Source organism: Sciurus vulgaris, assembly GCF_902686455.1.
Source record: "Sciurus vulgaris genome assembly, chromosome: 18".
Lineage (NCBI taxonomy): Eukaryota > Metazoa > Chordata > Mammalia > Rodentia > Sciuridae > Sciurus > Sciurus vulgaris.
This window is the reverse complement of record NC_136479.1, coordinates 20,282,673-20,562,412: the sequence shown is the minus strand read 5'-3', so window position 1 is coordinate 20,562,412 and position 279,740 is coordinate 20,282,673. Positions and strand designations below refer to the sequence as shown.

General features: G+C 54.3%; 5 protein-coding genes, 1 long non-coding RNA gene and 1 pseudogene across 12 annotated transcripts in view; 2 read left to right on the top strand and 5 right to left on the bottom strand.

The window, feature by feature from the left end:
* Positions 1-22,280, bottom strand: part of IL21R (interleukin 21 receptor) — a 29,719-nt gene extending 7,439 nt beyond the window's left edge. The window contains exons 1-4 of the mRNA XM_079121503.1: positions 21,821-22,280; positions 3,975-4,031; positions 2,452-2,554; positions 750-949 (exon numbers count right to left, since the gene is read on the bottom strand). Of these exons, the coding sequence (XP_078977629.1) occupies positions 750-949; positions 2,452-2,554; positions 3,975-4,023 (352 nt within the window). The 5' untranslated portion in view covers positions 4,024-4,031; positions 21,821-22,280. The remainder of the gene's footprint in view (positions 1-749; positions 950-2,451; positions 2,555-3,974; positions 4,032-21,820) is intronic.
* Positions 22,281-47,358: 25,078 nt separating this feature from the next.
* IL4R (interleukin 4 receptor) lies at positions 47,359-81,641 on the bottom strand. Of its 4 annotated transcripts, XM_079121494.1 has the most exons (11): positions 81,187-81,339; positions 64,115-64,202; positions 62,404-62,542; positions 61,414-61,565; positions 59,177-59,328; positions 54,123-54,279; positions 52,910-53,009; positions 51,425-51,503; positions 49,902-49,951; positions 48,433-49,189; positions 47,359-48,258 (listed from the first exon to the last, which is right to left on the bottom strand). In XM_079121494.1, exons 2-11 carry the CDS (start codon positions 64,182-64,184, stop codon positions 47,680-47,682), a joined length of 2,235 nt encoding a protein of 744 aa, XP_078977620.1. In that variant the 5' UTR covers positions 64,185-64,202; positions 81,187-81,339; the 3' UTR covers positions 47,359-47,679. The 4 variants fall into 4 exon arrangements, with proteins under 4 accessions (XP_078977620.1, XP_078977618.1, XP_078977617.1 ...); XM_079121492.1 differs by lacking the exon at positions 81,187-81,339 and adding an exon at positions 81,616-81,641 and having other exon boundaries at positions 47,359-49,189; XM_079121491.1 differs by having other exon boundaries at positions 47,359-49,189; positions 81,187-81,338.
* A 22,735-nt stretch (positions 81,642-104,376) lies between these two features.
* Positions 104,377-109,416, bottom strand: LOC306649752. The gene is made up of 3 exons (XR_013760704.1): positions 109,377-109,416; positions 105,286-105,386; positions 104,377-104,792 (listed from the first exon to the last, which is right to left on the bottom strand). It is a non-coding gene; the product is annotated as an uncharacterized lncRNA (long non-coding RNA).
* Positions 109,417-118,394: 8,978 nt separating this feature from the next.
* Positions 118,395-147,981, top strand: LOC306649937 (non-structural maintenance of chromosomes element 1 homolog). Of its 2 annotated transcripts, none has more exons than XM_079121449.1 (9): positions 118,395-118,599; positions 127,335-127,380; positions 127,822-127,968; positions 141,361-141,482; positions 141,616-141,693; positions 142,685-142,831; positions 146,385-146,501; positions 147,219-147,339; positions 147,751-147,981. In XM_079121449.1, the coding sequence occupies exons 1-9, from the start codon at positions 118,423-118,425 to the stop codon at positions 147,828-147,830; spliced, it is 1,035 nt and encodes a 344-aa protein (XP_078977575.1). In that variant the 5' UTR covers positions 118,395-118,422; the 3' UTR covers positions 147,831-147,981. The 2 variants fall into 2 exon arrangements, with proteins under 2 accessions (XP_078977575.1, XP_078977574.1); XM_079121448.1 differs by having other exon boundaries at positions 127,822-127,972; positions 141,365-141,482.
* A 3,178-nt stretch (positions 147,982-151,159) lies between these two features.
* Positions 151,160-157,308, bottom strand: LOC306649497 (bifunctional peptidase and arginyl-hydroxylase JMJD5-like; annotated as a pseudogene). Its single transcript, XR_013766959.1, has 6 exons — positions 157,197-157,308; positions 155,687-155,952; positions 155,454-155,498; positions 152,584-152,733; positions 151,709-151,803; positions 151,160-151,620 (listed from the first exon to the last, which is right to left on the bottom strand). The product of XR_013766959.1 is annotated as a bifunctional peptidase and arginyl-hydroxylase JMJD5-like (transcript).
* Positions 157,309-160,745: 3,437 nt separating this feature from the next.
* On the top strand, positions 160,746-167,415 carry NSMCE1 (NSE1 homolog, SMC5-SMC6 complex component). Its single transcript, XM_079121622.1, has 6 exons — positions 160,746-160,915; positions 161,049-161,126; positions 162,118-162,264; positions 165,820-165,936; positions 166,653-166,773; positions 167,185-167,415. The coding sequence occupies exons 2-6, from the start codon at positions 161,079-161,081 to the stop codon at positions 167,262-167,264; spliced, it is 513 nt and encodes a 170-aa protein (XP_078977748.1). The 5' UTR covers positions 160,746-160,915; positions 161,049-161,078; the 3' UTR covers positions 167,265-167,415.
* A 3,173-nt stretch (positions 167,416-170,588) lies between these two features.
* On the bottom strand, positions 170,589-186,482 carry KDM8 (lysine demethylase 8). Of its 2 annotated transcripts, none has more exons than XM_079121196.1 (8): positions 186,128-186,482; positions 177,942-178,471; positions 176,827-176,993; positions 175,120-175,252; positions 174,883-174,927; positions 172,008-172,157; positions 171,136-171,228; positions 170,589-171,050 (listed from the first exon to the last, which is right to left on the bottom strand). In XM_079121196.1, the coding sequence occupies exons 2-8, from the start codon at positions 178,440-178,442 to the stop codon at positions 170,886-170,888; spliced, it is 1,254 nt and encodes a 417-aa protein (XP_078977322.1). In that variant the 5' UTR covers positions 178,443-178,471; positions 186,128-186,482; the 3' UTR covers positions 170,589-170,885. The 2 variants fall into 2 exon arrangements, with proteins under 2 accessions (XP_078977322.1, XP_078977321.1); XM_079121195.1 differs by lacking the exon at positions 186,128-186,482 and adding an exon at positions 185,827-185,972.
* Between the last annotated feature and the right edge of the window lie 93,258 nt (positions 186,483-279,740).

Here is a 279,740-nt window from a genome sequence, read left to right as displayed (position 1 = left end):
GGACACACACGGGGACACAGACACATAGAACACAGACACACCGACACACACACACAGACACACACAGATGTACAGTCACATGCACACACACACACACACGGGGACACACACACACACAGGGACACACACGGGGACACAGACACACACGGGGACACACACGGGGACACAGACACACACACAGGGACACACACACGGGGACACACACACACACAGACACACACTCAAGCCAAAGTCCCCTCCAGACCCTCCCTGGCCAGCCCTGGCTCTGGCTCACGGACACGGGATCCCTTGGCCCTCCTGCTCCCGGGACCCCACCTCCAGGCCAGGGGACCCTCCAGCCTCACTAGGCCCAGGAGGGGGTCGCAGGCCCTTGGTGTGACCAGGTGGCTCCTCCGGCATCCCAGAGGGCCGGTGTGGGAAGGGCCTCCTCTCCGCACACGGGAAGCAGCCCCAGGCGCGACACACACCTTGTCCAAAGCCACGCCGACCGGCAGGGCCCAGCCAGGACCAAAGCCCGGAGTCCTGGCCCCAGCCCGGCTCTCTCCAGACCTCCACTGCTTCTCTCAGGGGTCGAGGCCCAACCTCATACAACCCATCACACCCTAGTATAAAGAAGAGCGCCCAAGGGCAGGCTCCTAAGGGGTGGCAAGGGCCGCGACACCCTTTCTGATGGAGCGGGGAGCGGCCGGAGGGCAGGGAGCTGGGCCCAGCCCCGCCGGGGTCCCCCACCAGGGCCCGAGGGTACTCACTGCTGTCAGCCAGGACAAAGCTGCCGCACTCGCGGGAGTCGTTGCTGGACTGGTCTGTCACGCTGACGCTGAAGACGTCGTCGGGCATGAAGACCGACACCTCCATGTGGCACGTGTACTTGGCGTGCGTGGCGTTGTGGCTGGACCTGTGGAGGCTGCAGGAGGTGACCTGGTCCTCCAGCTCTCCATACTGGTCTTGCCTTGGAGGAGACAGAGGCCGGTCACCGCTGGAGGCCGGTCACCGCCGGAGGCCAGGCCCCGTGCTTGGGCCAGATGCCCGGCGCTCAGGCTGGGAGGGGCCTTGGAGGTGGGCCCGGGTCTGGTCCAGCAGCCCCTCCAGGGAGGCTCCCTCCGCTGCAGCAGCCCTGAGGGGTGGTCCGGGCGGGGCGCACGCCCTGGCCGGGACTCTCCCCTCCTCGTGTGGGTCTTGGGAATCCGGGCCTCGCTCATTTGGATCAGGACTTGCTCGGTTCCACCACCGGATGGCAGCCCTACAGAAAGGGGCTGAGCACTTGGGGTGTCCGTGCTTCCTTTCTGTCCAGTCATGGCACCCGCTGAAGACCCAAGCGAGCCTCAGCCCTGCCCAGGAGAGCGAGGGAAGCCTGTGGGATGCGGCTGCGAGAGATGCTCTGGTTTTTTAACTCCCGCTGGGCAGAGGGATGGGTTTTGCAGTATGTGTAGGAGTTCACCGGCTAGTTACATCCTTACCTACGTGTCCAGGGTCTGAACACCAATCTGGATGGGCGGGCTCCTACAGCAGCCAGGGGGGCCTTTAAAAGCCCCCGTCCCCCTCCCTAAAGCCTCTGGGGGCCCCTGTTCACTCCCACCCAGCACGTTGGCCCTGGGGCACCTCTCCCCGGGCTGACCTGGCTCCTACCCTGTGGTCCTCTTCCTACTCCTCGGACTCGCTGGCTCTTGCCCTATTCCTGGAATAGCTTTCCCAGCCTCTGGTGGCCTCTTCTCATGCGGGACGTTTGCCCCTCTGCCCTATGTCAGCTCCAAACCTTGCAGGTGACCTTGACTGTGACCTTTGCAGTCTTGAGCCCCGCTGCATCCCCTGTACCCACAATGCCTCTGGCAGGACCTTAATTAATATGCTTTGAGTGAATGAGTGGATCAGGTGACAGAATGAAAGGCAGCTGTTTTGTGTCCCGAGTGGCACATGGATGAATAAGGACCCCGGAATTTTAAGTTATCTTAGTAACTTTAGGTGGATTTGAATCCCACCTCTACCACTCACTGGCTGTGTGACCTTGGGCCAGTTGCTTAACCTCTCTGACCTTCATCGTCCTCACCTGGGAAACGAGTGTGATCACTGTGAGGGAAGGACGTGATCCATAGCTCAGGGGAAGCATGTGGCAGGGGACCTGAGACCTACTCAGGGCCTGGACAGTCTTGTGGGAGACTGGCTGTCCCAGGGCCTCAAGACCAGTCGGGCCTGCGTGGGCATGAGAGTGTGGCCCCTGGCCCAGCCCCGGGCAGTCCTGTAGGCCGGAGTGGTCATCAGCAAGGTGGGCACAGTGGCGCCCGCTCGCGGGGTCTTTCTTGGAGTGAAAGGGCTGAGGGGCCCTGCGCAGCCCCTGCTCTGCTGACCGCTGACCCGCCTGCCGCGCAGAGGGCCGCTCCAGCCTGGCCGTGGTCTCCGGGCCCAGCCCCACCCAGCCCCATAGGAGCCCAGAGGAGCGTCCCCAGGGCCACTTACCAGGTGAGAGCGAGGGAGCCGGGGCGGGGGCTCCAGGTCTGCAGGACGCAGGTGACCGTCTGGAGGTAGTCAGAGTGACACACCAGGTCCGAGCAGCCCCAGCCTGCAGGGTGGGGAGCGGGGGCTGTGGGGCCGGCTGGCGGCCGGAGGGTGCATCGGGCGGCCCCGGGGCCCCGCGAATAGGCCCAGGACACAGGGACCCCGTCACCTGGGGACGCTCGAGCGAGTCCCAGTGTTTCGAGACCGGCCGTGGTGGCACGTCACCCCCGATGTGACGTGGTTTAAACCACGCTGTCCCCATCTGAGCCCCTGTCCCTCCTCAGGACAGCCCACTCAGGTCCTGAGCCCCAGACGCAGGGTGGGCTGCGGCAGCGGAGATGCCCTCCTCCCACGGGAGGGCCAGGACCTCGGGAAGCCACCAGAGCTCTGCAGCTGACGCCTCAAAGCCTGGCCAAGAGGCGTTCAGGGCGCCATCTTGGAAGTCGAGGCCTTGACCTTGGACTTCCCAGTCTCCAGGACTGTGAGAAATCAACCTCCACCCTTTATCTTTTGTTCAGCAGCACAAACGGGCCCAGACAGCCCAGGAGAGCCAGGCGCCCCTCTCCGCTCTGCCGCCGTCCAGCTGCGTGGCCGTGACCCCTGACCCTGTTCACCCAGCCTCAGTTGCCTTAACTGAGAACAGGGCGCTGTTGCGACACGGGTCTCCGGCCGGCAGGAGAACGGAAGGAGGTGAAGTTCAAGGCTTGTTCCTTGCTCCCCTGGGTGTGGCACATGCCGGGGACCCAGAGGCTTCCCAGAGCCGGGCCGGGTGCTGCCCCTCAGAACGGAGAATAGCAAGCTCCACATCTGTTTCCTGAGGAGCTATTTGCGGCGCTGGGCTTCGGGTAAAACCCAGAGCAGAGCTTCTGAGTCAGCGGAGCCGGGCAGAGTTCCCCTCCGCCTCCGCCGGCCTCCAGCTTGCCCGGGCCTGGGCCTCCTCACCAGGAAGGCCTCCTGGGCTCCGCCCTGGGCAGCCTCCTCAGGAGGACTCCTGCCTGCTGCTCCCTGTGGCCTCAGGTCCACCTCTGGACCTCCGGAGTGGACTCCAGCCCTTGGGCTCCCTTTGATTTGAGGGAGAAGCCCCAGGGCCCACGGAGGGTCCAGAGACTGCCCGAGAGCATCTCTGAGCAAAGTCCTTACACGGGAGGGACAGAGGTTGGACGGAAGGCAGGACTTCCCCCTTGGGGGTCGGGAGCCAGCCGAGGCCGCCGGCAGAGGAATGAAGGACGACACAGCGCACCCCGGGGAGACTGAAGCCCCACACCCCTGCGCGGGCCACTCCAGCCTCAGGCGGCCGCTTCTGGTTAATGGAGCGCTTTGGTCAGCTGGGTTCTGGTTAATGGAGGGCCAACCACTGAAGCTGTATCGGCCTCAAGTGGACAGATGCCGTCGATGCTGGGTCCCAACCGCCCAGGATCCGTGCTGGGCTTTGTGGGGGGGAGGAGGGGACCCTGGCCACGTGCAGATCGGGGGCAGCTACTTACCACCCTGGAACAGCAGCAGGAGAAAGGGCAGCGCCCAGCCACACGGCATGCTGAGTCCTGGGGCCTGCAAGACACGCGGGCGGTGAGCTGGGGGCAGCGGGCACAGCCTCCAACCCTGGGCCCTCCCTGGGCCGGCTTCCTGCAGAATCCCACGGGTCTCTGAGGGATCCGCGGGGTGAGGGCAGCCCGGCCTCCTGCCCTCCGCCAAGGCGAGGTCCTCCCCCAGAGTCCTGCCCCCAGCAGGAGAACTTGAGGAGGGGCTGCCCTTCTCCGCCTCTGCCCAGCCCGGGGGAGCATGGTGCAATGACAAGGATGCGCCTCGGCCCGCCGTAGACAGGAGGGGAGGGTGGGCACCCACTCGGCAAAGGGGCTTCGCCGATGGCAGTCTGGCCTTTCCCGTGTTGGCGTTGGCCCAAGAATTGGCTTCACCCTAAGTGGGAATCCAGGGCAGCGCGGAGGAGACGACGCGGCGCACAGGATGAGGCTAGCCCCCGGGTGAGGCTTCTTACTCCATCACCCAGCCCAGGTTAGCCCCCTGGGGAGCGCACCAGGAGACCCAGGCCCAACCGAGAAAGGGCGGCCTGGGCTCCCTGGTCCTGACCGAGATGGAGAAGGGCCCTCTCTGGAGACCAGATGAGCTTGTCTGGGAAGAGTAGCCTTTGAGGCCCGGGGCAGAGGAACGGCCCGCCAGGCTGGGCACGCCAGGCGCTTCTGGAACTGGGCTTATTAAAGGGGCCAGTTCTGGGTCTGTTAGGGGAGGGGTCACCAGCGGCCAGTGGGGCCACCTGCCCAGGCTCTGGAGCCCCACCCAGATCAGCCCCTCCAGGAGGGTTGCCACGGGCGCTGGGCCCAGAGGGATGACCAGGGGTCCAGTCCCACACACAGCTCTCCTCAGTTTCTATCCCCGACTCCTCGATAGCAGTTCCTTGATGGGGGTCCCCAGACCTGACTCTGGCCCCATCGACAGTTCTGTGTGACCTTTTAACAAAGTCCCCAAGGAAGCAGTGGTGAAGGGCACAGACGTGCAGCAGGGCCTTTCCCAGTACTGCTGTGTGGCGGCAGCCCAGTCGCTGGCCCTCTCTGGGCCTCATAAAGTGGAGACCTCCAGGGCTCCATGAGAATTGACAGAGGTGATCTGCAGGACACCCTTGACAGTGCCCTCTGACCATAAGCCCTGAGCTGTGCTCGCGACAGAACGTGGAACCTCAGAAAAGCAAGCTCCCGGGCCCAGCTAGCCGAGTTTCCAAGCCTTCTCACTTTCAAAATCCTGGCGGCAGGCACGCAGGCACGTGCGGTTCGTGGCTCGTTCGCTCTGTTTTCTTTAAGCAGACTCACCCAGAAATTCAAGACCAGCCTCATCCTAATAAATCACACATGTCCCACTACTTTTTTTGTTTTTCTCTGACGCACTTTAAAATGAACTGCATCGCCATTCAAATAAAAGAAGCTTAGAACAAACGCCCCCCGGCCACCTTCAGGAGCCTTGTGCTGTGATGTGGAACGTGTCCCCCAAAGTTCATGTGCTGGGAGCTTATCCCCAAAGTCACCTGTGGATGGACGGTACTGGGGGCCTGAAGGGGCACTTAGGGTGAGACGGCATCAGTGGCTTCGGAAAAGGAAGAGCTGGCGCACTCGCTCTGTCCCACCTGTGACCCGTCCGCCACAGGGGTGCAGCATGAGGCCCTCCCCGGAGGCTGAGCAGATGCCAGAACCTCGCTCTTGGTCTCCCTGCCTCCAGCACCTGAGCCATATTGACTTTTAAAATGGACCAGATTGACCAGGCACAAAAGTGCAGGTCTGTAATCCCAGCAGCTAGGGAGGCTGAGGCAGGAGGATCACAAGTTGGAGGCCAGCCTCAGCAACCTAGTGAGGCCCTGACTCTAAATAAAATAGAAAAAGGACTGGGGATGTGGCTCAGTGGTTAAGCACCTTGGGGTTCAATCCCCAGTACAAAACAAAACAAAACCCCAGACCTCAGGTGTTTTGTTATAAGCAGCAGAATGTGGACTCAGACGCCTGTTTGCTCTGCCTTGAACTGGTGGGTCCACAGCTCGGATCCGACCCCAGACAGGCACAGCTCCGTCCATGTCCCTGCCCAGTGCTCCATCTCCGCCACAGGAACAAGCCTCCTTAGCCCGGGACCAAGGCTCCTCCGCCTCCATTCCTTACCAGCTCTGCGCGCACCCAACTCCCGGGCCTGCAGGAGGCTGGCTTGCCTGCCCGGGGCTTCTCCTCGCTACCAGGTGCTCCGCACCCTGGAGCCCACGACGTAGTTTGTGGCACCTGACTCCACCCTCTGCCCCACAGAGAGGGCACCTGACCCAGGCCCGGCCCATCCCAGGACCCCACTTGTCATGAAGGCCCTGCCACAGAGATTGGATCAGGATGGACATGAAGCCAGCCAAGGCCAATGTCAGGGGTCCTGGGACTTTTTTCCTCTGGAACTTTAGCAGAGGGACTTTTTGGGGTACCTGCTAGAAGCTTGTAGCCAGGTCGGTCACCTCTTAAAGCCTGGCTGGAAAGGATGAAAATACAGTGAAGCACCGACCCAGAGTCCCCACAGCAGCCCTTGAGGACCTGGATCCAGCCATACCTGATGTCCGCATTTGGACCTTTCATTGACACGAGCCGGAAAGGCCCTCTTTTGCTCAGCTGTGTCAAACCGTATTTCTGTTGTGTGAACCAAGGATATCTGATGCAGAGGAGGAGAAAGGTGCGCTGGAACTTGAGGATCGGGGAGCAAAATCCTCCCACAGGTCCTCCCGCTCTCTGGCCTCAGGCGCCATCTCTGAAATGGGCGCAATCACAGGCGCTGCACCTGCGGCTGTGACTGGACAGCGTGGAAGCAGAGGTGGCGGCGGCGAGCCATGAGGTGCTCGGCCAGGGTGCCGGACTCCCGCTGCAGACAGCCGGTGTCCCGCTAACCCTGCACTGACGCCGAGGGGCTGCGGCCTGGCAGGGCACTTAAGCTCTGTGGGCAGTGACAGCCGAGGACCCTGGGGACTCCATTAGCCCCTCCTGCAAAGCACCTGGAAGAGAGCCCGGCCTGTGGCAGCCTCACCTGAGGGGTGAGCAAGACCATCAGCGTCCCAGACGCGAGCCACAGGGCGTGGGAAGGGGAGACCCAGGAAGACCCGGGACCTGCGACCTGCCTGCCACTCACAGGAGCTGCAGATCCAGCTGGTCCTGGTTTGAAAGGGGGAGAGGGAGGAGCAACCAGAACCAGGTCCAAATGGAGGCTCTTGCTCCGTGCGCGACGCGGCCAGTAAAGAAGGCCCAGAAGGTCCCACGCCCCCGCTCCCTCCGCAGGATCCGGTCAACGAGGCCGCCGCATCTGGGGAGCACTAGCCTTGCACACAGAGCTTCTCCACCCCTCCTCCAGATCCCAGGGCTCCGCCTGGGGACCCCCGGCCGCCTCCCTCTCTGCCCTGAATCCGCCCTCCGAGTCTCCCACTCAAGCCGGCTCCAGAGGGCCACGCAACCTCCTCCACAGATGTAACCAGGCCACACCTGCTGCGCTTCCCAGAGGAAGCACAGAAGTGTCCTGCGTCTTCCCTCCTGGGATCCCTGCAGCAGCCCCTCCACAGTCTCTTCCAGAACAGATCAGAGTCCCTGTCTTGGAGCCGACTGCATCCCCGCTGTGTGTCCTTGGGCAAGTTACCTGACCCTTCTGATTCTGTTTTCTCATGTATAAAATGGGGGTCGTGGATCTTTGCTGGGGGTCTGTTGGGAGCGCAGAAAGCATCCTGCATGAGGAGCCTGGTGCAAGCATCTGTCCTCCAGGCCCCAGTGCTGAGACATGATTTCTGGGGTTGTAGTCATTCAGATTCAAATTTGGCCAAATTTCGGGACATTCTAGGGGAAGCTGAGAGGCTTGGGGGTAGGAAATCAGGCTGAAGTAGGAGCTATGGAGAACCGAAGTGCAGAGAAATGCAAATAAAAACCACAATGACAGACCATTTAAATGTCATCAGATCGGCAGAGAACTAGAAGCTCAGCCTGCGATGCACGCTGCTGGGGATGCTGGAATCCCATTCACACCAGTGGAAACGTAAATCAGTGCTGCCGCCAATATCCATGCCCCTTCCATACAGAGTCGCCTGTCAGGAGCCAAGGAAGCAGGCCAGCGCCTTCCCGAGGCCTGGCAATGTCACCCTCTATACCCTCCAAAACACTCTTCACCTGCAAGGGTGTCTACAGCAGCGTTGCTTCTTTGAAAGTGAAAAGTTAGGAGCAACCTAAATGCTCATCATCAGGAGGATGGAAAACAATAAATAGTGACCCAGTGGCTCGGTGTGTAAGTGAGTCATTAGCTGCACACGGCGCGGCTGGTGACTCACAAAGAAAACATGGAGTGAGACAGAACGGCACGTGCATGACACCATCGTGACCGCTTCAGACCACAGGAAGCGGTAGTGTAAGCAAACAGACCCACGTCACAAAGGCACGAGGAATCCACGGAGGGGAGAAGTGGGAAAAGGGGTCTCATGAGAAAAAGGGTCCCCAGGGGTCTCAACAGTTGGGTGAAACCTCGCTGGGTGTTGATTACATTTCTATTTAAACCCTTTTGTATATCCAGACTCTCACAGGCTGCGTGCCATGGCGCATGCCTGTCATCTCAGCGGCTGGGGAGGCTGAGGCAGGAGGATTGCAAGTCTGAGGCCAGCCTCAGCAACTTATGGAGCCCTAAGCAACTCAGTGAGACCCTGTCTCTAAATAAAATATAAAAAGGGCTGGGACGTGGCTCAGTGGTCAAGTGCTCCTGGGTTCAATCCCTGGTACCAAAATAATTTTTTTAAAAAAGAGTAGGAATCCTAGAAATGAAAGATAGAATAAGTGCTGAAGAAATGGACTAGTGAGCTGAAGACTCCTCAACAGAAAACACCTGCACTGAATTTTTCAGAGGAAAAAGTTTAAAAAGACAGAAAGTAGCAAAAGAAACATATGAGAGAGCATGTAAGGTCGAGCACGTGTGTGACTGGTTAAGAAGGAGAGGAGAGAGAACGAGCGGATCCTGGGTAAGCTCCTTCCCCAGCTAACAAGACATTAACCCCGAGGTTCCAAAAGCTCTGTGGACCCCCAAAAAGATCAATACCAAGAAAACACTTCTAGGCCCACCGCAGAAAAACTTTAAAAATTAAAAACAAGACATACTAAAAGTACTACAGAGAAAAAAGACATTTTGCCTTCAAAGGAGAAATAAGACTATCAGCTGAATTCTCAAGGGACATTATAAGAGGAGACAATGGGACAAGATCTTTAAAAGCTGAAAAAAATTTAAAAATCAGTTTAGAGTTTTATGTCCAGCACAAACATCCTTTAAAAGGTGAAGGTGAGGTCGATATGGTAAAGGATTCTATGAAACTCCCACCATTAATAGCATACATAATCATGAAAACTTGAAAACTTTATTCCTAAGATTATAAACAAGACAAGGTTTCCAGCCCCGTGAAGTCTGTGAAACATTTTACTAGAACTTTTTAGCCAAGGCAATTAAGCAAGAAGAAGAAATGAAAGACATCCAGATTGAAAAGGAAGAGGTAAACCATTTCTATTTTTGGATAATATGATTTTGGGGGGGGGGGGGAATACCAAAGTTGCTGAGGCTGGCCTCCATCTTGCAATCCTCCTGCCTCAGCCTCCTCAGTCTGATTACAGACATGCATCTTTGCAATTGGTCTTTGACAAGGGCGCCAAGACAATGGTTAAAAGAATAGTCTATAAAGCACAGGGTACTGTTGAAACTGGACATGTAATATAATAAAACATAAAACATTAACTCAAAGTGGATAAAAGATCTAGATGCAAAAGGTAAAGTTATTACTAAAATCTTCAAATAAAACTCAGGTGTAAATCTCTGTGACCTTGTAGCAGGCAATGGTTTCTGAAATGTGACACCAAAAGCACAAATAAAGAAAAATAGATATACTGGACTACATCAAAATTTAAAATGTTTGTGCTTCAAAAACGCTATTAAGAAAGCGAGGGGCTGGGGGTGGGGCTCAGTGGCAGAGCGCTTGCCTAGCACGTGTGAGGCACTGGGTTTGATTCTCAGCACCACATAGAAATAAATAAACAAATAAAGGTTAAAAAAGAAAGAAAGTGAGCCAGGTGCAGTGGGCCACGCCTGTGATCCCAGCAGCTCGGGAGGCTGAGGCAGGAGGATCAGGAGTCCAGAGTCAGCCTCAGAAAAGTGAGGCGCTAAGCAATTCAGTCTCTAAATAAAATACAAAATAGGGCTGGGGACGCGGCTCCGTGGTCGAGGGCCCCTGGGTTCAATTCCAAGTTTAAAAAAAAATATGTATATATAGTGAAAAGACAAGCTTCGGAATGGTCAAAAGTCTCCGCAGAGCACGCGCATGGGAAAGGCCTAGCGTTCTCGGGATCAGTGCACACGCAGAACTCTGGCAACTACACATCTAAAACTCTAAGGTCCAATTTGAAAAAGGGCCAGAGATTTGAACAGACGTTTTTCCACAGAAGAAGCACAAATGAACGCAAGAAAAGTCACCCTGGTCGTCAGGGAGACGCAAACAGAGACACAGCGATGAAGTCCACTCCCTGCTTCTAGGATAGCGAAGCCACCGTCGCCCGCAAGAAGCAGCATCGAGTGGGGGGTGAGACCCGAGGGCGCGTGGAGAATGGAAACCGTTGCAGTTTCTCAAAAAGTCACAGAGCCACCAGGGACCAAGCTCCCGGCTCCCAGGCAGGCTGTGAGAAGAACGGAGACAGGCCCGAGCCGCGTGCTGCCCAAGAGCCCCAGGGGAGCCGCCCAGAGCCTGCCACTCTGGAAAGCAGTGTGGCCGTCCCGCAGAACACCTGGAATGGACCCACCATCTGACCCAGCTGTCCCACTCCTCGGTTTACACCCAAAGGACTTCAGATCAGCAGACCACAGTGACCAGCCACGTCAATGTTCATAGCAGCTCAGTTCACAATAGCTAAGCTCTGGAGCCACCTAGGTGTCCCTCAACAGATGGATGGATGAAGCCACCGTGGTGTGTGTCTCTGTATATGTGATGGGATAAACACAAGGTAGGCTATCTGCTCATGGAATACCATTTAGCCACCAATAGGAATGGGGTGACGGGTCTGCTTCAAATGACCACTGTGAAAATCGGTGCTGAAGAAGTCAGACACAAAGGTCCCAGAGGGTAAGGTACGCTTCCTCTGTAGGAAACGTCACCAAGCGGCAAATCCGCAGAGACAGGAGTAGGTTCCCAGGACGGAGGCTGTGGAGGAATGATGGGGTGGACAGGGTTGAATTCTGGAGTGACAGCTGTTTTGGAGTCCAGACGGTCACGCAGCTTGGGAGAGCCACCAAGTCCATGGAGTGCTGTGCCTGAAAGAGGGGAAGTACCTGGAATGTGTCAGGACCACGAGGTTTTGAAAATGAAGAGAGAAAAAAGGTTTATTCAGTCAGAACGAGTGAAGAACAACAGAACAGTTTGTCGCTGGCCGACCTGAGCGGAAGAAAGAGTAGCGTGAGTTGTTTTAGATAAAAGAAAATAATTCCTGATGGGAATCAGTGTACTAAGGACACGATGATGAACCACGGAGAGTGTTCTAAGTAAAGATCAATTTTAATTGTAAATGTACTAAGGCAACATATTAAGGAGTTTATGTGTAGGATACAGCCACAAGTATGGGGATAATACCAAGAATGGAATAATACCTATTCCATACTTGTACAATTATATCAAAATGGATTCTACTGTCTCATGTAACTACAAAGGATCAATTTTAAAAATACACGATCATGATATCCCCAAGGTAAGAAGAGGTGAACAAAGTTAAAGACTATTGTAGTATCTAGGAAAAGATAAAATACTGATTTAAGGTAGAGCTTTTAAAAAATTAACTATGCTTGTTCTACTCCTTAAGATAATCACAAAAAGAATTATCAAAGAAGTAAAAAACTAAAAAGGTCATAGAGTAATAATTTTTAAAAGTTGGTTATTCTAAAAAATGGGCAAAGGAGAAAAAAGTGATAAAGAACAGATAGGATAAAAAATAAATAGCAAGATGCTGGGCTTAATCCCAAACATAGTACATTCCTTAAGGGTAAATGAACTAAATGTTGGAATTAAAAACAAGCTGGGTAGCAAAAGTTGACATTAAAAGAAAGTAAAGTTGTAGGTCAATCTTTATCATAAATAAAATGCAAAACTCCTACACAAAATACTAACGAATCTAATGATATATACAAAGACAATGTATCATTATCCCCTTTGCTTATTTTAGGAATTTATGATTAGTTTGACATTAGAAAACCAGTGATCTATTTTACAACATTAACAGAATGAAGAAATTTTATAAGATCATTTGATGTATTCAGAAACTATTTAATGAATTGCAAAATCCATTTGTGATTTCTAAAACCTGTCAGAAAATGATTCCCCTGAATAGGACTATGGCCCTTTAATCCAAAAAAGGTCACACGCACACATACGAACAATCTACATAGCTGACATTATCCTCAACTGGGAAATATTGAACATTTTCTCCCTGAGGGTAGAAAAACGAAATCAAGAATGTCTTGTATCAGAGGCCCAAATCAACACAATAGACAAGAACAAGAAATAAATTGATAAATAGAGGAAAAGACAAGTATTTGGAATGTCATAAGGATTGGGCACCTAGAAATAGCCAAGATACCCGACAAATGAACTATTAGAATAATAATTTATAAGCAAGGAAACTGAAGATGAGATCAATATAAAAATTTTATTGTATTTCTATAGATCAGCAAAATTGACAAACTCTTAGTTACACAAAAAGAGAAGACTCAAGTCCCTAAACGTGGAAATGAAAGAGGAGACATTTCAACCAACGCCACAGAAATAAAAAAGGTGTAAGAGAATACTATGAATGATCATAGGACAACAGACTGGATAACCTTCAAGAAATCAGCAAATCCCTAGAAACATACGACCTACCAAGACAGATTCACAAAAAACCATAATATCTGAATAGACCTATAAATGGTAAGGAAACTAATCAGTAATCAAAAAAGTGTCAATAAGAAAAAATGCAAAATCCAATGGCTACCAAATATTTTTTAAAAGGATTAACACCAATCCCTCTCTCTTCCCAAAAATTGAAAAAGAGGAAATCCTTCCAAATTCATTTTATGAGGTTTTAATACCAAAGCCAGAAAAAGAGGCTAAAAAACTCCAGACCAATATCCCTGATGAATATTTGTACAAGAATCCTCAACAAAACACTAGCAAACCAAATTCAACAATACATTAAAAGAATTAACCACTATAATGAAGAGGGTGTATCCCTGGAATTCAAGGATGGTTCAAATTATGAGAATCAATAAATATCACATACCACATTAATAGAATAAGGGACAAAAATCATATGATCACGTCAATTGATGCAGAAAAGTATTTGACAAGATTCAATGTCATTTGATAATAATTTTTAAAACTCAACAACCTAGAAATGTTTAACATATTCAATGGTGAAAAACTGAAATCTTTTCCTCTAAGATCAGGACCAAGGCAAGAATGCCTGCTTTTGCCATTTCTCTTCAACACACTGGAAGTTCTAGCCACTGGTATTAGGCACGAAAGAGGTATTTAGGCATCTAAATTGGAAAGGAAGAAGTAAAATTTTCTCTGTTTGCAGATGACATGATCTTATTTGTTGAAAAACTCTAAAAATTGCACAGAAAACTTAAGAACTAATAAATGAATTCGGCAAAGTTGAGGTATACACAACACTCAAATATTAGTTGCATTTCTATATGCAAATAATAAATAGTCCAAAAAGGAAATTCAGAAAACAATTCCATTTACAATAGCATCAAAAAAGAAAAAAATGCTTAGGACTAAATTTAACCGAGGAGGAGAAAGAGTAGTACACAACATTGTTAAAAGAAATTAGACACAAATAAATAGAAAGACAGCCCATCTTCATGGATTGAAGACTTAATATTCTTAACACGTCAATATTACCCAAAGCAAATTATGGATTTAAAACAATCCCTACAAAATCCCACAGTTTTTCTTGTTTATCTTTTTATTTTTTTTTCCAGAAATAGAAAAATCCACAAGATATAGTGGTACATGCCTATAATCCAAGTGACTCAGGAGGCTGAGACAGGAGGATCAAAAGTTCGAGGCCAGCCTCAGTGACTTAGCAAGGCTCTAAGCAACTTAGTGAGATTCTGTCTCTAATTAAAAATATAAAAAAAGGGCTGGGGATGTGGCTCAGTGGTTAAGTGCCCCTGGGTTCAATTTCCAGTATGAAAAAGAAGGAAAAAAAAAAAAAAGAAAAAGAAAAAAATTGATAAAGAACCCAAATAGACATTTTTCCAAAGAAATAAACAAATGTGAAAAGATGCTCAATGTGAAAAGATGCTCAATCTCACTAGTCATCAGAGAAAGGCAGCTCAAAACCACAATGAGTTATCACTTCACACTTGTTGGGATGGCATTAGAAGAAAAAAAGGAAATGACACGTATTGGTAAGAATGTGGAGAAATTAGGACAATTCTGTACTTTTCTGTTAATAGTTTGGAAAATTGAAAGTAGAAATGCCAGGTACATAACAAAAGAAGGAAAAGTGGCATCTCAAAGAAGCATTTACAATTACCTTTACAAGCCAAGACGTGTAAGTAATCTAGATTCATTGACAGACAAATGGATAAAGAAAATGTTCTCTATTCAAACCATGGAATAGTATTCAGCTTTCAAAAAGAGGGCAATCCTGTCTATGTTACACATGGATGAAACCCGAGGACTGTATGTTAAGTGAAACAAGCCAATTACAAGACACATGTTGCCTGATTCCACTTATAGGGATGTATTTAAAGCCATCAAACTCATCAAAACAGAAGGTAGGCTGGTAGGTGCAGGCACTAGAGGGAGGAAGACATGGGGAGTTGTTTCTTGATGGGTTTAGACTGTCACTCATGCAAGATGAAGAGCTGTTGTTCAATGATGTGTGCATAGTTAACCCTCATGAACTGTGTACCTAAAAGTAGCTGAGGGTAAAAAAATCTTACTGGTTAATGAAATCCAAGCCTGAGACACTCTGCTGTGGACCAGAGGACCTTCTCTCATATGGTTAGCAGAGGAAGATGAGTGAAAACATTACAAAAGTAAAGGCAAGAGCCCTCTCATATAAGTCGGATGCCCTGCTATCCACCAGCTGCTCAGAAGGCTGAGGCAGGAGGATCACTTGATCCCAGGAGTTTGAGGCCAGATTGGGCAAGAGTGAGAATCAATTAAAAAAAAAAAAAAATATATATATATATACAGATATATATAAACAAAACAAAGCAAAACAATCCAACAACACAATAGCAACAATAACAAAATCCACTCATCTGGTGGTCAGATCAAGTAAGCCATGTTAGGGGTTTATTAGTTATTTTTTCCTACATCTGGAACTCCAGCTTGAAAGGTGTGTCAATAAGTTATATAATGTGAAAAGAAAACATATATTTGTACACTGAGAACAAATGAAATTTTAAAGTTATGCAACGTACATTAACAGTAAATACTAAATACCCAGGAATGACTCTAATTAGAGATATGCAAGACTTTTGCACAGAAACTTACAAGACACTACTAAGATAAATTGAAGGAAATAGAAATAAACAAAGGTGCATACTATGTTCATGGATTGGAAGATTTAAAGATATCTGTTCTCCCTGAGTTGAACCAGTTTCAATAAAATCTCAACGTCCAAAACAATCTCCAGCAGGATTTTCTTTGGTAAAAATTGACAAGATTATTCTAAAATTTGTATAGAAATGCAAAGAGTTAAAAATAGTTCAGACAGCTTTTAAAGAAGAATGTCAAGATTTAGAAAGTAATTAAGAAAATACAGCATTGTTTCAAGGAAAAACAAATTGCTCAACAGAAGAGAGGCTCCAGAAACAGGTTTACACATGAACACTTGATTCTCAGTAAAGGCACCATTGAAAAGCAGGGGAAGCCAGGTTCATGCCTGTAATCCCAGCGGCCTGGGAGGCTGAGGCAGGAGGATCACTGAGTAAGGCTATACGCAGCTTAGCAAGACTCTATCTCAAAATAAAAAATAAAATAGGCTGGGGATATGGCTCGGTGGTTAAGTGCCCCTGGGTTTAGTCCCTGGTGAGAAAGATAGAAAGAAAGAGAGAGAGAGAGAGAAAGAGAGAGAGAGAGAGCGAGAGAGAGAGAGAGAGAGAGAGAGAGAGGAAGAAAGAAGAAAGGAAAGAAAGGAAGAAAAGAAAAGCAATGGAGAAAAAAAATCAAAAAATGATGGCATATTATTTGAATATTCATATGGAAAAAAGAAACCTTGACTCCCTACCTCACACCATATGTAAAAATAAATCCCAGATACATTACAGACCTAAAAGTGAAAGTAAAACAAAACAAAACAAAAATCACCTAGAAGATAACATGTTTTAAAGAACTCAGTGCAGCCAACACTTCTTATACGACACATAGAAAGTTCTAGGAATAAAGGAAAAGACGGAGAAGTTTAGTTAAAATGAAGTTTTGTTCATCAAACAATAAGAAAATGTAAACGGAACCAAGATTGGGACGGGGAGGTATATATGCCCGTATATTACATATATGCACGTTTATAATATCTTCTTGGATTCATAGACATGCCGACATATATGGAAATATATATCGACTATATACATATTGAAAAAGAGAATCTCAAGCGCTGACAACGATCTGGAGTGAGTACCCGCTTCGCTGTCGCTCAGGGTCGCATCATTTCACCTCCTACACGAGCGCGGGCCGATGGAACCACGGGGAACCGAACCCTCGGCTGCAGGAGACCCGCGCTTCCCTACGGCGCCTGCGCAGTCAGGCCGCCCTGCAGCCTCCGGGCACAGCCTCTCCAGCCAGGAAGAGCCCGCTCCCGCTCCCTGATCTCCCTGCGCTCCCGAGCCAGCCAATGGGAGCTGCAGTTCCTCAGGCCAATCCGTGTGGCCCAGATCGGGCCCCAGGGTTGAAAGTGAAAGGTGTGTGGGGTCAGAGTAAAGTGGCCATTTCCCATGGGAACCAAGAAGAAATGAGGTGGGGGGAGGGACTCCCCAGAAAGGCCATAAATAGGCGCGGAGGGGTCGCTGGAAGGAGAAGTGTCAAGACTCGGGACTTTCCAAGAGGGAACACAGAAGCGAGGGCTGCCAGGTCCCGGGTCCTCCAGGACGCCTCTGACCTGCGCTGGGGCTGCTCCTGCCCCTGCCCCTGCCTCCCCCAGTCCTCACCCCCAAGGTGGCCTGCGTGGCCCTTCAAGGAAACCCCCAGTTCCTCAGCAGGGCTTTCAACAGTTTTGTCCCTTCGGCTCCTGTGCACCAGGTGGCCAGCCAGCTTGGCCAGCATGCCCTTCACCTGGTACTGACACCCTTGGGGTCCCAGCCACAGAGCTCTCTCCTGGGCTTGGCATGTCAGCCTCCCAAATTCAGTTCAAATATCACCTCCTGTGTCCATCTCTGGCCTCTCCAGGGAGTGAGAGGCCCTCCTCCTCTGGAGTCCACCCCTCTTCCAAAACATATTCTAAGTATTGACAGGGCAGGGATGGTGTGTTCTTGGTCACTTCTGAGTCCTTGTGTGACCAGCCAGTGCCTCACATGGAGTAGGTGCCCAAAATCTTTGTTACCTGAAAACCTGGAGGAGAGAGAGGGCTTTCTCTAGTAATGTGGGGACGATTTCCCTCCACGTTAAGATCCACAGAGGCCGTGTCCTCCAAGGGTAAATCACATTCTTTTTGACACCTCTGTCTTAAATTCTGTCCATGGTGGATCTTATGTACTTGAGGAGGATAAAATCCATGCTCCACCTTTCTCCTCACCTCAGGACCTTTGCGCATGCCACTCCCTCTGCTGAGAACACTTTTGCTCCAGCTTCTTTGCATTTCCAGCCTCAGAATTCAACTTCAGTGTTGCCTCTTCAGAGGTCATCGACTCTGTCTGAAGAGGCTCTCCTCTGCAGCCCCGTGTCCCGCACAGCCATAGTAATCCTGGCATCAGTTTAGTGAACGTCTCTGTCCCGAAGCACAAGCTCCCAGAGGTTGGATCATTACCTGTCTTGCTCCCCACAGGATTCCCAGGGCATAGAGCGGGGTCTGGATCGGAGCAGAGGCTCAACAAGTAGCTGAAGGAAAACGGAGAATGGAAGGATGGACGGGTGGAAGGGTGGACGGGTGGAAGGGTGGACGGATGGGTGGATGGATGGACGGGTGGAAGGATGGACGGGTGGACAGATGGACAGACGGATGGGTGGATGGGTGGACAAGTGGAAGGGTGGACGGATGGGTGGATGGACGGGTGGATGGATGGACAGATGGATGGACAGACGGGTAGATGGGTGGGTAGACGGATGGATGGGTGGGTGGATGGAAGAGTGGACAGGTGGATAGGTGGACGGATGGACAGGTGGATGGACAGACGGGTGGATGGGTGGATAGACAGATGGACAAACAGGTGGACGGGTGGATGGACGAGTGGACAGATGGAAGAGTGAACAGATGGACAGGTGGATGGGTGGAAGGATGGACCGGTGGACGGGTGGACGAGGCAGGTAAGAATCGCTGTGCAGACTCGTGAAAGGAGCGGCCCTGTGCGGTCTCAGGTTCCACATCAGCTCTGTCACTGTCCCCAGGAGCTACCCTCTCCCTCCTCAGCTCCAGAGTCCGTGTGCTGGTGACTGCTGTCATCAGAACAGTGACCAGCAGCCTCTGAGGGCAGCGGGAGGCCCAGGCCACCTGCACGTTCCCACCGGAGAGGGCTCTCTGGCGGCCCTGGCGGGGAGGCACCTCTGCTGCTGGCGCACAGCAGGCCTGGCCGCCTGCCCGTCTGATGGAAGCAGGGCCCATGGGTGTGCGCTCGGTGGCGGGCGGCTGCCCGTTTGGTTCATGAGGGGCAGGGCTGGGCTACGCTCGCTGGGGACCTGTGCCTGGGGCCCTGCCTTGGAGCTTGCAGGTGGGAGCTGAGCGTGGGGATGGGCCTGGCCTGCCCAGCCTGCAGACTCCCAGCCTGGCCTCCCGGCCCAGCCTCTCCCCTGGAACGCCCCTCCACTCTGCGCTCCCCTGGCCAGGAGCTCTGCACCCAGGTAGCACCCTGTCCTGCACGGTGACTTCTGCCTCCCGGAAGCCTCTGTGCCCCGGGCAGCCCAGCCCAGGCTGGTCCACTCCTGGCTTTGGCTCCTGCGGCTGCACCTGGCTCCACTTCCTGCAGACTCGGTGGCGGGCGCCTCAACCACAGCTGCGGAGGCCGGGGCAGGAGGCGGCCCCCAGCTAGCACCCTGCCCCTGGGACCGCGGGCCCCCAGCCTGCCCTGGTGCTGGCCCGGGTGGACTGGGTGTCACCAGTTCACCCAGAGAGGCGGCAGCAGTGTGGTCCTGCTGGACGCCGTCAAGCCCTCCTGGCACGTGAGGAAACTGAAGCCCAGAGAGGCCCAGAGTCTCGCCTGTGGTCACACAGCAAGGAAGGCCTGGGGGCCAAGCAGGGAGCCAGGCTGGCACACTCGCCTCATTTCCCGGGGAGGTCCTGGGGCCTGCAGGGAGCAGCAGACTGGGTCCCTCCTGCAAGTGCCCCGGGCAGCGGGCCTCAGTGGGGAATATTCTCAGGCCGTCTCAGAAGTCCCAGGTTTACTCAGCGCTCTCATTTGAGCTGTCATGAAAAGTCCCTTTGGCCTGGGGCCAGGGCCGAGCGGGGGCAGCACCTATGAGCCAGGGGGGAGGGTGCTCCTCCCACTCCTGCCCCTCCCCCTCGGGGTGAGGACCGGGTGGGAAGCAGAAAGACCCTCTTCCTCAGGAAAGTGTGAGTCCCCTGTCTCTGCGACTTTGTCCTCACGGTTTCAAAGCGTCTCCCTGGGTGACTCTAGGAAACCCCCTCCCTCTCTGAGCCTCAGTTTCCCGCCCTGTCCGGGGCAGGCAGACCCACCATAAGGACTATCACTTGTTGAACTCAGCCCAGGGCAGACTCTGCAGGTAGTAGTTGCAGGTATGATTACCAGTAGTATTTAAAGTAGAACCACCTAGTGACTCAGGAGGCTGAGGCAGGAGGATCACAACTTCGAGGCCAGCCTCAGCAAATAAGCAAGGCCCTAAGTAATTTAGGGAGACCCTGCCTAAAACTTTAAAAAATAATTTTTTTTTTTGAAGGGCTGGGGATGTGGCTCAGTGGTAAAGCACCTCTGGGCTCAATCCCCAGTGCCCCCACCCCACAAAAAGAGAAAGCTTCAGCTGCTCTTCCTGATCGGCATTGGCCCTCTGAGTCGCCAAGCCCAGGACCTAGGGAGGGGCCGGACCCCATAGCATGTGCTATGTGCAGGTCTCCCCAGCACAGCCCCGGCCTCCCTCCCTCCACTCTTTGGGCTCAGCCGACCTTGCTGGGCAGCTGGGAGCTGCAGAGCCCAGGGCTCAGGGCTGAGCCCTGGTCCTGCTTTCCCGAGCCTCCTCCGTGGGCCCTGCAGAGACCCAGCCACCAGCCAGGGCGGGCCAGCCAGGCCTCTGCTGCCCCGCCGCAGCCCACACCCCTGGCCGCCCTGACCGCTTGGCCCTTCCCAGAAGGTGCCTGTGACCGTGGATCATATTTTCACGCTATCCTGTCCCCCAGGGGGCGACCTTGCCGTCATGGAGACTGAGCTGGGCGTTTGCTGGGACAAGGATGTCCCACAAAGCCTCAGTCTTGCCATCAGGAAATGGGTTGCCGGAGGCCAGCAGCCCCCACCGGGTCCTCTGTAGGTGTGGGAGGTCCAGGGCTGGGACATGGTGAGCGCTGGGGCCAGGGGACCGGGCAGGCAGGGCTGCTGCTCCCCGGGAGTGTCCCCACACCCTCTTCCAGTCCTGGGCCCTGGCCCTGCCCACGACTCAAGGTTCCCCAGGGTACGAGCTCCCTCCCTGAGGGGAGAGGACCCAGGACTGCTCTGCCCATGTTATGACCTGAGTCCTTACAGACCTTTGTCCCCATTTTACAGATGAGAAAACCAAGGATCCGCAGGGCTACACAAGGCGGAGATTCGCCTGAGTTCACCCGGCCTGTGAAGGCGCATGGCCAGGCTCCGACCCGCCGGATTTCCCCGCTCCACCACGTGTCTGAATCCCCCAAGGGAAGCGCAGACCCAGGAGCAGCCTGCTGTCTCCTAATGCCCCTGCCCTGGGTCCTGGGCTCCTGCTGGGCAGTAACCAGCATCCCTTCCGAGAGTCCTCAGTTCTTTCCCACATGTGTGCTCCCCGCCAGGGTTCTCCATTCCCTCTCCTCCACACACCAGACGACTGTCCTCTTATTATCTGACCCTCACCCTGCGCTTCATGATAAGGATGAGGAGATGGCCATCAAGTCATCTGGTTTCACTGCCCACCCTGCTACATCCTAGTTGAGTCGCCAAAGGAAATCGTTCTTCCTCTGCCAGCTTCACTTCCTTATCTGTGAAATGGGCTCGCCAGTCCCATTTTGAAGGATTAGATAAAATAAAGGTGATAAAACACGGAAGCCAGGGACAAGTTGACAGCCCTCCTCACCAAATTGGCCAGGGGAAGTGTCAGCCCCTGCCCCTTTGTCCCCTCAGCCTGGCATAGATGCCCAGGACCCAGGCGATGGCGCCCCTGCTTCTTGGAGCCTGGTTTCTACAGATGGGGTCATCTCAGCCATGCCCCTGTCTCCGAGCCCTGAGTTTCCTGCAGACCCGCAGCAAAGAAGCCCCGTGGTTCCGGGCTGGGCCGGGCTAAGCGGGACTCCACCCCAGCTCTGCACGAACCTCCCTGACTCGGCGTCCCCAGCCCGGACCTGGCTCAGCGCTGCTCAGAGTCCTCCCGCGGGCACCGGATGCCACGCAAGGGGCAGGTCCGCCCGGCAGACGGGCGTGGGGACCGCGAGGGGACCGTTACCTGCTCCTCCGGTGTCTTCCTCAGAAATCCATTCTGGGCTCGGCGATCTGGTGGCCTTGGGGACCTGGTGGCCTCTGGGGTGGTGGCCGCCGGCCTCCGCGGAGGCACGGGAAACGAGGGGAGAGGACGCGGGCAGGGGCCCTGCCTGGGGTGACGGTCCACAGCCTGCCCCAGGTCACCCAGGCTGGGGGACGCGGGGCTTCTGGGCAGGTGGGAGCCACCAGGGAGCCGGCGGGAGCGCAGGGCCGACGGGTGGAGAGGGGCAGACCGACGGCGGGCGGCCTCAGGCGCGGCCCGGGAGCAGCAGGCGGGCGCCCGGGCGCGGGGCCCACGGCCACCCGGCGGAGCGACGCCGCTGGGTCTGCGCGAGGCGGCGGCGGGCGGCTGCCATCCCTGTCGCCAGGAGGATGTGGCCCGGCCGCCCCGCCCACGCCGCCCCGCCCGCCGCCGCGCGAGGTGGGGCCGCTCTGCCCGCGAAGGTCACCCCAGCGGGACGTCGGGCGGCCGGGGCCACGTCTGCCTCTGGGGGACGGGTGACATGATCTGCCCCTGCGGGACAGGTGACATCATCCCCAGGTCCGCAGGAGTGACCCGCGAGGCAGGCGAGGCGGCGGGGAGCCGGTTCCACAGACGAGCCACCAGGCTCCCGGGCCGCAGCGACACCAGGGACCACTCGGCGAGGAGGCCGAGGCCCGGCCAGAGCCCCGCGGAGGGCCGCAGGGGTCCTCCGCCCCGAGCGCCAAGCGGCCTGTTGGCCTGTCCACGGGCTGAGCTGCGCGGGGCCACCGGGACTCCTCTCCACCCGTTTCCCTGGCACCCAGCCTCCTGAAGACAGAACCCCGGGGCCGGTCCCATGGCCTCGATTTGCCCTTCTCTCAATGGAGCCACCCAGACACGGGGAGGGGGGCGGGGGAGAGAGGCCATTGGCAGGTGGGAACGCAAAAAGAGAATAGAGAAAAGAAATTCTCAAGAGAGGTTTGGTCTTGTTACAAGGCAGGGGCGCATGACAGGTTCAAATGTCTCTGGTTGACATTTAAGAAGCCAGGGGACAAAACCAGCATACGCCCAGCAGCCTCAGAAGAGGAACAGCCAGAAAAATGCCTCTGACACCGTCACCATGACCACCACCCGCTCCACCTGGTGTCATCTCGTCTCATCCCGCAGACCCTGCGAGGTAGGCCAGACTGGTCCCTTTGTACAGATGAAGAGACCGAGGTTCAGAGAGTCAATGTCCCACAGGCCGAGTGCCGGAGCTGCGGTTTGAACCTGGTGTTTTGGAACCCAAAGGTTGCACCCCGAGCTGTGGAAAGGGGTCCAGTGCAGGAGGACGTGTGCCCTGGGAGGGAGGGACGATCCGGGTCCTCGTGGAGGCACATGCATCCCCCACAGATGCATTTGTGGGAAACAACTTCCAGCTGACCCACAGGACCGCTGTGGAGAAAAGAGAACGCATCTTGCTCTTTATTTCTTGATTTTTTTTTCTTTTTTCTTTTTTTTTTCCCTAACCATGTTTTGAGGAACTTGGTACAAATTCCCCTGTGGTCGATTTGCAGGATGTTGGTCCTGTACGCAGCCCTGCAGTCTTGTCCCTGACCACCAGAATATCTCCCGAGCTCCAGAGAGCACACTTCGGGAGGGAAGCCAGCTCTTCTGTTTTGTTCTCTTGATCTTCAAAGCACATCTTCTGATACAATGGCCTGGAATTTGCAGCGATTGAAAGATCAGAAGGAGGAGCAGGAGTTACTGATTTGTAAAGGGCTTGCTCTGTACCAGTGGGTTAAGAACTCTAAAGGTGCATGGTTCACTTAAACTTCAAAATCACTGGAGAAGACAGTGTCCTTTTCTCTGTGCTACAGAGGAGGAAACAGAGGCTCAGAGAGGTGAATGATTTGTCTAAGGTCACACAGCTGGTGAGCTGGGATTTGAACTCAGTCATTTGGTCTACAGAGCCCACACTAGTTAACTCACTTTGGTGATTCTGTTGCACAGGGTTGCTTGATGCCTCTTCTCCAGGTTGAACCTTAGGGTGTGCTAGATAAGAAAGGGGAGCAGCCACAAGGGCAAGGTGTTAGGCAGAACACCTGCAAGTTCAAAAGTCCTGAGGTGGAACCCAGGTGGCTTGCTCCAGGAGCGTGGGTACAGAGCGGCTGCACAGACTGACAACAGGAGGGGAGGTAGCACTCGACGCGTGACCCCAGGACCTTGAGAGGAGACTCAGGAAGGCAGGTTTTGTTCCAGTGGAAATGGGGAGTCATCTGTGGCTTTTGAGGGGTGGCTTAGCCTAATTTGCATTTTGAAGAGTGCTCAGGACTAGCTGCAGGTGGTGGGGGGGACCATCAGGGGCCACTTAGTCCCTTGGTACCTAAAAAGATGGTTTGGGGACTGGAAATTTAACAGCTGCCAGAGTCACATCCCCCCCAAAAGGACATGAATTCAGAGAAGTGACCTCTGAGGGGGTCCCTCTGGGTCTGACCATGTCTCAAGAGTGTGGCCTTGGAAGGGAGGTGTGGGGGCACCTCCTGGGGCCCTCGCAACCCCACAACCCCAGAGGACTCAGAGCCGGGCACCGAGAGGAAGTGGTCTCTGCATTTCAGCCAAGTGGTCTCCAGGGGAAAAATCATTGTGACTACCCCTCCCCCAGCCCATTTCCTCTTTTTTATTTTTATTTCAACAGCTCTATTGAGGCATTATTTATATAACAGAATATACAGCTGCGTGCTTCCATTAGTTCTAGAAAATGTGTTGAATCGTGCAACTCACCATGATCTCATGATGAAAAATTTCCATCTCCTTAAAATCAAAACAAAACAAAAATCAAAACAAAACAAAAATCAAAACAAAACAAAAAACACCAAAAAAACCATCCCTCAGGCCTGTTTGCTGTCAGTCTGGTCTTCCATATGCTTGGTCATCACTTGGGTTTTCTTTGGACAACAGTTTATTCAAGTTCATTGCCAATTTTTAAATTGTGCTGTTTATCATTGTTGGATTGTAAGAGCTCTTTACATACTGGATACTTGACCCTTATCAGATAGATGGCTTGAAAATATTCTTTCCCAGTTTTCTGGATTGTCTTGTTACTTTCTTAGTAGTGTGCCTTCATGTAAAAGAGTTTTATTTTGGGGGATTTTTTTTTTCTTGGTATCAGGGATTGCACCCAGGGGTGTTTACCCACTGAGCCACATCCCCACCCCTTTTTTATATTTTATTTAGCAACTCCTGCTGAGTTGCTAAATGCCTCTCCAATCTGCTGAGGCTGGCTTTGAACTCATGATCCTCCAGCCTTAGCCTCCAGAGTTGCTGGGATTATAGGCATGTGCCACTGAACCTGGCAGTAAAAGTTTCAAATTTCTTTCTTTCTTTTTTATTTTGTATTGGGCATTGAAACCAGAGGCACTTAACCTCTGAACCACATCCCCAGACCTTTTCTTATGTTTTCAGACAGGGACTCGCTAAATTGCTTAGAGCCTCACTAAATTGCTGAGGCTGGCCTCAGACTTGTGATCCTCTTGCCTCAGCCTCCCAAGCTGTACGGCTGCACCCGGCAGGAGTTTTTAATTGTTATGAAGCACAATTTCTCTCTTTCCTTTGCTTGTGCTTTTGTGTCACATCTAAGAAGAATCCTTTGCCAAATCAAAGGTCATGGAGATTTCTTCCAGTGTTCTTTTTTTTTTTCTCAGAGTTTTATTGTTCTGTTAGTTCTTCTATGTAGATCTCTGATCCACTTTATATTTATTTCTGTGTATGGTGTGAGGTAAGGGTCAAACTTTGGTGCTTTACATATAGATATATCCAGTTGCCCCAGGACCATTAAATAAATAAATAAATGAATGAATAAACAAATGAAACAAACAAGTAATATTTCTTTGTGAAATATAAATATTAAATTAATTAAGAGACTGGTCTTTCCCCATTGAGTTGCCTTGGCATCCCTACTGAAAGTCAACTGACCCTGCTGTTTATTTCTAGACTACTGCCCTGTATGTGGATAGACCTAGACCATTGATCAAATGCATATCCCTGTGCCAATAGAACACTCTTCTGAACACTGTAGCTCCATAGTATTTTTAAAAATAAGTATGGCATTTTAAAAAATATGTTTTGTTGTTGATGGGCATCTATTTATTTACTTATGTTTTAAATTACTTCTTAGTTTTCAATGGATTTTTAAAAAAATTTTACTTATTTATACGTGGTGCTGAGAATCAAACCCAGGGCTTCACACATGCCAGGCAAGTGCTCTACCACTGAGCCACAACCCCAACCCCTGTAGTTAAGTCTTGAAATTGGGAATTGTTGTTCTCCTAACAACTGTTTTGGCTATTCTCTTGCAATTCCACATGAGTTTTGGGATCAACTTCATCCTTAAAAAGAAAAAGACACCAGTCCAAATGTTGCATGCCTATAATCCCAGGATCTCCGGAGGCTGAGGAAGGAGGATCAAAAGTTTGAGGCCAGTCTGGGCAACTAAGGGAAACTTTGTCTCAAAAAAAAAAAGTTGAAAGGACTGGGGGATGGGGAGGTAGCTCAGTGGTAAATCACCCATGGATATAACCCAGTATCAAAAAGAAAAAAGAAAATAAGGAAAAAGGACATTGGGATTTTGATAGGGATTGCACTGAATCTATAGATTGCTTTAAATCTTAAGATGCCATCTCAGCGATGTCACGCCTTCCACTTCACAAACATGGGATGTTTTTAAATTTACTTAGGTCGTTTTGATTTTTTCAGTAATGTCTCTGCAGCTCCTTGGTTCGCTCTCTTCCTCGGTGCTTTATTCTTGAGGCGGCTGTGGATGGAACGTCCTCCTTTCCTCCCTGGGTTGCGCCTGCGCATTTCCGCAGGTTGATTTCCTATCCTCCCACTTGGCCCAAGTCGGGTGTTGACTCCGATCTCTTCTTCGCAGATTCTTTCAGATTTTCTCTATTTAGGAGCTCGTCATCTGTCCATAAAGGTAGTTTGGCTTCTTCCTTTCCAGTTGGGGTGCGTTTGACTTCTGCCTCTTGCTGACTGGGTCTGGTCTGGACTTCGGGGGAGCGCTGAAGAGCGCTGGCCACCCTTGCTCCCGATCTAAGGGCACCGTCTTCCGTTTTTCATCCCCTGACTGTGACGTTAGCGGCGGGTTTCCATGTCCGGCCCTTGTCGAGTTGAGGGTGTTCCCTGGGATTCCTGTCTTGCTGAGGGTTTTAATCCTGCAAGGGTACTGAATTTTGTCAGATGCTTTTCTGCATCAGGATAAATGATCGTGCGGTGATTTGTCCCCTTTCTTTATATGAATACGGTGCACTACGTTGCTTGACTCTATATTGAACCACCCTTGCCTTCCTGGGATAACTCCTGTCTGGTTGTGTTATACAAGTTCTTCAAGGTGCTGTTGGTAACTCAGTTTGCTGGTATTTTGTTGAGGATTCTTTGCATCTATGCTCACAAGGAATGCTCATCTGCTCTTTCTGTCTCTTGCGATGTCCTCATCTGGACATCATTGGTATCCTTGAATGACTTAGGTAATATCTCCTCCTCTTCTGTTTTGTGGAAGGCACTGAAAAGGACTGAGCTTAATTCTTGAAAGACGCCATAGAATTCATCAATGGACTTTCCTTGGCTGGGAGGTCTCTGATGATTAATTCAACTCTTGTTTTGTTATATGTCTATTAAAGTTTTCTGTTTCTTCATGAGTCAGTTTTGGTGATTGGTCTCAGTGACACTTTTGACGTCTCCAACGATTACTTATGGTTTCTAGAAGTTTGTCCATTTCGTCTGGTGTCTGAATTTGTTGGCATACAATCGTTCACCATATCCTTGTATGATCCTTTTTCTTCTGCATTGTTGGTGTAATGTCCCCACTCTGTCTGATTACATGAAAAAGAAATCTCGATGGTGTATAGGCCACTATCAATTTGTATTTCTGCTACCTGTGGCTGAGCCTGTATCTGACTGATCAGTCACAGATTCAGATTTAGGTATGACGAGGATGCAGACATAGATATAAATATATTCCTGACCCAGAAATAGAAAGTGACTAGGGACTTTCCTAAGAGGGAAGAACAAGCTGGGCAGACAAGTAACAATCTCTGTCGAATCCCAGAAAAGAAAATATAACATATTTTATTGCTTAGGGACTTTAAAAAAATTTTTTTTTATTTTGTAATGGGGATTGCACCCAGGGTCACTTTCCAAGCCCTTTTTATTTTTTTATTTAGAGACAGGGTCTGGCTCAGTTGCTGAGGACCTCCTTAAGTTTTTGAACCTGGCCTTGAGCTGACAGTCCTCCTGCCTCAGTCTCCCAAACTGCTGGAATTACAGGCGTAGGCCACTCAGGGACTTTTAGTAACATTATTATTATTTAGTTGCAAATGTTAAAACCAAATCAAACAAGCTTGGCCCAGACAGCCATGTACTGCATCAGGTGGGCAGAGTCTGGCAGTTGGTTAGTTGCCCCAAGAGTAGCATTTGGCTGAGATCGCTGAGCAAACTCTTTCCACGCTGGTCCGCAGCTGCCTCTGCACCTGCCGGACTCTCTCCTCCAGCAGCTGGGAGGAAAGCTGAGCCCACACCACACGGGCTCCACAGTCAGAGAAGAAAGAAATGGCTGGCCATGAATTTTCCAGAAAAAAAAATAAATTGAAATCCCAGGGAATTATGTAGACGGGCTTAGACTGAATCACAAGCCACCGTGTCCACCAGCCTGAGCAACCTGGGAATCCCTGGACAAGTAAGTTACCGAGGCCAGAGGGAGGGGCACCTCTGATCGGCTGACTGCCAATCATCTTGTGGTTATTATAGCAAGAAGGGGAACAGAGTCACGCTCCACAGAGACAAGGACCCTTCAATATGCTGGGATCATGGCTACGGATGGAATTGTGTCCCTCCCACCAAATTCACATGCTGAAACCCTAAACCCCAAAGTGAAGACATCTGGAGGGAAGGCCAAGGTGGGCGGGGTGGGCGGGACTATCCAGTGGGACTGGGCTGGCCCTGAAGAGGGAGCCAGGGAACCTCGCCCGGCCATTTGAGCACGCAAGACGAAGGTGGCTGTCTGCCAGCCAAGAAGAGAGCCCTCGGAGGAACCTGCCCGCCGCACCTTGACCTTGGACTCCCAGCCTCCAGAACCCTGAGGAAGTACATTTGTGTTGTTTAAGCCGCCCGACCTGTGGCATTTTGTTACAGCAGCCACACCCACCAAGATGCCTCTCTGTCAGCTCATGTTCTCTGGAGAAGCTTGACTCTGACACGCACCATTATCCACAGCAAAAGTGCCAAGTTTTTACACGTGCTGGGACCCTGACCGGGAGCAGGCACCGGGCAGACCCATCAAGAGCACCTTTGAGACCCGGGACTGGGTGCGGAGGCCTCGGCCACACAGCTGGAAAGAGGCAGGACCAGGATCTGAACCCGGCTGTTGTGGCTGCAAGTGTTCAAGGGGCTATTTCTGGGTGGTGGGCATGTTTATTTTCAATTTTTTAAAATGTGTTGTCTGGCTTTTAAATGATACATTATTTCTATAGTCTGGGGAAATTAGTAAAGCTGCTTCTATTTTAGAAAAATAGAAAGGTCACAAAATGTCAGTTTTCTGGAGAAAAGGTACGGCAAGAAGGAGAGGCATTAAAAATCCATAAAGACATGAGTCACGGTCCCTTCAGAAGACACTGACCAATGACATGCATTACCCTTTACTTCAGGCCAAATGTCAATCATATATGTATCAGGATGAGAACCACCAAAGCAATATGTCAGATGGAAAATGTTCAGGGGCTTTTCCAAAGTCAACCGCATGTGTAATGGCCAAGAGAAACTTGAAGAACCCTGAGGATGCATTAATAGAGGTATAGTGTCCAGACAAGGGAGGTGTCCAGTCCTGGGCCTTCGTTTGTGAGGACATTGGCCAACTGGAGTACATTTCAAGGCAACCAAGAGGGCAGAGGGGCCAGCACAGGAAGCGCAGAATTATTTAGCTTGAAGAGAGAAGAAGGTTTAGATTGGGGCCTGTGAGATTCATCTGCAGGCCCAGACCAGTGACGTCTCAGTGACCAAATTGGAATGGACAGTGTTATAGTTTGGATCTAAAATGTCCTCAAAGGCCCATGTGTCAATGGCTTGGTCCCTGGCCTGTCCTGCTATTGTAAGGTAGAACTTTTGAGAGGTGGGGCTTAATGGGAGGAAGTTAGGTCATTGGGGGCATATTCTTGAGGGAATATTGGGACCTCTAGCCTCTTCCTTTCCCTATTCTTGCTTCCCAGCTGCCATGAGGTAAGCAGCTTGCTCTACTCCATCCCCCACCACCATCATGTGCTGCCTTTGCCCAGGCCCAACTGCAAAGAGGCCAAGCAGTCTTCAAAATTGTGACCCAAACCTTTCCTCTTTTAAGTTGATTATCTCAGGTATTTTGTTACAGTAATAGAAAGCTGACATGGATTGTGAGCTCCCTATCCCCGGTAGTACACAGGCCCTCAATGTGAGCATCTGATGGGTTGGCTGGGACCACAGGACCCTGGAGGCTCTTTCCAAGTTGAGTGTTTGTGTGTCTGAGTCTTAGAAACTTGTAGGAAAATGTACCCTGGCAGCAGCGGGTTATAAACTGAATGTCTGTGTCCCCATCTCCCAAATTTGTGTATTAAGGCCCTGACCTCTGAGTGTGGCTGTATTTGGAGATACGGTCTCTGAGGAAGTACTTAAGGTTAAATGAATTCATAAGGGTGGAGCCTGGGTTGGACAGGGTTAGCACCCTTAGAAGAAGAGACCAGGGACTTTGCTCTCAGTCTCTCACAAGGAGAAGGTGGCCCACGGCCAGCGGGGTAAGCAGCCCCACAGACCTGGAGTCAGCTGGCACCCCGAAGGTGGACTTGCAGGCCTCACAGCTGTGAGAGGTGAGCGTCTGTGTTTGAAGCCACCCGGTCTGTGGCCTTGTGTTCCAGGAACCTGAGCAGATGAAGACAGAGTCACTGCACAGCTGTGCCGACTGACCCTTCTGCCAGGCTTCCTCCTGGGGTCCTGGGGCTGAGCCAGCTTGGGCGCCCGTCTCCAGGGGTGTGGGAGCAGTGAGGACGTGGCTTGAGAACGAATTGCTCGTCTTCTCCCCACCCCGCTTACCAATGTCTCAGCCGACAGACAGACCTCCTCCCCATCAAGACGCTCAAGTTGGGCGGGAGGGGAGACTCAGGGAGCGCGAGCTAGTGGCTGTGGGGAGAGACAGTGGTGCCGTTTCTGGTGTTGGGATTAACGGCAGTGCTTCGGGGTGTTACGGCTGAGCAATGAGGTGTCTCCCTGAAGCCCACGGGTGAGACCATGAAGGAAGGTTTGGAGGTGAGGTGACTGGGTTTTGACGGCCCTGACCTAACCAGTGGGTTAGTCCCCTGATGGGGACCTGGGTGGTAGCTGCAGGCAGAGGGTGTGGCTGGAGGAGGTGGGTCGCTGGGGTGTGCCTTTGGGGTAGACATTTTGCCCTTGGTGAGAGGAGCTGCCTCTCTCTCTGCTTCCTGGTGGCCATGTCTGAAGCTAGTTTCCTCCACCACGATGTTCTGCCACACCTTGGACCCAGAGCAGTGGAGCCAGCCAGCTGTGCGCTGAGACTTCTGAAACCGTGAGCCCCAAACACACTTTTCCTCCTCTAAGATTGTTCTTGTCGGTTCTTTTGGTCACAGCAGCAAAACAAGCTGATTAAAACAAAATGAGCGACCCAGCTATCCCACTCCTTGGCCTATACCCAAAGAACTTAAAATCAGCATACTACAGAGATACAGCCACATCAATGTTCATAGCTGCTCAATTCACAATAGCCAGACTGTGGAACCAACCTAGATGTCCTTCAATTGATGAGTGGATAAAGAAACTGTGGTATATATATACAATGGAATATTACTCAGCCATAAAGAATGATAAAATTATGGCATTTGCAGGCAAATGGATGAAATTGGAGAATATCATGCTAAGTGAGATAAGCCAATCTCAAAAAGCCAAAGGACGAATGATATCGTTAATAAGTGGAGGATGACACATAATGGGGGGGAGGGAAGGGTTAGTGTTAGGGTTAGAGTTAGGGTTAGGGAGGGGGGCAAGTATGGAGGAAGGAAGTACTGTATAGAGGGTAAAGAGGGGTGGGAGGGGTGGGGGGAAGGGAAAAAAATAACAGAATGAATCAAACAACATTACTCTATGTAAATTTATGATTACACAAATGGTATGCCTTTACGCCATGTACAAACAGAGAAACAACATGTATCCCATTTGTTTACAATAAAAAAATTAAAAAAAAAAAAAAGAGCATCCTTAATCCAAGAATCCAAAATAGGAAATGCTTCCGACTGGGGAACTTCATGAGCACCAACGTGATGTCCACAAAAGGAACATTTCACGCTGGACTTCATAGGGCGGGTCACCGTCCAAGCATAGGTGCACTGAAACTACTGTATACAATTACCCGCTGGCCAATATAAAATATAAACTCGCTCTGCGTCTAAAGTCGGGTCCCATCCCCCAAATGTCTCATTTGCAAATATTCCACAATCCCAGCCACTTGCCCAAATCTGAAATTCGAAACACTCCTGGTCTCAAGGTAATGAGAGAATAAGTTTCTGTTTGGCTTTAGCCAGTTTGAACCAGGTTGCGTTCACTTACAATTGAAAGGATCTTGACAGATGCGTGACAATGTGACCTGAACGTGCCTTAAGGGTGGCCTGTCCATTCAGCAATGGAAGCAGGAGAGAGGCAACCACTCTCTCAGCCTGCAGGAGTGTGGAAGAGCATCCAGGGGAGGCTGAGGGGTCACTTGGAAGGACAAAGAGCAACTCACTCCAAAAAATGTGGGTGGGAGACCAGGAAACACACTTCTAAATCACTCCAGGGACCCTGAGAAAAATCACAAAGGCAAACTCAGAAAACCGTGCTGAAGGGCAGAAAAAGCATACATTCGGCAGTGGGCGGCAGGTATGGCAGCGTTTAGGGGGAAATGCGCAGCCTCGGAATCCACGCACTAGCAAAGAAGAAAAGCGAGGAAAATGCACGTTCAGACCTCACGCTTAAGTTAGAAAAGGGCAGCAAAATAAATCCGGGCAGAGAAAGAGAAGGGAAATAATAAAGATCAGAGCCACGAGAAAGAGGAAGGAAGCAGACCGCAGAGTCGCTCCACCAAGCCCCAAGGCGGTTCTTTGGTGAGCCAGGGCGGCGGGCGGTGGCGCCGCCCCTTCGCGGAATGAGGAGGCACCGCGTGGGCGGCTGGGACCAGGCGGGCATGAGACCCCGGGGGAGGTGGTGAGGCCAGAGCCCCGAGGGCAAGGCGGGCCCAGCGCAGGGAGCAGGACCAAGAGCCTCCCGCGGCTGCGGGGAGCCACGGAAGGTTCCCAGGCGGCGAAGGGACACACCATCGGGCTGGGCCAGGGACGCACAGGGTCGCCCTCTGAAGAGCCCGTGAGGGGAGGCACGTCCACGGGGACCAGAGCGCAGTGGGTGGGATCGTTCCGGGATGGGCAGCCATCTGTGCATGAGGTGGCTGCAGCGTCCCTGGCCTCTACCCCAGATGCCTCCTCCAGCAGGTGACACTCAAAAGCCTCTCCCAAGATTGCCTCGTGCCCCCTGGGGGGCAAAACCACGCCAGGCTAGGGACCTCTGAGGCAGAGGCAGAGCGGACGTCTGCGGTGCTGCCCCTGCCCCTGGGGGCTGGGGACCCAGGCGAGGCCCTTCCTACGTTTGAGCCTCTGCGCCCCAACCTGCCGCGTGGGCTGAGGGGACCACCCCCAGGGTGAGCCTGCAGATGCAAGGAGGTCATGGTGTCTGGACGGCAGGGGCTGCTGGGACCTACACCTGGTGTCAGTCATTCCCCCGTGACGTGCACAGGGCCCAGGACCGCGCGGCCCAGACCCTTGCGCGCCTGGCTTTCTCACCACCTGGACCCACCATCCGGGGCTCTGGCTGCCGCTACCTTCAAGCCCCGCCCAGAACTACAGACCCCCTGCTCTGAGCCGCCAGCGCCCTGGACAGGTGGTTCCGTCACCGCTTCTCTTGCTGCGGCCTTCGGGGCCCCCCACGTGGCCAGAGTGACCAGCGTAGCCAGAGGGGGTGACGGACCTCCGAAGCCTGCCCTAGACTAGGACTTCACCTCTCCCGGGGCAGGGCCTCCTGACCTCCCACGCTGTCCCCTCCCCTCCTGCTTCTGCTCCAGGCTCCGTCACCTGGCGGCTCCTTCACCGTGCAGCCCCTCAGGGCCTTGGCACGGCTGCTCCCTCCAGCGAGGACACTCCCGTCTGTGAAGCTCGTCCCCTTGCTTCCCTTGGCCTGGGGTCGGAATCAACCCTCCCCGCATGGCCCGCCGGCCCGTGTGTTCCCAGGCACTCCTGGCTGGCTGTCCCCTGCACCCAGGGGCCCTGGGTGAGAGCTAGGGCTTCCATCTGGAGCCCCACCCCCGGAGCAGGGTCTGCACCCACCAGGTGCTCCCTAGACACTCCCGTCCTTCTCTCTGGCCGGCCCTGCTCCTCCTCTGCCTGGTCACCCCAGGACACACACTGGCTCTGGCCATCCCTGAGTCAGGGTCTTCGAGTGACCAGCCCCAGGGTGGCTCCACGCTCTGCTGGAGCGGCAGTCCCTCTCTGGCCTTCCCAGCTCTTTAGTTTATGGGCATTTGTGGAAGGATCTAGCCCACAGACCTCCAGGGGCACAGCCAGCAAGGGACCACGCGGGACCCCCTCCTACCTCGGAGGCAGCTCTTCACCCTCTTCTCATCTCTGCCTCGCCAAAGCCCTGCCAGCTGGCCTGGCAGAGTCCGGCCTGTCCAGGCTGCAGGGTGGGGTAGGTGACCAAGGAGAGACCAAGCTCTGTCTGACCAGGAGGAGGGAGGCCGGCCAGGTGGGGTGCTGAGGCTGAGAGCAGGGAGTTCCCTGAGGGCCTCCTGAGCCCGCCCCCTCCGACCAGGAGCCCGCAGCTGCCCTGGAACCCACACGCCCCCTTGGTTCCCATGAGACCACCCCCATCTCTCTAAGACTTGGGTGGTTGGTCATATTGGGAGGCACGCATGGGCAGGTACAGGCGTGTTCAACCCACAAACAAAAACAGCAAGAGTGAGCACACATTGAGCGCTTCCTGTATGCCAGATGTCAGTATCTTATTTACTCCCTCCAGAAAACTCTAGGAGGTGGCGTTATCACTGGCCCAGATCACAGACGAAGAAACAGAAAACTAGGGAAATAAAGGAACACAGAAAAGCAGACATGAAACGGGATCTGAAGGTGGCTGGCCAGGTTCCAGCGCCCGAGCTGTCAATCAGTGCACTGTGATCCTGCTCACACGCCCCCGCGAGCCCCTCCTGTACTTAGAACTTAGCTCACCTACATGCATGTGCAAATTGGCACGTGAAATCCCAGCCTTGCTCACACCGGTGTGCACATACAACCCGAGTGCAGGGACATAGGTTCCCGGGTGGCAGTACACCAGAGCCCTGCGCGCCCAAGGCAGATGCACATCTGCACATGTGTCACAGCGTGCAGACCCACCACCCGCCCAAGTTCAGTCACACTCGTGCAAAGAAGCAAGGCACGTGTGAGCACACCGTGCACTCTTGCATGTGAACCAAGATGTGCAGGTCACTGTGTGCCAGGTGCCCGGCTGGCGCAAGGAGGGAGTGCGTAGCAGGCACACGTTCAGGAGCCAAGTCAGAGACACCCAGTTTCCGGGTGCTTTCTCTGCATCAGACACAGAGCCAAGCTGCCGCCTGCACCAGGTGGCCAGGTGAAGAGGGTCACCACACCCTCCTGCTTCCCTGCTCCTTAGGGCCACACAGTCCAGCCTGAACCAGGAGCTGGGAGGATGCAGGGGCCGGAGACGGGTGTCCTGTCCAAGCATTCCAGGTTGCCTGGTGCCCCTGAGCTTCCATCAATCCCCTGAGACCACGGTCCAAAGGACAAAAGGCCCATACACTGGCAGCCACGCTTCAGCACGCCACTCACGCCCCCCCCCCCCCAGGGCCTCGCGCCCCACCAAGAAGCCCTTTCCTAAGTCACCCACCTCCTCTTGCCTCCGCCAGGCAGCTGTGGCCGAGACAGCCGGCTCTTCCAAGAGGCCGCGCGGCACAGGGCGAACGGGCCACAATGACTCGGCTTCCAGGCAGCTCGGGTAAGTTTCGGCACAGACTCCCTTCCTCAAAGAGCCTCTGCTTTACTGAAAGTTCAAGCTGCCGTGGTTTCCCCACACTCACATGGGAAAAGGTCAAACTCTCACAAAAATATTTACCAAGAACTGTCTGTCAGTCAATCAACAAGCATTGGCTGAGGGCTGGGGCTGAGCACAGAGCTGGTTCCCCAAGAGGTGGTGGGCTGAGAGGGAGCTGTGGTCAGCCAGGAGGGGAGAGTGGCCTAGGATGAGGGCGGTGTTCACACCAAGGCTGGGGACAGGCAGCTGGCCCTGGTCAGCCAAAGCAACCATTCATGTGGCCCCACAGTGTGATTACGGTGAGCCCACAAGCCCACAGTCACCAGGCAGGAGACAAGCCAGAGCCTGATCCCACGCCTGCTGCTTCCTGTGGTGTAAATACCGCCTCCTGGTCAATGCCAAACTGGCAGGATGGTGGCAGGGAGCACGGCCAGCTCTGGGGAGCTGGTGCAAGCCTGACTCTGCACACCTGTCCTCCCACGGACACCAGGAGGATGGAGCCAGAGCTTGGGCCTGGGCCAGGACGGTCTCAGAAGGGCCAGGGACAAGAACAAAAACTCTTGTTTACCCTCTGATGCATGTTCTTGTATGTTCTTTTTCCTTTTTCTTTTTTGGCATTGGGGATTGAACCCAGGGTGCTCTGCCTCTGACCTACACCCCCACCCTTTGTATGTTTTGTGTTGAGACCGAGCCTTACTTGGTTACCGAGGCTGGCCTCGAACTTGTGATCTTCCAGCCTCAGCCTCCCCAGTCCCTGGGATTACAGGCTTGCCCCACTGTGTGTGACTGAACCATTCATTCATTTACTTGGCATCTGCCCTGTGCCAGGCACAGGGCACCTGGAGGTATCTGAGACTGTCCCTGCTGGTGCTGATGGGGTCACATGGGCACCAAGAAGCCCAGAAGAGCAGCACCTACCCAAGGTCTGGGAAGCCAGAGGACTTCCTGGAGAAGGCGGCACCTAGCCTGAGATACAGTGGAGTGAGGGGCAAATGAGTTGCATGTGCTCAGTGACCTGGTGCAGCTCCAGGTGAACCCAGCAGAGCCGCCTGGTTAGCAGACTTCCTCAGCCACCAGCCCTGTTCTGAGGGCTTGCCAGAGTCACCCACTGAATGTCCCCATGATCCTACAGGGTATTTTATCTCATCAGCCCCACGGTACAGATGGGACAACTGAGAGAGAGAAGCCAGTGTGCCCGGTCCCTGATCCACTCAGCCTCCCCACTATGCTACCTCTCAGCCTCTGAGGTAGGGAAATTTTGGGGGGTACCCAGTTATGGTAAACAACTGTCTGTTCAGTTCTGGGTTTAATTAAATGTCAGAGTGTGGGAAGTGATCGGCTCAGATAAAGTCCCTCCCACCCAGCCCCACCACGGCCGGCACACACAGGCAGGAGGAGAGTCCTCATGTTTGATAAGGAGGTCGATCAGCCAATCAACAAACATTTATCAGAATCTTTATGCTCTGGTCCAGCCTCGCCTGGGCCGAGACGTCAGGAGCAGCCCTGCCTGGTGTTTTGTTTTGTTTTGTTTTACTGAACACCTTCTCTGGTGGAGGCCCCACCCTGGGGACTGGGGGACAGGAGAAGAAATCAAGCCCCAGTTCCTGGCATTGAAATTCTCCTAGGAGACCCACAAGGGGAGTGATTTTCCATATGTTTGAAATATTTCATTTTTAAAAATACGTAAGATTAAGAAATCACAGCCAGTGTGCAAAAGGAGAGGACAACCCTGCCCTGTATTGAGGGGATGCTCACAGAAACACCCACTGCAAATGGCCCTGGGAGATATTTCATGTGGTGACAGGGACTGGGGGGAGGGGAAGTGGAGGGCGTGTGAATAGGTCATGGTTTTTATTTAGTTTTGTTTTTGGAGATGGGGGTTATAACGTGATGTTCTGGTCACGCAGTGGTGACAGGGGTACAACACTGCCTGTCACACTAAAACCCAAAGGATTATGCATTTTTAAATGGCTGGAAGGGTGAGTTGTACGCTTTGTGAATTTCATCTCAATGAAAGATAAATTCATGCTTCAACCAGGAGTCTCGTGGTTATAAATGATTTAAAATAAAAGTTAGAGTACAGTTTCAGGCATGGATGGATCAAGGTGCTCACATTTTTTTCTTCAGGTTGGAAGGCTCCACCTCTGGAATCTGCTAGCTTCTTGTCCTCAAGCAGGATAGGTGAGCCTCAGTGGTGGCAAAAAAAAGCGTGTGCGGTGGGGCAGGGAAACTGAATCCCAGAAACCGAATCTTGCCACTTATCAGCCTTCAAGACACGAAGAGTCTGACCATTCAGGGGTGGATCAGGGAAAGGCTCTCATTGGTCAGTTTCAATCACATGACAGTCTGTGAGCCAATCATTATACAGATGGGGGAAGAAGCACTCTGATTGGCCACGTGCGAGCCCCACGCCCTGTTGGAGCAGGAGCTTGCGATCAGGTCAATGGAGGCCACTTGGGCCGGGAGACAGGAGGCTGATCCCTAGGGAGGGCCGAGCGGGCGACAGAGGCCCCGAGTGCTCAGGAGGAGCGCGGAGCAGGGGTGGGTCCCACAGAGGGAGCGCGCGAGTCAAGACCTAGGGGTCGGAATTGCAGATGTGGCCTGGGAGCCAAGCCAGGGCCGGTGTCCCAGCAGCACTGCCTGCAAGGTTGCCAAGAGCTCCAGACACCTGCCTGTCACGGTGTCTCCCGGGCCCGTCCCGGGCGCGCCGCCCCGAGTTATTTGAGTTATTTCGGCCGCACTTACGTTTTTTCCCTCCATCATGACTGACTGAACCCTTTCTTCGTCTCGGTTCACTTTCTTTTCAAAAGAGACACTGTCCCCATCACAACTGGGGCACCTTTACCCTAACCAGACGGGAACTGTAAAACAAACAACGAAACCAAAACCCAGTTATCTCGATTCTGGCGGGTGGCTGGCAGCCTGCGGGGGGCAGAGGAAGAGAAAGAGACCGAAAAGGGAACCAGTTTCCTGGACGGATGCCACTGCCGTCTACCATCCCCAGGACCCGAGGACACCGAGGTGCGTCCCCAGTGGAGAGACACGGCGGCCACCTGGTCCTGCTGGGGACTTTGAGAAAGACTCGAGGCCTCAGCCTGCAAATAGGAGATGGTGTGGCGCCGGGGCAGGGAGGGCTCACAGGGACAGACAGACGGCGCCAGAATCTTGGGCTGGGGAAGGAGGGACTCAGCCTGGGTGATGCCAGCTCTGTAGCTTTAGCAATCGAGACAGGAACCAAAAGGAGGATGTACCCAGAGGACGACGAGGAGCTATTTTGGATACCCTGAATCAGAGACGGGGGTTCGTCCAGGCTGAGATCCGCTCACTGGTTTGGGAAGTATTTACTGAGCACCTACTATGTATCAGGCCCCGTTCTGGGCCCTGGAATACAACACGGCGGTGAAGCCAACGGAAATCTCTGCTCACCTGGCGCCTTTCTTCCGGGGTAAAGCCTAAGCGTTAGTAACGCACACCAGCTGTGAGAACGCACCTCACGTCAGATGGGGCTGTGCACCAGCAGGGCATGCGCCGTGTCCAGGTGGAAGAGGGGTCACTGAGCTCTGCCGGCAGTGGCTGGGCCCGTGGCTCTGCAGTTCAGGCGAGGGGTCTGGGCAGGACTGGTGTGTGACAGAGCACACACCTTTCACTCACTCACTCGTTCATCCGTGCGACAGATGCTTCCTTGGTCCTGGCGATTGAACCCAGGGTGCCCCAGCCCTGAGCTCCACCCCAGCCCTTTGGATGTTGAATCAGAGTCTCACTAAGTTGCTGAGGCTGGCCTCAAATTTGCAATCCTCCTGCCTCAGCCTCCTGAGCCGCTGGGATTACAGACTGCTGGGTCCTGGGCTACACAGTCTCTGCCCCGTGAAACTCCTGTCTAGATTTAGCAAAGGCTGTAGTGAACTCCACCGAGAGGAGAGGGGAGGAGCAGGTGCCCTCTTGCAAGTGGAGAAGGAGAGAGAGAGAGCCAGGTGTATTCCTGGCTGCACCAGGGAGAGGGGGAGGGGGAGGGTAAGGGGGAGGGGGAGGGAGAGGGAGAGGTGGGGGGAGGAGAGGAGGGGGAAGAGGACGTGGGGGAGGGGAGGGGCAGGGGGAGGGAGGCGGCGGGTGGCCTGGGCCTGCCTAGGACTGGCGCAGACCTGCAGGGGACTGAAGAGACCACTGGAGGGAAGCTTGGAACCGGGCGAGCCATGGTGCTCCAGGGTGGGTCGAGGTGGGGAGGAGGCCCAGGCTTCGGAGAGGAGGAGCGAGCGGCCCACAGCAGGAACAGCCGCCTCACCTGGGGGTGTGTTTCAGGATGACGCGCAGGCCTTCTTGTTAGGAAAGGGTCAAGAATTCAGGATGGCCACTCTTGGTACCGGGATCCGGCGCAGGCAAGAAGCTGGTCTTGCCGGGCATGAGGATGCACGCCTGGAATCTCAGTGGCTCCGGAGGCTGAGGCAGGAGGATCGCAAGTTTGAGGCCAGCCTCAGCAACTCAGTGAGGCCCTAAGCACTTAGCAAGACCCTGCCTCAGAATGAAACGTCGGAAGGGCGGGGACGCGGCCCAGTGGTGAAGCACCCTGGGTTCAACACCCCAAAAGGAAAGCCTGTCTTGTCTGGCAGATGCGCCGGACGGAAGGCAGTCGCCTGGCTCCACCCCAGGGTGCCAAAGCGAGGGAGCGACACACCGGCGCCCGCCCTGGCGGCACCGGGCCCTGCAGAGGCAGCAGCAGCAGCAGCAGCAGCAGCGCACGAGGGGTCGAAGGTCGTGGGTGGGGCCTGGAGGGCTGGGGGCAGCCGCGGGTGAGGCCGGAGCCCTCTGTGCCCGCCGCCTGCGACTTTGACGACAGAATCATTAAGGATTTCGAGGGGGGGCTTCCCAGCCTCACATTCCAGGGTGGGCCTGTGAGCACGGCCACCTGGGACCCTACGGGACGTGGCCGTGGACCGGCCCTGCCCACAGCCCCCGACCCAGGCTCCACAGTGGATCTGGGGAAGGGGCAGGGACCCGTGTCCTCTGGAGGGGGTGGTCGGGCAGCCCTGCAGAGGACCGCCGGGTGGGGGCGCTGGGCGGGGTGGGAGCCGGCTTGGCACAGAACCCAGGGTCTCACCTCTGAGGTCAGACGTTCGCTCCTGTCGCCAGGGTCATGACCCTTCCGGGCACCCTAGGGAGAGTCGATCCGTGGCCTTCCGCACCTAGTGGCCATCTGCTCGCTCAGCGGCTCGTGGCCTCTGCCTCCGTCTTCAAGGCCGGCAGCGCAGGATCTTCAGGTTTCTCTCCGACTGATTCCCCTGCGCCCTCTTTCTCCCCGGAGGACCTCACACAATCACGTGAATGGTCCAGGTAGCCTGCTGCCCATCTCAAGGCCAGGCGAGGAGCTGATTCGTCTGCAACCCGAGGTCGCACAGCACGTTCGGGGTCTGGGCATCGGACATGAGCGTCTTTGTCCATCCGTGGCTCTACCTTCTACGATCATTATAGCTGCCACCCCAGGGTGGTTTTTTTTTTTTTTAAAGGCATGCTTACGGTTTATTTAAGAATCCAAAGGCTGCTTTGATCGTTTTCTGGTGTGTCCAAGGACACAGGCCCTCTTCTTCCCCCTGCTGTCTTCAGAACACGATCTTTCATCCCCAAGCATGTCCTCTCATGATCACAAGATGGCTGCCGGAGCACCAGGCATCACACACAAAGCAGAAGAAAAGTGGCAAAGGGGCCTCCTTATGCTGCTCTGATTAGACAGCAGAACTGTGAGCTTGCCCTGTGGTCTCACCGAAGAGAGGGAGGACAGATAGATCAGCCGTCCTGAATTTGCCAGCAGGAATTCAGGAAATGGCAGTTCCTGGGTGGAGTCCTGCTGAAACAGGCGTCAGAATACAGGGGTAGGGGAAGAGCGGCCAGGATCTGAAGTCCTTCTATGGCTGGGGTCAGCGGCTTGTCTGCGGCCAGGCTCGGGGACCAGCATGTGGCTGGGGTCATGAACAGGTCAAGAGCTTGGGTCAGAAACCAGTCTCGCTGGCGTCAGGGGACAGGGGCGGGGGACAAGAGAGGGACTGCGGCCAGGATCAGAGCGTCGTCTGTGGCTGAGTCGGAGGTCACCTTGGGGTCGGGTCGGAGGTCCTGACGGAGCTGGTCGGGCCAGCGTTCCTGTCTCTGCAAACCTCTGCGTCTCCTCCGTGTGGGCACCTGCTGGACCTCAGCTCCTCGGTCCCCAGGGAGGAGGGAAGGGGCCCACCGAGCGTGGAGCCGGCGGGTGGAAGGCTATTTGTGAAGAATGGCCTCTGGCCGGGGCTGGGGCTCCCCGTAGGGCCCAGCCGGCACGTGGCAGGCACGGTCCGCCCTCCGCACCGCGTGGAAATGAATCAAAGTAAAGACCTGTGTCCACTGACAACCGAGAAAGATCTGAAAAGCTGCGTCTGTACAGATCGTGTGCCGACCGCTCCTCGTCATCGTTCCCATTTGCAGCGGGAGCGACCTCCTACTGTCCTTAGTGATCTGGAGAGGATCCAAAGTGACAGGAGCATGTGCCCCATGGGACACACCGAGCCCTTTCATACAAGGAGCTTGAGCATCTGTGGGCTCTGGTGTCCATGGGGGGCCCTGGAGCCAGACCCCCAAGGATACTGAGGGGTGACTGAGAAATGCACGGTCCCAAACGGCAAATAGGCGCCAGGCGCTGGTGGCCCATGTCTGTCATCCCAGTGGCTTGGGAGGCTGAGGCAGGAGGATCACGAGTTGGAGGCCAGCCTCACTGGTACTCAAACAAGCAAATAAACAAACAGCACCAACTGCATACAGGCGACACACAGAAGAGGCGTGGACGGACCCAAGCACAGGTTGATGGGACGATGGCATTGGGACACTTTTTTCTCTTGGATTTCTGTCGTTCTGTCCTTTTTTATAGGACAGAAACGTTAATTCAAGAACGTTACTGTTTCTTTACGGGTGATTTGTACCCTCACCTCCAGACGCCCCCTGGCCCCCATGCAATCCAGGACGGCCTCAGAGACACTTTGAACCCTCCGCCGCGCAGCCTGCTCCCGAGGGCCCGCCTGCACCAGCGTGTGCAGTTCCCCCCACCCGCCTTCATAGAGATGCTATTATTTTTTCCCGTTTTAGACATGAAGCAAGCACAGAGAGGTTCCACACTGGCCCGGTGCCACACAGCTGGTCCTTGGAGCTCTCCTGGGAGGGGCTGGAGGGGTAATGGGACAAGTGAGGAGCGGGGAGGGTGGGACCAGGCGGGCGGGGTCTCCCAGGCGAGTTTTCTGGGCGCCCCCTTGTTCTCCCGGCAGGACGTGGAGCCGCCGAGGGCAGGCGCTGCGGCCAGCGTGGGCCGCCAGGGGGCAGCAGGAACCCAGGGGCCAAGCTGTACCGGTGGAAGCGGTGAGATTGAGGGAAGAGCGGGTGACCTGCTGCCGCCACCAGGGCTAGTTAATCGAGAGCCCCTGCGCGCGGCCTGGGGTCGCAATCTGTCACGTGCTCCCCACGCCCTGCCGCGGGCCGCCTCTTTTATCTGGGAGGAAACCGAAGCCCAGAGAGGTTAAGCACCTTGCACATTGTCACACAGCCCGGCCCGAGGCAGCGGGAGGCACGGCCCGTACACAGGGGAGGAGGAGATGGTGCCTGGTGTGCCGGGCGGTAGGGAGCCAAGTGCGGGTGGCAGCCTTACATCACTGGCAAGTCCCACGCGGGCCCTGAGGGCGTCCAATGAGGTCATGCCGCCCCTGCAGCGCGGGCTCGGAAACTCGCTGGGGCTTTTTCTTTCTTTCTTCTCTTTCCTTTTTGGTTTTTAATGAATAACCTCCGTGGGAAAACAGCGCCCGAGGGTTTCTGAACAGGATGTCACGGGAGGGTCGCCTTCACAAACCAGCCTGGGCTCGGCCGCCCACGGGGCCAGGAGCCCAGGGTGCCAGGTGCGGCGGGCACGTGCTCTCCGGTGGCTTCCTCTGCTCTCGAGAGCGGTAGGTTTTTCTCTGAATTGCAGGCTGGCACCTGCCCTTTGCTGGTAGAGACAGCAGGAAGCCGCCCGCACGCTGGGAGCAAGTCTGGTGCACCGCCGCCCGGCTGGGACCCCGGCTGGGACCCCGGCTGGGACCCCGGCTTTCCAACGGGGGACGGGGTGTGGCACTGGGGGAGCTCCGGAGCCTCCCAGCGGCCGCTGGGTCCTTCCAGAGGGGACCAGCCATTCCCAGGCCGCTCCTCGCTCCTCGGTGCCGCCCTCCTGCCTCCTGCGCAGCGGGGTCGCTGGGGCGGCCTGGGTTGAGCCGAGTGACCCCGGCTCTGGCCACCCCACCCAGGCTCCGGAGGAACTTGGGTGCAGCCTGCGCCCACCTCTTCTCTCCTTCCTTTCCAGGTCTTTCCCTTCTCCCTCCTAGGCCGAGGCTCAGGAATAAATGTTGGGTAGGAATAAAGTGTTAACGTTAGTAAATAATTCACAGATCAATGCTAACCGATCGTGACTAAGTAAGAACCAGCTCACTAGCCAGGGCCAGAGGCCATCTCGCAGAACACGCGCCGTGACATCTTTCTGCTGGGCTTACGGAAGGCGGGTCCCTCTGTCCCCAGTCTCTGGTGAGAGGGAGGGGGATGGGCTTTGGTAGGAGGTCAGGACTGGATAAGGCCATGGGGTGGAGGTCAGAGGACACACGTGCTTCCTGTCTGTCACCACCCCATACCCCGAACCACCTGGGGACTTTGCCAGCAAGGAGGCCCTGACCAGGCGTAGCGCCCTGAACTGTGGGCCCAAACAAACCCCCTCTCTTTCTGCCTTACTGAATGTGTGGCATTGTGTCCTTGGAACAGAAAATGGACGGGTCATTTCCATCCTAGCCAGAAGTTCTGCTGGATGGAGCTGCTGCAGATGCTCACCTGTCTGACTCTGAAATCCCTTCCCAAGAGCCTCCTCTCTTCTCTCTCTTTTCAGACTCCCTTTCCTGCACATTTGAAATGACATTTTGATCGTGATCTGAGCTTTATTTTTTGGGGGGGGGGGGGTTTCACGAATTGGACTCAGGGGCCCTCGACCACTGAGCCACACCCCCCGCCCGGATTTGTGTTTTATTTAGAGACAGGGTCTCACTGAGTTGCTTAGGGCCTCGCCATTGCTGAGGCTGGCTTTGAGCTGCGATCCTCCTGCCTCAGCCTCCCGAGCTGCTGGGATGATGGGTGTTCGGCTGATCTGAGCTCTTTTGGTTTGTTGGCTTGCTTTGCTTTAACAGTCGCCTGTCAGGGAGAGCTTGGTCGCAAGTACTTGCAGAAGGCCCCAGCCACCAGGCTACGGCCAGGGAGCACCCACACAGGGGTAGGCAGGAGCCAGGGAGTCATGGGGGCCAGGGGAGGCACAGGCCGGGGAGCCTGTGTCAGCAGGAGCCGGTGGAGGCCCGCCAGGGCGGCCTGGAGGAGCAGAGCAGCGGCCAGGACCGGGAAGCCCTGATTTCCAAGCCACCTCCCCTCTGGTCCTCATCACCGGTACAGCCTGGCTGGGGACCCAGAAGACAGAGCTGGTGCCGATGGAGACCACCCTCCGGTGCAGGCTCTGCCTCACAAATGGGAACGCAGGGCTCGGGTGGGGTAAGGGCTGCAGAGAACCCCGGAGTCGCGGCCCCGCCTGAGGCCCCGGGGCTTCCTTGACTCTCAGAGTGCGGGCAGGGCGGGGCTGGGTTTTAAGGAGAGTTTAAGGAGGCCCTTTATCAGGGGCAGCAGCCCCCTGACCTGAGCCAGCTGCTCCTGGTGGACTCTCCGCCCTGAGGAGTTAGAGCACCCGGCCAGTGCCGTCGGGAGGAGCCGAGCTCTCTGCCTCCAAGGTGGAAGGAGGAACACTGGAGGAACACTGGGGTGCTTCTGTTTCCTCTCATTGGCTCCAGTTTCTGGGGTGCCTTCAGTTTGTTCTGGGACTGGGGAAATGGACAGGAGCCTGCTTTCTATTGGACCAGGTTTCTCAGCGCGTAGGGCTCACGTGCATTTATGCCAATAAGCGAACTCCTCACTCTGACCCCATTGCGCCCTGACCATGGTCCCTGGCTCACCTCTCCACAGCTCATCTCTCTGTACCAAGAATGTCCCAAGCTTCATGCACCGCAGGGCCTTTGCACATGCTCGACCCTCTGCCCAGTGTTCTCCCCCCAGTGCATTCTGGCTTCTTCTGGCCCCCGAGGCTCCTCTTCAGCCTTCCTGAGCACCCGCAGCTCCTCTCGGGCTGCTGGCGTGTGCGACATGGTAGCTCAAGCTTCCCTGGGACCCACCCCCACACATGGTGCCCTTGGACGTTGAGCGAAGATCACCTACGGGGTGCTGGGTGATGGACATCCAGCCACAGGCCACCAGGAGCCCTCTCTGTGGCCTTGGCAAAGTGAACCCACCAGCCCTGCCATCTGCCGTGGGCACCTCAGTGTGGCCAACGCTGTCTGAGTTCCACTGCCCGCTCTGGGCAACAGGCACTGCTGGAGAATTGGTGCCTGGAAACAGCTCTCCAGTGACCAGGGCCCTCCCTCCAGTGACCAGGGCCCTCCCTCCAGTGACCAGGGCCCTCCCTCCACAGTGGCCAAAGCCCTCCCTCCAGTGACCAGGGCCCTCCCTCCACAGTGACCGGGGCCCTCCCTCCACAGTGACAGATGGTCCTCCCTCCACAGTGACCAGGGCCCTCCCTCCAGTGACCGCCAGTGTGCTGGGCACGTGCCGGTCGTGGTCCTCAGGGTCCGAGGCGGGGTGGGGCCCGTATTGCCCTCACTGGGACTCCGGGGGTCCCGGGTGGGGTTTCGGGGCTGCCTCTTAAGCCCACTCTCTACGCGGGGTGACCGGGGACCCGCAGGCCTGGAGGCCCTCCTGGGGCCCGGTTCCTGCGGCTGAGTTCTTGTTGTGGCCCACGCGCCCGCAGGGTTGGTGGATACGCAGCCCAGGGAGGTGAAGAGCTTTATTCACACAGACCCCGCCCTGTCCTGTCGCCCGGTGTCCAGCCAGCAGCCCAGGGGGCAGGCGGCCTTGGAGACAGGTGCAGATCAGCCCTGCTCCACCCGCAAGCTCGGCGCGCCCTGTCCTGTGTCCGCCGGCGCGGGGCAGATCTGGGCGCCAGCCCTCCGGTGTCTCTGTGGCCGGGGACCAGTCTGTGGCGGGCTTGTTCTTCCTCGTGCTGCCCGGCCCGGCTTACCGCTGTGCACGGCGGCTGGTGGCAACCGTCACCACAGGTGATAGGCATTTCCTGGCCTTGCCTGGTGCTGCTCGCCCTGACTGAGCTGCTGTAGCGGGACTCGGCCTCCACGTCCACCCAAGGCAGGGGCGTCCAGGGGCAGGCGACCGCCCGCCCAAAGCCCCATTTCCCGCCCATTCCCAGGCCTCCCAAGCCATTCCCACAGTGGTACTGGCCTCTGGGCTCGGCTTCCAGTTCAGTGACCCGGGCAGCAAAGGGTGTGGTGGACGAGACAGGCTTGGGCAGGCCTGAGGGGGCCTCTGCTGGGGACGCTGGGGACCGGCGGGCACTGGTCCAGAAGCCCAGCACCTGGGGCCTCACCATCCCTGTGAGGGCTGCGGGGACAACTGTCCAGAGCCTTTGGTCCATTCAGGTGGGGAGCCCAGCCCAGCTCGGGGAGTGTCCGGCCTCGGCAGCCCCTGGGGGCCACCTTCAGACCTTCACGCGCCCAGCTCTCCGAGGCTCTGGGAAGTCTGCCAGCTGGGCGGCCTCCCAGGCTGGGCAGGCCAGAGGCCACCCACAGGCTCGGCGTCAGGAGGGCAGGCGCGCCCAGGACGCCTCAGGGTGAGGGCCCCGTGGAGACCAGACCCAGCACTCTGGGGGCCTGGCTGGGGCTCTGCGCACTGCAGGAGGCTGGGCGTGGAGGCTGGAAGGACAGTGAGGACTTGCTCTCGTCCGAGGCACCCAAGGGTCCCCAGGATGCCGGAGCAAGGCTGGCCTCCCGTGGAAGCCCACCTGGCCCGGGGTTCAAGGACCCCCCCGGGCTCTCGGGGGGTGAGGATCTGTCTCCACAATGGCAGCCGCAGCAGGGGCTGGCCACCACCTGGGCCTGGCCACCCCGCTCCTGGCTGTGACACTGCCTCAGGTGGCCACACAGGTGGCAGGTGAGGGCCGAGTAGACAATGCCGCTGCCCAGGTCATCCCTGAGGGCATCCGTGTCCTGCTGTGGGGGCAGCGGGGGCTTCCGCCCGTCCTCTCCCTTGACCACCGGCTGGAGACGGAGGTGCCCCGAGGGGGTGCTCGGGAGGAGCGAGTTTGGGGGGCTGCGGGGTGGCTCCGTGTCCAGCCCAAAGGTGAACAGGGGCCCGGGAGGTGGGGCTGGGTCCCCTGGGAGGCCGGAAATGAGGCTCTGGAAGGGCTTGTAGCCCCCGTCCCCACCGCCAGCCCCAAGTCCTGCTGTCCCTGTGCAGAGGGCGCTGGCAGCCAGCAGGCTGGAGAAGGCCTTGTACCCGGCCACCCCGCCGTCCTGGGCACCGCCCTGCTCGGCCGCCGTCGAGAACTCCCGGTAGCCGCTGGCGGGGGCGGCGGGGACCGAGGCCGCCCCGTGCTGGAGGACGCTCTGGCGGAGGATCTGCTCCCAGGTTTCTGGCTCGGGCTGGAGCTGGGCGGGTGGCTCTGAAGCCTGGGGGACACAGGGCTCCTGGGGGTCCAGGCGGCCATCCAGCCCTCCGGCACCTGGAGGCTGGCTCTGGAGGCTGCCGAGGCTGCGGTAGGCAGGGTTGTCCGCGACGGCCAGCGGTCCCTCGGAGCAGCCGGGGCCGGCCAGGCCCTGCGCGGTGCTGGCCAGAGGAGCTGGCTCTGGGTGGAGGGGCGGCTCCTTGTCCTCTGACGCTGCCCCCTCGGGCCCCACGCCGGGGAGCCAGGCCCAGGACGTCTGATGGCTCCCACCTCCTGAAGGCGGGAGAAGGCGCGCGTCCCCCAGGCCCTGCTGGTGGGAGCCGCCGTCCTCAGCTCCCAGAAGGTCCAGAAGCAGGTTCTCGGTCAGCCTGGCCATGATGCCCTCCCGGCCCTCCTGGAGGCCCTCGCTGTCCGCGGGAGGCGCGCAGTCGGCTTTGTCCTCCTCCACCGCCGCCTCGCTCTCCACGGGGACCTCAAACAGCTCCACGCACCGCGCCACGCGGATGCTCTCCGGCCGGAGGACCATCTTGCTGACCCCCACGGGGCACCACGCTGGCCTCCCAGGGCCCTGCAGAGGCCCGCCTCCCGCAGCCTTGGCGGGGCCCTCGCCCCTCTTCACATCGTGCTCTAGCACACAGGGCAGGAGCTTGGCCAGGCACGTCTTCCAGTGTCTGCAAAAGAACGGGCAGGTCAGGGGTCAGTGTGGCTGCCTGGCAAACTCCTATTCATCCTCCGGAGCCCCACGGGAATATCCTCTCCCAGTCTCCATGTGTGGCAAGGACGCCTCCTGGCTTATCGCCAGGAACCCAGCGAGTCTGGCGTCACGGCTGGGCTGGGGAGTCCCCGAGGGCCGGTCTATCTTGCTCTGGGATCTCTGGAGCCCAGTCTGTGGCCCGGTTCCTACCACAGGCTTGTCTACTGCACGAGGAGATGTTCTTATCTGGGATGGTGACATCTAGAAGCCCAAGCCACGCCAATGACAATGGACGTGGGTCCCTGGGCTGGAGCCGGGTCCAGCTCTTTAGTTACTGGATCCTGGGCAGGTCCAGCAGGCCCCGAGGGGACAGCTAAGGAGGACAGAGTGGCGTGGCATATTTGAAGGCTCAAGACAGTGGCGATTTGCAAAGAAGCAACAGTGAGGTGGGTCATCTCTGCCACGTGCCCTGGCCGCCAAGCGTCTGGCCGGGCGTCCATCACGCCTGACCTGCCTGTGACACCCAGGGGTCCCAGCGAGCACGCAGCCCACCTACCCAGACACCCCTCCGCCCCCACCCTCCATGTCAGGAAGAGAAAGCAGACGTGAGGTGGGCACGTGCCCCTGCTGCAGCCCCAAATCGGACACCTTCCAGCCACGCAGGCTGCCACCCACGGTCAGATACGTACGGGCACTTGGTGGGCTCCTGGGCTCCGGTCCGCCTCTCCCACAGCGACACCTACGACACGGAGACAGACCTGAGACAGCACCCGTGGCCTTCCAGAGCGCCTGCGCGCCCGTCGAGCCCGCGAGGTGTCTGCCGGGGGCGGGGCTGGAGGCCGTGCGGGTCTGAGGGGCAGTGGACACGAGGGTCACCTGCGCTCTCTCAGGAGTGTCCTGGGGACCCGTGAGATCGTCCTGATGACAGTGGTCACCGCGGCCCATGGCAGAGATGGCCACAGGGCTTGGCAGCCACCCCTCCCTGAGTCCAGCCTGCCTGCGGGACTTGCTCTGACCACCAGGGTGGAGCGGGAGGGACTCGGTCAGTTCCAGGCATAAGCCTCCAGAGGCCTGTGACGTCCCACCGGGAGGACTGGGCCACTCTGCTGGCGGGTGAGTGGCACACGGCGCCGTCACCTCCACTCCCCAGGTGACAGTCACCGGCCACTGGCCCCCAAGATGAGGCCCAGTCCAGCTCCAACTGCCAACCTGCAGAGGCAGGAGCTGCCTAAATGGTGGCCATTGTGACCTCTGGACCTGGGGCGATTTGTTATGCAGCAGCGGCTGACCGATGCGCGGCTGCCATTGGTGACGTGCACCTCGTGTGTGCCAGCATCAGCCTGACGCGTGGACACGTCACGGCCCGCGGGAGCCTGAGGCTGCGGACCAGCAGCCTGCTGATCCACACCGCAGGTGAGCGGCAGGGCCAGGAGCCAAGCCAGCACCCCTGGACTCCAGAGTCCACTAGGGTCCCCGGAGAGTCTAGGCAGGGCCTGCCACTCCTCCTGTGTCCTAGAGAACCCGATAGTGCTCAGCCAAAGCCCCCGCCAGGGAAGCTGCCCTCGCCCTGCCCTGCTGGTCTCAAGCGCCTCCACTGCTTCCTGGGCTGGGTGGAGAGGGCGGGCTGCTCAGGCCAGTGAGAACTGAGATGTGCTGATGCTTTGGGCCGCTTCCTGGTCTTCAGAGGAAGACACGGAAAGTCTGTCACTTTCTGTTCCCTTTTTTTTTTTTTTTTTTTGTACCAGGGATTGAACCCAGGGGTGCTGAACCACTGAGCCACATCCCCAGCCCTTTTTATTTTATTTTGAGACAGGGTCTCACTAAGTTGCTGAGGCTGGCCTCCAACTTGCGATCCTCCTGCCTCAGCCTCCCGAGTGGCTGGATTACAGGTACACCACTGCGCCGGGCTCTGCGCTCTCCTGCTTTGCACCTCCTGCTCTGGTACAGGCACAGGCCTGGGCAGTGATACAGAAATGACCCAAGCTAAGAGACCAACCCCAGAGGGGCCACCCGGACTGGAACAGTGGCCACGGAAGCCAAGGGAGGGGACAGGAAGTCTTGGTCTTTGCGACCTGCCCCATCTTCCTGCCTTGCAGCCGGCCTGCTGATCCATTCCCTGGCCTTTCCCAAAGCCCAGGAATGTCCCTAGCTGCCCAGACGACTGGAACCTGCTTCCCAGCCACACAGGGTCCAAGCACCCGCCCTCGGTTACCTGAGAGTCCTGGATGACGATGGCCATGAGCGGACTGTGGGCCGGGTTGGGGACCTGGTCCCACCACTCCTTCTTGATCCTGAAAGGCACAGGGAAAGGAGTGTGAGGCTCAGCCTGTGCGGACAGCTCCTGGGATCCTCCTGGGCCCCGGAACCCATTCTCCAGACCAGGGGATGAGGCCAAAGCAGCAAGTGACAACGGGAGGTGTGGCAGTCCCTCCCAGCCATCAGTGCCCGAGCGTCCCCAGTGGGAATGAGGCCCGAGAGAGGCGGCGTCCACTCAAGCTGCAGAGAGGATCTGGGTCTCCTGCCCGAGGAGCTGGGGCCCAGGAAGCACAGCGCCTCCCGCTTCCTGCGTCTGCCTGGAGCCCCGGGGCACTGTCGCCGGGAGGGAAGGTCCTGGGACGGCTCCTGGTTTGAGCCAGGGCATTTATTGAGCACCTCCTGTGTACCCTCACTGAGCCAGGAATGAGGGACAAAGGCCTCCGGCAGAGCCGCCTGCTGAGAGGGCCACGGGGTCTAGAGACTGGGGAGTGGGGGACGAGGGCATGACATTCATCCCTACAGCTAAGTGACGCCAGTAAGGACCAACGAGGGGTGGAAGGAACGGGGAGGGGAGCCCTGGGGACCGTGGGGCACGAGGGCGTAAAGGCTCAGCCGGAAAACACGCCCGGTGCCTTCAGAGAACTGCCCCGGGGGCTGGAGGGGGACAGCGCGTGGGGACCGGGAGAGAGATGGGCCACAGGGACGCCAGCCCGGGGCCACTCGGAGGCATCAGCGTGGAGACACGGAGCGGGACATGCGTGTCCCGCACACCTAGCGTGTGCCCACGAGGTGGCCCTCCGTCCTGGAATCCGATGGTGGGGACGGCCTGCTAGCTCTGTCTCCGGGGACCGAGATCCGGCCGGCGAGGATTCCAAGGCGCCTCCTCCCTCCTCCCAGCCCCCGGGCGAGGCCGGGCCTCCCCCAGGGATACGGCCCCTCTCAGACCTACTCCCACCCTGCAAAGGGGAGCCAGCCTGCCCCTCCCGGACACCAGCGCCCAGGCCAGGCTGCCAACCTGAGTCCCCAACTCCCCCAGGGTCCTGGCTCCCGCCACATGCCCCAGTGCCCGGACCAGAGCCCAGGCGCCAGGGTGATGGGGGGCAGGCGACCACTGCATCTCCCTGGGGCCAAGGAAGGCCCCTCCCCTGCTGCCCGAGCCACCTCCCTGACCCCGGGCAGGTCCAGCTCCTTCCAAGGAGCACCTCTCCCTTCACCTGGTCTACTTCTTTCAGGGCCCGTGTCACTGTGGACCTGTGTAGGGGGGACGCAGGTGTTGGGAACACAGTGGCCTCTTTCCCAAGCCTGGGCTCAGGGGCCGGTACCTACTAGCTGCTCAATAAATACACGTGGCTGAATGAAAGGGCCAGGCGGATGTAGCAGAAGGGCAAGCCCCTCCCCGCTGGCTGGCTGGGTGGCGTGTGTGCCGAAGCTGGGAACTCACTTGGTGATGCTGAAGTAGCAGGACAGGCAGATGGCCACAATGACCATGCAGGAGATGCCGATGCCCAGCTCCAGGTGATGCTCCAAGGGCAGCTTATAGTCTGCAAGTGGGAAGGACAGCCGTGAGCCCGTGTCACGCCAGGGCACAGCCCGGCTCCGCTTCCCAGAGCTGGGGACGGAACCTCCAGACCCTCCTCTGAGACCCTTTACGATCTGGCTGCTGAAATTCCCTCCTGCCTCACCGCCGGCCCCTCCCCCTCCTGCACACCAAGCCCAGGATCACACTCGAATCCTGGTCACACTCAGATCCTCACTGTCCCCGCTCCTCCAAAGCTCAGTGCCAACTGGTGACCTTGAACTTGCCACTCTCTGGAAGTAGAGTCGGGTGCTCTAACTGGAGCCGGGAAGCCTGAGTTCAAAGCCTGACTCTGTCACGCCCCTGCTGAGTGACCCAGGACACGTCCCTCACCCTCTCTGTGCCCTGGTGTTCTCATGTGTGCAGCGGGTCAGTAACAGTCACAGGCCGCTGTGAGGACGGTGCGATCTAATCTAGAACCCGCTCGGCACGTGAGCACCATGCCCACCTCCTGGCCCTCCCTGTCCGCCCCTGGCCTCCCCCCACCTTTCTCTGCTTTATTTCTTCCCAGGACTCGCTGTCAGCTGGCTCTACCTGATTTATTTCTGTGTTTACTTTTTGCCTCCACCTCCAAAGTATCCACTCCTCCCGAGCAGGACTTTCTGCCTGCTTTGTTTACTATACCCCCACCTGTAGCTCGGGGCTGGCCACTTAGCAGGAGCTCAGTAAATATTTGCTGAAATAATGAAAGAGTGTCCAGCACTTTGTCTAATTGCTCTGTAGGACTCTTTCCCTTTCCTTCCCCAGGCCAATGGCAGGATCAAATCAACTCAGCACAACCCTCCCACGCCCCAGCTGTGTGGCTGGCCCTGTGAGCTAACCTCTCACAACCAGCAACTTTTGCACTTGTCTGAAATGTGAGTGAGAAGGGTCTTGCTGGGGTGTCACGCTACGGAAACCGGGCCTCTTTGTTCCTGCAGCTTGGCCTACCCATCCTGACTAACGCACTGTTTGTGCTGTTTCATGACGTGAGAGGCGTCCCGAGATACAACACGCCAGAGGTTCAGCCAGGGGAAGGCTCTGGCCGCAGAGTAGAAGGGGGTGTGGAGACTCCAGCTGCTGGGACCCCCAGACTCACAGTTGTGCCACCGGGCGCTGGGGCTCCACTCGCTCCAGGTGCCGCTGTACTTGTGGGTCCACGCTCTTACCCTCACCTCGTAGGAGACCCCCGACCTCAGGGTGCTGGCCGCCAGGCGGAGGGAGGATTCCAGGTAGGTCACGTTGTAGACCACGAACTGGAGGAGGAAGGGGGACGTCAGGGGCCGGCCAGGGCGGAGGGCGCTGCTGCTTCCCTGCTGACCCGAGCCCATCCTACCGCGGGAGAGCCGCGGCCTGGGTGCATGGCTGTGGGCCCCCCTGGGTGCCAGCGGCTTGCCACCTCCACAGCAGTCACCGCGGCGGCAGGGTGAGATGGGGGCGAGGGCCCCCTGTGGATTAACCGTATCTCGTTAACTGGGCAAGTTGATTAAGCTAACTTTTCACTTCCTCATCTGTACAACAAGGGTGAGGGTCTCCATTATCACTGTGTGACCTCAAGTGACACACCCCTCTGGACCTTGGTGTCCTCTTCTGCAAAATGGGTTGAAAGTAAAGGCGCCGACCCCCAGGCTGCTGGGATTCTGTGGCTGACGGAGGTGAGCACACGGCACTTCTGAAGCGTGGGGAGGATGGTGCAGCCCCCACCCCGGCCCAGCCCAGAACCCAAGGCCCTGGCAGGCGGGCCCTGCTGGGAAGCGACCCCAGGCCCTACTGCCGAGGAGCAAGGTGCCTGTTCTTTTCTTTCAACAGAGAGGAGACCCAGGGACCATGGCGGCCGGGTCCTGAGATGCCCCCCAGGGACCTGGAAGCCATTGTCACGTGTGACCTGTGACATGAATCTGGCAAAGGGGACTGGATGTGTCAGGGCTCACATAGGTGACAGCATTTCATAGGACAGCAACGCCCGGCTACCTAGGAACTCTCTCCACCTCGATGGCTTTGGACAGGACACCAGGGCAGGAACTCAGGGTTCCTCCAAACCACGGCCAGCAGGACACCAGGCCTCTCTGGCCCACGGCCCGCAAGGAGCTGGATGCCACCGATGTCACAGGTGCTTGGAAGCCGTCCTTCCCCAGTCGAGCGTCGGCTGAAACCACAGCCCCAGCTAAGACCCCAAAGCAGAGAGCCCCCGAGCTGTGCCCTACTCCTGCCCCATTAAATCACCATCCCAGACGTGGGGCACAGAGAGAACCTGGACTGAGGGCTGGGATGTAGCTCAGTGGCACAGCACTGCTGACCATACCCGGGTTCGATCCCCAACGCCACCAAAAAAACCCCAAACCAAAAACAAACTTGGAATAAATATTACCTTTTTAGAGTTTTGATCTTTTGAGCAACACTTTTCCCAAATAACAGGTGAACAATTAGAGCATTTGAAAATACATATGTATTTCACAGGCAGACAAAGATATAGATGAAGGCTGTGTAAGTTCTAGATTTTGATTTTCAGTCTTTCTTATTTATGTACTTGTGTTCCTACAGATTAGACCCAGGGGTGCTCCACCACTGAACTACACCCCCAGCCCTTTTTACGTTTCATTTTGGGACAGGGTCTTGTTAAGTTGCTGAGGCTGGCCTTGAACTTGTGATCCTCCTATCTCAGCTTCCAAATCCCTGGGATCACAACCTATTCTAACGCACCTGTGTCGATTCCATTAAAATATCTGCAGAATTGAAAACTTGGGACCTCATGTGGGAAACGTGCTAACGTGGTGGGGATACGGTAATGCAGCATAGAAAGAGTAAGACGCACACAAGCGATGTCACCTGGGCGGCATCAACTCCTAGGAGGACGCAGAGCTTCCGAGCCTCCTGCCTGCCCAGCCTCGCCTTCCCCTCCCTCCCAGCCCAGGCACAGTGGCCAGGCGGCTGGGGACAGGGGACCCATCTGTCCACTCTGAGTCTTCATGCCGGGTGAATTTTTACTTTATGTAAATATTACTTTTACCCCTCCCCCCAAAAAAGCTTCAAAAGTGAAGAGCAAATTAAGAGTTGTGTTCACGATCTGTTCTGAAGGAAGGGAGCTGGCCCCGAACCCACTGCCCAACTCGCCCGCTGCGGGACCCTGCCTCCCTCCACGCTGGGGTCCTGGCAGCTGCCCCAGCTCCTGCAGGCTCCGCCTCTGTGTGGCTCGGAGGTGAGTTTGGGGAGATGGCCGGGGCCAGAGTGAGCCAAGGTGGGATTTCACAGGAGCCAGGCTCAGAGGGTGCTGGGGGGCTGGGGGAGCAGGGGGGCGTGGGGCGGAGCGGGGGAGGGGAGGGTGCGCTCTCCTTTCGGCCCTTCTCCGCCTTTCTGTGCGTGAGTCAGCAAGAAGCCGCCGCCAGGTTATGCCACCAAAGGAATCCCAGGGCCCGGAAAGGAACAGCGCTGCTCCTTGGGAATGTTTTACCAAGAAACTAAGCAGACGGCAGAGCTTCCAAAGAACTACTTGCAGTTTGTTTATGTTTGAACTAAATGTTCAGGTGGTCGGGGACGTGGCGGAGAGAGGCATCCAGGGCAGGAGACACGGCCGGCTCGCGGGTCCACATCCCCGCTCTGCCCTGGCCAGCGGCGGGACCCCAGGGGAGGTGCTAACCCCGCACCCAGCCTCGGTTTCCTCATCTGGAAAAGGGAGCGAGGGCTCCACCTTCCCACCCACAGGGCGCTGGCCACGTGGTGGGCACAGAGCAGATGCGACCACTGCTCCCACGAGCCTGGTTTTCTCAGCTCTAAACAGACTCGAGGCCTAATCTGCTGGTTCACCGCATATCCCGACACCCCACGCGGCTCTGCAGCCCCTGATCCCACAGACGCCCTGATTCCTAACTCTCTGCCGTTCCCTCTGCCTGGCCTGCGCGTCTCCTTCCTTCTCAGAGAACTCTGATGCATCTTCCAGCGCCCAGGCCCCGAATCCCTCTCCGTTATCCAGTCTTGGCTGGAAATCATCTAGGGGACTGAGCAGCTCCCCCACATTCCAGTGCAAATTTCTAGCATCTCGGAATTTATCCCACCTACTCTGAGCCACAGCTGGACACCTGCCTTTGGGGTTAGGCACCCACTGATCAGGGAAGGTCAACTGTCCCCAGCTCCAGGGTTCATCCCCTCCCATAAACCAGTGGCAGCAATCCCAGTCGATGGCCTGTAATTGATTAGAGGGGAGCACGTGACCAGAACTGGCAAGCGACTGGAGGAAGAGGGATGGGGATGGAGAGTCTCGGCAGCTTCTGGCTGGCCAACAGGAGCGGCGGGACATGGCTTTCTCGCCCTGGCCAATCAGAGCACTCCGCCGGCACCTCCCTCCTCTCGCTCCCTCTGATTGGTTCAGAGGCTGTACGTGATTCAAGCCGGGCCAGTGAACATCATCCCTAGGATTTTACTGGCTCTGCTGGAGGGGGGTAACCCAGAAGCCCCTTTCCCACTGTGGCTTTGGGAAACAGGCCTTGGGACTGCTGGTGGGTGTTATTTGTCACTACACAATGGAAGAGCCTGCCTGAAGACGAAGTCAACACAGAATACAGAAGGGTCAAGAAATGGACAGCCTCCTGGAACCTGGATCCAGCTATGCCTGAAGGTAGGTTTATATAAGCCAATACAGAGCCTTTCTTTGTATTCCATAGGTCAAACCTCCCTGCCCGGCAGCCCGTCCAGCCCATTCCCTGGACTCTCAGTACACCCCGCACAGGTCCAGGGCAGGGGAGGAGACTTCACTGACAAAACCCGATCTGTCCACTCTACAGCATCTGCACATCCCCCGCTCTCTGAGCCCTGCCTATGTGTCCAGCTGTCCTCCTGCTCCTTCCCCCATCCTGGCCCAGTGCCAAGTGCCCAGACCTGAGAGGGAGAAATCAACCTCAGCAACCACCCTGACGTGGCCAGAAAGAGGAGCGAGTCAGTGACTGGAGCCAGCCTGGGGGCTGAGGATGGCGGGTGCCTGCTCCCTGCCTGCCAAGACCAGGCCAGCCTGGGACCCCAGACGCAGGCATGTTGTAGAACAACCCTGGAGAATCCTGACATCAAATTATAAAGCAGCGTGTGGGCGGCCAGGCAGCTGGGCCGTCCAGACCTGGGGCACCCAGGACAACGGAGAGCGGCCTTAAGGTCGACACACTGTGTGCCAGGCAGGGGGCTCCTTGGCATCTCACCCTCGCTGTGGTTCTTTTGTCAGCCCCACATTACAGATGAGGAAACCGAGGCACCAAGAGGGCATGCAATGTGCCCAGGCCCGCACAGCTGGCAAGAGGCAGAGCAGATCATGGACCCAGCTCTATGAGATGCAGGGCCACCCTGTCCAGGTGTCCCTCCAGCGGGAATGTGAGGAAGGTGGCTGGGGGGATGGTGGCAGGAAATGACCCCCTAACTGGAACTAGAATAGAGGAGACAACCACCCACTGTGCACGGCTTTGATTTGTTTGATGGTTTCCTGCTTTATTTGCTAGTTTCCTATATTTCAACTGTCCCTTTTAAAGAGATCAATACCTGTATTGTTTCATTTATTTTATCTTGTGTTTTGCAGGGCTGGGGATCAAGTCCCGGGGCCTGCGCAAGCCAGACAGGTGCTCTACCAGTGAGCTATGTGTGTTGTAAAAGGAACTCCTTCTCCACTGCTGGGACCTGAGGCCAGGATCACCCACCACAAGCAGCACACGAGGGCCCAGTAAGGGCACTGACCCTGGCCGAGCTTGTCCTCCCGGGACAGATTCTAAGCCTGCAGCCTCTTCTCTTTGGTAAAAGAGAAACTGATAAAAAACCAGCCCCGCTGAGACTCCTTCCTCCCCATGACATGAGCCATGGTCATGGAGTGACCATCTCACTTAGGGACTTGACGAGTGTGGCCGATGAGCCCCTGAAGTCTCCTGCATCCCCCTGCTACTGGGAAACACAGATGTGGCCCTTCTGTGACAACTGAGGGACACAGAGCAGCAATAAGATCCCTTCTCTGCCCCTTCAGGGCCCAGGAAGGGGAGGAACTTGCCCAGGGCAGAGCTGGGTCTCTAGGTCCTGGGGTTGCTGTTCAGTCCCAGGGCCACCTCCCAAGCTCCCAGCTCCTGAGCCCGCGTCTCTGTAGCCCCGAGGGCTCCCAAGGGGTTGCTACAGCCCCACAGCGAGCTCACTTACATCCGTGGGGTCGTCTTCACTTGAGATGTTGACCAGGTAGGTGAGCTCCGTGTGCAGGTAGCTGTCCGGAGGGTACGGGTTGCTCCACGTCAGCAGCCTCCAGCCGTGGTCACTGGTGTGAACCGTGAGGTTCTCGGGCGCCCTGGGTTTCACTGCGGGAGAAGCGGTACCTGCATGAGGGGCGGTGTCCCGGGATGCAAGGCCCGCCCCCGCCCAGCCGCCGGCCAATGAGAGCTTTCGGCGGCTGCATCTCTGCAGCTAGATGACAGGGTACCTCGCAGACTGAGAGCCAGAACGGAGAAAGGTCATCGTAAGAGCAGCGACAAGGTTGCTAACCCTCTACGGCTCTTTAGGGATCATTAACTACCTTTTCACAGAGAAGGCGAACGTGTGAGCCGCAGGGACCCGGGCGGCTTTTCCACTCTGACCCTGCACCGTGCGGCCACCTAGGTGAACTGTACTAGGCTTTACTGAGTACTTCATTCTGAGTCGCCTGTTTGAAAACAGTCTCCTCCTGAGTAATTCCATCCATGAGATCACAGGCATAGAATAGGCATTAAGACCAACAATCGAATCTAAAAATTCTCATTATGCCAGGTGCAGTGGCACACGCCTGTGATCCCATTGGCTCAGGAGGCTGAGGCAGGAGGATCGAGAATTCAAAGTCAGCCTCCACAATGGTGAGGCGCTAGGCAACTCAGTGAGAACCTGTCTCTAAATAAAATACAAAATAGGGCTGGGGATGTGGCTCAGTGGTTGGCTGCCCCTGAGTTCAATCCCCAGTAACCCCAAAAATAAAAAATAAAAATAAAAATCCTCATTATTATTCTCATGACAATGATTATTTGGGGGTTCCAAGGATGAACCACGGTCTTGCGCTACCCTGAGCCACACCCCCAATTTCTTTCTTTTTTTTCATTTGTTTCTTTTCCTGTTTTTATTGGTGCGTTACAGTAGTACATCAAGGTGAGATTCGTTGCTAGGCATTCCTACATAAACACAATATGGCAGCATAATCTGGCCAATGTCTTCCCCAGAGCCTCCCCTCCCCCCCTGCCTCCATCCTTTCCTCTAGTCTACTGATCACCCCTCTATCGCCACGAGATTCCCCCATCCTTCTTTTCCTTTTTCCTCTCTAGAGGAAGCACACAACCTTGACTTTCTGAATTTGGCTTCTTTCCCTCAATGCTCTCAAATTCCATCTATTTTCCTGGCAAGTCCATGATCTCAAGTTTCTTTATGGCTGAATGAAGCCCCACCGTGGATCCACTCCACGGGTTCTTTATGCCTCACCCACTGTGGACGCCCTGGCTGGTGCCACGGTTTGGCTCTTGTGAACTCTGCTGCTATAAACGCGGGTGTGCATGTGTCTCCGTAGTATGCGGACTTCAATTCTTTAGGAAAAACACCAAGGAGTGCTATAGCTGGCTCGTATGTACACCCGTGGGCCACCAGCTGTGGTGAGCAGGACTTCGAGAAGCACTAACAGGCAATGGATGCCACTATTATGTATAATTATAATGCACCAAGAAAAAATAAAGTATACGATTAAGAAACCTACAGATCAGAAAAAATAAGCTTTTAAATTATGAATTAATTAAAAAAAAAAAAAAAACTAAGAATTACTGATGGAAAAGATCAAGTCCTTCGTGAGATCCAGCCTTGAGTACTATCTCTGCTGCTGAGAAGCTGTGTGACCTAAGGAGAGTTGTTTGCCTTCTCTGAACTATAACTTATTCAACTGCAAAAAGGGGATAATGAATCTTTTTTTTGGAAACTGAGCCTCAGAGAGGTAATGTGACTTGCCCCAGGTTGCACAGCAATAACTTCCTGCTTTAAATTCCTGTTTTAAATGACGCAGGAGCAAACTCATGGGAAAATCGCTGTGGGGACTCTGGGTGCCAGGATGATTGGCTTTCCGTGGTCAAGAGCATCTGACCAAGCAGCAAATGAACAATCTACAGCGAGGGGAAGCACTGCTCCCAGCTCAATTTGTGGTCTGCAGCGAGCATATGCTCGGGTGGCTGTGCCTGGTATCAGCATGGCTTCCTGGACACTTAAATTCAGGGGGTTGGAATAGCTGAGCTCAACAGGACGGGCCTGTTTCCAAGACGGGAGAACTGAGGCCCAGGAAGGAGCAGGAATCCCACCAGGGTCGGAGAAGCGCAGGATCATCTCGGCCACCTTGGTACCCGGGCGCCCGGCCGGCTGCGGCACCCACCCCTCCGGGCCCTCACCGTGGTCGCTGGGCTTGAAGAGGCCGTGCCAGAGCCACCGGCTCCCCGCCCACAGGTCCAGCTGGTAGGTGTCGGCTTTGACAATGTGGTCGGTGAGCATGGAGCACAGGCAGGTCGTGTCCGCACTGTTCTCGGGGATGCATGTTTGGTTTCTGCGGAACCAGAAGCTGAGTCAGGCTGGCCGCTGCCCCAGGACGCCAAGGAGCCTGTGCTGCTCCAGTTTCCTGCCCACCCCACCCTGATGGGAAGGCCAGATCTGGGGCTTGAGAAAGGCCCGAGTGTGTGGGGACAGGGGACCAGAGTCGCCTTCCTTGCTGGCTCCAGCCCTCCCCTCCCCACCACGGACACTCCTCCTGCCCGGCTGGCCGAGGCTGTCACGAGCACATCCCTGACCGCTGACGAAGGAGAGCCTGTGGCATTAAGTAGTGATGGTGTGCGCCGGCGGCCACAGGCCAGTGTGCCTCTGGGTAGCCCGGGCCTTGGCGGGCTCCCCACAGGTGCAGGAGAACAGTCCCCCAGCACCACTGGACACGGCCGCCCTCAGGGCCCACGGGCCACAGGGCCCAGCGACCTCGCTCTGTAAAAGGCCAGTGGGAAGTGTGTCGATCGTTGAGGGCCTACAGCCTCTGTCGCAGCTACTGGACTCTGCTTACGCAGCCCCCCGTGGGCCAGGGAAGTCTTGGGTCGCGGCTAATATGAAGTGCACAGAAGGCTCCCGAGACCACAGAGCCCAAGGGCAGCGGTGAGGCCCCGGGTTGCAGCCAGACCCAGGCCCCGCCCCTCCTGCCATCCTCTGGGTCCCGCCAAGTGCTGGGCTGTGTCTCAGCCACGTCCTCGGAGTGACCTCTGACCTCACAGTGCACAAGCCACAGCCAGCACCGTGAGCGCCTCACGCACCAACGTGCCACCTGCACCCCGCTGACCCCTGGACCAGCCTTTTGGGTCCCTCCTCCCCAGCCCCAGCCCCAGCCCCAGCTCAGCCAGGCTTACTCGGACAATTCGGGGTCCCTCCCATAGGACAGGTGGAGCTCGGCGCTGCAGTTGAGGGGACCGTCCAGCTGCCACTCGCAGGTGGAGGCGCTGAGGTAATCCGAGAAGCAGGTGGGCTCATGCAGGACCTTCACGCTCCCTGTGGGGACACAGCGTGGCCTGAGATGCCCGGAGCCCAAGGGCCAGGGGGCTCGCATTCCCCCAGCAGGAGGGAACCAGCCACAGCACAGGGGCGTGGCAAGTCCCACAGAGGTGGGCCAGGACCGGGGCACCTGGGGCTTCCAGGTGGGTGTGGGGCCGGTGGAGGAGAAGGAACCTAATGCCCTTTTATCCTGTGCCAACCGCTCACCCTTGATTGAATGAAAGGAAAAAAGAAATGAAAGGTTGGGCGCCGGGTGCACGCCTGTGACCTCAGCAGCTCCGGAGGCTGAGGCAGGAGGATGGAGAGTTCAAGGCCGGCCCAGCAACTTAGCAAGGTTCTGACTCTAAGTAAAAAGAGCTGAGGATGTGGTTCCGTGTTTAAGCACCCCTGGGTTCGATCCCTGATGGATGGAAGGAAGGAAGGAAGGAAGGAAGGAAGGAAGGAAGGAAGGAGAAAAGAGACCAAAAAACCCAGTCTACCCCAACAAGCTCCTGCCCCACCTGCCCCTCCCCGTTCCCACCCCCTCTGCCTGCTCTGTGCTCAGGAGGCTGCTTGACCCACAGGCTCGCCTCACCCAGGTCCCTTGTCCTTTGGCTTCTACTAGAGCAATGCGAGGGTGGGGCCGAGGCTGGAGTGCCGCGCTCAACCCTCTCGCGTTAACCCGAGGGCCCACGGGCGGTGCCATCGGGCAGGGCAGTGCGCAGGGGATCTGCTAAGTTGTCCTAGAGCTCCGGACCGCCCGGCCCCGCCCCCCGGCAGCTTGCTTCCGGCTCAGCACGGTCCCACCCCAGTCGCCACCCAGGCGCTCTAGTCCCGCGGAGGTGGCTCGCGGCGTTAGAGAGCGGGTTGCGATGGGGACTAAACCCCGCAGCTCCCGAGTCCCGCCCCTCCCAGGCCCCGCCCACATGCCCCGCCCCTCCCGCGGTCCTCGGCATCCTGGAAAGGCCACTTCCCTGAGGCTTGGGTTGGAAGTCTTGGAGGCTCCTTGGCTCCTCTCTCTCCTGTACCCCAATTCCAATCTGTCCCCAAATCTACCTGCCAGTTGGAACCAGAAACCCGCGTCTCCTTCTGACCTGCTCCCTCCAGGCGCCCTCCCTGGTTCTTTCTAGGCCCAGGATCCTCGTTAGACTAACAGATCCGGCTGCCCCTCTGCTCAGACCTGCAAGCTCTGACTTGCAGGCCCCTCGCTTCCTGCTCCTGTCCCATGTCCCCTCTCCGCAGGGGCCTCTGCTGAGTGCTCCCCCAGGTATCTGCGCGGTTCCCGACCTCCACCCCAGCTGACAGGGCATCTCCCTCCACCCTTGCCCCACCTCCTGACTCTGCCACATCATGTTTTCCTCCTCTGATGATCTTCAGAATTGACCTTGAATTTGCACTTTCAGGATAACCTTGAATTTCCACCTTAAATTAATAGCAATGAAAATAACTGCATGCAGGACCATTTGTCACTGGCTGTACCCTGTCCCTACCACATAATTTCTGCAAGGTCGAGGAGCTTGCTGATGTGCCCCAGGACCTTGGCAAGTCGTTAAGAGTCAATATGCGGAAGATAGAGAGGTGGTGACTTACCAGCGCCTGCCACCCACACCAGGATCAGGCAGCTCACGGGGAGCAGGGGGTGGGAGCAAAGCCACCCCATGGGGAGATGTCAGGACGCCTGCAGAGAGAAAGCCGGGTTAGTGATGACCGGGGTTTGGACGTGCTCGCTGCACACAAGACCCAGCTTCCCAGTCCTGGGCACTGGGTCTCTGCCCTCAGATCCCCAAGTTCCCTGCACTCTCTGCAACCATGAGACACCACCCAGATTCACGGGGCCAGAGGCTAGGCCACCAGTCCCTGTCCCAGGGGTGTTTCTCACATGCACACCCATGGACAGCCGCCCCCGCACATGCATGGTGACTTCAAGTTTAAGCCCCGGCTCCGCCACTCACTGGCTGGCACGCTTAGGCCCTTGGTGTCCCAGGGCCTCAGTTTCCTTCCCTGCCAAGCAGCTCTCTAGGAAAGCCCCACCTCGCTGGGGCGTGGCAGGTGTCACGTGTGGAAATGTGTGGAGCCATTCGGCGGTGACCAGGACGCAGCACAGGCTGCAGAGGTGACCCTAGCATCTCAGTCCATTCCTGCTGCCCCAGTGCAGTTTATAAAGAAGGAAAATGTGCTGCTCGCAGCTTGGAGACTGGAAAGTCAAGACCACCGTGCCAGGCGACCTGGTGGCAGGGGAGGGCCCCCTCTTGCCTGTCTGTCCCCAGTTGCTGTGCCCCAATGCGGCAGAGGAGCAGGCAGGCTCCCCAGGCGTCTTCCACTGAGGCCCTCGTCGCTATGTCACTTAGTCACTGCCCAGAGCCCTCCTCGGGTTACGGTGAGGATGGACTTCCTCACCTTCAGACCATGGCCCGTTATGGTCACTAAGAAAACTGCTCAGAAGCAGAATCCCGGGAGCAGAGATGCTGACGCTAATTCCCTGCAGACTGCGACCTGCTGGGTGACCACCCGGCCATGCCCTGGAGGCCCAATGTCCCCCTCTGCACTCGGGTGTCCAGGTTGGGGTCTTATTCAAACGCGCAGCTCCCAGGCTGCTTCTGCTAGTTACAAGTCTGCGTCTGGAAGGGTCTTTGGGAACTGTGGGTTCTCCTGCGGCCCGGGTACCAGCCTCACCGGTGGGTCATGCAGGATCTGAGTTTCTGCTCTGCAGCGCCGAGCGCAGCGTGGCGGGCACGGGGAGCGCTCCGTGGCCCTCCTGGTCCCCAGCCCCTGCCGGAAGCCCCCAGTGACCCCTGCCCAGTGCGTCGAGGCTCCACCGCAGCCCTGCCATCTGGGTGGTGCCTGGCCCATGGCCGCTATCACCTCCATGAATGATCTGAATGCCTCGAACGTGGCACTCAGGGCTCCTGGTCACCAGGCCACTCTGCCTCCTGTTGTCCCTCCTCCTGCTCTTGCCTTCCTCGGTCTGAGAGACAGCCGTGCACACACCTCCATCAGGAGCAGGCAGCTGCCTGAGGCTTCCACGTGCATCGTGGAAAAACAAGGCCAAGTCCACAACACGGGGCCACCATGGGGACCAGGAAGCGAAGGCGGCCACCCACAACAGCCAGGTCCTCAGGGCCAAAGCTGCTTCCCTACTGGGCCCTTTAGCTCTTTATTTATTGGTGCTAGGGATTGAACCCTGGGGTGCTCACCGCTGGGCCACATGGGTGACCCCCAGCCCTTCTTATTTTTCATTTAGAGACAGGGTCTCACTAAGTTGCTGAGGCTGGCCTTGAACTTGCCATTCTCCTGCCTCAGCCTCCAGAGCTGCTGGGATTACAGGTGCCTGGCTGAACGTTTCCTTTATAAATCTCAAATTCAGCCCAGTATGATTCATTGCATTTGATGGTCACGCAGTCCCCAGGCCCAGGGCCACCTCCTAAATACAGTCAATGGCGTTTGACGCCAGGCCACGTCCTGAGGAAGCCACCGTGTGAACATCTCAGCGAGTCTGCACCCAAACCCAGGCAGCATAGGTCCGACCACGTGGCCTCTTGATGCCACCGAGAGATGTGGTGGACCCAAGTGTCTGAGACGGCTGCTGATGCCACGTGACAAACCGTTTGAACAGTCATTTAAAAAAAATAAGTCGCAGGAGCGCACCCTAAACTAATGGTAAAAAAGCAGCATGGCAAACACAGAAACGCGCTCCCCGCCGCTCAGCTGTCGCTGTGTTGGTACCAGCGTCGCCGCGAGGGAGGGGCGCGTCCTGCGCCCGGGGCGGGACCAGCAATGAACGCGTGGAAAGACGCGCCCCACCTGTGGCCCGAGCGGCCACCGGAAAGGCCCACGCCAGCGTCACCATCCTTCTGAGACACCGCCTGAAACGAGCGCCAGCACCGCTCTGCGGCCCCTGCCAAAGGCGCCACCCACAGGCCCAGGCACCGGACAGCGGAGGAAGGAGCAGGCGCACAGGCTTCAAGAGTGCGCGACCCCAGGGACAAGGAAACCCAGCTCCTTCTGCAGCTCATCCCCAGAGCCAGGCGCACTGGTGAGTCCTGGGCCCGCAGCAGCGCCTGGCCCGAAGCACACCCGCCAGCGGACCGCAGCATTCTATTTTTATTTTTTGGTACCAGGGATTGAACCCAGAGATGCTGTACCACTGAGCCATGTCCCCAGCCCTTTGATTGATTTGTTTGTTTGCTTGCTTTGAGATAGGATCTTGCTAACTTGCTGAGGCTGGCCTCCAATTTGCAATCCTCCTGTCTCAGCCTCCCAGGTTGCTGGGATGACAGACATGCACCACTGTGCCCAGCTCTGTAACTGTTTATGGAACAAATTCATGTCGGATGTGATGTGGGTCAGCCCAGGGGTGGGAGGCTCCTCCGAGGAGGAGGTATGACATCTGCCCAGAGCTCCAACTTGCCCTCCTTGCTGGAAGTCACACTGAAGATCAAGGAAAGAGGGGCGTGAGCAGGGTGTGTGCCAGGGGTTCCTGATGCCTGTTTCTTTCACGTGATCCCAGTAACTTTCATTCTCACAAGTTCACTGATGCTCACAGTATCCTCTGGCAGAAGAAGCAGAGATGTGGCTTTAGCCCTGATTTTGAATGACAAGAAACAGAGAGGTTGTGTTGCCAGATCAAGGTCACACAGCAAGACTGTCACAGTAAAGTCTATCAAAGAGGGGTTGGGTAGTCAAGTGACCCAAACTAGGTTGATGAAACATCACACCTGTGGCGGTCGGGTCTTTACCTTTGATCTGTTGTGGAGAACACACCCAAACACTCAAGCGCACGTGCACACATACGTAGGCGGGCTAGCCTCCGCGGGACGGGCGGTTGCTGCGTTTTAGAAGAAGCCAGTGCAAGATGAGGTCTCTCTGAACCTCAGCAAACAGAGGACAAAGGTGCAGATGATTCAAGGAATTCAAAAAAATAACTGCCGGGGTCAGGGTCAAGCCTGCCGCAAGAGGAGTTCATTTCAAGTTCACGGTCTGCACGGTGGACTCCCGGCGGATGGGGTCAGATGGAATCCGTGGGCCTCCTGTCCAGGCCTCCAGCCTGCGAGGAGCCCACCTGTCTGCCACAATCCAGCGTCTCCTGCACCTTCCGCAGCCAGGAAGCTCAGGCCAAGGTGGAGCCGAGCGGAGGCTGCTGGGAACAGCTTCCTTAAGCTGAGCCAGGTCCTTGTGCAAACGTTTCCTGCTTGTTCAGCGATTCTGCGGACACTTGGCTCAGGGCTTCCCAAGTATGTCTGTGTGGGGTTCGCCCAAGGACCTGCCAGGGGATTGTCACCCCACTTCCTGGACAAAGAAACGGAGGCCGGAGAGGCCAAGTACCTTGCCGACCGGGTCCCACAGCTGGTGTGAGGGCAGGGCTAGAATCAGAACCCAGGTCTGTATGCTTCTGACCTGGGTGCATTTCAATAGGTCGGCTCCTTCCACTGAGTTCTCCTGGAACTGTAGGCGGGACCCAAGGAGTTGAAATGCTGGAAGAAGCATCCTCTCATCTGTTTCAAACACTAGCTGCTCATACGTAAGACCAGAAAGCAGCAGAAAAGGACTGGTGATTTTATTTTAATGGTGTTGCAACAGCTTAAGGAAAAAAAAAAAAGTCACCTGAGGTCATATTAATAGAGGTCTGAGCTCTGGCATGAGGGAGGTAAGAGTGCCTATCACACCTGGAAATGAACACAGCTGAGACCACTACCAACATCCAGAGGGCCCGGTACCCCAGACTCCACCTCCAGAGCTCTGACGCCTTGTCCTTCGCCCCATCGCGCCCCTGACACGCAGTATTCACCACATGCCACGTTTTCTTCTAGTCAGTCAACACGCATTAACTCACTTCTCAAAAACAGCCGGAGAAAGCGGGTCCTATGGCTTTCCCCATTTCCTGATGAGGGACCCAGGACAGGCTAAGTGACCTGCCTGAGGTGGCACGGCTGTGACAGGGTGAGGATGGGCGTTGGGGGGTCACTGGCCCGCCGGCACCTCCCGCGCAGCGTGAGCGCTCTTTGTAGCCAGGCGCCCGGTTCACTCGCACCGCGATGCAGGGGTTCGCGCGGGGGCTCTGAGTCGGGGTCCCCGCCGCTGCGCAGGGGCAGCCCTGGGGGTCCCGGCGGGAGAGCGGCAGGCCTTTCAGAACCGGGAGGGGCGGCGGCTCCGCGCACGGGCGCGCCCCTCTCCCCGCGCTGGCCAGCCAGGGGCCGAGGTCCCTGCCGGGCTTCTGCACCGGGTGGCCTCGGTCTCCAGGGTCCAAGGCTCAGGCATGAGGGCGCCGCGGACCCAGAATCGCGGACCCAGAATCGCGGACCCAGAATCGCGGACTCAGAATCGCGTCCAGGCCCGGGAGAGAAGGCGGCGCTCTCGGCGCTGCTGGGGGGGGGGGGGGGGGGGCGCTCTGGAAATCACCGCCCCTGGGGTCAGAAAGGGGGCAGGTGGCTCCAGAGGGACCTGACGGCCACCCTGGGGTGGCAGAGCTGGTCTGCAGCCCGCGTGTGGTGGAACTGCAGGCGCCGCTGGACCCGAGGACGGTACCAGCCTGTGTCCGCGGGCGCCTGGCACAGACTGGGGACCACGGGGACCGCCTGCATGGACTGCCTGTGACCCTATAGTCATCTGAAAGTCAAGTTTGACTCGAGAAAAGGAAATCGAGGGCACATCCAAGCCCCCTGGTGACCCGGCCCCTGCCACCCTGAAGCCTCCCACCCGCTCTCCCTGCCCCCAAGCCTCCGAGGCCCTCAGAGCTCGGACACACCCCAGCTCCGTCCTCCCTGGAGGACTGGACACCCGAGCATTTCCACACCTGACCTCCCTCGGCCTCCCTGACCCCAGGCCACTGTCCAGGGATCCCCTTGAAGTTGATCACGCTGTTTATTTCTGTCACACAGCTTGTCACCATCTCTGGTCACATTCGTGAGGCTATGCGTGTGAATGCTGATCTGATTTCAGGATGTGGATGGCAAAGGTAGAAAGATAAGAAAGAAAAAGGGCTGGGGACGCAGCTCAGGGTGGAGCAGGTGCCTGGCACGTGGAGGACCTGGGCTCCTCTGCTGCCCCGGGAAAAATCAGCAAGCAAAAGACGGGAGAAGGTCGCCATGCACCGTATGTAATAGCCTTAATATATAAAGAGGCCTTACGAATCAACGAGAAAAACACTCCTTTAAGAAAAATAGGCAAAGGACATAAATGATTCACTGAAGGAATCGATGGCTAGAAGCTGTGAAATAGCCACTCTCAGGAGGCTGCTAGTTTGTGAAATTTAGGGTGTAAAAGACTGCTCGGAATATAAATTAGGTATTTGTCTACACACATGTTGTTGGTCTCTCATGGGACAATGCTAGCCCATGAGAGCAGAGATGTCTTCCCTGGTCATTGCTTTGTCCCCCGTGTCTGCAGCCGCACACGACACATATAGAGTATGTGCTCCATCAACACATCGAGTGAGTGGTAAGAATTCTGGAACAACACATTCAGTCGTGTATTTTAAACCCAGCTTCCAAGCTTTTACCCATGATAATTGCAATATGTGGTGCTTATTATGTGTTCTAAGCGCTTACAATTTATTCATCAGTTAGTTCTTACAATCCTGTGAGGTAGGTGCCATTGACACCCCATTGACAGATGGGCAGACTGAGGCACAGAGAGGTTAGAACATCTGCCTGGGTCACGGAGCTGGGATGAACCCAGGCAGCCTCGCTCCAGAATCCAGGTGCCTCCCAAGCCCCTGGGAGGTGGCGTGTTTATCTCCACTGGTCAAGGAGAAAACTTGAGGCCCCGAGAGGACCAGTGACGAGGCCAAGGTCACGGAGCTAGGAAGCAGCAGGGTCCACAGACACCCAGCCAGGAAGCAAGCAGACGGATCCGAGACGGGAGGCGGGAGAAGCGGCTGCGGGCAGGACCAAGCGACTGGCTTTCCCACTGTGGCAGGGAGGCGAGTCTTGAGGGGCAGCGCTCCCAGCTGGCCGGGTCCAGGCCCCGCTTCTCCCACCGGCTGGAAGCCTGCCCGGGCACAGGCTGGTCCTCGGACAGGAAGCAGCCAGCCGTGGCAGGTGGCACGTGCAGAGAAGGGGACAGCCAGGAGCCGCTGGCCTGGCACTTCCTCTGCCTGCAGGACGGCTGGGCCAGGCTGGCCAGAGGCCAAGGACACACTGATCCCGGGCTGCAGTCTGACTGGGGTTCCCAGAAGCAGCCGCCACGCGGGCAGCCCCACCCCGGATGCTGAGGCAGGCCGGGCCAGGGCCCCACATGCCGGGCTCTGCCCGCCCGCCCCTGCCTGGCCCGGCCATGGCTGGTCCTGCTGCCACCAGGAGCCAGAACCCGCAGGCCTGGCCGACAGAGGTCAGCACCCTCCCGGGCGCCTGGGGTTCCCCGCGCTCACGCCCTCTGGAGCTCTTGTTGCGGGTGCTTCCCCAGACACCTACTGTGTGCCCGCTGACACCACGCGTCCCTTTCTTTCAATAGATTCCTGGGCCAGATGGATGGAAGGTCCCGGTGCGTTCTGAGCAGTGACGCAGAGCAAGATTTTTAAGGGCGCCTCTGGCTGGGTGCTGCAGAGACCCACGGGGCCGAGGGCAGACTCAGGACGAGTGAGGAGGCTACTGCACCGGTCCAAGCAAGAGGCAGCGGGGCTCACGCAGGGGCTTTGGGGAAGAGATGGTCAGAGGGACGGGACTTCAGATTCGAGGCGGAGGTGGCGTCCAGCGACTGGAGCACATTGGCTGTGGAGAGTGGAGAGGTGGAAGGATGGCTAGGAGGGCAGGGTGGCGGGAGAGCCCGGCCTCGGGGAGTCCAGGAGGCTGCGGTCTGGGTGGGTCGAGTTTCCCTGGGGGGTTCGCGGGAGGGCTTCGGACCTCTCTGCAGGGTCAGCTCATCATCAAACCTGCTTTGCAGATTCGAAGGCTCCTTGGAGAGGGGAGGTGGGGGGAAGAGGCCGATGGGGAGTCCGGGGTGGCCGGGCACAGGAGGGCACTGTCCTGCCTGGTGACAGGGCTGGATGGCTGGCTGGAGAGGGTGGGGAGTGGCCGCGGGCCGGTGGGTGCTGTCTGGACACCCTGGAGAGAGTCCTGCTCCGGCCTCCGCGGGCGAGGCTGGTGGGGGTGCGGGCTCCAGGGGAGGACGGAGGCGGGTCAGGACGCGCAGGGAGGGTGGGGACTGTGTGGCCGAGGGGCTGGAGGAGCGGCAGGTTTGCTGGGATGACCATGGGCTGCAGCCGCCTGCAGCCGGAGGCCCCGGGGTAGAGACAGGCTCCGGGTCACCGGTCACGGCCCCGGCCGGGCAGTGCTGTGCACAGGGATGGGGACAGCCCGGGCCAGATGTCCCTGGAGGGGGCAGATGGTCACCACATGCCAGGGGCCATTCTGCCAGCCCTCAGGCTCCCGTGTTGGCCCCTGGGGAAGCCCCAGCGACCCACCCCGGGTCCCAGAAGTCAGAAGAGTCCAGAAGCCCGGGGAGCGGGGTCCTGCGCCAGCCGCCCCCCAGCCCTGGGGTCCTCGATTACTGTCTGGACCGCCCATGGCCACAGGCGGGGGCCACCTGCTCCTGCTGCCCCCAGCTCCTAGCTCAGTGCTGGCCGCGCAGCAGGGACCCCAGAGACCCCGCAGCGAGGAGGCACCGCGCCCGGCACCGCCGTCCCGGGGAACGCAGCCCCAGGCGTGACCTCTCCACCGCCCGGCCAAGGACGCGCTGCCGAGCAATGGCTGGGTGTCCCCTCCAGGCGCCCAACCCTGTCCCTCTGGCCAGCAGAGGCCATGCCCCAGCCCTTCCGAACGAGGGTCCCTCCCTCCCCGACGAGCTCAGGCTGCGCAGGAGCCCTCGACCCCCACCGACGCCCTCAGAGCCCTAACACCAGCCAGGGGAGCATCGTGTGTGCGGTTAACAGCGTCCTCATTCTAAAGATGGGAAATGGAGGCCCAGAGAGGTCCAGGAACCTGCCTAAGGAGGCACAGCCGGTCAATGGTGGGCTGGGATTTGAACCCAAACTTTTAAAATTTGGGATCCTTGGTACTGTGTCCAGCACAGAGGAAGTATTTGCAAACTCCTCCTCTTCTACACCTCTGTTTGCTCCTCTCAGCAGCCCAGTGTGGAAGACGTGGCCCGACATCCCCCCCTGCACAGAAGAAGAAACTGAGGGTCAGGGGGGTCAGAAATGCCGGATGATGAAGCAGGAAACGGTCAGTCAGGACTGGAGTTCTGTCGCTGTTCGCCCAGCCCTCACCCTGTAGTCCGTGAGCCAGACTTTGCCCCTGGCAAGCCCAGATCCAGGGACGCGTGGGCACAGATAAGAGTTCCCTATTTGTGTGCCGTCTGGTGAGGGGGAGGTGCTGTCTCTCATGTTCTTCCTGTTATCTCACCCCACATTGTTCCTTGCCTGGGAGGGGACACACAGCTGCGGAAGGCCTCCATGTGGGCAGGGGCCCCAGAGCATCTGGGACGAGGCACAAGCTCCACTCTGACCGGCTGGGAGACCTTGCAAGCTGGGGTCCTCTCAGAGCCTCCATCTCCTCATCTGCCATGGGAACAGGGCCATTTGCTTCACTGGGTGGTTTCGAGGAGGCAGAGACCACAGCGTGGTGGAAGAGGCCTAGGGCAGTGTGGAGGCAGTGGGTGGCAGAGGCTCATCCCTGAGCACCCAGAAGACTCTCTAGCTAATGGAGTTGCCACAACAGCACAGGCAGATGGGGCTCCTGGGCATGAGCTGTCTTCCTGGGAAGCAGGCCAGGCTCAAAAGGGCATCTGGTTCCATTACAAGCAGCTTAAAAGGAGAGAGACCTTTCTCGGGGTTAGAAGTCAGGTGGGTGTCCCCGGGAGGAGGGTGCAGCTGCAGGTGGCAGCAGGGGACATTTCCAGGGGCCCTTAAGCTCTGTGTCTTGATCGGGTTGCTCTCGTGTGCTCGTTTGTGCAGACGTACAGACGTCTACCCCGTCCCTGCCCCGTGCACACAGGTTACAAGAGAAAGGAAAAGAGGTAGGCAGAGGCCAGGCACATGGTGCAGGCCGACAAGCCCCACTGCTCGGCAGGCTGAGGCAGGAGGATTGCAGGTTTGAGGTCATCCTCCGCAACTTAGTGAGGTCCTGTCTCAAATTTGGAAATTTTTTAAAAAGGGCTGGGGAGGTAGTTCAGTGGTAAAGTGCCCCTGGGTTAGAGCCCCAGGGCCAAAAATAAATAAATAAAGCCAGGCAGAGGCTCTGCTTGTGGTCTCAGCTACTTGGGAGGCTGAGGTGGGAGGCTGAGGCAGGAGGCTGAGGCAGGAGGACAGCTCGAGCCCAGCAGTTCTCGGACAGCCTGGGCCACGCTGCCAGATCTATCGCTTAAGAAAAAAAGGCAAAAAAACAAAGATAAAGGAAAACAGATCAGCAGGAAGGAAGCGAGCAGGGTCCCCTCCGTCCTGGGGCCTCCTGCCCTCCACTCACCCGTCCCCACAGCAGGCGGTGGCTCCCCTGGGGCAGCCCCATGGAGCACCACCCCTGGAGGACCCCAGTGCGAGGCTGAAAGGGGGGAGAGGGGACAGGCTGCGAGCATCCAGCCCGCAGGACGGCGGCCTCTCTCCCCGGTGCTCCTGCCCCAGGCTGCAGCCCAGGGGTGCCGGTGGCCTGGGTTTTGATAAGCAGCTGGAGCCCCACCGGCTCACATGCGCCATCTTTTTTTTTTATAATTTTTAAAATCTCTTTGGTGCCACGGATGGACCCCGGGCGCTGACCACCGGACCACACCCAGCCCTGTCCAGCATCTTATTAGAGACAGGGTCTCCCCGAGTGGCTCAGGGCCTCGCTAGGTTGCTGAGGCTGGCCTTGAACTTGCGATCCTCCTGCCTCAGCCTCTCGGCCCCGGGAGGACAGGTGTGCCCCGCCTCGCCCCTTTATGTGCGTTATCTTGATGGTCCTGAAGTCCCACCTGTGTGCCCCCGCGTGGCTACAGGCACCCGCCGCTGCCCTCTTGGGTGGGAGCCAATGTCCCGAGATGCCGGAGACCCTAACAAGGGGGAAAGGGCGGCCGCGGGACCCCCACATCAGCCCAGGCACCGGCACCTCCAAATCGCCCAGGCTGCCCCCTCTGTTCCGCTCAGGCTGGTGACTAGAGGGTGCTGGGGAGAGGCCCGGTCCCCTGCTGTGTCCCAGGTCCCCTGCTGTGTCCCCGAGCTGCATCCTGGTGTCCAAGAGTACTCCAGAACTTCTGGAAGTCCCTGCCCTCTACTGGGGGGCCAGCGGGGAGCCGCTCTAGAGACCCCGCCCCTGCCTGGCCGGCTGTGGTCCCCCACGCTGGCCCCTCCAGCCCCTCGGGGGGCGTCCTCTTCTCCAGAATGAAAACCCAGGGCGGAGCTGGATCTTGCTGGTGTCTCATGGTCAGAAGCAGAGGCACCAGCCTACGGTGGCCACACTGAGGTCACCCACAGCCTGTGACGTGCTCACCCAAACTGGTGCTTTCCCACCCCAGGGACTTTGCACAGACCATGCTGGCTGACTCACTAACACCTGTGACTAATCTGCATCAGGGCTGTTGGACATTTTCATATTTATCTATATTTTAATTTTACTTGGCAGCTCTGGGGATCAAAGCCAGAAGAAACCTGTGAACATTCAAGCTGACAAGCCCACTGTGAACCCCCAGTGAGATGTGGTTGCTACCAAGTATGAGTGCAGGTTGCATCATCAGAGGTCTATACTCCAGCTCCAAGGAGGCCAGCACTCTATCACCGAGCTACATCTCCAGTTCCATGTATCAAATTTATTTTCAGGAATAGCTGGATAAAAAGGTAGGACAGGTTACACCCCCTGTTTCATGGATGAGGAAATGAACAGCCCACCAGGGAAGATGATCTGTCCAAGATCACGATCGCAGAACAGAGACTAAAATGCACTCCTTGTTTTTATAAAACTACTCTGACCCCGGGCCCTGCGGCGCACGCCTGTCATCCCAGCAGCGCAGGAGGCTGAGGCAGGAGGGTCGCAAGTTCAAGGCCAGCCTCAGCAACTTAGCAAGGCCCTAAGCCACTTAGGGAGACCCTGTCTCAAAATAAAATATTAAGAAGGGCTGAGGATGTGGCTCAGTGGGTAAGCGCCCCAGGTTCAGTCCCTGGCATCAAAAAAAAATCTAACCCGACCAACTGGGGTCTAAGCAGAGTCCTGCCACGTTAGGGTTAAACAAAAGAATGTGCAGAACTGAGAAATCAATCAAGAAAAATGCAGAAGAAGCTCATACGTGCAGCAGCGACACTGGTGTCAAATAAGATGGAATCAAGACAGGCAGGGAGCAGAGGAGAACGTGGATCAGGTCTCCGCGGAGGCGCGAAAATCCTGATCCCTGTCCTACCCCAGGCTAGGTACCCGGGGAGGCCGCTCCACAGATAAAGGGGAGAGTCAGAGGAAGCATGAGGAGAAGTGGACCGATCCCCGGGGGCGATCCAGGGACAGAAAGGCGCAGACGGACACAGAAGACAGAACAACGTGATCGGCACGCTCGCTCTGACCGAGATGGTTCTAGAACTTTACGCACAACAGAAAACACATCCTTTTCGAATACAAGAGGAACGTGCCTTAAAAAAAGGACCAGAAAATCCCACAAAGACCTCCGTGAATCCTCTGTCGTGGCGGGGGACGTCACGTTTATTGATCTCAATGACCATGGTGACCAAATTTCAAAAGCAACAAAATTCCAAAAGATTTTAAAAGCACATAACACTTTCCAATAACTCTTCGAAGGGAAATCATGAACTATTTGCGTGGTGGAAGGCTGGCAACGAGACTTACAGAACAAAACCAAAGCAACATTGCAAGTCAAAGTGACAGTCATTTAGCCTGAAATGGACCTACTGGAAAACAAGAGATTCTGACAGCAATTGTTAGCCTCAAACAAGAGATTTCAGCATAGAAGGAACTCTGACAGACAGAGACCCATGGAGAAGAAAAAGATGAAGGTTTTAGCTGACAAGCCCAATATAAGCCCCAATTGGGACATAGCTGCTACAAAGTATGACCGTGGGTTGCATCAACAAAGGTATATGCTCCAGGTCCAAGGAGGTCTTTATCTCTTCTTGTCTGACTGGGAAGGCTTTGGGAGAGGCAATGTCTGGACTGAATAATGTCCCAAGCCCAACTGAACTCCTCATGATCTCATCAGGAAGGACAGATCTGAACTAACCATGGTCGTGTACACTGGAAGACAGAAATCCTGGGCTGGAGAAGAAAAAGAGTCACTCTCTCTAAGGCACAAGCTCCTGAAAGCTCGATTGGCTCAATTTCAGGAAAGATGCTGCCCCAGCGGCAGCTGCCCAGCCGTGATACCAGCGGCCTCTGGAAGCACAAGGCTCCGTCTCTGAGGCCGGCGGCCAGGAGGCTGGGCTCTGCGGGCTGGGAGGGAGGCCCAGCCCCGGGATCTGGCCTCCCTCCTCCCCACGGAGTTTCACTTCCTCTTTTGAGGAGGCAGAACCCTTCCCTGGTGGCTCCAGGAAAACCTCGGGGCTCCCCAAGTTCTCTAAAGCAGGACAACGCACCCCCTTCTTTCTAACCAAGAAACTGGGTCCTCTTCAAGGCTGCTCCAGGGCGGGGCTGACAGATCTGGAACGCGCGGCCCGGGCCTGAGGCCAGACTCTGCAGCGGTGACTGTGGAGGCCAGCAAGTGTCCACCCAAGCCCGCCCTTAGGGAAATGGGGGAGACCCCTGCTCACACCCTGCCTCCTCCCCACCCTGTCCCTGACGGGTAGCCCGACCTCCACCCTCCCGGGTGTCCTCTGCCCGGTGCTTCCAGGCTTTCTTACTGCCTGCGACTCCGCTCAGTCGCCACCTGTAAAATCACTGGCTCTGTCAAAGGGGGCTCAGTGCCACGGATCAGCAGAGCAACTGCTACCCCCACTTATCTACCCCTGTCCTGCTCACTCGCTTCCACCCCACCCACCCACTTCCTTGCCGTGGAACAAACCCACCAAGCCTGTTCCACCTCAGGACCTTTGCACATGCCGTTCCCGCTCCATGGTTCCCTCCCTGCCCGCAGAGCCACATGTCTTGTGACTTCAGGTCTCAAACCAAAAGCTCCCTCCTTGGTGTCGCCTTCCCCACTAGACTGTCATTTCCACGAGGGTCCTTGCTTCTGGGTACCTCAGGGCTGTGTCCCCAGCCCTGGTCTGTCTTGGGAGCGAGCGCCAGCCCCTAGCTTGGTGTTTTCGCTTTGTCAACCGGCACTGCAGGCTCTTAGAGCCAGTCCCTCCCACAAACCTTGGCCAGGTCCCCGAGCGACTCTCAAGACCCACTTCCTCCCTCTCCAGATGCCGGCCAGCTGGAGGTGGCCTTGGCGGGAGGTCACGGTCCCTGGCTGGCTCTGGATTTCTGAAGCAGCCCTGAGGAGGTCAGGAGGCCCAGGGGCCCCGGGCGGAGAGTGAGTCAGTGTGAGCCCAACCGAAACCTCAGTGCATCCTCAGCTCTTCCTGGAAAGGCGAGGACGGCACAGAGGCGAGCCGCAGCCGGGCGCGCAGGCCGGCCGGAAGTGGGCACGCGGGGCTCCCGGCCCTTCTTCCCCGGGCCTCCCTTGTCTCTCCTTTGCCACCTCCTTTGAGTCTCCCCAGAGCGCCCCCCCCCCCACCCCCGTCTCCAGGCTCTGGAGCAGCGCCCTCCACCCGTCCCCGGACACCTGCAGCAGAACACGGGCATCCCGCAGGGGACAAGGAAGGGCCCGTGCTTCCAAGTGAGTTAGGACAAAACCCGGCTCTCAGACCCGGGCTGCGGGGCGGGCTGCGGGCCTCACCAGAGTCTGCGGACAGTCTAACGCGCCCTCACCAGCACCCCGCACGCGCAGCTGCTCAACAGATCCTGGAAGAAGCAATGCTAAGGGCATCCGGGCGCCGGCCTGGAGACGCGACTGTCCTATGAGCCAGAGAGAGCAGGGCAGTCGCAGAGCCCCTTCCAGGGCCGGGCGTCTCTGAAACTGCTTCATGAACTCTCCTTCCAAAGACCCGTGACGAAGGACAGGCTCAGAGAGTTTGAGCAGCTTCCTCAGGACGGCACAGCTAGGAAGCAGCAAGTTCAGATCTACAGCTGGGGCCCCTGCCTCCGAGCCTGTGCCCTTCTTTCTGCCTCAGACAGAAACACGAAGCCATTTGCTGGAAGATATCCAGCCAGTCATGAGGGTCGTGGCTGGTCCGAGGCCTCTGCTCGAGCCCAGCCCTAAAGTCTGGCCAAGGTGCCTGGGCAGGTCTCCCCGGGCCTTCCACGAGGAACACTCAGAGCATCCTCGGTCACACGAGCCAACTGGCCCAGCCGGGACAGAGAGCTCCCTCTGTCCTCTGGGACGTGGGACGTCAGAGAAGGCACTGCGTGCATCTTCGCATCTCAGTTTCCTCGTGCGCCACGCGGGTAGCCTCAGCCCCAACCAGCGGGGCTCCCGGAGGCTGCGGACAACACAGACGTGCTTACCTAACAACTACCTAGCGCTGCGCTGCACCAGGCTCCCTTTTGTGCACTGGCCACGTTGAGCTCACGTGATGCCTGTACGTGACTGGCATCAGCCAGGTCTGTCTCCACTGCACCAGGCGACACTCGGGTCCCAGAAGCGAGCTGCCTGGGGAGTAGCAGAGCCAGCCTCCACCCCGGGGGCCACCAGGCTCCCAGCCCCCGCTCCGAACCTCTGAGCTCTCCTTCCTGAGCGGTAGCAGCAGGCAGAGACGTTCCTGTGGACCTACTCTGTGATGGGCATTGCACTGAGCATGGAGTATCTGTTGGAATTTTTTTTTTTTTTTTTTTTTTTTTGCAGTACTGGGGGCGGAGCCCGGCCGGGCGCATGCTGAGTGCGCGCTCTACCACCCAGCGCCAACCCCGCCCCGTGTTAGGAAACGGGGTGCCCTGCGCCCTCATGAAGATCCTATTCCTCCTTGTGTGAGGAGGCTCTGCCCTGCCCGGTCCCAGAGGCAGTCAGTAGGGGGTGGCAGGCGGCTGACCCCAAAACCATCAGGTCCCCATCCTCCAGCAGTGGCGAGGACAGGGGAGGACGGGCTTAGGAAAGCTGCTCCCGCCTCCCTGGACGCTTAATTTCCTCTCCCGGTCAAACAGGAGACTGTGCGCCTTAGCAACTGGCCTGCCTGGCTGCGCCTGGGCTTTCTGCGACCTGGCCGCTGTTGTGTGAGGCATCTCAGCCACTGAGACACTGCCCAGACCCTGGAAAGCCCTGGCTGGCCCCAACCTGCCTGGGCGTGTTGGAACTGGGAGACGGGAGCAGGGCAGGGCCCAGGAATCTGCACCCACTCTCCTGGCTGGCACACAGGTAAAGGGCACTGGCCTAACCCCTCGGCTGGCGCCCACCTTCTCTGTCTTGGTCTCCCCTCTCCAGCCTCCTGTGCCCCCAGAGCCAAACTGATCCACTCCCCTCCCAGAGCAGGCTGAGGAGTCTCCAGCTGCAGGAAGCCTGTCCCCCTGCCTGGGAAGAGTTGGGCACACATGTATGGTCCCTTCGCCCCAGGACCACGTCCACATCTATCTTCCTGCAGGCTGGGAGCTGCTGGACAGCCAGAACCGGTGCCCAGGACTGGGAGCCAGGCAGGAGGTCGGGAGCACGCTGTGCGGGGCCTCGAGCCCTCTTCTGTATCATGGGGTGGGCTGTCTGGAAACCCCTGACTGGGAAGGACACCCCGGCCAGACCTGTGCCTGAGCCTCGGGGTTTCCCCATCCGCTTTAGGATAGGACTGCCGTCCCTGCAAATGCCCAGGCTCCTAAGTAGGCCACGGGTGTGGGGGAAGCCAAACAGCCACAGGTCCCAGAGGGCTGCAGAAGGGCAGAGGAGGGTCTGGGAGGGTCGGCGCTGGCCTGGGGGCATTCTCTGAATCCGTCTGGCCGGGTTCTAAGAAGCGCCGGTCTTACTAAAAGAGAAAGACCGAAGCGGGGGCGAGGGAGAACCCGATTCCCGGGCTCACCGAATCTGAATGCAGGGAAGGGACCTGGGAATCTCCATTTTACAAAATTCCCCTGGAGGAGCCGGTCATCTGGGTGGTTTCGTGAGCACGGCGGGGAGCCGGGGCTCCCAGGCTGCTGGCCTTGGGCCGCGGGGTCCGATCCGGCTCCCCCACTGGGCGGTGGGCGTCACCTGGGGCAATCGCTCAGGCGCCTGAGCCTGCGCGTGCTCCTCTGTTCAGCGACCGTGGCAGATCGCTCCGACCGCAGAAGCCCGCCGGGGTTCGCTGCACACGTTCGCGCTCCGGACAGACCCTGAACAAAGTCCCCCGAGACGACCACTGCGGCGGGTCCGTGCGCCGTCCGAAGCGGGAGACCCGGAGCAGGACCGGCCTGGGCTCCCGACCCCTTGACCCGCGCCGGACCCTGCGGTTCTCCGAGCTGTCCCCACCCTTTGCCGACTTCCCGGGCGCAGAGCAGGGGTCCCAGACCGCTCTCACCCCACGCTCGCGACTCGCCAAGCCCCCGACTCGGGCTGTGCGTTTCGGGGCGCGCGGGGTGCCGGAGCACCAGGGTCAGCTTACCCCGCTCCTGGCCCTGGGCGAAGTGGACAGACCCTAGCGGCGCCCCGCAGGCGGGGAAGAACGGGCTCGGGGTCCCGCAGGGGCCCCAGCGGGCAGGCATTCCCCATGCGCGGTCCGGACGGTCTCCGAGGTCCCCTCCGCCTGGGGCCCTAGCCCTGTCCGGACACCCGACGCGCGTCCCCAGCGATCGCCCGGCGCTCGGATCCGCGCGGTCCCCGGGTCCTACCTGCGCGCCCCTGCGCCATTCGCTGTTCCGGCGCCCGAGCGGGAAGAGGCGACACTGGGCCGCCGGCCCTGGCCCGCGCCGCGCGGGGCTTTCCTAGGCTGGGGACCCGCCCGCCCCGGCTTCCTGCGCCCCGCCCCGCCCCGCCCCATACATTTGCATGCGCCTCCCCGCCCCGTGCATTTGCATGCGCCGCCCCGCCCGGCCTCGCACCCGGGCTGCCTCCGGGTGGAGGAAACCAATCAGTGCCCTTGTCTCTGTGGATGAGAGCCGCCGTCCCCCACGCAGCAGCCGAGGTCGCCCTCCGTAGACCCAGAGCCCCGCAGTGGTCCCTTTGCTCTAGGGACACAGTGCCAGCCGCAGCCAGGCCTCCCAGATTCTGCTAGGGCCTGTCCCCTGCCCGTCCCCCTCCCTGCAGGTCCCCGGCCGCACCTCTGCGGAGGCGCCCTTGCGTCTCGATCCTTCTCCCTCTCCCAGCAGCCCGGCTTCCAAGGGCCAATGTTTGTTCATTTCCTGCGAATGTTTACGCAGCGCCGACGCGAGACAAATTTAAATAGCAAAACAACCTTCGGTCAAAAGTCAGGACAGCCGTCAGGCCCTGGCCAGGCACCGCCGCGTCCATGAGCACACTTCCTCCTCCGGATGACCTTATGAGGGGGGTTGCCGCTGTCATCTGTTTACAGTAGGGAAACAGGCACGGGGCTGTTAGGACACTTGCTCAGTGGAGCTGGGATCGGAATTCAGACTTCACAGACCACCAGATCACATAAAAGCCCCGATGGAGCCAGATGGTAGGAAACAGCAAACAAACCTCAAATATTTCAAGCTCTCAGAAGAAAAATTAAAACGAAGAAGGATCTATTAGGATGATAAGGCAGGATAGGGAAGGCCTTTCTGAGGAAGGCCTCTCCAGCAGGAAACCCAAAGAGGACCTGGAGGGAGAACACCTTAGGAAGTGGGAAGAGCAAGTGCAAAGGCCCTGGGGTGGGAACCAACCGAGCATGTTGGAGCTTCATTGAAGGCAGGGTAGCAGTGGAGCCTTGAGAGAGACGAGAGTGAAAGAGGTAAGAGGTGAGAGATGGGTAGACTCAGTCTGGGCAGGAAAGGACAGGACATCCAGAGAGTAATTTGACCCCATCCTGTCTTCAAGGAGCTTCAACCCTGAGGGTGGAGGCAACCCTCTCAGAGCCAAGGAGAGCCCAGTGGGATCAAGCTACGTGGAGGAGGGTGAGCCTGGAAAGCAGCAAAGCCCTGGGTGGGTGAGGGTTGGCTTCCGAGGGGACAGGTCACACTACTTGGATTATTCTTTCATGCCCTCACTCCGTCTTGGCCCTACCATGTGCCTCCCTGTGACAGATGCAGATGAGAAGACATGACACGGACCAAGGCTTATGACCACGTGTGCAAGACCCGAAGTGACAGTAGAGTGGACTCTGTAGTGGGAGTCAGGGTTGGCTTCCTGGAGGGGGTGGTCTTTCCCTGGGGACCCCAAGAATCAGTGGGGACGAGGACGGGGAAAGAGTGCAGGTGGCGTGGGCAGCAAGGAGTAACTGGGGTGGAGACATGGCGTGGGCGCGTGGGGGACCCCCATCCTCCAGCCTCTGTGTATGGACCCCTCCGTGCGCCAGGTCCTCTGGGATCGGGGAGAGAAGAAAGTCCCAGCTCTGTTTCCTAGGCCTGGGCATCCGGCTGGGCGGCCACAGGGGACAGAGTGTAATGCACCCAGGCTGACCGGAGAGGGCTGGGAGGAGGCCCTGGGAGAGGAGCACGACTGTCCAGTACCAGAGTGACCCCCACTCCCGGCCACACCCTCCCACCCAGGCCAGGCACATCTGCTCACACTCGCTACACATCACACGCTTCTCCACGGTGGATCTTGGGACCCAGGCAGTATAGACTCCAACCCTGGAAGCTTCCTCTCGTCCAGCTGGGGACTTCCTTGGGCTCTCTGAGTCTGAGCCCAATGTCATTTGGAAGACGCAGCAAGTCCCCCTTTGCCGTCCCTGGGGAATGCGCCTCGGGGCTCCCGGTCTGTCTCCTGCGTCTGTAACCCACCCTTTGTTATTTCTCACCTGCCACCTGGGTCTGAGTGCCAGCCCTGCTCCCTGTCAGACGTCCTGTTAGACTGTGTGGCTTGGGGCCGAGGGGCTCCCCCTTCGCTGGGCCCCAGCATCCTGGTCCTGAAGGTGGAGAAAGTAGGGAGCCATCCGCTGGGGCTCCGTGAAGGGGGATGGCGAGGTACCCGAGAACGTGCTTGGAGCAGCGCCCGCGCGCATTCCGCACTGGGCAAATGTTTATCAGACCCGTGCTTAATCAGAGCCTCTCCTTAAGCTTGTGGCTGGGTTGGGAAATGCGATTCCAAACAGTGCTGACGAGCCCGACCGGAAAGGCTTGCACAGACGTGGTCAGACGTGAAGACGCGTGGGAAGTCTGGGGGGAAGCATCATGGGAATTCTGTGGGCTCTCCTTGAGACTTTTCTGTAACTCCGAGGTTGCGTCAAAATGCGGAGTCAGAGAACATAGGCCCATGTTCTGAGGCCTGTGGTTTATCTTCCCCTAAACAGGTCCAGTCATCAGCCAGCCAAGCTTTGTCGGCTGTTGTTCTCTCAGGCTTTGGAGTGGGCCTGGGGCCCTCGAGTAATAAAAATTGTCTCCCAATCCAGGGAGTCCCCAAGTTCTTGCCTCATCCCAAGTTCAGCCCACATTATATCACAATGCAGTTAACTGTGTTTGAGCCTATCTTTCTGTTTTTAAAGAATTCATAGACTCTCCGGGCCTGGTGGTGTACTCCTGTAATCCCAGCAGCTTGGGAGGCTGAGGCAGGAGGATTGCAAGTTTGAGGCCAACCCCAGCAACTTAGTGAGGCCCTAAGCAACTTAGCAAGACCCTGTCTCAAAATAAAAAATAAAAAGGGCTGGGGATGTGGCTCAGTGGTTAAGCATCTCTAGGTTCAATCCCTGGTACCAAAAATAAATAAATAAATAAAGACTTTCTTTTTGGAGAGTTCAGTTTTTTCAGTCCAATTGTAGCTTGATAGTTGTACCTGAGCAGACAGTTGAGAGTTCCCATAGGTCCCTCTCCCTGTGCACAATTTCATTTGTTGTTAACATCTTGTATCAGTGAGGTGCATTTGTTAAAATTGATGAACCAATGGTGGCATGTTATTGTTAAAGTCTGGAGTTTAAGTTTCGGTCTCTCTCTTGTACAGTTCTACATTGACAATTGCATTATGTCACGCATTTACTGACATAGTGACATAAAGACCTTCTTTAAAATTCCTTATGCCAGGGTTTGGGATGCCACTTGATTATCATGTGCTTGGAGCACTTGATTATCATGCATGAGACCCTGGGTTCCAGCCCCAGCACTGGGAATAAAGAAAATATCCCTCATGTTCCAAGATGCACCTTGAGTCCTGGAAACTGGCAATCTTTTTCCTGTCTCCATTTATTCGAAAGGACAGGGGACTGGAATCAGAAAGTATGTAGCCTCTGAAAACTGGCTTCTTTCACTGAGCTTTTAAGTTTCCTCCATGTCTTTTCCTGGACTTTGTCACCAACCATGCTGTCTTGAATCCTGTGGTTTTGCAGTAAAGTTTAATGTTGGGAGATGTCTGTCCTTCAACTTTGCTTTTGTTCTTCCTCCCATGGTTATTCCAGGTCTTTTTGCTTTTCCATCTGATCTTTAGAATCAATCTGTTGACACAAAATAACTTTCCCAAATAACTTCCTGGGTTTTTGATCCAGGTTGCCATGATCAAGTTGGAAAGAAATGACATCTTAATAGCAAGTCTTTGTATCCATGAACATGGAATCCCTTTCCATTTATTTAGCTCTTTGTTTTCTTTCATCAGAGTTTTTATACTTTGCCTCCCACATATGCTATACACATTTGTTAGATTTATACCTATGTGTTTTTTCCCTGTCCTTTTGTTTTTTTTCTGTACGTATGTTTATGTGACTGGCATTAAGTTTTAATTTCAAATTCCAATTTTTCATCACTGGTATATAGGAAAGCAATGGACTTTTGTATATTAATCTTGTATCTTGAATCTGTACTACAATGATTAATACTAGGAGATTGTTTGTTGACTCTGTGATTTTATCACACAGGCAATAATGTCATCTACAAAGTGTGTTAGTCAGCTTTCTCTCACTGTGACAAAACGCCTGAGAAAAACCAACATAAAAGAGGAAAGATTTATTTTGGCTCCTTTTTCAAAGGTCCATGGTCACTTGGTCTGTCGCTTTTGGGCCTGTGGCAAGGCAGTATGTCCTGATGGAATTGTGCAGGGGAGGAAGACTGCTCACTCCAGGACAGCTGGAAGCAAAGAGAGAAAGAGGAAGGGGCCCCTAGCGGCCGCCCTTCTCTTCACGAGGCCCCACCTTCCAAGATTTCCACTACTTCCCAACAGCACCTGTGGCTGGGAGCAAGCCTGCATCCTGGGAGCTTTCGAAGGCCATTCGACTTTTCTTCTGTCATACTGCCATTGGATTCTATTACTATAGAATCTAGATTTGTTTGGATCATTTTCTTCCCTTGTTTTTTCATGTTGTTCATGTATCTTCCCCTCTAGCAGTGCAGATCTGGGGTATTGCAGATTTCCCCCTATAGGCTTATAGTGGTCCTATAGGTTTCCAAAACCCTTTCTTTAAGGGGAGATCAATATTAGCAGTGCCCAATTCAGACACTATGCAATCCTAGACAAAATAGCCCCTATGAGGACAATAACAAAATTGTCATAATAAACAAAATGAGTTCAAATATTATCTTTGGTAAAACAAACAGGTTTGCAATAAGGTCTGCAGTTTCTAATGGAGGACAAAGAGGATGCAGAGGGATGTAGAATGTGGCTGTTAATGGGATAAGAAAAGGATATACAGAAGTTCTAGAAAATAGAAAGGTGAGAGTGTAATCAAAAGAAATTGGATGTTAGCATGCCAAAAAGGGAGAAAGAGACTCTGAGGGAACATGTAAACAAAAGGAAAAGAGAGCAAGAAAAGTAAAGAAATAAAAACTTAAATTTTCTTAAAAAGGAGAAAAAAGAAAATCTACTGTATAACAGTCATATACTAATGAAACCTCCCCGTGTTCAGTAGCCTGATGCATGAGAGGTACCTGACAATGAGCTTCAAGCCTCCAGCAGGCATCTCAGGATGGGATTTGCCCCACCCGAAGATCGGAGCTTCGGCTTCCAGGATTATCCAGGATGGCCGCTCTGGCTTCGAAATATGTTGGCAAATGGGGAGCTGCAGCTCAGGGGTGGATGTGGTCAGCTGGAGGTCCTGGAGACGGGATGCAGTTGGTTCGGCAGGGGTCCTGGGGGTCCAGCGTGTTTGGTGTGATTGTGGGATCCTGGAGGCCAGGTGCAATCAGTCGGTCTGGGGTCCCGGTGATAGGGCACAGTCAGTTGGTCTGGGGGTCCTGGCGGCAGGGAGCAGTCAATTGATGTGAGGGCCCCAGAGGCAGGGAGTGATCGGTTGGGCTGAGGGATCCTGGAGATGGGGCTCAGTCAGTCCAGCCAGGGGTCCTACGGGGCCTGGCTGTTGTCTCAAAATGGCCTCGAGGGCCATTCGAGATCCAAACATGACATGGAGACAGTTTTGCTTCTTCCATCTCAATCTGAATACCTATTATTTTTTTCTATGTCTTGCATTAGGTAGGACTTCCGGGTTGATGCTGAAGTGCTGGGAGGAGCAAAGGCTGCCTTGGCCTTAACATTGAGGGAACAGCCATCTGGCTTCTCCCCACCAAGCAGTGTGTTCGGGTTTCAGGTTCTTTGTCAAGGTAGATCAATCCCGCTCCACGTCTAGCTTCTTTCCCCACACCCTCCTCCTCCACTGTGCTCCTGGTTCACTGAGCGTCCTTGTCATGGTGGGTGCTGGATTTCATCAAAGGCCTTTTCTGTATTGTGTGACTTGTTTCTTCTTCAGCCAGTCAAGGCGATGAGTTGTATTAACTGACTCTGGAAGGTCGAATCAGGCTGACATACCTGGAATAAACCCTGCTTGTTTGGAAGTCAATTGTATACATTATTGGATATGATTTACGAACATTTTTGAGAACTTTCACATCTATGTTCATGAGAGATATTGGTCTGTAATTTTCCTTTCTTGTAATTACTTGTTTGGGGTTTTGGTATTAAAGTAATGGTGGTCTCATGGAATTAGGGCTTATTCTTTCTGCTTCTATTTTCTGGAAGGGATTGTTAAAAAAAATTATTGGTATTTTTCTTTCTTAAATGTTTGGCAGACTGCACTGGTTGTGCACAGTGTAGATTCATACCATTCCTGTAATCATACATGTATGTAGGGTACTGTTACTTTTTGATTCACTTTGTTTAGTAAGACATAAGTGAATGAAGATAATGATTTCTCCATTTTGAGTTTTGTTAGTTTGTGTGTTCCAAAGAATTGATCTATTATATCTCTTATTAAATTTGTGAACATAGCATTGTTTGTAATCTTCTTTTATTATCCTCCTTCTGTCCACAGGATCAGTAGTAGTAAGACTGATTTCATTTCCAATGTTAATAACTTGTGCCTTCTCTCATTCTCTTGATTATCCTAGGTAGAAATGTTTTTCCAAGGACTGTTTGTTACCCAACCCAGGTGAGGAAGCTCATCCCTTGGGGGAAATTGATGTCCAAAAGATGAGTACTCAGGAGGAAAAGGGCTTTATTCAGTGGCCAGAGGATGGAAAGGAGGGAGGTTTGCTCACAGATCAGCTCCTGAACTCCAGGGGACTAAGGGCGGTCAGTTACAGGACAGGAATAATGGGGGAGGGGAACGGGCTAAAAAAGGAGGGGAATATTCTTGTCTTTTCTGGGAACAGGGGGAGCTCTGCTAGGAAGCTGGGAGTCATCTCTTTCCACGGTCTGGCGTTTCTGGTCATGGTGGCAGGTGGGTGCCTTCAGCGGGGGGTGTGGGCAGAGAGGAGGGAGGTCCCAGTTAAGTCAGTGCTGTGTTATATTTTGAACAAGGCATTTCTCAGAGGATCAACCTGTCTACAGGTAGTACGGAGTAGAATCCCACTCAAAGGTTAAAGCAACAGAATAAATAGACACCGCATGAAGACAGGGATGCCAGGTGCTTTCAGCCGGTTCCTGTCACCCCTGACATCTGGGGCCTGGTGAAGAGGCAGCGTTTCCCCAGAAGCAGCCTGAGAGTCCCTGAAGAGTACCAGAGACAACCATCATCCTCAAAATCCGCACATCAGAGGCGTGATGTCTGCTCCTGGGACGCTAATGACGAGGCCCAGTGGCCTGACCTCCAAAATTGGTGATTTTTAAGTCAACCAAGAGCAAGTGAAGCTAGAGGGTTTATTTGGGATTTTCCCTGGTGATAGAACTATTCTTTGGTTTCATCGATTTTTCTCAACTGACTTTTTGTTTCTGATTTCGTTGATTTCTGCTCAAATTTTTTTTAGCTCTTCTTTTTCTAGTCTCCTAGATGAAAATTTAGATCATCACTTTTAGAACTTTCTAGTTTCTCTCTCTCTCTCTCTCTCTCTCTCTTTTTTGCGCTGCTGGGGATTGAACCCAGAACCTTGTGCTTGCGAGGACAAGCACGCTACCCACTGAGCTGTATCCCCAGCCCTCTACTTTTATAATACACACATTCAATGCTACAACTTTCATCTATGTACTGCTTTTGCATAGGCTATATTTTCATTTAGTTAAAATGTTTTAAAATTTTCTCTTTTGATTTCTTCCTTGATTCATGTGTTATTCCTTAGAATTGTGTCTTTAATCTCCAAATATTTAGGGATTTTCCAGCTATCTTTCTGTAATTGCTTTGTAGTTTAATATCATTGCAGCCTGAGCACATACTTCGTATGGGTTCATATCTTTTAAATTTGTTAAGGTTTACTTTATTTTATTTTATTTTTTTACCAGAGCATGGTCTAGCTTGTCGCATGCTCTGTGAGATCTTGAGAAGAATGCATGCACTGTGATCCTTGGATGAAGTGTCTATAAATGTCAGTTACAGCCTGTTGATTGACAGACTATTCAGCTCCACTACATCCTTACTGGTCTTCTGCCTTCTGGATCTGTCACTTAAAGAGAGGTGTCAAAGTCTCCAACTTCCAGTGTTATTATTATTCAGTAATATTCTTATCCAAATAATCATGGATTCTATTTCTATTTCTATTTAAAGTCCATCCATTTTTGCTGCATGTATTTTGACTCTGTTTTAGTCAGCTTTTTCGCTGCTGGAAAGACAATTTTAGAAAGAAGAGTTTATTTGGGGGCTTATGGTTTCAGAGGTCCTAGTCCATTAGAAGGCCAACTCCATTCCTGGGTCTTGAGCTGAAGCTGAACATCATGGCGCAAGAGTGTGGTGGGGGGAAGCTGCTCACGTGGTGATCAGTAAAGAGAGAGAGAGAGTCCACTTGCCAGATACAAAGGCACGTCCTCCCAATGCCCTCCTTCTCCAGCCACACCCTCCCTGCCTTCAGTCACCACTGAGTCAATCCCATCAGGGGATTAATTCACTGATTGGATTAAGGCCCTGACAACCCAGTCATTTCACCTTTCAATGTTCTTGCATTGTCTCACACATGAGCTATTTGGGGACACCTCCCATCCAAACCAGGACAATTCTCTGAATTTTAGGTGCATATACATTGAAGACTGTAATCTATGTCTTGGAGAATTGACCTTTTGTTGTTAGGTAATGCCTCTTTTTATCCTTGCTAACATACCTTATTCTGAAGATTCCTTTGTATGAAATTAACATAGGAGTTCCAGCTTTTTAATAAATTACTGTTAGTTTGGTAGATCCATCCTGTTAAAAGTAACAACTTTTATTGTTCTAAATACACCATCTGTGCCTTTATATTTAGTTTCTTATAAACTACATAGAGTTGGGTCTTTTTTTTTTTAAATCTAACAGTCTCTGTCTTTTAGTTGGTGTAGTTAGACCATTTACATTTAAAGGGATTATTAATATAACTGAGTTAATATCTACCATGTTGGTGATTGTTTTCTATCCATTGCACTTGGTTTTTTTGGTTTTAAAAAACAATCTTCTCTCTTTCTGTCTTTCTACTTTTAATTGAACATTTTATGTGATTCAATGTTCTCTCAGCATTTCAGTTTTACTTTATAAAATTTTTGCTTCCTGATCATTCTGTTAATGTGGCATTACAGAAAGACAAGAAGCCTAAGAGATCATTCTGGAAGTTTAATTTGAACCTTAGTCATCCAGGAGAATTTTTTTTTTTTCAGTGCTGGAAATTGAACTCAGGGCCTGGCACATGCTAGGTAAGTGCTCTACTAAAAATGGAATTTTTGATTCTGAAAATTTTGTAACCTTCCCTAGTGAATAGCTAAGGCTTTATTTCCTAGTTTTGTATTTTTTAAATTTTTTAAAATTAAAAAAATTTTAAAATCTATTCCTAGTTAAAATTTATATGGGAGAAATTTAAAGTCAATGGAACACCTGGAAATCTCAGAACTACTGTTGTTCACATTGAATGCTCCTAGAATAAAATCACAGTTGTTTCTGAGAAACAGTTCTCTTAAAGGTGTTGCAATATCTCACCAAGAAATACTTTAAGAAGAATAATCTTTTCGATTGGCTTCATGCGAGGGCACCTGATAAGGAGACTTATGAATTTTGTTACTTCCTCAGTAGTCAAGATGAAGGTGAATCAGAGTCTGAGGGCTAGGTGAAGTCTCCCGTTATAGGGCTTTGTTTTTTAATAAAAATAATGAAGTATACACAAGAAAGAAACATCTAAAATGGATTTTTAGCTTATTGGTGAATAAAAAACATTGTACCAACAATTTTTAGTGGTTGTTGAAGAGTTTGCAATACATGTTAACAACCTAGTCTAAAATCACTTTTCAGGTAACCCCATAAGGTCACGGAGTGTACAAGTACCTTATAACCAATGATTTTCCATTTCTTGTTTCGATCCCTATACCATTGCTGCCATTCATTTCATTCATCCATATGCTATAACCCCCAATATATTGCTGTTATTATTATTTTGAATTAAAAGTCATTACATCAAATTATTAATTTTTTAGAATTTTTGTTATTCTACCTTAATTTGTTCATTCTCAGATAGTGTTCTTATGTAGACTGAGGTTTCTGCCCCAGGTCCTTTTCCTTTTCTCTAGAGAGTTTCTTTTAACATTTCCTAGAAGGCAGACCTCTTGCCAACAAATTCCCTAGGTTTTTATTTGTCTGGGGAAATCTATTTGTTCTTCACTTTCAAAGGATAATTTAGTTGGATATAAAAATCTTAGGTTTGTGGGGTTTCTTTCAACACTTTCAATGATTCACTCAGGTCTCTCTTGTTTACCTAGACAAGTCTTTCCTCTTTAAGAAAGATGTTTTTTGGTGTGGCTCCCTTACCCCTTCAAGTTGGGTTTGCCTTTGTTTTAGTTTTCTGTAGTTTTAAATATAATATTCCAGGCTGTAGACATTTCAGTACATTTTCCTGCATGGTATTCTTGGAGTTTCCTGGATCTATCGATTGATGTTTGTCATTAATTTGGAAAATTCTCAGCTATTAATATTTCAGCTACTTCTGTTCTTTTCTCATTTTCTTCTCCTTCTGGTATTTTCATGACACATATATAACACTTTATGTAGGTAATGTATGTGATTGACCCATGGATACTTTGACCTGTTTGTTTATTCTTTTTCTCTTTGCATTTCAGTTTAGGAAGTGTCTAATGACATTGCTTCAAGCTCAAATGGATGTATCCATCAAAGAGATTCTTCATTTCTCCTATTTTTTTTTTTCAATTTCTAGCATTTCCTCTGACACTTTCTTAGTTTCTATATATATTTTTTTGTTTGTTTGCACATTCAGCTTCCATTTGACCTTTTCACTGCACATTAATGGGAGTTGTTTTGAAATCCATACCTGGTCATTCCAGAAATCGGTGTCATTAATGAGTCTGGACCTGGTTGTGGTTTCCTCCACAGACTGTGTCTTTCTTGCCTTCAGCAGATTTTGTAATTTTTTTGCTGGAAGCCAGATGTGATGAGCAATAGGAACTGAGTCGATTAGGACTCTCGAGTGAGGTTTTATGTTACTCTGGCTAGGAACTGGGCTGTGAGTGATGTTTGGTATGGCCAGAGTTGCCAGGGGCTTCAGCTTGCTCCTTGTTTACCTTCCCCTTCTCTTTCTGTGTGAGTTTCCAGAAGGACTCCTTCTTAAATAAAGTCTGTCTGTGGCTCTCCCCATCTCCACCTGCTGTCATTATTCTGGAGCCTGTTGACGAGGTGGTCGGGGTTTGGAGAGGGAAGTCCTCTGTGATATTAGGGCTCAGCTTCTCAGTGCCAGAGTCCCAGACCTACGACCTTCAAGATCATTATCTTAGATCATTTTTTCTTGCCTTCCTTGAGACAGGAAGGCGACAGAGGGCCGGCTTTAACCTCATTTCCCTCCAATGGTCAGATAAGGCTCTCGAAGTAGTTTCCTTTGGTGGGAAGGCCTTTGTGATGTAGTTCCTAATCTTTATTTCCCCCTGGGCATGCTTAAAAATGGTCATTTCCTCCCTTTTATTTCCTGAAGTGTGAGGATATTTTTCTTTGATCTTTGAGAATGTGCTGGGCTCCTAGAAGTGAAAGGTCCTGCAAGTTCCTCCTGAGACTCAGATTCCCTGCAGTTTTCGACATCCCCAGCTGGTTCACACTCAGCCTCAGGCGATTTATCAAGATCACCATTCAAGTGCTCCTCCCAGTGACTGGCTCCTGGTGACTTGGCCGTGATACCCTATGTTGTCTGCTTATCCACACTTTGTGCTGACAGTTTGCTGGCCCTCCATTCTCTGATGGGTCTAAGAAAAGTGCCAGGCTTCCCAGGTCCACCTTCCTCTTGTGAGTGGGGCCGTGGCCACGTCCACCCTCCGCGTGGCATGGCGGAACGCTAACTGGAAGCCCTACCTTCCAGCTGTAAGCTTGGTGGTCTGGGTTTGGTTTACACTGGGAGCAGACTGGGATTCTAACACAAGCAGTGATCCTAGGGGAAGGAAGCCGGGGAGGTGAGGAGTTAGCACAGGTTGAATTATGGATCAGGGAATCCCTGTAGTCAACTGGGACTCAACTCTGCCAGGGAACTGTGGGAAACAGCGGAGAATGTGCATCTCAGACTTATTCCACCAAGCTGGGGGAGGCTGGGGCACCTCGACACCCCTGGCTCAGTCATCGATCATGTGCGCAAAGCTGCTGGTGGGCGGTAGTTCTTTGCCCAGACTTTCCAGAAAGATTACAGAGGACCAGGACCAGGAGCAGAGCAGGATCCAGCAGCCAGGAGAAAGTCCTCAGGCAACGAGGCCCCAAGTCAGGCCTGTGTAGGGAAACGGCAAAGCTGGAGGAATCTGGGCGAGGAAGCCACCACAGCGGCTTGCTCTGTCTCTCAAGTGAGGAAGGACATTTTCTGAGTGTCAGTCACTTAGAGAATGAGAGGTGGACAGACCAGAGAGGAGGAGAGGGAGAGAAATAAGTTTCAGGACCTGAAGAAAGAAGTATTTCAAAGCATAAAACCCACCCCCTCATCCTCCGTCCAACAGGATGCTGTACCGCGCGGTATGTTCCCAGATGTCCATCAAGGGGAGAAGTGGCAGACACCGTTAGCTGCTAAAATATGACAGATTCTTTATCATTTTTTCCATGACTTCTGTGACTGTCCCCTAATGAGGATGCAGTGGCAATGATGTGACTTCCAAGGCTATAAAGAAGTTTCCACCTGCACTGCTTCCTCCCCTCCCCCTCCCCCTCCTCCTCCTCCTGCTCCTCCTCCTGCTCCTGCTCCTCCTCCTCCTGCTCCTGCTTCTCCTTCTCCTGCTCCTCCTCCTCCTCCTGCTCCTCCTCCTCTTCTTCTTCTTCTCTCTCCCTGTTAGCATGTGAGACCTCCAGCTACCCTGAGGTCACTGTGCTGGACCACACACATGGGAGGTCACGTAGAATTGCACAGGGAAGCTAGAGGAGGCCCAGCTGCTCGGGATGCCCAGCCCAGGCCCCGAGACGCTTCGGATGCTTCCAGCTCCCAACTCTGGAGTCATCCAGCTGCCACCAAGGGAAATAGAGATGAGTGGGGCCCTTTGAACTCTGACCAAATTGCAGAATCATGAGTAAAATAAATGTTGCTGACAGACACCAAGCGCTGCCCAGACAAGCTGTCTCCACTTACCCCCGCCAGGCTGCGCATTCAGAAGCAAATTAAATGCTGCTGGGCTTGGGGTAGTTTGTCACGCATCTGCAGAATCTGGGTCTGCTGGGACCATCAGCGCTGGCGCTCCTCGGTCTCCTCGCCAACAGACCCGGGGCCTGATGGAGGAAGCCATGTGTCCCACCGAGGCAGCGCATCAGGACTCTGCTCCAGCTTCGCAGCCTCTCTGCTGGGGATGGCTGAGCGACCTCGTTCTGCAGAGGAAACACAAATGGAGGTCTATGGGGAGGGAGTTCTTTGGGGGCAATGTTGGCTTTCCTAACAGGAAGGGTCCTCAGACAATGAAGCATCTCATCACTGAGAGGGAAGGCCCAGACACCTGCAGAGTCCCCACTATGCCCGGCCCCACACCTGTCGACCCAACCGCTTGGGAGGCTGAGGCAGGAGGACGGCGAGTTCAAAGCCAGCCTCAGCAGCTTAGCAAGACCTTGCCTCAAAATAAAATAAAAAATGAAAAAGGCTGGAGACACGGCTCAGTGGTTAAGTGTCCCTGGGTTCAATCCCTGGTGCCAAAAACAATCAAACAAATAAAACCCCTGAAGTGCAGAAGCCCTGACATCTGCAAACACCTGAGCCAACTACAGTAAAATCAAGAATTCTTGTGAGATGGAACCACACCAGTGATGACTGTCCTGTGGCCTCCATGTGACAGGAGAAAGCATGAGCCTGTCTATGCTTCTGTTTACAGAGCTTAACAGAGCAGACCCAGGGGAGTCTTCTGACCCATGGAGCATCTGGGATCCGTCAGCTGGCCTGGTTCACCGGGGATTGCTGGTGAAGATAGAGGGACTTGCCAAGAACCCTGAGTCAGGCTATGTGGACGTAGCCAGGAGACTGTGTCAAAGGGGCTGCAGGTGGTCCCTTTTGCTGCTCTCCTAGGGGCAGAATGACAGTCAGTCATATTTTTATTATGTTAGGTAAGGGAGGTTCAGCAAACAGGCTTTCTCTAAAGGAAACTAATGATGTTGATAATGCTGGTGATGGTGATGGTGATGGTGGTGATGGTGGTGATGGTGGTGATGGTGGTGGTGGTGGTGATGGTGGTGGTAATGGTGATGGTGGTGGTGATGGTGGTGGTGGTGATGATGATGGTGATGGTGGTGGTGGTGGTGATGATGATGGTGGTGATGGTGGTGGTGATGGTGGTGATGGTGGTGGTGGTGATGGTGGTGGTGATGGTGATGGTGGTGATGGTGATGGTGGTGATGGTGATGGTGATGGTGGTGGTGGTGATGGTGGTGATCGTGGTGATCGTGGTGGTGGTGGTGATGGTGGTGATCGTGGTGATCGTGGTGGTGGTGGTGATGGTGGTGATGGTGGTGATGGTGATGTGACAATGATGTGACAAGGGGTGGTGAGACCTGATGTCATACAGCACTGCCCCATGCCTGGTCTCTTGCAGTTCATCTTCATAAAGCCTCCAGGAAGTCAGCGCTATTATCAGCTCCCTTTGCAGATATGAACACAGGGTAGCTTGCTCAAGCTCCCACAGCTGGGGAGTGTCCGGTGAGCAGTGTCTCCTGGAAGCTGAGGACTGTGCGTCCCTTTGGCTTGCTGGAGCATCCCGATGCGCCCTAGGGAGGCACTCTGAGCTTAGTGGTTCTGGCTGAGGAGCAGCCGACGTCTGCCTGCTTACCTCACTGATTTCCAGGAGAGGACCGAGGACACGTGTCTCCTGTCCTGCCTTCCTCGAGGCCACCTCCAGCTTCGCTGGCAGAGTTCCAAAAGAGGAGTCTGTCCATCTCGTCTGAGAATGCCCCCGTGCTGCCCACGGCCGAAGGCGGCCCGGGTTCTCAGCCTCAGCACTGTGGACTCTTCTGTGCACTGCAGGCTCCTTAGCGGGAGCCTTGGCCTCTGCCCACCACATTTCAGTAGCATTCCCTGCTGTTATGACAACCAAAGTCACAAGACATGGCCAATTGTCCCTGGAGAGCAAAACCACGTGATCATAACTGCTGTAGGCCACAGACTTCAGATGCACATACTGTAATTGACCTCAGGTCTCTTGGAAGACTCTCCTTCCGGGCCACGGGTCCCCAGGGGTGGAGATCTCCTGACTTGTCTCAATTCTCATCCCTGGGGTTGGTTTACAGCTCCTAACAATGAGGGGGTCCAGAAATAGTGGTGAAACTAAACAGAAGACTGTGATGGGGGACCAAGCTACAGGAAGCCCGGGGCGTGCTGAGGAGGGACCCTGAATTGGGTTCCATTATGATGGCGGCAGAAGGGAGGTGGGCCCCCTGGGTTGACAGAGCAGCCTGAGCAAGGGTTGGGGTGCACAAGAACATCTCAGGGAGGGCCCAGGGCGGGCAGGGCGAGCCAAGCAGCTCAGGGCCTTATTACAAAAGGTCTTTGTTATAGTTTGGACACGAGGTATCCCTGGAGAAAGCTCTCTGCTCTGCAGGAATGTTCAGAGCGGAAATGATTAGATGAGGAGATCTGTGACCTAATCAGCAGATTAAACCCTTGAATGGATTAATAATTTGTGCTGGGGTAACTGTAGGCAGGGGTGTGGCTGGAGGAAGTAGGTCACTGGGGGCAAGCCCTTAGGGAATAGGCATTTTGTCCCTGGCTTCTTATGCCCTCTCTGTTTCCCGGCTCCCACGAATGGACAGCTGGTCTGCACCAGCCTCTTCCGCCATGATGTTCTGCCTCTGGCCCGGAACAATGTGGCCCACCACGGGCCGAGCCGCTCAAACCATGACCCCCCCAAACGAACCTTTCCTCCTCTAACTTGTTCTTGCCAGGTATTTTAGTCACCGTGATGCAAAGTTGACTGACACAGTCTCCAATATAGCCTTTGGAAGATGTGAAGTCTTTGAAGGATTTCAAGCCAAGAGTGGAAGGGTTTGACTTGGACTGTAGAACAATTCCTCTGGTCACGGAGGGTGCGGTTGGTAAACCATAGGGGGATAGCTGTTGACCAACCGCAGGTGTCGCAGTAATCTAAAGGAGAACTGAGGCCCCGGGGAAGGAGGAGCAGGAGACGGAAGGATTCTAGGCATAGCCGGGGATGGTGGCGCATGCCTGTCATCCCAGAGACGCAGGAGGATCACAAGTTCAAGGCCAACCTGGACGACTTAGTGAGAGCCTGTCTCAAAATAAAATAAGAGACGCTGGTGGTGTAGCTCTGTGGCAGAGCCCTTGCTGGCATGCACAAGGCCTGGGTCCGATCCCCAGTGCCACATTATAAAAAGGAAAAGAGTAGCATCCTCCTGTGTACTTGTAGATAAATGATAATTCTTTCCAAAAATGTAAAGGCAAATGTGACATTTCTGGGCTGATTTAAGCGATGAATAAAACGAGTCTCCTCTCCTCTGGCTCTGTGACGCTGTGCTGCTCCCCAGGCTGGCCTTCCCTCAGCCTGCAGGTCCCAGGATGGGTGCTCTGCATATTGTCATTCTAAGCGCCTGTTTTCTCTGTTAAACAGTGAGCTCTTTGAGGTCAGTGACTTTGTCTTCATTTATTCCTTGAGCCAATATTTACTGAGCACCTACTAAGTGCTGAGCTAGACACAGAGAGAGCTGGGAGCCCTTGTCTTCCATCCTCAGCATCTACAGAGGGTCTGGCGCACATAAGAATTTATAAATGTTTAGGGAATGAATGAACGAATGGACACTGAGATCACTGAGGTGGCTGAGATCAGAGACATCCAGTGAGTCACCTGTGACTGCCCAGCAGGAAGTGACAGAGGAGGAGCCGAAGCCCCAGATCAGGAGGAAACATTTACTATTGCATGTCACTGAGAGCTTGTGGGCAGTGGGCACCTGATACACCCCTCAATTAGAAAGTGTGAGCCAAACAGAGAAGTATTTTAAAAAAATGAACATTTTCTGAAATCTCACGGGTCCCCACTGGGGCAGTTTTAATGACTATCTCTCTATATGTCACGCTCCCATGCACATGCACACACCACGCACTTAAAGAGACTCACCCTGTGCAAGTTAAGTGCTCAGTGTTGAGTAACATCCCAACGCTGCTCATCCTTCCCTGTCCACTGATACAGACCAGCAATCCTCGAGCCCAGGGGACACATTGAGTCCACCGCTTGTTTTTGCACAGCCCACAAGAAAAACTTGTTTTTGTTTTTTTAAGTGGTTCTAAAAAACAATTATAAATAAAGTTTTATTGGAACACAACCATGCTCATTCATTCTCAAATCTTCTGTGGCTTTCCTAGCACTACACAGCAGGGCTGAGTGGCTGCTGTGGAGACCATGTTACCCACAAAACTTAACTGCTGCATTCTCCAGTCCTTAGAGACTAGCTTTCCGAACCCCTGATATGGATGACCACCAACCATCTTCTGGCAGCATACAATTTCTCTGTGCAGACTGTATCTGGAATGTTCCCCAAAGATCCATGTGTGGAAGGTCTAATCTGCAGCATGGTGTTATTGGAAAGCAATGGAGCCTTTAAGAGGCGGAGCCTAGCGGGAGGCTATAGGCCACTGGGGGCGTGGCTTCCAGGGAGATTGGAGACCTCAGTCTATCCTTTGTTCTTCTTTCCCTTTCCAGCCATGCGTGCTCTGCCACCTGCTTCTGCCATGCTGTGTTGCCACAGGTCCAAAGCAATGGGGCCATCAGTGAAGGGCCGGGACTTTTGTCTTCATAAGTCGGATGTCTGTGACACCCACAGGAAGCTCACTGACTCAGGTATTTAACCAACCTCTTACCGACAGAGAACTCGGTCGTTTCTCGTGTTCCCTATTCTGCAGAATGCTCACTGGGCGCTGGTTCATCTTCTCAGATGACGTGAAGGAATGTGGTCGCTGAATCGAGGGACACGACATTGAGACTGCTAACACCTTAGCCTCTTCCTTCCCCTTGCCCTGCCATCTGTCCCTCAAAGCCCACGTGCTTTCTGGTGAGAGCTGCTTTGTTGCAAATTTACTGTAGTAATTGCAATGGTTGTCAAAACATGTGAGTCTGCAAAAAAGAGGATACAGGGCCTGAAGGAACTGCTAACGGAGAACTTAAGTTTTTTTGGGGGAGGATTGAACCCAGGGTGCTTAACCTCTGAGCCCCAGCCCCAGCTCCCCTTTTTAAAAAAATATATATATTTTAGTTAGAGACAGGGTCTTGCTTAGGGCCTCGCTAAGTTGCTGAGGCTGGCTTTGAACTGGCGATCCTCCTGCCTTAGTCTCTGGACCTGCTGGGATGACAGGTGTGGGCCACTGTGCCCAGCAGAACCTAAAATTCCATTCTGCTCTCTTCGATGTTCAAAATGCTGATCAGGCGTGAGGCAAGCAGGCCACAGGAGAGGCGATGCCTGGATTTCACTGGGTGAAATTCCACCGCGGGCGAAACTTGTCTGGAGCCATAGGCAGGAGGTTGGTGGCGGCCTGGGCTGTGGGCGGGCTGACTGCAGAGGAGGGAGAGAAGTTTCTCCGGAAATGTTCTCTATCTTGATTCGGGTCGTGGTTACAGCACACGTGTGTTCGTCAAAAATAAATACATAAAAATAATTGCCCCCCAGGAAGCTCGGGGTGTTCTACACCGCAAGAGGGCTTTGCATCGCTCGGGCGGACGCCTCGGGTCCAAACTCACCACATGGGAGGCTTGAGATGTGTGCAGGGTGCTGGATGCAAATTTTACACCAAAAAAGGAAAGACGGTGCACAAACATTAAAGTCCGGTTGATGGTAGACAGGCTGAAACATTAGGAAGAAGTGTCTGCGTCCTTGACTGACGTTTTGAAGGGTGTTAAAGAACATGCTAGATCGTCGGATGGAGAAAGGATTGGAAAGATCGGTAGATGGCGTGATAAAGCTAATAGAAGACGTTCCTGTGTGTCAAGACGATTCACCAAGAAAAGAAGTCTTTTTTTAAAAAAATTTATTTGTCCTTTTTAGTAATTCATGACAGTAGAATGTATTTTGACACATCATACATACATGGAATGTAACTTCCCATTCTTGTGGTTGTGCATGATGTGGATTTTCACTGGCTTGTATTCATCTATGAACACGGGAAAGTGTGTCTGATTCATTCACTGACTTTCCCATTCCCATCCCCCACTCCACCTTTCCCCCTGTCCAATCCAGTGAGCCTCCACTCCTCCCTTCCCCTGCACCCCCACCTATTGTGAGTCAGCATCCACATATTAGAGAGAACACTGAACCTTTGGTTCTTTGGACCTGACTTATTTCATTTAGCATGACAGTCTCCAGTTCCATTCATTTACCTGCAAATGCCATTGTTTCATTCTTTTTCACTGCTGAGTAGTATTCCATTGTGTATATATGTACCACAGTTTAAAAGAAGTCTTTTTGATAAATGGTGCAGGGCTCTCCATATTCAGAAGAATAAAATTGGATCCTTGCCTCATTCATTCTGAATATCGGGGACTTAAATGTAAGAACTGAAGTATTAAAACTCTTAGGAAAAATACAAATATAGATCTCCCTGATCTTGGGTTAGGCAAGGGTGTCTTAACACACCCTTTACTTTTGATACAAAAGTAAAAGCTACAAAAGAAAATATAGATAAACCAGAAGCTGTCGAGTTTAAAGGCTTTTGTGTCTTACAGGACTCTGCTGTGGTGGTGTGTGATTTTTCCTCAAGGTTCATGTGTTGGAGGCTGGACTCACTGTGTCGTGGTGCTAAGTAGTACCTTTATTTTGTTTTATTGTCAAGGATTGAATCCAGGGGCACTTAACCACTGAGCTATATCCCCAGCCCTTTTTATACTTTATTTTGAGACAGAGTCTAAGTGGCTTAGGACCTTGCTATGTTGCTGAGTTTGGCCTCCAACTTGTGATCCTCCTGCTTCAGCCTCCTGAGTTACTGGAATTATGGGCATGTGTCTCCATGCCTGGTCAGTGGTGGAACTTTCAAAAGACAGGGTCTCATGGAAGGTTCATAGGTCATGGGGGCATGCCCTTTTAAAGAACTAAGGCAGTTCTTCTGGGGCCCTGAGTTAGTTCTTCCCAGAGTGAGTTGTTATATAAGAGTTCCTCCTCACCCTGACTTCCTGTCCCACCTCATGGTCACTTCCTACCATGATATCATCTACCATGAGATTTGAGGAGAAGCTGGCACATGCCCTTGAATGTCCAGAACAATGAGCTCAATACGCTTCTTTTCTTTGTAAGTTACCCAACCTCAGGTATTTTGTGGTAGTAACAGAAAATGGACAGATACAGATATCCATCAAAGTGAAAAGAAAATCCACAGAATGGGAGAAACTTTTTTTTTTTTTATAAATCACATATGGAATAAAGGACTTATATCTAGAATACATAAACTGCTATCATTCAATAATAACAAATTCAAATAATAACAAATGCAAATCACTGATTTTAAAATGGGCAAAGAACTTGAATAGACAGTTCTCCAGAGAAGATATAAATGTGGCCCAAAAAAAAAAAAAAAAAGTGAAAAATGCTTAACATAATCAGGAAAATGCAAAGAAAAGCTGACAGGGCACATCCCTACAATGACTAAAAACAACAACAACAACAAAAAGATAGGTACTAACAAGTGCTGGTGAGGATGTGGAGAAGTGACCCCTGGGTCTGAAAGAGTCCAGCAAGTCCTCTAGTGGTGAAGCCTGCTGTTGTCAAGTCCCAGCAGTTCCACTCCTAGGTCTCTAACCAGGAGAATGGAAAACATACGCCCACACAAACACCTGAATACAAACGTCCAGCAGCTTAACAGTGGACAAAGGAGGAAAGAACCCAGATGTTCGTCAGCAGTAAATAAAAGTGATATATCCACAGCAGGGATAGTAGTTGATGATAAAAAGACAGTGTCTTTTTATTCTGGGTGAATGAAGCAGGGAAAAGGGTCACAAGTTGTATGATTTTATTTTTGTCAAATGTCCAGAACCGGCAAATCTATAGGAACAGTGAGTAAGTTTGTGGTTGCCTGGGCCTGGGAGAGTAGGAGACCAAGGCCCAGAGGTCCCGGCTTCTTCTTGGGCTATGAAGATGTTCTAAAATTGGTGGTGGCAATGTGAACACACTAAGGCCATTCTGCTGTACAATTTTAAAGGGTGACTTATATGGTTTATGAATTACATATCAATCAAAGTGTTTAAAAGTGCTAATTTGGATATGCCACCAAGAGCATGATCCATAAAAGAAAAAAAAATGATAAATGGGACTTTACCAAAATTAAACTCTTCTGGATCTTCAAATGACACTATTAAGGAGATAAAAAGTAAGCCACAGGTGGTGAAGAGATACCTGCAAACCACATGTCTAGTAAGGGAATTGTTCCAGAATACGTAAACGACTTTCAAAGATCTCAGTAGAAGAGCCGGGTGTGGTGGCCCACGCCTGTGATCCCTGCCATTCTGGAGGCTGAGGCAGGAGGATTGCAAGTTCAAGGCCAGCCTCAGCAACTTAGTGAGAGTCTATCTCTAAAATCAATCAATCAATCCATCAATAAACAAAAAGGGCCGGGGATGTGGCTCAGTGATTAAGGGCCCCTAGTTCAATTCTTGGTACACAGAATATCCATCTTTATTTCTCTGACCCTACCGAATCTGCCAACAAGAAGCTTGTGTGTCTAGACCACGAGGCCACAGTGGAGAGTTTAAAACATCCTCTCGAAAGAAGCAGCAGTCTCAGGGGTAGAGGACACTGACCTCCAGCCAGAAAGACCGAACCTCCAATAGCGGCATCTCTTGGTGGCATCAAGAGGCCACCTGGAGTGACCTGCAACATCTAGGTTTGTGTGCAAACATGCTGGGATGTTCACACAGTGAGTTCCTCGGGACGTGGCCGTCACTGAATGCCATTAACTGTATTTAGCAGGTGGCCTTGGGAGAGCGTGACCATCACATGCAAGGAAAGATACTGAATTGGTCTGGGTTTTATAGAGGGACCATTCGGCAGGGCTGAGGGGTGCACAGCTGTAATCCCAGCGACTCAGGAGGCTGAGGCGGGAGGATGGCGAGCTCAAAGCCAGCCTCGGCAAAAGTGAGGCACTAAGTAACTTAGTGAGACTTTGTCTCCAAATAAAAACCAAAAAGGGCTCAGTGGTTAAGTGCCCCTGGGCTCCATCCTGGGTACCAAAACAAACAAACAAATTTTAAAAATCCCTTAAAACTCAGTGAACAGAAAACAAAAAACTCACTTTTCAAAGTGGGTGAAACTTGTAAGTACAGACATCTAAACATCGACACACAGCAAATACACACACGAGGAGATGCTCAATATCATGACCCACTAAGGAAATTAAAAACACAATAAGATATCATCGCACGAATATTAGGATGGCTGGGAAATTTTAAAATAGGAGCGCGCGGAATTCTCACACATCGCTGATGGGGATGCGAAATGAGAAGGTCGTTTGGAAAAGTTTCTTGTGTTGTAAAATAGGAGCCACTTTCCTACCCCTAGGTATTTACCCGAGAGGAATGAAAACTTATGTCCATACAAAAACCCTGTCTGCAAACGTGCATGGCGACTTTATCCATGATTGCCAAGAAATGGAAACAATTCCGATGTCCCTTAGCTAGCAAGGGGACAAAGAAACAACCGGCACACACCAGAGCGAGAGACTCAGTGTTGCTAGGATCTTGTGGTGCGAGACACCATGCGCGCACGGACCTCAAATGCTTCTTGCATTATGCATCACCAAAGAAGCCAGCCTCACGTGCCACATACCATCTGGTTCTATTTATATGACAAAGTATAGGGACAGAAAATAGACCAGCAGCCGAGGGGTCAGGGGTGGGGAGAAGGGTCAGCAGCGCAGGGCATGGGAGAACTTTCTGGACTGAGTCTTATAGTGGCAACTACTCAATTTTTTCCCTCAAAACCCATAGAATGGTACATTAAAAAGGATAAATCTGCCTATAAATCCTACTTTAATCTAAAAAAAATGCCTCCGAATAGCAGAATCTAGATGTCGGGAACATAGGTCCTCACTGGACGATTGGTGTGTCCACACACGTTCAGGCTCAGATGTTGGTGGGAAAACATCAGAAAGGTGTTGGGTAACTGACAGAAATAGACGCGTGGATGACCAGACGGGACAGCGAGCCGGTTCACCCTCCAGTCTTACCGGTGCCTGCGCCGCGCCAGCTCCTCGAGTCTCCAGTTGGGGTCCAGTGGGTGGACTTCATGCGCTGTGGGGGGGCCACGGCCCTTACTCTGACAAACACCGCGCTGGGCCTCCGGCTCGGCTCGGCTCCTTGGATGGACTAAGCTGGGCGGAGGACACGCTCCAGGCCCAGGGATGGTGGGAGGTCCTGTGGGGAGCTGGGCCCCAGGCCTGGCTCCTTCCTGTCATTTGCAGGGGACCTTAGAGGGAAAAGGCTGCCTGCGTTCCTGGGAGAGGAGCTCCCTGCTCACGTCGGCCTGGGCGGAGTGCAGAGGCCACCGACGTCCTGGGAGCCACCAGCGGGGACCGGCCGGGTCAGACCTGGGTTTCCACTCTACTCCCTGGGCGGGCAGAGGCTTCCCGACAGGGACAGAGGGTCACTTTCCCACCAGCCTTCTCTCAGGGGACACGTGCTTAATTTATTGCTTTGACAGAATCAATCCCCAGATCTGCCATACCATTGGAAGGGCGGGTGATTTCGACTTCTGAACAGGGACGTGAACGAGGCCGGGTCTGCTGCTTGGAAGGCTCGCGCTGGGTCCAGGTCTGCCTCGGCTTTGTTACTGGGGTTGGGGTGCTGGGGATGGAACCCAGGGCTCCCACGTGCCAGGCCAGTGTTCTGCCCCCGACTTACAGCTTCAGCCCTTCCTGTTTTAAAAGGTGGTCTTCCTGGCCAAGGTAAACCTGCCTTCCTCACCTGCCTCGTCCCGACCTCTGCGCCCTCCCGCCTGCTCTGCAGACTCACTGCTCTGAGGAGGAGCCCTGTCTTCCCTACAGCCCTTTCTCCCTCCCCACACCCCTGGCGAACTCCTATGCATCCTTCAGTGCCCTGCTCGGAGGGCGCCTCACCTGTGGGATCTCCCGGGACTCCTCCTTGGGACAGCTGCAGTCATCCTCTTTTCCGCATTTACACCAACCTGCACTTGAAGCTCCGTAGTTGGTCTGGGTTTCTCTCTAAATGCACGAAATGCCATAGGAATTTGTTATTCCAGATAAAATTAAGTCTGATGCCAAGCCTGGAGCCTCAGGGTATAATAAATCACTCTCAGTGTCTGGCTGGACGCACCGGGGCCACTGGGGTGAAGCAGGGGGGACGGGGTGTCGTATTCAGTGAGGCCCTCGGGGGTCCCTCTGGCCACTGATCTGCCAAGGACGCCACCGCTGGTATTCTTTGCAGTTTGGGGACTGCTCCCCCACGCCAGACCCTGCGAGGTTTTCTTTTCCCCCTGTCCCTTCCTGCTGGGAGGCTTCACTAGAAACACGACTTTGGCCGGGCTTGGCGAGGGGAGGGGGCCAGGGATGCTGAGGCCAGATGATTTCTGCCAACACCCTTTTTCTTGTGGATTAGCGCTGACCTCACCACATTTGGGGCCTTCTTTCCTCGCCCAACCTTCTTCTGAACTATTAGTCTTTTGAGGTCAAGGACGACTCATTGATCTTGGTCTCCAAAAACCCAAGACTGGGCTTTCTAACTGCGGGACAAGGACGAGTTTCGGAACCCTGTCTGAATGTCAGTTTCCTTGCCGTTCGATTGGTAGAACAATCACGCTGCTCCTGTGATGTCGTAGGGGTGAGCCCAGCGAGCGGACCAGTGTTGACAGCACAATTCATGTTCGTTTCTGCTATTGCTCTTTATTTCTGTGACTGTGACTTGCAGGGACGTTTCGATCCCACAAAGTGGTCATTCCCTCTCTCTCTTTTCCAGTCTAGAGGCTAAAAATGCAGGGTGCTCACCTTCCCAGCCTCCCTTGGAGCGGGGGCACTAGCATGTGATCCAGTCTCCAGCCAATGGGACTCGAATGAGATTGTCAGAGGCTTCTGGGGAAAATTTTCGTTGAACATTGTTATGGAGGAAGGAAAAGCTTGGAGCTGCAGCATCCATTTTGTGACCACGAGGGCAGAACTAAAGGTAAAAGCGAACATATTGAAGGCATCAAGCAGAGATCCTTGTGACACTGAATTCTGCCCCAACCCTGGAACTTCCTTAGAACACTTGTTTAAAATGATCTGAAATGTTTTTATTATGGAGGGCAAAAGTATTCTGTTGAGCACGTTATTACAGAAATGTACACTCAGAAACAGCTAGAAGGAAGTGGCAGCACCAGGAGGGAAATCTTGGACTCCCGAGGCCCAGGTGCGTGGGTCACTGAGTGCCCTGCCCCAGCCCCTCTCTCCAATTCAGGTTCAAGGCAGCACGGAGCTGGCTGCCAAGGACTTGAGGATGGCTGACACTTCTTGGTCGCTGTGTGCTGCTGGGATTCCTGGGAAGCTGTGCAGCTTCTTCGTGGAAAAGAGGGAGAAAGCATGGCCCAAGAGAGAGTGGGGCTGGGGACGCGGCTCAGTGGCAGGGCACTTGCCTAGCAGGCTGGAGGCCCCGGGCACCAGGACCCCTGCTTCAGAAGAAGAAAGGAAGAGGAAGGAAGGAGACAGAGACAGACACCCTGAGTGGCTGAGCTCCTCCGCGGCGGTTCCGCCCAGTTTCACCTCCCGGCCTGTTGGCTCGGCCGGGCGGCCTGGAAGCTCCACGGCTGCTCTAGGCCCACAGGGAAGCCACGGCTGGCGTGCAGCCTTGCTCCCTCAGCGTTTCTGCCTTGTTCCTTTGTGTCGGAGGCCCTGTCTCCTGTGCGGCTGGGGAAGGGGCGGATGAGCTCTGCTTCTTTCTCTGGTTTCTGGTTAATTCTGTGGCTAGAAAGCACTTCATGGGAAAGACACCTGCACAGCATATTTTCACCACAGTGACTGCCGGTCCCCTGTGACGCAGGGTGTTCCAGGAACAGCCAGGTGCTCCTTGCACAGGTGGACGCGGGGCCGTGCTGGAGCTTAGTCCTCCGGGTGGCGATGCTGGAGTGGGGGACCTTGAGGAGGTGGAGCTGGTGGACACTGATAGAGATCTGTGGGGCCCTGGTTGATTTCCACTAGAGCAGGTTATAAAAGAGCGAGGGCCTGGGAGGGTAGCTCAGTGGTAGAGCCTTTGCCTACGCCAAAAACCAAAACAAGACCCTGACCCCTGAGTCCCTCTAGCTTCTCCTTCTCGCACACCCTTCTGCCGTGATGCCACCTGCCATATTTTGATGCAACCAAGAGGGCCCTCACCAGAGGCTGAACAGATGGAGCTGCTCAGTCTTGGACTTGCAGCCTCCAAAATTGAAACCAACCTCTTTTCTTTAGAAAGTCCTCAGTCTCAGGTATTTTGTTATAGCAACAGAAAACAGACTAAGACAAATAGTGTCATGCTATATTTAGAGGATCTGATGGGTCTCCTGGAATATCATTTCTCTGTCCCCAAATTCTCTGTGCCTGTGTCTCTCTTCCTTTATGTCATCCCACTTCTGTCTGATGTGACCACAGTTCACCTCCCACACTGATGTGATGTGTGCCTTCCTGTCTGCTCTCCTCCTGGACCACTCAACTCCAGCTGTGCTTTCTGTAGTCAGTGATGATGGCCTCACCAGATTCGTTCTCAGATTCTCATCTGAACTCCTTCCCTCAATACCCATTCATTTTTCAAGAAATAGTCTCTTCTGCTAATTCACACCGTGAGGCATGGACTCCCCTGGTCACTCCTGACCTCTCTGATGGACTTTTCCTCCACTTCTAGATCCGCCACATCCTGTCTTTTTCCTCTAGCATTCTCCCTCTTGTTCTGCTCATTTGTAGACGTACATTTCCCTCCCTGGATACACAGCCGCTATCAGAACTACAGTGATGCACAAGGAGATGGAGTCAGAGAATGTGCCACCCCCGCCCCCTCCACCCGTCCCAGCTCCTCTTCCCAGAAGGAACCTCTGCGTGCTTGGAGGTACCCTCTCCCAGACCCTGCTCGTGCAGGGGTGTGGTCTTTATCGCAGCCTGTGCTGGTTCCCAATCTCTAGCTCCAGTTCTGTGCTTTCTTTCCGCAGTCTAGTGTTCCCTGATCTGCGCCTCATGGGTGTTTTCCCTTGATATCTCTCCAGCCCCCCAACCTCAAAAATGCCTCAGACCAGAGCCACTGTCTCATCCCAGCCTTGCTTTCCTTGTACTCGGCTTCAGTGTGGTGTCACCATCCCGTTGAGCAAGCTAGCGACCATGTTGTCATCTCTGACTTCCTTCCCTTTCTCTTCCCCATTCTCGCTCATGGAAGGCAGTCATGGTCTGTCATGACCTGTCCACTCTTCTTCTTCTGTATTCATTTTCACGCTGGCCTTGTTTCCCCACCCTGCTGCCTTGTCCTGGCCTGGTCCCTCACCATCTCTTACCTGCACTCGAGTGAAGTCCTCCCATCTGGTTTCCCTGCTTTCCATTGTTTATGGCAGCCTCTGTATGTATCTTACACGGGCACCATGACTTCGACATAATGACTTGGGGGATGTTTGTTAGAGCAGCATTACCTAGCCTATTCTGACTAATACCCAATACATTGCAATAAACTCTTTTGGCTAAAATTATCCGTAGTCAGTTTCTTATACTTAAAACAGCTAACCAGTGAACTCTATCAGCACTTAGTGGTTTCCCCCTTGATCACACTCATTGTTTCTCTCCTTCCCTTGCACTTGATTCAGGCTGCAGAGGTGCCTGGGTATCTAGAGAGTGAGTCATGGTGGACTGAAGACAGCGAGAGTGATCTCAATCCCTTTAACAGATTCTCACTCTGTTAGGAATCTCCAGAGAGACAGAGCCAATAGGGTATGTATGGATGCATGGAGATACAGGCGAGGGGATTGATTGGGGGAACTGGCTCACATGATCATGGAGGCCGAGAAGACCCCGGGAGATCTCCACAGGCTGGAGACCCCAGGAGGCTGGTAGCATGACTCAGTCCAAGTATGAACCAAGGACTCTGAAGGTATAATTCACAATCCAAGAACAAAGACTTGAGAAACCAGGGGCTGCTGGTATAAGTTCTGTGGCTGGAGAGAGCCAGGAGTTTTGATTTTTAGGTCAGAAGGAGGAGTGTACCCCACCTCCAGGAGAGTCTTTTCTGGTTTTGTTCTCTTCTGACCCACACTAAGAGCAGATCCTCCCCGGAAGCCCGCTCAGACTCCTCACCTCTCTCCTCCAGAAACAGGTCCACAGATGCACTATAAAGACAATGCTTTGGGCTGGGGAGATAGCTCAGTTGGTAGAGAACTTGCCTTGCAAGCACAAGGCCCTGGGTTCGATCCCCGGCACTGCAAAAAAAAAAAAAAAAAGTTAATGCTTTACCAGGCTTCCAGCTACTCCTTAGTCTAGTCGACTCGATACCTGAAATTCACCCTCACACTTTACCAGATTGCCTTGCAGCAAGGGCTGTTGACAGGATTCAATTCCGGCCAAGAAGACATCAGAGGGAAATCTGGGGAACGGCCCCCGAGGAGCAAGACCTTCTCCCCTACTTGCCTAGTCCCATCGGGTTCATGTGGCTTCACAAGTTCAACACCAGTAAATCCACCTCCTCACCCTCACTCACGCTGGGGCCAGGCAGGTGCCTGGGAGCCAAGCACAGCCACCTCCTTCACAGTAGCTGGCCTGCACAGATGGCCCCAGGAGAGCTGCCAGCCGGGACTCCCGCTCCTGGCGGCGTCCTCGCACTGGGAACCTGTCCTGATCCTCTGAACGACTGAGACTCGTAGGAAGCAAAGTACACGTTGCTGTTCCAGTCTGGACCGAAGCCTGCTAGGATCCGATTTTATATTCTCAGGGACCCTCGGCCACCGGCACGCCCTGCGTTGACCGCGCTGTGAGGAACTCAAGCTAGCCACACGGAGAGGCCTCGTGAAGAACCGAGAGTCTCCGCCAGTACAGGGATCCGAGGCTCCAAATTCAGGATGTAATTTGAGCCGTCCTTATCAGGGACCACCCCCTGTGTTCCCTTGAGCTGGTGAGTCGGGGTGAAAAAATAACTAACTGCAGGTCACTTCCTCTGGTCAAGTTCAAGAGCCTGTCTCCCTTGTGGATGAGGGCCACTCTCCTGCAGCCGCGCTTGGTTTATACTGTCCTCAGCCGCGATCAGCTTTCCTCCTCAACAAACAGAGACTCACCTTGAAGGCCACTCCTATAAAACGGTCTGGGGCACGTCCACTCTGAATCCTGGCGATTGTGACCCTTCTGGGGATCGTGGGTGTTATTACCCACCACGTACTACATTGCCTTTCTTATTGTAAAAGCTCACCGATTTTGTTTGGGTGAACATCTCCTTTTTAAAAAAATTTTTTTAGTGGAACTGTCAATCAAGCTGTCCATTTACTTGCCTTGGGGTGGGACCTGAAGCCTGACTGGACCAATCGGCTGCTTTCTCTCTCTCCCCCCAAGCAAATCCTAAGAAGATGGAACAGAGGACTGGAATGGATGACTGGTCTGCGCAGACCTCCCTCTGCTGCTGCTGGCAGGTCCCCCAGGCTTCTGCGATCCGTGGTCTTGTCCTGCGAGTCCCTGAGGCGCTCTGGAATGGATAAGGGCTGCTCACCAAGCACCCAGGTCGTTCCTGTGCATTTCCCAGACCCTGGTGGTCAGTGTAGACCATGTGACCAGTTCTCACCAACCATGTTGGCGTAAAAAAACAACACATGTAACTTTCAGGCTGCGGCGGTAAAAAACACCCGTGCAAACCTGCCGTTTTCCTGGCCCCTGCTGTGGCCGCAGACTGTGTGTCTGCGGTGGCATGACTGCAAGGCGGTGGGACCTCCGTGAGTCCGAATCAGAGCCTCCTCGCTGTAGTTTGGATCTGGAATATTCCCCAAAGGTCTGTGTGTTACAGGCCTGTCTCCAGCTGGGTGCTCTCAGGAGGTGAGGGGAACTTTCAGCTGTGAGCCTCATGGGGGGGTCATTAGGTCATTAGGGGTGTGCCCTTGAGGGCAGCGGTGGGACCCCACTCTCTTCCTCTTCCTCTCTTTTGCAGTCTGGACATCACTTTCATGGTTTGCTTCACTGTAGGCTTCTGCCATGATGTGCTGCCTCACCATAGGCCCAAAAGCAATGGGGTCCAGCAATCATAGGTGAACATCCAAAAATCAACTTTATAGGTTGCTTATCTCAGGTATTTGCTACAGTAATGGTAAGCTGACCCACTTGGGATGTGTACCATGACTTAGTTATAATGATTTAGGGGATGTTTGTTAGGGCAGCATTACCTAGCCTATCCTGACTAATAGATACCCAAGAAACTCTTCTGGCTAAACTATCTGAAGTCAATTTCTTGTACCTAAAATAGCTTAACTAATAAACTCTACCAGCACTTAGCAGTTTCCTTCTTGATCACACTTACTAATGTGCATTTATCTCATTTTTCCTTATCAGCTGAAAGGGACTTGAACCACAGGAACTATTAAAATTCATTCTCACGGGGCTGTGGATGTTGCTCAGTGGTAGAGCATCCGCCTAGCATGTGGGAGGCCCTGTGTTCATTCCCACGTATCGTAATTAAGTTCTTCTTTGCATCTAACCACACGGCTGTGGTTACTAGGCTCTTGATAAATATTTATTGTGATGAATACAAAAACTGAATGAAAATGAAAAGTTTGGTGTGTCAAGTAGATACTTTCTTTTCAACTGTGGTTTCTTGGTCTCTTTTCAAGTGAGTTTTAATTAAATGAGATTTAAAAACATGATTGTATTTCTACTTTTGTTATGATAAATGGTATGCGTAATAAATATTTTTAATTGTTTTATAATTTCAATGATTTTGTAAGAGATCACACCTCTACTATTATGAGTGGTGTGTGACATATATATGTGTGTGTGTGATATGTGGAAATCAGAAGCAGAAAACCCGTCTGGTGATGATGGACACCAGTCCAAGAGCTCGGCAAGGCCAGACTCGGGGTCTTGGTGAGCTTGCCCCAATGCAGCCTTCCGTCCGCTCTCTTTAGGTCGGTTAGGAAATCACTGATACCTTGTGTCTTATCTGCAGATTTCTTCTCTGGTGACTTCACTATCCTTTTAGCTAAAGTCGAGGTCTGAGAGGCCAAAGCAGGCTTAATGAGTTCTCCCTACTACAATGTGTGCACTTGCCTGGTATTTAGCTTTCTTTCTTTATTTATTTTTGGCCACTTTCCCAAAGAGACCTGCCATGGATTTGTTTGGTCCATGCGGCATCAAAAGCAGGCTGCACCCTGCAGTCCAGTCGCTTCAGAGGCTGAGGCAGGAGGCAGGAATATCACTGGAGCCCAGAAGTTGAGGGCTGGCCTGGGCAACATAGTGAGACCCCACTTAATAATAATAACAAAAAGTTGGCGATCATGAGGAGAAATCAGGGCTGCTGCTAGCCCGACAGAAGGAAGGAGGTGGAAAGATTACCAGGAGCTGACCCCAGAATTAAAAAGTCAGGTAATTGGGTATTCCCAGTGCCCTGTGCTACAGTTTGGATCTGGAATGTCCCTCAAAGACCCAAGCATTAAAGACTTGTCCCTCAGAGTGGTGCTACTGGGGGGATGGTGGGAACTTTAAGAGGTGGCCCTCCTGGAAGATCTTCTGGTCACTGCGATCATGACCCTGGAGATGATAAGCAGGCCCGTTTCTTCCTCTTTTTCTTTTGCTGCCTGTGAAAGAGGTGAACAGCCATGTGCTCTCTCTCACCAGGATGGGCTGCACCCCTACCTCCACCAGCAGAGGCATAAAAGCAGTAAGTCCGTCCAGTCACAGACTTCAAAACTGTGAGACAAAGCAAACCTTTTATCTTCATAAGTCGATTTTCTCAGGTATTTGTTATAGTAATGGAAAGTTGACTAGCCCACCCTGTAAAAGCAAAATACCCTAGGTGTTTGTTCTCATCATGAAAAGATGTTGTGTATTGACTACACATTTTAGAATTATTAACACAATTTTGAAAAAGCTTTCTAAAATGTTGGTGCTTATAAGCATTTTGGTGCTTATAAGAATTTTATGGAAAATTTGCTTATATATGATGCCACAAACAGGATGCTAGGAAAATATGGCTGTAACATTATCCCAAATATGTCTGTATCTATTTGTATTCATCTACCTCCCTCCCTACCTGTGTTTATATGTATATGTACATATACAGCATCAATTTCTTGAAATTAAAATCTTTACGATCACTGACTCAGTTATTTTTTAAAAAATCATATTTCTTTTGATAATAAAATAAGATGTGTTCTTGGAGAAAAGTTAGAAAATATAAAAAGATAATAAAATATTTTGACCTAAGTTACTCTCAGTTAATTGGCCTGTATTTTCTAATTTTCTTTCTCTCTTTAAATGCTCGCCATCGTGTTGCTTTTCTCTCACATCCAGTGTTCTTGGGAAACACAACTTTTAGCCCACCTGGTGTTCCACAGACTTACTCACCCTGACCCCCCCTCCTTCACAGATGTTCTCCTGCGGGGACGCAGCGTGACTTCCGTTTTTGCCTGATATAGCTAAGGCAGTGATGCGCTTCCTCATACACTAATCTCCCAGGGCATGTCCGGTTACTCAGACAAATTCCCAGAAGTGGAATTATGGGGTGGAAGAACACAGGTGCATCCAGGCTCTTGATGATCACGGCTAAACTGCCCACAGAAAGATGGACAGTGTAGGCTGCCTCTCGCAGCGAGCTCAGCTCTGGGCTCGGGGGTCTTCACTGACTTTCGACTTAGGACCTTGCTAACAGTTGACCTTTGGTCCCTGTCGCCATCCTTCTGAGATGTTCCGTTAGGTTTAAATCTGAGGGAGTCATTGTGCCGGAGTCCTTCTGTAGCAAACTGCAACCTGGCTTGGTACCTAGCTTGGAAGAACATTCTGGAAGCAAACCACTGAGTCTAGCAACTGAGTGAGCTCTGGCAACCGGCAGGAGCCTAGCAGATTCAGACCAGCCCATCACCCAGTCCTAAACCCTGGGCCGTCTCTGGACCTGATTTTCATCTTCTGTCCACCATGGGTCTGACCACCTTGCCACCTTGGGGTTCTTTGGCCCTGTTCTGGTTCCTGGGCCTGCCCAGTTTTAGAACTTTTCAGATCTTCGAATGTGCTAAAATGGTGTGTTTTGAAAAACGTGGCCATGAGGACGGTGGATCGTTTTTTTCCCTTCTCGTCTTCAATTTGAATCCGTCACTTCCGCTGGATCAAGTTTAAAATGCCCTGAATGCAAAGATGAGGTGCACTATGTCGCTGAGCAGGACGGTGGCGGAGGCTCTGGCCCTGGCCGTTGCAGGGGCTGCTCTCCAGTCCTTCCCGTTCCATTTTCTTCTCTATTGCTGGGTGCTTAAAAAATAAAACTTTATTCATGTTTTCAGTCTTCCTATTAGAAATTCACAACAAATGACAGCGCAGAAGAAGTGAAGAAAAAAAACAAAACAGAAAAAACTGAGTCCTGCATTTTCTACGCCAGCGCCAGTCACGGCTGACATTTCAGCATGTCTGCTTACATCCTCTTCCTAAAGGCACTTTTTGAAAAATTACGCCAACACCGAATAGTTTTATTGCTTTAATTTAAAAGTAGAATTTATAGATAAGATGCAAGTTGTTTTATTCTCTATTCCTATTGCAATTCCCCTAAGTGCCTTTTAGTTAGAATTCTATAACAGTCTTTTCAATCCTTGAAAATAATTTTATACGTGTGTATTTATCAACTGAAAATATGCAATATTACTATTTTGCATTTTGCCCAATTTGCATAAACCGTAACATTGCTTTATCATTTCTCTATGCTTTCAAGATTCGCTTGGGTAGATATTTGTGAGTTGATTCACTCCGTTGTGTGTGGACATTTTGCTTTTTCATTTCCTTATTAACGGGATGTAGGAGGCCCCATCCCCCACCCTCCTACTGCTGACACCATTGCAGCAAACCCGGATGCATGAGGGATTTCTCTCCCATTAGAGTCCTAGAAACGGAATTGCTTGATGAGCTTTTTCATTTTCAATAACCATGAATTGCAATTCAGAGCAGTTCCAACAACACTTACGGCCCCACCAGGTACATACGAGAATATTGGTCCCACGTCACTGTTAGTGACATATAGCCACTCTTGCCAGGGAAACGTTGGTATCTTTTTTTTTTTCCCCCTTGTTTTTATCTCTAACTAATAGGAAGGCTTAGAATCCTTTCACATATATACATATTTTAGCCATTTGAATCTCCTCTTCTGGAAGAGATACTTTTTAAAAAAAAATTTGTGGTGCTGGGGATTGAACCCAGGGCCTTGTGCATGTGAGGCAGGCACTTGACCAACTGAGCTACATCCCCAGCCTGGGATGCCCTTTCGATACACTAGTGGGCTCAATTTTTGCATATGTGTTTATCGTATAAATGGGCCTGCCTTTCCCCCTCATTTTGCTGTTCTCTTTTTGTATCAGGATTAGACGATCCTCACAGAAAGGGCCAGAGAGCTTCTCTTGCCATTCCAGCAGAGTCTGCATCTGCGTGGTGAAGTCTTGTCTTTTCTTTGTGGATCGCTGGTGTGAAACCTGGCCTGGGCCTTTTGAGAGTTGGAGTAGGTCCTAGACTATCATTTCAATTTCATGGAAGATTCTTAAGTCTACTTTTCTTCAAGGTTTATAGTTGGTATTTTTGTCAAAAATGACCTCTTCAGTCTAATTTGTCAAATGTACTGGCGTAAAGTTGCTCGTAGTATACGCTGATGTTTTCTAAAATTTTTACTCTGTCTGGAATGTTCTCTTTGTCCTCTATACTATTGTTGGTGTTATTTTCTTGATCACTCTTACAAGAGGTTTTTATTAATTTTATTAGTCTCTAACAATACAAGTTTTCAGTTTCTATAATCAACTTCAGGGTTTTTTTTAACTTATTTCTGCTTTGTTATTATTTCCTTTCTTCTGCTTTCCCTGGGTTTATTTAGTTGTTATTTTCCTGACTCTTTACATTTGTGTTTTGTACTGAGTACATTAAGGCTCTGAATTCCCCTTTCATTATCGTTTTAGTTGGATCCTATAAGGTTGTTAAGCCAGACTTTCCTTGTCCTTCATTTCTGAATATTTTGAAATTTCCATATTGGTTTTCTTTTTCATCTGTATTTTTCAGCTGCAAGATTATTCTTTTTATTTTAAAAATGTTTGGCGAGACCTTTCAACTTTCAGAAAAGTATAAAATAAACTGAACACATGTACACATGCCTGCACTTATCACCTGGTTTAAGAAGGAGAACTCAAATGTATATTGACAGGTTTTAGCCTTATTTTTCATAAGTTATAGATGTGCATAAAAAAAATGTCATCCTGACTTCCTGGCCCCTTCTTCGGAAGCAACTGCAGTTGCTAATTTAAGGTGTGTTCTATGTGTGGTGTGGGTTTCTTTTTGGATCTCTTTTTGTTGTTGATTTTTAACTTGACTGTGTTGTGGTTCATGAGTGTTATCTATAGATTCTTTGGAATTTACTGAAGCTTCTTCTGTGGCCCAGCACACAGTCCATTTCTGTGCATGTTCCAAGTGTTGTTTTTTTTTTTTTTTTTTTTGGGGGGGGGGGGACTGGAGATTGAACTCAGGGGCACTCAACCACTGAGTCACATCCCCAGCCAGATTTCATATTTTATTTAGAGACAGGGTCTCACTAAGTTGCTTAGGGCCTCACTTTCGCAGAGGCTGGCTTTGAACTCATGATCCTCCTGCCTCAGCCTCCTGACCCACTGGGATTACAGGCGTGTACCACTGTGCCTGGCCCAAGCATGTTTGAAAAGAATAGATATACCAAGTTCTTTCTCTAAAGCAAAACTTGATTTCATTATTTCCTCTCTGAGAGGATAGTTTCTATGGTCTCAGGTGAAAGAAGAACACTCTTTGCATATTATATGACCCTGACCTTCCTCTATGGCCAGAATCTCGGCCACTTCCCTAATGTACAGCAAATTTATATGCACGTGTTTCTTATATATTTTAGGGCCAACTTCCAGAAGAACATTTGAATTATCTAGAGTTGTCTAGGAGCCAGGTGGGGTAGTGCACACCTGTAATCCCAGCAGCTTGGGAGGCTGACACAGGAGGATTGCAAGTTTGAGGCCAGCCTCAGCAATTTAGTGGCTTTGAGCAACTTAGTGAAACCCTGTCTCAAAATAAAAAATAACAAAAGGGATGTGGCTGGGTGGTTAAGTGCCCCTGGGTTCAATCCGTGGTACAAACAAACAAACAAACAAAAAAGAGATGTCCAGGAGCAGGTGGACAATCTCAAGCCTGGCATGTCAAAGGTCCTCCACATATTCACAGGGCCCACAAGAGGATGTGCTGTTTTCTGAGTCACAGGGAGGCAGGACTGTCACCTTGCCGGAGCCGCCTGCATCATGAACTCCAGTTCTTTCTCACTACTGGGGTGTTAAGTGCAAAGTAAGACTTGTTGAGCCGTCCTCAATGAGATAGCTCCTGCACTTAGTACTAATCCGTGATTAGTCATCTGGATCCCCCGCTAGGCTGCATTCCCAGTTCTCAGACTAGGGTCTGGAATACATTTGTGAAACCGATGCCTTGGAAACTCAAAGGAGTTCATTCTCTTCCGTTAATAATCTTGTTTACTTATTGCAACAACCCCTGGATTAGGTAATCGCTGATGCTTAATCAGCACTTCCAGACAACCCTTTCCAAGTGCTGCGCTGACCACTTGCCACGCTGTAACTCACTCTTAAATCTCAGGGGCACTCTTCAATAGGGACTGTTATTCCATTCGACAGAAGAAGAAACTGAGGTTCAGAGTCGCTCAGTGACTGGGCAAACGGTAAGCGGCAGAGTTAGGGTTCATAACACCCTAATCAGCCCTGGGCTTGAGTAGTCTGCCCTGGAGCTCAGAGATTTTGAGTTCAAGGACCAGGATTCATTCAGGCTGTACGACAATAGAGTCCTCAAGCTTGACCTCGAGGCCACAGTTAGTTCCCAGACGCGGAAACCGAGGTCTGGGACCCACCCTACGTTCAGCTGCGGAATCGCGGCCCTTGAGGGGAAGCACAGGCAGCAAGAGGGCTCTTCCCGGCTTTCGGTCGGGCATGCCTCTCCAGTGCCGGCGGGCAATAAGCGGAAGCCGATTCCTGTAAGTACAGAGAGCCGCGCGGGAAACCGCGTAACTCCGGAACCGACCCACAGACCTCCAAAGCCATGGCAACGGCGCGGGCGCGAATCCGGAAGTGCGTCACCGAACGGGCGGGGCGCGTTTGCCGGAGTCCACCAATGAGAGCGCGGCGTTCGCGTTGGCCCCGCCTCGTAGGCGTTCCCGAGCCCGCCTTCCGGCCAGAGTCGCGGGCAGAGTCTGGGCTGCCTTGGGTGCTGTGGCGGGTAATTCGGGGCGCGCGAGCGGGCGGCCCGCGGGGAAGGAAGAGGGGAGGACGGAAGGTGGGGCTGGGCGAGTCAGGCAGCTGGGTCAGCCCCGGCTTGCCGGGACGGAGCGCGGGGCTGCGGGGCGTGGGGCTTCGGTCCGGCTGAGGAACAGCCCAGAGGGGCCGCAGACGCGGGGAGGCCGCACCTGGCCCCGCGACGCGCTGCCCGCGCTAAATCGCAGTGACAGGTGGAGGAAGTCCTCCTGCTGTCGCCGCTGGGCGGACGCCGCGGAGCCCGCAGCCCGTCCGGCCGACCCACCTGTGGAAAGCCCGCCCCAGGGCCCCGCGCCGGGGGGCTCTGGCAGCGTGCAATGGCGCCTGTGTGTTCCCACGTCGTGTCACGCCCTCGGCGGGGCCGAAGCAGCATCCCAGAGCCCGGGGTGCGCCCGCCTGCCTGCGGGGAGACAGTCGCAAATAGCCCCTCGGGTCAGCCCAGATTTCAGAAGTTAGAAAGTTCAAGAAAGTTCGGTTGCTGAGGTTAGAGACTTGCAGATAAGGGACCTAGCCGAGGGGTCACGATTTCATTGTTAACTAATGGAACCTGCAGATAAGGGATCATGATTTTGTTGCTCACTAGTTCATTTTAACTTCGCCTGGACTTGGAGTGCGCTGAAAACAGAGCTGTGGTTCTGTATGTCCTCCTCCACTCCGTCACCGCTCTGTCACCTGTGCGTGCTTAGCCTCAGTGTCCTACCTGTCAGAGGGGGTCAGTAACGCTTTCCTCGTAAGCTTCTGGTGAGAAGCAAATAAGGCTAGTCTGGCACAAATGGTGTGACCGATCTACCTATGACACCGGCATTTCTATTTTTACATTTTTTTTGGTCCTTAATATATGTCCATGGTTAATCCCCCTGTCACAGCCCTTCGTAGAGGCGACTGACATGCATAAACAAGCTTGTCAAGAGTAGGTGTCTCTTCCACTCCCACTTTCCCACCCCCTCCCCCAAATTAATAGCATTCGATCCCGTTCTTTGCTTCATTCCTCTCATTAACATTTATGTTGGCTGTTAACATATTCACCTCTTTTTATTAGTATATGTAACATACCCATAAAAGCACGTGGAAATGTAAGCTTGAAGAACAAAAATGAAATGAACACTCATATACCAAATTAAGAAGTATGATATCATATCCCCCAAAACCCAGTGCCATCCTTTTCTCCCCGCCCCCAGAGAAAGCCACTGCCCTAAATACTTTGTTACTCATTCTTTTGTTTTTCTTTTTTTTTCATTTCTTTATTTTTATTTTTATTTTTTTATTGTAAACAAATGGGATACATGTTATTTCTCTGTTTGTACATGGCGTAAAGGCATCCCATTTGTGTAATCATAAATTTACATAGGGTAATGTTTGATTCATTCTGTTTTTTTTTCCCTTCCCCCCACCCCTCCCACCCCTCTTTTCCCTCTATACAGTCCTTCCTTCCTTCATTCTTGCCCCCCTCCCTAACCCTAACTCTAACCCTAACGCTAACCCCTCCCACCCCCCATTATGTGTCATCATCCGCTTATCAGCGATATCATTCGTCCTTTGGATTTTTTAGATTGGCTTATCTCACTTAGCATGATATTCTCCAATTTCATCCATTTGCCTGCAAATGCCATAATTTTATCATTCTTTATGGCTGAATAATATTCCATTGTATATATATACCACAGTTTCTTTTGTTTTTCTTGTCCTTAACTGCTTGTGTTTCTCTAATGAATGCAATATCTGGTTGTGCTGGTCTGGGGATTTTATATAAAATGGGGTTCTAACATTTTGTGTGATTTTGTGTTTGCTTGTGTCTTGAGATGGGTCCATATTGGTGTGGGAGGTCCTCCTCCTTCACCTTCAGTGCCCGTTTTGCTTTCCTGGTGTCATCATGATTACTTTATGTGCCATTCTGCAGTTGATAGCGTCCGTACTGTTGTCAGTCTTCTGTTACTACATAGTGCTTCTGTGACCGAATTTCCTGGGGCACATGTGGGAGTTTCTTTAAGGTGTGTACCTAATAGTGGATTTCTGGAGATATGCAAATGTGCTAGTAACATTCTTATTTGAAGTGGTTATAAGAATTTGTACTCAACCAGTAATGGATGAAAGTTTCAGCCTTAACCATTTAAAATGTTTACCCGCTTGGTGGTGGGTGAGATGTTATTCTACTCTGGTTTTAGTGCTCATTGGCACGATACAAGGAGAAGGGGCATCTTTTAATGTGCTTATGTATCACTTGTGCGTCCTGCTTCTGTAAAATTTTTGTTGCTCATTTTTCTCTTATGATTTTCCCATTCTGATTTGTGGGAGTCCTTTATACATGCTGCATATAAGTCTTTTGTGGATTATATGTATTTTTTATATCTTCTAGTTTGTGACCTTCCCCTGCCCCTTCCCTTCCTCCCTCTCCTACCCTTTGGTTATTTTGGTGAACAGAGGTTCTTAATTTTAACAAAATCAAAAAAATTTTGTTTTTAGATACATATGACAGTAGGGTGTATTTTGACTTTTTTTTTTTTTTTTTTTTTTTTTTTGCGGTGCTGGGGATTGAACCCAGGGCCTTGTGCTTGCAAGGCAAGCACTCTGCCAACTGAGCTACATCCCCAGCCCTACATTTTATACACACATGGAGTGCAACCCATTACAGTTTTGATCCCATTCTTGTGGTTGAACATGAGGTGGCGTCACACTGGTTGTGTATTCATGCATGAGCATAGGAAAGTCATGTCCAGTTCATTCTACTGACTTTCCTAGCCGCATGCCCCTCCCGTCCCTTGGTTCCCCTTTGTCTAATCCAACGAACTTACTTCCGTACTTCCCCTCCCCACCCTCCCTTGTTACGGGTTAGCACCTACACATCAGAGGAAACATCCAGAGCTATCACCCTATTTGTTCGTGGTTCTCCTTTTCAAAGAAAATTTTTAAAGAAATTCTTTTCTACTCTTGAGGCATAAAAGGTATTCTCCTATATTGTCAGCTAAGAAATTTTATAGCTTTTCCTTAATCCTCCGGAATTGATTTTTTTTTATATAGTGTGAGATCATATTTAATTTCTTTTCACATGTGGATGATCAGTTGTCCTGCCATCTTTTATTGAGAAGTGTACCTTGATCTGCATTTCCTTTCTCCAGCGCATCGAGTGTCCATACACGTGCACTACACACTGTGTGAATCCTCTGTTCTGGTCCCTTGGTCTTGTCAGTCCTTGTACCAGGGCCACACCTGTTCATTACTCCAGCTTTACAAGAAGTCTTGATATCTATTAAGATATGTCCTCCCACCTTTTCTTCCCCAAGAATGTCTGCTGTTTTGCCTTTAGGTGTTCTGTGTACACTGTGGAATCTTCTTGTCAAATCATATACTGACATACACAAAGCCTGCTGGGATTCTGATTGAAATTGCTTTGATTGTATTGCATCAGATTAGTTTGGATTTTAAAGTGTCGACAACGTTTTATCTTTATGTTTACTCTAGGTTTTTTGTAGATATCATTTGGTAAATAAGAGAAGTTTCCTTCTATTCCAAATTAGTTGTTTTTAGTATGAATAAATGTTGAAATTTGTCAGTTATTTCTGCATCTGTTAAGATAATTGTATGCTTTGCCCCTTGTAATGTGGTGACTCAGTGATTGGTTTCCAAATGATAATCATTGCTGGGATAAACCCAAATAAATAACGTTTCACTTTCATATTGAAATTTGGGTTACTATTGGAAATTGTCTTCAGATTCTTTCCAGTTTTTTGATTTGTATTTTTATTTTTTTTTTAGTAATGGTTATTTTCCTTCCTAGTGGTTCATTTGGATGAGAACTAGACCCCGTTTTAATATTGAAACTACATCCAGTCTGTGGTTTAGCTCTCTGGTCATGTAGTCGTGTAATGGGTTACGGATCACTTATCACACACCTTGCTGCCTCTGAGCCTGTTTTGTTTTTCTCTCTTGTGTTCTAAAGTGAAACTCTCTTGCCTTTCCCTTTGGTGTGGGATAAATTTATCCTAAAGTGATCTTTGATGAAAAGAAGTGGGAGAGGAAAACCAAAATATTTTTCTAAATTATTTTCAAATTGGTCCCAAAGGGTTGGGGTGGGTGGATAGTTGATCATCATTTGTTTTCAGAATGAGATGGGAGCATCTTTCCTCTGCTTTGTGTTTGATACCATCGTGCTTGGTTAAAACAAGACACTTCAGCACAAAGCCTTGAGTATAAATTGTTGGAATCAAAACATCTCATTCTGATCACTGGTTTTTGTTTTGTTTTGTTTTGTTTCGTTTTTGTTTAAATGTGGGTGGGAGGGGAGGGTACTGTGTCCCAAAGGGGAGGGTGTCTGCACTAAGGATTTAGAAACACTTTGGAAGCTCATAACCTCATCAGAAACTGCCTTTAGCCGCACTCCTGACCTTCTAGGTGAGTAACAAAAAGATGAAATAAGTTCTTGGGAATTAAGCCATGTTATTTTAATTTGCTGCATCTTCCAGTGTTCTGTGTATCTTTACAGTTGTCATGGTGGAATCATTTTCTTGCCAAATATCTGTCAGGCAAAATTATTGGCCTTGTGGAAGCTGAAGTTAAGTCAGCTTTTTGCTGAACTTAATGTGGACTTTGGTGAGCTTGTGTAGTTCTGCTTTATATTCATAAAGATAGGGTTTTTTTGTTTTTGTTTTTCTTAACTCCCAAAGAAAAGCTGTTCTCTCTGATCTAAAAACTCATCTTTGGGGTAAAGAAGTGTCCAAAGGTTTTAACTGTTCATGAGGTCAGAGGGAGCTAGCCTGGCACCTGGACTCTGCCCCTCCACAGCTGACAGATTCCAACAGAAGTGTATTTAAATTCTCCAGTAGACAATGCTGGGCAGGGCAAGGGAGCGGGTAGGGCTGGTTATTAAGATACAGGCTGCTGTATTTTAACCAGTGATTGTTGGGGAGGGGTGCCTGGACAAAACAAAGTCACTTCCCCTTTTTTTTGGAAACAAAACAAACTTGAAAAAATAATTTTTGTTTGGTAAAAACAGGAGAAAATTTCAATGTCCCTAGCCACAAGGGACCAGTTCCACTGAGAAGGAAACAGTGGAAACTCAAATTTGAAAACATTTGGGGAAAGGGAAAATTGACTTTCTGTTAATTGGCAAGTGTGTTCCAGTGGGACTCTGTTTTTGATGGGATGTATGTTGTATGTACACGTATATAGACCAGAGTCTTAATTGAGTTTATAAGGTTCAGAAAAGATGGTTGGTAAAATCTTGATTTTTGTTAATTTATCTCAATAAAAGCCCACTGGAACTCCAAAAAAAAAAAAAAAAGAAATTTGGATTTGGCTTAACATTTTGCTTAGGACTATAGCAGCTGTGGTCCTGAAAAATATTGGTCTATTTATGTTTTCAAATATTTTTTTCATCACTTTTGAATGAGTTTCCTATGACTTTTTGCTTATTTAAAATTTTCAGGTTGTTTTAAATCTTTTTTCTTTTAAAATCTTTGGGTCATCTGCAATCAGTTTTTCTTTTTTCATTCCAAGTGCTATTTATTCTCTTGGAAAATCTCATCAGAGTTGATTCACTTTTGTTGTTTTAAAGAATATTTTTGGTTTTGTTCTCTTAAGGTATAGATTTATTTTCTCTATTTTATTAATTTTTGCTCTGCATTATTTTCCTTTTTGCTGTTGTTTTTATATCTTCTTCAGATGGATTCCTAAGTCATAAGTTTTCAGCCCCCTTTTTGATTAGTGTATTATACACAGTAGTGGTGTTCATGGTGACATTTGTGTATGCACAAACGTAATTTGCTTTATTTCATATCCTCTTTTTAAAAATAACAAATGCTTGAGGCTGTTTATTTTCTACTACTTGATTTGTTTCCCCCCACTTTTTATTGGGTTGTTTTGTGATTGTTCAGTTCAAAATATTTTCTGATTTCCACTAATAATTCCTCTTTGGTGAGGGATCATTTAGAGTGTGTTTCTTAAATTCCAAACATGGGGATTTTTGTAGTTCCATCTCTGGTTTTGGGTTTCAGCTTCCTTGCCTTGTAGTCAGAGCCGCTGGTCAGTATGAGGCCCATTTAAGTTTGGTGAGGACCTGCTTTCTGGCCTCGTATTTAGCAGTTGGCATAATTATTTTGAGTGTGCCTGAAGAGTGTATTCTGTAGCTGCTCGGGATGGTGTTCTATGCATGCCCATGAGATTTAGCTTCACTTGTGTTGTACAGATCTTCTCTCACTATACTTGTTGTTTTGTTCACTTTAACCAGAGGGCTGTCTTGAAATCTCCCACTGTGGTTGTGCATTTCTGTGTTTAGCTTTGTAGTTCAACAATTTTATCTTAAATGTTTTTAGGCTGTTATTAACTGCCTAAACATTTTCGATTGTCATATCTTTTTGAGTGTTGAAACTTTTTATCGTTTTGCGATGACCTTTATCTCTATCATTCGGTATCTTTATCCTTTTTTACCTTTAAAGTCGATTTTGTTTCACCTTAAAAACCACACCAGCTCTCCGTTAGTTTGCAGAGTACAAACTAACTTTCTAACTAACTAAGATCTTTCTCTTCCATTTTGCTTTTGGTTTTTCAATGTTCTTATGTTTTAGAAGTAACTTGTATATAGGTAGATTTTGTGTATTACTGACTTGAAAAATTTCAAAATCTGGTTTGATGTTCCTTTTCTCGAAATTGGAATATGTAGTTGATTTTTGTTCATTGTGATTGCTAATCTAGTAAGATTTATTTTTTCTATTTTTTATGTTGTTATGCATACCTAGTCTCTTTTACTCCTTTGTTGTATTCTTTAGGATTAATTATATTTTTCTCCTATTATTTGCCTTACTAATTTGGAAAATCAATGCTACTTCTGTTTTTTAAAAGTAGTTATGTTAGAAATTGTAAAATGCAAGTGTACAATTCATAAGTGTTTTGATTTTTCTCACAACTATTGTATGGAAGTTAGAACAGTAATTCTAGTGGCTACTCACCTTCCAATTGATATGATACTATTTTCATTTATCTTAATTTAAAAAGATCTCAAATATTCTTTTTACTGTTTTATACACTTATAACTCAGTTTGAACTTAACCAAGGGTTTACCACTTTGATTCTGTCCTGCATTTAAACCTTACAGCTGGTATCCTTCCTTCTTCCTGGAATTTGTACTTTGGAATTTTCTTCAGCGAGGGTCTGTTGGTCACTTACTCTTTCCTTTTTTTGTAATTTGGAGATGTTTTTATTTCACCCTCAATCTTTACCTGGGTATCAGATAATCTGTTAAAGGACACACCCTTCCAGCACATTGAAGCTGTTTTCCCACTGTGACACACTTCCACTGTTACTGTTGTGAAGTCAGCTGTCACGTCTCCTTGCTGCTCTTTTGGAAGTAACCTTGCCTGTTCTTTGGTTGTTTTTGGTCTTTGTTGTTCTGTACTTATGATGTGTCTAGCTAGATATTTAAAAATTCATCTGTTTGGATTTGTTGGTTATTGTCAAGGTCGAGATCATGATTCCTCTCCTTTGTCCCCACTGTCAAACTTCTTTAATACACTCATCCCCATTTGCTGGATACGTGTTCAGTAGATTGCTCATACACCCTGTGTCTTCTGTGTGTTTTCTCTGCTAGTTCACGTCCACAGTGCCAAAGCAGTTTTAGTTTCTAAAACACAGTGTGGCTCTGTCATCTTCCTGCTTTAAGACCCTTAGTTTGGAAAACCTTCGTTCCACAGTTTCTAGGGCAAAAGCCCAAGTTCCCTAGCCTGGCACATTGTATCCCTATGTACCCTGGCAAACAGGGAGGTACTGAGTTCATAAAACAGAACGGATGGATGATGGTTCCTGGCCCTGTTGACAGGTAATAAACTCCATGACTAGAGGGACTGGAGTTTGATTTCAGGTCATGGTTCATAGGACTGTGTGGCTGGGACCACCCAGATCAAAATATTTGCAAAGAAAAGCACTCCAGGGAAGAGAAGGGTGAGGGGGCTGCGAGGAGAGGCCAAGTCCAGTTCAGGATGTGAGGAGGCGGAGATGCTGGTAAGATACCCTGGAAGGTGTCCAGCAGTCAGTCAGGACACTGGCCTTGGGATGTGCATCTTCACAGTGTGGAGGTCCAGCTGATGATACAGCATTCGTGTGTTTCCACTATGTGTCAGATTCTTGGCAAGGCTTTGCTAGTCATCTCCCTGTTGAACTTCATGTTGTGCCTCGAAGGTGCTTACTGTTCTTTCAGCTTTGTAGCTGACCAGACTGAGCCTTAGGGACGCTGGGCACATTAGCTGAAAATGTCTTCGTGCTGTCACTTGCCTCAAGTAACAGTGGATCTCTTGTGAGATCATGGTATCACTCAAAGTGAGTGTTAGCATCTCAGAATTTTGAGTTCAGCTGCCGTTACACCTTCCAGGAAAGGGGCCCTGGAATCTGCTTTCCAGTACACAAGTTAGACGATCCTTGAGGTCAGGCAGGCCTGGCAGACGCTGGTCCCTGTCCCGCTTGTCTGGTTTCAAGTCCTTGCTCTTGGTCTCTGCACTGTGGTGGGAGCAGGTGTTTGGATCAGGCCTTGTGTCGTTTGTTCTTTGTGGTTTGTGGAAAGCACCATTTTATTGGAGAGCAGGGGATGTTAAGAATAGCCCACGGTCCTACCGTGACAGTTGATTTATTGGAGGTCTGCGGAGAAGAGAAGGAAACTTAACATTTATTAAGTGTTTACTAGCAGTTTTCTAAGCAATGAATGTTATTATAATTTTATAGAAAGAAAACAAGGCCTCAGCTAAGTTTTTCCAAGGCTATAAATCTGGTAAGTGGCTGAGCCAAGGTTCAGATTCAGAATTATCTAATAGTAAAAATAGCCAGCACTGATTTAGTGCTTACCGGACTGTTATGTATATTAACTCATTTAATCCTTGTAGCAGTTCTTTAGCGACTGTTTCTTTCATGATTCCCACTTTATAGATTGGAAACTGAAGCATGGGAGACTTAAGTTGCCTAATTTCACACACCTACTGAGAGATGGAGCTGGCTGTGAATCTAGGCCTTCTGGCCCAGGATCCGTACTTCCCACCCTGCACATTAGTACCCAGCCCCCGACTTGTGTTCTTTTCACTTGTGTAGTTGTTGGCGTGTGAAACTTAATTTTTAAAATCATAGTTAATATATATGATCACAAATTAATACAAATCCTGGGACATTGCTTTTGGTGAGCTCAGAGATGACTGAATTTCATTTATTTATTTTCCAGCTTGTCCACACATGCAGGGAAGCACAAAAAGAATGGGCATCATGACCGATGTCCATCGACGGTTCCTCCAATTGCTTATGACTCATGGCGTGCTAGAGGAATGGGATGTTAAGCGCTTGCAGAAGCACTGCTACAAGGTCCATGACAGTAAGTGTCATTTCCCTGTCCCAGCGTGTTCTGGTGTTGATCGGGGTATGATACCACGTGACAGATTGTCAGTAATTCTGACCCGAGCATTCAGGTCTCTTTACAGTCTCACATCAGCTCTCTTTCTAATTTCATCTTCCACTTCTCCCCAGCCCCCCAAGTAAATCTGACATTTAGCCCAACAGAGGAGAACTTGTGGACTCTGAAGCCCCCCAAGTAAATCTGACATTTAGCCCAACAGAGAAGAACTTGTGGACTCTGAAGCTGTAAGGTCGTGGTTCACACCCGGGCTCCAGCATGTGCTCTGGCCTCGTTTCCTGGACTCATGTAATACACAGTGTTCAGGGTGTCAGGCGAGGTGATGCACACAGGACATCCGGCACAGGACAGATGTCAGCGCTCTCGAGTAAAAGGGCAGCTTAGCACAGGTGTCAGGCCCAGCCTGGACACAGCGAGACCTGCAGGGAGTGCAGCCTTGCCCTGCCCGCTGGCGGCAGACTTCTCAGCGGGCCGCCGGGTGGGGTCAGTGGGTAACGTGGACCACTTGGAGACAGGACTTGGTGCCTGCTCTCAGTAACTGGAGAGAGCTATCGGCGGTAGAATCCATCCTGATGGGTCAGTAGAATCAGTATTGGCGAATCTCAGCCAGATGCGGTGGTCCACACCTGTAATCTCAGCTATTTGGAAGGCTGAGACAGGAGGGTCACAAGTTCAAGGCCAGCCTTGGCAACTTAGTGAGACCCTAAGCACCTTAGTGAGATCCTGTCTTGAACAGTTAAAAACAAAGGGCTGGGCTGTAGCTCAGTGGGAAAAGGCGCCTGGGTTCAGTCCCCAGGACCAAAGCAAAACAGAAGAGTAACAGCATCGACGTGGAAAAGCTCGTTGAGTGTCTGTGGGTGGACCTTGTTGAAGAGGAAGTTGGTAAGTTACACTGGTCGTATGCTGTCAGCTTGTCACTTTTTTTGTTGCTTAGGAACAAACACATCTGCAGGTGAAAGTGTGACAGTGGCTTGGAGGGTCTGCAGGGCTCGGGAGCTGCTCGCTGTTGGGGAGGAATGGCAGTGAGTGGGCAGTGGAAGTGGAAGGCCCCTCCGTCCTCGTTCTCTTGTGTCTTATTAATAAGGACACTTGTGGAAGACACAGCTAGTCTCATGCTGCTGCCTCTGGTTCATAAGAATTTAAGTGTTCTTTGTTCTGCATTTTTGTCTTTCTGTATCTTTACTTTTCAAGAGAAAAATGGAAAAAATAGCGTAGAGGTGAGTCAAGGCAAGAGGAGTGAGAGAGAGAGGGGCTGGGGTGGGAGGCGCATGGCCTACTGGCGCCTGGACCTGGGGACAGGAGCCACGCTGGAGAGCAGGGTGGAGTTAGCAGGGGATCCCAGATTGCTGGTCAGTGAGTGGGCGTGAGAGGGAGAGGGTGGGCGGCGGGATGGCCTGCAAGTGTGCCAGAGGAGGAGGGATCTAAGAAGGTGGCGAGAAACGTACCCCGGAGCACTGTCAGCCGGGCCATGCTGGACTCCTGGAACGTGGTGGGCACAGGAACAGGTGAGAGACCTGGAGGGGCCCTGCAGTGAGGAACCCTGCTTACTTGTGTCTACTTGTGTGGCCCCAACGCCATTGACCCACTAACCACAGGCCCTGGCACCTACACAGCGATGGTGACGAGTGGGGCGGGACTGCCTTCTTCTGCCGCGGAGGTTACGGACCTGAAGAGCCCGGAGCCGAGGCCGTGGGCTTTGCTTAATCCCTTGGGATTAAAGGAGGAAGGAGGAAGGTGGTTTAATTTGTGCTGGTTTGAGAAGGTCCCAGTGCGAGTCTGCATGCTGTATTTTGCCTGAACTAGTGGATAGGGATTTTTAGGGAGAGACTTCTTTACTGAAAGGAAATATGATATTTGTCAATCTAGCTTTACTTGTTCTTTAAAAGCACAATAGGACTTTAAAGTTGCCTCTCAGGGTCCTCCAGAGGTGTCGTAAGACTGACTCAACAGTTCATTCCTCTCCCTTTTAGTTTCTTATACAAGCCCGATTGTGAGCTTTAATGTCAACGGGGAAGTTTCACATTTCAGTGCAAGGAGACACACGATGCCTGAGCACTCAGAATGAAAGTGTTTTTGCCTTTACGTGACCTTTAAAATAGTTATGATCTAATTTTGGAAAGTCCAATAGACTGTGTCTAGGAATTGATTTATGATTTTTCTCCCCCTTATCCATAGGGGATAGATGTGTTCCATGATCCCCAGTGGATGCCTGAAACTGTGCATCGTATTGAACCGTGTGTGTGTGTGTGTGTGTGTGTGTGTGTGTGTGTGTGTGTGATGGTTTTTCCTGTACTGACATGCATATATACCTGTGATGAAATTTAATTTATAAATTAATAAGAGCTTGACAGTAACTGATGGTAAGTAGAAAAACTTTGACAATACATACCAATAAAGTTATGTCACTGTGGTGTCTCTCTGTCATGTATCTGTTGCATTTTCCTGACCCTCACTGGTAAGCCGTCTGGTTTACCTCAGATGACTGAAATTGTGGAACGTGAAACCATGGATTGGAGGTGAGGCCTGGGCTGCTGTATTTTTCCCACTTTATGTACCGTTTCTTCGCCCCGAGGTATAGTTATGGCTGGAGTGAACAGGACATAACAATAGACTGTTTCCTCCTGTCCATCATTTAAAAAAAAAAAAAGAAAACTTTATTCCCATGTGTTTTTGTTGCTTAGAGTTTAAAACAAGTAATGACGACCAGAAGTTATTTGAAGTTAAGTCAGTATTTGACTTAATACTATTACAAGACTCTCCTGTATTTTGAAGAAATGCCCAGGACAATCCCCTTGTGCCAATTGGGAAATATTTCACTTCTCAGAGAGCCGTGAGACAAAGGAGTGATTGAAATTGCAGGCATCTGATGGCCCTTTCCCAGCGTTTGCCCACTATCAAAGCACTTCTTATCCTGGGCTTTTGTTTGGGCTCTCTTCTTCCTGGCCTTTGGGGAAAACATTTCCAGATTCTTCTGGCCAGAGAAGAGTTTTGTTTTTTTTCTTAAGTCCCAATGCAAAACTTGGCTTTTTAGAATGGTGTTGGGGACCCATGTTCTTAGAGACTTGATCGGCCCAGAGCCAGCATTGTGCACGTGTTCGCTCCTCCGGCAGAGCTTCTGGAGAGCCTCCTAGATCTGCTAGTTCTTGCTTCGTCTTGGGTCCCAGGGTCTTGCAGACAAGGAGTCAGAGGATTCCAGCAGAAGCCCTTGGTGGTGGTAGGCACAGGAAGTGGAGAGCAGTGTTGAGGATGACTCAGCTTGAGAATTTCCACTTTGGGCTGAGGTGGAATAACGGCCCAGTATCTTACCTTCCTGAAACAATCCAAAATGGCACTACTGAAATTCCAGACGTTAGTCAGCAAAGGGCAGTGTTCTCTTAGGGGCAGCTGTTTTTCTCTCTTGACACTAAATACATGAGACCTTTTTTAACACCGCTTCTCCTGTTCTCCAGATACTAACTGAGTGTCCACCAGTTCATTTGCTGTCGACCTAGAGTCAGCACCAGACTCCCCAGGTTAAGGGCTCAGTCCTGTAGACTGCCGCAGCTGCAGATTCAAGTGACTGACGGGCTGTGGGGCTCGAGTTTCCATCAGCCCCACCCCTTGTGTTGGATAATTTGCTAGAATGACTCAGAACTCAGGAAGACAGTTAATGTCTATTTATTGGTTTATTATAAAGGATATGATTCAGACATAGCCAAATAGAAGACAAGTGTAGGGCAGGTTGGGAGGTGGGAGCTCCCGGAAGTTCTGGCCATCACTCAGGGGTGTTGCCGAGGGTCTTTATGTAGGCGTCACTCATCAAACCTTTGGCCATCAACCCCAGTCAATGCTGGGCAGCTTTTTAGAAGATGGCGCACTGATTCTGAAATTCACACACAAATGTAGAGAACCTCAAAGAGCCAATGGTACTTTGAAAAAGATGGTCAAGCTTGGAGGACCAGCACTACTGAGTTCAGGACACGCAGCCACTGTGGGAACCCGGGATACGGACAGACCGGCCACAGGGCGGCAGATCAAGTCTCACAGGCGGATGCTAACTTTTTATAGAAGGGCAAAGGCAATTCAGGGGAAGTAGTCTTTTCCACAGATGGTGCTGGAGTATTGGGATCTCCATATTAAAAAAATGAATTGAGCCATACTTAACCCCACAAAAATTAACTCAAAAGGAATTATAAGCCTAAAGTAAAACCTAAAACTAAAACTTCTAGAAAAAAGCATAGGAGAAAACCTTTGGGACATGCAGTTAGGCAGAGATTTCTTGGACTTGGCACCAGAGTAAGACCCATAAAGAATAAATTGGATTTTGATGTTAAAAACCCCAAAACCTATGCTCTTTAAAATATACTGTGTAGCAAATGAAAAGAGAAGCAAAATACTGGGAGAAAATCTTTACAAATCATGTATTTGATAAATGATTTTTATGCAGAATATACGGAGAACTCTCAAAACTCAAGAAGAAAACATGCAACCCAGTGAAAAACGGGCAGGAGAGTTGAAGAGACACTTGCAGTAAGTTGTCCAGGTGGCGCGTGAGCACAGGAGAAGGTGCTGCACGTTGGGCATTGGCGATGCAGACCCACCCGGAGACGGCACTGCACCCGGAGACGGGCCGAATTGAAGATGTGCTCCTACCAAGCCTTGCAAGGCATGGAAGGACTGGGACTTGTCGCATTCCACTGTTAGGAAGGGAACGCTTGGCAGCCACTCAGGGAAGCTGACTGTCCTGGGCACCAGCCAATCTTCTCTGAGGAATCTACTCAAAGAGAAAGGGAAGATTTGTGTCCACGCAAAGTCCTTTTTATTTTTTTGGTATCGGGATTGAACCCAAGGGCGTTTAACCACTGTGCCACATTCCCAGCCCCTTTTAATATTTTATTTAGAAACAGTTCTGCTGAGTTCTTCGGACCTTGTTGTCTCAGCCTCCCGAGCTGCTGGGATTACAGGTGTGTGCCACCATGTCCAACCCATGGAAAACCTTATACGGAAATATTCAGAATAGGTTTACTTGTAATGGCCCCAAAGAAGCACTATATGTACCGTATGAAACCATTACATAAAATTCTAGGCAATGCATAATTGGCTACAGAACAAAACATAGTTCCGTGGTTGCCTGGGGTGGTGTAAGGGAGGGTGGAGGGAGGTGGGGGAGGGATTGTAGAGGCCCACGGAAACTTGGGTGGTGATAGCTATGTTCATTTTCTTGAACGTGGTATGGTTTCATGTTTGTATGTCAAACTTTATTAATATTGTACATTTTAAATATGGACAGTTTATTAAGTGTCAGTCATACCTCGACAAAGCTGAAAAATCTGAGCTTAAACCCACTCTGCTACTCGGTGTCTGTATAATCTTGATCAAGCCCCCAAACCTGGATATTTCAGCTCCCCAACTATAAAGCAGGCAGGGATGTCTGCCACTCAGGTTATCTGTAAAGATGACAAATGTAATATGTGGCACATGCTTAGTGGCTTGTAAGTACCCCCAAATGGTGACACACGGAGATCATTCGGCTTACGAGGCACAGTGTTTTCTTGGTTAGGTAAAGCCCCGTGCTGTCCGCGTGGGGCTCCAGGAGGCCAGGAGTGTCATCAGGGAAGGCTTCCTGGCCCTGCCCAGGCCGCCTGCAGAAGCGCCTTCCTTGAAGTCTGCTCACAAGAGCCAGTGAATACAGCAGTTCCGGGAAGTGCCTTCTGTTCTGTTTTCTAGGAATAACCGGCTTGGAAGCCGGACTCGGCAGCTCTCCCCCGGGCCGAAGCCCCTCGGGGAGCAGGTGCTCACGCCTGCCCTTCTGGTGTGGAATGTGGTCGCTGTCGTGAGTTGTGGGTGCGCCTGCATGGGTTTGAGCATGCCCGCAGCCTGAGCCCCACTCTTGATTGGAGTCTCTCTCATTTATCATGTGTTTAGACAGGGTTCTTTGGGTTTGAGAAGCCCTGTAAGCACCAGTGAGGGGCTGGTGTCCCCATGTCCCCTTTGAGGGACCACTGGACTTCCTTCCTTCTACCAGGCCCCACCTCATACATGTTCTGCCACCTCCCCCATTCTGGGGACTGAGCCTCACGCATCCCAACCTTTGGGGGACGTTGGAGATCCAAGCCACAGCACATGGTCATGAGCAGGCCCAGCAGGTCAGCCCTCTCCTGGCCGTTCTTAAAGTCGGGGTGAACACGGCCGCGTCCCAGCCTCTGGGAGCCTTCGTGAGTTGAGTGAGAGGGAGACGAAGGCTTGCGGGGAACGGCGAGGTGGAGTGGGCGCCCAGGGCTGTGGAGAGGGCGCAGAGTCGCGTGGTGCGCTGCGCTGGCCGTGGCCTCTGCCCGACCATCTGTGGAGCTGCCACGGGGTGTGCTGGGGGAGCCAGTGTCCCGCAGGTCCAGGGAAGACCCTGAGTCCTGGAAGGAGACGTGAAGGGGCTGAGGATGGGGAGGAACTCTGGGCGGTGGTGACAAAGGTCAGTGACTGGTGAGTGGGAGAGGGAAGGTGAGGGGGGCCGTTGGGCTGGCCAAAGTGTGGCCAGGTTGATGGAGCCCTGAGGCCTGCAGGCGGGTGCTGGCCTCTGTCTCTGCTTGGGCTGCGTGTGGAGGACAGATGGAGGGAGCTGGCGCGCACGCCCAGAACCCAGGAGGCTGTTGCACACTTTGGGCACAGGGTGGGGACTCAGAAGGGGACTGGGGACAGAGGCTGGCATGAGGTGGCAGGCTGGAGGCCTTGCTCCTCTGGATCACTCATCTGCACTAGCTCAGCGCCCTCCTGGGAACGGGCTGGATCAGGGTCCTGCAGGTGGACAGTGAGTGAAGACCCACTGAGGAGATGCAGAGGCCACCCCTTCTGAGCAGTCCCAGCAGGGCAGCCAGCATGGCCAGGCAGCAGAGGGAGGCCCCGACAAGGCTGCTGGCCCGGGAAGCTGGAGGCAGATGGGTGACAAGTGGCTGTCCCCTGGCACTGGTTAGCGTGGGTAATTGCCTTTGGTGGTCTGGAGTTGGGAACAGGGAAGCTGTCAGTTATTCATCAGCTGTCAGGGCTCTTGGCTTCCTGGACTGGTTGCTGGAGATGGCGGTCTGACTTCTGTAAGCCTGGCTTAGAGGTGGTCAGCTGGCTTCCCAGCAGGCCCTGCAGCCATGGTGGTTCCTAGGCTGGTTGCTGTGGGTGGTGGGTCAGAGTTCTGTTTATAGAGGACCTGACCATACGTCATCTGCCTGTGTGTCCGACCTCTCCGAAGAATGCGTGTGGTACCGTCTGTCCTTTTGAGTTGCTTACTGTCCAGCCTGATGGAGAAGCAGCACTGCTTATCTGGGGCCAGGGACCAGAGTGACTTCTTCAAACTCCTCATCTTGGAGCAGGGTTCCACCCGCATCAGAACTGGGAAACCAGTGGAGGGCGGGAGTCACTGGTGTCTAGCTTGTGGGCGTGGCTTGTTTGCCCTAGGCTGTTTCTAATTTTTAAAAAACTAATTGCCGTGTTAAAAACAGCAGTCATCAGGTGTTCATTAAAGCCCCCCGGAGAACTTAGCGGGCAGAGCGACCCTGCCTTTTTGCTGGGATCTATGCTGCGTGCGCTGTGCTTCCTGCCTGGTGCCACGGCAGGGGGTTCGTCAGTTTGAGCAGGTTGGCTCCCCTGGAGTCTGAGGTGGAGGGAGCTCACACCACAGTAAGCCACGCTGCTCTGCGCACAGCTGACTGGGCAGCCGGAAGCTTCTGTCCTTCACCTGTGAGGTCCCCTCGTGGGCTCCCTGAAGGCTCAGGTGGGTGGGGATGGGACAGAGCCTCACAGAAGGTGTCAAAGTTGCTACTCATCTCAAGGATATTGGCCCTGCTGCCCTCAGAGTGTGTGAGTCAAGCGAAATGCGTATTAGCAATGTCAACAGTAAAATTCTGCTGACAGTGATTGACGTTTTCTGTACTGATTCATGTTGTAATTTGGAACTACACCACGACAAGCGAGTGTTGGTTTGAGAACCAGTCAGCGGTACTGGACCACAGACCTCTCAGGGGAAGGCCCCCAGGTGGGCAGGGGACAGCAGTATGTCCCTGTCACCAAGCCAGTGGTGTCCCATAGGTTTAGGGCACTTGAAGTAGGCAGCCAGGACACAGGAACTCTTGAATGTGGCACAGAGTAAGCTTTCCACTGAAGTGATCGCGTCGTTTTTCAAACGATGGCTGTGAGCTTGGATGGAACCCAGCACACCAGCTCTGCCAGCAGAGCCGCCTGCGCTGCCCTCCCTCCCGAGCGGCGGCCCACGTGAGTCCCCTGGGGCCGCGTGCTCGGTGGCTTTTCTCTCCTTTGACTCAGATTCCTGAGGGCTTGGGAGTCAAGTTATATGACTGGCGAGCACCGGGATTTTTTAAAAAGTCGTACTATGGAAGAGTCAACCGGAGAAGAGCAGAGAACAGTGCGACGGCGCCCCGCACCTCCGTCACCCAGCCTGCGTGGTGGCAGGCTCGTGGCTGGCCTCATTTTCTCTGCTCCTGCGTGCGCCTGGGAAGTGATTCACCGTTCTGAAATAATTCAGACTTCAATGCACATCTAAGTAAGAATATTTTTCCTTTTTTTCTTTTTTAATGGGTGCTCAAGTCTCTTTGTCATTACATTAGACCAGTGGCCAGGCGTCTGGTCTAGACCCTGTTACTTTGTGGCCTTGTGATCTTGGGTAAGTCCTTCACCTCTCTGACTCGTCTTCTTGAAAAAGAGGCCGATCCTCCCGACTTGCTCTGGGGGTTTGCTGAGAGAAGAGGGGTGGTGGTCGCACGTGGTGAGTTGGTGTGCCTCGTTGAGAGTGGTCTAATGCACGGACGGCTCGCCACCTAGGAAACGGCCCTCCTTCCAGCCCTGCCGTCACCATGCACTAGCGGTGCTCTGACGTGCCCGTGGGCAGGACCCTTGCTCGCTCCACTGGCTCGGAGGCCCCCTGCCAGGCTTGCTTTCTTCACAGCCCAGGGGCTGCTCTCGTGGGGCCAGTGCTGCCCAGCACCGTGTCTGATGTAGGATCCGGCTTGCTCCATCCTTAGCTTGGAACTCAGCAGGGCCACCTGCCTGTCCCATCAGATGAGAGGGCTGTCCCAGTGCCAAGTTGGCCGGCGAGTGATTTGGGCCCCTGGGGCTTATTCTTTGCTCTTATTTTCTCTGCCTAAAAATAGCATTTTCTATTTATAGCGCCTGGTTTAGAACAGAACTATGTGTTGGTCAGAGGTTAGGGCAGCAGACTTCCTGCTTGCCTGTTCAAGTGAGCCTTAGGCTGCAGTAGCCTCTGGGCAGCAGGGACCTGATGTAACAAGAGGGTCACTGGTAAAGTTAAAGTCAAACAATTAAAAAAAAAAAAAAAAAAAAAGGAGAAAATACGTTTCTAGCCAGAAGAAGCAGCCTGTCAGAGGCAGCCCTCCTGGAGCAGAAGGGTGCTGTGGGTTCGAGGCCCCAGTCAGCTGCCTGTTGTCCACGTTTGACTGCCCCAGTGTTGCGTTTCCCAGCACAGCGAGCAATGCTGTCCGCCTGGGTCCTGGCCTGTCCTCAGCTCCTCCTTTGGTGGCGTGTGCTGACTACCTGGGGATCTGGCCCAGTGGTCCAGGCTGGCCCCAGGGATGAGGATGTCACTGAGCCTGGTTTCTGCAAGTCTCTGGCTCCTCCAGCAGCACCTTTGCCGTCTTTACCTCTGTGCTGCCCACGTGCTTTCCGTCTGCCCCGCTGCAGTTACTGTAACTGGCTGATGAAGTGCACCAGGCTGGTAATGCCTGGTAACGCCTGGCACGCAGCGGGCGAGTCACGGTCACGTACTTGTGGGCCTGCGGTTGCCAGCCTGGCGTTGCTGCTGCTGTCCCACAGCTACCAGCAGGGGAGACGTGGGCGGCACCCAAGCCCCACAGATACCCTTGCTTGGTTCAGACATGGTGCCGATTGTCCTAGTCGGTATCTGCTCCTGAGAAGAGACGGCGAGTGGTGAAGGGCCAGGCCTGTCCCTCTCCTCAGCTGGACACTCCAGATGCTGCCTGAAGCTGGCGGGTTGCAGGGAACCAGCCTGCAGTCTACCTCTACCTGTACAGCACTAGGTGCCTTGGTACTTCCTGAAGTCTGGGTGTGTGTGTGTGCACGTGTGCACATGTTTTGATTTGGAATTCTGAAGAGAGAAGCCGTGTTACTAATTCTCTTAAATCCCTCAAAGTGGCATTTCTACACCTGGGAACAGTTGGCCTCCAGATCGCTGACCGTCTTTGTCTCGTGCACTTGACATGCCGTGGACTCAGCATGTTGGGGCCAGATGCCTTTAGTCCTGCGTGTCCTTGCAGGTTCGCACCCTGTAGCTTCTCCACCATGGCCTCCAGGAACAGGGAAGGAGTGGGGGCCGAGCAGGGAACATTCACTGGTCTAGAGACTGGAGTTTGGGCATTGCTGACCTGGTGTGACCCTGACACCTTGTGAGCATGTCAGGGATCTTGGTCACAAGCAAGAGGCCCCAGTTCTGGCCAACTTAGGATTTTGCTGGGGACAAAGGACATAGGGCTGATTGGCACCTCGGTGAGAGGCTTGGGAATGGGTAGGAAGCACAATGACACCTCTTTCCTCTGCAGCTTTGGGACTGGAAGCCGCTCCAGGCTGTGCTTTGTCCCTGGCTCGGGGCGATGTGGTTCCGGGTCTGCTCCTGGCTGATGTTGGCTCTGGACTGCCCAGTCCCAGCTTTTTGGTTCTCTGGGTGTAGGTACCAGGAATTGTCCTCCCAAACCACATGTAGAGGAGAGAGAACTAAAAACATGTAAGTAAATAAAAGAAAAACAGCTGGCGTTTTGGTAGGGAGGGAGCTGGTTGTCGGACACCTGGACCTCACCACATGACCTCTGTGGGGGAACTAGCCTGCCTGTGATGGAGTGCTGCGCCCGGGGCGGCAGGGCTGGGATCTCAGCTGGTCTGGCCGGGAAGGCCCTGGACAGGAGGGTGCCAGGGTCGGGAGGTCGTGTGGGACCCAGGTGGTTTAGAGAAGGCTGAGGGAGGAGTGTTTTAGGCACAGGTGAGGCTGGAGGTCAGTGAGCTTGTGGCCTTCAGAGATGACGGGGAGGGACTTACCCAGGGCCCACAGAGGTGAGGGAAAACCAGGCTGCGCCCAGGGCCTGGTGCAGCCCGCAGCTGACGGGGCTGGGTGGGCTGCTGAGTGGCAGAGTTCAGACCCAGGCAGGACGGAAGGCAGTGCTGCGTGTCGCTGGGGCGTCTGTGAAAAGCATCCACAGGGTCACCCTTGAGCAGGACCCAGGTGGAAGGAGAGGGCTGAGTTGAAAGAAGGAAGCCTCTGCGCTGGCACTTGCTTTCTGCAGAGTCCAGCAGCAGGACACGGCCTTTCCTTCTCTCTCAAGTGGAAATGCAGTAAGGACAGCCGTGTCCTTGAAACCCGGGGCTGCCGAGAGCCGGGGTGGAGGGCAGGGCAGCGAGGCCGTTGGCTCTTCTGCCACAGACTCGGGGTTCGGAAAGTGCAGTGTGTGAGACGCCTTCCATCTGCCCACAGAGCACGGTTCTCTGAGTGACACCAGGAGGGGCCTCGGAGGGAAAATGTGATTGCCCCTCAGGTAGGGTTCCACCGTCACACCGGACGGACGGGTGCTTCCTGCCCACGAGGGACCCTGTCGCGTGCCCAGTAGAGGTGGTTCTTGAGCGCCTGATGGCCTTGCACAGGAGCATCCCAGTTGGGAGCTTTGTGGGGTCAGGAAGGGTTCTGCAGAGCGGAGGTTGGAGGCCACGTTGAACCCTGCCCCGCTTGGTACCAGGCAGAAGAGACACTTCCGGAAGAGGCCATCCGCGTGGACTCTGTGGTGAAGAGGCAGGAGTGGGAGCGGGAAGGCATGAGGGGAGGCAGGAGGCCGAGCCCGGGCGCTGCGTTCCCGCGTTCCCGTCAGTTTTCCAGCTGCTGGGCAGATCGCACCCTCGCGCTTCCTGCTCAGTTTTGCCACCTCCACGTCCCACCTGTTTATGACTACCCGGTGGCTTTACAAAAAAACAAACCAAGGCCTGTACTTAGCAGGGAGGGCGAGACTCCTGTGACGAGTTGCCTAGTCCCACTGCTGCCGCCATCTTTGTGATGAGCCCACAGTCTGCCCCTTGGCTGGACCCCACGTCTGGGCTGTTACCACCTCCTTTACATGGCCGTGTCCTTTGCCACCAACATGGTCTTTTCTAAACTTAATTCACTTTGGGTATACAGGTAGCTTGGAAACACCTCTGTGTGAGAGACCCAGTGCAGATGCAGCCCAGGGTCCCTGTGACCACCCCCTCTCTTAGGCCCTTCCCGGGGGCCTTAGTCGTCAGCCGGGCTGGGGCCGCCTCCCGGGCGTTTCCCCTGCAGTGTTGTCTTGTTGGTTTGTTACAGTTTTAACGTAAACAGGAGCATAATGTCTGTTTTTTCCTGCAGTTTTTTTCAGGGTGATTTTTTTTTTTTTTTGCTCACAAATCTTCTCAAATGATTTTAATACATGAGCACAGTAGTACCTGCTTTCAGTTTAAAAGGTAGGTACTGTGCCAAAGGGTAATCTCGAGACATTGTCACGGAGCCTTCCGCCTGCAGGAGAAAGGCCCCTGTCCTGTTTCCCAGTGCAGCCTTGCCGCCCGTCCTCCTCCAGCTAGTGGGTGTCCATTCCCCTCGTACTGGACACTGGAAGCCCCTTCTCTGTGGCCCCCGACTCCAGCTGGCGGCTGGTGGGCAGGTCAGTGCTGGAGCCAGGCTCTGCCTGACCCGGGGGTGTGACTGGACGTGTGTCTGCATATCAGCCTCAGCACCTGTACTCAGGAGGGTGCCCAGACCTACCTGGAAGGGCTGGGGGAGCCCGATCCGTCACTGCAGGAAGGTGCTCGGAGCAGGGGCTCCAACGAGCCTCCTCAGCTGGCGGTTGAGCTTTACTGTTGCACCCCCAGCACCCATTCAGGGCCTGGCCTCAGGCGCCCAGTACACCTTTGGATGTTGAGTGAGGGGAGGAAGCACAGTGTCCGCCTGCCCACCTGTGAGAATGTGTAGGGACAGAGGCTTTGTGAGGGGACATGGTGGGGATCTGCCCCTGAGGCTGCCTGCCGTGGGAGCTCACGGGGCCCGGAGCCCACCGGCAGTGGCTTGAAGGTGCGCGCTGGGGGATAGTAATTGGCATCAGGGGACTATGAAGGGGACACAGCTGTGGGCTGTGAGCAGTCGCCTCGTTCTCAGGTACCACCCTCCATCCAGCCTCTGCGTTTCTTTATCACTCCAGGAAGAGAGAGACCGCGCAGGGTGGCATTGACCCAGCAGGCGGGGCCTCGGCTGGCTTCTGGTGGGCTGCCCTTGTGCGCTCAGGTGCCATGGAATGACGGAAACTAGCCACACATTTTGATGAAGCCCTCCTCCTCTTGCCCATTAATTTCCAGGCAGTGCTACCGTAGAGAAGTTGGAGGACTTCATCAACAACATTAACAGCGTCTTGGAGTCCTTGTACATTGAGATCAAGAAAGGAGTCACGGAAGATGACGGGCGGCCCATTTATGCGCTGGTAAGTGCGCGGCAGCGCCCTCTAGTGGGGCTGCGGGAGCCCAACAGACGACTCACCAGCCTCTAGTGAAGAGCTCCCTGCCTGACAGCTGGAGGGAGGCACAGCCTGATCGTTGTGCTGCCTTATCTTTTAGGTCAATCTTGCTACAACTTCGATTTCGAAAATGGCCACAGATTTTGCGGAGAATGAACTAGATCTGTTTAGAAAGGCCGTAAGTAGAGTAACTGCACTGACTGCTTCTTGTGGGTCACTCTCTCCACCATGAGACCCGGAGACTGCAGTCTGAGGGGCGCGGGGCATGTTACAGCTGCTGGGGAAGAAGCGCTGGTCCAGGGCTGAGCCGCCCGGATGCTCAGGGCCTCGTGGGAGTGACAGGTGCCACCATCTGAGCGCTGTCCAGGGATGGTGGCGGCAGCACTGCGACCAGGGGCTTGGTAGAGAGCTAGGCCCCCTGCCCGCCACGCTGCTGAATCTGAATTTGCCTGGAAACCAGGTGCCCACCGAGCGGTCCGCACGCCCACACTCGGGAGGCACTGCTTTCCAGGCTGCGCGGCCCTTGTCTCAGCCCTCTTGTCACATTGGCTGGGCACCTGCTGAGCCTGGGAGGTGAAGAGAGTGCACATGTCCGCCCGCCGGCCCCAGCTCTGCAAGTCCCAGTCTCTGAGAGTCTCCCTCTAAAGACGCCAGGGTTTGCCCGCAGCCAGGGTGTGGGCTGAGCTCTAGGACCAGTGGCCCACGGCTGCATGCCCGTGCCGGGAATCCCCTTCCTGGTGGCCTCTGCCCTGCCCCGTGCAGGAGTTCCAGGGCGCTTACCTGGCCTGAGTCCGCCTGGCCTCTGGGCTCCTGCAGGCCCCCCCCCTTTCCTGCCCGCCCCTTGAGTGCCACCTCATTGGCTGGCTCCTTCCTCCTCACCTTTTCACTTCCAGGAGGGGGGGGTGGGGGTGTGGAGGGGAGGCGGCCCACCTGGGTTTCTGGACATTGAGATGGTGGACCCGGGATGGTGTTACAGGAGTGACCAGAGGCTGCGGGACTGAGCCTGCTTCTGGCTTTTGACGCTCGTTATGAAATTTCTTTCCTGGAGGGCGGTGTACAAGTTTGCCAGGGCCACGGGTGGTTACCACGTCCCTGCCAGGTTTGGGCTGGTGGTTAAAAGTTGTTTTTGCCAGTTTAATAGGTGACTGTGGTACTGGCGTCTCTTCCAGTTGGAACTGATTATTGACTCGGAAACTGGATTTGCATCTTCCACAAACATTTTGAACCTGGTTGATCAACTGAAAGGCAAGAAGATGCGGAAGAAGGAAGCCGAGCATGTGCTGCAGAAGTTTGTTCAGAGCAAGTGGCTGATCGAGGTACGGCCTGAGGGCCTCCCCGGCCTCGCTCACTTCTGAGACTAAATGACAGTTTTTTCTTCAAAACCATATTTGTGTCCAACTGATGTCAGTTGAGCCAGGCCCTTGGGTCCCTTGTCTGCTCTAAAGCCCTCAGTGGCCTGGTGAGGAGGGCGTGGACCCCGTTTTCTCATCTCTCCAGGGCGCCTGGGTTTGGGGCCCCCTGGCTCACGCGAGCCTCTGAGTGAAGGGGGTCGGTCAGCAGCTATGAGCACAGTCGTAGTGCCTGGCCTGCTCTGACCTCTGGGCCAGGGGACTGACTTCCCACCTGAGACCGGGGAGCGGAACCCCTCCTGGGGAGGGAGAAGCAGAGCGAGGCCGGGAGCGAAGTGCTGGGGTTGGGAGCGGCCCGTGGCCGTCCTCGCCCCTGTGCGTGTGAGCTGCGTGTCACTCTCATCAGACAGCGGACCTGAAGGAGCAGAGGTGGTGGGCACGCTTTTGGAGGTGGGTGTGACTGGGCCTGCCAACGAGAGCCGAACAGACGGACAGAGGTCTCCGTTCTTTTTCTCTGAAAGGCAGCACCGTTTCTAAGAAGCGCAGCCGATGAGCTTAGCGTGGCCCGGTTGCCGCAGCTCTGCCCCACGAGGCCTGTCCTGTGTCTGGGCAGGACGAGCTCCTGCAGCCCCGGCGTCCTCTCGGTGCGGCTGGAGGCTGCTGCCGGCCTCTGCAGTCCTTCACTTCCTTCCGGGGGCCTGCTCCAGGTTCTGAGTGACTCGCTCCTCCATGGGGGCAGCGCCCCTTTACAGTCTGATCGGATTCCATTTCTGGGGTGCCTGCTGGAGGAAAGGGCAGGAGAGGTCACAGGGAGTGAGGGCAGGGCCGAGGGTTGCTGGACTGAAGACCTACTGGGCATGTCCCAGGCGTAGCATCCAGGAGTCCTGCTGCCCGACCACAGCCGTGTGGGCTCAGTGTCAGCTGACTGCAGCTCTGGGCTGGTGGCGCTTGCACCCTGCAGACAGCAGAGCCCTCGTTCAGGCCCTGGCTTGGCATCTGCAGTGCCCGCAGTTGCTTCATCACAGTCTTCCTTCCACTGTGTGGCGTTGGCAATCTGGAATGTTCTCAGGCGGCTTGGGTTATGACGCTTTGTCTTGTGGTCTGCTTTCTTTTCAGTCGAGAATTTCAGGGGCAGGGTTATGGCTTCATTGTTCCTACCCTGCAGAGAGCACCTGTAGGTGCTCAATAAATGCTTGTGGAACGGGTGATGGGACAGGGGGTAAAGTTCCAGAGAACAGGGCTTATTTGAACCTGACAAAACCTGGTGGACAGATCCTCGCGCATTATGGGCAGGTCTGCCTTGGGCCTCTGCTGCACAGGCTGACTGGCGGCAGAGAGGAGAGACGCTCTGGGCCTGAGCTTTGGATCAGGCGCCTGTCCTTTCTGTGCCTTCCTCAGTTAAATGGAGAGGCTGGTGCTGCCTTTTTGGGGGTGGCCCTGGGCTGGGAGAGGGCAGGCGGGGAGTTTCCTGAGCTTCCCCGGAGGGAGCACTGCAGAAATCGGCACTCCGGCTGCCACCCGTGGCCCCACGTCCCCTCAGCCCTGGCAGTGCCTCAGCCCTCGTGCCTTCCCAGCGGTGGCACTGGACAGTCCTTGTAGGACTCCGTGTGTTCACTGCCTGGCTGTGAAAAAGGTGCACACCCCAGGGATGGGGCTGTGCCCGGGAGAGACACCTCCAGGTCCCTCTGCCACCTCTGGCAAGGGCCTGCTGCCTTGGACGGCCTGGTCAGAGATGCTGGGGTTCAGTGGAGGGTGGCTGAGGGGCGGGTGGTGGGGTGCTGGCTGGTCCCTGAGGAGCCCTCCTGGGGCCGTGTGGATCAGATTCTGGTTCTCAGCCTCTCAAATGGGACTTCCCACAGAGGTGGCCTGGCACCCACTGACTGAAGTCTCCCTCCAAGGGCACTTTATCCTTGTGAGGGGAGGCTCCGTCCAGTGGGAGGGGGCTGCTTCTGTGCAGGCTGTGCAGGGGGAGGCCCCAGAGGAGGCCTGGGTGGTGAGCTGGGCACACTCCCCAGCTGCGTCTCTGAGGGTCTGGAGCCCGGCCTCGAGGCATCCTGAGGCCTGGCGGTCACCTGGGTTTGGTCTTCTCCGGAGGGCTAGGGTGACCCACTTCCCTCCCCGACTGGCCCCTGAGGACGGTGTGGAGTCGTGAACAGTAAGCGCTGGGTGGCTAATAAGTGCTCCTGAGCTTCACGATGCGCTCCGCTCATTTCCCGGGGCCTGGGCGCTGCTCCTGGGGTCTGGGCAAGGTTCACTTAACTTTCTGCAGCTGTTCCTCACGGGATGCCCAGCGCTGGCCCAGCCAGGTGCCAGACACCAGGAGGGAGCAGAACCAGACCTGGCTGCACTCTCAGGCTGTCTGATGAGGACGCCAGAGAGCGTTGCCGGGCATCTCACTGAGGCAGCTGAGGTGGAAGGGAAGTGGGGTTCCAGCCCTTGACTGCGGAGGTGACACCAGGGTGGAGGCTGTGAGCTCCCTGGAGTTGGGGGGGCAGCCTGAGCAGCCAGGCCTGAGCCCAAAGACCGGGAAGCTGACGAGGTGAGCCGGGGAGGTGGGCGCAGGAGGGACGGGCTGTCCAGCCTGGGAGTGGGGGGCAGCCCTGGAAGGCTCAGGTGTGCTGGGGGCAGCGGGCCCATGCCAGGCCATCCTCAGCCACTTGTGCTCCCCTTCCCAAACACCCACCTGCACGGCCACCACCCTCTGCGGCCCCTCCTGCCGTCTGCAGCAGCCTGCCTCTGTGGCACCGTCCTGCCTGAAGCTCTGCCCACACCTGGGGCTGCCCTCCATTCTCAGGCTGAAGCGCCAGGTCCCTGCAGTGCCCATCTCCCCAGCTCGGCTGTGACATTGGCACTTGCGGGGCTCCCTCAGCCCTGTCTCTTCCTGGTGCTGGGGTGGGGGCTGAGGCTGAACGGCCACGCGCTTCTGGCCTTCCCGGGGTCTCAGGCTGTGGCATGTGCCCCATGCCCAGTGTGGGAACCAGGCACCTGCCTTGGGAGGTGCTGCCACCCATGCTTTGACTGGGGGCCCGGATTCCTTCCAGCTTCATTGTAGAGTGACAGGGCTGGGAGGGAGCCCAGACGGTCTCTGTAGCGGTGCTGTGTTCCCCGAGCGAGGCGGGGCTCTGGGGGGAGGGTGGGCGCAGCAGGGCCGTGGCAGGTGTGGTCTGGGTCCACCCTTGGGAGACCGCTTCCGCCTGCCCAGCTCCTGTCCAGAGGCCCCCGAGCATCTTGTCAGGGGCAGCTGTGCGGACGGAGCTTTGTGTCTGTGAGGGCCAAGATGGCTGCTGAGAAAATTGGAGGGACCGGGGCACAGCAGGGGCTCCTCACTCCCGCTGTCCTTAGTGCCCTTCCTGTCCCGGGAGACACCTCTGACACTGGTGGGGTGGTGACAACCTGCAGCGGCGGGAGCCTCTGACCTTTGTGTCTTCCTGGGCTGTAGGTGGTGGGACTGCAGAGGGACAGAGGCACTGAGCCACACAGCCCTGGCTGAGGATGGCCGCCACCCGTTCTGTCCCTGCAGAAAGAAGGGGAGTTCACTCTGCACGGCCGGGCCATCCTGGAGATGGAGCAGTACATCCGGGAGACCTACCCCGATGCCGTGAAGGTCTGCAACATCTGCCACGGCCTCCTCATCCAGGTACCTCCCAGGCTCCAGGGCGGCCCGGGGCGCTGCAGGCCACCTCCTGGGCGGGGCGCGTGGCTCTGGCTGGTGCCCCTGTGAGGGCTCCTTGCTCTCCTGCTCCTCTGTTCTAGTCCAGGGGCTCTCACGAGTGTTACGTCCTCAGAAAGGCTCTCATGATTCTTGTGTGACAGGTGCTGTCTCGGCAGGTTTTTGACGAATGTCTTCCTGCCTCAGCGTCACTTCCACGTGACGCTGCGTGCTTGCAGGCTTTGCAGCCATCAAGCCGGTGCTGCACATTGGCGCCCCCCCCCTTTCCTTCAGTATCGTGCCCGTTACGGTCCCTGTGACGGATCTCTGCACACCTGTCCCTGGCACCTGGGGGTTACTTTCGGAGTTCTGATTCCTGGGACTGTCATTTCTGGGACAGAGCACTTTTTTTTAAGCTGTGGATGCACAGTGCCATTTGCAGAGCTGAGGGGGACACGTCGCCCCCCCGTGGGACCTGCGCAGAAAGCCTGAGCGCTGTGTGGCGGCCCCCAGAGCCCAGCTCCTTCTGCCTGTGATCATCCGTCCAGAACAAGACCCCTGCGCTGAGGGCTTTGGGGTGATTTGCAGCGTTAATTTGGGGCCTGGATGCTCAGGCTGGGCTGCCTGGGCCCTTTGCGCAGCTTCCCTGGAGGGTGGGGAGACGGGGAGGCGTGTGGGCTCAGGTGGTGGCCTTTCCTGTTCCAGGGTCAGAGCTGTGAGACCTGTGGCATCAGGATGCACTTGCCTTGCGTGGCTAAGTACTTCCAGTCCAGCCCTGAGCCGCGCTGTCCCCACTGTAATGACTACTGGCCCCATGAGATACCAGGTTCGTGGCTGCTGCGGTGCCCAGGGGAGGCTGGGCAGGCAGGACTGGCTGGCCCTGTGGACCTGGCACCAAGGGAGCCCTGGGAGCTGGGTGTGCTCGGGAGGTTGGGGGCTATGCAGGCCTGGCTGGGGAGTGGGTGGAGGCTGCCCTGCCTGCCCAGGAGCCCCAGGGTACTTGAGCATGGCTGGACCAGGCTTGCTCTCTGCAGCCACCTCGGGCGCGTGAAAATGGCGTCCGCAGCTCCCTGAGTCGTTGCCCTGTGAACCGGGCCAGTGCCAGCCTGCACCTGGGCAGGGGTGGAGGTCAGCAAGAAGTGCTGCACAGACAGGACGGTGTCCTTGGCACAGGCCAGCTGGTGCTAACCGCGACCAGCCCTGCCGCTCACTGTGCCTTCTGGTCTTCTCTGTCTAGAGGTCTTCAACCCTGAGAAGGAGAGGGAAGCTGGCGTCTCCAAATCCAGCAAAAAGTCCTTGCGGTCCAGGCAGCATTAGCAGGCGTGCCCGCTGGAGGTCCCTTGCCTACGTGGCCTGAGCGTCAAGGCCTCGTTCCAAGGAGGCCCCGGTGTTTCCCGCCACACGCAGACCAGCTCCTCTGTTTTCTATGTTCGTTGTTTACTGGTTTGGAATAAAAGTGTTCTAAGGAGTTGCTGCCGCCTTGCCTGCGGCCTCAGTGTCCTGGCCTGTCCCCTCTCACAACTGAGCCCTTGGTTTGTGTTCCAGACAGTGAAGCCAGCTGGGCTCCCCTACCTGGTGGTGCACTCTTCCACGGCCGCCCCCGCCGGGCAGCTCTGTCCTTGCTCAGGGGGACTTTGCCTTCAGCCCTCAGGACTGGGCCAGCCCCTGGGCTGAACTTGAGCCTTGACGTCCCTGCTCCCCACATTCTGGACCCCTGTCCGGCTGGGTGTGAGGCCCGTGGGCTGTGCTGGACTCGCTCGTCCCTCTTAGTGGCTGGAAGGCTGCCCATTCTGGCACTCCTGGGAGTGGCCCACATGCCTCTGCCTCCCTGGCTCTCCTGCATCTGGCCCTTCCCAGCCCCTGGCCCCTCGCCCCACCTGCTCTCCCCGCCCCCAGCTCCACGGTGGCCTCTGCTCCGGTCTCTTGCACCAGACCAGCGTGGTCATCCTGCATGACAGCTGTGCAGGCGGACACCCTGACGTGGCCCAGCACACTCGGCTCCGCCTCTTCCTTGCCCGCCGTTCGGGTGTGGCGTTCTCACAGAGCCTGGCAGCCTTTCTGCTTCCGGAGGGCTCTCCTCTGCTCTCCGTGCCCGCCACGCCTGCCTCCCTGTGGGTCTCAGGGCTTCTCACCACTGTGGTGCCCTGTCCCCTTCCCTGCCCTTCCTTGGTCCCCACACTCGCCGTGCTGCTGTGACTTCCTGTCTACCTGCCTGTTTTTTGGCCCAGCAGGTCAGGACCCTTTAGTGTTGACCGAGAAGTCATCTCAGACTGGCTCTAACAGGGAAGGACTTGGCCGCAGCGTCCTTCAGGAGGCTTGCTCTGGTGGCCCAGTGCCATCACCAGGCTCCCACATGTCTACCTCCGCTCTCCGTGTGCCGGCCTCGTGCCGAGGGCCTACGAGGGGCTTTCCCAGAAGACCCGGCCACTTCCTGGTAGCAAAGTGGAGCCACACTGGACCTCACACCCTGGTGCCCCAGTGCCAGCAGGAGGGCGGGTCTCACGCAGTGGCTCTCCACCGCACGTGTCTCCTGGCTCAGCTCCAGTGTGGATGCTGCTGAGTGGGAAGCAGATCCAGCAGACTGGCATCGGAAAACCCAGGTTCACCCTGGAGCCACGGGTGGCACAGTCCCCTGGGGGCGAGGGGTGGGGCTTTGCCAGCACAGGGCTGTGGACGGTGGCCACAGCTTACGGGCGCCTCCCCCAGGCAGGCAGGGGGCTCCGCCTTATTCCCTCTGCCAGCCCCTGGACGTGGTGGGCAAAGGACACGTGGTGTGGGAAGCCCAGGTCCTGCCTCCTGAGCCCTGGGCCTTCCATCAGGAGGAAGCTACTCGGTGCCTTCAGGCAGCCTGGCAGGTGGGCACGGGAACCGTCCTGGCCACTTAACTAGCAGAGGGGTCTCCTGGAAGGGCACGAGGGAGAGCAGGAGGAAGAGCCAGTCTAGCAAGGGCCTTGGCCTGGGGTCCCGGGTGGGGAGCCCTGCCTGTCCCTGAGCTGCTCCTGCGTGGTGCCGGGGAGGCCCGGGGCCTTGGAGGACGGGAACACCGTGGCAAGGGCAGCGTGAGGCAGCCAGCTCCCTGCCAGCCTCTTGCGTGGTCACGTTCCTGCAGGCCAAGGTCCTCTGAGCACCTCAGCCTGGGTGCACTGGCTCTCCAGCCGGTCCCTGCCTCCCCAGGAAGCGCGTCCCCAGCAGGACCTTGTTGACTTCAGCTCCTGTCTGGCATCCCAGGCCCTGACCTGGCCCGCCCCGCCGGTCTCCACTGCCCTCTGCACCCCACAGTGCCCCCACTCACTCCGGGAACTCCTGACTGGACCACGGTGACCCACACGTCCCGGTTCCCAGCCTCCCTTCCGGGCTGTGCTGGAGGTGCCGCAGCGCCCAGCTAGCACTGGTGCTTCCCTGCCGGGCCCTCCGCCCCTCCCTGCCCGCCGTCTCGCCCTTTCATGGGCTGCCGCCTGCGGCCTGGCTCTCCTCCCCGCCCCGCCCGCCTGGCTCTCCTCCCTGCCCAGGGCTGTACACATGTAAACATCACCAGCTAAAAATTAAGAACACTGCACTTCACTTAACAGGACAGCATTTCTTGTGACCTTAGAAATTCTCAGTACCCGGGGCCGGGCTGGACTCAGTGGCAGAGCACCTGCCGAGCCACCTGAGGCCCCGGGTTTCCTCCTCAGCACCACCTAAAATCAGTAAAGGTGTTGTGTCACCTACAACTAAAAATGTGTATAAAAAATTCTAAATGTTCAGAAAATGCAACAAGACAAAAAGACCAAAGCAACAGTATTAAAGAGGAGAACCATATGCCAGGTGTCCAGGGCTGGCTGCCCCTCACTGCACGGGGGCCACTCCCACCCCCACCACGTGGGTGTTGCTCATGCCATTACAACAGCTGCCACGGATCTTCATTGCAGGATGCACGTCCTCCTCCTCCTGCCACCTCAAGGAGGGTTTCCAGCGTGGGGTGGGCACACAGGTGGGCATGAGCGAGGGCATGGCTTTCTGCTGAGCCGCTAAGCCCACCGGCGGGTGCTGTCCCCTCCTGACACTGAGGCAGGAGGAGCCTGCACAGCTGAGTGTTAGTAAGTTGGGTTTATTTACCATAAACACCCATGTATTCCACCAAGAACTGAATACAGTTACTGTTTCGGCATAATACTTGGAAGTTTCTTAATTAAAGAAATGAGACATTTTACGTAAAGGTTCATTAGCTTTTAAGTTTCCTCTTGTGGTTGATTTGGAGCGGATGCTCTTTGCCTCACGGTCACTTGGCGGAGAATGCTGTGCGGACCCAGACGCGCCTGCGGGAACATGACCCACGTGCCGTTCTCCCCGTCTGCGCACACTGGCTGAAGGCTGCTCTGCGGACCGGAGGGCCTCCCTGGAGAGCAGGTCTCCCGAGGCGCCTCCGGTGCTGGGATGGTCCTGGTCCTTCCGGGGAGCCTGTTTCCCCGGCGTGTGCTCAGTGGAAAACTTGTCCACCTGGCACTGTGCCTCAGTAAGGAGGGCGAGTCTCCCACTGGGTTTAGGGCCTCCCCTGTAACCAGGGCCTTGCCCGCCTCTCCAGAGTCTGCAGGCTGTGGTGCCCCCAGGCCTGGCCGTGATGAAGTCCACCGTGATCCCGGGAGCCGACTGTGGGTGACGGTAGGCCCCGCCCTGTTTCCTGGACGAGGTTCAGCGGTGGGGCCAGCCCGGGGGCCAGCAGCCCTCTCGGAGCCCAAGCTCTCACTAGGCATGCCGCCGGACCCAAAACGTGTCAGGAGCTGCGTGTGGGTGGTCTGCCTGGGGTGTCCCCAGGCTCCTCTGCCAGCTGGGCCTGGGGCGGCCCGGAGCCGGGCCTCCCCTGCAGTTCAGGCCCCAGCTCAGAGCCCGGGGCCTGGAGCCAGGGCAGGAGCGAGCGGGGCAGTGAGCACTGTCTGCGCCCAGGCCCTTCCACGCGTCCTCCCGCTACGACCACAGAAGCTGACAGAGAAGCTCAGATCCAGCGCCCGCACGTAGTGCCAGTACTGGGCCGAGATGAACAGCGTCTCCCCAGGAGACAGGACGCAGGACAGGAAGGGCGCCTCGGTGAACATGGGAACTTCTCTAGGTCGGGCTGCTCCACGTCAACACCTGGAAAGAGCAAAGGTGATCTTGCTGGAGTCTGGGGACAGCAGGAGGGGACGAGCCACATCATCCCGCGTTCCTGCGTGCCCCACGTGGCTGGTGTTGTGAAGAAGGTTGCGTCTGGTGCGGGTACAGAGCCTCTGAGTCCCCGTGGGGAGTAGAGCCGGATGTACTTCCTCCACATCACCTGGAAGAGACCACTCGCTGCTTGGTGGGCTGCCCCTCCCCCCCACGTGCGCCTAGATGCTCAGAGTCCAAGTGCGCCTTGTCCCCAAGCACGTGCCGGAGCGGCAGCCTCGTCGCTGTGGCTAACAACCTGCCTGCTGAGCGCCAGGCCTCACCTGGGCTAGGTCCTCACAAGCCTCGGGGAGCTCTCTGCACCCCGTTTTCCAGGTGAGGAAAATGAAGCACTGAGAGTTACATGAACAGCCCAAGTTCATAAAGCTGCCCGGGACGGAGCTGGTGGCCGTGCCGGAGGGCCTGCTGAGCCGGCTGGCTCTCCACCTCTCACTGACCCGCCTCTCGGCCCCAAGGCGACAAGTGTGCCTCGCTTACCAGGCCGTCAGAGACAAGGGTCCTCTTGAGGGGCGCCTGTGTCGCCTCCCCTCGCAAGAAACCCGTTCCTCTGCCCGGGTCTCAACGGTGACGACGAAAACCAGAAACAAAACCAGCCGGGGACGGGAACCTCCGCCCCACTCGCCCCGGCCTCACTTAGAAGCTGGCCTGGTGTGCAAGGCAGATGGGGCAGCCGGAGGGCAGAGTGGAGGCCGGGGACCCCCAGGATGAGCCCCCTCCAGAGAACCCCGGAAGCAAGCCTCACTGGGGAGCAGGCCCTCGCAGGCTGGCGGCTGTGGCTGCTTCACGGCCCACAGCCCTCCCGGGGGTTCGTGCTTCTGGCAGAGCCGGGGTTTGAGGGTGGACTCCTGAGGTCAGCCCCGGGAGTCGCTGGTGTGGTGGCAGCTCCTACCTGGACCAGGAAGTTCTGCTGCGGGTCCTGGTGGAGTGGGGAGACGGTTCCCTGGGGACCAAACCAGGCGTTGACGGTGATCTCGTCCTCCTCCCCGTCACCCAGGCAGCAGTAATCGGGGATGCCGATGTCCCGCTTCAGCTCTGGGATCTGCGGGTGTTGCAACCAGTCACCGAGTCGCTCGTAAAGCAGGAACAGAGCCACTCCATTCCCCAGCTGGCGGGCGGAGGGGCAGGCTGCAGTCTGCACCCTCGACCCCGGGCCAGCTCCGTGCTGTCCCTGCAATTCACAGCCATGAACGCCTGAGATCTAGTCACAAGCAGAGGGGAAGTGGGGCAAAGGGACCCTCGCTGCGCACCATTTAAAGAATGGCTGCTAACCTTCCCTGTGGTTAGGGTCCCCTGCCCAAGAGCAAAGGAAACCAGAGGGGAAAGTCCACGCTGTGTAAGACTGGCCCAACGTGCCGCGCCAAGCCACCGGGGTGCAGAGGCGGGTGTTCCCGTGGAGCGTGGAACCTCAGGGCCAGCCCCTGCAGCCTGGCCCCAGCAGTGTGCCAGCAGAGACGGGGGACCCAGCTGCCCGGAGGTGGCCGAGTGAGTAACAGCAAGCGCCCACCACTGGGGCCCAATTGTAATGGAAGAGAATTTGAAGACAATAAAAACAAATATACAATTAGCAGGTAACGGTTGTAATCTCGTTTTCATGTCTTTTGCCACGTCATGGATTTCTTATTTATTTCCTTTTTAAAAACCTGATATTAATGCTTTATACTAAAAAAACCCAGCTCGTTATAGTCTAGCATTAAAATTTTTAAGCAAATGAAAGGAAAACAAAAAGAAAATGGTATTGGATATCTGTCAAATCTCCAGTTGGGAGGATTTTTCCAAAATTCATTAATGGTAAAGAAATCACCGTTGGCCAGGTGCAGCGGTATATGCCTGTAATCTCAGCTACTCAGGAGGCCGAGGTAAGAGGATCACAATTTTGAGGCTAGCCTCAGCAATTTAGTGAGACCCTGTCTCAAAATAAAAATAATAAAAAGGGCTGGAGATGTAGCTCATTGGTAAAGCACCCCTAGGTTCAATTCCAGTACAAAAAGAGAAATCACAATTGTCACAGTTTAAATAAATTAGCCACTCTGAAGATGAAAACACTAGAAAACCTCCTTTGCTAACTATGAAGAGGTTAATGCAGACTCCGTTTCACACCGATCAGTGCGGAAAGCACTAAGATCTCAATAGGTAAACAACACAAATCGCCAAAGGACAGAACCAGACAGACACCAAAATGAATCAGAAGGGTTTCAGTCTCAGCAAATAAGTCCAGATTAGACCCAGAATGAGTCATCGTTTCCCATTAATCAAATAAGAAAGATTAAGACTATGATCATCCAGCCGTGGCAGGGATGTGGCCTACGGGCCATCAGGCAGGACGCAGGCACTGAGGGGCCAACCAGCCAGACACCCACAGGCTCCTGACCAGGGTTCCAGATTGTCTGTGCCTGACCAGTGGGACTCTGAGGGGCCTGGGGGTCCTGGAGGAGGCTGTGGTGGCCACCCTCAAGGAGGGACAGCGATCCTGGAAAGGGCCGCCACACTGTCCCTATGGTGTTTCCTCGTGACCTCCTTCCGTCCCAGCCTCTGCGCCCTCTTGGACAGTGAGGCCCCACAGGACGTCGCCAGCACAGGGGCCAGCTTGCAGGCCCGGGGGGCAGGGCCTTGGCATGGAAAAGCCACTCCTCCGAGGAAAGCGCACCCTGACCCCCTGCAGCAGGGGCCAGCGCCAGGGCTGAGCCAGCCCGGGCGGCTCGGCTCCCCAGCCTTTCCGACTTGAGAGGAACCGAGGGTACAGCTGGGCCTCAGGCCTCTCCGGAGAGCAAGGCTTCCACCTGCCGCCTCTTCCCTGGCACCCGTCACTGCCGGCCACTGCTCGGAACACCAAAGGCCACCTGGGAAGGTGGGAATGTCCCCCTGCCGCTGTCCTGCAAGAGCCACGCATGGCCAGCATGGAAACGTCCAACAGTGACGTCCCATGCTGTGGGCTAAGGCACAGGGTCCCAGGTGGAGGCCCCAGTGCCACAGGGGGTCTCCGGCCATTCGCAAGATTCCAGAAGGCCTTCTGGGACCTCGGGCTCCTGTCACCTCACACTGGCTTCTGGCTGGGGTGGCACCAGGCCTGGCCCTGTGGGATGCTCGGCAGAACTCTGACTGTTCCCGATGACATCGTCGTGAAAGGCGACTGGCTGAACAGATCCTGCGATCAGAATCACTGACGTCCCAGGAGAAGAGCTTTCATGAGGTGATAAGCAACGAGGACGGCCTGCGGTGGTGGCCGATGCTTAGAAGGCTGTCCGGGAGGAAACCAGCAAGAGGTTCTGGGGCGGGAAGCTGTGGGGAGCCGCTGAGCCCCTGGAGGCGGAGGTTCCAGAACAGTGCGCCACGCTGCCCGCCCCAGGACCCTGCTGCTGCGCTGCTGCTGGCGCTCTGCCCGCTGCCTCGTGCGTGGGGCGCCTGCCCTGGAAGGTCCCACCCCTCTAGGCTTCAGCAAGTCTGTGCTCAGGGTCTATGGGGCCCGCCGGGCTGGACCCAGAAGCAGCAGGCCAGGTGTGGGCAGGCCAGTCAGACACCCAAGGTGGGGACGGGGGCATCAGGACCTGCCAGGGCACTCGGGTCAGAGGGCGGCGCCTGGCCCTCTGGGGTCCCCTCCTCGGCTCTGACCACACTGGCAGTGTCCCCACCCTGGGGGCTGCAAGCTGGAGCCCTGCCCATCAGGGGTCCCTGGACTCAGGCCTGTGGCCTCACCTGCCTGTGGCTGGCCCTGGGGAGGAGGGCGGGGCAGGAGGCGAAGGGCGGGCACGCGGCCTTACTCACCTGGTCGAAGAGCTGGTGCTGAGCAAGGTACCCCACGCCGCTCGCCTGGGCCACGGGGAGGGCGAGAGCGCCGTGAGCACACCACAGGGCTCCTCCCCACCGACCCGCCCGCGAGCCCCGCCTCCCTGGAGGGATCGCACCTGGAGCAGGGGGACCTGGCTCCTCCGCCTCCCGCGGCTGGGAGCACCACCCGACGGCCCCTCCTGGGAAGCCTGGCAGAGCCGCGGCCGCACCTGGCTCACGATGTGCCTGCTGATGAAGTCGTCCACCGTCATGAGCGTCTGCGACCACGCCTCGTCTGTGTACCGGGAACCAACCTCCACGGGGACGGTCCGGCAGCCGGCGACCTCCTGGATGTACTCCAAACTGTCAGAAACACACGCATTGTCCTCGTCACCATCACCACCGCCTGCTGGGCACGGTGCCCAGTGAGCTCTGCCTGTGGTTTCCTTTAGTTCCCACAAAACCTCCGGAGGTAGACTACTCGGGCACAGAGAGGTGAGTTACTTGCCCAAGGTCACACAGCCAATGCACAGCGCTGTGCAGAGACCCCACCAATCCGGTTTGCTGGGCTGCTGTTTCCTTCTGAGTCCCTGATCCCTGTGTAAAGTGGAGGTGACCACAGTGCCTGTCCCGCGCAGACGAGGCGGGTGAAACGCGCCTGTGCCTTCCCGACATGGGCACAGGGCTGCGTTCTGGGGCTTGCTGTGACCATGCTCCTGCAGCCCGGACACCACCACGCCTCGCGGGACCCTCCCCTCGGGACTCCCCCAGTACCGGCCCTTCTGGCTTGGATCTCAAAGCTCACGGTGCTGGAGGCCTGGCCCCCAAGGCAGCCCAGGCAGCTGGACCAGGGTGACCCCATGGTGGAGGCACAGCTTTGGTGGGTGCCCAGAGGTGGAGGTGGTGGACACCAGGGGGGAGGCCCGGTCGGAGGAAGCAGGGCACCGGGGCGTGAAGTGCACTTTGTCCGCAGCCCTGCCCTGTCTGCTTCCGGCTCCACCACGTGCTCCCTGCACGATGTCCTGCCCCCCAACAGTCCAGGAGCAACGGAGCCGAGTGATTTGGGCCCCTGGGCTTATTCTTTGCTCTTATTTTCTCTGCCTAAAAATAGCATTTTCTATTTATAGCGCCTGGTTTAGAACAGAACTATGTGTTGGTCAGAGGTTAGGGCAGCAGACTTCCTGCTTGCCTGTTCAAGTGAGCCTTAGGCTGCAGTAGCCTCTGGGCAGCAGGGACCTGATGTAACAAGAGGGTCACTGGTAAAGTTAAAGTCAAACAATTAAAAAAAAAAAAAAAAAAAGGAGAAAATACGTTTCTAGCCAGAAGAAGCAGCCTGTCAGAGGCAGCCCTCCTGGAGCAGAAGGGTGCTGTGGGTTCGAGGCCCCAGTCAGCTGCCTGTTGTCCACGTTTGACTGCCCCAGTGTTGCGTTTCCCAGCACAGCGAGCATGCTGTCCGCCTGGGTCCTGGCCCTGTCCTCAGCTCCTCCTTTGGTGGCGTGTGCTGACTACCTGGGGATCTGGCCCAGTGGTCCAGGCTGGCCCCAGGGATGAGGATGTCACTGAGCCTGGTTTCTGCAAGTCTCTGGCTCCTCCAGCAGCACCTTTGCCGTCTTTACCTCTGTGCTGCCCACGTGCTTTCCGTCTGCCCCGCTGCAGTTACTGTAACTGGCTGATGAAGTGCACCAGGCTGGTAATGCCTGGTAACGCCTGGCACGCAGCGGGCGAGTCACGGTCACGTACTTGTGGGCCTGCGGTTGCCAGCCTGGCGTTGCTGCTGCTGTCCCACAGCTACCAGCAGGGGAGACGTGGGCGGCACCCAAGCCCCACAGATACCCTTGCTTGGTTCAGACATGGTGCCGATTGTCCTAGTCGGTATCTGCTCCTGAGAAGAGACGGCGAGTGGTGAAGGGCCAGGCCTGTCCCTCTCCTCAGCTGGACACTCCAGATGCTGCCTGAAGCTGGCGGGTTGCAGGGAACCAGCCTGCAGTCTACCTCTACCTGTACAGCACTAGGTGCCTTGGTACTTCCTGAAGTCTGGGTGTGTGTGTGTGCACGTGTGCACATGTTTTGATTTGGAATTCTGAAGAGAGAAGCCGTGTTACTAATTCTCTTAAATCCCTCAAAGTGGCATTTCTACACCTGGGAACAGTTGGCCTCCAGATCGCTGACCGTCTTTGTCTCGTGCACTTGACATGCCGTGGACTCAGCATGTTGGGGCCAGATGCCTTTAGTCCTGCGTGTCCTTGCAGGTTCGCACCCTGTAGCTTCTCCACCATGGCCTCCAGGAACAGGGAAGGAGTGGGGGCCGAGCAGGGAACATTCACTGGTCTAGAGACTGGAGTTTGGGCATTGCTGACCTGGTGTGACCCTGACACCTTGTGAGCATGTCAGGGATCTTGGTCACAAGCAAGAGGCCCCAGTTCTGGCCAACTTAGGATTTTGCTGGGGACAAAGGACATAGGGCTGATTGGCACCTCGGTGAGAGGCTTGGGAATGGGTAGGAAGCACAATGACACCTCTTTCCTCTAGCTTTGGGACTGGAAGCCGCTCCAGGCTGTGCTTTGTCCCTGGCTCGGGGCGATGTGGTTCCGGGTCTGCTCCTGGCTGATGTTGGCTCTGGACTGCCCAGTCCCAGCTTTTTGGTTCTCTGGGTGTAGGTACCAGGAATTGTCCTCCAAACCACATGTAGAGGAGAGAGAACTAAAAACATGTAAGTAAATAAAGAAAAACAGCTGGCGTTTTGGTAGGGAGGGAGCTGGTTGTCGGACACCTGGACCTCACCACATGACCTCTGTGGGGGAAACTAGCCTGCCTGTGATGGAGTGCTGCGCCCGGGGCGGCAGGGCTGGGATCTCAGCTGGTTCTGGCCGGGAAGGCCCTGGACAGGAGGGTGCCAGGGTCGGGAGGTCGTGTGGGACCCAGGTGGTTTAGAGAAGGCTGAGGGAGGAGTGTTTTAGGCACAGGTGAGGCTGGAGGTCAGTGAGCTTGTGGCCTTCAGAGATGACGGGGAGGGACTTACCCAGGGCCCACAGAGGTGAGGGAAAACCAGGCTGCGCCCAGGGCCTGGTGCAGCCCGCAGCTGACGGGGCTGGGTGGGCTGCTGAGTGGCAGAGTTCAGACCCAGGCAGGACGGAAGGCAGTGCTGCGTGTCGCTGGGGCGTCTTGTGAAAAGCATCCACAGGGTCACCCTTGAGCAGGACCCAGGTGGAAGGAGAGGGCTGAGTTGAAAGAAGGAAGCCTCTGCGGCTGGCACTTGCTTTCTGCAGAGTCCAGCAGCAGGACACGGCCTTTCCTTCTCTCTCAAGTGGAAATGCAGTAAGGACAGCCGTTGTCCTTGAAACCCGGGGGCTGCCGAGAGCCGGGGTGGAGGGCAGGGCAGCGAGGCCGTTGGCTCTTCTGCCACAGACTCGGGGTTCGGAAAGTGCAGTGTGTGAGACGCCTTCCATCTGCCCACAGAGCACGGTTCTCTGAGTGACACCAGGAGGGGCCTCGGAGGGAAAATGTGATTGCCCCTCAGGTAGGGTTCCACCGTCACACCGGACGGACGGGTGCTTCCTGCCCACGAGGGACCCTGTCGCGTGCCCAGTAGAGGTGGTTCTTGAGCGCCTGATGGCCTTGCACAGGAGCATCCCAGTTGGGAGCTTTGTGGGGTCAGGAAGGGTTCTGCAGAGCGGAGGTTGGAGGCCACGTTGAACCCTGCCCCGCTTGGTACCAGGCAGAAGAGACACTTCCGGAAGAGGCCATCCGCGTGGACTCTGTGGTGAAGAGGCAGGAGTGGGAGCGGGAAGGCATGAGGGGAGGCAGGAGGCCGAGCCCGGGCGCTGCGTTCCCGCGTTCCCGTCAGTTTTCCAGCTGCTGGGCAGATCGCACCCTCGCGCTTCCTGCTCAGTTTTGCCACCTCCACGTCCCACCTGTTTATGACTACCCGGTGGCTTTACAAAAAAACAAACCAAGGCCTGTACTTAGCAGGGAGGGCGAGACTCCTGTGACGAGTTGCCTAGTCCCACTGCTGCCGCCATCTTTGTGATGAGCCCACAGTCTGCCCCTTGGCTGGACCCCACGTCTGGGCTGTTACCACCTCCTTTACATGGCCGTGTCCTTTGCCACCAACATGGTCTTTTCTAAACTTAATCACTTTGGGTATACAGGTAGCTTGGAAACACCTCTGTGTGAGAGACCCAGTGCAGATGCAGCCCAGGGTCCCTGTGACCACCCCCTCTCTTAGGCCCTTCCCGGGGGCCTTAGTCGTCAGCCGGGCTGGGGCCGCCTCCCGGGCGTTTCCCCTGCAGTGTTGTCTTGTTGGTTTGTTACAGTTTTAACGTAAACAGGAGCATAATGTCTGTTTTTTTCCTGCAGTTTTTTTCAGGGTGATTTTTTTTTTTTTTTGCTCACAAATCTTCTTCAAATGATTTTAATACATGAGCACAGTAGTACCTGCTTTCAGTTTAAAAGGTATGTACTGTGCCAAAGGGTAATCTCGAGACATTGTCACGGAGCCTTCCGCCTGCAGGAGAAAGGCCCCTGTCCTGTTTCCCAGTGCAGCCTTGCCGCCCGTTCCTCCTCCAGCTAGTGGGTGTCCATTCCCCTCGTACTGGACACTGGAAGCCCTTCTCTGTGGCCCCCGACTCCAGCTGGCGGCTGGTGGGCAGGTCAGTGCTGGAGCCAGGCTCTGCCTGACCCGGGGGTGTGACTGGACGTGTGTCTGCATATCAGCCTCAGCACCTGTACTCAGGAGGGTGCCCAGACCTACCTGGAAGGGCTGGGGGGAGCCCGATCCGTCACTGCAGGAAGGTGCTCGGAGCAGGGGCTCCAACGAGCCTCCTCAGCTGGCGGTTGAGCTTTACTGTTGCACCCCCAGCACCCATTCAGGGCCTGGCCTCAGGCGCCCAGCACACCTTGGATGTTGAGTGAGGGGAGGAAGCACAGTGTCCGCCTGCCCACCTGTGAGAATGTGTAGGGACAGAGGCTTTGTGAGGGGACATGGTGGGGATCTGCCCCTGAGGCTGCCTGCCGTGGGAGCTCACGGGCCCGGAGCCCACCGGCAGTGGCTTGAAGGTGCGCGCTGGGGGATAGTAATTGGCATCAGGGGACTATGAAGGGGACACAGCTGTGGGCTGTGAGCAGTCGCCTCGTTCTCAGGTACCACCCTCCATCCAGCCTCTGCGTTTCTTTATCACTCCAGGAAGGAGAGAGACCGCGCAGGGTGGCATTGACCCAGCAGGCGGGGCCTCGGCTGGCTTCTGGTGGGCTGCCCTTGTGCGCTCAGGTGCCATGGAATGACGGAAACTAGCCACACATTTTGATGAAGCCCTCCTCCTCTTGCCCATTAATTTCCAGGCAGTGCTACCGTAGAGAAGTTGGAGGACTTCATCAACAACATTAACAGCGTCTTGGAGTCCTTGTACATTGAGATCAAGAAAGGAGTCACGGAAGATGACGGGCGGCCCATTTATGCGCTGGTAAGTGCGCGGCAGCGCCCTCTAGTGGGGCTGCGGGAGCCCAACAGACGACTCACCAGCCTCTAGTGAAGAGCTCCCTGCCTGACAGCTGGAGGGAGGCACAGCCTGATCGTTGTGCTGCCTTATCTTTTAGGTCAATCTTGCTACAACTTCGATTTCGAAAATGGCCACAGATTTTGCGGAGAATGAACTAGATCTGTTTAGAAAGGCCGTAAGTAGAGTAACTGCACTGACTGCTTCTTGTGGGTCACTCTCTCCACCATGAGACCCGGAGACTGCAGTCTGAGGGGCGCGGGGCATGTTACAGCTGCTGGGGAAGAAGCGCTGGTCCAGGGCTGAGCCGCCCGGATGCTCAGGGCCTCGTGGGAGTGACAGGTGCCACCATCTGAGCGCTGTCCAGGGATGGTGGCGGCAGCACTGCGACCAGGGGCTTGGTAGAGAGCTAGGCCCCCTGCCCGCCACGCTGCTGAATCTGAATTTGCCTGGAAACCAGGTGCCCACCGAGCGGTCCGCACGCCCACACTCGGGAGGCACTGCTTTCCAGGCTGCGCGGCCCTTGTCTCAGCCCTCTTGTCACATTGGCTGGGCACCTGCTGAGCCTGGGAGGTGAAGAGAGTGCACATGTCCGCCCGCCGGCCCCAGCTCTGCAAGTCCCAGTCTCTGAGAGTCTCCCTCTAAAGACGCCAGGGTTTGCCCGCAGCCAGGGTGTGGGCTGAGCTCTAGGACCAGTGGCCCACGGCTGCATGCCCGTGCCGGGAATCCCCTTCCTGGTGGCCTCTGCCCTGCCCCGTGCAGGAGTTCCAGGGCGCTTACCTGGCCTGAGTCCGCCTGGCCTCTGGGCTCCTGCAGGCCCCCGCCTTTCCTGCCCGCCCCTTGAGTGCCACCTCATTGGCTGGCTCCTTCCTCCTCACCTTTTCACTTCCAGGAGGGGGGGGGTGGGGGTGTGGAGGGGAGGCGGCCCACCTGGGTTTCTGGACATTGAGATGGTGGACCCGGGATGGTGTTACAGGAGTGACCAGAGGCTGCGGGACTGAGCCTGCTTCTGGCTTTTGACGCTCGTTATGAAATTTCTTTCCTGGAGGGCGGTGTACAAGTTGCCCAGGGCCACGGGTGGTTACCACGTCCCTGCCAGGTTTGGGCTGGTGGTTAAAAGTTGTTTTTGCCAGTTTAATAGGTGACTGTGGTACTGGCGTCTCTTCCAGTTGGAACTGATTATTGACTCGGAAACTGGATTTGCATCTTCCACAAACATTTTGAACCTGGTTGATCAACTGAAAGGCAAGAAGATGCGGAAGAAGGAAGCCGAGCATGTGCTGCAGAAGTTTGTTCAGAGCAAGTGGCTGATCGAGGTACGGCCTGAGGGCCTCCCCGGCCTCGCTCACTTCTGAGACTAAATGACAGTTTTTTCTTCAAAACCATATTTGTGTCCAACTGATGTCAGTTGAGCCAGGCCCTTGGGTCCCTTGTCTGCTCTAAAGCCCTCAGTGGCCTGGTGAGGAGGGCGTGGACCCCGTTTTCTCATCTCTCCAGGGCGCCTGGGTTTGGGGCCCCCTGGCTCACGCGAGCCTCTGAGTGAAGGGGGTCGGTCAGCAGCTATGAGCACAGTCGTAGTGCCTGGCCTGCTCTGACCTCTGGGCCAGGGGACTGACTTCCCACCTGAGACCGGGGAGCGGAACCCCTCCTGGGGAGGGAGAAGCAGAGCGAGGCCGGGAGCGAAGTGCTGGGGTTGGGAGCGGCCCGTGGCCGTCCTCGCCCCTGTGCGTGTGAGCTGCGTGTCACTCTCATCAGACAGCGGACCTGAAGGAGCAGAGGTGGTGGGCACGCTTTTGGAGGTGGGTGTGACTGGGCCTGCCAACGAGAGCCGAACAGACGGACAGAGGTCTCCGTTCTTTTTCTCTGAAAGGCAGCACCGTTTCTAAGAAGCGCAGCCGATGAGCTTAGCGTGGCCCGGTTGCCGCAGCTCTGCCCCACGAGGCCTGTCCTGTGTCTGGGCAGGACGAGCTCCTGCAGCCCCGGCGTCCTCTCGGTGCGGCTGGAGGCTGCTGCCGGCCTCTGCAGTCCTTCACTTCCTTCCGGGGGCCTGCTCCAGGTTCTGAGTGACTCGCTCCTCCATGGGGGCAGCGCCCCTTACAGTCTGATCGGATTCCATTTCTGGGGTGCCTGCTGGAGGAAAGGGCAGGAGAGGTCACAGGGAGTGAGGGCAGGGCCGAGGGTTGCTGGACTGAAGACCTACTGGGCATGTCCCAGGCGTAGCATCCAGGGAGTCCTGCTGCCCGACCACAGCCGTGTGGGCTCAGTGTCAGCTGACTGCAGCTCTGGGCTGGTGGCGCTTGCACCCTGCAGACAGCAGAGCCCTCGTTCAGGCCCTGGCTTGGCATCTGCAGTGCCCGCAGTTGCTTCATCACAGTCTTCCTTCCATCTGTGTGGCGTTGGCAATCTGGAATGTTCTCAGGCGGCTTGGGTTATGACGCTTTGTCTTGTGGTCTGCTTTCTTTTCAGTCGAGAATTTCAGGGGCAGGGTTATGGCTTCATTGTTCCTACCCTGCAGAGAGCACCTGTAGGTGCTCAATAAATGCTTGTGGAACGGGTGATGGGACAGGGGGGTAAAGTTCCAGAGAACAGGGCTTATTTGAACCTGACAAAACCTGGTGGACAGATCCTCGCGCATTATGGGCAGGTCTGCCTTGGGCCTCTGCTGCACAGGCTGACTGGCGGCAGAGAGGAGAGACGCTCTGGGCCTGAGCTTTGGATCAGGCGCCTGTCCTTTCTGTGCCTTCCTCAGTTAAATGGAGAGGCTGGTGCTGCCTTTTTGGGGGTGGCCCTGGGCTGGGAGAGGGCAGGCGGGGAGTTTCCTGAGCTTCCCCGGAGGGAGCACTGCAGAAATCGGCACTCCGGCTGCCACCGTGGCCCCACGTCCCCTCAGCCCTGGCAGTGCCTCAGCCCTCGTGCCTTCCCAGCGGTGGCACTGGACAGTCCTTGTAGGACTCCGTGTGTTCACTGCCTGGCTGTGAAAAAGGTGCACACCCCAGGGATGGGGCTGTGCCCGGGGAGAGACACCTCCAGGTCCCTCTGCCACCTCTGGCAAGGGCCTGCTGCCTTGGACGGCCTGGTCAGAGATGCTGGGGTTCAGTGGAGGGTGGCTGAGGGGCGGGTGGTGGGGTGCTGGCTGGTCCCTGAGGAGCCCTCCTGGGGCCGTGTGGATCAGATTCTGGTTCTCAGCCTCTCAAATGGGACTTCCCACAGAGGTGGCCTGGCACCCACTGACTGAAGTCTCCCTCCAAGGGCACTTTATCCTTGTGAGGGGAGGCTCCGTCCAGTGGGAGGGGGCTGCTTCTGTGCAGGCTGTGCAGGGGGAGGCCCCAGAGGAGGCCTGGGTGGTGAGCTGGGCACACTCCCCAGCTGCGTCTCTGAGGGTCTGGAGCCCGGCCTCGAGGCATCCTGAGGCCTGGCGGTCACCTGGGTTTGGTCTTCTCCGGAGGGCTAGGGTGACCCACTTCCCTCCCCGACTGGCCCCCGAGGACGGTGTGGAGTCGTGAACAGTAAGCGCTGGGTGGCTAATAAGTGCTCCTGAGCTTCACGATGCGCTCTGCTCATTTCCCGGGGCCTGGGCGCTGCTCCTGGGGTCTGGGCAAGGTTCACTTAACTTTCTGCAGCTGTTCCTCACGGGATGCCCAGCGCTGGCCCAGCCAGGTGCCAGACACCAGGAGGGAGCAGAACCAGACCTGGCTGCACTCTCAGGCTGTCTGATGAGGACGCCAGAGAGTGTTGCCGGGCATCTCACTGAGGCAGCTGAGGTGGAAGGGAAGTGGGGTTCCAGCCCTTGACTGCGGAGGTGACACCAGGGTGGAGGCTGTGAGCTCCCTGGAGTTGGGGGGGCAGCCTGAGCAGCCAGGCCTGAGCCCAAAGACCGGGAAGCTGACGAGGTGAGCCGGGGAGGTGGGCGCAGGAGGGACGGGCTGTCCAGCCTGGGAGTGGGGGGCAGCCCTGGAAGGCTCAGGTGTGCTGGGGGCAGCGGGCCCATGCCAGGCCATCCTCAGCCACTTGTGCTCCCCTTCCCAAACACCCACCTGCACGGCCACCACCCTCTGCGGCCCCTCCTGCCGTCTGCAGCAGCCTGCCTCTGTGGCACCGTCCTGCCTGAAGCTCTGCCCACACCTGGGGCTGCCCTCCATTCTCAGGCTGAAGTGCCAGGTCCCTGCAGTGCCCATCTCCCCAGCTCGGCTGTGACATTGGCACCTGCGGGGCTCCCTCAGCCCTGCCTCTTCCTGGTGCTGGGGTGGGGGCTGAGGTTGAACGGCCACGCGCTTCTGGCCTTCCCGGGGTCTCAGGCTGTGGCATGTGCCCCATGCCCAGGTGGGAACCAGGCACCTGCCTTGGGAGGTGCTGCCACCCATGCTTTGACTGGGGGCCCGGATTCCTTCCAGCTTCATTGTAGAGTGACAGGGCTGGGAGGGAGCCCAGACGGTCTCTGTAGCTGGTGCTGTGTTCCCCGAGCGAGGCGGGGCTCTGGGGGGAGGGTGGGCGCAGCAGGGCCGTGGCAGGTGTGGTCTGGGTCCACCCTTGGGAGACCGCTTCCGCCTGCCCAGCTCCTGTCCAGAGGCCCCCGAGCATCTTGTCAGGGGCAGCTGTGCGGACGGAGCTTTGTGTCTGTGAGGGCCAAGATGGCTGCTGAGAAAATTGGAGGGACCGGGGCACAGCAGGGGCTCCTCACTCCCGCTGTCCTTAGTGCCCTTCCTGTCCCGGGAGACACCTCTGACACTGGTGGGGTGGTGACAACCTGCAGCGGCGGGAGCCTCTGACCTTTGTGTCTTCCTGGGCTGTAGGTGGTGGGACTGCAGAGGGACAGAGGCACTGAGCCACACAGCCCTGGCTGAGGATGGCCGCCACCCGTTCTGTCCCTGCAGAAAGAAGGGGAGTTCACTCTGCACGGCCGGGCCATCCTGGAGATGGAGCAGTACATCCGGGAGACCTACCCCGATGCCGTGAAGGTCTGCAACATCTGCCACGGCCTCCTCATCCAGGTACCTCCCAGGCTCCAGGGCGGCCCGGGGCGCTGCAGGCCACCTCCTGGGCGGGGCGCGTGGCTCTGGCTGGTGCCCCTGTGAGGGCTCCTTGCTCTCCTGCTCCTCTGTTCTAGTCCAGGGGCTCTCACGAGTGTTACGTCCTCAGAAAGGCTCTCATGATTCTTGTGTGACAGGTGCTGTCTCGGCAGGTTTTTGACGAATGTCTTCCTGCCTCAGCGTCACTTCCACGTGACGCTGCGTGCTTGCAGGCTTTGCAGCCATCAAGCCGGTGCTGCACATTGGCGCCCCCCCCTTTCCTTCAGTATCGTGCCCGTTACGGTCCCTGTGACGGATCTCTGCACACCTGTCCCTGGCACCTGGGGGTTACTTTCGGAGTTCTGATTCCTGGGACTGTCATTTCTGGGACAGAGCACTTTTTTTTAAGCTGTGGATGCACAGTGCCATTTGCAGAGCTGAGGGGGACACGTCGCCCCCCCGTGGGACCTGCGCAGAAAGCCTGAGCGCTGTGTGGCGGCCCCCAGAGCCCAGCTCCTTCTGCCTGTGATCATCCGTCCAGAACAAGACCCCTGCGCTGAGGGCTTTGGGGTGATTTGCAGCGTTAATTTGGGGCCTGGATGCTCAGGCTGGGCTGCCTGGGCCCTTTGCGCAGCTTCCCTGGAGGGTGGGGAGACGGGGAGGCGTGTGGGCTCAGGTGGTGGCCTTTCCTGTTCCAGGGTCAGAGCTGTGAGACCTGTGGCATCAGGATGCACTTGCCTTGCGTGGCTAAGTACTTCCAGTCCAGCCCTGAGCCGCGCTGTCCCCACTGTAATGACTACTGGCCCCATGAGATACCAGGTTCGTGGCTGCTGCGGTGCCCAGGGGAGGCTGGGCAGGCAGGACTGGCTGGCCCTGTGGACCTGGCACCAAGGGAGCCCTGGGAGCTGGGTGTGCTCGGGAGGTTGGGGGCTATGCAGGCCTGGCTGGGGAGTGGGTGGAGGCTGCCCTGCCTGCCCAGGAGCCCCAGGGTACTTGAGCATGGCTGGACCAGGCTTGCTCTCTGCAGCCACCTCGGGCGCGTGAAAATGGCGTCCGCAGCTCCCTGAGTCGTTGCCCTGTGAACCGGGCCAGTGCCAGCCTGCACCTGGGCAGGGGTGGAGGTCAGCAAGAAGTGCTGCACAGACAGGACGGTGTCCTTGGCACAGGCCAGCTGGTGCTAACCGCGACCAGCCCTGCCGCTCACTGTGCCTTCTGGTCTTCTCTGTCTAGAGGTCTTCAACCCTGAGAAGGAGAGGGAAGCTGGCGTCTCCAAATCCAGCAAAAAGTCCTTGCGGTCCAGGCAGCATTAGCAGGCGTGCCCGCTGGAGGTCCCTTGCCTACGTGGCCTGAGCGTCAAGGCCTCGTTCCAAGGAGGCCCCGGTGTTTCCCGCCACACGCAGACCAGCTCCTCTGTTTTCTATGTTCGTTGTTTACTGGTTTGGAATAAAAGTGTTCTAAGGAGTTGCTGCCGCCTTGCCTGCGGCCTCAGTGTCTGGCCTGTCCCCTCTCACAACTGAGCCCTTGGTTTGTGTTCCAGACAGTGAAGCCAGCTGGGCTCCCCTACCTGGTGGTGCACTCTTCCACGGCCGCCCCCGCCGGGCAGCTCTGTCCTTGCTCAGGGGGACTTTGCCTTCAGCCCTCAGGACTGGGCCAGCCCCTGGGCTGAACTTGAGCCTTGACGTCCCTGCTCCCCACATTCTGGACCCCTGTCCGGCTGGGTGTGAGGCCCGTGGGCTGTGCTGGACTCGCTCGTCCCTCTTAGTGGCTGGAAGGCTGCCCATTCTGGCACTCCTGGGAGTGGCCCACATGCCTCTGCCTCCCTGGCTCTCCTGCATCTGGCCCTTCCCAGCCCCTGGCCCCTTGCCCCACCTGCTCTCCCCGCCCCCAGCTCCACGGTGGCCTCTGCTCCGGTCTCTTGCACCAGACCAGCGTGGTCATCCTGCATGACAGCTGTGCAGGCGGACACCCTGACGTGGCCCAGCACACTCGGCTCCGCCTCTTCCTTGCCCGCCGTTCGGGTGTGGCGTTCTCACAGAGCCTGGCAGCCTTTCTGCTTCCGGAGGGCTCTCCTCTGCTCTCCGTGCCCGCCACGCCTGCCTCCCTGTGGGTCTCAGGGCTTCTCACCACTGTGGTGCCCTGTCCCCTTCCCTGCCCTTCCTTGGTCCCCACACTCGCCGTGCTGCTGTGACTTCCTGTCTACCTGCCTGTTTTTTGGCCCAGCAGGTCAGGACCCTTTAGTGTTGACCGAGAAGTCATCTCAGACTGGCTCTAACAGGGAAGGACTTGGCCGCAGCGTCCTTCAGGAGGCTTGCTCTGGTGGCCCAGTGCCATCACCAGGCTCCCACATGTCTACCTCCGCTCTCCGTGTGCCGGCCTCGTGCCGAGGGCCTACGAGGGGCTTTCCCAGAAGACCCGGCCACTTCCTGGTAGCAAAGTGGAGCCACACTGGACCTCACACCCTGGTGCCCCAGTGCCAGCAGGAGGGCGGGTCTCACGCAGTGGCTCTCCACCGGCACGTGTCTCCTGGCTCAGCTCCAGTGTGGATGCTGCTGAGTGGGAAGCAGATCCAGCAGACTGGCATCGGAAAACCCAGGTTCACCCTGGAGCCACGGGTGGCACAGTCCCCTGGGGGCGAGGGGGTGGGGCTTTGCCAGCACAGGGCTGTGGACGGTGGCCACAGCTTACGGGCGCCTCCCCCAGGCAGGCAGGGGGCTCCGCCTTATTCCCTCTGCCAGCCCCTGGACGTGGTGGGCAAAGGACACGTGGTGTGGGAAGCCCAGGTCCTGCCTCCTGAGCCCTGGGCCTTCCATCAGGAGGAAGCTACTCGGTGCCTTCAGGCAGCCTGGCAGGTGGGCACGGGACCGTCCTGGCCACTTAACTAGCAGAGGGGTCTCCTGGAAGGGCACGAGGGAGAGCAGGAGGAAGAGCCAGTCTAGCAAGGGCCTTGGCCTGGGGTCCCGGGTGGGGAGCCCTGCCTGTCCCTGAGCTGCTCCTGCGTGGTGCCGGGGAGGCCCGGGGCCTTGGAGGACGGGAACACCGTGGCAAGGGCAGCGTGAGGCAGCCAGCTCCCTGCCAGCCTCTTGCGTGGTCACGTTCCTGCAGGCCAAGGTCCTCTGAGCACCTCAGCCTGGGTGCACTGGCTCTCCAGCCGGTCCCTGCCTCCCCAGGAAGCGCGTCCCCAGCAGGACCTTGTTGACTTCAGCTCCTGTCTGGCATCCCAGGCCCTGACCTGGCCCGCCCCGCCGGTCTCCACTGCCCTCTGCACCCCACAGTGCCCCCACTCACTCCGGGAACTCCTGACTGGACCACGGTGACCCACACGTCCCGGTTCCCAGCCTCCCTTCCGGGCTGTGCTGGAGGTGCCGCAGCGCCCAGCTAGCACTGGTGCTTCCCTGCCGGGCCCTCCCGCCCCTCCCCTGCCCGCCGTCTCGCCCTTTCATGGGCTGCCGCCTGCGGCCTGGCTCTCCTCCCCGCCCGCCTGGCTCTCCTCCCTGCCCAGGGCTGTACACATGTAAACATCACCAGCTAAAAATTAAGAACACTGCACTTCACTTAACAGGACAGCATTTCTTGTGACCTTAGAAATTCTCAGTACTCGGGGCCGGGCTGGGACTCAGTGGCAGAGCACCTGCCGAGCCACCTGAGGCCCCGGGTTTCCTCCTCAGCACCACCTAAAAATCAGTAAAGGTGTTGTGTCACCTACAACTAAAAATGTGTATAAAAAATTCTAAATGTTCAGAAAAATGCAACAAGACAAAAAGACCAAAGCAACAGTATTAAAGAGGAGAACCATATGCCAGGTGTCCAGGGCTGGCTGCCCTCACTGCACGGGGGCCACTCCCACCCCCACCACGTGGGTGTTGCTCATGCCATTACAACAGCTGCCACGATCTCATTGCAGGATGCACGTCCTCCTCCTCCTGCCACCTCAAGGAGGGTTTCCAGCGTGGGGTGGGCACACAGGTGGGCATGAGCGAGGTGCATGGCTTTCTGCTGAGCCGCTAAGCCCACCGGCGGGTGCTGTCCCCTCCTGACACTGAGCAGGAGGAGCCTGCACAGCTGAGTGTTAGTAAGTTGGGTTTATTTACCATAAACACCCATGTATTCCACCAAGAACTGAATACAGTTACTGTTTCGGCATAATACTTGGAAGTTTCTTAATTAAAGAAATGAGACATTTTACGTAAAGGTTCATTAGCTTTTAAGTTTCCTCTTGTGGTTGATTTGGAGCGGATGCTCTTTGCCTCACGGTCACTTGGCGGAGAATGCTGTGCGGACCCAGACGCGCCTGCGGGAACATGACCCACGTGCCGTTCTCCCCGTCTGCGCACACTGGCTGAAGGCTGCTCTGCGGACCGGAGGGCCTCCCTGGAGAGCAGGTCTCCCGAGGCGCCTCCGGTGCTGGGATGGTCCTGGTCCTTCCGGGGAGCCTGTTTCCCGGCGTGTGCTCAGTGGAAAACTTGTCCACCTGGCACTGTGCCTCAGTAAGGAGGGCGAGTCTCCCACTGGGTTTAGGGCCTCCCCTGTAACCAGGGCCTTGCCCGCCTCTCCAGAGTCTGCAGGCTGTGGTGCCCCCAGGCCTGGCCGTGATGAAGTCCACCGTGATCCCGGGAGCCGACGTGGGTGACGGTAGGCCCCGCCCTGTTTCCTGGACGAGGTTCAGCGGTGGGGCCAGCCCGGGGGCCAGCAGCCCTCTCGGAGCCCAAGCTCTCACTAGGCATGCCGCCGGACCCCAAAACGTGTCAGGAGCTGCGTGTGGGTGGTCTGCCTGGGGTGTCCCCAGGCTCCTCTGCCAGCTGGGCCTGGGCGCCCGGAGCCGGGCCTCCCCTGCAGTTCAGGCCCCAGCTCAGAGCCCGGGGCCTGGAGCCAGGGCAGGAGCGAGCGGGGCAGTGAGCACTGTCTGCGCCCAGGCCCTTCCACGCGTCCTCCCGCTACGACCACCAGAAGCTGACAGAGAAGCTCAGATCCAGCGCCCGCACGTAGTGCCAGTACTTGGCCGGAATGAACAGCGTCTCCCCAGGAGACAGGACGCAGGACAGGAAGGGCGCCTCGGTGAACATGGGGAACTTCTCTAGGTCGGGCTGCTCCACGTCAACCTGGAAAGAGCAAAGGTGATCTTGCTGGAGTCTGGGGACAGCAGGAGGGGACGAGCCACATCATCCCGCGTTCCTGCGTGCCCACCTGGCTGGTGTTGTGAAGAAGGTGCGTCTGGTGCGGGTACAGAGCCTCTGAGTCCCGTGGGGAGTAGAGCCGGATGTACTTCCTCCCCATCACCTGGAAGAGACCACTCGCTGCTTGGTGGGCTGCCCCTCCCCCCCACGTGCGCCTAGATGCTCAGAGTCCAAGTGCGCCTTGTCCGCCAAGCACGTGCCGGAGCGGCAGCCTCGTCGCTGTGGCTAACAACCTGCCTGCTGAGCGCCAGGCCTCACCTGGGCTAGTCCTCACAAGCCTCGGGGAGCTCTCTGCACCCCGTTTTCCAGGTGAGGAAAATGAAGCACTGAGAGTTACATGAACAGCCCAAGTTCATAAAGCTGCCCGGGACGGAGCTGGTGGCCGTGCCGGAGGGCCTGCTGAGCCGGCTGGCTCTCCACCTCTCACTGACCCGCCTCTCGGCCCCAAGGCGACAAGTGTGCCTCGCTTACCAGGCCGTCAGAGACAAGGGTCTCTTGAGGGGCGCCTGTGTCGCCTCCCCTCGCAAGAAACCCGTTCCTCTGCCCGGGTCTCAACGGTGACGACGAAAACCAGAAACAAAACCCAGCCGGGGACGGGAACCTCCGCCCCACTCGCCCCGGCCTCACTTAGAAGCTGGCCTGGTGTGCAAGGCAGATGGGGCAGCCGGAGGGCAGAGTGGAGGCCGGGGACCCCCAGGATGAGCCCCTCCAGAGAACCCCGGAAGCAAGCCTCACTGGGGAGCAGGCCCTCGCAGGCTGGCGGCTGTGGCTGCTTCACGGCCCACAGCCCTCCCGGGGGTTCGTGCTTCTGGCAGAGCCGGGGTTTGAGGGTGGACTCTGAGGTCAGCCCCGGGGAGTCGCTGGTGTGGTGGCAGCTCCTACCTGGACCAGGAAGTTCTGCTGCGGGTCCTGGTGGAGTGGGGAGACGGTTCCCTGGGGACCAAACCAGGCGTTGACGGTGATCTCGTCCTCCTCCCCGTCACCCAGGCAGCAGTAATCGGGGATGCCGATGTCCCGCTTCAGCTCTGGGATCTGCGGGTGTTGCAACCAGTCACCGAGTCGCTCGTAAAGCAGGAACAGAGCCACTCCATTCCCCAGCTGGCGGGCGGAGGGGCAGGCTGCAGTCTGCACCCTCGACCCCGGGCCAGCTCCGTGCTGTCCCTGCAATTCACAGCCATGAACGCCTGAGATCTAGTCACAAGCAGAGGGGAAGTGGGGCAAAGGGACCCTCGCTGCGCACCATTTAAAGAATGGCTGCTAACCTTCCCTGTGGTTAGGGTCCCCTGCCCAAGAGCAAAGGAAACCAGAGGGGAAAGTCCACGCTGTGTAAGACTGGCCCAACGTGCCGCGCCAAGCCACCGGGGTGCAGAGGCGGGTGTTCCCGTGGAGCGTGGAACCTCAGGGCCAGCCCCTGCAGCCTGGCCCCAGCAGTGTGCCAGCAGAGACGGGGGACCCAGCTGCCCGGAGGTGGCCGAGTGAGTAACAGCAAGCGCCCACCACTGGGGCCCAATTGTAATGGAAGAGAATTTGAAGACAATAAAAACAAATATACAATTAGCAGGTAACGGTTGTAATCTCGTTTTCATGTCTTTTGCCACGTCATGGATTTCTTATTTATTTCCTTTTTAAAAACCTGATATTAATGCTTTATACTAAAAAAACCCAGCTCGTTATAGTCTAGCATTAAAATTTTTTAAGCAAATGAAAGGAAAACAAAAAGAAAATGGTATTGGATATCTGTCAAATCTCCAGTTGGGAGGATTTTTCCAAAATTCATTAATGGTAAAGAAATCACCGTTGGCCAGGTGCAGCGGTATATGCCTGTAATCTCAGCTACTCAGGAGGCCGAGGTAAGAGGATCACAATTTTGAGGCTAGCCTCAGCAATTTAGTGAGACCCTGTCTCAAAATAAAAATAATAAAAAGGGCTGGAGATGTAGCTCATTGGTAAAGCACCCCTAGGTTCAATTCCAGTACAAAAAGAGAAATCACAATTGTCACAGTTTAAATAAATTAGCCACTCTGAAGATGAAAACACTAGAAAACCTCCTTTGCTAACTATGAAGAGGTTAATGCAGACTCCGTTTCACACCGATCAGTGCGGAAAGCACTAAGATCTCAATAGGTAAACAACACAAATCGCCAAAGGACAGAACCAGACAGACACCAAAATGAATCAGAAGGGTTTCAGTCTCAGCAAATAAGTCCAGATTAGACCCAGAATGAGTCATCGTTTCCCATTAATCAAATAAGAAAGATTAAGACTATGATCATCCAGCCGTGGCAGGGATGTGGCCTACGGGCCATCAGGCAGGATGCAGGCACTGAGGGGCCAACCAGCCAGACACCCACAGGCTCCTGACCAGGGCTCCAGATTGTCTGTGCCTGACCAGTGGGACTCTGAGGGGCCTGGGGGTCCTGGAGGAGGCTGTGGTGGCCACCCTCAAGGAGGGACAGCGATCCTGGAAAGGGCCGCCACACTGTCCCTATGGTGTTTCCTCGTGACCCTCCTTCCGTCCCAGCCTCTGCGCCCTCTTGGACAGTGAGGCCCCACAGGACGTCGCCAGCACAGGGGCCAGCTTGCAGGCCCGGGGGGCAGGGCCTTGGCATGGAAAAGCCACTCCTCCGAGGAAAGCGCACCCTGACCCCCTGCAGCAGGGGCCAGCGCCAGGGCTGAGCCAGCCCGGGCGGCTCGGCTCCCCAGCCTTTCCGACTTGAGAGGAACCGAGGGTACAGCTGGGCCTCAGGCCTCTCCGGAGAGCAAGGCTTCCACCTGCCGCCTCTTCCCTGGCACCCGTCACTGCCGGCCACTGCTCGGAACACCAAAGGCCACCTGGGAAGGTGGGAATGTCCCCCTGCCGCTGTCCTGCAAGAGCCACGCATGGCCAGCATGGAAACGTCCAACAGTGACGTCCCATGCTGTGGGCTAAGGCACAGGGTCCCAGGTGGAGGCCCCAGTGCCACAGGGGGTCTCCGGCCATTCGCAAGATTCCAGAAGGCCTTCTGGGACCTCGGGCTCCTGTCACCTCACACTGGCTTCTGGCTGGGGTGGCACCAGGCCTGGCCCTGTGGGATGCTCGGCAGAACTCTGACTGTTCCCGATGACATCGTTGTGAAAGGCGACTGGCTGAACAGATCCTGCGATCAGAATCACTGACGTCCCAGGAGAAGAGCTTTCATGAGGTGATAAGCAACGAGGACGGCCTGCGGTGGTGGCCGATGCTTAGAAGGCAGTCCGGGAGGAAACCAGCAAGAGGTTCTGGGGCGGGAAGCTGTGGGGAGCCGCTGAGCCCCTGGAGGCGGAGATTCCAGAACAGTGCGCCACGCTGCCCGCCCCAGGACCCTGCTGCTGCGCTGCTGCTGGCGCTCTGCCCGCTGCCTCGTGCGTGGGGCGCCTGCCCTGGAAGGTCCCACCCCTCTAGGCTTCAGCAAGTCTGTGCTCAGGGTCTATGGGGCCCGCCGGGCTGGACCCAGAAGCAGCAGGCCAGGTGTGGGCAAGGCCAGTCAGACACCCAAGGTGGGGACGGGGGCATCAGGACCTGCCCAGGGCACTCGGGTCAGAGGGCGGCGCCTGGCCCTCTGGGGTCCCCTCCTCGGCTCTGACCACACTGGCAGTGTCCCCACCCCTGGGGGCTGCAAGCTGGAGCCCTGCCCATCAGGGGTCCCTGGACTCAGGCCTGTGGCCTCACCTGCCTGTGGCTGGCCCTGGGGAGGAGGGCGGGGCAGGAGGCGAAGGGCGGGCACGCGGCCTTACTCACCTGGTCGAAGAGCTGGTGCTGAGCAAGGTACCCCACGCCGCTCGCCTGGGCCACGGGGAGGGCGAGAGCGCCGTGAGCACACCACAGGGCTCCTCCCCACCGACCCGCCCGCGAGCCCCGCCTCCCTGGAGGGATCAGCACCCTGGAGCAGGGGGACCTGGCTCCTCCGCCTCCCGCGGCTGGGAGCACCACCCGACGGCCCACCTCCTGGGAAGCCTGGCAGAGCCGCGGCCGCACCTGGCTCACGATGTGCCTGCTGATGAAGTCGTCCACCGTCATGAGCGTCTGCGACCACGCCTCGTCTGTGTACCGGGAACCAACCTCCACGGGGACGGTCCGGCAGCCGGCGACCTCCTGGATGTACTCCAAACTGTCAGAAACACACGCATTGTCCTCGTCACCATCACCACCGCCTGCTGGGCACGGTGCCCAGTGAGCTCTGCCTGTGGTTTCCTTTAGTTCCCACAAAACCTCCGGAGGTAGACTACTCGGGCACAGAGAGGTGAGTTACTTGCCCAAGGTCACACAGCCAATGCACAGCGCTGTGCAGAGACCCCACCAATCCGGTTTGCTGGGCTGCTGTTTCCTTCTGAGTCCCTGATCCCTGTGTAAAGTGGAGGTGACCACAGTGCCTGTCCCGCGCAGACGAGGCGAGGTGAAACGCGCCTGTGCCTTCCCGACATGGGCACAGGGCTGCGTTCTGGGGCTTGCTGTGACCATGCTCCTGCAGCCCGGACACCACCACGCCTCGCGGGACCCTCCCCTCGGGACTCCCCCAGTACCGGCCCTTCTGGCTTGGATCTCAAAGCTCACGGTGCTGGAGGCCTGGCCCCCAAGGCAGCCCAGGCAGCTGGACCAGGGTGACCCCATGGTGGAGGCACAGCTTTGGTGGGTGCCCAGAGGTGGAGGTGGTGGACACCAGGGGGGAGGCCCGGTCGGAGGAAGCAGGGCACCGGGGCGTGAAGTGCACTTTGTCCGCAGCCCTGCCCTGTCTGCTTCCGGCTCCACCACGTGCTCCCTGCACGATGTCCTGCCCCCCAACAGTCCAGGAGCAACGGAGCCAAGGGACCACAGACTGGAACCCTAAAAAACGTAATAACTTTTTTCTCCTTTAAGTTGATTTTCTCGGCTATTCTGTCACAGTGACGGAACGCTAAGGCACTGGCAGGCCCAATCCAATCCCCTTGAGTCCACAGGGGATTTGTTCCAGGTCCCCCGCAGGTGCCAACATCCAAGGATGCTCAAGTTCCCTATTTAAAACAAAACCGGCACAGACTTGGCACCGGAAGTCATTTCCTCGCAACTCCAAACGCTTCCTGCAGAGTTGCTGCTGTGGCGATAGCTGTCACACGGCGCGGCTTAGGGAACAGAGACAAGAAAAGAGTCTGTACGCATCGGCACAGACGCGACCGGCAGCCCTGCTTCCGTTTCTGACCTTGACTGGTGGATTCTGGGGCCGGGAACCCAGGCCACCGAGGGGCCGCTGTGGCCACTGTCCAGCTGCCTGCTCCTCCGCCTCCCCCGAATCTGGTGGGGCTGTGTCCTGCATTATTTCTGGGCTTGGCCTCAGGTCCCTGAGAAGGTGCTCAGGACTCCTAGGAGCCCCAGGAGTGCACGTGGCCAGCTCCGGGCAGGGACGGTGGCTCAGCAGCGCGCTTGCCTTGCACGTGGGAGCCTGGACTCGATCCTCAGCACCACATAAAAATACGTAAATACATAAGAAGATGTTGTGTCCACTGACAACTGAAAACCATCTAAACAGGATCTGCCTTGGGCCAAGCCAGCGTGCGGGAGGGACGTCGCAGCCTCCGGCGTCACTGGAGAGCACCCTGCTCCCCCAGCCTCCTGGCCCTCCGTCCTAGTGGAGCGTCTGCGGGGACTCCAGGGAGGCCTGGGGCCAGCGGGGTGGGAGGGTGTCCTCAGGGTGCCGCAGTGACCACCCACCTCCACTTCTTCATGCACGGCCAGTGGTCAGCCACACCCTCCAAGACCACCGGCCTCTCCGGAACCAGAAACTGCTCCCTGAAGTGCTGGAGGGACGGGCGGTGCAGCCGGGGCACTGCCCTCTCCTGCTCCACATCCGGGACGGAAGCGTGCTCGCGCCTGGCTCTCTGGAAAACCAAGACAAAATGCAGCAGTCCACGCAGTTCCCGGCTCTGGTCCTGCGTCTGCAGCTGCCGCCTGCCTGGTGACCCGACTGACTCGCACGTGGCCGGGGGTCCCTCTCCCCCGGCGGGACTCCCTGTTAGTGGGCCGTGTGCCTGTTGCTGACGACACCCTGTGCCCTTAAGTCACGCTCACTGTGGGAAGCCGAGCCCAGGACAGTGCGGAGAGGCACATCCCATGATCCACCCCAGTGTCCCAGGCTGGCAGCCTTTCCTTTTGGGGCTGGGACTCTAACTGCCATTTTACAGAGAAGGAGACTGAAGCTCAAGCAGTCCTGGTCCCCTGGGCTCCCCAGCCTTCCATGTAATCTGTGCTCCGGGCCTGGGGGACGCTCTCTGTGCCTGGGGGATGCTCTCTGTGCCTGGGGGACACTCTCTGGGCCTGGGGGACACTCTCTGGGCCTGGGGGACGAACTCTGTGCCTGGGGGACGCTCTCTGGGCCCGGGGGACGCTCTCTGGGCCCCGGGGGATGCTCTCTGGGCCCCGGAGACACTCTCTGGGCCCAGGGGACGCTCTCTGGGCCCCGGAGATGCTCTCTGGGCCCCGGGGACGCTCTCTGTGCCGGGGGGACGCTCTCTGGGCCCGGGGACACACTCTGGGCCTGGGGGACGCACTCTGGGCCTGGGGGACATGGGCGCAGTGCCGCCCACTGCATCCCGTCAGTCGTTTGTCTCCAGCTGCCAGGTTTCCACCCTCCTCTCTAAAAGGCGCTGCTTTTGCAGAAACAGGAAAAGGGGTTGTTTGGACAGCACAGACCTGGCAGCTCGGTCCTCACAGCTGGAGGTGCCGTCTCAGCCAGAGGCCGTGGCCAGGAGGCCCCGGGGAGCCGACTCAGTGCCTCCAGAAAGCGGGACAGCAGAGAGCGGGGCGGGGAAGGGGACACGTCCTGGTACCTTTGGGCTGGGCGGCTGCTGGCTGGGGTCCCGGGCGGGCCTCTGTGCGGAGGGAAGGTGAGCCTGGAGCACCGCAGCGGCCTGAGCAAGGATGTCCCCGAGGATGGCCGCGCCCATCAGCAGGCCCAGGTCACACACCCGTAGGGCCTTGGCAGCTGCGCTGGCCTCGCAGGGCGCCCGGCACAGGCACAGGGCTTTCAGGAGGCAGCCGAAGGTGTAGACCCGCCGCCAGTCCTTGTCCACGTCCTGCCAGGGCCCGGTGTTGAGCCGCTCCCAGGCGTAGTCCAGGATGGCCTCGCTGGCCTGCAGACACTCGCTCAGCCTGTCCCCGTAGAATAGCTCGGTGGCCTGCCGCAGCAGCAGCCGCACGGCCCCCTGCACCCCGGACCCCAGCTCCAGCTCCAGCTCCTCCTTGGTGCGCGGCAGGAGCGCCCTGAGGGCGTCCCAGAGGGCGCCGGCTCCAGCCCCGGGGTCCCCAGGACACTCGGCACCTTCTGTCATCTGGGCCTGCCACGGAGTCGGACCAGCGCCTGGCGGGACGAAACGGGAGTCAGGGACACGAGAGGCCTGATCCACGCTCACCCCAACACTCGGCAAAGCACCTTCTCTGGCTTGCCAGACCCGCCCTCTGGGGCCACCACTATCTCCAGGGCCCGGCACCAGGCCTGGTACTCAGTCAGCACTGCATAAATGCACGCTCAGGGAGGGACCGTCCATGACCCCGTGTGAAGCTGCGAGGCGCTCCAGGGCCAGCGTCCCCTCTGCCCTGGGCGCCACGACTCCCAGCACCTGCTTGCACGCCACCTCTCTAGGCGCCTGGCCGCGAGCCAGCGCGTGTCTCCCTGTCCCCTGGAAGCTCAGAGCTCCTGAGAGAGGCAGGCCCCTCAGCACCTCAGGAAGAAACTGCAGATACCTAAACCCACAGGAGGGGACGCCTGGTGCTGCTGGTGCTCGGCTGGGCGCTGACGCGGACCCGCCCCCACGACATCGTGGCCGTCTCTCGGGCCGCATGCGGCCTCACCCAACAGCAGCCTCATCTGCGTGGTCTGCACGTGGTTCCCTGCTGGAAGCTGGGTGGCGAGGCTCCGTGGGAGGTGATAAGGTCACTGGGGCCCCTGTGGCAGGGTGGGCCTGTCACCACGGGGCAGGTTGTTAAGGGAGGCCGCCCTGCGTTTGCTCTGGCGACTGCTTCCCTTTCACTTCTCCACCATGCTGTGATGCAGCCAGGGGACCCTCACCAGATGCTGGCGCCATGCTGTTTGTGTTTTATGGCCACCAGAACTGTGAGCCAAATAAAACTCCTTTTCTTTTTTTTATTTTTTAAGATTTTTTTATTAGAGCATTAAAATTATGCATAGTATTTGGGTACATTTTGAGAAAATCACATATACAAGAAATTTGATTTTGGTCACCACCCCTCCCCCCTTTTCCTCCCTCCTCCCTCCCCCTATTTTCCCTCCTCTACTCTATTAAACTTCCTTTCTTCTATATATACATAAAGGTGAAATGCCCTTTGGTGTCTTTATATTTGAATAAAACATGATTTTGCCTCCTCTTCTTCATACATTCCCTGGTGTCGGGCACTCTGTTACAGCCACATGAAACAGAACGAGACGCAGTCCTCATCTCACTGAGGCTGAGTGACAGGGACCATGAGGCTTTTTGTGGAGACTGTTTTAGGCTAGGGGTCAGCAAGCGTTTTTGACGTGAACTATTTTAGACTTTGGGGGCCACATGCTGTTGCTACTCCTCTGCCACTGCAGCATGTAAGTGGCCATATGCCATGTTCAGACTAACAGGTATGGCTGTGTTGCAATAAAACTTCGTGTGCAAAAGCAGATGGTGGGCCAGATGAGGCCTGTCAACCCCTCCTGCATGGACAGCAAAGTCCTTCACAGTTAAACAGTCTCCCAGGTTCACCTGCAATGAGTTGTCACCTGCTGGTCCAGTGACTGTGGATGCGGTGATGTGCCACTCCCAGGCGGGGCCCAGGAACAGCTCCTGCCGGACCCTCCACACTCACCCACCCTCTGGCTGCAAGTGAAGGCCTCAGAGAGCCACAGGATGGCAGGGAGCTGCCACTTTGAGGCCTGGGAAGGCCACCAACCAGGAGCAGACACCTGGAACAGTTCTTGAGCAAAAAATCAACGTGTTTAGGCCCTAAGGTGCTGGTGACACTTGTGACGACAGCTAGCCTGCACTAATACAGGAACTTCTATTCCTATTACTTCTGAAACGGCCCCTCCAGATGCCCACATCCTACTCCCCAGAACCCATGACGTCACATAGTGTGGACCCTGTAGGTGAGTAAGAAAAAGAACCTTGAGATGCAGCGATTATTCTGGATTATTCGGATGAGGCCATCCCAACACACGAGGCCTTAAAGAATTGTTTGTCACAGAGGCCCTAACAGCGCTAGCTTTGAAGACAAAGGAAGAGGGTCACGTACCTCGGGAATGTGAGCAATTTTAGATGCTGAGAAAATCAAGAAATGGATTCTCCCGTGGGGTCTGCGTGCTCGGCCCAGCGAGGCTCACGTCCACGTCTAACCTGCAGGGCTGAAGGGTGATACGTGTGTGCTGCTGACAGCCACCAGGCGGTGGCGATTTGTTCAGCGGTAACAGAGTCTGACTCCTTTTAACCAACAGGGTGGGTGATGGTGGGGACACCACTTCTGTGATCAGGTGACATGAGGCCGACTGGCATCTGTCACCAGACTCTCCTGCCTACTGGGCTTGCACACGATGGCACCAGAGGCCACGTTGGAAGGGCCCGCGGGGCACAGAGATCGGGAGACCTGCAGCCCACGGTGGCCCTGAGGCCCTCTGCCCGGGAGCCGTCAGGGAACTGAATGGATCGGGGAGCTTGGACCAGAGCTGCTGATGCAGAGGACCTTGTGACCACGCCACAGTCCTGACCCAGAGAAACTAGGGACACGATGGGCACTGACCCAGGCCATTACGTTTACGGCCTGCTGTGCGAGAACAGAGCCTCTCCGGGCTTCTGGCGGCGAGTCCAGCAGCTCGGCCCAGCACTGCCGAGGGCTTTCCTACACAGCCCGGGGCAGGCAAGGCCATCAGCACAGCCAGCTGGCTTTACAACAGCGAAGCCACCTGGAGAGAACTGCCTCTCCCTCTATGGCGCCACCCTGCATCCACCAGTGCAGCGCCTTCGAGAGCCAGTCCCGCCAGAGGCCCACCGCTCCACAAGGCTGCACTGGGACCACGTTTCCGGCGCGGGGACTTTCAGAGACACGGCTTTTAATTTTTTCCTGGTGGTGCCGGGGTTTGAACCCAGGGCCCTGCACATGCTAGGCAAGCGCTCCACCCACTGAGCTAGAGCCCCCGCCCCCAGACACACACGAAACCGCAGCACCCTGGGACTGGTGACCGACACAGCTCGGGAGAAAGCAGGGCTTCCTGGGCGCCGTGGGTGTGGCGGGGCCAGCGGCAGGCCCGGGAGCGAGGCGGGGAGGGCGCTGCCCCGGTCCGCGAGGGTGGGCCGCACGCCCCAGCCCTACCTCTGGGCTCCGCTTCGGCTCATGACCTGCCCCGGGCTCAGGAGGAGCAGCCGCAGCAGGCAGGCTACTGAATGTGCGCAGACGTCCTCATTCAGCCCTCACCGGGACCCCAAGCTGATGACATGTCACCAAGCGTTTCCGCGAGGCCAGGAACTCTCTGAGCACTTTAAATCTGCCGAAGCTCTGAGGAGTATCATGGACCCCTGTGCAGGCAACCTGAGGCAGAGCAGCGCAACCCAGGCGGTTCAGCTGGCTGCAGGGCGCGCAGACTTCACGCTCCGGCAGCCTGTCCCCAGGACCCACGCCTTCTAGACGAGGGGACTGAGCCACGGGAGTCAAGGCAGCTGTGTGAGGGAGCCGGGAACGCCCCCGGCTTCGCCTCAAGGACTGCTTGCTCTGCATCCCACTTCCGGGCCTGTCCAGGGGTAACCATGGATCCCTGGCCAGCCTTTCCCTCTCATCTAGCTCCGTGTGATGCTGGGAGACCGATGGGGATGTGGTCACTTCCGTCCCCTCACTTTGCCAAGGAGGAAACCAGAGCCAGCAAGACATGAAGTGCCTTGCCCAAGGCCCATGGTCAACGGTGTGCTGAAACAGGGCCTGACCGCGGGTCCAGGTCAGGCCTCCTGTGCGCCGTATCAGCACTGTGGCCTTTGTGGTCATGGTCATGGTCTGACCGGCCCTCACAGCCCTGAGGTGAGGATTCCCTGAGCAAGGCGAGGCCTGAGCGGTCCAAGACGAGGAAGCGCAGTGCCGGCCCAGAACACCCTTCGGCCTCCGAGGTGATGCTTTGTCAGCCTTTGGGACCTGCTACGGTGGCCTCTCGCCACTGGGCTCCCAGTGCATGTGCTTCCAGTTTGCTTGGCTGGTGAGGAACTCGGAGAGCCCCGCTGGCCTGGCCACCCTGCCGGGACGGGTCTCATTTCCAGTCCCCTAGAGCGTTCCCAAGGGTCCAGCACTGGCCTCCTTTGGCTTCTTGGGGAGTGTCAGAGCCCAATCCTCCGATGTGGTCTCTCCTGGCGTGAACAGGGGACCCACCAGCTGGCCTCCCAGATGGCCTCGAGGCTCTCACAAGTCTTGGCACCCAAAAGATTTGAGGGGGGCGGCTGACTTCTCACCCATGTCTGAAAGGTCCCCGGGAGACCACCTGTCTTACTGCAGAAAAGGCTTCCCCTGGGACTTTGTAAACTGGTCTCCCAGAGGGTTTCAAATGGGCTGGGAGCTAGTCCCCTGGGTGCAGACTGGGCTTTATAGAGAGTCACAGGGGAATGACTGTGGAATGGCCCGACAGGGTCACATGGGCCTTACAAAGCCAGCTTCCCAGGGGCCACGTGTGTTGTCCTCTGTCCTCCCAAGGTAGCCTCCGTGTTCCTCTGCAATCAGCCTCTGGGACACAGGGTCCCGGGCTGGCTGGACAGGTCTTCTCTGGACCACATGAGATAGTCTCAGTGTCCTCTTTTTCTACGTGGACTCTGCAGTTGATGCCACCAACAGTTGACACTGTTAGGCATTCCGGAGGCGGGAGCTTCAGGCCAGGTGAGCTCGTGTCCAAAATGGCTTTCAGACTGCCTTTGTGGCCACCTGACATGGTCTCCCGACGGGCTTCATGACAGGATTCCGTAAGAGCCTTACGCTGGCAGCATAGGACAGTCCACAGTGAAGGGACATCTGCTCTTACTGGCCTGACAGCCTGCGTCCACGGCACTCCCAGAACCTCTCACAGCTGAAGAGTCAGATCCTAGTCGATGGAAGTCTTCCAAAGTGGCTTGGTGACCTGTTTTTAAACTAGACCCCTGTGGACGAAGGCTTGAGGGTCAGGTGAAATTGGATTTTGTCTAAGCTTTGCAAATCAATCTTTCATGGTTTCTTCGTAAGCAAGCACCAGAAATATTCCATTTGATTTACCCATCGACTCTCCAGGAAGCGGCCTCACATCGGGAGGAGGAGGTTAGACTGCAGGGTGCTGCACTTTCTGGCTGGCTCTGGGAGTCTCCGGAGGACCTGGCCCATGTGGGCCGGAAGCAGCAAACTTCACACAGGCAGCTGCTTGGGCTGGCCCTGTGGGCAGGGCAGGCCACGTCCAGGCTCTGCGGGGCCTCCTTTCTGAGTGGCCTCATGCCTAGGCATGTCTGGCAGTCCCCACATGTGGGACTGATCAAAAGGGCACCAGCCTGAACAGCCGAGATATGGCCTTGTGGCCTGACTCCCAGGACCTTTTCAGTGAGCTCCTTTTAGAAAAGGTCACATTAACCAAACAGCCTCCCCAGGAGGGAACAAGATGTGGAAAGTATTTTTTTGGGGCAGAGGCATAAACTGACCTTTTAATTGGCTTCCCAGAGTCCCACATATAAGGATTTATTGTGAGTTGTATAAAGTGCCTTCTCATAGCCAGGTACACACGTTCACTATACAATTTATCACCTACATCAGAACGCTATTAATTTAAGTGACTGAACAAGGAGAAGTTGGGGTTACTCCAGGCAAACTGATAGCTCCATCATCCGAGACCAGGTTATACAAAATAGCCTGAATGATCCCATGTCCTCACTGGACAAGTTGCTCTCCCAGAATCCAATAGGTAAGTGGCCTTAATACCTCTTCCTTTTTTTTTTTTTAAGCAGTGGTGGTGTCTGATATAGAAATAACCGGTGTGGCCTTGTGTCCTGGCTTTGCAAACTGGCCTTCAGGTGCCACATAAATACAGAAAGGTCAGGCATAAACAATTTTTCTCAGTAGACTTAATTGAGTCCCTAAAAGTGCCTTAAATAAAGGCTTGTTGACATACAAAATGAATCTTTTTACAAAGATTGCATGCACTAGCCTTTGAGTGGTTTTACCTGGCTTTATAAACCAGCCTGCACCTTACAGAGGGACTTCCTGTTGGTGTATAAACCACGGAGCCACGTGCAGGGCTGGGCTTCCTAGATCCACCGTCCAGAGTGTAAGAACCCAGAAACCACTCCGGACACGGGAACTGACATGAGGGTTTATTAAGCAAATAGGCAGAGTGTCTCCCTGCTGGGTAAGAGAGAAAATGAGAGGAAAAGAGAGAGAGTGAAAGCGAGGAGGAGAGAGCATGAAAGTGAGGAGAGGCGAGAGAGAAAATGGCGGGGATCTACCCTTAAGCAGTTGAATTCCGGGGATTAACGGACCAATAACGGAAGATACTTGCAAGCTGACTGCTGAACCAATAGCTAGCTAGGCTGTTCACAGACTGACAGGTAGTTGGGAGGTGGGGCAATGACTACAGCGTAAAGGGCGGGGGTGCAGCTTTATATTATATTACATTCCCCCGTTTCTGGTTTTATAAGATCGTTTAGTCTCCAGTTCTCTTCCTGCTTGTCTCTCCTTCCTGCCTACTGACTAGGCCTGGTTTTGCAGGTGAGATGTAAAGAGTCCATTCTCCAAGGGGCAGTCTCCAACGTGCGGATGTCCAGAGGCAGATGGCTTTCATGGACTTCATTTCCTTGATTTGACTGACGCCCTATTTCTACACTAACTGCCTGCCCCCAATTCTGGCTTCACAGAGTTCACCCTGCAAAGTGGCCTTTGGTGTGCTGCTGAACACCTGAAAGCAAGTTTCTGCTGGTTGTAGGGTGCAGCCTTCTAGGAAGCCACGGGGCCACTCTCTTATTTTTAAAATCCGCTCCTCTAGCGCACCCCCAGAGCAGCCTGGAAGCAGGCTGGCCAGACAGCCTCGGGGAGCAGCCCAAGATTCCAGGGGGCCTCAGCGGCCTTATGAAAAGGCGGCACCACGCAGGTCAGGAGGAAGCCTCCCAAAGGGGACCTCCCGATATCGCAGCCTCCGTCAGGCTTTCCAGGCACAGGCTGCCGGTCAGGGTGGTGACTTCCGTCCATCCGGCAGCATCGCTCCCGACACTTGCTGGGAGGTCTGAACCGCACGGGCACCTCGGGCTCTCCAAGGGCCGCACAGACGTCTGGCTTTGGGAGGTCGCTGTGGCCCTAACTCCGGCCTTGCCCTTGCCACCGGCACTCGAGGACGGGGACCTCCCTCGGCTGGACATTGGGTGAGTCCGCTGAGTTACCCCAACCGAGCAGCAGACACCGCCTTTCCTCCCGGGGCTGCGCGTCGCTCGGGTCGCGTTACCCGCCGGGCTCTACGGACCCCACACCGACCGTCCGCCTCCCCCTCCCCTTCCCCGGGGCTGCGCTGCTCAAGGGTCCTTTTCGGGGCCCAGCGCAGGCGTTTTCAGCGGGTCTATCTGCACGCGAACAACAGTCGCCCAGTACCGGAAGAACCGTTGCTATAGATACCGCGTTAACAAGCAGTCGCGCAGGCGCACTGGCGTTCCACCGACGCGATCCCCTCCCCCGACCCAAGAAGAGCGCAGGCGCACAACTCACTCGCGAGACCGGACTGGCGCATGCGCAAGACGACGCACACTGCGCACGCCCGGCTTTCCCCCAATCCTACCGCGCAGCGAGGGAAAGCTGAAGCGTTCAGCAAGCTAAACTGCGTTCTCAGGGCGCATGCGTTGGGTCCAGCATTTGGGGATTGTCGAGGCGCATGCGCGATACCGCACCTCCCCTTCCCCCCCATTTTCGGTTCCTTATCAGGACGCCTGCGCAGTCTTTCCCGTCCAGCGTGACCTCCGCATTTCTAAGAAGACAGAGCTGCTGTCGCTTTCGAATTGCTCAAACTAACCTGTCCCGCGTGTGGACGATGTCCAGTCGCCCCAAGGTTGGCCACGGCTTGTTCCGGTAGGCCCGGGCACTACGGCCCCTCTCCCAGTCGTCAGATTGGCCTACGGACCATCGATGACTCGCGGCTCCTCTGGCCACGACCGAGTGCCTGGGGAGCGCCGAGCGACGGATGCGGCGGCCCCGCCCCTCCCTGCAGAGGCGGGAGCGCGGAGGTGCCGGGCGGGGCTTTTCCCTCGGCCTCGGTCTGCAAGGTTCGAGCTTCGTACGGGGCAGTTTCACACCCACCGCTTCCTCTAACGCCTGCAGTTAGTAGTATTCTCAACTTTACAGAAAATAAACTGAGGTTGGGTGAAATAAAGTGGCCACGCACTTCTGGAAAAATATCACTGCCCCAGAATTTGAGCGGTCAGCGAAAGCTGCAGCCGCGGCGGTTCCGGGACCAGGAGCTGGTGCCCGTGCGGCGCGCCAGGCCGATGGCCACGGGCGCGCCGGCCCCCGGCCTTGGTGCTCACGGTCCTGGGAGTTTCGTGTCTTGAGCGCCCTCCCTGCGGGCTCCCCAGGAGCGCGGCGCTGGCAGCGTGGAACAGGCGGTTCGGAGCCGCGCACCCCGGGTGGAAGACGAGTCACCAGGGTGCGCCAGGCGTCGTCTGGGCCCCTCTAACTACTCAGCCTTGCTTACTCCTTCCCACAACCTGGTGAGATGCGTGTCTTATTTACAAATGGGGAAACCGAGGCTTCCTCAAGGCCAGTGCAACCAGTGTATTCTGGGTCCTGTGCTAGCACCAAAGCAACAACAAAAACACTTGAAAAACATTAAAATCAGCCTCGCGTGGTAGTGCAGGCCTGTAATCCCAGCGGCTCAGGAGGCTGAGGCAGGAGGATTCCAAGTTCAAGGCCAGCCTCAGCAACTTAGCAAGACCCTGTCTCAAAAAATAAAAAAAAATGGGCTGGGAAGTGGTTAAGTGGTATATATACACACATGGATTCATATTTATGTTTATATGTCGAGCTGGTTATCATAATGATCATCACCCCGTAGGGAGGAAGTAAGGCTCAGAAAGTAAGTTCTCATAACCTGCCAGGCTCACTAGGAGCTATGGACTGATCCCAGTGGTCATGCATCCAGAGCCCACTTGCCGATGATACCTCATTGAGTGGTGACGATGTGGAATTTACTCGAGCGCTGTGCTCCTGGAAAACAGTGAAGGCAAAAAGGATGTGCCCTCATTCTTTTGTGTTCCAGAAAACAGCTTAGTGAAAACACAACGTTCTTACAGGATTTTGATGGTACTCAGGAAAGCCCCCTTTCTAGGCTTACCTGCCTGTGTCAAGAGCAGACACACACCCTTCAAATTGCCATGCTTTGTTTTTAGTTAGCTTTGTTGTCACTGTGAGCAAAAGAACAAGACAAGAAGAGTGTGGAGGAGGAAAAGTTCATCTTGGCTCATGGGTTTTCAGAAGTGGGGGCCAGAGCTGGGGATATAGCTCAGCTGGTAGAGTGCTTGCCTTGCAAGCACAAGGCCCTGGGTTCAATCCCCAGCACCGAAAAAAAAAAAAAAAGAAAAAAAAAAGAAAGAAAGAAGTGGGGTCCATAGTTGGCCAACTCCATAGCTCTCGGCCCAAAGTGGGCCAGAACATTTTGGCGGAAGGGTGTGATGTTGGGAAGCAGCTCAGGACATGACAGCCAGAGAGCAGAGAGAGCTCAGCTTGCCAGGGACAATATATTTAAGCAGGTGCCCCGTGACCTACTTCCTCCAGCCACACCCTACCGGCCTACAGTTACCACCCAGTTAATCCATATGGGTGGATTAACCCAGTGATTAGGTTACAGCTCCCATAACCCAATCATTTCTCCTCTGAACCTTTTGGCATGGTCTCACACATGAGCTTTTGGCCCTTTATCTCACAAGTGATGAACAGAACTACCTGTCCCCACGGATCAGAACAAAGTGCTTATGACCCAAACTCTGGTTAAGCTCCTCCTTGCTCCAGGCCCCTGGATGTCGGCCTCCCTCAGCCTGAGCCTGCGCACAGCCCAGGTGTGTTAGCCCTCAGGATAAAATAGTAACGGCCTGCTGCTGCCCATTCTGCTCTCCTTCCATCCCTAGTCCTGTTGGTTTTTTTCTCAATCCCACTAGCCTTATTTTTTTTCTCCCTATAAAAGAAAAGTTCCTTCTGCCTAATGCTCAGGGCGCTTGCAGGTCCAATGGCCATAATAGTGTCACTATTACAAGTTCCCCCCAAAGCATGGCCTTCCTCCTTGTAATAATCCTCCCAAATAAAAGTCTTACTAAGTAGGACTTTGAAAGTTCATGGGCATTCACTATATGGAGACTACCCAGTAGGGTGCACACCGACCCCCATGTTGCCCAGACAGGCCCCACAACAGGGGCCAAGGGAACCGGGACCCCTGCTTCCCGCAGCCTTCTTCCATAGAGGTCGGGAACGGAATTCTGGCTGTTCACTGGCCCTGGACAGCTCCAGCCCCCCCCCCCCCCCCCCCTCTTCCCGTGCTGATTTCTTTGTCTTTTTGTTTTTGTTTTTCTGGTGCCCGGGATTGAACCTAGGACCTCAGGCAGGCTAAACCTGTGCTACCATCGAGCTACACCCCAGCCTTGTTTATCTTTTCAGGAGTGGCTTGGTGAGATGAGTTATGGGCACAAACAAAATGTTCTCTTAATAGACAAGAACAGCAGTTTTTCACTGTGGGGTTTCACTTCCCGTAATCTCATCGCCACCCCCGCCCGCCCCTTCCCCTCATTCGCAGTAGCTTTGGAATTGGCCATTACGCTGACAGACCCATTGGAGGGCCTGAAAGTCACCGAACACAGAGCCATTGCTTTGGCCCATGTTTGTGATTTTTCTCCATTAGATCAGAAGCCTGTAATTTAAATATATCCAAGTGTGCTGGGAGTGCGTGCAGCTTAATTATCAAATTTATTTAAAATATACACATACAAACAAAGCTCCAAACTCGAAAACAACATCTAGCTTGCCACGGGAGAGACATTGAGTTTATTCCAATTGCTGAAGGAGGAGAGTGACCACCCACGTCCCAGCCCCTCCACCAAGGCCACCCACCTTCCACTGCACAAGTAGGGTGGTCACTCACCTATTCTGTGCCTTAATTTCTCTGTGGCACATGACCATCCCGGCCTGAGAAAGGACCTGGTGATCTAAAATGATCTTTGTCATTAACAGTACAAGGTGTCGCATTGGGTGGATTCTTCTAGGGTGCGAGCAAGACGTGCCGGCTGGGACCCTTGCTATGTCTCTGGGGCTCAGTGTCCTCCTCCATGAAATGGGTATGGCCACCTGCCTTCCAAGGACATCATGAGGATTAGATAAGACACCTAACCATCTAATAAGCTATCCTCCTGTCCTGCCTGTCCAGAACCCACACCTGGTCCAACCCGTTCACCTGCTGATAGGGGCAGTCCACCCTGTTTTGAGTTCAAGGATCCCCCAGGGAAGTGCGGAACTTCCTAACATGCAGGTTCGTGGGTGCCTCCTCTGGAGATTTTGAGTCAGGAGCTCTAAAGTTGGGGCTGGGATTCTAAATTTTCACTAACTTCCTGGAAAGCTCAGAGATGGATGGCAGCCATGATTGAGACACAGGGTCCAGGGGCTCAGGGCTGTCCAGAGAGGTGGAGTCAGAGGTGCTAGCGGGTTCTGGCAACTGCATCAAACTGACCTGAGGTTCAGGCCTGGAGCCTCGTGGCCAGGGCTGGCTTCTAGCTCTGGCTGTTTCAAGACCTTCTCAGGTAGTATTTGTGTTTGCACACAGAGCTGCTACGCAGGCCACAGCCCGCCTGAAGCTCCTGCTCAAGACGAGCATTCGCTCCCTGATAGGTGAAGGATGCTGCTTCCCATCAGATACTATTTTAAGCCCTCCAAAGGCAAAGGGTCTCTTTTGCTCTCTCTCCTCCCCATCGCACCCTGCAGCAGAACCCCATAATCACTCTCCACTCATCCATTCAACAGATATTTATCAAAGACTGCGTGTGGCGTTGGAGTAATAATGACCAGTAAGGTGAGTGTATTCCTTTCCTCACTCACTGATTCATCTGTGTTGCAGATTTTTGTTGAGCTTGATTCTATACCAGGCACCGGGCTGTGTTTGTATGAGTTATCTAGGACCATGAAAAATGCTGCATAACAAACCATCCCCAGACTCAACGCCTTTAAACATGAATCTACAGATCGCCTTGGTGGCCAGGCTTGGCTGATCTTGGTGGGGCTTGCTCACATGAGTGGCCTTGCTCGCATGTCTGGTGGCCAGCAAGTTGTTGGCTAAGGCAATGAGACAACTGGGCCATGAGTCTGTTATCACTCAACAGGCGTGTTCACCTGAAAGTGCAGGATTTCAAAGAAGGAACAGGTGCTGCAGGCCTCTTAACTCGTCAGAGACTTGAGCTACTTCTGTTGGCTAAACGGAATCCCATTCTATGGGAAAAGCAAGTCACAAGGTGTGTTAGCCAGCTTTCCATCCCTGTAACAAATTCCTGAAAGGAATCACTTTCTAGAGAGAAAAGGCTTATTCTGGTTTCTAGTTTCAGTGGCTCAAGTCCAAGGTCAGCTCACCCTGTTGCTTTGGGGCCTGTGGTGAGACAGCACGTTATGGTGGGGAGCACTTGGTGAGGCGACAATGCTGGCGCCATGGCAGCCAGGAAGAAAGAGAAGGAGCTGGGGTTCCAACGTCCCCTCTTGTGGGGAGCCACCCGTGTCTAGCAGAGTCAGGCTTGGCTGAGCTGTGGACAGAGGTCTGGTCCCAGGAACTGACGGGCATGGTCCTGTAGGGCGTGGCTCATCCGCTGAGGAAGTGCTAATTCCCTAAGCAAATGGTTCCCCTAGCTCCACCCCACCCTGTCCCTCCTGGTCCAGGCCCCTTTACCTGTGTGACTCTAAGTAAAGGTCAGGTGGGTTCCTCCAGGTTATTGGAGGCCAGATCTGATATGGCCGGACCCGCCACGCCCCCTTCCAATCGAAAAGTTGATTGGCTCTTGTGTTCACGATTAGATAAGTTTATTAGTAATTATCTGATCTATTGCTGGCACCGTCGTCCTCCGAGAGAGACTCTGCCCCTCGTCCACGTGGGACCTGGAAAGCCCCCATTCCCTCTGAGGACGAGCCCCCGGTGACTCAAGGATGTCCCTCTAGGCCCCACCTCTTACAGGTTCCACCACCTCTCAGTGGCCCAACCTGGGGACTAAGCCTTTAACACATGGGCCACTTTGGAATATTCAAGATCCAAACTCTAGCCCAATATTAAAGAGAATTCACTGCTCAACAGCAGAGACTCTAAGTCACAGTGCAGGAACCTTAGCTCCGGAGAAGTTGAAGCGTTGTGACTAATTTTGGGATCATTGCAGTGAGCCAGCAACACATCCCCGCCCACGTTCTGGTAATGGGGAAAAAAAAATTTAAAAAATACTTTTTAGTTGTCGATGGACCTTTATTTTATTTATTTATTCACAGGTGTTGCTGAGCTTGGAACCCAGTGCCTCACACAAGCTAGGCAAGTGCTCCACCACTGAGCCACAACAGAAAAAGAGATTTTTAAAGTTATAATTATATGTATAATTATCTACACAGTCATCCCTGGGTTACTGCTGGAGATTGGATCCAGGAACCCTTCCCCCAGATACCAAAATCCATGTTGCCCAAGGTCTTTCTATAAAATGGTGTAGGGTTTGCATGCAACTTATACACACCCTCCAGCATACTTTAAATCATTTCTAGATTACTTAAAATACCCAAGACGGTGTAAATGCTATGCAAATAGTATTATTCTGCATTGCTTAGGGAATAACAACAAGAAAAACATTTGTACATGTTCGTTATAGATGCAGTTTTTTTCCCCCGGAAAACCCCCTTAGGTCTTCCACTGGAGGTTGGTTGACTCTGTGGATGCAGAACCGGTATGTAGGGGGCTGGGCGCGGTGGCCCACGCCTGTAATCCCAGTGGTTTGGGAGGCTGAGGCAGGAGGATCGTGAGTTCAAAGCCAACCTCAGCCAAAGCGAGGTGCTAAGCAACTCAGTGAGACCCTGTCTCTAAATAAAATACTAAAAAGGGCTGGGGATGTGGCTCAGTGGTCGAGTGCCCCAGAGTTTAATCCCCGGTACCAAAACAATACAAAAACCCAGACCCGGTAGATAAGGGAGGCAGCTGTATTGTGAATGAAGTGGGGAGGGAGGCCAATCGTGCCAGGTGTGTGGGGGGCTAACAGGAGGCTGAAAACCTCCCTGATAAGGTGACACCTGGGCAGAGACTGAGACAGGGGGACGTTAAGAAGGTGGTCATCTGTGGGAACGGAGATTCAGGCAGAGGGAACAGAAGGACAGTCACTGGGCATGGAAGGCACAGTAGGGAGGCCGCCAAGGTTGGAGCAGGGGCCCTGGATGAGGGCGTGGGAGCAGCAAGGTTGGAGAGAGCCCTGGGTGGCATGATGAAGACGCAGTCCTGGGGGGCGGTTTGGGAGAGAAGAGTGACATCATCTCAGGTGTGCGAGTTCGCAGTGAGGTGGAGCCAGGTGAGGAAGACTTAATGAGAGTAATGCAGAGCAGCTCCTGGGAGCGGCCGTCACGGGGGCGATCCGGGGCTGCCTGAAGGCAAATCAGGACACGTGTCGTGTTGTTTAGGGATGTTCATCGGCTTCACCTGCCCGTCTGGAATCGTCCACGGTTCCTTAAGGCGGAACAGGTGACCCCAGGAGCAGTCTGCTTACAGACAGAGAACGGCTGGAAACAGCAGAAGCCATGAGCAAGAGCGAGGGTCCTTTCAGCTCAAAGGCGCTCTCCGGCCAGGTGGGAGGGGAGGCCGGGGAACGGCGGCCCAGGGGGACCCCGGGCACTCCTTTTCTAGGGATTGAAGCCAAGGGGACTTCATGTTCATGCCCGTGACACGGGGGCTGTTGGGAAACGTGGCTGTCACCTCTCTAGTCTCGATTTCTCATGAGATCAGATCCGCAGCTTAGTTTGGGCCTGGAGAGGTGGGATCTGAGCGTGAGCGACTCCATTCTGACGTCCAGCCTGGTCAGCGGCTGCCTGGGGAAGCCCTCAGTCTGGAGCCGTGGCCTCCTGTGATTTTCATGTAGCAGGAACCAAATGTAGCGGGATCCCGTCATCGGATCAGAGCCGAGGCTGGGGGGAGTGAGGCAGTTTTAAAAAAATGTCCAGGAACCATTGCCGTCCCTCCCGGGAGAGGAGCCGTCTGCTCCTCCCTGAGCTTGGCAGGTCAGTGGCGGCTTTGGCCAATAGAACCTGGCAGAGTGATGTGTGGGACCTTTGAAGCTGGATCGCGGGAGGACATTCAGCCTCTGCTTTGTCCCCAGGATCACAGCTAACAAACCGACGTGGACAGACATTTACACTAAAGGCCTTGCTTCATTCTTAGTTTTTTACCTGCTGTCCCTGTTCTGTTCCGGGATCCCCTGCTGCGTTTAGTCCTCCTGTCCCCTTCGTCCTCTTGGCTGGGACAATCTCTCAGTCACCCCTTGTTTTGTAGAATGTCCCTCAGTTGGGAATTTGTGGACGTCTGTCTCAAGATTAGGCTGGAACGATGGGCTTGGGGAGGAAGAGCACAGAGAGGGAAGCCCTCTTCCCACCGCAGCACAGCAAATCCACCCAAGGAGTCCACTCTTGACACATCTTTCATCCCCGTCTGGTTTCTGTTTTGCTGCAGAGACACTCTTTCCACGGTTTGGGTTTTCTTGAAGATAGTTTTCAGTTGATTCAGGGACACATTAAGTCACACTGAGTCACACTGTGAGAAAGTCATCTCCGTTTTGATTCTTTCCTAAATCCTTCCGTGGGGGTTGAGGAGAAAGTTTCAGCTTGGTGCTACGCATGTCTTGAACATATTTGTGTCACTTGCTTTTTCTTTTCTTTTTTAACGTTCTGGCCCGGAGTGTTCTCAGAACACAGCATTCTGGGTAGAATTTTGTCACGTTGTGTCATTGACTCTGGTGGTTGCGCCCCGCAGCAGACATTTGCTGGTGCACCCCACATCTCCGGGTCCTGGTGCAGTGAGGCAGAGTCATGTGACTCTTCTTGGCCACTGGATTCTGAGTGCGAGATTTAAAGGCAGGTGAGCCACCGTCATCTGCTGTTCAGTGACCAAGGAGGCCACCTGTCCTAAGATGGCCCCATCTCTCTCTACCCAAGGCTTTGTCTAGGTGGAGTCCTCTCGATGCACAGGAATATGAAACACTGATTTTATTAAACCTTTGAACTCTCGGGACTGATGGTTATTGCAGCATTGCTTAGCTTCTCCTGACTAACACATCTTCTAAATAGGTACTGGATGTTCATTTACGTAATGATGCAAAATTGGCCAAAAAATTGAAAAGTGAGTTGGTTCAAAGAAAAATACAAGGTGCACGCTTGGGTAGATGATATTCAGTCATGGTGAAATTTATAAGGTCACCCCCCACCTTAGGTGCCAACATGGTGCTGGCCAAGCTTCTCTTCCTGATTTTACTCCTCATAACTTCTTCCCACCACCGAGAACCGGTACCCAATTGGCACTCAACACCCGGCCCAGACCCCTAGCAACAAGGCTCACCCAATCAACCATCGCACCGCCCCCAGCAACAAGGCTCTCCCAATCAACCATCGCACCGCCCCCAGCAACAAGGCTCACCCAATCAACCATCGCCCCGCCCCCCAGCAACAAGGCTCTCCCAATCAACCATCGCCCCGCCCCCCAGCAACAAGGCTCTCCCAATCAACCATCGCACCGCCCCCCAGCAACAAGGCTCTCCCAATCAACCATCGCCCCGCCCCCCCAGCAACAAGGCTCTCCCAATCAACCATCGCCCCGCCCCCCAGCAACAAGGCTCTCCCAATCAACTCTCACCCAGTTTCATGCCCCAACCAATCAGCCTCTTCCCAGCCCTATATAAGTGTGTGCATTTTTAAAATAAAACGGGACTTCTCCAGTGATTTGCTTTGACTGTGGCTCCATGCGCTTCTTTCAAAAATACTGAGGGGGGAAAAAAAAAAAACCACAATGACCATTATTTTGGAAAATACCGGTTCTCATTTGCTCTCTGTTTAAGAACTCAGGACTTCATTGACATTGACCAGAAAATAAGTCTCTGTTCATTCCCATGTGGTCACTGTACATTCAGTGGCTTAAAGACAGTCGCTGAAATCTCTTCATTTATTAAAGCTGGTCAGTCAGTTTCCATTCAAAGATTCAGGTTTTCTCTTTGATTTTATTGCCCAACAACTTGCTGGTGTGCCCAGAGTGTTCCCCAGACACCACGCAAAGGGACAAACCTGGTGAGAAGGGCCTTTTCAGGTCTCTGTGGTCATGGGGTGCTCTTGAAAGGCAGCAGCAAATGACAAGTGACTCAGGGTGAAAGCCCACCCAACGCCCCAGCCAGGAGGGAGCGGCCGGGGCGTCCTTCCAGCCTGTCGCAGCAAAGCTGGGCATGTGCCCATTAGTGAGTAATTGGATCCTGGCGAGGTGATTTGCATGTTGGAAGCTGCTAAAATATTCATACACTTGACTGTCTCTTCCAATTAGATGTAATAAATGCAGATGTGGGTGACCATATGCTTTATTTTGATGGAATGGTTTTAACCTTTATGGCGTGTACGTGTGTGTGCGTGTGTGTGCGTGCGTGTGTGTGTGTGTGTGTGTGTGTGTGTGTGTTGTGTGTAGTTTTTGGGTTCTCTAAGGCGGGCCTGATTTGAAGATGAGCTGGTCTTTTAAGATGCAATGTGATCAGCTTCTCATTAGACTCCTTCCTGGGATTGAAAGAACAGGCAGTCCTAACATTCTAGTTTCTCAGCTCAATTTATTTATTATTTAGTATTTAGTAAGTTGATTTCTGTGCTACTAGGGATTGAACCCAGGGGTCATCTACCACTGAGCTACAGCCCTAACCCTTTTTTTTTTTTAAATTTGTTTTTGTACCAGGTGCAGTGGTAGCACACCAGGGGCTCAGGAGGCTGAGGCAGGAGGATGGAGAGTTCAAAGCCAGCCTCAGCAAAAGTGAGACGCTAAGCAACTCAGTGAGACCCTGTCTCTAAATAAAATACGAAATAGGGCTGGGGATGTGGCTCAGAGGTTGAGAACCCCTGAGTTCAATCTCCAGTACCCTACCCGCCCCCCCCCCCCAAAAAAAAAAAAGAAAAAAAATTTTTGAGACAGTGTCTCACTTAATGGCCAAGGCTGGCCTTGAACTTGTGATCCTCCTGCCTCAGCCTCCGGAGTCTCTGAGATGACAGGTGTGCACCAGGCACTCAGCTGGTAAGAGACACTTCTGTTCCCATTCTGTTGACCCCTCAGTGTGTCCCTGACCATGAGGAAGGAGGAAGAGGTGTCCAGCTGTGTGCTTGGGAGGCAGGGAGGCCCAGCTGCACCGTACCCTGGACCAAATTGTCTAGAAATCACAAAGGAGGCAACAGCACACCCAAGGGCTCACGCAACTGGGTGTCACAGTGAGTGGGTCTGGTTTGGTGTCGCCCTGGGGTGGAAGGGATGGGGAGGGATGGAAGGAGAGAGTGGCGCCCCGGGCTCTGGGGCCCTCTTTGTCCTTGTTGCTTTGCTCCGGTGGAATCCATTAGCCAGCTCTGCCACTGTTTTCTGATTTCATTAAAATGCCACCAAGACACATGCTCTGCAGCGTGCCACTTCAGTCCTAAGTGGGGCATTTCTGCTAGATGAGTCGAGGTTTTAAATGACAGCATCTGCTTGCTTGTACACAGTTATTTATAATTCTTCCCTTGGCAATTGCAGCCGGGGCGTCGGAGCGGGAACCAGCTGTTGGACTCAGCGGGGAAGCGGGCAGCGATGTGGTTGGTGAGGGAGCACCAAAGTCCTGGCCGGCAGCAGGTGACGTGGGGCAGAGGCCCCCAGATGCACAGTCCCCGGGAGAGATTTGTAAACCACAGGCATCGCCAGCCCAGAGAGATGGCAGAGGAGCCGGCTGCCCCCAAAGCCCAGGAGAGCAGTGGCCCAGGAGAGTGGGCCGTGGCGAGGTGGCCCTCTGATGAGTCCCTGCGTCACTCAGGCTGAAAGCCAGAGTCCTCAGCGTGGCGCACGGGCCTTCCCCAGGGCCATGCACTCCTCTGCGCCCTGCCTGCCCACTCTGTTCTGGGCCGCAGCGCCCGCGGCTCTGTGGGCAAGCCGGGCAGGGCCTCAGGGCCTTGGTGCCACCCCTGTCCCTTTCGTGTGTCCTCACTTCCCGTCCCCGTGCTGCTTCCTCTCACCCCCTTCGAAGCGATGCTCAAGTGCACGCGCCGCCTTTCTAATGATGGGCAGCTTTTTCATGCTGACTTCACGTCCCACGGAAGCTTCGTGGTGGGGGGATCCCATCTGTTTGGTTCGCTGCAGAACCTTCCTTGGCCTGCAGTAGGTGCTCCGCGACTTCCTGAATCAGTGCGTGGATTTTCTTTTTGGGGGGAACACACTGTCCCATTTTTGCTCCCCCCTCTGAAATTTGGGGATCGCAGAAAGCCCCGGTCCTTGAGGGTAGCTCCCTGGACACCAACCCCATCTCCTGATCCCTGTGGCTGCCCAGGAGTTATCCCAGGGCCTGGCACACAGCAGGTGTTTAATAGAGAGAGGACCGAATGACCAAGTTGACACTCGACAGTGTTCAAGGCTAAAAACTAGGAGTCCTCCCTGAATCCTTTAATCCCCATGCCCAGCACCAGCAGGTCCAACCAGCGGCACCCAAACTACATCTGGCATCCAACCACGGGTCTGCCTCCATCGCCTCCCTCCAGGGGACTAGTGCAGCTCCAGAGGGGTTCCCAGGTGCCCCTCTGGCACCCCCTGCAGTTTGTTCTCCACACAGCAGCCAGAGCGATCTCCAAACTATCAGTTGGATCAAGCCATTCACCTGCCCACCATCCTCCAAATGGCACTTAATACAAAAAGCCAAACTCAGCACCGCTGACACCTACCTCATCTGGCTGTCCTATCCTCTCACTTGCTGGCTCAGCTATGTGGCCTCCTTGCTTCCTCTGAGCATACCCCAGGACCTTTGCACATGCTGCTCCCTCTTCTTAGAATGCCTTTAGTCAGCAGTTCAGACTAAGTCCTTTATCCTTGAGGGTTTGGATCCAATGTGACCACCTCAGAAGCCTCCCCTGACCACTCCATTGAAACCAGTGACTCACTTCTCCCTCCAGCCCCAACTCCACAGAGAGGGATGGACTGGGGAACAATGGCTTGAATCCATTGCGTCCTGTGCCCGAACTTCCTCACCTCCTCCTTTCTGCTTTTCTATACAAAGCTGCAGAATATTTTGAGAAATTCCTTTACCTGTTGTCCTCTGGTTCTAGTTGTTCCTCCTCATCAAAGTGGGCAGCTGCTGCCTTGGGGGTGGAAGAAAGTGCCCGTGTACCCTCTGGGCCTCCCTTCTTCTCCAGGAGTGGAAGACTTCCCAGAAAAGCTAAGCGGGATCTGAGGCACCAGGAAGGTCTTGGGGCCACATCAAGGTGGACAGGACTCCCTTCCACAGATCACAAAGAGCGTTCCCTGGCTGGTGAGGGAGGAGAGGGCGCGACAGGGGCCTGGGCAGGGGCCCTGGGCTCTACTTCCTGCCACCTCCCAGGGCAGGCTCACTTTGGTCCATGCAATATTTTAATTTTTAAAAATTTGTTGCCATCAAAGATTGGATAATTCAAATAGCTCTTGAAAAGTCAGATCCCAATGCGCAGTTTGTCTGGAAAGAGAGATTTGATAGCACTGGGCTTGTCTGAGGGTCCTCTGGGGGCTTGGCATGAACTCGCTTCTCCACAGCTCCCACTTCCTGCTGCTGGGTCAGTCAGTCCGTGTCACTGCTGTCTGGTTAACCTGGTCCCTTGGGACATCGACATCCTTGGGATCTGGGGGTGGTGCCAGAGAACTTCGGTAAAGGTTTTGGGGTCCCCAGTGTGCTCTGTGAGCTGCAGGCCTCTGTTTCACAAGGCACCACCTGACCAGGAAGGGCGGGGATCTTGGTGGTCACCCGGGTGCACAATGGACCCATACCCTGCCCTATCCAAATGCCATCTCAGTACTGTGCACAACCCCAGAACCAAGGCCTGGGCTGGCCAAGGAGTGGAAAGGTCAAAAAAGATGGACCTTTATTTTTATACCAGCACAGCAGGAGGGAAGGTAAAGTCAGGGAGTTACGGAATTTTTGTTTTCAGTGCTGGGATTGAACCCCGGGCCATGCATGTGGCGCGCAAGTGCTGTACCAGTGAGCTGCACCCCAGCCCACAGGAAGCATTAAAGATGTGATTTATTTCCTGAGCACTTCCAGCTTGTGGATGAGGTGTGTTATGGTCTGGAGGCAAAGTGTCCCCCAAAAGCTCACGTGTGAGACCATGCAAGAAGGTTCAGAGGAGAAATGATCGGGTTGTGAGAGTCTTAACCCAGTTGGTGATTTAATCCCCTGATAGGGATTAACTGAGTAAATGAAGCGGTAGGGTGTGGCTGGAGGAGGTGGGTCCCCTGGGATGTGACTTTGGGATATATATTTTGTGTCTGACAAGTGCAGATCTGTCTGCTTTCTGATCACCATGTGAGCTGCTTCCCTCCACCAGCTCTCCCACCATGAAGTTCAGCCTCACCTCGAGCCCCGAGGAATGCAGCCGGCTGTCTATGGATTGAGACCTCTGAAACCGTGAGCCCCCAAGTAAAATCTCCTCTACAAGTTGTTCTGGTTGGGTCTTTCAGTCACAGGAGCATAAAAGCTGACCATGCCAATTATTACTCACTCATCAGGGTCAGTGTACCCGCCTCATAGTCAGAACATGCCCTTCCAGGAGGGCTTATCACATAACAGGCACACGGCCTGCACGGTGCTTCTCCCAGAAGGCCTTTCACCAGGGTGCAGATCGCAAGGCCCAACCCCAGGCCTGGATGCACCCAAGAATCTGCATTTCTCACAAGTTCCCAGAAGGCTGTTGCTGCTGACCTGCGGACCACACTTTGAGAAACACTCTTTTAGAGGATCCTCTTAGTTTTTCTACTCTTATTATGCAGAATTTTTTTTTTAGAAGAAAAAAAGCCAAAAAAAAAAAAAAAAAAAAAAAAAAAAAAAAAAAAGAAAGCCAAAGGGTGAACTTGCTCAGGGTCGCAGTGCCTGAGTGGCAGGGCTGGTTTGGACGTGGGTGTGTCCACCCCCGCTCCTAACCGCTGCCCGCTCCCTGTCCCTTTCTGGCGCGGTCCAGCCCAGCCGTGAGCCCATCCCTGACCTCACAGGTCTGAGTAGGGGCGACAGTGGTCACGTCTGGATTTAGTGGCCACGAGGTGGCAGGCACTGTTCTAGGTCCTCACTGGATGTGTGCCAGCCTCACACGACCGCCCTGTTTTACTGCTGGAAAAAACGGCACCATTCCCTCCAGATGGAAAGCAGGAGCAGCCTCACCGGGAGGCTTCAGTGGGCGGGGCCAGGAAGTGACGACATCACCTCTGCTCACGTTCACTGGCCAGGACTCAGTCACGTGCTCACAGCTCACCGCAAGGGATGCCGGGAGATGTACCATGGGAACCGGAAGTGGGGCTTGCGGCCTCTGCCTGGGCTGTTCTGGTGCGGCGAGGTCGAAGCTCCAGGAGGACTCGGCGCCCGGCCCCCGGCCCCAAAGCGCCGTGCTTCCCAGCCTCCCCGGGAAACGGGGCGGGGAGACAGGAGCAGGAAGGCGGATGCGCCGGCGGGGTGCGCAGCCCAGGTCTGCTTTAGAGGACAGCTGGCCCTGCAGCCCCCAGACGGGGTTCTGAGGCCCTGGCGGCCCCTTGTCTCGGAGCCTTGGTTTCTTCTGATACCAAGATGTGAGATCTGTCTTGCCAGGGTGGTTGTGGGACGAGGTTCCACCCCAGCCCGCCCGATATGGTGCTTGGTAGGTGCAAGTTCAGTCTGAATTAGCATCCGAGTCCCGGATCTTACCCCCAGTGCACATTGAAGTACCTAGAGCTTTAAAAATGATCGGTGGCCCGTCTCCGTTCTCAGAGGTGCTGATTCATTTGATTGAGGTGAAGTCAGGACACAGGTAGGTGCTTTATACAAACTGCTTAGGTCACTCTAACATGCTGGCAAGCTTGAGATCCACTGTCTATGACATCGGCTTTCAATCAGAATGGGGAGGCTGAGGCAGGAGGACTGGGAGTTCAAAGCCAGCCTCAGCAACCTCATGAGGCCCAAAGCAACTGAGTGAGGTCCTGTCTCAAAAGGAAAAAAAAAAAAAAATGCTGGGGAGTGGGCAAGCATCTGGGATTCAATCCCCAGTACCAAAAAAAAAAAAGGACAAATGAATAAATGAATAGCTTCTCCTTTACTTTGACAGAAGGGATCCAGGGTCTCTAACATGGGAGGAGGCTTGTAGGGTTGGGCCAGGACTGAGGTTGACCTTGAGCCCCTTCCTAGGTCACCTTTCTCTCCAATTTCAGCCCTCAGTAGCTGAGCCACACAAGAGGAGAGAACTTCCCCCTCCTTCAGGCCCCTTCTCAGCCAAGCCCTCCGTGGGTCAGTGGCAGGGAAGGCTTGCTGCATTTCGGGTGCATCTTGGGGAGAACTGCCTGTGTAACGGAGGCCAGCTCTTCATCAGCCTGCCGGGTCCTGGACTTTTGTCTCCACCATCTGCTCTGCCAAGAGTCATGGGGGCCAAAGCTGACAAATAGCCCTGGCCTGTACCTCCATGCAGAACCGGGAAGCATGGTGATTCCTGAGTGATTACCAGGGGGAACAACGTTCTTCCAGCGACGGTGACACATGGCAGCTGGCATTAGAACAGGTTGCTTTACAGGAACGGCAAGAGACCGTAACTGCCACCTGGGGCTATTACTTACGGAGAGAGAAGAAAAGATGCAAGCTCAGAACTTTGGTTATTCATGCGGTGTTTCTCTCGAGGGAGGGAGAGACTGGGCTTTGCAGCAGCAGGATGGGGCCGGGGGTTATCTATTTGTTTAGCAGGACATTTACTATGTGCCAGGCAGTTCTAAATGTTTTACAGATTTAAATTCAATTAAATCCCTGCCACAACTCTATAAGGTTGATACTAGTCTTATGTCCATTTCAAAGATGGGGAAACTGAGGCAGGTAGGTGACACCAAATACTCAAGGTCCCACAGTTGGTGTGTGGCAGAGCTGGATTCAGATCCAGGTGATCTATGCCTAGGGAGACCACCAGTCCCCTGTCTGCACTCTTGGCTGGTCCAGGGTGATGAGCAAAAATGGAGGTTCATAAATATGGTTTGGGGGTGAGGTGTTCCCCAAAAATTCACATGTGAGACAGTGCTAGAAGGTTCAGAGGAGAAGCGATTGGGTTGTGAGTCTTAAACCCAATCAGTGAATTAATCCCTGATGGCTTGAAGTGAGTGGTGACTGGAGGCAGGTGGGGTGTGGCTGGAGGAGGTGGGGTTGGGTGCGCGGCTTTGGGGTTTGCGTTTTTATCTGGCGAGTGGAGTCTCTCTCGGCTTCCTGATCACCATGGTGTGAGCTGCTTCCCTCCACCACCCTCTCCCGCCATGATGTCAGCCTGACCTCGAGCCCCGAGGAATGGAGCCGGCCTTCTGTGGACTGAGACCTTTGAACCTGTGAGCCTCAAATAAGCCTTTCCTCCTACAGGTGTTCTGCTCAGGTGCTTTAGCACAGCAGGGAAAAAGCTGCCTAAAACATACCAATACTGAGAAGTCATAGTTCAAGCTAGCGACGCTGCTAAAAGAAACACGTTCTGTCCTACCGACCTGGGAGCTCTCTCTTTGTGTGACCTGGAAGGCCAAGTTCGCATCGGGGCTTCCGTGCTGGGACGTGGTGGGCAGGGGGAACCGGGCAGCATCCTCTAAGGGGCAAGCCCCACTCGCCTGGGTCTAGGAGTGGCACTGGGCAGGAGATGGCTGCTAGGTTCAGCCTCTCCCTCTGCTGTTAGTGTGGCCTTGTTACTGGACTTGGCCAGTGGATTGTGGGCATGAGTGATTCCATAACTTCCTGTAAGTCACCAAGCAAGATTCTCCCTCTCATCCTGTCTGCTGGCTGCATGTGAGGATCCTGCATGAGGCTTTGATACCCTGGACGGGTGGGGAAACTGTGGCCCCTGAGCTGGACCCTGCCCACCACTTGTGTTTGTTAGTAAAGTCTCACTGGAACATACACACGCGGTCATTACGTATGGCCCTGCTGCTTCTGGGTTGTCAAACAACACAGAGTTAAACAACTGCAACAGAGAGCACAAGGGCAAAAGCATTCACTATCTGAATCTTCGTAGTGTAAGTGTGCAATGAAGGCAGGCGCTGGTTCTGAGTGACTTCCCAGAAGGCCATGCGGCAGCCAGGAGTCTCTACGAGCAGGAAGTACATGTTTTTCATGTAAATCTCTGATGTTTTATGATTTACTTACTAAGGCAACTGGTATTATTTATCCCAACAAATACAAAGCCTGGCATATTGTGAGTTAGCAGAGGATCACTTCCCCCAGTAGCTGTATTTTCACACTCATGGATTCCTCTTGTGGTATGAGTCAGCCTCCTGTTACTGTGACAGATACCTGAGGTGATAAGCTTATAAAGAGAAAAGTTTCCTTTGGGCTCATGGTTTTGGAAGTTTCTGTCCATTTTCAGTCGGCTCTTATGCCCTTGGGCCTGTGGTGAGGGAATGTGGGTGGAGGAAGCTTCGCCTCACGGCAGCCAGGAAGCAAAAAGAGAGACAGGAAGGGGGTGGCCCCCTTATCTCTCTGGAGGTTGCACCCCCCGTGGCCTCCTACCAGCTGCACCTCACGAACCGCCACCTTCCAGTTGTACTGAGCTGAGGACTAAGCGGTTTTGGTTTGGTTTTCTGTTTTGAGATGGGGTCTTGCTCAGTTGCCCAGGCTGACCTTGAGCTTGTGATCCTCCTGCCTTGGCTGCCGAGTGGCCGAGTGCAGGCCTGTGTGAGGACGCGTGGCCGAGGACCAAGCCTTTACCACGGGGGCCTTCAGGGGACGTTCCAGGTCCAAAGCACAGTCGTCACACTTGGAGTGGCTCAGGCAACGAGCACGTCCAAGCTTGCGCACAATCTCCTGCTTCTGCTGAGAACATTCTTTGGTTCACTGACTCCTATGACTCTTGGAGGTCTTGGGAGTAGCCAGCAGTGCTTCCCAGGAAACCTCCCTTCCTCCTCTGTCCTCAGCCCTGAGTGTTTCTGTTCTTTGTCCCCGAATAGCCTGAGGGTAGAGTGGGAGCCTGAGAGCTGAACTTGGGTTAGGCCATGTGGCTTCCAGGCCTGGCTGACTGACCACTTAGAAGTTGTTAGACTCCGGGCAAGTGGCTAACTCCTCTCTGCCTCAGTTTCCTCATCTGTAAAACGGGAATCACGGTATCCTCCATCTCTCGGAGGCGGTGTGGGATCAAGTGGGTCAGAATACCTAGAAGCCTGGGCCACGGCCGAGCTTGACAAGTGCACAGGACATGGTCAGCAGCGTCCTCTCCCCTGTTTGTTTTTTTCTTCTCTTTTTGAGATTTGGTGCCCGGGACCAACCCCGCGCCCTGTGAGTGCGAGTCCAGTGCTCAGCCACCGAGCCGCACGCGCCCTGTCCTCCCGGCCCGGGCGCTGCTCTGATCCCCATGTGCCCGAGGCCAGGGGGAGCGCTTCCCCAGGGGAGAGCGGGTCAGTCGCCGCGCAGGCCCCATGCTCCAGGTCTCAGCAGCTGGGCTCGCTCCCGGTCGGTGCCTGGGGCTGGTCGCGGGCTAAGGTGAAGCCCTGAGACCTGGTCAGGCCGGCGTCTGGTCGGAGGAGACAGCCAGGCAGCTGCAGAGCCCAGACACGTGGGCCCCGGGCCTCCACTGCAGACCTCGGCGCCGCCCGGCCATCCCTCCTGGAAGGGGAGTGACCCAGGCCTGGTGATTGCGGGGTCCCAGAGGGCGGCAGCAGACCCAGGCCCTGCAGGCAGGTGGCCGCCGAGATCGCCCTGTTCCGCCGCCCCGGCAGCCCAACCCAGCTCGCGCATGCGGTTTGCCATGGCTGTCTCACTGCTCCGCTGAAAGCAGGGCCCCTTGTCCTTGTGTCTGTCCCACAGTCAGGGTGCCAGGCGCGCCAGGCTCTCTGCTGCAGCTCCCTGACCCCGCAGATTCTGGAGTCTGGATCCTGTGCCGAGGCCGGGTCCTACCTGTCTAGCAGCAGTGGTGAATAATAACAACAGTAATGTCTGCTAGCACTGTTGAGTCCCCAAGGGGCACTGAGCGCAGGGCCACATGTACTGTTCCTCCGCATCCTCCTCATGATAATCCTGGGAGGTAGGGGCAATAATGAGCTTCATTTTACTTAAGAAAAATCCAGGCCTCAGAGAGGTTAATTTACTCATCCAGGATCACACAGCACAACCAAAAATTGAGATCCCCGTGGACTTTAGAGCCCAGACTCTTAACTGACACACCAGGCTGAGGTCTTCACTCCCGTGGGAACTTGCTTGTCACAGGCAGATGTCAAAGTTGTGCACTCTGCTGAAGTGGTGGCAGGGGAGATCACCGGCCTGGGGAATGAAGGGCCGTCCTCTGCCACTCCCTGCCGCTTCGCCATGGTGTTCTGCGTCACCCTGGACCCGGAAAGGAGGCAGCCCGCCGACCGTGGACGGGGAAACGGCCTTCCTGCCTCCAGCTGGTTTTCCTCAGGTGGTTGGTCCCAGCGACAGGAAGCTGGCAGACCCTCCGTCCCGGGCCCAGGGCCACCGTCGCGGCCCCGTCATCACCAAGCAACTCAGGACAAGTCCTGAAGACTTTGTCCCTCCTGCAGTTCGAGGCTGGTGCCCATGTCAGAGGTGTGAGCGGGGACGGTGACGCCACCGCGCCCATGGCCAGGGTCGGTGGCCCTCCCTGCTGGTGGCCTTGGTGGCACCGCAGCCCGTGAGGTGTCTGGGCTCCTGGGCACCCGCACACGCCCAGGGCCAGCTGCCGCCGCCTCCGCGACCCCCTTGGGGTGAAGCCTGCGCCCCTGGCTGTGCCCGGGTCAGCACAGTCCCCTGCCCGATCCTTCGTGCCCGTGTCGCTCCTGGGCTGGGCGTCTCAGCCCCGCACGGTGGCACACGCCGGGGGCTTACGAGCCTTAGTTCAGTGTCTCTTGGCTCAAAGCAGAAGGTGGGAAGAATGTGCTTCCGTGGCCTCTGGAAGGCCGCGGCCTTTGGGGCACTGGGTGGGATTCCGAGGAAGCCATCCAACCTCCCACCCAGGCTTCGGGGGGAGAGGCACCGAGCCTGCAGCCTGAGTCTGGCCCGGATGACGGGTCAGGAGGCGGTGGACTCGGGCCATTCCAAGAGCGCGTGCCTGGCTGGTGGGTCGGAGGAGTTGGAGGACTCTCCTTGGCCTTTTCGCCTCTCGTCCAGTCCCCTATACCTCCGTCCACTGCCGGGTGCTGATCTGCTCTCCCGCTTCCCAGCCGTGTGCACGAGGGTGACCTAATTGACGTTTGGTGCCTCAGTTTCCCCATCTGTAAAATGGAGCAACGTGCCATCTACGTCTGCTGGTGCTTGGGTCCCACAACAGCGTCCACTTCAAGCCAGCCAGAGCACTTGCTCCACGGCCACAGTCTCGGTCACCGTTACTGAACCAGCAGCAACACCGATGCTCATCAGGATAGTCATCGGCAGACGCAGGGGCTGAGGGTTCCGTAGCCCTATGGCCCTGCTAACATGTCTTCAGTGAGTCAATGACTGTCATTTCCACTATTCCCAGAGCTCTCTCAGCCAGGCCGCTGTGTCCTTGAAGGGTGTGACGGAGGCAGTGGGGAGATTGAGTTCCAAATCCTAATTGTGCTGCTTACTAGCTGTGTGACCTTGGGCAAGATGCACAACCTCTCTGTGCCTCAGAAGGTATAGAATGGGGGTGATCATAATGACATAGTTCTTGGCACATGGTCAACATGAAAGAAGCGTCTTCTGTTATTATTAATTCATCCGCCAATTAAACAGATGTGTCAGGGGCTCTGGCCCATCCTGGGTAGATTCGGACATGTTGGGATGTGCCAGAAAACCAGGGGGCTGCAGCAGGGAGCAGGCCCGGAGCAGGGAGGGCAACCGAGGCGGCCAGAGCATGAAGCAGAAAAGGGGACGGCGCTGCCGCCACCCTGAGGGCAGGGTCTCCTTACAGTTTGCATCCTGTGTGACTCCTGTGTGTCATCTGGGCTCCTCTCAGAAGCCGACTGTCTAGACTGCTCCAGGGGCCACATGCCGGGCAGTGTCATCACAAGACCCCTGTGACAGCCCCACAGGAAGGGGCAGACATTTATAGCGCCGTGCTGCTTTTTGTTTCTCGGGGGGCGGGGGGGGTGTTTGGTGCTGGGCACGGAACCCAGGGCCTGTCGCCTGGCAGGCACGAGCTGGGCCCCGAGCTACACCCCGGCTCAGGTCCTGTGAACACCTTCGGCTCCTTTCTCCTTGGAGTCCCTCTTCCTGCCCACCCTCGAAGCAGGAGGGCCACTGAGTGGTCCTCCTCCAGCCTGGGTGCAGCTCGTTCCCCAGGGTCAGGGTGAGGAAGCGCCTGGCGTGTGCTCAGGCCCTGGCCTGGCAGTGAGTGGTGCCGTGGTCTTGGTTGGAATCTTCCCCTTGCAGTGCAGTTTGGGGCCGAGTCTTGGCTTGCTCCATCCTTGGGCCCTTCTGGAGACTCTGGACGTCTCTGACGCCTGAATGTCTTTTTACCGAGACGAGCCATTGTGGATTCTGTTGCTGGCAACCAAGAGTCTGATAGGACAGAGATGTCCCTGAGCTTGGGAAAGGGCTGGAGCTGGTAAGCGGAGAACCACCAGCGAGCTCCTCCCTCGGACCTCTTCTATCTGCCTCCCCCACAGATGGGCCACCGTGGAAGTTCTGTCAGATACAGCCCCACAGTTACCATTCCAGGTAGCGCAGAGACGGAACCCAGGTCTCTTAACCCAGCACCACGATCTCGTGGAGAAGTCAACCTGGTGAGCCCAGCTCGGGACAAGTCAGGTCCCATCGCTGTGTCCAGGGAGGAGCATCACGTGGCACCAGCAGCCTTGGTGGGTCCCCTCTCTTTGGTGTTTCCAGGGAAGGGGTCATTGATTGCCAGCTGGGCGGATTTCCCCCAGAGTCTACCTTGAGCATTTCTATCCCTGAAGCCAAAGAGCCCACCCTGTGTCGTCCTGTCCAGCACTGGAAAGGGCCCAGAGTGACGACTAAGCTCTTTCACCAAGTCCTGTACCACGCTGGGCCCAAGAGACTCCAATGTGAGGCCATGGTGCATTACAAAGAAAATCCATTTTCCTTCTCCGTGTCCCCAGCATGACTGAACTGCACTCAGCAGGGACACTGGGAGGTCTGATGTGGGCCTGGGCCGGGGCCTGGCCAGGTCCCAGCTGCTCCCAGGGGCAAGTTTTCGAGTTGACGTGAACACCCAGAGAAATTCCCTGATGTTCCTGATGGAAAAAGAGAACTCTCCGGGCAAATCTGAGTCGCTGCTGCTGATCGGGGCTCCAGGTGACCGGCCATTTGCTCTGTATCCGGCCAGGTGTGGGTGGGAGAAGCCCCAGGCCATCCCCACGCCAGGGTCCCGGGCAGATGGCCACTTTTCCTGACCCTTAGTAGCGTCCTGGCTCAGGACGTGGAGAAGCCAGAGGGAGAAGGACTGGCCTTCAGTGGGAGCGAGGACGCTGGTGGCTCTGGAGTCCCTGAGCGGGAGTCTGTGCTCTGATGAAGAGGGGCGTGGCCGGCGGAGCTGAAGCCCCACTGTGCGGGGAGACCTCGCCTCTCCTGAGCGCACTCGCTCTGGCGGCTCCTGCGCGTGGGATCACACTCAGGTGCCAGCGCGCGAGGGAGGAGTCAAAGGGCGCGCACGGAGAGCCACGGCCTGTGCCCTTCCTTCCTCTGATGGGATGGGGAGCACCTGCGAGGGTCCCCAGAGAACTGCCCAGGACCCTGTCTTCCGGTCCTCCCTGCAGCCGGCCTGCAGCCTGCGGCCACCTCTTCTTCTCTCGCTCTCCAAAGGCGCCGGACGCCTCCTCCTGTTTCTCAGCACCCTTGGTCTTTTCCACGCCCTTGTTCATCTGGAACGTTCCAGCACATCCTTCCGGATTCCTCCTCCAGCTGCCCCTCCACTGTCCATTTCCCTTTCTAACGTAAGAGTGGGGCAGAGGAAGGGAATCGGCGGGATGCTCAGTGGAACTTTCCCCAGCTCCGGGGCAGGGAAGGTCACGTGATGCAGACCTGGCCAATGAGACGCGGCACGGCTGTCCTTTCCCAGAGCGGCGCACAGTCAGCTCCTTAGCGAGGCGCTTGCGGGGCAGAGGAGAGGGTTTGGGGGCAGGATCTGGGCTCCTCCTCACCAGGCAGATGGGGCCACTTTTAAACTTCGGACTCGGGCAACCTGGGTTCAAGCTGGGCTCTTGCACAACCTGCTGAAGGTGTGGCCTCAATCGTCACCTGGGAATAGGAACAGCAGAGCTCCTGGGTCCTCAGGCCATCAAGGCTACCAGAACATCATGTGAACTTGCTCGTCTTTCTCTCCCCAACCCCCCACCAACAGTGCCAGCACACAGTAGGTGCTTAGCAGATCTGTATGGAGTGAACAGTTGTACGGGTCTCAGCAGAGTGAGGAGTTCAGGAAACCTTAGCTTAACTAGAATGAACAGCCCAACAGTATTGAGAGTCGTTTCCCGTGGGACCTCTGGGGCAGCAGGGGACAGACAGGGCTAACCAGTGCCTCCTCCTCTCCCCACTGAGCAGATCAACTTCTATCAAATTTATGCAAGGGCGTCATTCCTGAAGCTATGCATTATTCAAGACTAAATTTCCCAGAGGGCTAAATGTAAAGCAAGATCTGTATTATTTCAAAATCTGAGCATACAGCGAGTCTTTATTAATATTTTTAAATCACCCCATTTCCAAATCACATAATGCAAGTTGGCTTAAAACGGGATGTGCCTCTTTTGCGGGGGTTCTAGAAAAGACGGGGTGGACAGGAAGGTTTCTGAGATTCATAGAAGTCCACAGCCTGGTGCTGGCCTCTCAAATCCGTGGTGAGGTTGGTCAGGGTCATTAGGTGTCAAAGGTGGTTGGTGTGACAACACTGAAGGATGATTTGCTTTCACCAAATTACAGCTAATTCAGCTATACCAGGGACCAGTGTGAATTATTGAAAGGTTAACTGGTGTCTTTTTTCCTTCTATCTCATCGCTTTGGGCACATTAGGGTGGCATCGAAGGTGTCTCTTTCCATTTCCCGGGGACCTGCTTCCATGTGCCTAGGAATTAGCAGAGCAGCTGGCTGCACACGTGGGCTCCTGTCCTGCCTCCAGATTCCCCAGCGGGCTCGGACTCTGCATTTAGAGAAGCTTCAGGAGACTCTGATGGGGGTGTTCGAGGCTCGTGGGGGGGCACTGAGCTGGCCGCTCGGGAGCTGGCTGAGGTGGAGGTGCTGGTGACGTGGGTGGGCTCCCTGGTAGAGGACTCTTCCCGGAGCAGTCCTGGGGCGTGGCTCCGTGAGATTGTGGGTGCTGGCCTCTCAGTTCTGAAACTTTGGGAATGTCATCATGGCTACATCAGAGCAGAGGACCCTTGAGGGTCACCTGTCACTCATTCCAAAGGGTATTCGCCGTCAGGGACATTGTGCATCATGGTGACCACTTTGGTAGAGACATATCATCAATTGCTCCCTTGAAACTGGTCTCACTTTTTAAAAACACTCAGTCATAGGTCTTGTTGTGGACCCTGTTTTACAGAAGAGGAAGTTGAAGCACAGAGAAGTTTAGCAACTTGTTCAAGGTCACACAGCCAGCGACAGGCAGAGGCAGGCTTTGGATTTAGGCAGTGGGCTATGGAGCCTGTTCTTGGCTCTGTGCCTCTGCAGCCTCAAGCAGAAACTGGAAGGATGCTGACCATGTAACTGGAGCCCGAGTCCTTCCTGGTTCATGCCTGTGAGCTCCCAGAGAGGAGAGGGCTCTGGAGCAGGCCATTCGGCCTTCGCCGTCTGCAGGAATGGGGGCGTGGCCGATGTGGAGAAATAAGAAAACGGGCTCCGGGAGTTCTAGACCATTCATCCCCGTGGCCCCGTGAGAGTGTCCATTTTGATATGCACTCTTTTTAATCTAGTTTTATTTGAATAGATGCTAGGCTGCATTTGCAGAGTTTGAAAATCAAAACATTATCAACAGGTGCTCATATAAAAGCACGGCTCCTTTCCTCCACCTCTCGTCTCTCCCTTTCCCCGGGCCTGTTTATTTTGTTTTATTCTTTTCTGTGCCAGGGATTGAACCCAGGGGCGCTTAACCACTGAGCCACATCCCCAGCCCTTTTAAGTTTTTATTTTGAGACAGGGTCTGGCCAAGTTGCTTAGGGCCTGGCTAAGTTGCTGAGGCTGGCCTTGAACTCGTGATCCTCCTGCCTCGGCCTCCTGAGAAGCTGGGATGACAGGCATAATGTGCTGGGAGCCCGGCTCACTTGTAATACTTCTGGTATCTTCTTCCAGGGGCTCTTTATGCAAATATGAGCAATAATGTGTATATGTGTGTGTGTGTCTGTGTGTGTCGGTGTGTCTGTGTCTGTGCGTCGGTGTGTCTGTGTCTGTGTGTGTGTGTCTGTGTGTGTGTCTGTATATGTGTGCGTCTGTGCTTGTGTCTGTGTATTTGTGTGTCTGTGTTTGTGTGTTTGTGTGTGTGTATGTGTACATGTGTGTGTCTGTGTGTCTGTGTGCCTGTGTATCTGCACGTGTCTCTGTGTGTGTGTGTGTGCGCGTGTGTGTTGGTGTCTGTGTGTGTCTGTGTGTATGTGTGTGTGTGTGTTCGTGTGTGCGTCTGTGTGCATGTGTCTGTGTGTGTATTTGTGTGTCCATGTGTGTCTGTGTGTGTGCGTGTATGTGTCTGTGTGTGTGTGCGTCCATCTGTGTGCATGTGTGTGTGTGTCTGTATATGTGTGTGTGCATGTGTGGTGTGTGTGTGTGGTGTGTGCGTGTGGTATGTGTGTGGTGTGTGTTGTGTCTGTGCTGTGTTGTGTGTGTGTTGGTGTTGATGTGTGTGTGTGTTGTGTGTTGTGTGTGCTGTGTGTCAGGTGTGTGTGTGGTGTGTGTTGTGTGTTGTGTGTGGTTTGTGTGTGTGGTGTGTGTGTGGTGTGGTTATGTGTTGGTGTCAGTGTGTGTTTGGTGTGTGTGGTGTCGTATGTGTGGTGTGGTTTGTGCTTTGTGTGTGTGTGTGATGTGTGTGTGGTGTGTGGTGCGTTTTTTGTGTGTGGTGTGTGGTATGTTTGGTGTGTGTGTGGTGTGGTGTGTGTGTGTTTTGTTTGTATGTGTGTTGTTTGTGTGTGTGTGTTGTTTGTGTTTGTGTGTGTGGTGTGGTGTGTGTGTGTTTGTGTGTGTTGTGTGTGTGGTGTGTGCGTGGTGTGGTGTGTGTGTGTGGTGTGTGGTTCGATGTGGTGTGTGTGTGTTGTGTGTGTGTGTGGTGTGGTGTGTGTGTGTGGTGTGGTGTGTGTGTTTGTGTGTGTTGTGTGTGTGTGGTGTGTGTGGTGTGGGTGTGTGTGTGTTTGTGTGTGTGTGTGGTGTGGTGTGTGGTATGGTGTGTGTGTGTGTGGTGTGTGGTATGGTGTGTGTGTGTGTGTGGTGTGGTATGGTGTGGTGATGTGTGTGTGTGTGTGGTGTGGTGTGTGGTATGGTGTGTGTGTGTGTGGTGTGTGGTATGGTGTGTGTGTGTGGTGTGGTGTGTGGTATGGTGTGTGTGTGTGGTGTGTGGTGTGGTGTGTGCGTGTGGTATGTGTGTGGTGTGTATTGTGTCTGTGTGCTGTGTTTGTGTGGTGTGGTGTGTGTGTGTTGGTGTTGATGTGTGTTGTGTTGTGTGTGCTGTGTGTCAGGTGTGTGTGTGTTGTGTGTTGTGTGTGGTTTGTGTGTGTGGTGTGGTATGGTGTGGTGTGTGTGTGTGGTGTGGTGTGTGGTATGGTGTGTGTGTGTGTGTGTGGTGTGGTGTGTGTGTGTTTGTGTGTGTTGTGTTGTGGTGTGTGTGGTGTGGTGTGTGTGTGTTTGTGTGTGTGTGTGGTGTGGTGTGTGGTATGGTGTGTGTGTGTGTGTGTGTGGTGTTGTGTGTGGTATGGTGTGTGTGTGTGTGTGCTGTGTGGTATGGTGTGTGTGTGGTGTGGTGTGTGGTATGGTGTGTGTGTGTGTGTGTGGTGTTGTGTGTGGTATGGTGTGTGTGTGTGTGTGTGTGTGTGGTGTTGTGTGTGGTATGGTGTGTGTGTGTGTGTGTGTGCTGTGTGGTATGGTGTGTGTGTGTGTGTGTGTGTGTGTGTGTGTGTGTGTGTGGTGTGGGTGGGCTGGGCATGTGGGGTGTTTATGGAAGGTGCAGCTTTGAACCCTTTTCTCTACCACACAGTCACCCATTGCGTTGTTGGGAGGGTGAGGCAGGGAGCAACCGGAGCCCCCTGGTGGCCATCCTGGGATGAGTGGAGAGGCACCGGGTTGCCGGGGTAACGGGAAATGAGGAAATCCCTGGAGGGGCGACAGGTCACGTGCATGCATACCCCGCCCAAGGACCACGTTTGTGCAGGAGCACACTTTGGTCGTCTGCAGGTGACTTGCCCGGTCTCCTCCATGGGGTCCCCTTCCAGTGCCCCTTTCCAACGCAGTTACGGTCCTTCTGGAGCTGAGAGAGCAGCAGCGTCCTTGCGGTGACCTGGACCCTCGGCGCGGCTGGACATCCGGGAGGAGCTTACCCTGATGATCCGGGCACTCTGTCGGGAGAATGCCCGACCCTGGACGGCAGTGGCTCGGGAATAGCTTCTCCCAGGGCCTCTTCCCTGGGGGAGAAGGCAGAGCTGCATCCAGGTTCTGCTGAACGGCACCCGAGTCCCCCGTGCTGGGAGTCCCCCCCCAGTAGTTAACACTTACGGAGCACTTACTGTATACCAGGTCCTGACCTCGCTCTCTCCCTCGTGTGATCCTCACGGCCCTCTGTGGGGTGGACAAGCCCTTTGATTTGGATCTTATTGTCGTCGTCCATAGTTGCCAGCAGGGGACCTCCCAAGACCCCAGCGCATGCCCGAAACAGTGGCACCAAACTCCGGCTGTACCATTAGGCCGCAGCATGCCATAGTGCTCGGGTTTCTCTGCCTGTTCTGTGCCTCCTTCGCATACCACCCTTTCACCTTGGGGTCATTATCACATACAACAAGGGTCATTAAACATAAGCCATGAGATGCCACGGCAGTCGATCTGATGGCTGAGCCGTTACTTAGCGACTAACAGGTGGGTACCCTACACGGCATGGATACACTGGACAAGGATGATGCTTGTCCTGGGCAGGATGGAGTGTCATGGAGTGTGATTTCTTCGTGCTACTCAGGAGGACCTGTGATTCCAGACTTGTGAATTATTCGGTCCTGGAATAATACTTTTTGTATTTTCAGACTGCAGTTGACCATGGGTAACTGGGACTGTGAAATGTGATCCACATATGTAAGGGCTGAGTACTATATTTCCCTGTTAGCCTTCTGCCTTCATTTCCTTCTAGTCTCCCAGATCTCTGTGTTCTAGGCCTTGCTGCTTCTGATCAGTCCAGGCTCTCTCCTGCCTCAGGGCCTTTGCACATTCCCTTTACCTAAACACTCTTAACCGAGATACTCCTGTGAATTACTGCCTCCCTTCCTTCAGGCCTCTCCTCAACCTGCCTGCTCAGTGAGGCCTTCCCTGAACACCTTATTTAAAATCCTAACATGCCTCCTTCCCTATTCCCCTTCCCTACTGTATTTCCCCACAGCACTAATTATCTTCTCCTGTTCTGTACTCATTACTTCCTGATCTTGTTCATTGTTCATTTCTCCTACCGTATACACTCCTCCCTGCAGGAGTTCCCGTTTGGAGTTCACTTCTGCCTCCCAGGCCTGTGAGCTTGGCCCAGAGCAGGTGCTTGGTAAATACGAATTGAATGTGGGAAAGAATGAGCGAGTTTCCTTTTCACCTAGAAGGAAACTGAGGTTCAGAGAGATGAGCCAATCACTTGTCTAAGGTCGTCTAGCAGATAATGCCTGACGTGGGGTAAACTCCAGGCTGACTCCAAAGTTTGGAGGGTAGGGTTGCCCGGTGGAAGGGCTAGGATGACTTTTTACGTGATCACAGAGCACACTGATTTTGAGGCAAAAGTTGACCTTTGCATCTCTACAAGCAAGTGCCAAGAAGCTCCTGCCACCTGCGACCCTGCCATGGAGGTGGCTCCAGGTAGCCACGGGCCGCTGGGAAGAATCACCGGCTCGGAGCCTTTGTTATTATCTTGCTTTGAGGGACGGGAGTTTTCTCTCTGAGCCTTTCCGTGGGACATCTGCATCCAAGTCTGTCCAGCACCCCCCTTCCAACTGGCCCCCCAGGCCTGGGCAGCCGAACCCCACGAGGGAGCTCAGGGCTTTGTCTGCGGCAGGGTGATTATGTGGTTAATCGCGCCACCGCGTCCATTCGCTGACAGAATCAGGATCCACTTCGGCTTTTCTGGCTGTATTTTAAAGGCATTTTAAAATGCCTCTTTTCTTCTTTCTGAGCCTATGCACTCTTCAGAAATTAAATTTAGACTGTGATTTTATTACCCTTTTTATTTAATTTATCCTAACGGTTGCATTCAAGCTGTGAACCAGCTGTTGACTTTGAAAAAACATTGTTCAATTTGAAGGGAACATTTTAAAACTTAATGTAATGGCTGTAAGTAATCTGCGGCAATCACACCCTGGCACTGCGCGGGGCGTGGGGCAGGCTGGGGACCAGAGCCACGCGGGGGGCAGAGGGGCAGGTGACCGTTCACCACTGTGCTGGCATGGGGCTCCTCTCTGGTGTCCCTGGTAGGCCTTGGGGACAAGAGGCCACCACAGGTCCAGGTTCAACTGGGCACCTGGGTCTCCGATCTTCCAGCCTCTGCTGACTTCTTTCTGGTCACTTAATCTCATTTAAGGCCTTGTCCCTCCCCGCGGCCTCTAGCCACTGACAGAGGTCTTTTATTCTGGTTTGTTTTGTTTTTTGATGAGAGAGGTTCCGGGGCTGCGTGGTTCGCGGGCTCCACTGACCTTGCCTCTGCCTCTCCTCCAGCCGCTCTTGGCTCGTTGGCGGAGACGGCACAGATTCTTCCCCAGGCCTAGGTGCCCATCTCTCTGCACGTGTTCCCCCCATGAGGAAGTCAGCTCTGGTTGTCCGAATCATAAGCTTTGGCTTGGTGGCCAGCGGGATGTTGGCACACCCCACGGAAATGAAGGCAGTCGCAGCTTTCCTATCCGTACACCCCAGCCGCAGGACTGTCGTGGGAGCTGGAGACTGGACGAGCAAAGTCCTTCCTGGGGAGGCTGGAGAAGCATGTGACCGGGCACTGGTGCCCCCCCTTACTGCCCTGGGCCTCGGCGATAAGAAGCCTGGGCTAGCCTGCTGGGTGACGCTGGACCCGGGCTCCACTGATGGCCCAGCCCATGGCCCCTGGAGCCAGCCCAGCAAACCCGTGGACTCATGAGCCACATGCAGTGCCGTGGTTTGAAGCCACCTTATCCTGTCCTTACTTCAGGACCTTCCACGTAATAAACACCCATTCACTGTGACTTAGTTGCATCACTACAGGCTGTGTGATGTTGGGAAAATTACTTTACCTCTCTGTGTCTCAGCCTCTCCATCTTGGAAATGGGCAGACATTAGGCCACCTTGTGCTTACAACCACTTCAGGATGTGTCCAAGCACTGGACCTGGAAGGTGCCCTACAGATGCAGTCTGGATTTAGAGTGTCCATGCGTTAGAGGCTTGTTCCCCAGTCCAAGATGCTAAGGGGAGGTGGTGGGACCTTTAACTAGGTCACTGGGAGGCGTGCCCTTGAAGGACTAGCAGGACTCCGCCCCTTCCTCTTCCTCGCCTTTTCACTTCCTGTTCATGAAGTGAGGGACTGTGCTCCTCTATGTGCTCCCACCATGATGTGCTGCTGCAGGACCAAAGCAATGGTGTGAATGGTTCATGGATTGAAACCTCCAAACCTGTGAGTCACAGTAAACCTTTTCTCTTTATAAGTTGATTTTCTTCAGTATTTGTTATAGTAACAGGAAACTGACACGTCTATAAATGGCAAACGTCATTGCTTTCCGTTATTGATATTCTTACCAACCAATCAAGTGGGATGATGGGCTTCTGGGCTAAGGTCAGCTTTCCGCCTCTTCGCAGTGAGCACTCTGGGGTTTTAGGTCGATTTCCCTCTGTTCTGCCTACACATATGTCTTTACCACAAGGTCAGCTGTCTGGCCAAACTGACTTTGCAGTGGCCTATAGACTTTTCTTCCTTGGCCTCAGTTTCTCCATCTGTAGAATGAAGGGTTTCAGGATGGCAGAGAGTTTTGAAATCATGTGTCTCTGTTTGATAATGTCTGGAGCTGTGAATTGAGATTCTTTCCCCACCCACCCACTGACACACATCAGGAGAAAGTGTCATGATGTGTTAATGGTTTCTGCCACGTGTGTGAGATGAAGAGGTGGAGAGTGTTTGCTGACCCTGACAAATGGTCTTTAGGGGTCTCGTGTAGACGCTAAAACCCAGTAGGTTGGTGGATTTCTGACCCGAGCAATCTACACATCAGCTTTAGTGTTGGGAGAGCTTCAGAGCGAAACTCAGGGCGGGAAATGGACATTATTCCTCTTCATGTTCTCCAGGGCCTGGGCAGGAGTTCAGTCCTCAAACGGCCTGGAGGAAGAAGGATGGGGTGTGGTCAGAGAGACCTGGAGCTCCACCTCAGAACTGCCGTTCACCACCCCGTGACCGTGCGCGGGACCAGAGCGCCCTTCGCTGAGGGCACCGGCCCTTGCGTTGGGGGAACCAGGGAGGAGCTTTGGGTGGCTCGTGGGAGCAGAAGTCAGGCCTTCAGAGACCTCGCTTTCCTCCCCTTATGAAGTGTTCTAGATAGTGCTGCTTCATTAGCCAGGGGACCATCAGGACGTGCCCCAGGGTGGCCCCCTGGGAGGGAGACCCCAGACAGAGGTTGAGGTGTGTGAAGGACACGAGGCAGCGCCCCGGGCCCGCACTCAGGTGCAAGGGAAGGAAGCAGGGCTGGCAGATGGGGAGGAGGCTCTGGAGCTGGGGTCCTCCAGCCGCACCCCAGATGGGGCACTGGTCTGAGCTCTCCAAGCCCTACATCAGCCCCTCTTTGAATGTGACCTACTGTGGGCAGGTGGCTGTAGTGAGTGGCCGTAGCTCCTCAGTGGAGGTCGGCTCCAGGAGTGGGAGGGTCAGGGGGTCTGCAGCTGGCCGCTCTCAAGCCGGGGGAGCTGATTATGAAATGCTGAGGCGTCTGTGAGCCCGCCACTGATTCCGCCACCATTCAAAATGAGAATATGTGAAGCAAAGGAAAAAGCATACCCCAATCACATCACTTCCTGAGTGTTTGTATTACATTTCCCCCTGACGTGAGTCTCTGAGCTTATTTACGTCCACCGGATCTGTAAGGTAGATCACATCTCTCTCTAGCTCAGCATGCGGTTATCTTCAGAGCTTGACATTTGCCATCAGGAGCGTTTACACCATGGCAATTGGCAAGTGCTACCACAAAGGACTTTATCTGTTATTTGGATGGTTGTTTAGACCTGAGAAAGAGATGGAGAGAGAACAGAGAGTTAAACGGAGAAGTGCCATCCTGGTACCATACGGATATATTGCCATACTGATATATTGTGATAGGCAAAACATGATTCGTCAAGCCATAGTTGAACTGCATCTATGCCTGGACTAGGGATATAGGAGTTTACTGCAAACCAACAAAAATGTTTTGTAAAAACGCTTTGGCTGTATTGAATTTATGATAAAGACTATTGTATATTTTGCTACTTTCACTCTGTGCACTATGCATCCTTTAAATCAGTAACTTTTATAACACACACACACGCACACACACCATTATTCCCTAAAGAACTGTTATCACATTTTATCATCCATGGAGTAGATCAGATCATTCCATCTTTCAGGGATTTCCTCAGTGGTGGAGAACAGTGGCCACTGAAGAAGCTCAGTCACTGCCAGCCCCCCACAGAGCATGAATGAAAGTTAATCTTGGGATTGCTTGTTACTGCAGCCTCATCTAGCTTACACTGACCAACACATGTGGGCAAAGGCACTTAGTTCTCTGAGTTGTAGTTTCTTCACCATAAGATCTCCTTGTAGAGATTTGGAGAGACCCAGAAATGATGTCTGTTTTCTTTGGCATGCAGAAGTCATTCAACAGTGGAAGCTATTATTGTTGATAGCGATGTCTTAATACATGATTTATTTATTTGATAGTAAATGATCTTGAACCAATCCGTATGTATCCTCTTAAAATAGTTTGGATGTGGTTTGTCTCCCAAAGATTCGTATGCTGGAAACTTGATTCCCAGTGTGGCAAAGTCGAGATGGTGGAGCTGTTACAAGGTGGGACCTGGAGGGAGGTGATTAGGTCTTGGGGGCTTCACCCTCGTGAATGGATTACTGCTGTCTAATGGGAGCAGGTCAAGTCTCCTGTGTCTGGATTAGTTCTTGAAAGAGCAGATTGTTATAACACTATCCCTGCATGGGGCCTGTTCCTTTTCTGTTTCTTTGTCATGTTATGACACAGCCAGGGGCCCTTGCCAGGAAGACATGCAATGGTGTTTGGACCTCTAGCCACCAGGACTGTAAGCTGAATAAACCTCTTTACTTTATAAGTTACCTAGCCTGAGGTATTTTGTTATAGCAACACAAAACAGACTAGGACACTTGGGGATGAGGGCATAGCTCCCTTTTCTATTTCCTTCTCTCTAGTCCTCTCAGTATCCATCTCCATTCCCTCTATCCTTCATTTTCTGCATTTGTGACCTGCTCCAGATCACAGTCTTCGGGATGAACAAAAGCCACCAGTCCAGCTGGGAAGGGTAGCCCTTTGTGGACCCTGGAGAATTAATTGCCCAGTTACTCTTGCCGTAGCAGCTGCATCCCCAGGTCTGATGAGTGGAGTAAAACACAGTCCCAAGGGACAGTGGCAGATGAGGGCCATAAAGGTTAATGTCCTGAGAAATGGCCTGGAGGTAGTGGCAGCAGACAGCGATCGCGACTTTAATACAAATTAAGAATTCATGGTGGTGCCTTCCGAGGCTCTGAGCTGCTTCGACAGCAGCCGAGGCCCCTGAGAGGTGGAGAGGCTGTCTCCTGATGGCAGCCTCGGAGGGGCAGCTGGCTCCCCTGGCTCATTCTGGAGTTCAGGCAAGACTGAGGATCCCCACTCCCGATCTCATCACTGTGGGTGGCTCCATGGTCGGAGTGATAGGTGTGTCCCCGGGGCTGGCCCATCGTGAAGGAGGCCCATTGAATCCACGATGATTCACCCGTAATTATCAAAAACGACGAGACAGATTTACACACAGTGCTGGGGTTGAGCCCCTGATAAATATTAAGCGAGAACAGCAGGAGAGCCAGCCTTCATGGTGCCCCCATTGGCGGAGGGGAGGTGGGGGGACGTGGACGTGTATGCTTGTACAGATGCCCCTCCGTGGATCGCATTCCCATAAAACCATTCTAAATTGAAAATGTCATGAATTGAAAATGCATTCCTTACCCCACATCTACTGGGAATCAGAGCTTAGCCAGTCCACCTGAAGCAGGCCCAGAATGCTTACAGTTGAGGCAAATCATCTGGCTTGAAAAAACAATATTGAATATTTCATGGCATTCATTGAATATCGTCCTGAAATGGGAAAACAGAATGTTGGTCTGTGTACACTTTCACACCATCATCAAGTTAAAAAAAAAAGAAAAAGAAAAAAAATCACAGGTCGGACCACCATTAAGTCAGGGAACGTCTGTACCACATGACTCTCGGGAAGGGACCCCCTTAAAACTGTCATGGTGGGGACTGGATATGGGAAGGCGTAGCTGAATTAGGTGGAAGTCAGGTTTTGACTCTCTGCCCTCTGATGTTTTATTACTGTTTAATCTCTCCTGTATACTGTTCGTGTTAATAGCAGAAAATAAAAAAAGGTACCGCTGAGTGATTCGGGTGCCCCGTAGATGCGGGGACCATCAACACCCAGGACACCAGCTCAGGCAAGTCCAACCTCAGCACCGAGTTTGTGAAGATCCCGTTACCCACGGGCTAGGGGGCTGTTTCCGGAAGAGGACTCGGGAACCTGGGGGGATAGGAAGTGGCTGTGCGTCAGAGGGTCCCAAGGAGACGGGAGACGTGATTCTGAGACTCCCGGAGCTCTTCTGCGTGGAGAAGGTGACGGGGCCAGCGGTGTGGACCCAGAAGAGGCTGGGAGGTCCTCCTGCACCCGTTTGCCATGTTTCTTCCAATTCCAGGAACTGTGCGTCCTCCCCGTCTGCGACATGAAATCGTCAAAGCTCCTTTCTCCAGACCCCGGTGGTGGTCTGGAGGCCGTCCCGGTGGGTCCCCGGATCCTCAGGTTGCTGGCCCAGCCGGCTCTCTGTAGCCTTAGGTTCCACCCCCAGGCATCCCACCGACCACCGACAAAATGGTGGAAGATGTGCGCGCACTGGTGGCGTGCAGACTGGTGGCATTGTCTTTAGTTGTCACCGTATGACAACTATGTACGTAGCATTTGCATTGCGCTAGGTATTGTAAGCAATCTCAGGATGATTTAAAGTGTATGGGAGGAGGCGTGTAGGTTCTCTGCAAATACTCACGTGCTTCACGGAAGGAACTCGTGCATCCATGGATTTGGGTATCCAGGAGGGCTCCTGGAGCCGATTTCCCGTGGATATGAGAAAGGACTCCATTTGAGTGTCCTGATCTCACTACTTTTGGGTGGGAGCTGAGTTGAGCTGGTTGAGGGGGCCTGTTGAGGAACCCACTGGGCTATATCTCTCTGGGCACTTATGGCCTCAAATTTCACCTTCCCTGACTCTCTCCTGACTTCAGACCTCCATCTTTCTGTTTCCTCCTGATTCCAACAGCTCCCCCTTCATCCCAAGAGATGCATCTGAGAACTTCCATATTGTATTAGTGAAAAGAGCCCTCGTGGATCCCCGGGAGAAATGGCGCGGAGGAGTCTAGCAACCCAGCCCCAGGCACCATGGCCAAAGGCTCTCCTCAGGAATTAAGGAAGCATCTGGGGAGAGAGAAACTTTCTGGATCTTGTCTTGTTGTGTAGCTAGCTGTCCTCTGGGTGCGGTGTTTGGCCTGTGTCTTTATAAGCTAATGGCCTCAGTCATTTCATTATAGTCACTGAAAGCTGACTAACACAGAGACAGAGAAGGGCTGTCAAATCCAACTGGTGTGACTCCACACCCGCACTCTGTCCATTCTTCAAGGCACGTGATGTTGCTCGTGGGTTGTGGGTTAAGAGCACCATGCAGACCATGACGGTTGGGAACACTACACGAGAAGGACGACATATTGTGAGGTCTCAAAGGAGGACATTCTGCTTCCTGGGCTCCAGGGAATGACTGGGCCATCGAGGAGGCGTGGTTGCCTTGGAGGCTGGGGATGGTGCCCAAGAGTGGTGGAATCGTCTGGAGCATTCAGAAAATGGAAACGGGTTGATGACATCAGAGAGTGAGGAACTGGGGCTGAACATGGGGAGTGGTCCCTCATGAATAGCCTCAAATCCCAGGCTGAACATTGACAGGGTATTTAAAGTGGGAGAGATCATAAACAAAGGTTGTAGTTTTCTGTTTATGGGTGGAATAAATTCCCAGACAGTGAAACCATCCTCTCGACTTCTGTTCTGAATGGTGTGGACTTGACCTTGAAGGGTATATCTGGAAGTGCTCAGGGCGGGACCACATCTGAGTAGATCCTATAGTCCTATCTTTTTCAAAAGTTTGTGGGGCTGAGAACAGAATCAAGAAACTTCCCCCAGTTGTCTCCTCTGGCAGCAGGAGAGGAGTGCCGCCTCCGTCGCAGCCTGCAGGAGCCACCTCATTTGCATGCACCAGAAACAATTTTTGTGAATTTAATTAATCACAGTTTACATGCTAATAACCCTTGAAATATTTTTATGAGTAAATAATGGGTATTTCCTGCTGTGGGGTGGGCGAGTCCACTGATTTCAGCATTCTCTTATAATTTAGTTCCCGTCCAGTGGTTAGAGCGATAACTGGAGTCATGTTAGGAAGGAAGAGGTGTGCTGCGCATTTCCTGGACGAGGCCTGGGGACGTGCTTCATGTCAAGGTGGGGCAGCTGAAGGGGTCAGTCCTGTGTGGCTACCTTTATTTGTAGGCCTCCTGGCTAAAACGTGATGATGATGTGACTGTATTAATTACCCGATTGATTAATTAATTATCTGTATTAATTATCTGATTAATTGACTGATGATGATGATGACTGTATTAATTATCCTCATTAATTCCACCACCACCACCAGTATCTTTATCAATACTCGAGACAGTTTTATTGCCACCACATCATGGCCACTGCCACTGTCACGTCCACCATCACCACTTTCATTGTATCCATCACCAGCATTGTCATCACCACCATTAGCACCACTGTCACCATTACCACCATCACTACCACCATCATCACACCATTACCACTACTGCCATCACCATGATATATGCTTACATGACCCACATGACCACCATTATCATCACCACCACCATCACCACCACTACCACCACCATCATCACCACCATCATCATCACCATCACCACAACCATCACCATCACCACCACCATCATCATCACCACCACCATCACCATCACCATCATCATCACCACCATCACCACCACCATCACCATCACCATCATCATCACCACCATCACCACCACCATCACCATCACCACCATCACCACCACCATCACCACCATCACCATCACCATCATCACCACCACCACCACCACCATCATCACCATCATCACCATCATCATCACCACCATCACCACCACCACCACCATCACCACCATCACCACCACCATCACCATCACCACCATCACCACCACCACCACCATCACCACCATCACCACCACCATCACCATCACCACCATCACCACCATCACCACCACCATCATCATCACCATCATCACCACCACCACCACCACCATCATCACCATCATCATCACCACCACCATCACCACCATCACCACCATCACCACCACCATCATCATCACCACCATCATCATCACCATCACCACCACCATCACCATCACCACCATTACTACCCCAACTATTATCACCACCATCACCACCATCACCACAGCCTTCAACACCTGTGTCATTACTATGATCCTCGTGGTCACACCACACCATCTCAGTCTTTGTTACCTTTTTTTGCCTTGAGGCTGCTGTTCCCTTCCATCTCTGTATTTCTGTAAGTACGTCCTCATTTTCCCAGGATTTTGTCCATTTAGATCATCCCAATTTGTCACTCAGTCTACTGTAAACTAGTCTCTGTTTCAGTCCAAAATAGTGCTCTAGGATCTCAGTGATAAGACATTCTGGCCGATGTCCCTCCTGTGATGAAACCTTCTCATTGCCTCACTATCATAGGGACCCTCCGACTGTAGTGGGACATACACAATCTGATGGAAAACATCCTGTGGACCGCCATATTGACTTAAACCTCTTCAATTTCAATGTCGCTTATTTACAAAAAAATAGCTATCAACTCATTTTGTGTATACTCTGCTTCTCCGAATCTGCAATGCCATTGATTGTAAGATGCATTATTATTTAGGTAGCATTAAGAGGGAGAAATGCTGTCAATTGTAATAGCAAGAGGCTGTAGATGTTAAGATGCCTGCCAACTGCAGGATCCACATGTGAAGAAAATTGTTGAGTATCAAGGATAAGAGTTCATAAACAACTCCAAGGCTAAAACCAATTATAAAGGAAACAAATATAAGTAATAAAATTCAAATGAGCATTCTTTTCTAATGTGGTAGATGATGTTGGTTTGCTAAACCTTAACTGCCACTTACTCCAAGTCAATTGATGTTCTAGCTCAGGTTGTTGGGGCTTGATTGCCTTTGTAACTGTGGGTGGTGTGGAGACTCAGTGTCCCTACCCCTGTAAGTGGCCTTGTTAGCCGTGAATCAACTGACTTTGGGTGGCACAAACACATCATTGTGTATTACACATACATACCATTACCACCATCACTACACCATCACAACGTCACCACTACCGCCATCTTGTTTTCTCCCTGTCCTGGGACAATTAACACATCATTACCCCAGTGTGATCACAGACATGAACATCACATGGATTCTAATGCTGGTTGTCAGAGAAATTAAACTAGAATGTGCTATTTACTTAGTGGACACACCAAAATTTAATAATTCCTTGCTAATTCATGGATTCCTAAGTGTAGTGCAGCAAATTCTCAGGGGTCTTTCAATGCCTTTAGACTGTGGTCTTCAACACAGAATCAAATCTCCAGCCCTGTCCGTTTCTGGTCCCATCCTATCTCTCACAGCAGCTCCAACCCAGCTCTGTGACACCCCTAAACCATGCCCTCTCTCTTAGGTTCCCAAGTCCTTGCATGAGCTGTTCCCACAGCTCTGGTCCCCCACCCCAGCTAGATGAAGACTTATCTGATGTCTAGGGGACATTGGTTCCTCCACATCAGAGCATTACTTCTGCCTCATTTCACAACTGTTCATTTACATGCTTGAGAGATCGTATTTCATGTTTGCAATGTTTGGTGCTGAGATGGGTACAGATTAGGGACTGAATATATTTAACAAGGCCATTTAACTTTTCCTTCTCTTGTAAGTTATATATGTCCACGCCCCAAATGCCTCCTTCCTTCTTCCTCCGCTCTCTGCTGCCTGTTTTCAGTTCCCTTTCCTCCTCTTCCTCGCGATTGCTTCCTGGCCCTTCCCTCTATCTTCCCTGTTCTGTCCAAGTCCTTCTTTTCTTCTGGGTTCTCTGAGTCCCCTCTTTCCCCTTCTCTTTGCTGCTGCAGGACCTGGGGTCACGATTTGAGCCCGTTCATCTCTGCTCTTGGATGGGAACCTCTTCGAGGGCCCTGGAGTGTGCACAGACTCTTTCCTGGGAAATGAAGGGCAGGCTCAGCCGTGTCTCAGGAGAGTTGGTGTGACAGAGAGACTCCTCCGTCCCTGCTGAGCGGGGGAGCTGTCTTCCTGGAGAATACCCAGGCTCCTCCTTATGCTGAGTCCCTTCAGAGAATCCAGCTGAAACTGTGACCTAGCATAAAGTACCTCTTTATGCTTTCCTTTCTCTTGTACAAAAATAGGGCAATAACACAGCAGACCCATAGAACTGAGGGGAAGATTGAATGAGTTGTTGTCTGTCCAAGTGCTGAGCACCATACCTGACCATGATAGGTGTTCAATAAACACAAGTTCCTATCTCTCTTTGACTATTGTTTTTGAGAGCAAAAAACCTTTGTGGTGAAAGCTGTAGGTGGGGAAGTGTGGGAAAGCAGAAAATCTGAGCTGTAAGTCCTTGTTCCACCATAACGTTACCTTGGGCATGTAATAGTCCATTTTTTTTTTTTGATGCTACGACAAAATACCTGAGACTGAATACTTTATAAAGAAAACATTTTTATTTAGTTCATAGTTTTGGAGGCTGAAAGTCCAAGATTGGGTGACATCATCTCTCTGGACTCTGATGAGTTGTCCCCCTCCCCTGGTTATATCATAACATTGTGGAGAGTGGGAGGGGAAAGGTCATGTGCAGAGGAAGCCACACATGTGGGGTGGGCTGGCTTTACAAGAAGCCACTCTCGTGAGAACTGACCGGGGTCTTGAGAGAACAGCATGGATCTCTTCCAAGGGCAGCCCCTGCAATGGCCTAATCATCTCCACTGAGCCCTAACTCCATACGTTGAGGACACACCCTGGGGACAGAGTCTCCTGCCAAGGAACACTTGGGGGACAAACCATAGCAAGCACATTAACTTTCTGAACCTTTTAAAAAATTTTTATAATGTGGGCGTGAATAACAATGCTCTCTATCTCACAGAATGTCTAAAGAACTGAATTCAATGCAAGTTTTCTTTGAGCAAAAGCTGAGCACACGCTACCCGGAAGGAAGCAACACGGTAGCGTTTACAGCCTGTCCGGAATGGTTCACGGGAACTTGCGAGCCTGGTCTCCCATCTCTTCCTCGCGTCAGGATCAAGAATGAGTCCACAAACCGGAAGGTGAATAAGGCTGGCGCGCTTCCACCTTCCTGATCGATCGCTATGGTGGCCCGGCCTTAGCAGCACATTCACTACCTTTGTCCCAAGGTTCTCCCCTTGCACTCTTTTTTAAAATTTATTTTGATTGTAAACAAATGGGAAACATGTTGTTTCTGTTTGTACATGAGCAACAGCATACCATTTGCATATTCATACATTTACATAGAGTAATGATGTTTGATTCATTCCGTTATTTTTTCCTTCCCCCCACCCATCCCACCTCTCTTTTCCCTCTATACAGTCCCTCCTTCCTCCATTCTTGTCCCCCTCCCACCCCCCATTACGTGTCATCATCCGCTTATCAGTGAGATCATTCCTCTTTTGGATTTTTGAGATTGGCTTATCTCACTTAACATGATATTCTCCAATTTCATCCATTTGCCTGCAAATGCCATAATTATATTATTCTTTATAGCTGAGTAATATTCCATTGTATATATATACCACAGTTTCTTCATCCATTCATCAATTGAAGGGCATCTAGGTTGGTTCCACAGTCTGGCTATTGTGAATTGAGCCGCTATGAACATTGATGTGGCTGTATCTCTGTAGTATGCTGATTTTAAGTCCTTTGGGTATAGGCCAAGGAGTGGGATAGCTGGGTCAAATGGTGGGTCCATTCCAAGTTTTCTAAGGAATCTCCACGCTGCTTTCCAGAGTGGCTGCACTAATTTGCAGCCCCACCAGCAATGTATGAGTGTACTTTTTTCCCACATCCTCGCCAACACCTATTGTTGCTTGTGTTCTTGATAATCGCCATTCTAATTGGGGTGAGATGGAATCTTAGTATAGTTTTGATTTGCATTTCTCTTATTACTAAAGATGGTGAACATTTTTTCATATGTTTGTTGATTGCTTGTACATCTTCTTCTGAGAAGTGTCTGTTCATTTCCTTAGCCCACTTGTTGATTGGATTATTTGTATTCTTGGTGTAGAGTTTTTTGAGTTCTTTATATATTCTGGAAATTAGTGCTCTATCTGAAGTATGAGAGGCAAAGATATTCTCCCACTCTGTAGGCTCTCTCTTCGCATTGCTGATAGTTTCCTTTGCTGAGAGAAAGCTATTTAGTTTGAATCTATCCCAGTTATTGATTCTTGCTTTTATTTCTTGTGCTATGGGAGTCCTGTTAAGGAAGTCTGATCCTAAGCCAATAAAGTGAAGATTTGGACCTACTTTTTCTTCTATAAGATGCAGGGTCTCTGGTCTGATTTCAAGGTCCTTGATCCATTGTGAGTTGAGTTTTGTGCAGGGTGAGAGATAGGGGTTTAGTTTCATTCTGTTGCATATGGATTTCCAGTTTTCCCAGCACCATTTGTTGAAGAGACTATCTTTTCTCCATTGCATATTTTTGGCACCTTTGTCTAGTATGAGAAAATTGTATTTATTTGGGTTTGTGTCCATGTCCTCTATTCTGTACCATTGATCTACCTGTCTATTTTGGTGCCAATACCATGCCGTTTTTGTTATTATTGCTTTGTAGTATAGTTGAAGTTCTGGTATTGCGATACCCCCTGTTTCATTCTTCCTGCTAAGGATTGCTTTAGTTATTCTGGGTTTCTTATTCTTCCAGATGAATTTCATGATTGCTTGCTCTATTTCTGTGAGGTACGTCATTGGGACTATAAAATCAACACGCATAAATCTACAGCATTTTTATATGCAAGCGATGAAACAGCTGAAAGGGAAATGAGGAAAACAACTCCATTTGCAATAGCCTCAAAAAACATAAAATACTTGGGTATCAGTCTAACCAAAGAGGTAAAAGATCTCTACAATGAAAACTACAAAACATTGAAGAAAGAAATTAAGGAAGACCTTAGAAGATGGAAAGATCTCCCATGTTCTTGGATAGGCGGAATTAATATCGTCAAAATGGCCATACTACCTAAAGTGCTATACAGAGTCAATGCAATTCCAGTTAAAATCCCAATGACGTACCTCCCCTTGCACTCTTGAATGGTCGTGGGCCTTCAATTGTCTATGAAGCTTTCTTGGTCAGAAGAGAGTCTGTCTGTCCCCTGAGAGCCTAGCTAGAGCTAAGAACAGGAGTCTGGTGAGTCTACCGCTGCAGTCGCTTCTTGTTGCCAAAGGGGTCGCTGTTGAAGCTCGGTTCTGCACGTCTTGTGAACGCTGGGTTCTGTGCTACTCCTGTTTCTGGCTCTCTGTTGAGAGAGGCCACACTGACTCCTTCAGGGCTGAGCTTGTGCAAGGGTGATGCATATTTGGTCTCCAATTTAAGTTTCTGCAATCAGCTCTGTCAGTTTACCTGCACAGTCGCTCCCTGGGTGTCAGCTGGACCCAGGAGCGCTGGTTTAGGGTCCGTTCCAAAGTCATGCCACATGACAGGCTTATAACTACTACTTCCTGCCTTCCCTGTGGCCTAATGGTTAGATGACGAGACACGTTATTCGAACATTCAAAACCGAAGGCTTCTGTGACTTCCATTATCCATCGTGAAGCAAATCCTGGGCCACTTGCTTCAGACCGGTCCTGAGGCAGGCTACCATCAGTGATTCCAAAGCGCCATCTCTTCCCAGTTATGCTATGCTGTGGTTGACAGGTTCTTATGGTAAAGTTGAGGGAGGAATCCACAAGTTTGATATTCCATAGGGCGATCGATGAGCCCATTACACTCCCAACAGTGGGGAACAGGGCACCTGGCTGTGCTCACGGGTCTGACACTGTGGGGAGGAGACAGGGTAAAGGGCCATTCTCATCTGTGGCGGGTGTCCGTCGTGTCTCACTGCTCATTCAATCTCAGAACCTAGATTTTCTTCTTTGGGGATCACCTCTCCCCACCTCTCAGTCTTTGGGTAGGGATTGTCCCATCTCTATTCTAAAGGGGAGGGATTCTGATCCAGGTCAAGTCAGTCAGTGAATCGAAACACCCAGCTAGAGTGATTGGATCAAGGATCAGCCCGTGGCCCAAGCGGGGCCACTGCAAGGCTGACCTGAGATTTTTGTTAGAGCTACGGCAGAAGAATCACTTCCTTTCTGTTGGGAATTACTTCTTTTCTGGTAGGATGTAAGCTTCTGGGATTCTATCTTAGACACTGGGTAGAGAGAGTCTTATTGGAAACAAAGTAAACTTTGTGGATAACAGAGTCAAGAGATAGAGATTCTACCTGATGTTGAGCACCTGGATGCAGCTGTGCCTGAAGCTGGCACTACTGATGGTCTTGAGCCAGAACAGACCTTTTTTATACTTATGTCAGTTTGAGAGGGGGTTGAGTTTTGGTCATAATATTGTCATAATATTAACTCATCCTCTGAGGACCAGGATAAGAGGTTCTCACTAGAGAAAGATGTCAAAGAGACGGATGCTCTCTGATAGTTAGGAGCTTTGTTGCACCTCTTCATGGGACAGAGCCACCCACCCCTCCTTGCCAGACGTGGTGCTTGTGTCTAACACAGCCAGGGTGGGGTGCCAGTAAAAGCAGGCTGTGAACATCAACAAACTGCATTGTCTGGGGAAAACAGCCTGGTTCCCGATTTATGATTTTGCTTTCCCTCCCGTCTCCTGCCTTTTCATTTTTATTTAAGGCTGTGTTCAACGTTGTAATTACTTTTTTAATCGGTAGCGTCTGTGTCTGGGGCATGCGGCTTCCCGCCGTGGCTGGGCCTGGCACTGTAAACAAACCCTGGCGCTTTAGCTGGGAGGCTACTGCTGAAATATTGCCCTAAATAAATAAAAGGCAAATTAGATATCGGAAAATAACTTTAAATTACATTTGAATTCTTGGGGAATTACATCTTACATCGGCGTTGGGGACAAATGAGTTTGCCGTGGATAATATATCTGGAGTGAGCGCCAAGAGACAATGGCGGAGTGGCTGGGAGGAGGGACAGGGCTAGGTCCCTCAAAGGGGAGCGTGCGACAGGGACTCTTGGAGGCAGAGCCAAGGGAATGGAGCGGGGCAGGGAGAGGCGGGAGTCCGGGGAGACCTTGGCTGCGTCTGCAGCATCCGCCAGATTGACCGGGACTCCTGGGAACAAAGGTCAATCAACGAGGCTCATTTGCCTGGGGACAAAGTGTGCCCTGCCATTACCGCGTCCCTACCAGGTGCCTGGAGGACACGGAGGCAGCGTCCTCCCCAGCTTTGGTGATGGGGACCTGGCTACGGATGCCGGTGCTGTCCCTCCCACGGTGGACCTGCGGGTGGTCACGGCACGTTGGGGGTCCTCGGCTGCTTCACTTCCGTCCTGAAGAACTTCTGAGTGGGGAGCTGTCTTCGTCCATTTCGGAGGCTGAGGCTGAATGTCAGGATCGGGGTGATTGGGAAGAAGAGAATCTCACTTCTTAGAGTTCTGGAGGTTGGGACGTCCAAGCTCAAGGGACTGCGTCTGGTGAGGGGTCTCTGTAGCAGGCCAGGGTGCCACAGGCCATCACAGGGTCAGACAGAGCAGGTGTGCTAATTTGGGTCTCTCTTCCCCTTCTTTCAAGGCACCAATGGCGGGCTGGGGAGATAGCTCAGTGGTAGAGGGCTTGCCTTGCAAGTATAAGGCGCTGGGTTCAATCCCCAGCATCAAAAAAAAAAAAAAAAAAAAAAAAAAAAAGGCACCAATGTCATTAGGGGGACCCTAACCTCATGGCTGCACCTAATCCTATTACCTCCTGAAGTCGTACCTCCAATTCCATTAACACATGACTTAGGGATTAAGTTCCCAATGCATGGGATTTGGGGAACACATTAAAGCCCAAGCAGGAGGGTTTATGAGTCCTCACAGTAGAGGCTTTGGCCCCAGCCCAGCTCAAGTTGAAGTCTTTGTTCTGCTGCTTGCTCACGTGTGCCTCTGGGCCAGCCTCATATCTCCCTGACCCTCGGTATCTTCATCTGTAACACGGGACTAATAACCAAACGGATTTGTCTCTAAGAGTCGCCGTGGAGATGGCATGGGATAATGAGTATTATTTTCCTAGCACAGTGTAACTCATGAGATGATAATTAATATGATTCAGTCTCATTATCGGCACAACAGTCTTGTGCAACAGGATGTTTAAATTGAAGTTTCGGTGAAGTGCCAAGATAAGAGATGTGAAATTTCAGAGTCGGATGCCACTTCGCTCCCCGGATGGGATGTTTAAATGAAGCACTTGGAAATGCGTACCACCTCGCTGGCTCCCCTCCACCTGCTTCAGAAATATCCAACATGAAGAATTAAGAGGGGGACCAAAGGTTTGTGAGGAAGTCACCTTAATAAAATACCATCCTGAGAACCTTGTCCTCTCTCTGTCCTGGGGAACAAGGGATGCCCGCTTTCTTCATCTCAAATCTAGAGATGGATGTGGAGCTGGACCTTGGGACTAGAGTGTGGAGTGTGTTAGTTAGGATAGGACAGTCTTTGCTACAGTAACAGATAAACCCAGAAACTTCGGTGGCTTAATCCAACTAAGATGGATTTCCCACTCATGTTGAAGTCTGGTGCAGTTCCATCTTAGAGTCATGCTTCTTGGGACACCTTACCTTCATGAGTGATGGAGTAGGGGACGGCGGTATCTGGTTCTTATCTGCCTCCGTCGGGAAAGAACACATGCCAATTCCATTTACCTCCTTGACTGGAACGTGACGCATGGCCTCATTCTAACTGCAAGGGAGCCTGGGAAACAGATGTTTGGTGAGCATGATGAACTCCTAGCAGCTCTTCCAGCTCTTTCAGTGGTTCCCTGTGTGCAGCTGGGAGACAGAACACCAACGCCTGACTCATGTCCTCCCTGACCAAGTCAAAACAGCCCGTGGCCCAGGAAAGAGCCACTGGGTTCGGTCTGCACGCCTGGAGTTCGTCAGGGCAGATGAGGTAGGCACGCTTCCCGGGGCCAGCAGGGGAGGGAGAGCTGCTGTGGGATCGATCACTGGGGCTCATCCCCGGGGCCTCCTGCGCATGGACGGGAGCACACGGTGTGCAGAAGGGCGGCCTGGACTCGAGCCGCGTGCACTGGGGTCTGGGGAAACTGTCAGGCGGAGAGGCTTCATTGAGGAACTCCCAAGCGCTAACAAGTCCCCATGAGAGAATCGGTATCCAGCACCTGCCCCCAGAGCAGGGCAAAGCCAGGGTGAACTCAAGTAACGCCTTCCCTGCCATTAAGCCCTCTCCTCTCCATGCCCTGACCCCAGAGGGGGGGTCTCAGTGTTTAAGCTGGAGCAGGCAGAGTCTGGAGGACATGCCAATCAAACCCGCCTCTCCCAGCGCCAACTTTTGGGTAGACACCGACTTAATCTGGGTAAACTGCAAGTTTTGATTCACACTTTGGTTAGGATGCTGAGAGGATTTATTGAATGGAAACAATTTTATTTAACACATATGTATCGAGGGGATGGGGATGCAGCTCAGTGGTAGTGGAGCTTGCCTAGCGTAGGCGAGGCCCTGGGTTCAGTCCCCAGTGCCACTAAAATAATTTGTTCTGAGCGTCACTGTTCCAGGTCCCTGGTGATGTCATCACACAAATCAGAAATGCCTTCTCTTCCGGGGCTGGCATTTCCGATGTTGGTGCCCTACGACCATCTGGGGCCAGAGAGTCTGGGGGGCCTAGGGGAAGTTTTCAACTAGGGCAGGGGAAGAGGACTTCCACGGAGGGAAGCTTAAGAGCGAGGACAAGAGAACGGAGGTCACAAAGCCAGAAAGTGGCAGAGCCAGGACTTCAGATTTTGGTCTGCCTGGCTCCGACTCCCTTGTTTTTCCCACAGCACCAGCTAACTACTAGCTTTAGCCTCTCTCCTTTCCCAGGAGTCTCACTCACCATCCCATAATAGTTTGGGGAGGACCCCAGGACTCCCACCCTGCCATCCTGCAGCCCCTTGAATCAGACAGAGGAGTGTAGAGGAACAAAGAAGCAGGTTTCAGGTGGCCTGTGATGGCGGCTGCCTTGGGGGTGCAGAGACCCTAAGCCACATTCTCCCCTGCAGGTCAGTTCCCAGGATGGCCTTGGACTGACCCACTTCTCTTGCCTCCTCCCTTGAAGTTCTCAAGAATAACTGTGGAGTGTGATCTCAGAATAATGAGATGGGGAGGGACTGGCCGGAACAGATGGGGCTCCGTTCTTGTCCCTTCTAGAATAGGAGGTCCATTCGTGCTTTGGTCCAGGCAGTTCTGGGAGAGCCAGGATATGAAGTCCAGGGTGGACAGCTTTCTAGGGCCCCTCAGCCGTGGCGTAGGTGGGGCCTGTGTGGACAGGGCTCCACCCACGTTCCTGGCAGCTTTCCTTGGGGGTCTGGCTCACCCTGAATCCTAGGCTTGCTGGGGACCTGTAAGTAGTAAACCCGCTTGTGTCATGTGCAGGGGCAGGAACTGGCACGGCCACGGCGCAGCGGGTGAGGACCTCAGCGTCCTCCGGGCGGCGCTGCTGCCGAGCACCTGTTTGGCGCTGCCCTTGTCGTAGAGTCTTAGAACCTGAGGACAGAAGACCAGGTGTGTCCACTGCTCCGACAGGCAGCTGGGCGACGTGCCCTGGGACATCCCTCCCCTTCGCCTCCTAGCTGGCAGGGGGTCCTGAGTGCTGCAGAGAGGCTGCCGTGGGGCAGGATCACGGCTGCTCCCCGCGACCTTTGTAGGCCCAGAGTCCTGAACCCCCACTGTCCGTTCACGCTCCATCTTTGTGAGTAGCACCGTGTCATCAGCCGGCATAGGCTAAGTTCTGCTGTTGTGACAAATGTCCCCCAAATCTCAGTGTCCACGAGAAGAAGGCTTGGCGTCTTATGTTTTGGGGCCGTTGTGGATTTCCCGTAGCTCTGCCGTGTCCTCCTCAGGCAGAAGGGACAGTCTATCTGAACAAGCTGGGAGAGAGGACAGGCAGTGGTGAACTGTGAGCCGGCCAGGTTGCCAGGAGCCGGTCCTGCCCCCAGCTTGTCATCAGTGGGCAGCACCGTGTACTTCACCCCCAGGGAGGGGCACAAGTGCTTCTAATGATGATAATGTCCACCACACTTCTTTGTGAAAAAGCGACTTTCACTTATAAATGGAAAGCCTGTATCTGCTGGCTGTGGACAGAGGGTGAAGTGACAGTAAATGAATACTACTGAGACACAAGCTTCACCTGTGGCTTACAGCAGCACGTGTCTTACCATGACATCCTGGGAGGGCATCATGATCAAAATCACCCTGCAGAAGAATCCGGCTTCCTCTCTTGTCTGCCTGTGTGGCGTTGGGCACGTTGACTAACATTTCTGAACTATTTCCTCAACTCTAAAATACTAATAATAGGCCCAGGGGTGGTGGCACATGCCTGTCATCCCAGCGACTCAGGAGACCGAGGCAGGAGTATAGCAAGTTTGAGGCCAGCCTCCGCAACTTAGTGAGACCCGAGCCACGTAGCGAGACCCTGACTTAAAGTAAAAAAATAAAAAGGGCTGGGGATGTGGCTCAGGGGTAGAGCACCCCTGGGTTCAATCCTCAGTACCCTATCGCCCCAAAATACTAATAAAAACTAACCTCCCGGGTTCTTGTAATACTTTTGTGCTATTTAAGAGAGAGAGAGAGAGAGAAAAATACTAATAAAAACTAACCTCCCGGGTTCTTGTAATACTTTTGTGCTATTTAAGAGAGAGAGAGAGAGAGAGAGAGAGAGAGAGAGAGAGATATGCAGCCCCAACGCAGAGTAGGGTAATGCCATTTTCTTTTCCCTTGAGGATTGAACCCAGGGTCCTGTGCAGGCCAGAGATGTGCTCCACCTCTGAGCCACACCCACAGTCCCCAGAGCAATGCTAGTGACACTTCACGTTTGCTGAGTTTCTCTACCTTCTGGTTTCCCTCTAAATGTTTATTTATCTTCAAAACAACTCAATGAAGTGTGTCTTATTTCTGGTCCTTATAGAGGAGGAAGCTGGGGTGCAGAGAGAGAGAGAGAGAGAGAGAGAGAGAGAGAGAGAGAGAGAGAAAGAATGGATTAATTGCTTGCTTGCTTGTCAGTCACTGGTCTAAAGCCACACAAGGCCCTAGGCAGGGAGGGACAGCGCTGGATTCTAAGCAGGTGGTCTCCATGCTCCTAAACAGCCTGTCCTCCTGTCTTCCCTCTGTAAGTGAGAGCGGCTGATGGACATAGACCAGGAAAAACGGATCTATGTGCCAAAGAATGAAACTGGCCCTGGATATAACACCAGATACACAACGAACTCAACTCCATGATGTATGATCTCTCAAAATGTGTGAGTGCATTCTACCGTCACGTACGGCAGATCAGAACAAATAAAACGAAAAATTAAGAAAAATGAACTCAAAAGGGGTTAAAGACTTAACATTAAGATCTGAAAGCAGGGGCTGGGGTGGTGGCTCAGTGGTGGAGCGCTTGCCCAGCATGTGTGAGGCCCTGGGTTCGATCCTCAGCACCACATATAAATAAGTAAGTTAAATAAAGGTCCATCAACAACCAATAAAAAATGTTTTTTTTTTTTTTTTAAAGAGATCTGAAAACGTAAAACTCCTAGAAGAGAAGAGTGGACAGCTCCTTGCCATTGGTCTTGGCAATGACTTTTGGATACGATACCCAGAGCCCAGACAACCAGAGTAAAAATAAACCAGGCAGGTGACAGAAAGCTCTGAAGCTTCTGCACAGCCCAGGAAACAGCCCAGGCAAAAGGAAAAGGGAGAAAGTGTCTGCAAACCAGCACCCGGCAGGGAGCTCACACCCCAATACGTCACCAGCGCACACAGCTTAAGGCAAAAAGCAAAGCAAAATTCAAAAACCCCATCAAAACCAAAGAACACTCTGAAAAATAGTCAAAGAATCCGAACAAACATTTCTTTTTCCCAAGGAAGAGACACAGTGGCTGGGAGGTGCATGAAAGGTGAAGCATCACTAACCCCACGCGGGGCTAATCAGGGCAGCGCCTCACACCTGCCAGGACGGCTGTTCCCCCAGAGACCCGGGTTGGTGAGGGCTGGGCAGGGGCATGGGGACAGGGGGCTCGTGCACTCTGCTGGCAGGACTGACCTCCTCACGGGGTCAACCCGCCAGTGTCCTATGATCCAGCGGTCCACTTTCGATCACATATTCAATGGAAATGGGACCCGTGTCCCATAAAGATGTCTGGACCTCCATGTCTGTTGCTGAATGATTCACAAGAGCCAAAATGTGGCGCCGACCTCGGTGTACATTGACGGAAGAAGAGAACGTGATAGGCGCATGTACCTGCACACACCTGCACGTATATGCACGTATTATGGGCTGTGCATATACACATCCACACAAGGAAAACTTTTTTTTTCTGTGATAGGGATGGAACCCAGGACCTTTGCACATGCTCGTCAAGTGCTTTACCGCTGAGCTACATCCTCAGGCCTTTTAATTTTTTTTTTAACTCAGTCTCCCTATGTTGCCTGGGCTGGTCCTGCGCTCCTGGGCTCAAGCCATCCTCCTGCCTGAGCCTCCCCAGTAGCTGGGGCGACAGGCCCATGTGGCTGCACCCGGCTCACGGGTGAGCTGGTATAAGGAAGACGCCAGCCACAAAGAGAAGGAAATCCTCCAGTCCTGATAACGTGGGTGAACCAGAGGACAGTGTGCCAAGTGAAATAAGCCACACCCAGGAAGACAAGTCCCCGAGGATGTGACTTGTGTGTGGCATCTAAACAGGTCTGCTACGTGCAGTAGAGAACAGGATGCTGGTGGCCAGAGGTGGTGGAGTGAGGGACACGGGAGATCTGGGTCCAAGGCTGCAAATGTCCAGTTATAAGATGGGCCAGTTCTGGAGAGCTGGGGTCCCCAGGGTGGGGGCAGAGGAGGCAATTAATTTGATTACAGCAACCATTACAAAATGTATATGTGTATTGAGTGATCACCTTGCATATTTTAGATGTATCTGATCTTTTTTGTCAATTGAATATTAGACAAACAAATAAACGATTCCAATACACGGGAGACAGTTTGGCTTGGAGCAGAATTTCCCAGTCTTCAGTCATTCACGCTCCATCCCCGACATTTTGTTATATGCATGTGTCGTCTGTACTATTATTAACTTACTAGTCTTCTTACAATAAACACCATTTAAATAAACGAATAGATGTATTTAAAAGGAAATTTTGCCACCCTGCCTAGAGAGCTGGTATTGTATGCCAGAAAATTAAATCCAAGTGCTGTGACCCATGCCTGTAAACCCAGAGACTTGGGAGGCTGAGGCAGGAAGATGCAAATTGGAGGCCGGCCTGGGTAACTTAGTGAAATCCTATCTCAAAAGAAAATGAAAGGGGGCTGGAGGTATAGCTCAGAGGTGGAGCACCCCTGGGCTCAATCCCTAGTACTACAAAGACAAAAAAGATTTTGATGGAAGCAAGTAGTTTTCTGTAGGCTGAGCAAGGTACTCTGTCCTCTGGAAAGTTCTGGACCGAAGGTGAGCTGTGCATCTCTTTATTCACGGATAACGGAGGTGAGTGATGTCAGAATGTTCGGTGTTAAAGACCTCACCAAGCTGAGATGTTCTCCTTGTTAGGAGGCTTTTGAGACAAGTGATCTGGGAACACTTTTCTCCTTACGCAATTCAAGGTGCAATTCATTTTCACCAAATTGATCCAGGACTCCGTCTAAAATAACTTCTGTGTCCCATTATTGGTCTGTGTCAGTGGTAGAAAAAAAAAAAAAAGACGAATTCTCTGCACACTTCTCTAGTTTCCCAGCTTCCTTCCCAGGCGGCTGGGGCTGTGGACCCAGGTCTGGGCAGGGCCCGTGAGCAGGAGTGTGGCTTTGGGCCGCGGCAGTCAGCGCTGGGGTCCTTCCTCCGTGCCCTTCTCCTTGGAGGCCATGCGTCCCCGCGCCACGGCTCCGGCGCCTCCAGGCTCTGCGGGAGTGGGAACTGAGCTGCTTGCCAAGCCACCGGGACTCCGGGTTCTTCTGTCACTGCAGCAGGGCTGGCCATTCTGACCGTGGCGGACATGGGCCCACACTGGGCAAGTACGCGGGCTGCGGGCTCGCCATGGCCGGGCTGACGGGTTCCGACGGCGCAAGGGCGCGCGAGGGTGGCGGTCAGTAGCGGCTGCGGGATGGGCTTCGACTCTCGGTCCTGGGCTCTCCCTGCGGGGCAGCCTCTCTAGCAGAGCCGCGGCTCCCACTCAGCGCCCAGGCCCCCCAGGCATCCCGGTGGCTTTGGGTTTTCCACCCGCCAGGTCTCCAGCCCCCTGCTCGTGCCCAGGGCACGTCATGAAGCGGGCTTCGTGTTGGGCGGTTTGCCCCTCTGAGCACTGATGGAGCCGTGTGAGCACGTTGCGGGCCGGTGCGCGAAGCGTTTCTGAGTTAAAATACGACAAGGCGTGGTTGGGACACGAGCCGTCACCAGCCAAGGAGCATCGCGCTGCCCGGAGGCTCCTCAGTGCTGGGCTTCCAGGGTCTCGCGCCTTCCCGCTCCTCCCTCCTTATTCCTCCTCTTCCTCCCCCTCCTCCCCCTCCTCTTCCTCTCCCTCCTCCCCCTCCTCCTCTTCCCCCTCTTCCTCCTCCTCCCCCTCTTCCTCCTGCTCTTCCTCCTCCCCTCCTCCTCCTTCTTCTGCTCCTCCTCCCCATCCTCCTCTTTCCCTCCTCTTCCCACCCCCCTCCTCTCCCTCCTCCTTCTTCTCCTGATCCTCCTCCTTCTCCTCCCCTCCTCCCCATCCTTCTCCTCCTCCTCCTCCCTCTCCTCCCCCTCTCCTCCCCTCCCCCTTCCCTCCTCCTCTCTTTCCCTCCTCTTCCTCTCCTCTTCCTCCTCCCTCTCCTCCTCCTCCCCCTTTACCTCCTCCCTGCTTCCTCCTTCTCCTTCTCCTCCTCCCCTCCCCTCCCCCTCCTCCTCTCCCTCCTCCTCCCCCTCCTCCCCCTCCCCTCTTCCCTCTCTTCCTCCTGATCTTCATCCTCGTCTCCTCCCTCTCCTCCCCCTCCCTCTCCTCCCTCCCCCACCCCCTCTGTACCCCTCTTCCCTCTCTTCCTCTTTCCTTACCTGACTCGTCCCCTGACTGATCACCACCATCACCTGGACTTTGCTTATGCACTCAGAGCCTATCAAGCTTCGAAGGGGCCTCTCTGTTACTCTATTCTTATTTGATTTTAGGGATTTTAAAACACTTCTCCTTTCATTTTTCCTATGACACATTCCTCATTTAAAAGGGTGTCGTTCAATCTCCACGTGTTTATGTGGTTTCTATCATTTTCCTTGCTGTCAATTTCTAATTTCATTCCATTACGACCTGATGAGACGCGAGGGGTTGTAGTGACTTTTTATTTGCTCAGGCTCGCTTTGTGACCTAAAAGACAGTCTCTTTTGGAAAAGGTTCCGTGAGCTGCTGAGAAGGAAGAAAGTCTTCCCTCTGCCGCTGTGTAAATTGAGACCATCTGCCCTGAACATTATTAGAGGGAGGTTATTATTTCCTGCCATTTCGGTTCGCTTCGTATATTTAATTTTGTCTCCATTTTCACTTGTTTGGTTGCTGTCCTAGGGAGCTTCATCCACTGTAAGGCTGTGGGGTCGTGTTTGGGGTCTTCTGTGTGTAGGCATTCTTCAGGTGTTTTCTGTAGTTTTGACTTCGCGGTCATGAATTCTTTTAGTTCATCCTTACTGTGGAAAGTTCTTCTTCTTCCTCTGATTCTGGATGATAACCTTGCTGAGTATAACAATTGGTTGGAAATTGTTTTCTTTCAAGCTTGGATTATTTCATGTCACCCCTCCTGGGTTTTAGAGCCTGAGCTGAAGTCAGGAGCCAGCCCGGTTGGTTTATATCTAAATGGAACCTGACATTTTTCTCTTGTGTTTTTCAATATTCCATCTGTATCCTCTATGTTGGGCATTTTGATTGTGATGTTTCTCAGAGAGCTTCTCTTTTGACCTTGTCTGTTTGGGGTTCTCTATGCTGCCTGTTTGTGGATGTTCGTTTTATCACTAATGTTTATAAAACTTAGCTCACGGAGGAGTTTCTTGCCCGTGGCCTGTGTCTCCAGGTCCTCCTCTCTCCCAATAACTCTTTTTTCTTTTTTTTGGTACCGGGGATTGAACCCAGGGGTGCTTAACACTGAGCACATCCCAGCCCTATTTAAATATTTTATTTAGAGACAGGGTCTTGTTGAGTTATCTAGGGCTTCACTAAGTTGCTGAGGCTGGCTTTGAACTTGCCATCCTCCTGCCTCAGCCTCCCCAGCAGCTGGGATCACGGGTATGTGCCACCCTGCCAGACTCTCCAGTAACTCTTAACTTTGATCTCTTTATTTTGTCTCAGAGTGTTGTATATTCTGATCATGGTTATTTTTTTTCTTTGCTGCCTACTGACCAAGTTCATGTATGGTGTCTTCAAGGTCTACAGATACTTTCCAGTACATCTTTCATTCAATTTCCTATCTTTCATTATCGGGAATTCTGTTTGGTTTCTTTTCAGAGTCTCTGTCTTCTGATGGAAACAGTCTTTCACCTCCTGCATTTTCTCCCCTAATTTGTTCTTTGAATCTTCTTTTAACTCATTAATCATTTTAATAATCAATTTTTGTCATCTTTCTTTGAAATGGTAACTCTTTCCTTTGTTGGGGGGTTATAGATTTGGGGGGTGACTTGTTTGCCTCACCACAGCATGAACAATATACAGCATTAAAACAAGTTTCCAGTACCTTCTATACCGCCTGCCACACTCACTACCCCAGACAGAGGCATGGCCTGGCCACATGGGCCATCAACATGGTGGCAGCAGACAGCTGTGAACCAGACCCAGCCTGGAGGTGGGCAGCAGGGCCAATCGTGCCACCGCGGTACTGGTAACCCCGGCCGGTGCGTAGTGGGGTGGGAATTCTACACACTAATAGTTCTGAAAGGGAAATGGAAATGGGGTAGGAAGGCCAAAGAGAGTCTAAGTTATTAAAATGGTAGACGGAGGGAAGGTAGAGGAGAGGCCCTGAGCGATGGCCATAATGAGGAGTAAAACAGTCACTAAAAGAAAGGAACTAAATACATAAAGAGGGCACAAAAGATAACTTTAGCTTTCCAAAGACAAAACAAGGCAAAATAACGTGTGGATGAAAAAACGATAAAATGAAGAAATGGATAGAGCCAGGCACAGTGGTGTGTGCACACCTGTAACCCCAGTGGCTCGGGAGGCTGAGGCAGGAGGATGGCGAGTTCAAAGCCAGCCTCAGCAAATGCGAGGCCCTAAGCAACTCAGAGAGACCCTGTCTCTAAATAAAACACAGAATAGGGTGGGGATGTGGCTCTGTGGCCGAGGGCCCCCGAGGTCAGTCCCCGGGCTTGGGCTGGCTCACTGGGCTGCCAGTCGGAGTGCCCTGGAAGGAAGTGGGTAAGAGCACCAGGATCAGGCAGGGCAGACTGGAGCGCTGGGCGTCCTGGACCCACGCATCCCAGCCGCCCCCTCTGGTCTGATGCAGAGCTCCAAATGGGAAGTTTCCGTGGCTGATCTTCTGTGCCCCCCGCCCAGGAACAACCAGGCCACACTATTTCAAATGGAAATGTGGATTCCCTCTGATTCAGAAGATCTGTGTGTATACAATCACAGGTGGACTCAAATAACTGTACAAAAGCGTCTACGCAAGGTTGTTCATTACAGCACCATCAGTTTTGTGAAAGACTGACAACAAACTATAAATTAGATAGATGACAGTAGGTCCCTATGACAAGCTCTCTGCCTGAAAACTGCAGTGGACAGTGGCTTACTTGAAGATTTTATCATAATGGGGAAATCACAGAATAGGATACAGTTTAAACATAACATTTCACCTAAACTATCTAAACGTAGGAGATCCAGCCATACTGCAGTGCTAGCGTAAGACTCTTCCTCCATGAGGGCTGCCCATGTGGGCTGGGCTCATCCTTCCAGAAGCCACACCCGCCCTCCCTGCCCACCTTCCCAACCTGCTCTGGGCTTTGCGCCTTGGTGACCCTGGTCCCTGCTGCTCCAGCTTAGTAAGCTCTTTCCCACCGCATGGTCTTCTCTCCTTCCCTTCTCAGCCTCATTGCGCAGTTGGCTCTTTTCTTGTGCTTTCCACGTCACTTCCTCAGAGACACCTGCCACAGATATCCCGTGCCACCACGTGAGGTTATCATGAACCAGTAAGTAGCTCTCACCCGATACCGAATCTGCTGGTGCCATGATCTTGGACTTTCCAGCCTCCAGAACTGTGAGAAATAAATTTCTGCTAGTTGTAAGACATCTAGTGTGTGACATTTTGTTGTAGCAAAGACGCTGAGCGGTTGCAAAATGTCAGGTCAATTCTAGCCTAAATCTGACCCATAAAGGGAGTGTGTTAGCCTGCCATCACTGTAACAAAATACCTGAGATAATAAACTTATAAAACAAAGGGGTAGCTGGGTGTGGTGGCGCACACCTACAATCCCAGCCGCTCTGGAGGCGGAAGCGGGAGGATCATTTGAGTCTACAAGTTAAAGATCAGACTGGGTGACACAGCAAGACCCCGCCCCAAGACAAACGTGGTCTTCAGTTTTGACTGGAAGTTCAGAACTTTGTCGGGGGGTATCTGCTGCAGACAGATCTGGATTGCCACGCTCCAGGGCGGGACAGATGCTGATCTCTGCTGGGTGTTCTCTCGGGACCTCCACTTATAGGAGGGGCAACTTGCCCTCACACACCGCCACCCACAAATGTGGTCTTGGCTAATCGGACCCTCAGCGCAACCACGCCTGCCTGACCAGCTGAGTCTGAGTCTCCCGGCTGGTCCCAGGAGCTCCACCCCTCGCATGTCCCCTGCCTGGATCCTCTCCGGGCCCGCTTCAGTCACACCCTGCCAGGGCCACTCCAGGCCCCGCGGCGGGTGCTGGCTGGGACCTCCGGGCACCTGCAGCAGAAAGCCACCGTGATGCTCCCACCTCGCTCGGCGCTCGCAGTCAAGCACACTTTCCAACACCAGGTTGCTGTGCAACCTCTGGTTCAGCTACGGTCAGGCTGCCTCTCTGTTCCGCAGGTTCTCCTGCGCCATGTTGGTTCACTGTGCTTCTCTTTCTGCCTCTGTGTCGCCCTTCCTCCGAGGCAGCCTGTGTCCCTGCTGCCACAGGCCTGGCTCTAGCTAGTCCTTCCTGTCCTGTGTTCGAAGAGCCCCGATTCCTGTGTCTCTATGATTCTCTTACTGTCTGATATTGCAAGGCAGTGAATCCCCTCTGGCATCCACCTCGATGGGAATCCACACTCCTGCTTCAGTCCTGAGCCATGCAGCGGCTGCAAGATGTCCCCTTCCTCTGTTCCGCCATCTTTCCTTCTCAGAGTGGGACTTTTATTTATTTATTTTTTAAACTGGGGATTGAATCCAAGGCCACTTAAACACTGAGCCACATCTCCAGCCCTTTTATTTTTAATTTTGAGACAGGGTCTCACTAAGTTGCTTAGGGTCTCACAATTTGCTGAGGTTGGTCTTAAACTTTCAATCCTCCTGCTTCAGCCTCCTGAATTACAGGTGTGCACCTGGCTTCACAGGGGAATCTTTAAGAGGTAGGACCTGGTGGGAGGAAGTGAGGTCACTGGGGGCATGGCCTTGAAGGTGATCTTGGAACCCTGGCCCCTCCTCTTCCTCTTTGCTTCCCAAGTGCCATGAGGTAAACAGGCAACCTTCCACCATACCTTCCTGCCATGTGCCACCAAAGACACAAAGCAACAGGACCAAGCGACCATTGACTGAAACCTCTGAAATCATGAGCCACAATAAACCTTTTTGTTTATTAAGCTGATCTTCTCAGGCATTTTGTCACAGTGACGGAAAACTGATCAACACTGGTGGGGAGGCCATGGCAGCATGGAAGCTGTTCAGATTGCTCTGGTGGGTGATGCTGGTAGCTCACACCAAGACAGAAGCAATGAGGGTGGAAAAGAGAGCAGGAGCTTGAGACTTATATTTCGAGGCAAGACAGGAAATTCTGGAGGATTGCATGTAGGGTTGGGCAAAGTCATGTGATAAAGGATATCACAATCTTGGCATCTCTTGACTTTCAGGAAGCTCAAAGCCATGAATGTGAGAAGACGTACCCCTCTGGTCTCTTTGCTTCACAGGGAAAGGTGATTGGGACCAGAACTTTAGGACATTCTTATCTGGCAAGTGTCTTTTTTTATTATTATTTTAAAAACATGATCCCTTTTTAAAGAAGCCAAGGATCAGACAGGTTAAGCGATCTGCTCCAGGTCACACAGCAAGTAAGTGGCAGTTGTTGTTGTTGGTGGTGGGGATTTGGACCTGGATCTGTGTGATTCAAGAACACCCTGTGCAGAAGGGCTCAGTGAGATCTCTTGCCTTAGATCTGAGCCACAGCTGGTGCTTATACTGCCTGATGAGCTCAGCTCTAGAGACAGGCTGCAAGGGTATCACTAACGTGTGCATGTGGTTTGGTCCTGGGGGTGGGGATGGTGACCGAGACAATGGTGACTGAGACATGCAGGGTATGGGCAGAGCTGGAGCCCAGCGGAAATTTTTATTTTTTCATCATTAGAGAATTAGAGGACAAGGAAGAGGATTACATTTTTTGGACTTTTATTTATTTACTCTTTAATTAAACACCCCATTCCTGAGTTCCAGGCTTCTTGCTGGGAGGACAAGGTACTTGCCTTATCTCATTTAATTCTCCCGGGAATAACTCAGCTACGATAGACGCCTGCCTCACCTGACTTCACACCCAAGGAAAGGGCGCCTCCGAGGGGCGTGGCCTGCTCAAGGTCACCACCCACCTCTTCTTCCCTGAGACATTTCCCCCAGGTGAGAGGTCCGCCTCGTGGCGGGCGGCAGAGGGCATGGCTTAGAAGCACCGGTGCTAAAATCAGACTGCTTGAGTCTTGGTCACGGTCGGACGGTGACTCCAGTTTGCAGCCCCGTCAAGTGCGTGAGTCGTGGTATCAAGACCTGTCGCCAAGACGGATGGAGAGAAGGCATTCCGACGGCTGAGCAGAGCGCGGGCTGAGAGTCACTGTGAGCCCCCTTCTCAACGGTGTCAAGTTCACAGGCCTGGTGGGACGCGCCTCAGCCATTGCTGGCCTCGCACACTCGGCAAGCCCCGGGTGAACTGTGCTTCCCTCCCTGAGACACCGGGGGACACCAGGTCCTAGGGGTCAAGGCACAAGGACAGGGGGAGGGCTCTATCTTTAAGCCTTCGCACCTGGGAGGCTGTTAAACACGCAGGAGGCAACAGGGCAATGGGTGATCCCCTGACCCCTGTGCCCTGCACATGCCAGGCCCTGGGGATGCTGGCAGGGACAGCAGCTTGGGCCACTTGGAGGCAGACTCCCAGCACTCCCTCCCCACGGCTGACATCTGTTTGAGGTCAGTTCCTGCAATTCAGGGGAGAGCTTGGGGTGTGAGCATGTCTGGCCTCGCACACTGGTCTGGGGACGCCCGTGTCTTTCTTTGGAAGACGAGGGAGGTGCATCACTACTGTTGGCAGTGGAACCCTGAGGTCTGCGCCTCTGGATGGACTTGAGTGGTTAAAGGCCACTGTCACTTTCCGGCGGGCTGTCCTTAGCTCTTCTGGGCCTCGGTTTCCTATCTGCGAAGTGGCGTCCGTGTCACCAACCTCAGGGCTCACTCTGAGGAGTGTCCGGCAAAGCGCACCCCCGGGCGGCTTTGGTCACGCTCTTCCCAGGGTCCCGGACGGTCCGGTTTCCCCCGGGTATCACCGGACCCAGGGTCCCCCTGGGCTGCTGCCTGGGACCTTCTCTGAGCAGCTTCTGGGTTCCAATTTCCAGGCTCCGTCAGCGGCCACTGGGCTGCAGCAAAGAGCTTCCCTGGACGCCTCCAATGTGACTCAAAGGGGGGGCGGGGGGAAGAGGAAGCCTTTCCTGGATTGCTGCCCGCGGCGGACAGAGTTTAAACGGACTTAAGCCATTTCCTTCCCCACCCCACCGGGGATCCCATTTCACGGAGAAGGAGAGACGCCCTTTCCAGGAAGAAGCTCCGGGAAGCGCTTCTCCTTCCCGTCCCCTCCAGCGGGCGCCAGCCCGGGAGATGCTGAAGTTTGCAGCGGGCGCGCCGCCGCCGCGCGAGCAAGGCGGGAGCCCCGGGGGTGGTTGCTAGGCAACGCGCGGCGGCGCGCCGGCCCCGGGGAGGGACCACGCGGGTCCTGCCGCGCCGCCGCTGCCGTGCTGCGCGCCGCCGCCAGGGGGCAGCCAGGCGCCGCGGCCGCCGCCCGCTCGCGCCCCTTAGGGGATTCAGGACACGTCCCGGGGCGGCTGGGAGGCCCGAAGGGGAGGCTCGTCGGCCTCGCGCTCCGCTGTGGCTGCCGCGGGACCCTCAGGTCGTCCAGAGTGGCAGATGGCGCTCCTCCCTCTTCCCCTTTCATGCCACCTGTAAGGGATCCACCCACTCACCCATCCCTTTTTCCTTCTTTCCATTCCGACATCCGTGAGAACCCGAGGCTCAGCCTCCCTGGCACTCCACTCCGGCTGCACCTTAGAATCACCGTGGACCTTTGAAAACAATGCCAAGTCTTGGCTGGGGTGTGGCTCCGCCATGGAACTAGGCCCGGGGCTCCGTCCTGCAAAACGATCATCCAGACTTGTCAAAATGGTTCTGATGGACAGCCAGGGGCGGACAGCCACTCTGGGTGGCGAGATTTTTCTTGATGAATGCCGTCGAGTGCCAGGGCGAGGGGCCGGTGGACAGGCAGGGGACTTAACTCTGCGCACGGCCTCGGATCTGGAGAGTCCTCCGCAGTGCAGCGGGGCCGGGGCGCACGTTCACGCCCAGGCCTCCTCCGCCCTGGTTCCCTCCAGGTGCGGCTGTCGGACGCCTGGAAGCACTTGCTCCGAGCGCCCGGGCCTCCGAGCTCCCGCAGGCGGTCAGCGGGCCTCCTGCAACCCCGGGCTCAGGGCTTGGATTGATTCTCCTCTGACTCTCCCAGGCCTGTTGTTTTCGCTATAGGACTGGCTTCAGATCAGACCCGCAGTGGGATCACGAGCCTTCCCTGCCGCCTGGGTCCTCCAGGATCTGCCCCTCCAGCTGCCCGCGGATCCTTCTGGGTGGAACTGTTTCTGGGTATGGCCTCTCCCCTCCTGAGAGGGAGCCAGTAAGGCCTTTGGGGCCAGGATCATAGTTACTAAAGGGGAAAATGTCCTAGGTCCTGCTTCTCGAAGACCCACGGTGTGGCCGGCTGGACCTTCCTCCTCAACATATTTTTGATTGGCGAGCATAGAATTACTTTTTTTCCCTCAGTAGTTGTCAACATTTTAAAAAAGTGGCAAATTTCACATAAAAATGGGGATTTTTCATCTTTTTTTTTTTTTTTTAAAACCAAGAGCTGTGGCAATAAGGATCTGGCACTAGAGGCTAGAGTAAGGAGTGGACTTCTTTTTAGGGGAGTGAGTCTTCTCCAGTTAGTCATGGACTTTCCTGGGCCAGTTCACTCACTGATTGTTCTCTTCTGGCCCAGGTAATTCAAGGTGGAGAGTTCTGCTGAAGCCCAGAGAGGGCTATGAGCTTGGCAAGGGTCACACAGCAAGTGTCTGGCACAGTTGGGATCAGAACTGAGGAGCATCAGAAACCAGAGACACAGAAAGGGAATATTAATTCCTGAGGATCTCTTCTGGGAAGAGAACCGGATGGCCAAAGGGAGGGGACTGAAAGACAGAAGAAGCAGATGGAGGAGTTGGGGCTGTTTTGTTGGCAAGAAGAGACACCTCAGGGGAGGGAGCAGCCATTTACAGGTGGGAAGGGGCAAGGGCTGTGAGACCCAGTCCACAGAGCTGCCTGTCGTCCCGCATGGGTGGTCAGTAAACAGGCAGCTTCAAACCCGTTCGTTACAAGGTCAAAGCCTCAGGTGGGAGGGTAGCAAGTTTCTTAAGGTCACTGTGTGGATTTTACTGTTGGCAGGACCCTTCTGTCCTTCCTGGTTACACAGGAAAGTACATTTTCCAGCCCTTTGCAGGTAGACAGGGCCATGTGCCTCAATCTGGCCAATGAAGTGTGGGTGGAGGGGATGGGCGTTCACTTCCAGGCGGAAGCAGGCACATTATCCAGTGTCCTCTCGCGCCTGGTGGTGGTCGGGGAGGCTTTGTGAAGCCGTGCAGACAGACTGCCCTGCGCAGCCGCAGATTCGCCTGAGACAGACTTTCGTGACAGCCGGCCACTGAGATCTGGGGACTGTGGTTACGGCCGCAGGTCTCAGCCCACCTTGCTGAGAGATCAGCCAGATCTCAGTCACCCGGCTAGGAAGAGGCGCGGCTGGGATCTGGACTCAGACCTGTCTGACCACAGCCTCTTCCCACTGCTTTGATGGAGAATCAGGAAAGCAGTGACGTTTCATGTGATTCAGGGACACACATTTCTCTCTCCATATGTTAACATTTCTGAGTCAGGTTTCCCCTGATAATCAATGGCCTCTCACAGTCATCGTTGACCTGTCCGCATCGGGACACAATGGCCATTACTTGATATCTTTTGGCAGGATTAAAAAATGCTGGCATCCATCATCAAGAATACAAGTAATAGTAAATGCGGCAAGGGACACCTCTGCACTCTTGGAGGGACTGAGTTAGTACCATCGGTGTGGAAATCCGTGTGGCGGTTCCTCAAAGACTCGGCTTGGAACCACCCTGTGACCCGGCTCTACTGCTCCTGGTATTTTTCTGAAAGAATTGAGGTCAGTGTACTGTAGTGACGCACGCGTACCCATTTTACAGCGAGGTCCCAGCCTAGGTACCTGCCCACATCCGCTAAAGGACACGGGTCTGTGTCCGCCATGGAGTTTATCTGGTCACAAAGAAGAATGGAATTTCGTCATGTGCAGGAAATGGATGGAACTGGAGATGGAGTTAAGTGAAACAAGGTCGTCGCAGGAGGTCAAGGGTCCGTTTGCTCTCAGGCGTGGAAACCAGAGAAGAGAGGGAAGGAGTGTGGGGGAGGGGATCTCAACGGACATCAAGGAAGCTCCTTGGAGCAGAAGGGACAGGGAGGGGGGGGGCAAGTCCCAGGGAACGGAAATCCACGGCATCCTGGGACGTGTGCGTGTGAAGAGTCACCATGAAGCCCCTCTTCACTGTAATCATAATGCAATAAAAATAAGTTAATTTAAAACATGAAAACGAAATTGCCAGCATCAAAACTTTGTGGCAGTCTGTTTGAAAGAAAGCCTGAAGCACAATGGCAGAGCATTCTTTTCGAGAAATGTTTCTTCATGTGCCATCTCTTCTTTCCTGTTTTGGTGGGGGGATTACTGGGCATTGACCCAGGAAGGTCGCTGAGCTACGTCTGCAGCCCTTTTTTATTTTGAGACAGGGTCTCACTAAATGGCAAACCTCTGGCCTCCAACTTGTGATCCTCCGCCTCAGCCCTCCTGAGTAGCTGGGATTACAGGCGTGTGCCACCAGGGCTCAGCTCTTCTGTCCCTCTTGATGCCCCAGAAGAGGCCACTGGTGTGAGAAACACAAACGTCAAGAACTGAGTTGAAAGGAGAGTTACCAGAATCTAATGATTGGGAGGATGTTTGAGGATAGCTTGAACAATGTATTTTGGCTGGTATTTTCCATTTTCTGTATGCACATAGTGCTACGTAATAAAAACATGTCTACACAGGTTGAAGAGAGCCCTTTCAGTACATCTGAAACAGAAACTCTGGGTAATAATAAAGCATCGTGTCTCAGTTTAATTGGCAGCATTTTCTCTTTCTTAGTGGTACATAAAGACGCCCCTTGCCGTCAATGGCGGCTTGGATTTACTGAAATACGATCCCCCTAAATTCTGAGACAGTTGCCACCCTCAGAGCCCCTGGCGCAGCTGTGGCGGGGGGCGGCGGGCGCCATCTGGGGGCTGCGCTCTCAGAGGCCCCTCCTGTGCCCGAGCACCTGGCTTTGACTTTCTCCTCTGCAGAGTCTCTTTCTGACAGCTCCTGGTTTACAGCTGCTCTGCGCGACTCACGGAGCTCAGGATAAACGCAGGCCCCACGGAGGGGATGAGGGCTCCTCAGAATGTAATAGAAAGAGGGAGAGAGCTCCCCAGGCCCTTCCAACCAGTCAGGCGAAATTTCTGGGATGAAGATGAAGACAGCTGCTGTGTTTTCCTGCCTGTCTTCCTCGGCGTCAGGAGCCTGGATGTGGCTGTGGCTCAGACAGCAGCTCTGTCTGCAGGGCCAGGGGTGAAATGGAAAGGGGAGGGGGCTGCTCAGTCCCAGTCCTTCTCCATCCCCATCAACACTGTCCCCGATCTCATCCCGTCATCCTCTCTTCCTCTGTCCTTTTCCTCCTCCCCTCCCCTCTTCCTCCTCCTCTGTCTTTTCTCTTTATCCTGGGCTGGATCAAACCCAGGTCCTCACACATGCTAACAAGTGCTGTACCTTCCTTTGTCCCCATGCCTGACTGTATCAGTCAGGGCAGATGGTGTTATGCTGCAGTAACAAGCAGCCCCACATCTGGGTCTCAGTGGATTGTAACTGCAATGGTGTCCTTCCCACATTCCTCAGGGGTCGGATGGGGCTCCACTCAAATCTTCCTCATTCAGGAACCCTGGTGGACAGAGCCTATACCGGCAGGTCCTGTGCTGTCCCCTCAGAAGTGACACATATCACTTCTGCTTACACATCATGGCTGACACAAGTCACATGACTGCATCTAATGTAGAAGACAGTGCAGCCCCACTGCATAACCAGAAGGAGGGGAAACAGTATTCCTGAGCAACCTATTGACCACATTCCATTTCCAGACACATTGTCCCTCGCCCCTGGCCAGGCCTCTTCCCCTGAGTCTCTGCCACCCCGATCCCATCCCCTGTGGCGAGGCCTGGCCTTTACTTCTGAAAATGTTGCCTGTGTCCATCCTTCTCCTCTGGCACTGACCACAGACCGTAACGCCGCCTCTGTCCATGGCATCTTTTCTTGTTGGGCTGAGAGTTCTCGCTCCTTGAGAAGGTGGTCATTCATTCTGGGTCCCCTGTACCCAGCACAGGGGACAAGTGCATTTGGAAGAAGAATGGGTAATTAAAGAGAAAAACGGAAAGAGCCTGCGGAAGAATTCTCCTTGTTCTGGAAACACGTGGTCTGATCTGGGGTCCCGGCCTCAATAGAATGGTACTGCCAGACATGCCCAGGTCGAGAGAGAGAGAGAGAGAGAGAGAGAGAGAGAGAGAGAGAGAGAGAGAGAGAGAGGGAGGGAGAGAGGGAGGGAGGGGGAGAGGGAGGGAGGGGGAGAGGAGGGAATGGGGCGTGTGGAGACCCAGTACTTCAGACACACCCTTAGCGGCCGGGCTGTGACCTGGGTGTCAGGAGGCAGATTCTTGAGAGGGTCCCCAGAGCCACACACTTGCCCAGCTGGTCAGTCAAGAGGACCGTGCCCCTCCTTGTGCCCCACTGTGACCCACACACCAATGAGTTCCACTTGGCCATCCTGTTGGGGACATAGTCAGCCACGATAAGAGTACAGACAGGACAGACTTGGGGTCGTGTGCCATTCCAGACGACTGGCTGTGCTCTCCTGCTTTCTTTTCCTGCAGGAGGAAATCCATCTGAGAACCAGCGAGTGAGGACAGCGTTTTCCTGTTCAAGGAGATGAATCTGCAGGGAAGTGAGAAGAATGTGCTAAAGGAGTTTTTGTCAGGATGCTTTGTGGTGCAAGAGTCATAGAACTAGTTAAAATAGGCATGAAAATAAAAGGGAGTTTATTTATTCCCAAAGTCCAGGGTAAACGACTTCAGGCATGGCTGCATCCAGGTGCTCAAAGGCTGTGGCCCTGTGTCTGTTGATGAGGGCTCTCTGTTCAGAAGAGCAAACTGACATTTATTGAGTATTTGCTTTGTTCTAGGCTCCGTGTTAAACTTTACATTGTGTCTCATTATGTTTAATCCTCACAACTCTACGGGGTAGGTTCTACTGTTAATTACATTTGCAGCTGAGGAAATGAAGGGTTAGAGAGGTTTAGTAATTTGCCCAAGGACACACAGCTATTAAATGGCAGATCATTGTTGGCTGTCTCTAAAAGCCTGCACTTTTAATTATTGTCTTGCTCATTTTTGTAACTTGAGATATGTCTTCTAAAAGACATTCATGCTGATCACCACATTGCTGACCCTCTGCTCTGATACTAGGAGCAGATTCCCTAGGAAGAACAAAGATGAAAGGTACAAAAGACTAGAGATACTAGTTATCGCCTGCCGTCCACACAACTCATGTGGGAAACTTCCCTCCTTACAGCCCTTGCCACCTTAAACCACTGTCATGAATGGCAGGAGACTCCATCCCTTCTCTTCCTGGCCCTGGCTGATTGGAGCAAAGTGGTCACGTGACTGGAAGGCAGCTCATCTATAGGCTGGCCCGCCACCTATCACGTGTGTGGTCTGGCTTGTGAAGCCGGCTTGGCCAATCAGACTCTGTCCTGGGACTTGAACTAAGGCTTAGAGAGAACCCACCCCCCACCCCTTGGTGGTGCTAGTTGAACTTGAATGTCAAGGAGACTGAGAGTGGGGCGGCCAGTCTGGAGACCTGGATCACAGAGAAGTGTGGTGGCAGAGAGAGGAAGTCGTGGGCAGGGAGGGATGTCACAGGGAGTGGCTTTATCGAAAGGTGAGCAGCTTCCAGGTGGGCCAGGGCGGCTCCTCAGCTCCGCTCTTCCATTTCATTCGGTGCTTTCCCCAATTCTGGAATGATTTCCGCATCCGTCTGAGGATTGAGTCATTTCCTTTTCTCTTTCTTTGGTTTAAACAAACAGGAAGTTCAGTTGTTTAAGAAAAAACTGGCAGGTTTTCTGACGCCGACAGGGGTCTACCAGGGAGATGGGATTCTTGCTTCCTTCCCACTTTTATCTTTATTGGGTCTTGGTTTCCTCATCTGGGAAGCAAGAAGGAGGGACTGAACATTTCTGAAGTCCTTTCTAGAGCCTCAGCCTGGGGAAGGCCATGAATGTCCTTCTTCACATGAAACACACAACGCTGAGGTTTCAGCAGAGAGACCAGGGCTGGTCTCTGTTCTCAGGGATTCCCCGGGGACTGTCCTATGCATGTTCCTGCTGCCGTCACCAGGCTGGATCTTGGGGTGTACAACTGTCCTGCAGGCTTTTCTATGTGGACCCAGACCTTTCGCCTCCTTGGGCTTCTTTAGGATACTCACTTAGCGATGGCTAAAAGGGTCTCCTCATTTCAGATTTGAACAGACACTGTCACATTGTCCTCCCCAAGGTGACCCTTGATCACCTTCAGTGATGGTACCTGAAAGCACCCCTTTCCCTACACTGTCAACAGCCCTGGACACTTCGGATCCACGCACTGCCCCTTGGGTAGGTCCAGAGGGGGTTCTCGTGTCTGCATTTCTGTCCCCGTGACCTCTCAGCACAGAAGCTGGCCCTTGGTCTTTGTTATATACCTTGAGCCCTTCACCATGGCTATTGAGTTGTTTTGCTTTCTCTTATTGATTGATAGATTATATTTTTCGAGAGTTGTATCTGTTGAAAGCATTTTTTCCACCGAGTGGAATTCCAGTCACGACCTTTCACCTAGTTTAGCTTCATCCCATCATTTCCCAAGGGCCTGCTTCCTAGACCAGACGTCTGCTGAGGCCGCATGCTGAGCCGTAGCTTTCAGAAGCTGCGGGCCCTGTTTCCTCAGTCTCTTCCCAAGGGAGCTGGCTAAGTGTCAGGTGCCTGGAGCCCAGTTACCTGGACAGCAAGCTGGTCTTGATAACCACCACTTACTTCGGGCCTGCTCCATCCAAGCTGTACACACGCCTCGCAGATCCACGAGGTATTAGCCGGCCTCACAGCCCTGTGAGGTAAGATCCCTCTCATATAGATGAGAAAACTAAGGCTTGGGGAAATGCATTTAAGGTGTTTTGCAGAGCAGTGTAGCAGGCCAGGACACAAGCCTGAGTCCATTGGTTTTCCAATCCCATGTTCTTACCACGGCAACATGGCGCCCCTGACAAGATGGTCAGCAGTAACAGAGCTGCTGATACCCCCAGCCCTATTGCTCCTGCTGCTACCCTTACATCTAATATTTACTGACAAGTGTCGCTCTTATTACTACTCTTGCTACTGTTGAGTACGGTTTGTCCTCTCTGGCCGCCATGTTGAAACTTCATCCTCATTATGAGATTCCAGGAGGTGGGACCTTTAAGAAGTGATTGAGGCTCCGCCCTCATGAGTGGATTAGTTCGTGCAATTAACAACTTAATGGGGCTCAAGAGGGCACCTGCCCAGGTTCAGATGCGCAAGGTCCTGCCTGGTAACTCCTTCTGCCTCCCTGATATGAGAGCTCACTGCTTGCTGCGCTTGTCTTAACCTCTCAGGGCTGGTGAGGATTTTGGAACATAAAGCCTGACATTTTGGCCGCTGGAAATTGTGGCCACACCCAGAAGCTGACTTTTGCAATGGGGGTGCCCTGGTGCCCTGCTGCTGCAGCAGACTCTAAATGACGCACTTGGCTTCAGTGCGTGAAATTTTCTGTTCTTCTGATGACCCATCCACGCCTAGAACATTCCTTCACCCCATTCCTACTTATTTCACCTGGAAAATACATCATCCGTGTTTGGGGATCTCAGCTTAACTGTTGCTCCTCTGGAGAAGCCTCCGGGCTCTCAGGTCAGGGCTGGGGATGTTCCCACGTGGTCCCGTGATCCCCTTCTTTCTCTGGGATGAGCTACACTCCAGGAGCGGGAAGTCCCTCTTGCTGGCACCGTAGCTGGGGCAGCCAGCTCAAAGCCTGGCACACGGGAGGTAGGATTGGCATCGGATGCCTCTGCCCTGCCCATGCCCACCCGGGGCCTGTCTGTGGGGTGCATCCTGCCAAGCAGAGGTGACCACAGTCCCTTTTGCTCTTCTGCTATTTCAACTGGTGGCCTCTCTGAGCCATTCGTCTTCAGTCTTTGTTACAGACTGAACTGTGTCCCTTCCCAGATCCACAGGATGACGTCCTAACCCCCGATGTGACTGCATTTGGAGACAGGGACCTTTAAGGAGGTGACTAAAATTAAATGAGGTCATAAGGATGGGTTCCCGATCTGGGCAAATTGGTGTCCTTGCAGGGAGAGGGAGAGATACTAGAAAGCTTTTTCTTTTTTCACTCACACACAGAGTCCTCACCAGAAATGGAATTTTCCAGAGCCTTGATCTTGGACTTTCAGTTTCCAGAACTTTAAGAAAATAAATTTCTGTTGCTGAAGCCAGCCAACCCGTAGGACTTAGCCATGGCAGCCGAGGCAGACCTCAAGATGGACGATCTCCCCTTGGGGGGAAGCCGAGGTAGTCCCTCGACTCCTTGCTCCAGCTCTGGCTTCTTGGTTCAGCTGGAGGCTCTTCCCCAGGGCTGGCTCGACTGGGACCAGTGGCTGTGGCCAAGAAGAGCCAAGCCACCAGCAGTTTTCAGCTTTGGAGCCCTTGGGGTCTGGGAGATGCATTTCCCATAAAAACTCATTAGGGCCAGATTCACAGCGGCCTGCCGTTCATATTCTTGGCTAACTCTTTAATTGGGCTATTGGCAACAGTTTCAAAGGAGTCAGGCTGAATAGCAACCGGGCACGTGTAGCTATCAAGAAAAAATGATAATGCGCCAGCATGTAGGCACCGCGTGGGTACTGCGTGTCTGTTAGCAATGGGGGTACCCATGTCGCTTTCCTAGGTGGGGACCCTGTTTACTTTTCTGGAAAAAAAAAGTGCTGCTTTCAGTAATGTTCCGCTGTGGAGCATGACGAGGTATCAGTGAGACTCAGAGTGCACCAGTATTTCTCCCCTAAACGCTCCTCCTCCACAATCCACTGCTCTGCCATTTGAAGGGGAGCTTGGTCTTGCTCGGAAGAGCAGTGTGGGGACCATTGGTGGCTTCTCTGCACCTTTTCTCAGAGTGGCCGTCAGGGGCCACGGTGTGTCCCATGGCACCTGTGAGCTCAGACTCTGCGTGACCATTGGCCATCTCTGTCACACGCTGTGCGGTGGATGGAATGTGTGCGTCCCCTTCCAGGATGCTCAGAGAAGCGTGATCAACCAGGATCAACTTCTCCATCAACTTCTGTATGGAGAAGTGGGGCTTTCAGGAGCTGAAGCTTGAGGGTGGAGTCCTTGAAAAACGGGATTAAACACTCTTCTGAAAGGGCTTGCCTGAAAGATTTCATCCTTTTTTCCCTTCAGCCTTCTGCCCTGTGGACAGGGTACTGGTCTCTCCCCTCTGAAGAAGCTGCAAAAGGGCGCCATCTTGGAACTGGAGAGCTGCCCTCACCAGGAGACTGAACCAGCTGAGCTTGGCCTTCCCGGCCACCCTATGAGAAAATACAGATCTGCTCTTTACAAGTTACCCTGCACATTTTTGTTATAGCAGCACAAAGTGGACTAAGACACACTACCTGGAGCCGTTCGTCCTCATATCCAATGAAATACCAAGGCTCGTGATGCCACGTCTCCCTGTGGCTGACAGACTGCTTCCCATCTCCTCGACCTGCTGGATCTGGCACAGCTGTGGAGGTAGACGGTCCCCTGCTCCTGCTAGCACCGCACAGCCTAAGCGCACGTGCCGTCTCTGCTTTGCTTCTCTGAAGCTGCACTGTGTTAGGTGGTGGCCGCTACCACCTACGACTATTTAAAATCGTCAGTTAAAATGGCACGAGGTGTAAAATCTCTTCTCCCAGTTGCCCTGGCCATGCGGCCAATGCTGTGTAGCCACAGGCAGCCAGTGGTGATTGTGGTGGATGACACACTTACAGGAAGAGTTCCATCATCACAGAAGGTTCTAGAAGACGGAGCTGCTGCAAAGCCTCCAAGGACTCAGCTGCATGCATATGGCAGCCGGCACCCCAGGGGCTCCCTGCAGCTGGATGGGGATGGGAGTCGGTGCAGGGACTCCTCAGGCTCCCTGTTCTCCCGTGTGCCTTCTACTGGGTCCTTAGATGGCCCCTGTGGGAGGGGCCCCAGGCCGCCACAAACTGCTCCTTGGCCCTTCCTTTGTCTCCCTTCCCCAATGTCCTGACTTCTGCTCCCCGAGACCACCTCCCACATAAGCTCCCTGAACCCAAGAGCTTGTCCTTGGTCTGTTTTGAAGGGGTCGCCACTGATGGGCCCTTGAAGTGGCCAACTGCTCTCCATTCTTGGTGCCTCTGCCTCAGCGTGGATGCCCGCCTTGTTTTTACAGGGAAAGTGTGACAGGCTCCTAACGGGTTCCCCTGCCTCCTCTCCTACCTCCCATCAGTGTCTACACTGACGTCAGAGGTCCACCGAACACCACCACAAAGGGAAACCCGCTCACGGACCCCAGGCTTCGACCCCGCCATACCTCCCCGTGGGGGCTCCATCGATTTATACTTCTGTGAGGTTCCCCCCCGAATCATGAATGGAGTGTTGGCTTTTCTCAAATGCTTTCATTTTGTGAATTAACGTGACTGCATGATTTTCCTTGCTAGCCTGAAAGTACAGCAGATGACGTTGGTTGATTTTCAAATGTCAGATCAGTCTCTCATCCCCGGAATAAACTACACCTGGCCGAGTTGTGTCCTTTCTTATACGTGGCTGCATTTTATTTGCTCATGCTTTATTAAGGATTTGTGCACCTGTATTCTTGGGGGCTGTGGATCTATGGTTTCCTTTGGCTGGACTGTCTTTGTCTGTTACTGGTAGCAGTGACATGCTGTCTTCATAAAACGAACTGGGAAGTGCCTTTTCTGTGTTCTGGAAGAGGTGATGTAGGATTGTTATTAACTTTTCTTTATACATTGGATAGAGTTCTACATCGAAACCCTCTAGGCCTAGAAACATCTTTTGGGGGGAGTTCTGACGTTGCATATTCCATTATCTTAACAGTTATAGGGCTATTTAAATGACCTATTTTATGGTGAGTTATGGTCACTTGGATAAGTGTCCAGGCAGTTGGTTCATTTGGTGCTCACGGTGTCCTTGTTATCCTTCGATGTCTGTAGGGTCTGGATTAATGCCCCGTTTTCACTCCTGATGTTAGTGAGCTGTGTCTTTTCTCGTTCAGTTATCGTGTGTCTTTGTAGAGGTTTGTCAAATCGAGTAAACTTTTTGAAGGCTCAGCATTTTCATTGCTCTTGGACTCCATCTGCTTTCTGTGGGCTTATTTTAATCCCTTTCTCTAGGTTCTTGAGATGGTGGCCTAGTTTATTATTTGGGAGTTTTGCTCTCTTCTCCTGTAAGCATTACTTAGTGCTGAAAATATCCTTTTCAACACTGCTGTAGCTGGGTCTATGAATTTCTGTTTTATTGTGTTTGGGTTTTTCATCGGGGTCACTGTATTTTAAAATTTTCTTTGAGGCTTCTTCTTTGACATGGATTTTTTTTTTTTTCTGAAGTGAGTTATTCAGTTTCTAAATATTTGTCAATCTTGCTGTTTTCTTTCTTGTTGCTTTCTAGCTTCATTCTACTGCAGTCTTTTGAACACACACTGTGTGATCTCATTTCATTTGGAGGTCTGCTTTTTGACTAAGGATATGGTCCGTTTGGATATGTGTTTCGTGTGCACTTGAAAACAACGTGTATTTTGCTGATGTTTGGCAGAGTGTCCTAGAAATGTCATTTGACTCCTGCTGGTTGATGGCATCATTGCATTCTTCGGCATCTTTTCAATTGTCCTGGCTTCTTGTTTTATCGATTGCTAAGAGGGAGTATTGATGCTTCTAGCTATATGTGTACTTATCTATTTCTCAAGTTCTACCAGTTTTTGTCTCTGATAGTGCATTTCACTCTGAAATCTACTTTCTCTGATTAATAAATCTTGCTTTTCGGTTTCATGTTGTCAGGATACATATTTCCAACTGCTTACTTTCAACCTACCTTCTATCTTTGTACCTTGACGGAAAGTTCTTGCAAAGAGGGTGTAACTGGGTCACTCTACCAGTCCTTGCCTTTTAACCCATGTAATTAAGCTACTTATATTTAACATAACTGCTTCTATCTTAGGGCTACGGTTTGCCTTTTTACTTTTTGTTTTATGTGTGCTGTCTCTGTTCTTTTTCTAGCCTTCCTGTGGGTTCCTCGAATGGTTTTTAGAATTCAACTCTGATTCATCTACAGTGTTTCTGGATGTTTCTCTGCTCTGCTTTGGCTCTCCAGTGTCCCCCTAAAGGCCCATGTGTAAAAAAAGCCTTATTCCCCAAAGTGGCTGTATTGAGAGCGGGTAGGACCTTTCAGAGGTGGGGCCTGGAAGGTGGTCTTCCAGTTGGGGGGATGTGCCCTTGAGGGGGACGGAGGGTCTCTGGCCTTCTCGTCTCAATTCTTTTGCTTCCTGGCCGTGATATGAGTGGCTTTTCTCCACCCCCACGCTCCCACCATGATGCACTGCTTTGCCACAGGTCCAAAGGCAGCGGGGCCAACTAAGCATGTACAGAAACTTCCAGAACTGGAGCCAGAACCCACCCTTTCTCGCTCTCAGGTATTTGTTATGGAACCGGAAAGCCGCCTGGTGCACCCTTTTGTCTGGTTTTAGTGGTTGGTTTGGACATTAGGCCAACGTAAGTTCTAGCTGCCTGCTGTTGTAAATATTCCACCAAAGCGAGCGGCGAAGTGCGGAAACCTTGCCTCTTTTTACATTCCTCCCCTGCTTCTTCTACAAGATCATTGTTTTAGCTCTGTTTCTACCTGTTAGAAATGCATTTAGAAATGCATCAGATGGTGGGATAATTTTTGAGTCAGCCACCAACAGTTTAGAAAACTCAAAAGAAGGAAAACATGACTTTCCTTTTTTTTTTTTTTTGACTATTTCTGTTTCTTTTTTTTTCCTTCTCACATTCCAAGTCCCCTCCTTTTACCCTTTCCTTTCTGTTTTGAGAATTTCCTTTAGCAGTTCTTCTCAAGTCGATCTGCTGGCGACAAATTCCCTCAGTCTCCTTCCACTGAAAACATCCCGATTTCCCTTCCTCCCTGAAGGCTATGTTTGCTCTAGATTTTTCAGCATAGACTTTGGGGTTGACAGTTGTTTTTTCCTTACGGCACTAGAAAAATGTGCTACTTCCTTCCAGCCTGCATGACTCCTGGTGAAGGGCCGTTCAAATAGTTTTTCCCCAGAGGTAAAGTGTTTCTCTGAGGCTTCCGGTATTTTTTCTCTTTCTTTAGTTTTCTGAAGTTGGCTTCAGGGCATCTTGGTGTAGATTTCTTTGGTTTCTTTCTGTTTGGGATTTGCTGCGGCTCTTGATTCTGCGGGAAGTCTTCTGCTCCTGTGTCTTCGAGGGGTTTATCAGCCCCACCCTCTTTATCCTCTGCTGAGACCCCCAACGTTTGATTTTGGGGTAGCACCCCCTTAGAGCTCTGGTCAACATTTTAAAGTCTATCTTCTCTTTGTTGTTTAGATAATTTCTGCCACGCTGTCTTTAAGTTCACTGATTCTCTCCTCTGTCCATCAGTTGGTTGAAGACAACCAATGCATTCTAAAATCACACTTATTTTATTCTTCAGCTCTAAGATTTCTGGTTGGTTCTCTTTTATATCTCCTATATCTTTGTTCAGACTATTTCTTTGCTGAGACTGTCTATTGATCCATTTGTTTCAAGTGTGTTTGTAGTTGCGTTTGGAAGCATATTTGTGAAGTCTGTCTTAAACTCTTTATCTGCTAAGTCTCATATCTCTTTCAGCTCAGGGTTGGCAGCTCTTGTCTTTTTTTTTATTCCATTCTAGTTGCCATCTTCCTAGTTCTTGGTGTGATGAGTGATTTTTTTTTTTTTTTTTTTTTGTAACCTGGACATTTTCTATTATGATATGAGCCTCTGCATCTTAAATCTTCCGTCTTAGCTGGCCTCCTCTGACACTATTCCAGCGGAGGATGAGAGGGTCCCTGCTCACCACTGCCGGGCAGCTCGGAAGTCTTGGTTCTCTTCCTTCCAGATTGTATGGCCCCCTGACCTTGATTGACACCTAAGTGGGGAGGGGTTTTTATGACCTTTGGGCAGGGCTGGGAGTCGGGCTCCTTCCTAGGCCTCCCCGGAGACCCTCCTGACTGGAGTGGGTAGCAATGCTTCAGGTTTGCTCCCCCGTCCGATGACCCTGACTGGGGTCACAGGGTGGGGTAGTAAAATTTCCGACTTGGGGGCGGTGATGAAGTCCAGGGTCTCCATGGGGTCTCCCTTGATTCTGTGGGTGATGGGGGCTGTTGACCACACCGTGGGGATAAAGCACCATCCCTATCCCTGTTCCTATGACTGTGGATGGAACTTTCACTGGATTCTTTTGGTCTCTGCCTCCTGATATTTCTGGACTGCAGACTCTTCAGCTCCAGGTGGAGTTACCTGGGCAGAGAAGCCCTAGGGAATTCACCACCGCAACCTTCATTGGGTTCAGTGTCTTCAGCTGGTCAGCCTTGGTTCCACCCTTCGGAATCTTTCGCTTATTTTATATATAACGACCAGGTTTTCCAATGTGCTTGGTGGGAGGAGTAGGGAAAAGCCTGCCTCCTGTATCTTCCTGGAAGTACAAGTCGATCAATATTTTAAAGCCATATTTTTAGAGGTCGAAATTCATGCAAAAAGGAAATTCAGGGTGAATGAAATACAAGCATTTAAAATAAAGCCGGGATCAGTGGTTTTGATGTTTCCTTTTGCCTCCTGCTCTGGGAGGGTTTGAGACAGCACGACCATTGATTCTGTCTCTACTGAGAATGTTATTTTATAAATTAGGGACCTTCTGCATTAACTTTGATTTTTAAAAAACACCGCATTTAAAATGTTGCTTATAATTTTTAAGGCTTTGGCTGTCTCCTAAAAAACTGCGGCCCTGCTTCACGTGGCCTCTGAAACGATCCAGAGGGGCATGACAGGGGCCCGCTGGCTGGAGGATCTTGTGTTTAGGATGAAACCAGCTGCTCGCAGGTGGGTCAGGAGGCCAGCCTCCCGCCGCCCTGCCCGAGGGTGAAGGCCGTCGCAGCAGCGCTGTGGAGGCTGGGGGTACCTCCTGCTGTGGGAGGGCAAAAGCCCAGCGCCGGGGACTGGTGCAGGGATACCCCCTCCCTCTGGCCACGTCGAGATCCAGACTAGAAACCCAAACAAGACATCAGACAAACCACCTCAGGGGCAGCCAGGACCATCTGGGGACACCGCGGCTGAAATGTCCGAAGTGGAATAGGAACAACTGTTTGGTGATTTGGTAGCTGGTGAGCTGGTCGCCAGGCAAACTGAGTTTCCTAAGTGTCTGTGGGTGTCCCTCCAGGGCACGTGGCCCGCCGCCTGAGACCCCTCCGGGGACTTCCCTCCCTCTAAGCTGAGCCTCCTTCGGCTCACCCTCACCTGAAGGCAGGCGGGAGGTGATTTCAGAACGTCCAGCGGGTTGTGAGGGTGGAAGCGGGTATGGAGGCAGTGCCTAGGAGGCAGGGAGGTCGGGGGGCCTCCCTGGGGCCGCTGGGCTGGAGAAGGAGCCAGCAGAACGGCCACGGGCGGGGACCTGACTAGTGCTCCCTGGGCTGCGGGCCCTCAGCGGAGTCCCCCAACCTCCGGGAGCCTTGGTTTTCTCATTTGTAAAACAAGAACAATAATACTCACCCCCAAGGGTATTCTAGTCACTAAGCAGGAGGCGACATCTCTGCCCTGTGAGGAGTTAGCGGGAAAGACAAACAAGGAATAAAATAGTGTGGAAAGTGAACATCCGCTGTGCCAGGTGTTAGTCATGGAGAGGGAGACTGAATCGGGGGAAGGGGCGAGGAGAGCTGGTGGGAGGCTGTGACTTACAGTGAGGGGTCAGGGGGAGCCTCCCAAGGAGGTGGTATTCGAGTGGAGATCTGAAGGGGGGGAAATATTGTTCCCAGGATGGAGGAACAGCAGGTGCAAGGGTCCTGGGGCAGGGTGTGCTGGGTGAATGTGCAGTAGGTGAATATGCTGGAAGCAGAACCGATACTGAGTCCTGCTGCCCAGAGCTCACAGAAGCCAATGCTGCAGCAAAACAAAAGAGCTCTACTGAGGACTCACGGACAAGGAGGCAGGAGGCCCACTCAACCTGCCTTCCGGATGGGTGGGTAGCAAGGGGATTTAGGTGGCCCGGGGTGAGGGGAAACAGGACTGCCACCAGAGGTTCGGTGGAGTATTTCATACTCCTTCCCGTGCAGGTGGAACTCGGGGAGACTTCGAAACGGGGGCTTCCCCTCTCTCCAGAGTTCTGCTCCATCCTCCCTCCTTCTGCTCCGGGCCTCCCAGGCTCTGGTTCCCACGGGCTCTCAACTCATTTTAGGTGAGGTCCTGCATCTGCTTCCTGAAACACAGCTTGGACAGATTCGAGGAGCAGGGAAGCTGCCCTTTCATGGCTTCGGTGTCAGAATGAGCAAACGAGAGGACGCAGAGGAGGCTCAGAGCGGCCACCGAGTGGACTTTTTCTCTGAGATGCTGGAGCCACGGCAGGATCTGAGCAGAGGAGGGAGGCTGGCTGACCTGGGCTTTGGCACCTCCGTCTGGCTGCGGTTCTGGGAAGACCCTGTAGGGGGCGAAGGTGGGGCAGGAGGGCAGGACTGGGTGGTGCAAAGGATGCGGGCGTGAGCCCCTCCCGCTGCCAGGAGTGGGAGGCACCCCTGACCCCAAACCTCCACAGTGGGTTTGTCCCCCCAGGCGGTGGCGATGACACCTGCCCCGGTGTTCCGGAGATCAGCTATTGAGCAGGAACTGTGGTTAACAGTGGCTACAGTTGCGTTGGGTGCTGGCATCACAGGAAAATCCAGGTCTTTTTATAAAAAATGCATTAGGAAGAGCTTCTCCGTGGGAGCCGTGGGCCACTGCAGAGGAGACCACTCAGCTGCCCTGCTGGACGCTGCCGGGTCCCATCTGCCCTACTGCCGAGTCACTGTCCAGTAACTGCCCTTGGTCACCGGCCCTACCTGCTCAAGGACAGGCTGAGGTGGGGACACCGAGTCTGGTCCCTTTGTTGCCCTGGGCAACCTGGGGGAGCCATCTAGCTCCTGGCGTAACATGGCGCTGGCGGCAGGGACAGGCCAGCTTCTTCCTGGGCCAGGTCCAGCCTCCTCATTTCCAAGGGTTTATCCATGGAGGACGCTCCCCACAAGCCCCTCCCGCACCCCGATCCATTTCCAGGGCCCCCAATCTCAGCAGCCAGGTTTCTGACCTCTCCACTGGGTGACCCACCCAGGAATGAGCCCGCTCTCCTCCCGCCCGCCCTCCGCCCTCTGCCAGCCTTCCTCACGGCAGGTGCAGGGGATCACCACCACCCAGCTGCCCAGGCCGGACTATGGGGGTTGCTCCCGGGACTCCCTCCTCCCTCACCTCATCCCTGAGTACGGCGCAGCCCTGCTGGCTCCTCCGATCCTCTGCTCCTCCATGTTCCTGCTCCTGGTCCAGCCACTGCCCGGGGTCTCGCTTGACAACCAGACCAGCCTGCTCACAGACCTGAGTTCCTTTCCAGACTGTCCCAGGCGGTGCTGCCTCCTTCATACTCTGAATAAAGTTCTTAGGTACAGTTCAGATTTTTTGTTCTATGACATCCATATTTATATCTGTATATGTGCACATGCAGAATCATCCTCCCATCAAGCTGTCCATCCGCCATCCAGCCATCCATCCACCCACCACCCACCTATCACACCTACCCATCCAGCCATCCATCCATCCATCCCATCCATCCATCCATCCCCACCGAGCCATCCATCCAGCCAGCCAGCCAGCCAGCCATCCATCCACCAGCCACCGATCCATCCAGCCAGCACTATCCATCCATCCATATCACATATCCACCCACCCACTATCCATCCACTACCCACCATCTCATCATCCAACCCTCCCACCTATCCATCCATCCATCCATCCATTCACCATATCCACCACCTATCCATCCACCTATCCATCCATCCATCCACCCACCTATCCACCCACCCACCTATCCATCCACCTATCCATCCACCTATCCATCCATCCATCCATCCATCCATCCATCATCCATCCATCCATCCACCTATTCATCCACCTAGCCATCCATCTATCCACCCACCTATCCATCCATCCATCCACCTGTCCACCCACCTATCCATCTATTCATTCCTCCATCCATCCATCTACTCACTCCATCCAAACCTCCCTCCCTCTGCCCCTCCACCTGTCCATCCCTCCATCTGTCTGTCCATGCACCACCCACCCACCCTCTATTTCACACAGAGGTGACTGTGTGGTTGATGGGTGGAGTGGCCATGTAATAGATTTCGTATTTCTCTGTTAGGGCAACCGATTTTTTTTTTTCTTTTCTGAGGAATTACTTATGTTCCTCACAAATGAAAGGGCACAAATCTTATGTGTTCAACTTGATTTTTTAAATATAACCACCACCAAGAAAAAAGATGCAAAACTTTTATAAGACCTGAGGAGGCCCCCTGTGTCCTTGCCCAGTTGATACTCTCCAAGGGAGCCCACGTTAGGTTCTCTACTACCACTGATGGAATTTTGTGGACATGGAATTCTGCAGCATAAACCCTTTTGCATATGGCTTCTTTTGCTAAACATTACATCAATGATTCGTCTCTACTGTGTATGTGTGGCAGTAGATCATTTTTTTCACTGTTGCATAATATTCTGTTGAATGAATACATCACAATATATTTACACAATTCTACTGTTGATTGAGAGTTGAGTTGTTTTCAGTTTGGGGCAGCTATGAACATTTTCATGTATTTCCTTTAGTGGACGTAAGCAATAATTTTTCATTATAGACCCAGGAGTCACATCTGAATTGCCAGGTCAAAGGGGAATTTCCCAAAGTTGCCTATTGTCCCACACTCACATTAGCAGTAGATGAGACTGGTCAGTGTCACAGTCTGGCTGTCATTTTCTGTTGTTGGTCCAGTCCTTTTTCTTGGAGGCTTTTTGGCAAGGGAGTAGAGGATTCTCACTGTGGTTTTAAATGCGTTGCCCAGTGATCCGCAGGGGGTTGAACCCAGGGCCTGATACAGGCTAGGTGAGTGCTCTGCGCCTGAGCCGCCAGGCGTTTCTAATAGTGCATTTCCCAGGGAAGAAAGACCCACCTCGTGAGCCTGAGGAACATGGCCAGCACATTCCTTCTTTCCCCCGGACTGGCCTCCACTGATTCCCACTGGGGTCTCCAAGTCAGAGTGACCAGGCAGAAGGCAGGGAGGCTGACCTTCGGCCGCAGAAAGCTTCTGGAAGGAAGGAGACACCTTTTCTGTGTTTTCCAAGCTTCAACCCCACTTCCCTAGGTGGTGGTCTTTGCGAACACACCACCCTCACGCTTGCGGGCTGACTCTCACGGTGTCTGTGAACCGCAATCTGGATGTGGCTTTGCTGGGTCCTCAGACTCAGGGTCTTTTCTGAGGCTGAAATCAGGCCAAGATCAAATCAAGACACAATCCCAGAAGGTCCCACTTCCAAGCTCCCTCCCTTGGCTCCTGGAAGACCTCAGGTCCTCGCCGGGGAAGCTCACAGGGCAGCTGCTTTCTGTCCAGGGAGAGCAAGAGGGACAGAGGGGACCAGCCAGACCAGAGGAATCCAGTCTCCGCTGAGCCCCTCCTGGAAGCCGAGGTCCAGCACTTTTGGGACGTTCTGCTGGTTAGAAGTGAGTCGCTGGGCCCGGCCCACATTCAAGGGGGAAGGGACCACATGAGGCCATGAATTCGCAGGCGGGAGAACTGGGGAACTCTGCAGCTGCCCGCCCCACCTGGGCAGCCAGCCATTCCTCAGAGGCCCGCCCCTGGCCCATCTGATTGGCCAAGAGGTCTTCCTGACAGTGGGAGCTGCCAATCAGAGCCCGAGGTCTCTCTCCACCGCCCTCCACAGAGCAGCCGGGAAAGCCGGCCTCGAGAACCAGGTCCGTTGCCCAGTGAGGTCTGGCCGCGCCGCCCTCATTTCTTTGTGTCATCTGTTTTGATTTCCCCTTTGGAACCAAAGTACCCGGAGGAAGAACTGCTTCTTTCCGTCCATCCTCTTACTCTTTTGGAACCGTCAGCCTCTCTCAGAAGAGAGGCCGGCTCTCTCCGCCCCGGGCTCCTCCTGGGCACTGTCTCAGATGCCTGGCCCCCTGGCCCCCGGGGAGGGTCTGGTGGGGGACCCTGTGGGACACATGCAAAGCCAGGCTCAGAGAGGCTAAGGGCCTGGCCCGGGTGGCCCAGCTTGTCCCCCCTTTCTGGCTGCTCAGACTCGCCCCGGCCTTGAACTCTGCTGCACTCGCTCACTCCCACCTCACCACTTGTCCCTGACTGAGGGGCCTTTGCTGCTTAGGGGATTGACATCCACCCATCCCCTCTCCCACCTGTCACCAAGGAGATTCAGGGTGTCTAGGTATTGTCATAGCAAAGGAGAACAGTCCTGCACAGGGACTGCAGATTCCCCTGGAGCTCCGCTGCCCTGTATCCAGAATTCATCTCATTCTCTCTCCAACGACCCTTGCTCCAAGTGCTCTTTGGGAATAATAAAATAGGCTTCCAGAAAGTTCTACCTGGTGTCTACCTCATATCCGTATGATGCAACCCAAATCCCAGGTGGCATCATGTCTCCACCATGGTGCCCTCTAGAGCTGAGTCCAAGGCCTGATGTCCCTGTGAGCTGTGTAACCCACGGCAACGACTGGCTGGCCTCTGCTGAGACATACTTCTGGGCTGTAAGGTGGGAGTGAGGAATCTGACCCCAGGAGCTTCCGTAGGAAGTAAGCATGGAACAGCCAGGCCTTTAACCTCTGCTTGACTTGCGGGAGCACCCTATTACAGCTTCTGTGTCCCTGGGAGTTCCGTGCTGGGACACCTCAGTCCCTGCTGCCACCTGGGGCTTAGTGCTCTGGGACCAGCTGCTGCCGCGGCAGCCCGGTGCCCGTGAGCCCTTGGAAACACCTCCTCAGCAAGCCCGGCTGTTCTCTGGGAGTCTGGGGCAGGATCACCCGCCGTGGGGTCTCTGCTCGTTGCTGGATGCAGAGAAAACAAATATCGTTTTAGAAACATTAATAATTGAGAAGCTCTCAGCAGAGAACCAGCCGGCATTAGGGGAATCGAAAATCAAGGCTACGATGCTGCCTCGCGCTGCTCTCCTGATGAATGATGCATGGGGACCGTGCCCGCGAGACCAGGAGGCGGTGGCCTGCCCTCCCCCTCGGCCACCGCCCGGTCACCTCGGCTTTTTCCCGACCCCGGGTGCTCAGGACGGGGCCATCTGCAGGAAGCCGCAGGGCGGAGGCCGAGCAGGCTTCTCGGCGGCCTCGTTGGCCTGCGGTAATGAGGTCTCTGATGAAGTCAGCCCTCTTGGCAGGAGTCCTGTCACCTGCGTTCGTGGGCTCTTCATCGCTGGGACCAGAAGACCCACGAGAACACCTTAGAGGAGGAGAAGTTTATTTTGGGCTCTTGGTTTCGGAGGTTCAGACTGTGTCAGCCAAGCCCAGTGCTCTGGCGGGAGCGTGGGCGAGGAGCTGTCCGCTCGTGGCCACCAGGAGGGGCGGGGCAAGGGAGGGGGTGGTAGGGAAAGAAGGGAAGGAGGGTGTTTTGTGTGGAGACAGCAGTGTAAAAAGCCAGAGAGAGAGAAAGATACTTCTGTGGTGACCGTATGGTGACAGGAACAGGGTTAGAGGCTGGCTCCTGGGAGTCCCTGGAGTCCTAACGCATTTGTGCTTGGACTTTGCCCTGAGGGCAGTGGGGAGCCATTGAAGGTTTAGGCAGGTGCTGGCAGGATGCCTGGATTTGGCCTGCTCTTTTCTGGTGTGGGTCTAAACCCTGTGCACCCTATTCAAACTGGCTGACTGTTGACCTCTTCAAACCATCCTTTCTTGTGTTCCTAAAGTCTGTCCAGTCTCAAGCTGCCTTCAAGATTCTGAAGGTCGGTGACTGGGCACGGGGGCCTGTAATCCCAGAGGCTCGGGAGGCTGAGGCAGGAGGACCGAGAGTTCAAAGCCAGCCTCAGTCACTTAGTGAGGCCCTAAGCAACTTGGCCAGACCCTGTCCTAAAATAAAATATAAAAAGGGCTGGAGATGCAGCTCAGTGGTCAAGCACCGCTGGGTTCAATCCTTAGTGCCAAAAGGAAAACAAAAGGTTCTGAAGATCATCCATGAATCTCTGGTTCTCCCCGGGGGCAGGATGGCGTAAGCGGGCCGCCCAGCACCTGCTGTACTGAGTTGTCATTTGGAACCTGATTCTTCCTGGAATTAGGAAGGCAGCTGATCTCCAGGAAAACCAGAGCCCCTGGACTAAATGTGGACATATTTTGTTGGAACAGTGTTTCAGTGTTTTGTTCAGAAGAAAATGGAAATAATCATTGCCATGGACTAAATTGAGCACCCCTCCATCCACAAGGGGAAGCCCTAACCCCCAAAATGGTTAGGTTTGGAGGTTGGGGTCTTTGTGAGGGGATGGGTACCCTTTTAAGAAGAGACACCAGAGAGTTTGTTTCACTGGGATAGAGAAAAGGTGGCCTCTGAAGCCAGAGAGGGGCTTCACCAGAACCAACCCGGCCAGCCCTCTGCCTTGGACTTCCAGCCTCCAGAACCGTGGGAAAGTAATTTCTGCTGGTTCAACCTTCACCCAGTTGCTAGTAGTTTGTTACGCGGTACAAGCTGACTGATACAATCATCAATACTTAAATATCTGGCAATTTCTCAGAAATGTTTGGGTTTCCGTTTTCTCAAAGTAGCAGCCAGGAGATGCTGGTGGCAGCCACTAACCATGCCGAGTGGTAGCTGCCCGGGACGGGGCTCACGCGTTCCAGCTCTCCACAGGCCGCACCAGGCCCTATCGCTTCTCCCCTGGAAGCTGTACCCTTCTGACCATCATTTTATCTTCTACAAAGAAAAGAGGAAAGCAAGGTCAAAAACAGAAAAACAAGAGACCACCCCCAGGGCCGCCTGTATCAGGACAGGTGGAAAGGCGCCTACTTTTTGATGGGAATAGGGGCAAGTGGTTTGATGGACCGGCTGCACATGTCCATGTTGAAAGACTGGAAGGTGGTTCCCTAGGTGCATCTGCTCCTGCTCTGTCGCTGTGTCACCTGCCTGGGCCTGGTGCCTCTGGACCCGCACTCCTGGGTCTCAGTCCCTGTTGGGAATATGAAATGTGGTTTCCGAATCCTGAGTGCCAGGCTGTTTCCTCTCTGGACCTCCGTGGGTCAGAGAGGTGGCCTGGGACTGCAGGTGGGGGTGGGCCTGGGGAGTGGGGGTGACTGTTGGCCCTGCCCCACCGCCCAGCCTGCCCCGCAGCCCTGCTTCTGTCTGTGTGCCTCTCGTCACCTGCAGTGGGGTGGGGGTGGGGTGGCTTCAGTTGCTCAGGTGACTCTGCAGAAAGGAAGTCCAGGGAAGGGGATCCATCCGTCCAGTGCCCCTGTGTGGGGATAGCTGCTCCGCCCTCCCCTGGGCCCCCGGCTGGGCGAGGGACTCTCCCTCTGTGCTCCGTTCTGCCCGGGGCTGCACCCTCCGTCTGGAGCCGGGAGCTGCACCCCCCTGTTCACCCACCTGCTTCTCTGACTCTGAGGCGCCCAGGCCAAGCAAGGAGGAGTCTGGGGCAGAGGGAATCGGGGTCCAGCTGCTTTTTGTTGGTCGGGCCTGGGGCCCACACTGGCCTGGCAGAAGCTCCTGGGCAGCCTGAGGGCCTGCGCGGTGGCGGGCTCGGATCGGCTCTCTGCCCTCTGGCACCGGCCGCGTTGCCAGGGTGTGCTGGTCAGGCCAGCCGAGGGGCTGCGTCCCTGCCTGCGCTCGGGCTACATTCGGCAGACCCTCGTGTCCTGGAGGACTGAGGGGATGTGGAAGGAGAGGGAGAGGAGCCGGTGACCGGCCGGGCGGGAGCGGCCGCGGGAGCTTGGCGCCGTCTGGGGCGCCCTGGGCCCTGGCTGCTGCTCACGGTGGGCCTGCCACGGCCCCCATCCTGGAGCCTTGCCATCTACGCCTCGACTTTGCGAGGCGCTACCACGTCACCCCGCTTACGGTCGAGGACCCCGAGGTGAGCTGAGCTGCGCAGGAGTGTGGCCAGGCGTGTCAGCGTCTGCCACTGTGACCGGAAGGCCTGCCCAGGCCCGAAGTCTCAGGGGCGGAGAGGGTGTCAGGGGCTCAGGGTTCAGAGGCCTCGGACCCCCGACGGCCGGCTCCCGTGCTCGGGCCTGGGGTGAGGCAGGGCATCGTGGCGGAAGCATGTGGCACAGGACGTGGAGAGAGGGACAGAGGCATGCAGGCCAGGGATGGACCTTTACCCCAAAGGCTCAGCCGGGGACCCCTCCTCCAGCACACCCCACCCACCCACAGCGCCATCCGTTAGTCCACATCAGAGGGTGAAGGGACGGATTAGCTCGGGGGTCTCACAACCCGATCCTTCCACTCTGAACTTTCTGGCCTCGTCCCCCACACGAGCTTCTGGGGGACACCTCACTTCTGCACCATAGCCGAGGCCACAGGCAGGGGACGCAGATCCGGGATTCTGCACCCAGCATCTGCTCTCTTGACCACTGTGACTTCCACGCCGAGAACCCAGACCCCCATGTCCACTTGGGTTGATGCGACATGTATGCAAAGGATTTTCATCGGCAGGAAAGGGGTGCCCCGCGAGTGTCCTCAAACCACATTTACAGTCCATCCAGGAGGACGGGTGGCCCTCGGGACTTGCGGCGAGCCCCAGAGAGCACGCTGCCGACAGCCCACTTGAGGACCTTGGAAACGGTCCCGGCCCAGCCTGGGCGGTGCGCGTCCATAATCCCCACCCCAGGGCTCTCTCCCCCCTCTGGTGTTTTAAGAATGAGCGTTACAACCAGGGTCACCTGCTTTCCCTTGGGCAGCCTTCGCTCGCTCACTCAGAAGCATCTACTGAGCACCAACTGTGTGCAAACAGTGGTTCCAGACGCCGGGGACATGACGATGTGCCCACCGGGGAAAGGCATCGTGGTGGGTTCTGGGGACACGTGTTCCCTGTCCTGTGGAGGTGACGTTCACAAGCAAGCAGATTTCAAGGGTGATTCTGTGAGACCCCTCAGCTGCTGTGGGGATTGGAGTGCATCTGCAGCTGATGCTGTCACTGCCTGCCAGCCTCGACGTCCATCCTTCCCTCTCTTCTAGTGACAATGCCAGGTTTTACACATTGCTTCCTGGAACAAACACCACAGTTTCCCACCTCCCTTTATAAGGATAGCTTTGTTGCATGGGGCATCTGGAAAATAGTATTAAAGGACAGGCAAGTCATTTTTCTGCCCCTTCCTCTCCATGCTTGCCTGGAGAGCAGCTGTGTTGTATGGAGCTTAGGCAGCCATCTTGGACCATGAGGGCGAGGTCTCATCCTAAGAGGGGTGGATGGAGAGCTGGAAGGAGCTGGGTTCCTGATCAGTTTGTGAAGTCTCAGTGCTATCCTGGCCCGTGGTACCAACCCAAGGCTACGAGTGGTTCATGCTGCTCTTTCTTTGGAAAATTTCCCTTGGCCGGATGGTTGCCATTTCACCCTGGAGGTTATGTCCCCCACAACCCCAGCCAGGATGCAGGCTCAGGAAAGGCTGGTCCCCTTTGAGGGAAGGAGAGATCCACGGGGACGCAGTCCACACTCGGAGCCCGCCTCCCCGTTCCTGGCTCCGCCCGCCGCCCTTCTCTTGGGACACTCCCTGAACAGCCCCATAAGCACCTGCACGTCAGGTTCGGCTCCTGGGAGGCTCCGCCTGGGATGCGGAGCCAGACTCCGGCTGCCTTACCAGCAAGGCCCCCGCCAGAGAGCACTGTCCCCTGCCGGCTCCCCGGCTCCCCTGGTTCTGGAGTGCGGCGGAGCGGGGGGCCTGGGTCCGACAGAATCCGCAGGACCCTGTGAAGGAAGCGCGAGAGGCGACCCTGGGGGCCGCGGGACGGAGGAGGGTCCCCGGGCAAGAGGGACTCGGGGTCCCTGGGCATCGGAGGCCGCCCCGCTCCTCCTGGTTGAAGCGCGGGGCTCCGTGGCCCACGGACCTGCGGTGTCCGTCAGCAGCTGTCCCCGGCCAGGGCCAGTTGGTGGTCCAGGAGCCCGCGCTGCAGCCGGCCCACCTCCCGACCCAATGCCCCGAACGCCGAGCCAGTGGACAGGACGGAGGAAGTCGCGGGCTGGCTGTGAAGAGTGGCCCTCAGCTCCAGCGCTTGCTGGGTCCCCGGGCCGGGGTGGGAGCGAGTGGGGCGGAGAAGCATCGGCCGCGGGGCGCTCGGGGAGGGAGCTTGGGCGTCCCGGGGGCGGGGGACACACGGAGCCTCGGATGACCTTTGGATCCTGAGCCACGTGTGGGCTGGGACTTGGAGGGCTGCGAGCTCTCCCTCTGACCGGCCCTTTGTCCTTCTGCTCCCGTCCACTCATTCAGCAGCACCGAGCTGTGGACGGCAGTGGGCACCGAGGACGCAGAGGGCACGAACCTGCCTCCCTGCAGGTGGCAGATGCACAGCCTCATGCAGGCAGGCAGAGGCCGGGAGGCCCTGAGCAGGGCTCTGTGAGCGGAGTGGCCTGCTGCCCAGGGTGCCGGAGGCCACCTGCGCCGAGGCAGGTAGAGAGGCCACGGTCCGAGTTCAAACCCCAGCTCTGCTGCCTACCCAGGCAGTTGGTCTCTCTCTGTGCCTCAATGTCCCTCAGTGCCCAGGGACACAGGAGGTCCTTGGGGGGAGGCATCCAGGGGCCTGTGGCCTCCGGAGTAGGGTAGGACAGGGTGGTATGTGGAGTGGAGTCAGTGACGGGAGACGGACACAAACCACCCTCTGCTGTGGTTGTAACGGAAGCCAAACCTCTGAAGGATACCAGGTGTGGGCAACTGTCCAGCTACGCCCAGGTGACCTGGCAGCTTCTTACAGTCACACTCGTTCACCACACACTCAAAAGCCCACCTCTAGCCGGGTGTGGTGGCACACGCTTGTAATGCCAGCAGCTTGGGAGGCTGAGGCAGGAGGATCACGGGTTCGAAGCCAGCCTCAACAATGGCGAAGTGCTAAGCAACTCAGTGAGACCCTGTCTCTAATAAAATACAAAATAGGGACGTGGCTCGGGGGTCCAGGGCCCCTGAGTTCAATCCCCGGTACTGCTCCCTCCAAAATAAAAATCCCACCTCTTGGGCTCCAGCAGAAGAACTGAAAATCTTATATGCACAGGAAATCCTGCATGTGGAAGTTTATGGGGCTCACGAACTTCCAAGTGCCTCTCAACCGGAGAACAAGGCCACGTGACCCCCCAGCCACGATCTCACAAATGTAGGTCAGTCACGTGTGCGCGAGGCTCAGTGTGAAGCCGAACTCTAGGGGCCGCTGCTAAACCAGAGGCCCATGATTCCGTGCACTGGACATTCTTGAGAACTCCAGGGACAGAAAACTGGCTGGCGGCTGCAGGGTGGGAGTCGGAACTGACTGTGAAGGGGCTTCAGGGAGTTCTGGGAGGGGGTGGAGCCATTGGGCTTCCTGACCGTGGTGGGGAGCACATGACTGTATGTATGTCTTGTCACAGTGAGAGAACTGTGCACTCAGAAGGGTGCATTTCACTGCATGTCAATCATGACAGGCAGAAGTGCAAAGGCCCTGAGGCTGGGATCACACTGGGATGTAAACCAGGTGTGAGCTGGAGGTGGCGGGAGGTGAGGGAGCCCTGGAGGCCATGTCGAATGCCTTGCACTTGGGAAAAGTCCTGGGTGGGTGTCGGCAGCTGAGGAAGACACGCAGACTTTGTTTCAGAAAGTTTGCTGTGTTCTCTGTTTAGAAGCAGAAGCCGTGCGAGCTTCAGGCCTGATCCTGACTTCTGAAATGTTTACGCACGCCCCCACCCTTTCTAAGACTTCGAACTTGTGACCAATCTTTAAAAACCAGGAGATTTTGCATAGAGTTCGGATCCCTGTCTTCTCCTTAGGGACACACATGCTCCATTCTGCCCAAGCCTTCTCCCCACTCCCTCACATGACCTTCCTTTTTGACCCCAGAGGTTGAAAATGCATTGTAGGAGGGCAGAGGTCAAGGGCAGTGGCATTTCCCAGTCCTGGCCTGAATGCTGTCATTGCCTGATGCTGTGGTTTGGATATCAAATGTCCCTGGAAGGGCCCCATGTGTTGGGGTTTAGTCACCAACCTGTGGTGCTATTGGGAGGAGGTGGGAACTTTAGGAGGCGGAGTCTAATGGGAGGAAGTTAGGTCATTGGGGCGTGGCCTTGAGGGATAATAGACCACACCCTTTCCTGTCTCTGTCAGCCACCAAGAGGCAAACAGTCCTCATTTGCCATGTGCTCCCATCCTGATGTACTGTGCCACCACGGGCCCAAAGCCACAGGACAAAGTGACCATGGACTGAAACCACTGAAAATATGATCCAGGAATAAACCTTTCCTCTTTAAAAGCTAATTATCTTGGGCATTTTGTCACAGTAACACAAAGCTGACTAATACATCCTAGGGCAGGAGAGGAAGAGTATGTCCTGAGGGGAAGGGGTGATGATGGGGAGGGAGATGTCTGAGTCTCCTCAGAGTCTTGCCTGCATGATCAGGGGCTCGCTTGTGCCATGGGGTGAATCCTTGTGACCCCTTTAGTTTGCATGTTGAAACTGGTTCCTCTAATGGAATGGGGGGCGCTTTGTGAGCGACTGGGTCCCCAGGTGGAACCCTCTTGAAGGGCATCAGAATCCTCCCTCCCTGCTCCCCCCATGGAAGGGTACAGGGCAAAGTCAGCCATCTACAATGGAGTGGGTCCTCACCAGGCACCTGATCTGCTGGTGCCTTGATCTTGGACTTATGTGAGAAAAAACTTGTCTTGTTTGTAAAGCATCCGGCCTATGGTGTTTTCTTACAGTAGCCCCACAGACGAAGACCCCTGGGTAGGTATGAGGGGCTCTGCCCCAGGCTGTGGGTGCCTGGCCTGCTGAGCAGCTGGAGCAAAGGGGGTGAGACTATTCCCCACAGGGGCACGCCTTTCTGAAGAGACTCGCCCATCCAGACGTGGGGTGCCCTCAACCCATTACGGCCTTCTGTCAAAACTCTGCTTCCTGGGAGGTGCTATGGTGCTGTCTTTTGGGGAGGGGAGCTGGGTGTGGTCAAGGACCTTAGGTGCTAGTGCATGAAGCGGGATGGGGACCCGGGCGCCCCTCTTACAGTGGGGAGGGAAGAGGTGGCTCTGTACCCTTCGCTGAGGCGCGGTGCCCACTTCATTTCCTCCGCCTGCCCATCCTGCATGTTAAGCAGGGGTTCTTGCCCCCTTTTCCCAGGAGAGTAAGTGGAGGCTCTGAAGATGTGTTCCGGCCAGCTGGGAGGTGGCCGGCTGGAAGGCCAGCCACACCTTCTCTGTGGTTCCGCGGTTCCACCCCCAACCCCGCACAGGCACAGAGACCCACGCACCTGTGACCTCTCCAGACACCGTGTATTGTCTCGGTGCCCCCTCAGCTTTCCTTCTGGAACCCAGCGGGTGTCCTCCTGACGTCCGGCCCCTTTCCCCTCTGTGGACCCGCCTGCCCCCAGGTCTGTGAGCTCAGCCCACGGAGGACGCGGACGCCAGCCTCACACCCACTTAGGTGACGTTTGCTCAGGGGCCAGAGTGCCCCACCTCAGTCATCCCCGGCGGGCGGGGCTGGTCTCTGTCACCGTTAAGTGACGATGGTGGCATTGTCCTGCCACAGGAAGCACTGTGTCCTCCGGTGGAACCAAGGATGTCTCCAGGCCTCTCGTCTCTGCTTCTCCGAGAAGAGACGTGAATGGGGCATCAGGGAGACCGGTTCCCGGGTGGCTGTCACCTGAACACGGTGCTTGGGAAGGAAGCGGAAGCTTCCGTGGACGGTACTCGAGGGTGGGTCCCCTCGGCGCAGCCTCTGAGGGTTCTGCCCAGATCCCGCTCCTCTGGGCTGGCGTGCAGGCGGCTGCGCCCCGTGCCGTCTGGAGGGTGCTGAGAGTCACGGCCCCGCCCTGGCGCTCGGGTGGGCAGCGCGAGCTGCAGATCTTGGTGGGGACAGAGTTTGCGCAGAGGCTCCCGCCCGCGGGGCTCTCTCCAGGTGGCTCTGCCCCCGCCGATGGCCCGCGGGGTCAGCGCTTTCCCCTGAGCTCACCGCGGTCGGCGTGGGTGGCGGACGGTGCTCATTTTCGATGGCTTCGTCATGGACGGTTCTCACTGCGGAGGGTTCTTAGAGGAGGCGACCGTGGCCACGGGTGAGCCTGGTACGCTGCCCGCCACCTCGGTGTTCGCTCGCCAGTTGGCTGGACGGTGCCCAGCTTCCGATGGATGGCACAGATCTGAGGCCGCCCTCCGTCCCCGCGTGCTCGCGCTGTGTCCCCGGGGGTCCTGACCCCAGCCGTGCCCGCTGATGGATCTGGCGACAGTTCTTCTCACCATCAGGAGGTCTGGGCACAGGGGGCCTCTCCACTGACCACCAATTCTCAGTCACGGCAGCGCCCGGCCTCAGGGTCCTGCTGGACGTGACCTGCCTCTGGATGGTGGCTGCCCGCAACGGGACCCCACGCCGATCCCGTGGGACACGGGGCGCCTAGTCCCGGCCGCTCCTGCTGGTGTTGCATTCCCTCCCTGGGTGAGTCTGGCAGGCGGCCGGGGGTGGCGGTCTGGGGGCCCCGGGCTGGGGACGCTCCTCACACCGGCAGGTTCCCCTGGGCCGGCTGCTCTGCCTGGGCCACCTGGCTGTTGCTTTTCGAGGTGGCCCCGGGCTTGGCCTCCTGCAAGTTGGTGCTGCTGCCCGGGGCACCCTGGCCGCTGCCACTGGCCGGGAGGTTCTGGCTGCTGCCGGCCTGGCTGGAGGGCTGGCTGCCGGGAGGGTCCAGCAGCCCACTGCTCACCTGGTAGGTCAGGAAGCTGCTCCCTGGGCTCAGGAAGCTGATGCTCCCCAGGCTGCTGAGGCTGGTGCCCCGCAGGCTGCCCTCACTCTTGCCCTCCAGCCTGCTCGGTGCTGTGGCCGCCGCCGCTTCGGCGGCTCTTCAGGGGGCTAGGGGCGTGTGTGGTGCTGCCCTGGACGCTGCCCGCCTGGGCGTGGGGCCTTCTGTTCGGCTGCAGGACCCGGCTGCCGGGCAAGCTGGCGCTGCTGGCCTCTGTGTCTCCCCTGTACCCGCTGCTCAGCAGGCTGGCGTTACTGCCTTCCTCCGGCCCAGGCTGTCGCATGCTCCGCTCGAGGCTGGTGCTGCTCCGGGGCTTCCCCAGCGTGCTGCCGGACCCTCTCAGGGGCTCCCAGGCCGCGCCTGCATGGCGGGGCTGCGGGTGTCCGGGCTCTAGGCTGCGGGACTGGAGGCCGGGCTCTGGCCTCTGGGCATTCCAGGCAGAGGGACCCCCTTCTTTTTCCTTGGGAAAAGCGGGGGGCAAGGGGATTGGTTTGTCCAGGAGGAGGGGACCCCGGGAGGTCTCTGAGTGTTGGTCGGGCCCCTCTGGGGAGAGAGGACTCAATTTATAGCACTGTCCTTTTAAAATAGAGGGTTCTGATTGGCTGGCTCCGTTCCCACGGTGATGGGGCCTGTGAGGCAGAGACAGGGCGGGAGGATGAACAATGCTGGCCTGACATCAGCAGCCAGGTCTGGAGGGGGGATGGGCAGAAGGGGCTCCTGGTCAGAGCTGGTGAGAACCCAGCTCCCGGGGACAGAGCTTTGGCAGCCTCTGCCTCCTGGCCAGGGTGATTCCAAGGACGGAGAGATTCCGTTAGGGTTCAGCCTCCGGCGCTCACTGATCCCCACCTCCACCCATGCCAGAGGTGGCTGCCTCCCACCCTGCACCATCTCCCCAGACACTTCCCATTCCAAGCCCTCACCTGCCGCAGGACCTTTGCACTGGCTGTTTTGCCACCCAGAGGCCCTTCTTTGGGCTCCTCCTCCTTCCTCAGCCTTCAGGCTTCAGCTCAAGCGGCCCTTTCCCAGGGAGCCTCCCTTGACCCCCAGGAAGAGCCCTCCAGCATTCTCTGTGCTACTTCCCGATTGAGTTCCACTCCTGTGACACCTGGTCCAACGGCCAG

Coding starts and splice junctions, on each gene's coding strand:
- LOC306649937 (XM_079121449.1), top strand. CDS start 118,423: ATGGCAACGGCGCGGGCGCGAATCCGGAAGTGCGTCACCGAACGGGCG. Junction 142,832..146,384: donor AGAGCAAGTGGCTGATCGAG/GTACGGCCTGAG, acceptor CTGTCCCTGCAG/AAAGAAGGGGAGTTCACTCT. Junction 147,340..147,750: donor CTGGCCCCATGAGATACCAG/GTTCGTGGCTGC, acceptor TTCTCTGTCTAG/AGGTCTTCAACCCTGAGAAG.
- IL4R (XM_079121492.1), bottom strand. CDS start 64,184: ATGGGGTGGCTTTGCTCCCACCCCCTGCTCCCCGTGAGCTGCCTGATC. Junction 54,280..59,176: donor GTGAAGACGACCCCACGGAT/GTAAGTGAGCTC, acceptor TTCCTCCTCCAG/TTCGTGGTCTACAACGTGAC. Junction 53,010..54,122: donor CAGCGCCCGGTGGCACAACT/GTGAGTCTGGGG, acceptor TCCCACTTGCAG/ACTATAAGCTGCCCTTGGAG.
- KDM8 (XM_079121195.1), bottom strand. CDS start 185,848: ATGCGCCAGTCCGGTCTCGCGA. Junction 171,229..172,007: donor AGCAGAACTTCCTGGTCCAG/GTAGGAGCTGCC, acceptor GGTCTCTTCCAG/GTGATGGGGAGGAAGTACAT. Junction 171,051..171,135: donor TTCTTCACAACACCAGCCAG/GTGGGCACGCAG, acceptor TGCTCTTTCCAG/GTTGACGTGGAGCAGCCCGA.
- NSMCE1 (XM_079121622.1), top strand. CDS start 161,079: ATGGCCACAGATTTTGCGGAGAATGAACTAGATCTGTTTAGAAAGGCC. Junction 162,265..165,819: donor AGAGCAAGTGGCTGATCGAG/GTACGGCCTGAG, acceptor CTGTCCCTGCAG/AAAGAAGGGGAGTTCACTCT. Junction 165,937..166,652: donor GCCACGGCCTCCTCATCCAG/GTACCTCCCAGG, acceptor TTCCTGTTCCAG/GGTCAGAGCTGTGAGACCTG.